The sequence below is a fragment of the Aulonocara sp. 'chitande type north' Nkhata Bay genome, linkage group LG9 (genome assembly GCF_057382095.1).
Source record: "Aulonocara sp. 'chitande type north' Nkhata Bay isolate Kocher_YH1m ecotype deep benthic linkage group LG9, A_spYH_male_GT1.1, whole genome shotgun sequence".
Lineage (NCBI taxonomy): Eukaryota > Metazoa > Chordata > Actinopteri > Cichliformes > Cichlidae > Aulonocara > Aulonocara sp. 'chitande type north' Nkhata Bay.
In genome coordinates, this window is record NC_141352.1 from 19,029,505 (window position 1) to 19,316,040 (window position 286,536).

The 286,536-nt window shown below is 41.6% G+C and overlaps 10 protein-coding genes and 1 pseudogene across 25 annotated transcripts; 9 read left to right on the top strand and 2 right to left on the bottom strand.

Moving 5' to 3' along the window:
* The first annotated feature begins 6,463 nt into the window (after positions 1-6,463).
* On the top strand, positions 6,464-43,145 carry ctdspla (CTD (carboxy-terminal domain, RNA polymerase II, polypeptide A) small phosphatase-like a). Of its 2 annotated transcripts, XM_086306322.1 has the most exons (8): positions 6,464-7,082; positions 28,480-28,646; positions 29,871-29,903; positions 33,929-34,030; positions 38,712-38,768; positions 39,492-39,584; positions 39,673-39,858; positions 41,967-43,145. In XM_086306322.1, the coding sequence occupies exons 1-8, from the start codon at positions 7,007-7,009 to the stop codon at positions 42,090-42,092; spliced, it is 840 nt and encodes a 279-aa protein (XP_086162448.1). In that variant the 5' UTR covers positions 6,464-7,006; the 3' UTR covers positions 42,093-43,145. The 2 variants fall into 2 exon arrangements, with proteins under 2 accessions (XP_086162448.1, XP_086162450.1); XM_086306324.1 differs by lacking the exon at positions 29,871-29,903 and having other exon boundaries at positions 6,466-7,082.
* A 1,313-nt stretch (positions 43,146-44,458) lies between these two features.
* On the top strand, positions 44,459-57,318 carry vill (villin-like). Of its 4 annotated transcripts, none has more exons than XM_086306325.1 (20): positions 44,459-44,606; positions 48,949-49,029; positions 49,163-49,237; positions 49,335-49,534; positions 49,951-50,059; positions 50,356-50,466; positions 51,416-51,621; positions 51,725-51,803; positions 51,902-52,000; positions 52,234-52,387; positions 52,534-52,634; positions 52,738-52,875; positions 52,981-53,139; positions 53,391-53,570; positions 53,680-53,825; positions 54,184-54,328; positions 54,667-54,855; positions 55,093-55,161; positions 55,327-55,614; positions 56,291-57,318. In XM_086306325.1, the coding sequence occupies exons 1-20, from the start codon at positions 44,568-44,570 to the stop codon at positions 56,402-56,404; spliced, it is 2,682 nt and encodes an 893-aa protein (XP_086162451.1). In that variant the 5' UTR covers positions 44,459-44,567; the 3' UTR covers positions 56,405-57,318. The 4 variants fall into 4 exon arrangements, with proteins under 4 accessions (XP_086162451.1, XP_086162453.1, XP_086162454.1 ...); XM_086306327.1 differs by lacking the exon at positions 44,459-44,606 and adding an exon at positions 45,651-45,789; XM_086306326.1 differs by lacking the exon at positions 44,459-44,606 and adding an exon at positions 47,556-47,728.
* On the bottom strand, positions 56,766-73,254 carry plcd1a (phospholipase C, delta 1a). 2 transcript variants are annotated; one of them, XM_086306330.1, is made up of 15 exons: positions 73,074-73,254; positions 69,602-69,760; positions 63,072-63,300; positions 62,858-62,987; positions 62,525-62,753; positions 62,204-62,405; positions 61,716-61,860; positions 61,417-61,569; positions 59,576-59,725; positions 59,328-59,484; positions 59,128-59,244; positions 58,857-59,035; positions 58,163-58,298; positions 57,919-58,068; positions 56,766-57,508 (listed from the first exon to the last, which is right to left on the bottom strand). In XM_086306330.1, exons 1-15 carry the CDS (start codon positions 73,102-73,104, stop codon positions 57,417-57,419), a joined length of 2,259 nt encoding a protein of 752 aa, XP_086162456.1. In that variant the 5' UTR covers positions 73,105-73,254; the 3' UTR covers positions 56,766-57,416. The 2 variants fall into 2 exon arrangements, with proteins under 2 accessions (XP_086162456.1, XP_086162455.1); XM_086306329.1 differs by lacking the exon at positions 73,074-73,254 and adding an exon at positions 71,673-71,897.
* Positions 73,255-77,118: 3,864 nt separating this feature from the next.
* dlec1 (DLEC1 cilia and flagella associated protein) lies at positions 77,119-88,631 on the top strand. Of its 5 annotated transcripts, none has more exons than XM_086306333.1 (39): positions 77,119-77,255; positions 77,633-77,736; positions 77,834-77,974; positions 78,072-78,228; positions 78,915-79,028; positions 79,109-79,293; positions 79,515-79,732; positions 80,264-80,348; positions 80,450-80,537; positions 80,827-81,000; positions 81,102-81,238; positions 81,342-81,434; positions 81,588-81,678; positions 81,761-81,923; positions 82,190-82,382; positions 82,494-82,570; positions 82,698-82,860; positions 82,954-83,050; positions 83,158-83,288; positions 83,371-83,514; positions 83,607-83,737; positions 83,867-84,017; positions 84,171-84,287; positions 84,364-84,482; positions 84,577-84,756; positions 84,836-84,903; positions 84,979-85,130; positions 85,474-85,589; positions 85,692-85,762; positions 86,153-86,370; positions 86,498-86,659; positions 86,741-86,863; positions 86,964-87,058; positions 87,219-87,306; positions 87,419-87,616; positions 87,705-87,866; positions 87,951-88,101; positions 88,217-88,334; positions 88,444-88,630. In XM_086306333.1, exons 2-39 carry the CDS (start codon positions 77,653-77,655, stop codon positions 88,556-88,558), a joined length of 5,070 nt encoding a protein of 1,689 aa, XP_086162459.1. In that variant the 5' UTR covers positions 77,119-77,255; positions 77,633-77,652; the 3' UTR covers positions 88,559-88,630. The 5 variants fall into 5 exon arrangements, with proteins under 5 accessions (XP_086162459.1, XP_086162462.1, XP_086162457.1 ...); XM_086306336.1 differs by lacking the exon at positions 77,119-77,255 and adding an exon at positions 79,892-79,957 and having other exon boundaries at positions 77,506-77,736; positions 88,444-88,631; XM_086306331.1 differs by lacking the exon at positions 77,119-77,255 and having other exon boundaries at positions 77,506-77,736.
* A 3,324-nt stretch (positions 88,632-91,955) lies between these two features.
* On the top strand, positions 91,956-133,222 carry map3k22 (mitogen-activated protein kinase kinase kinase 22). Of its 4 annotated transcripts, none has more exons than XM_086306340.1 (18): positions 91,956-92,365; positions 104,357-104,440; positions 106,417-106,461; positions 112,051-112,160; positions 115,622-115,659; positions 119,511-119,610; positions 119,889-120,005; positions 120,217-120,331; positions 121,761-121,879; positions 122,435-122,508; positions 124,095-124,156; positions 125,570-125,641; positions 126,168-126,320; positions 127,488-127,636; positions 127,742-127,873; positions 128,839-128,968; positions 130,223-130,400; positions 131,028-133,222. In XM_086306340.1, the coding sequence occupies exons 2-18, from the start codon at positions 104,422-104,424 to the stop codon at positions 131,254-131,256; spliced, it is 1,842 nt and encodes a 613-aa protein (XP_086162466.1). In that variant the 5' UTR covers positions 91,956-92,365; positions 104,357-104,421; the 3' UTR covers positions 131,257-133,222. The 4 variants fall into 4 exon arrangements, with proteins under 4 accessions (XP_086162466.1, XP_086162463.1, XP_086162464.1 ...); XM_086306337.1 differs by having other exon boundaries at positions 91,957-92,365; positions 121,746-121,879; XM_086306338.1 differs by lacking the exon at positions 91,956-92,365 and adding an exon at positions 102,788-102,930 and having other exon boundaries at positions 121,746-121,879.
* A 1,668-nt stretch (positions 133,223-134,890) lies between these two features.
* Positions 134,891-140,393, top strand: cry-dash (cryptochrome DASH). Its single transcript, XM_086306345.1, has 14 exons — positions 134,891-135,215; positions 136,398-136,570; positions 136,938-137,031; positions 137,116-137,246; positions 137,340-137,488; positions 137,599-137,687; positions 137,792-137,865; positions 137,979-138,068; positions 138,158-138,237; positions 138,331-138,390; positions 138,494-138,651; positions 138,764-138,883; positions 139,073-139,249; positions 139,876-140,393. Exons 1-14 carry the CDS (start codon positions 135,153-135,155, stop codon positions 139,981-139,983), a joined length of 1,566 nt encoding a protein of 521 aa, XP_086162471.1. The 5' UTR covers positions 134,891-135,152; the 3' UTR covers positions 139,984-140,393.
* A 261-nt stretch (positions 140,394-140,654) lies between these two features.
* Positions 140,655-144,069, top strand: myd88 (MYD88 innate immune signal transduction adaptor). The gene is made up of 5 exons (XM_086306346.1): positions 140,655-141,124; positions 141,533-141,664; positions 142,385-142,562; positions 143,111-143,202; positions 143,311-144,069. The coding sequence occupies exons 1-5, from the start codon at positions 140,815-140,817 to the stop codon at positions 143,463-143,465; spliced, it is 867 nt and encodes a 288-aa protein (XP_086162472.1). The 5' UTR covers positions 140,655-140,814; the 3' UTR covers positions 143,466-144,069.
* Positions 144,070-144,384: 315 nt separating this feature from the next.
* Positions 144,385-185,705, top strand: oxsr1b (oxidative stress responsive kinase 1b). 2 transcript variants are annotated; one of them, XM_086306344.1, is made up of 19 exons: positions 144,385-144,932; positions 153,523-153,635; positions 159,863-159,971; positions 166,229-166,370; positions 173,525-173,580; positions 173,808-173,917; positions 174,281-174,382; positions 174,474-174,607; positions 174,908-174,956; positions 176,278-176,343; positions 176,422-176,544; positions 176,746-176,823; positions 179,339-179,374; positions 182,891-183,067; positions 183,233-183,288; positions 183,378-183,430; positions 183,812-183,880; positions 184,783-184,847; positions 185,407-185,705. In XM_086306344.1, exons 1-19 carry the CDS (start codon positions 144,863-144,865, stop codon positions 185,479-185,481), a joined length of 1,683 nt encoding a protein of 560 aa, XP_086162470.1. In that variant the 5' UTR covers positions 144,385-144,862; the 3' UTR covers positions 185,482-185,705. The 2 variants fall into 2 exon arrangements, with proteins under 2 accessions (XP_086162470.1, XP_086162469.1); XM_086306343.1 differs by lacking the exon at positions 176,746-176,823 and having other exon boundaries at positions 144,391-144,932.
* A 143-nt stretch (positions 185,706-185,848) lies between these two features.
* slc22a13b (solute carrier family 22 member 13b) lies at positions 185,849-194,936 on the top strand. Its single transcript, XM_086306341.1, has 10 exons — positions 185,849-189,785; positions 190,002-190,105; positions 190,541-190,695; positions 191,165-191,336; positions 191,429-191,549; positions 191,631-191,725; positions 191,813-192,027; positions 192,174-192,282; positions 192,372-192,566; positions 192,645-194,936. The coding sequence occupies exons 1-10, from the start codon at positions 189,411-189,413 to the stop codon at positions 192,718-192,720; spliced, it is 1,617 nt and encodes a 538-aa protein (XP_086162467.1). The 5' UTR covers positions 185,849-189,410; the 3' UTR covers positions 192,721-194,936.
* A 9,535-nt stretch (positions 194,937-204,471) lies between these two features.
* LOC147322043 (solute carrier family 22 member 13-like) lies at positions 204,472-206,721 on the top strand (annotated as a pseudogene).
* Positions 206,722-209,062: 2,341 nt separating this feature from the next.
* On the bottom strand, positions 209,063-221,651 carry LOC147322044 (xin actin-binding repeat-containing protein 1). 3 transcript variants are annotated; one of them, XM_086306348.1, is made up of 8 exons: positions 221,584-221,651; positions 218,065-218,229; positions 217,869-217,956; positions 217,392-217,745; positions 216,323-216,401; positions 214,655-214,800; positions 214,280-214,327; positions 209,063-213,920 (listed from the first exon to the last, which is right to left on the bottom strand). In XM_086306348.1, exons 2-8 carry the CDS (start codon positions 218,190-218,192, stop codon positions 209,619-209,621), a joined length of 5,145 nt encoding a protein of 1,714 aa, XP_086162474.1. In that variant the 5' UTR covers positions 218,193-218,229; positions 221,584-221,651; the 3' UTR covers positions 209,063-209,618. The 3 variants fall into 3 exon arrangements, with proteins under 3 accessions (XP_086162474.1, XP_086162473.1, XP_086162475.1); XM_086306347.1 differs by lacking the exon at positions 221,584-221,651 and adding an exon at positions 218,517-218,559; XM_086306349.1 differs by lacking the exons at positions 216,323-216,401; positions 217,392-217,745; positions 217,869-217,956; positions 218,065-218,229; positions 221,584-221,651 and adding an exon at positions 215,473-215,666.
* Between the last annotated feature and the right edge of the window lie 64,885 nt (positions 221,652-286,536).

Genomic DNA, 286,536 nt, shown 5'->3' on the forward strand with positions numbered 1-286,536 from the left:
AGATGACATATTAGAATGAAAATAACATAACAAATAGTCCTAATGCCGAAAAACCGTGATAACACTTAATCCATAAAGGAATATTTCATTAGATTAGTTACAAAATAAGATATACAGAATATTCTTTTTGTTGCATATTCTCTCAAGATTATGTTCAGTCTATCACAAGTTTATATCTATTCCACTAGGTGGCAGCAAAGGTAAACTAATGAGCCAATACAGTCCAAAGCGTGATCTGTGCGACCTTTTCTTTCCAACTAGACGTGAGAATACCCAAATTCAAGAGTAGCCAGGGAAGTCAGCTTCATGCCTCCTTTTTCTTCAGAGAGCCAAGGCCCTAAACTGGGGTAGAAGTCTTACATTTTATAGTTCTGTAGTAGTCATACTACAGATCGGTGACACCAAAGTCTTCCCATAAAATCTCTGGTTACTCCCAGGTAAAATAAATCTCCAGGACACTGAGGTCTCTTATATCTTAAGGACTTCTCCTCTTTTGTAAATACACTTTGAGGGACTGAACAGGCTGAAAACTCATAAAATTTAGCATAAATGAAATTCACAAAAAGCGATGAAAAGTTTCATGTACTATGTGATTAACGGGTTTCGGCCATCGGTGTGAGAAAATGGAAATAATTAAAATTACAGTGAAATCAATAAATATAATGAGACAACTTCAGGTACCACTTCTGCTTCATCTGTCATAAATAACAAAGGAACGGGCCACACCTGGTCATGAAACTGCTTATTACTGCTTATTACTTTTTAGTCTAAAAATGGGGGGACTGTCTATAAATATGTATGCAATTCCTAAACAGTTAATGCAGTGCTGTTGTTTTAATTAAAACTGAAAGTCTGCACTTTGATCACATCTTGATAGTTTGATTTAAAATCCACCGTGGTGCTGTGCAGGGGCAAAACTACAAACTTTGTGTCTTTGTCCAACAAATTATGGACCTAACTGTCTAAGGAGCTTGGAAAGAAAAGCATGTGGACTTCTTTAAGTTTGTTTCACCTCTCATCTGAGAAGTATCCATCTCATCAACTTCTTCAGTTCTTCTTCAGCTTCTTGGATGAGAGGTGAAACGTCTTCAAGCAACTTAAAGAAGTCCAAATGTTTTTCTTTCCAAGCTCCATAGACTACGATGACCTGGATGACTGAGAACCTTCACAGACAAACTGTATGTAAATGAAATATGTGGGAAATATTGGCTGATTTTTGAAATTTTTACGGTGCGTTCTGCAGATGATATAAAGCAACATCACCTGACATGTGGACACAAGAAATTTCTTATAGTTCTCATCTAATATGAGCCCAGACCTGAATATGCATATATAATTTATATATCAATTACCAATGACCAAAAAAGCAGGGATGCTGTTTAAAATGTAAATAAAAACAAAATGCAATGATTTACAAATCTTACAAAAACATATATTATTAATGGTACCATAGAACACAGGAAACGGAAGGAACAGAGTTATGTTTACTGTTGTGTAGCAGCCTAAATGTTTGGGAACTGAACAAACCAGCTGCTGGACTTTGGGGAGTCCCGGGTCTTTTTTGTTGTATTTTTTGTTTCGTGATGTTTTCAGTTGTTAAAAGGTCCAGCACCTGGACTCTTCTATATGAAGTTAGCTGTTTAACATGTATGTGGTTTAACATTTCTTGCTGAAACATGTAAGGCTTTCCCTGAAAAATGTTGCCTGGATGGGAGCAAATATTGCTCTAAAACCTCAGCATTGATGGTGCAGTTCCAGATGTGCAATCTGCCAGCTCCATAGGCACTTATGTACCCACATACCATCAGAGATGAAGGCTTTTAAACTGAGAGCCGATAACAAGCTGAATAGTCCCATTCCTCCTTCCCTTAGACCATTTTAAATGAGAGAGAGAAAGATCATGTTCACACATGGCTTTTTCTTGTATGATAGAGGTTTAACCTGCATGTATGGATAGCACGGTGAACTATCGATTCATATATATATATATTGATTTGGGGCCTTGTCTAAACTTTTTTAAGACATGTTGCTATGATCGAATTCAAAATGATCTAATATTTTTTTCATGGAACAGGAAAATGTCTGAGTTGAAACATTTGATGTTATGAGATTTGCACATCACTGAATTCTGTTTGTCTATGCCATACATTTTAGATAGGGTCCCATATTTTTGCAATTGGACTTGTACATTTTCTGTATAAAGCACCTGCAACTCTGAGTGTCCCAGTTTATACAAAAGTGTCTTTGGTCCAGTTGCAGCTTTAATACAAATGTGCTGCCTTACATTGCAGGATTCAGGCTACTGTGTGTCCCTTTACACGCTTCACTGTACCACTGTTTATACAATGCTGAAAGGTATATACAGGTTTAAGAGCAACCTGAACGGCTCAAGAACGTGCAGACACAGAGAGACTCATGCAGAGCGAGAGAGATTATTCAGTGATACCAGCTCCTTACTGAACTACACCCACACTCATAAAACATTCAAGCACCCCGCAGTCTGACAGCGCATTTGAAGGCATTGAAAAAGATCATCTGTGTCCTATCAAAGTTAATATCAAGAAGATATTTATTTTAATTATTCATCAACAGAAATCTGGTGCTGGATAGCGGTGCCATTTCCCCCCGCCTCAGACAGAGAAATGTCAGAGGCTAACAGGGTTTGATGTCCATGATCAAAAAGTGACTCCACCAGTGTTTGTTCTCATATTTCACCGTAGTATTGGTCAGTCATGCATATATCTTTATCCTGCTGGCACGCTCCACTCTCCAAGTACTTGTGTCTTGCAGCTGTTATTGCAGAGCCTAATCTGTGGCCCTGAATAAGCTTTAAAGTTCTTTATGCACTATTTATTCTGGACTGACTTTCTTTGGCTGCTGCTTCAGGGCCACAGTAAACTGATTTCTTTTTAATAGAACATGCAGAAGATTAACAAGGAGGTACTTACGTGTAATATTTATGTGCTGAACATTATATTTATGTGATACAGCTCTCTGATTACCTGCAGATGAAGAACTGTATATAATTGCATGAGTCGAGCAAGTGTAACAGTTAATCGTTGTGGTTTTATTTGTAGTGTTTCATGTGATATGAGATGCTAAGCAGTGCTACACCCGTGAACTGATCTGCTTTGGAAATACATGTTCCTATAATTTTTCCTGTATATATTTATGTTTATGAACTGATATCATGGGATGTTGAACGCCATTAATTAGAGTAACTTCACTCAGTAATCAGTGTCGTTTCCCTCATAGCATCATTGCTGAAATTGGAAATAATTACATTTGAGAACCTTGGGGGCAGCGATTACAAGCTATGAGCAAAACACTGCAATATTATTACTTTTTAATTTAATATGGTAACATCTGAGTAGTTCAAGCATAAGTTAACTGAAGCTTAACTGGGACTTGTATTTTCTGTAAAGTTTCTGTTTGGCCAAACCAAAGTCCTAAATATACTTTTTTCACTCTAATTTGTTCTCCACCAACTCTACAGAATTTTAACAGATAATCATAAACTTTGTACTGAACTGTTAATCATCCAAACATACAAAAGGCACCTAATTCAAGAGCTGAACCAGTGTAAACTGGACTGAAAATCAATGACAACACGTCTGATGGAGTCTTGAATCCTAATTTGAAAATTTTGGTTCAAATCATCGTCAGCATGCACAGAGGAATTCAGGAAAAAGGTGAGACGCTACAGTTTACAGGCATCTGTAAGACGGTGGAGGCTCTGTCATGGTTTATGACTATATTTCAGACAGTGGTGTTGTGGATATTCTCAAAACTGAAATTATGAACACGGAAAAGTGCCTTTAGATTATGATTAGGCTTCATTTTTCAGCACGGCAATGACACAAACAGACTGACAATGCAGTAAAAGCATACCTGGACAGAAAAATACAAAATGCAACACTATCTGTCATAGATTGGCCTCCACAGAGCCCGGACCTTAACATTATTGAAACAATGTGGGATCATCCTGAAAGGAAACAGAAGAAAAGGCAGCCGACATCCAAAGAAGAGCTTTGACTGTCCTTCAAAAAGCCTGGAGAACTATTCCTGAAGACTACTTAAAGAAATGACAAGAAAGTTTGCCAAAGAGAGTTCTGGCTGTGTTGAAGAATAAAGGTGGATGCACAGAATATTCACTTTCAAGCTTATACAAACTCTGTTTTTGCTTTCGCACATGTAAATCAATGCCCTTATTTCCCACTTTCCCATATAAAGAAAATAGGGGTGACTCAAAGACAGTGTTCTAGTCTAGAGGCTTTTCATTCATCAGAAAAAGCCCCTAATTGACCATCGAGCAAATGTGTTTTCTGGCAGCTTATTAACAGGTATAACTGCACACTAAAAAGTTTATAGAAGAATGGATAGTTATGAACATGATTAAAAACAGTTGAGTATCTTTTTTTTTCCAAACAGAAAGGATGCAAAGTGATTTTAGACAACATCAAAGCATTTTTACCATTTTTAATGAAGACATTGGTTTGGTTTTCTTCATTCTTCTTTGTGGGCCACATACAGCCCACTTTGATCTCAAGTGGGCCAAACCAGTGAAATTCCCCTCTCTGTTATTGTAAACAGTGCCTCACATGTAGTTTTCCTACATGATAAAGAAATGCTGCTGTAGTAAATAAAAGAAGCTATCCAGTGGGACAGTCTGTGCTGAGCTGGTTCTGGCCCCTGGGCCTTATGTTTGGCACCCTTGTATTACAGTCTGTTAGCATGATGAACTTGTAATCCATCCAGTGTGGTTATGATTATGATAGCCTGTTTCTAACAGGTTCTTACACAGATATATTTACTGCAACATTTGTATTTGCCTTTGATGAGTTATCTATGCAAAGTGCCCCAGCATGGTTACAGACATGCTCCATCCCCTCAGATTTCAAGAAGCCATGCAGTCTTGACAGATGCAGAAACCTGAGACAGACTGCCAGGTGGGGACAGACAATTGTGCAAAGTGGTTGTGTTGCTGTTACACATACATTATTGTAAACATCACAGCCGAGGCGCTGACCTGCAGTGAAAGCATCGTTTCAGCGGGGAGATTACATACTAATTATCAGAAGCATCGGTTCTCCTGCTGTCCGCGCGCAATCATACACATGTCTCAGGTGGGGTCATTTAGGGCTTTGTGGGCTTCGGCTCCATTAAAGTGACAGCTAAGGTGAAGAGGGACGAACACTAAGAGACGTCATCGTTGGCAACGGACCAGAAAACCACTTTATCTCCCCTGTTGTCATTCTATGGTCCACTGAGGCTGAAACAGCATGTGGAGAATCTGCAGTGCACGCGCAGGTGTATGCGGGATGGTTGTGAGCTACATGATGTAAACAAGAAGCAATTCATTGATTTTACGTGTAATTTATAGGCTGATCTCTTGGTTTCAAAACAACAACGAGCATTCAGCCATCAGGGTCATCTCTTCTTGGGATTGGAGAATGCATTTAAAAACAAATACATTTAAGGGACAGGGCATGTCAGAGTCAAGCTATTATGGGATACTTGGAGTTTAACCCCATTTAGGGACAAACTATGGCGATATCTCAGCGTTTGCTCTACTCTGTGTTATATGCAATGCTTTTTTGAAAAGGCTTGAACATAAAAAGTGGAAAGTGAATGTTTTTGAAGTATATATGAGTTAATTTTTTAAACTATCTTTCAGGAAGGTTGTTTCAAACATACAGCAGTACTTGACATATTTCTTCTGTGGATTTAAGCTGTCTGGGTTTCTTTTGTCTTTTCATGTAATCCCAGACTGACTGCATGATGTGGAGATCATGGCTCTGCAGGGGCCACACCATCTGTTGCAGGATTCCAGATGACCTCGGGTGTAGGTTTGGGATCATCATACTGCGATCTGAACATATCTAATGCTGTAGCTCAAGATTGTAGCACTTCGCAAAAGGCGATTTTTGTGTAAAAGGTTTATTTGTAATGAGAAATTGTTTTTAAAAAAACAAACGGGCTAATATTTATCTTTTTTTAGGCAGGCTTTGAGTTGCCAAAGCTATAAAAAAAAGAGAGCTTTTTTCCCCCTTTTTTTCTGGAAATGTTTACAGCCATATCATCACCCCGCCCCTCCTTTCTTTAAATTTCGGGGATTAATGCGTTTTTTTGTTGTTGTTAATTTTTCTTAAACAACTTAAGGTAAATTATACACAGTCACATTTTTACAGTGTGAGATTTTAAGTTTTACTTAATTAGTATGGGCTATTTAGTATTACTCCACTTAAATTAATTTCCTTGAACTGTGAGATGATTTATTTAAATTAGTGTAAAGGGTATATATATATATATATATATATATATATATATATATATATATAGCAAACGTAATGAAAAATAAATAAGATAAAAAATTACAAAGCAGGTCGTAAAACGTGTCCCGAGTCTGCATGCAGTCTGAAGTTTTCCTTTCCCCTCCCTGAGCTGCAGGGATATGACAAGATAGCAACAATCGGTGGGTGGTGGACGGACTGAGAGGGTTTTTCAGCATGGACTGACGAGGATAATAGAAATGTTGCAGGCGTGTTGCTGTTGTAGTCAGCCTGCAGGGCCGGTAGGACGACGGTCGCCATCTCTGGGTAAACACTGTAACCGTATCACGCAGTTGATATTGTAGTGTGTGGATAGAAGCTGGAGCGTACAGTAGCGGCAGCAGAAGGCGGGGGCTATGCTGCCTGCAACAGCCACATCGGACACGAACGGCTTCGATGCGGGACTGACGCTTTGTTTGTCTCCTGCACATCGGACTGTCACCTCACATTTTGGACCAGCCGTCGTGACCGTTTCTTCCTGTTTCTTCTTCTTCTCGCTGATATTTTGTCTCGCTCGTAAGCACCGGGGTATGGGAAGTGCAAAAATGGGATTTTAACGTTGCAAACAGCGGACGCTCCAAAGCCTGCGCACAGCCAGGGGGACTGTAGTGCGCCTGGTAATGTTTGCCAAGGAATAAAACGGTGTAGCCGAAGGTGCGTAACATCTCGTTTCCATGGACAACACGTCCATAATAACACAGGTTGCAAATCCGAAAGAGGAGGAGAGCATTTCTTCAAGTCAAGATAAAGGTAAGGCGCACAGAAATGTCACACATGACTCTTTTTTTTCACACAAAAATAATAATTTTTAAAAAAGCGTGAATTTTCGGTTTCCATGTATTCCGGAGAGCCCGCTGCTTGTTTAGATTGACTCAGTGCCCATCTGCCAGATCTGCAGCCCTCGGTGCAGAGAGGATACTGAGCTCCGGAGTGCAACAGCAAGACAAGAGTATCGACGGAAAACCTCCATTGTTCAGCCTAAAGCAGGGAAACATTAAGAGCCAGAGCCCCCAGCTCAGCCTGCAAATATACAGTCTGATGCTGGGAGTCCGCTCTAACTTTATGTCACTCATAGCTTTATTTATTTTAGCCAGAAATATCCCACCAGCATTTTATTACTTAACACATGTGCCATTTCTTTAGGTCTGAGTGAGCAGGGTTTACTACTGGGGGCGGGTACTCTACTACTTCTCCCCCCCTCTGCACTCTCAACATCCCTGTATCTGCCACAGACACTGTAAAATGCATTGAAAACAGCACACCACCAATAACAAGTGATCAGAGGAGGTTGTGGTATTTGCAAACTGCATGCACATGAATTTAAACATGTGATTGTCTGTGCAAGGTCAGAAGACGGTGTCTTTATGCGCCTATCAACATCAAAGTCACTAGTGATAGGTTTGCACACATTTATCCATCTGAGCAATAAAATAGCACTGAAGCAACAACAACAAACAGAAGTTTGCATTATTATCTCTCTTCTGTACATCCTCCATAAAACAAGTATCCTCATGTAACTGAAAGTGTCTTGGCTATTCACGCTGCTGGGAAATGTCCCCTTGCTGCTGAGTTAAAAAACAAAAAGTGGCTGAAAACAACAGCTCAACAGCTGCTCTGCAGATTATGCAGGCTGTGCGAAAACACATTTTCTTTTTTGTTGTTGTTGTTTTTTTTTTTACGAAAGACTGCGCTTCACCATGTGGCGACGACATGACTGTCAAATCCCCCTCATCAGTCAGGAGTTTTCATTAACTTTGAAAGAGGTTTTTGCCAGTCTCTTTAAACTGATGCATATTTCCATTTTCATTTGAGCTGACATCTTGTTGTGTAACGAGACTCTGTGTGGAATCTGTGTGCACACACTGGGGAGGTACACGAGCGTCCGCGGAGCTCAGGGCTCTGACATTTCCCCCGCCAGCCACCAGCACCCATCCAAGTGAGCCGCAGGGTGCCTGGAGGCCAGAGGGACCACAGCTTCCTGCTACACCCAGTGCTCTGTTGGAGAAAAGGTCACCTTCCCGCATCACCTACCACTGAGCAACACTGACATACACGAGCCACTCTGAGTCACTGCTTTCCCAGCCTGCACTGTTAAAATGGGCTTTGCTTTAATGTGAAATTGACTCCATCAATTGTGATTTATTTCCCAATGTTTACCCCCCTCCCCAGCAGCTTACTGTAGCTTCATAATTAAAACCCACCAAAAACAAATCCATCAAAACTACCACTAAACGTACACATTCATCACCCAGTGAGAAGGAGTAAGATCATCCAGGAAATTAGTTGGGAAAAAAAATTAAAATATTGCTTCTTTCCTTCAGAGCGCTTTTTTGCACTTGTTTCCCACACTTTCCTCCCCTGCTCTTCTTGAACAGTAAAACCCAGATGACATGTGGAATCTGACAGTTAATCTGGCAGGATAAAATCCAGGGTCAGTCACTAACCAAAGAAGGCCTAACACACACCCACACACACTTACACACACAAACGTGCACTGTGGCTCCTCAAATGGCTGCTGTCGTACATAAAAAAGTATCAGCAGGGAGCTTCTTGAACAGTGCCCCCGGCCCTTCACTTCAGTCCCTGTCAAAGCAGACAGCAAACAGCACTTGTTGTCCAGGAAAGTTACTCTGCGGCTTGCTTGGGCTCCACTGAAGCCACAAATCATTACACTCACACACGCACGCACACACACTGAATATTTCAGAGCACAGGCAGGCTATTTTCAGAGTCCTATCGGTTTCATTCCAAGTAAAGACGTAGTAACTCATTAGCGCCATTTTTTAAAAACATTTGGTCAGGTGCTGATTAGAGCTCTATGCATAATGGAGGATGTTGAATGAGATGAAGGATTTAATCATAATGGGGATGGTGGATGAAGTCATGCATATCATACATTTGGAAAATAAACATTGCTTGGAGCACGTTCGGGCTGTTTTGCATCACGTTTTTCTTTTTTCTAATCTGATAAAGAAGCAAAATGTTCTGATTCAAGTCTAGATGTTTCGAAGCAACCAGAGTCATCTTTCCAAACTCAAATTACACTTTTCATTTGGCAGCCATTATCATTTTTATTTATTTATTTTTCTGATGCAATGAAATGCAATGGCTGGACTTGCAGCCGAGGAGGGGAGCCACAAGGCCTGCCAGGCTCAGTCTCGCTAAGCAAAATCACTCAGGCTTTGCTCCGATAACTTCACAGCGAGGTAGGTATCAGTGGACGAGCCGTTTACCTTAATCAGATTAGGTCACATCTGAGTTTAGCTCTGCACTCCCGCAGAGTGAGTGATGACAGATACTTCAGGGAAATTACAATCTTGCGCTCGCATTAATGGCAAAGCAAGAGTCTGTTTTGCTTGAAAATCTTACCGAATTGGCTTTAAATTGTGTCTTACTGACTGTCACTATGAAGCTGCTTCTTTTACACACTGATGAATGCATTTGTTGAATTCAGCCTGGAGTCACTGGAACAACTCTAACTAAGAAAACCTTCTTGGAAAACCAACAAATACAAATAACGCTTTTATCCCTTTCTGAGGGCGAGCTATTTGCATTCTCCTGAACAGACGTAATGTCATTCTGCCCATTCTCTGGTCCAGCAGCAAGATTAGAGCCTGGACAATACTTCAGGCCAATGCCAGCTGTGATTTAGTCAGGAGAACAAAAAATCTTAGAGTTAATGAAAATACTTTTATCATTTTCAAAGACTGGGGTATTTGCGATAACTTCCCGGCAATTTTTTTATTTAATATTTACACATTAATCAGCAATTTAACTAATCAGACAGGTCCTGAGAGTATTGCAAACAATGATATCAAAAGAGCTCTCCTGGACAAAGAACTGTTCACCATTTCCACCCTATCATCGTTATTTAACCATTATGTTCGTTTTTATATCCAAGTACTGCAGGAAGCATAGCCCAGCAAACCCTGACATCATTGCCTTGGTCAAAACTGGTCGCAGTAGGACACCAAAACCTGAACTTTAGCTGGACAGACGTTACGTTGTTTCCACATAGAATAGTGCTTAGTTCTTACAAAAGTGAAAAATACAAATATAATTTCTAAGATGGAATATAATGTGTTTGTCTTTTTGAACAGCTAACAAGTTTAGTACACAGTTGCATACGTCCACCTAACATCTTCCCAGCGTACGCAGACCAGTATTACCAGAGTCTATTTATGGTTTTCTGCACCTAAATTCAATTTCATTTGTTGTATAGTGAACTCTACATGTCAGACTCTTATAATCATCCCCTTTCTGTCCAACATACCAGCCTCATAAACTCAGGAATGCTAACATTCACATATGAAACCAGTTAGCTCAGTAGCATAAGTAATGAACTCAAAAGCTTTAGATGAAGCTGAGTTGAAGCCACCCTTAAACTTTTTTTGTATGATTGTTCATTTTATTCTAATCAATAAAGACAACAAGGATTTCTAGGTGACGTAACATTGAAGACGTGACTCGATCTGACATTGTAATAACGTCTACGGCTTTAGTTCATCTTTCGTTTTGGAACTACTTTTTCATCCTGACGTTATGTGGAGAAAAGAAATGCTTGCTGGGATTATAGGATGATATTAACATATCTCGCGATAGGCAAATAATAGGGAATAGTATTGGCCAACCTGTCACACTTACGCCATCCTAGATGCTAGACTGTCCTTCACAGACTCCATTAACCTTCGATAATTAAAAAATAAACTCAGTCATTAAAGTACTCAGTCTGTTTACATGCAAGTGGAGATGTATAATGTGAGAAGATGCATAGAGACGAAGAGCGGTCACTGGGATTTCTGCAAACCGATGGCATCTCCAAGTATGATTTCCTCCGAGTCTTCTTGGTCAGAGATTATTTTCGTTGCCAGAGAAAAAGGACAAAAAATACTGAAGCTGCAATTATGTATGAATCTGGAGAAACGCCCGTGGTTTCATCCACTCTTGGTTTTTGAGGTTATTCCTGGAACACGCTGCTGTACATTAATAAAGTGTTTATGATGTGTGGACCACACCTGCAGGGTGTGTGCAGCATTCGGCTAGCGAGAGGAGCTACTGTGAGTTCTGGCTGGCTCAGAGTCCCTCGCACAACCTGCCACTCTGCTGTTTACAGCAATTTTCTATCCAGACCGGGCTCAAGTGTTCGACAGACAATCTTTTACCAGAGCATAGCCTTCCACCTCTCTTGAGAATCACATTGGACTTCTGTGTGCGTACAGCGAAGTCGATATTCAGAGCGGCATTTTGATGGAGAGGAAGATAGAGAGAAGAGCTGGAGTCAGAGCTGTAAAGTGCAGGTCCTTATTACAGATTTATGAATCTATTTCAGCCAGTGCTGCTCAGAAAAGCTGATTATCTGCACCTCCAGGGAAGTGTTGGAGTGTTAGATGTTTCCCAACACATCTTCATTAATACCAATAGCATACTGGACAGCTCATTGGGAAGAATTGAATGTTTTAGCCTAGCCATAAGCTCCTTGACTGAAAAGCTTATTAACTGTTTGTGTGGGATCAGCCCATGTCTCTGTGTTAAAATGAGCATGCCCAAAGCGGAAGTGGGGCGGGTGGAGGGGGACTGTAATAATTTATATCATTTTAGTCCTGCTACAGCAAGTGGTGGAGCATGTTTTTAAAGTTGTAAGCAGCAAATTAATTGTCGTGTGGCCTTTCTGTGTAATGTAGAGTTTAGAGTTAAGAAGATGTGAAGCAGCTCACAACCTTATATTATAACTGTTCTGTATATATGAAACCACAACCAGCAGCTGGTTATACTGTTCAGATTAATTCATTTCTTTTTAAATAGCACCAAATCACAACTACCATCACTTCAAGGCTCTTCATATTATAGGATGAAGACCTACAATATAAAGAGAAAACAATCTGAAATCTACAATCAGACCATCGCGTTGAGCCAGTTCTTGGCAAAAGTGGGAAGGAAGAACTCCCTTTTAACAGGAAGAAACCTCTGACACAACCAGGCTCAGGGAGGGGCAGGAATGTGCTGTGAGCCAAACCAAACCAAGCTTGATTTATCCAATTTTTCAGATGTGAACAAACAGATCTACCCAATCAGATTGCTGCATTGTGCACTGTAGCTCAATAATCCCATTTTACCTCACACACATAGCTAGACGCCGCTTCGAGTCACTCAGCTCTCTGAAATTATTATTCTGCCTCCTCATATGTGGTCATCTGACAGCCCAAACTGCCTCACTGACATCCTGAAATATGTACTAAAGTGGCCGTGATACAGCTGCAACTCCTGGATTAAGCCATGAAATTCTCCCTGCTGCCTTCTTTTGAATTGGATGAATCCAGAATCTCCGTTTCTTCCTTTTTCTTGTTTAGAAACATCAGCACCGGCTCCTCATTGCTTCGTAGTGACTTCATTTCGATTTAGTTTCAAAATTCAAAATTAGTTTTTTTAGGATGAATTTTACCCAAAAAATGCAACTCTTGAGTATATGTGTTGAGTAGTGGTGTTTATTAGCCTTAATAATCAGAAGGAAAAAATTGTGCAGCGCTAATTCACTTGCTGTGCAGGCAGTCCCATCCCTCGGTTTATGATGCTACCACATTAAAATTCACTCCAATATAGTTTTCATTAAGGGAAAAATTCACCGTAGCATGATTTGGATGAAGTTTTAATCACATTTTTTCCTTTTGGAGTCATTTTGGCAGGCGGCCTCTAGTGACCATTTACAGAACTGCAGTGTTTTTCACTTCCATGCTTACTTGATTTTCATCTTGACAAATTCCACTCAAATGCCAGAAACTGTGCTCCTCCTTAAAAATATACAACTTTCTATACCAAGGTGCTCAAATCAATTGACATTTTATTATGGCAAGTGTATCTTTAATATTACACAAATAGCGTCTTCAAAATGACTACTTGCACTTGTTCCATAGTTTAATGGTTTACACATTCACCTGACTTCTCCGATTTGATTCCCTGAGGGGCGGCACACATGCTTTTGTGGTTGTGTCAGCAAAGACAAGCTTGCAAAATCAATTACGGTGCCCTTGTGTATAAAGGAACACCTTCAGATTTTTCAGAATCACTACTTGCATATGCTAAAGCAAACTGGGAAGGAACCCAAATAATATTTTCACTACATTTCCTCAGTTGGTAGACTTTGATCCTGACAGCATATTATAAAGTAGCCAATATTCATAAAAAAGTGCTATAATGGCTGGGAGAGTTTTACCAGCACCAATTAGGCTTATCTCGTATGACACAGAATGCATTAGAAAGATTTATGTTGGATTTTCTTCTGCTTGCAATAAAGATTTGAGTGAGAAATCAGCAAAGTGGCCCTTAATGATTAGGTAGCCAGTAGATCTATGGATTAGGAGACACAACGAAAGATGCAATAGCACTGCAATCCATCCTCAGAGAGGCCACAGGGGAAAATAGTGTGGGTGGACTCCTCACTCCCACCCTGGATGACTGTGATGACTTAAACTTTCACTCTGAAGCAGCTGTAACAGAACATATTCCTGCTCTGAAGTCCCCGACTAGCGTCTAGTTTAAAATAGTTTTAGGATATTTCTTGTTTAAACTGATATACGGTATGCCACTAAAACCCTACAGGATCCATAGAAACTTTCTCACAGACCTGACCTGAGGAGAGAGAGATCAAAGAGACAATTTTGCTTAAACCTAAGGTCAGTTATCACTGTTCTCTCGATATTGCAAGTAGAAGGGAATTACTGTTCTCTAAAATCTATTAAAGACAGAGAAATAAGCAGCATGCTTCCTAAAACCCTCTGCTGCTATAAATGCTTGCTAGCATCAAATGTGTCCCAAGCTGTTCTACATTTTTCTATCATGTTTTAATTTTGACCAATTACATTTTGTACTTGTAACTATTTTTGATTCATTCTGAATAAATTGAAGTGTAAAGCTAAAGTTTAAAATGGTAAAGTGAAGTACTTAAAAAGACACCATTTGTGTCCAGGAATAGGGGAAATGCATGCACCACCACTGTTCTATTTAAGTACATTTTTGCGGCATGTTTCGTATCATGTTCTTGCTTAATCAAGTACTAGAAGACCTGAAAGACATGAGTTTATGTTCCTGTTTTTCTTTACCAAGAGTTTCATTCCTGTGTTTCGAGTATGATGGTCGGCCGGTGGATTTGAATTAGACTGACAGTCATGTAAGTGCAGTAATTATTTCACTTTAAAAGTTGCCTGTGGTGAGTGAGCATGCATTTTTTTTAAAGTTTACTCCTTTTGGAAAAAGCACTCTGGGATGTTCTACAAGCAGCAAAGACTGTTTGAATTTAAGCATATATCAAAATTATTCATGTTTTCTCTCGGCTGGCCTCGAGGAACGCGTGTCAGAACGTGTACATGAAAAACTAGACGTGCAGTTTGTTGTCCCGTTTGTTGGTTCTTCAGCACAAACCAGCTTTGGGTTTTTCTGGGCCTCTTTTTATGTCTGTGTGCTTTGGACTGCGTGTTTGACAGCACTGTGGGGAAGTTTTATGTTCGAATGTGGCCTCAAGTGCAGCTCGTATGCTGTGGTTGCTTGTTTTGGAGCAAATGCTGTTTCAAAATGTCCGGCATGGCCTTTAAAACCACTGTTACAGTAGGATTTCAGTGAAATTCGCTATAAAACAATACACTAACCAGCAGACGTCCATCTTGATCTGGGTTATATTGATTTTCATGAGAAAGCATGCGCTGCAGTTCAAGAAAAACATCGAGCATACCAAACTTCAGCGGATAACAGCATAGTGTTGGGTCTGTTTTCAACTATTGATTTAATTGACTGCAGCTGTCAGGGACATTCGACCCGTCAAACTTCAGACTGAAACTCCTTCTAATTAACTACAGAAGATAAATGACTGACACTCTGGTTCTTCTGGTACGTGCCTGCCATACTTTGGTTTGAATGCAAAGTATTGTTGTGGGGTTACATCACCAGCCTTTCCTGTATATCTTGACACATAAGGCATGCAGTGACTGTGAAGAGCAATTCAATGCTCCAAAAGCCACAGTCCCTTTGGAGCAAAAGGACCGTTTGCCGTGCGGCCACAGCAGCCTGCACGCTTTCTGCTCTCAGGGACGCTCCTAAAACGATGGAACCGTTGAGTTCTGGAGTCGGACATGCAACAAGCTAACGTTTAATTGAGCATCCATCCATCCAAACGGACGCTGTCGAAAAAGATCAATACACTCAGAGAAAGTTCGGGGTCAAGAAAGACCAAGAAAGCGAGAGAGCTAGAGGTGTTTGTGTCAAGGAGGGAGAGAGCAGGAGAAAGCATCTGGGTTGCAGGCCGGCCCTTGACAAGGGGACGGCCTCTATGCATATTTTGCCCTCTTCTCGCTGGCATTTATCATCAGTAATTGGCTATCTGAGCAGCAGATCATGTTTTGTCCACAATGATTTTCTGTCGCCCTCCCTGAATTATGCTGCGCCCCAGTTTGTGAGATATTTGACAGAAGAGCATAAAAGGTTCATACATTTTTAAACAGATGATCCGATAATAAGCAAACGCACATGCCCGCGGGAGACACAGAGAGGCAATTCCCCCCATCCCCACCCCCGTCATCCTCCAGAGGTAAAAGGTGAATACTGTTTAACTGTAAGTCTCCGGGGACTCTAAGTAGGACATTCTCTGTGTGGAAATGTGGAGATGAATGCCCCTCAGAGAGCAGACGCACGAGAAAGTGTAACAGCGAAACACAACCAGGTCTACTACATGCTCACACCAACACATGCACACAAGTATATGACCTACTTGTTTCCCATTCATTCATAACAAGCAGTATTTTAATGAGCAATACTTAAAAAAATCTCTTTTTTTCAGTGCCTACTTGTTTCATCGATGACTTTGTACTTGAGAATAACACTGAATACTGAAAAACTTCATTACTCATCACAGGAAGCACTGTCGTATAATGTCTTTGTTATCTCCGCGGGGCCCTTTAAAGTCTGATATCAGAGATGTCTTTAGGAGGATGTGGAGTTTGAAAGACACGGTTATTTACCATGCTAAAAGGGGCTGTTGATTGCATTCTGGGAGATCAAGTGTGATGGAGTTTGACTCATATTAGAGACTTAATAGTCAGCTTTGATTTTAACCAGTTTTTAATTTCTTTCATTTAAGAGCCCTAATTCTCTAAAAGATCCTCCTACTCTTGGGTCACTGAATAGTTAAGCCTGTCTGTATTAAAGTGGAGCCTAAAGACGTCCCTAATTACATCTCACATTAATTTCTTTACTGTCGTAAAGAAGTAGATGGGCAAGGAGGAGTTCCCATCAGTCACTGAGCCTCTGGCTTTCAGCGCACAGTAGTAGATGAGAATGTACAAGGATATATTAATAATGAACTACCGCAGCAGCCCCAAACAACGTGGGCTGTGTTGCTGTCGGTTGCGTAACTCCACCAGAATAGTCAGATCTCTCTCGTTATTCCTTCCTGGGCCCTCAGTGGGCTAATTCCCCCGCTCTTGTCATCTCCTTCATTTCACTGAGCGCTCAAAAAGCGGCATCAGCCCTCATCCCTGAGGGGCTGTAAGCGGGCTGGCACCGCCACCACAGCGCCTATGCCGCTGTGCAACTAAGAGAGGAAAGCAGGGGCCGACCCACCCACGGCTGTGTGTCAGAGTTCACACAGCAGCGGCGGGGATTCGTACCTTGCATGCAGTGTGTGCCAACCAAATGACTTATGCGATTAGGTCCCTGCAAACCACATCTTGGCTCAATCAAATAACTGAGTTACTGAGTAATTTTAGTTATATAAGATTATGTAGGATGTACATGTACATGTAAATCCTCTCTATAAGTAGGCGAAATAAAGCCAGAAGGGCAGCTGAGGGTCAGTGAGAGTGACTAAAGGCATCTGCTGGAACTGAATGTACCTCCACAGCCTGTAATTTTCACCTCAGCCTCAGCTGTCTATGTGGGGAAGTAAGGAAGCTTAATGGGAGTTTATTTTATCATACTGTGCTATTATTGCCCCGATGGCCTAACACATAACCCACCCAGGACCTCGGCACAGTGAACGCACACAGACTGACAGACACAACTGTCAGTCTCAGTTCATCCAGTGCTATCTAACGCCACTCAGCTGTTTGGATCAGCTGAGTGTGTTCGATTCTGCGCGCAGGCATGTAACCAAACACATGTTCGAGTACAAGCAGATGCTCTTTGGTGTTAATATTGTTATGGAAGCCAATCTGTTGTAATTGTCTCCTTTCTCAGTGGGATTTTTCTCCTGTGTCTGTTTTTAATGAGCAGCAGCGGAGGTTGTTTATAATTCTGTGTTTTCCAGGTTGTTTTTTTTTAGCATCCTTTAACTAGTTTTTGCTCATTGATTTGGATGCTTTAGTCCATGTGTGTTAGCATCCACGACACTAATAGCTGAACTGACTCTTGGTGTATAACATAGTAGTTTTAAAAAGTGTCTTTGAATACAATTATCTGCAGAATACTGAATTGATTTGCTAAAAAAAAAAGAAGAAGAAAAATCTAGTTATAGCTTCTCGTGAGGGAGCATTTGGTGCTGCTAGTCTCTGTTTTAATAAATCTTGAGGTTACACTGTAAATGTCCAGGAATAGGGGAAATGCTTGCACCACCACTGGTGTCTGTTAATTGTCCTGTTAATTTTCTGCCAGTATTTAATGGATTTTTATTGAAGTGTATGGGCATTTCTATCATTGGTAAACAGTAAAATTACATGCATAGTTGAAAGGGGAAAAAAGGAAATAATCCATCCATCCAGCCATCTTCTTCTGCTTATCCGGGGCCGGGTCGCAGGGGCAGCAGCCTAAGCAGAGAAGCCCAGACCTCCCTTTCCTCGGCCACCTCCTCCAGCTTGTCCGGGGGAACACCAAGGTGTTCCCAGGCCAGCCGAGAGATATAATCTCTCCAGCGTGTCCTGGATCTGCTCCGGGCCTCCTCCTGGTGGGACATGTCCCGAGCACCTCACCCAGGAGGCATCCTTGTCAGATGCCCGAACCACCTCAGCTGGCTCCTTTCGATGTGGAGGGAAAAAATCCTTTGTTTTTAAAAGGGTTCATTAAACTGTATTCTTACAGAATTTTTTTGTTGCTTTCTTCAGTGTATAAAATTATTCACTCCTCTTCCAACTGTTTAATGTTTCATTTCAGTCTTTGCTACCAGTGGCTGAGATCAGATCAGATAAGCGTCACTCAGGTTATTTCACCTGTCATCGCTACGAGTTGCTGAATTTTATTGGTGTCCTATGGTCACCACATTGCTGCTGTCTTCCTTCTTGCGTGTGTCCTTTCAGAGTGTGATAGATATCATTTTCAACAAGTGGTTTGAAACTAGAAGACAAAGTTTTATTTACATTCCGTTGCAGATATGGACATAGACAGCTGGAGATCCGACAGCTGAGTAGTCATTTCTGTTTTACATATTTGAAGTCCACCACCTGGGATGCATCCATAGTTTGATTTCCGCATGGACCCTCACGCTTAATATCCGATGCTGAAATTTGTTACTCAGACTCCAACTCTGAGGGGCCCAAAGCAGTTTTGCGGATACAAAAAAATCAAGGCTTAAGGCTGTTTTCACATGGTTTGTAGTCATACAATGCACATTCAGTCCAATTATTGGTCTGATGTGTCTGAAGTGGGAACAACATATAGAAATAAGAAGGTGCTGTCTTCTGGACTTGTAGATAAAGGATCTGTCCAACTGAGGTCTTGATTCATTCTATGTCTCGTTGCTACGGTTTGTAAACCCAGCCACATCCAAGAATGAGAAGCATGTCCCGCTACAGGAAGACTTTTAGCTCAAACTTGAAGTGTACACCTGGTAGTTGGGTCAGATTGAGATTGGATCACGCCATGGAGTCTGTTTGGAACTGGACCAAAACCACATCCCTCTTGGTGCATTTATTTTGGGCTGCATCTGAGTGTGATTACAGTATTCACATCTGCACCAACGAACCGCACCAAGGGTGAAAATGAACAGAGTTCCCTTTAAAGAACTAACTAGTGTAGCACAGATTTAAAACCCACTTGAGCAGCTATGATATCCTGGCATCTGGCGTAAAACTAACACAACATTTCATAAAAAGATCATCAAACAAACAATCAAACATGGTGGTGGTAGTGTGATGATCTGGGGCTGTTATGCTGCTTTGGGACCTGGATGACTTGTTGTAAATGAACATGTCCTGATCCTCAAGTGCACTTTCGCTACGCAGCAGGACGATGATTAGAAACACATCAGCAAGTCCACCTCAGAATGTCTCAAAAAACAGAAAAATGCTAGAAAACCCTCCAATGTGGCTGAATTAAAACAATTATGCAAAGAAAGGTGGTTCAAAATTCCTCCATAGCGATGCGAACCACTCGTTACCAATCATGGCAAATTCTTGATTGCAGTTCTTGCTGCCAAGAATGGCATGAAAAATTAGGTATAGGGGGCAATTAATTTTTCAAACAGGGCCATGTAGGTTTGAATAACTTTTTCTAAAAAAAAAAAATAAATTCATTTAAAAACTGCTTTTTAATTTGACTCGGGTTATCTTTGGCTAATATTAATATTGTGGACAGATTTGCCCAAACTGACAACAGTAGTAGTTTTATGTTAACATTAATTTTAATATCTTTGGGTTTTGTCACACATAGCACGATAGCTTGTGATTTCGGAAATTGTAAGTATTTCCCTCCTTCGTTCATATCCTAGTTGTAGATATAGCACATTGCTGCAGGGATTCCTTCCACACTTACTGTGCGCAACAAGGAATCCCCCCTTTCTGTTCTGGTAGTGGTAGCATGGGACAGAAACAGCTTCTTCACATGATTCTGAAAGCTGTTTGCTGAAGCAATTAGATCCCAAGCTGCAGTGGATTACCTATTGGTGTACGTGTTTGTGTGAGAGCCCCGTTCTTCAGTCTGGCTGCAGGTGAATAAGGATTTTATCTGAGCTTTAAACAGCTTCTAATGAAAACACCCCACTCTCAAAAATCTCAGTGAGGGGTGGCAGCAGATAATCTGTGAAATTACGCCCTGTTTCCTGAAGGAATAGCAGGATTTTAGCATGTGATATTTGTTGTCAACTTGTGTCACATTTCACCATCTGAAAGCTTTTGTTCAGTTATACAGAACAGAAGACACGTTGAAGTCTTCCTATTTGTTGATTGTCTGTGAACTAGCTGAGTGTACTATTTAAATCCGACCTCTTTTCCATCTAAATTATTAAAGCACCACATTCACATGCACTGTTCTCACATTTACCATCATACCCCCAGGTACTGTACACTTTACCCGCCTGGCTGCTTAGCTAAGTGTTACTGGAGTGCCGTCAAAGCATGTCGCAAAGGCACTACTAATATCACTATAATGGTATGTAATCCTTCTCACTAATAAAAGTGCTCTTTTGATTGGCCGAAGGTTGTCCTGCACTCAAGTTGTCTAAGTTACATAATTTGTTTTGTTAGCAGCCAGTAGTTTGCCTAAATTTGGATGGTAAGCCTTCAGCTGCAGATAGGACTTGGATTTAAGGGCTAGAATGCTCCATTTACTCAGTCAAACAGGATAACCGAAGGACCTGAGAGTGTGGAGGCTTTTAAACTGTTTGGGAAAAACGGACAATAAAATTCAAATAGCGAGTAATATAAAAACTCTAAACTGCTTTGCTGCTAAATATAAATACTTATGTTTCTATAAGTGTTTATTATACATAAAATGAAAATGATCAACTAACTAGCAAAGCTTTGTCTTAGGGCTCAGCTTCCAATCCAAAACTGTTGTTCAGTGTAGCTGTTTTTGATGGCTTGCAGCTGATCTTGTGATCCTTTCTCCCCATTTTTCCTTCACCTGAGGTATATGCTTTGCCTTTACTTGGAATGCCATCCTTTTCCATGGCAAAACCGTGGATTTAAGACTTAAAAGTGCTGATCCACAAGCCAATTAAGCATTCATACTTAATTGCACATTGTTCCTTTATATGCTGGTGAGAAAAGAACATCGTCTGCAAAAGGAAGCACGATTGAACGTAATGGCGTGACATCATCAGGGTGAGAGGTTTAATTCCACAATGAAAAGAACTTGGCTCTTTGGCAATGAGAAGAGGCAGTTTAAGTGGCTCCTGTTAAAGATGTCCTTGGGGCAGCGCCAGCTGGAGGTTTACCTGGCATGATGAACTGAGACAAAATCTTGAGGTTGACTCATGACCCACTGGAATGATCATACATACCTGCTGGCTTGGGTTTGATCGCCAAAGATGAGCTGAGAGCTGCGAGGATCTATCACAAATGGGCTTCTCTGTCACCTTTTAAAAAGTACTATGAGAAGAGGAAGATACTAAAAAGACAACAAAAACTACATTGTTGTAGCAGTGCTCCCTTGTTATAACAATTAACACTGTGAGTAAATTGTTAACTAATAAAAATAATGGCCAAAAGCATGTATCATAAACAAAAATAAACCTTGAATTGTCTGCCTCTCTGGGCAGTTTCACCCAGAGGGAGATGGATCAAGAGTGATGGACATCCTAATATAATACTATAAGACCTTATGTGGCATTTTTTGTGCCTTTAAAGGAACAGCAAAAGAGGCCAACTCAAAAGTCTCAAGGTAAGGCAGAGATCACAATCCCTCTTGGAGCCTGGAATTATTCCACACTGTGGGTCACAGGGTGATTATCTCTTCCTGTCAAGAATGCTGAGAATTTCCTGCATCCCCCTCACCACCTCCTCTTCCGGCCGTGTTAGTGGTTGTGCCTGAACATGTGGCAGAGAGCTCGGGCCTGGCCGTCTCTGTTTGAGTAGCGTGCTTTCTGCTACTGTTACCTAACGTTCAGCTGGAGCTTTAACATAAGCACTGAATTGAAGAGCCGTTTACGCAGTTCTCAGATCAAGCAGGGATGCTGAATCGGTTGAAGCGTATTCAGCAGGGCAAATAATGTGCACCTGCACACATTATTATAAGAGGCTACAGACATGGCCTGATATTGCTCTCTGTTCTTTGAGCTTTGTGTTGGAAAAGGACACTTTCATGCATCACCTTTTACCCTAGATTATGTATCTGTTGCTAACTAAGCCACATACTGCTGAAGTGCTAACTAATTATTATACAGTGGGGCAAAAAAGTATTTAGTCAGCCACCGATTGTGCAAGTTCCCCCACTTAAAATGATGACAGAGGTCAGTAATTTGCACCAGAGGTACACTTCAACTGTGAGAGACAGAATGTGAAAAAAAAATCCATGAATTCACATGGTAGGATTTGTAAAGAATTTATTCGTAAATTAGGGTGGAAAATAAGTATTTGGTCACCTCAAACAAGGAAAATCTCTGGCTCTCACAGACCTGTAACGTCTTCTGTAAGAAGCTTTTCTGTCCCCCACTCGTTACCTGTATGAATGGCACCTGTTTGAACTCATCATCTGTATAAAAGACACCTGTCCACAGCCTCAAACAGTCAGACTCCAAACTCCGCCATGGCCAAGACCAAAGAGCTTTCGAAGGACACCAGGAAAAGTATTGTAGACCTGCACCAGACTGGGAAGAGTGAATCTACAATAGGCAAGCAGCTTGGTGTGAAAAAATCAACTGTGGGAGCAATCATCAAAAAATGGAAGACATACAAGACCACTGATAATCTCCCACGATCTGGGGCTCCACGCAAGATCTCATCCCGTGGGGTCAAAATGATCATGAGAACGGTGAGCAAAGATCCCAGAACCACACGGGGGGACCTGGTGAATGACCTGCAGAGAGCTGGGACCAAAGTAACAAAGGTCACCATCAGTAACACACTACAACGGCAGGGAATCAAATCCCGCAGTGCCAGACGTGTTCCGCTGCTGAAGCCAGTGCATGTCCAGGTCCGTCTGAAGTTTGCCAGAGAGCACATGGATGATACAGCAGAGGATTGGGAGAATGTCATGTGGTCAGATGAAACCAAAGTAGAACTTTTTGGTATAAACTCAACTCGTCGTGTTTGGAGGAAGAAGAATACTGAGTTGCATCCCAAGAACACCATACCTACTGTGAAGCATGGGGGTGGAAACATCATGCTATGGGGCTGTTTTTCTGCCAAGGGGACAGGACGACTGATCCGTGTTAAGGACAGAATGAATGGGGCCATGTATCGTGAGATTTTGAGCCAAAACCTCCTTCCATCAGTGAGAACTTTGAAGATGAAACGAGGCTGGGTCTTCCAACATGACAATGATCCAAAACACACCACCCGGGCAACAAAGGAGTGGCTCCGTAAGAAGCATTTGAAAGTCCTGGAGTGGCCTAGCCAGTCTCCAGACCTCAACCCCATAGAAAATCTGTGGCGGGAGTTGAAAGTCTGTGTTGCTCGGCGACAGCCCCAAAACATCACTGCTCTCGAGAAGATCTGCATGGAGGAATGGGCCAAAATACCAGCTACTGTGTGTGCAAACCTGGTAAAGACCTATAGTAAACGTTTGACCGCTGTTATTGCCAAGAAAGGTTATGTTACAAAGTATTGAGTTGTATTTTTGTTATTGACCAAATACTTATTTTCCACCCTGATTTACGAATAAATTCTTTACAAATCCTACCATGTGGATTCATGGATTTTTTTTTTCACATTCTGTCTCTCACAGTTGAAGTGTACCTCTGGTGCAAATTACTGACCTCTGTCATCATTTTAGGTGGGGGAACTTGCACAATCGGTGGCTGACTAAATACTTTTTTGCCCCACTGTAAATCTAGAGCCTTCGTTCAAGTCTATCCGCCTCTGTTTTTAATGGCAAGTGCTGCCCTTTAACCTTTCTCTGTTATTCCCAGAGCTGACGAAAGTTGCATTACTATGCAAGGCGGGCTGACTCCACATTCCTCAGCAAGGACACTGATAGAAACGTTTCTGTGTGCCTCAGTGTGTGAAGTATGCTATTTGTTGATCACTGTGTACTTGGCTCTCTGCCTAAACATGTGAACATATGCTACATGCATGCACGAATGTGTGTGTACAGTATGTGTGTTTGCTCAGGCTCCAGCAGCAGTCAACTCTCAGCTATGTTGTTTGTGTCCAAGGCAGAAAGGAAAGCTCTGTTTGTGTAGGGTGGTGGTGCAGGAGGAGGTGGAGTAAGAATCAGACCCAAGTATAGGCTGTTTCACCACAGTAACTCTCTCTCCACCCATTCTACGCCCTTCTCTCCCTCTGCGTTCTCTCCCTCGTGCACTCCCACCTGCTTTTTCAGGAGGCCGACTGGGGCACCAGAACGGGGCGGGAAAATGTAGACGGCCTCAAAATGGAGGAGCGGAGAATTACACGAAGGCGTTTGGGGCCAACTTAATAAAGAGGGGAGGTGATTGAATGTCTCAAATGGGACATATCAAAAGATATGATCACAGAGTTGACGTTTTTATGTTTTTAATACGGTTTTCTGCAACCGCCATAGGTTTGTTAAATTTTAAAACATATCTGTCCTGGAGATTTCTCCCTATGTCACAAAATAACGAAAGCAAATGGAATTTATATTGTGGTGCGTGAAGAATGACATTTTCCAGAAACGCTAACCTTGTTACTTCAGGCATTACTTTGTCTGTGAATTATCCAGAGTGACACGGTTTAGGAACAAGATGCTGCTGTCATTTTTCACCTGAGTCATTGATAAAGTCATTAACAAAGTAAAGGCTAACAAGCGTTTCGCTTTCTGATTAAGTAATTATAGGTGTTATAGTGTTTCTGCACTAGAAGTTCAAGTCAAAAAGTCAATCTGGCCAAGTGATTTCCCCCGTGTGATGAAACTCTCCGCAAATGAATCTGTGGATGGCAAAAGCCTGCTAAGCCCCAAAAGGGGGATTTAGCTGTTTTTAGCTTGCAAGTTTAGCACATCCAGCATTGCTTGGATGCATTCAGGAACCAATTTGCAACTCTTCACAGCAATAGATAAATTGAAGTAAAGACAAACAAATACTGTCAGTCAGCATGGAGAGGAATGCTAGAATATGTGTTTGCTAAATCAATAGCACAGCATCAACAAACAGTTTGGTGGCTCTTGGGACACCAGTGTTCCTCCTTGGGATTATGGCTCACAAGGACACAGTTAGCATTTAGTTTCTTATGGAGCTTATACTATGGAGCTTATACTATGCGTTTAATTCCACCAAGCTACGTATATGACTTTATGTGGACTGTTTGTGTATGCATATGTGATTGGTGACCTTTATCTACTGAGGTTAATGCTTTCAGCGAGTGCAGTGGGTCTTTCCTATAATCAAATGAATTCCCATTGTGCTTCAAACAGTAATGCGCTGTCTCTGTACCAGAGTGTATTTACTTTTATATCCGCAAAGAGAAATATAGAATGTCAGCCGACAGACTTTAAACTGTGGATCATGTCTGCATGGGCAAAACATCTCCTTCAGTATCCACGCGGGTTTTAGTAACACAGCAGGTCGCCTTTCTTTTCCAACCATATAGTTGTGTTTGTTTACTGAAGTGCTGCTTCTCTGGAACATCTATCAGAATAGAGGAAGAGCCACACCGAGCTTTGGACTACAAAGATGACGAAAACAAAGAAGACGAACTGCCCACAGCCTGTCAGATCCAGTCTGAGCAACCCGAGGATAGTTCCAGGCGTCTGTCTGAAGGCTCTCAGAACAGGAGCAAGCTGCAAACAGCCCAAGCATGCATGGCTAACTGTGCTGCCTGTGTCACACGGCTGTATGAACACGTTAACAAAACAGTAGCAAACAGGGACACTGTTGGATGCCTTGAAAACAGTGATTTCAGCTAAAGCCAGCCTGTGGACGCTTTGAAGACTTGAACAGATTTGGGATTTCCAAGTCCGAGAAATCACCTTTAAAGCAATTAAGCTGGCAGAACGTCTGCTTCGGGAACACCTTGTGATAATTGCACTGTCAGAATTTAGCCATTGTAGTACCGCTGCTCAGATTTCTATTTTTATGCTCTAATCCTCACTAGCAGAAAATGTAAAAAAAGAACATTAATAGAGGCCTTAAAGACTATTCAAGACTGCTTGTTTCTGTTCTGTCGGTGTGAAAGTAGGCCATGGGCTTCAGAGACTGAAGGAGAAATGATGTAACTAGGGACATACATGTGTATGTTGTTTTCTCCCAGGAGCCTCTGATCAACCCTTCTTGGCAAACACATAAATTTTACTTAATTCTTGTCAAATAACAGAAATTATCTAAGATCGATCTTTCTAGACAGTACACTTTAATCTATGTCTTGACCTCTCTTCTTCTCCTGATGTTAATTAACTGGACTACCTTCCCCAGAGGGCTCTCTCAGACGGGCTATTTTTATCCCAGTGCTCTAGTGATGGGATTTCCGGCTCTTTTTAGAGATCCGGCTCTTTCGGTTCGGCTCACTAAAAAGAGCCGGCTCTTTCGGCTCCGAACCGGCTCTTCAGGTTGTTTTGTTGCTTTAATTAATTTATTATTAACAATAATATAAAATTATGCACAAAAGGAATTACTAACGTAAAAACAAGTGGTTTTATTTATATATGTTTATATATAAATATATGCGGTGGCCCCTAGAGACAAAACACGTACAAACTCCAAAACACATTTCTAGCATTAACTGAACTTCCAAAGCAGAGCTACTAGATCACTTAAATTACACAACTGAAAGCATGTGTGTATTGTTTGTGTATTTATACACAGGCACTCATATATATATTCAAATAATTTTAAAAAAAGTTAATTTACCTGTTATTACCACACACCAAATCCGGTCGTTGGTACTTGCTGGTTTGTGTAGCCACAAGATAACAAAGGCTCAACACTGCGCCCAGCATCCTGGAGCACTTCTGTTGTCTTTTGTACGTGTTTTGAGTTTTTATGTGCTTCTGAGTTTTTATATGCTTCTGAGTTTTTACGTGCTTCGGAGTTTGTACGTGTTTTTACGTGTTTTGGAGTTTTAACGTGTTTTGGAGTTTGTACATGTTTTTACGTGTTTTGGAGTTTGTACATGCTTCAGAGTTCGTACGTGATTTGAAGTTTGTATGTGCTTTGTCTCTAGGGGCCACCGTAAATATACTTTTATTTATTCACTCCACATAAAATGTAATAAATAAATCATATAATACAAAAATCAACTATTCACATTTCAACTTTTAACTATTTAAATTTTCAGCTTTTTCCTTTCACAAATTTAAAGTGAAAAGAACACAAAACACTGCAAACCACAACACAATTAAATATAAATTATAATATGAAAACTAAAAGAACATGCATATTCTCTGTCATATGGACCTGCATGAATAAACTTTCTCAATCCTTTATCATCTGCAACCGAAAATAGTTGTGGATGATTACTATACCTTTCTAATGTTGTTGTCCCTGCCTCTCTTTCTCTCTCTCTGGCTCTGTTCCTGTGCTACTGAGTGTAACTACCGCCCCTCCCCCCTCTGCCCAGCGTAAAGCACAAGGCTCGCGTGCAGAGTGAAGCGGAAAAAAAGTGCGAGAGAGAGGCTGAGAGAAAGAAAAAAAAAAAAAACCCACGTGACGGCTCGCGATAAGGAGCCGGCTCGCGTCGTTCACGTCAAAGAGCCGGCTCTAAGAGCCATTTCGTTCGCGAACGACCCATCACTACAGTGCTCTGTATTGCATGAACTGATGCCTCACTATGTGGTACATCTCAGCTCCTTTTGTCACCATAATGCAGTTATGCACGTGAAACACAGTCCAGCCCCAACGCAGAGGATCGCTCTGTTGTTTCTACTTCAGACATTCGAACAGCAGCATTTGATACACTGAGAGGAGGAAATGTTGAAAAGTCTAAAAGCTGTAGGTGTTTTCTCATGTTTGTATTTTGATGTTGACACCGTTTTTGAAAATGGTAAACCAAGTTCTATCGCTCATTTGGTCAGAGGCACGGCTCACTCAGGTTGTTTAGTATAATAGGGATAGATGGTGGGCAGTGTGTCACACTTCTTTACAATGAGCCACTTTAGCTGTTTCCCACTAATTTCAATCAACGCTAAGCAAACCGTCTGCGAGCTATAACTTCCTACTCTCTGCTTTCCAAAGTCAAACGCCATCCATTTATCTCTCCATATCCTTAACTGCTTAAGTATATGAGTTGCAAGTAGGCTTGGAGTCTATCTTGCATGATGATGAGCAAGAGATAAGGTGCACCGGGGATTGGTCGCTCATGTAACCGCTCTCCTCTCTTACCCCTTTGGCTTTTATTTCTTTCAGTCTCCCAGTCCAACAGCAGCCTAAAGAAGCATCGGAGCCGGAGCATTTTCAGCCCCTTCTTCTGCTGCTTCCGCAACTACAATGACTACCACGTGGAGCCACCACCTGCCAACAACAAGACACTTTCTCTGCCCCCGCCCCCAGAGGAGAATGGCAGTCCTCCCAAGGTAAAGCTCATTTATCTCTCCTGTCAGAGTTGGCCGCAATCCAGATTCCATACCACTTACATCTTACGTGTCCAAACACAAGAATTAGTTCATATTTTATGACTGAAGTGCTAGTTCGACTGGAGTTCCAGTAACAAGTAACATTTGTTTGGTTTTGTTACAGAGACCTTGTTAGGGTTTGCCTTTTCCTGCAGAGGGCTGAGGCGCACTCAGCCTCGCTGAGCTCCCTCAAATTTTTCCAGCTGCTTCAAACCCGTTGAACCCAGAGGTTGTTTACCATCCACTGCTTGAAAAATACGGGCTCACTTCCCATCTTGCATTCTTCGATATCTGCCTACGCACACAACTGCACACAAAATAACACACTGAGCACGTCGAGAAGCTCCAAAAAAAGACGCGCACTGGCTCTTTCTCGCGCACGAACCCACTACAACGCATGTACGGACACACACAAACACACATATGCACTCGAAAAACCCTCCTGCTTCTCTAATCCCCATAAAGTGGGCCTTGTGTGTTGGGGGGTGATGGATTGCTTGGCACCCACGCCTCCCCCTCTCCTCACTACACTCTGACCAGTGTAGTGAGGATGTGTGAAGAGAACGTTCTGGCTGTGGAAAAGACGCCAAACCCTGAAGCTCCTCTACAAACACAGTGTTCTGCTGCCAAGGCAGGTACACGGGGCTAAAAATGGAGCAGACGTATCACATTTCCACTCCTGTTTACCTGTAAATGTCTCTCATTCAGGGGAGGAATGTGTGGCCCTTTACAGGCACTATACATGTGGTCAGTAATGACCCGCTCTGGACCTCCTCTTAACAAATGAGTTTCCGTTAATTTAGAGTGAACCGAGCGAACCTCGCCATAAAAAGCCTTGTTATAGTACGCGGCTGATTTTTGAGCTGGGTCCGTGCCCACAGTCCCTCCCAACAGTGTACTGTTGCTGGATTTCTGGCCAGCCGTATTTGTTACTATGGCAGCTGTGTTTGTTTTTGACTGAGTTGTTCTCACTTTCCTCTCACCATGTGTACTATACATCCCTTCCCTCTGTCTCTCAGGCTTGCTTTCTCCCCGTCCCATTTGCTGATTGGAATATTGACGTTGTCGATTTCTTTTTCACGGTTTTTCTTTCGCTTCCCTCTTTCTCCCCCTCCCCCCTTGTTTTTCCACCCTGTCTCCCTTAATCTCTTTCTCTTTTTCTCTCTCTTTGCTTGTTTTCTCCAGTGTGACCAGGTCCAGGTCATCCCCATACCCAGTGTATGTATTATTATCTTTTGTTTTTCATCATCTTGCTCCAGCTCGCTAACCTCCTCCCTCTGCTTGCTGTGCCTCATCATTCTTGCTGCATGCAGCTGTTGACACGGAGGTGATTTTTCTTTGCTGTCAGATGAAATTTTGCATTGTCCCCTCTCGCATGATCATGTGGCTTTCAAGGCTTTCCTTTGTGCTGCTTTGTCTCCACTCACAGGACTGATAGAAAGAAACAATTCAGTTCCATCTGCTGTCACATGATTTATGTGTGGCTTTGTTGTCTTTTCCATCTCTACCCTGCGTCTCCAACTATTGAAAGAGAAGAACATGAGAGCGATTTTTCTCCGTAGATCAGATCGCAGCTCCAGTTTTGGGTAAATAAGTGGACAGACCTGATTGAATTAGGCGTTCGTCTTCATAAAAAAAACTGTTTTATTGGGATTATGCAATCAATGTTAGTCCATTGAAGGGGGGCTTGGTTTCAGCGACTTGTGCTTCATCTGTTCACCAGAAAAGGGGAATCATCTGATCCCTGCTTTGTTTGTGCTGAAACGGCAATTCATTTAGCTATTTTGGAATCTATGCGGTGCCTGTGGTTCACTGTAATTTAGGATATTCACACTCACAGCATCCCATATCGCAGCCAAGCTTTAAACTACACCACCCAGCAGACACCTCCCTGCAATAACAGGAAATGCATGCGGCGGTGAGGTCTGCTCTTTGTCTTGACGGGTAGGTCCAAACAGACGGCTTTAAGATCTGCGTCTGAACTGGACGGGTCACAGCTGCGTCGATTGTTGTTGTAACACAGTGTTAAAAGAAGAGACAAAATATTAAAACACGGCAAATATCACAGTAGCAAGCAGAGTCCCAATAACACATTTAAAATGAAGAATTTTTAAATTCTAGCTCCAAAAGCTCATCAGAAATACAGAAAGATGTCAAAAATAACAAACTTTAATTTCAGGTTAATCTTCCCTGATCAGAAAACATCCAATTTAGACTAACTTGAAATGTTTATAACAATATAAACAAAGTATGGAGACATTTCTTATTAAATCTTTTTACCTCAAGATTCTAATAATTTATTTTAGAGCTTTATAAATAAATAATTAAAAAATAAAACATCTAAAACAATAAGACACGTATCACTTGCAGTACTTTGCAAAAGTCTTGCGTCACCTCTCATTTCTTTATAATTTGCTTTTAAGGAGACCGACTCTTTGTTAAAGTGATCTTGAGCAATAGTTCACAGCTTTTTCACTCACTTTTTACTCCGGTCCTCGTGTCTCACTATTTCAGAGGAATATCTTTTTCTTAATCCACTTAACACTAATCATTCAAGCATAAAAAAACACACCTAACTCAAAGGACGCGTCGGTGTTGTTTCTACACATAACAGACAACTTAGCAACGAGTCGATTTTAAATTGGACCTTTAGGCAACTTCTTATTAGCATCCTGTTGCAAAAGCACAATTTATTTCCATTTCTTTAGCTGAGCCCAAGAAAAATCCCAAAGATAACACAGTCTGCCAGGCATAAAAAAGAGCTATTAGCTAAAAACTTGGCATAATCGGTATGATGTGCAGCCTGTCCTTGATAAAAATTTAAGGAAACTGGCCAAGTGGAGGACAAAAAAAGAAGTGACAGGACTAAGAAAAAAAAACTATCTACAGCAGGTGAATCTGAAAGTCATGTTCTTAAAAAGCAGGAAAAAACTGAGCAAAGACAGGACTTGATAGAGTCGATTCATCTACCGTTCACGGTGGAGGCTCTGTCATAGTTTGGGGCTGCATTTCAGCCTGTGGTGTTTGGGATCTTGTCAAAGTTGATGAAATCAGAAAAGCACCATTAGATTTTAATCCATCATGGCTTAATTTATGAGCATGATGATGATCCCAAACATACTGCCAACGTGGTAAAAGCATACCTGGACAGAAAAACACGGACTGACATCAGTCATGGACGGGCCTCCCCAGACCTCAACATTATTGAAGCAGTGTCAGATCATTTTGACAGAGAACTCAACGAAAGCCGGCCAACATCCAAAGAAGAGCTTTGAATGTCCTTCAAGAAGCCCAGAGAACTATTCCTGAAGCTTGTGGCTCAAGACTTTTGTGTGTAGCACAAATGCAAATGTTTTGGTTACTTGGCCAATTCTTGTTATTATCTCAAGTGTTGTTCTCTTACATTTATTCAGTCAGCCCGTTCTCACTCCGACCCATAATGTACTGATGATTTGTCACATCCCGAGGCGCTCCATGGGAACACGAAAGGTGATCTTCCGCATTCCTATGCTACGCGCCGGATTGTGGATGAAATCGAATAGAATGACGTTCACGCGGTAACACGCGTTCCAGTATTCCAGCCCTAACCTTATCCCTAATGTTAACCACCACCTTAATCATGTTAGATAGTGTTTTCCAAAGCGGTTTAAGTAAAATAAACATACGTGTGTAAATTCATTCCAAACGGTTCTCATGTTTTCTAATGTTTCCGAACTTGTAATATAGAGACGTGTTGGGTGGCCGAAAGCATAATATACCGACGATTTGTCACCTAGCGTAAAATGTTACGCTTTGGGAGCGAGAACGTGTTGATTCAGTAGCAGTAGTATAGACATTTGCTTCTCCTCTCTATATGCTCTAATAATAAAGTAGAATTTCTGTTGCAAGGGATTGCATGTACATGTTCTGTGGGTTCCTTGAAGACAAACTAGGACATGTTGGAATTTTCATTTCCTCATAAATCCAAAGAGGATAAATTTGTTTATTTGATCTGTTGCTTCCAGCTGATCAACTATTTTCAATCAGTTAGCACATTTAACAAGTCTGTGAGAGCGCTCCCCGGCTGTGCCTTTGGGAGCACGGTTATTTTAACTGCTGGTGAGAATGTCAAGGTCCCAGTAAGCCTTTCTTTCTTTGTTCAACTTGCATGTGTAAATCACATTCATCACGCCGTGACAGGATGCCATTCAGTGCCCTTGCTCAAAAAGAATGCTTCCTGTGATACATCAGCATGCAGTCCTGCCATTAGGCACTATAATTCAGTCATGGTGGACCAAAAAACACACACAGAAGTACACATACATGCATATGTATTTAAGGCTGGCAGAGTCGTTGATCCCAGCCTCTATGTGTGTGGATGAACGTGTAAATGCTGGTGCACGATCTGTATGTGTGTGTGTGTGGTTTGAGTGTGTGCCCCCCCATGGCCGGACCATCTGCCCCGTGCCTGCCTGTAACCTCAGGCTCACCTCGTAGAGGACAATAGTGTCCCACCCGATCATAAAGACAGCACAGTCACCAGAACTCTGTCATCATGAGGTAACACAGAAAATATCAGCGCCGAGGAGAGTCCAGCAAGAAAAGCAGGCATGTCACTTTGAATATTATCATCTGAAGAAATAGCTCCTAAATTCACATACGATGGCATTTAATTGGACATCAAGTATAATGTCAGGAAAAAACTGCTCCCTGTTGATGCTCTTAACACATTCTGGGGATAGTCTGGAAATAAGCACTGGTGATGTAGAAATCAGGGTCGAGCAGAGATAATTGGAGCTCTTTTTTCCTTATGTAGGATAGTCAGATGAGCTCATATAATTTGGCCAAATCATACAGCTTGTGGCTACACACTAAATCCCTTTTCCTCTCTGTGCATCGACGATTTTCTAAGCAGTTTCAAGACTTCTTGTTAAAAAACTTTAAGTGAAATCTATATGACTTTGTGATTTTCGCATACTTTTAATAATGTAACATCTGCAATCAGAGAAGAAGCATTCCATGTTATCAAAGTGCTGATATATCTCTGAGCAGAAGCTTAGGGACACCCGCCTGCAGGTCATTAATCCCGAGAAGTGTTTCTTGAGTGTCACCCAAAACACCCGAAGTGATCTTATCCAACACTCTGACTGAGCCACCAACACACCGTCAGTGTGTGTGTGTGTGCGTGTGTGGCCGCCTGTTCCCGATAATGCACTTCTCTATATGCTTACCATTAAGTATGCATGTGTGTGTTTTCTCTGCAGCCTCCAGCCAAGTTCCTCCTGCCAGAGGTCAGCATAGCAGACTATGGCAAGAACTGCGTAGTGATCGATTTGGACGAAACCCTTGTACACAGCTCCTTCAAGGTACGGCACCTCCCTACATGACCTCAAACACACTGCACTTTGAAATACGTCGACGCTGCGTTTTGTTTTTCCTCATGCTGTTGCTGTGCAGCCACAGTTGGATTAAACAGAAATAGGTCCTGAAAAATGACTCTACTGAATACGGTCTGAGGACAAATAGCATGAGCCCTGTTAGCATCACTGAGCTACACATAATCGCATGAATCTATGTCCTTCAGAGTATAAAGGGTTCTTAATACCCGTTCGAACAGGTGAGAACGAGAAAGAGCAAGAACAGCTATCTGACTGAGAAGACCTGGAAGACTGATTTTCTCATCAAGTTTCTATCCATGCATCCATTGCAAACTGGGTTTCAAGGCAGGTGAAGCATCAAGCGATCCATAAGAGAAAACAGCACAGCACAGCACACCATTGATGCACAGCATCCACATCAGTGGCCAGTTTATGCTTCTCAATTAATGTAACGTGTCTTTAGTCAGTTGGAGGAAATTCACATGGCAAACAGGAAAAACCAACGAGTTCAAACACAGAATCTTCTTTGTGGTGCTTAATATTAATTAATTAATGAATCATCAAATATCGGTATCGGTCTTCAAAATATATATCAGCCTACCGCTGCACCGCTGGGTTGCCCAACAGTTACACATGATCATACCACATCCACGTCTAATGGTTTTTTGTCATCTAATTTCATTATGATAATTAAAATAATTTGATCTCTCAAACCATAAATAATTCAAGCCAAGTTTCAAACTTAAAATTCATGACATTTGGATATTTGTGGTTTTCATTAGACTGCAATTTGTATGTAGCTTAATTGGTGCCAGCCCTGCTTTTGTTTTCAGTAGTGAGCAGTACTACTTAGAGGCTGAAAATATGCTTAAAATGCTCCATCTGTATATGTAATGGCACATATGTACAGCTATTTTTCACTCACAAACATGTTATAGTGCCTTTTTCAGCCTGCTGCAGGCACTTAAAGGGAAAGCCCAGTATAGTAGGCACTAGTACACTATCCTTGTAAATGGCTCTTGTCTCTCACCATCAAAAGCTCCCTCTACTGACACACCTGGCACACCTAGTGACCCATTTGAGCACAGCTCTGCCCCGGCTTCAACTGATCTCGTTATGCCTGTGAGTACTACCTGCGCTTGAGTGCTTTTGCGGTCAGTGTCGGCGAGCTACGCAACAAAATAGCTCAAAGTAAAGTTGAAGTAGAAGTTTTATGTTCCACTTAAGTGGAACTCCTTTTAATTAAAATGATTGTAGAGAAGAAAAAAAACTTTGAGTACATTGACTCGATTGCTTTGGACTGTAAAAGGACGAAAGGCACACAAACATTGAAGCGGACACACCCATCAGAATCACATGCCAGCAGGTCAGGGCCACACACTCACACACTCACACACAATCATACAGGCTCACCCACACACTAGGGTGTGTCCAATGCAGTGTACTCTTGGTTTGAATGGCTGTGGAATGGACTGTGCAGAAATCCTGGATCTAATACACTGCAGGCCAAAACGAGCCCAAAATTATTCTTTTTTTCCTTTTGATGAAACTCACACACCAGATACCCAGTCCATCAAAATTCATTTAGTTCACAGATCAGTGTGCGGTATGAAATGGATTCACAATGCATTAAATGGAAATACGTTGAGAGAGGAAGAGAGGGAGACAGAAAGTGGCACAACGCAGCATTTTCAGTTCCTTTCAGAAGCATAGCAGGATTTCCTGTAGCTTTCCCGTTTCAAGGTGATTTTGATGTCAAATATTAAGCATTTTCTTTCCAAAGTAAATACATGCTTCCACTGGAAATTACACAATTATAGCAGAATAACAACAACTGACAAGGGATAGAGACGCTGCACAGATGGACGTAGACTAAAAAAGAAACGTTACATAACACATCACTCTTGCTTTTATCCTGCATATTATGGATGGGGAGATAAATCCTGAGCCCTCTCTGAGATTAGCTGCTGTGTGTGTGTTAGATGTGCACAAGTAGCTGAAATGAATGAAGACTGATCGGCATGCTGTACACTGTAGTAATTTGAACAGCGTGCATTTGCAAAGCACTTGTCAAAAGATGTCTTGCTCAACATCTGAGCATTAAAATTCCACAACAGCCTTTTCCTCTCTTGGGATCGATTTCCCTGATATTTTTGGGACCTGGCTGCAGGGATGCAGTCCCGTCCAGCTACAATGGTATTAGTGAGATCAACACCCGCACTTGGTGTCGCAGTCCATCTTAAAGATGTTGGATGGGGTTTAAGTCAGCACTCTGTGCAGGACATTGCAGTTCATCTGATTTATGTACTGAGAAATGGCATTGTCCGGTTAAACTGGGTCTCATCCCTGAAGCAGAAGGGCGAAAAAGTGCCAAAAACATGGTCAAGTTAAGAACTTTGGCCATGCAACATGCAAAATAATCATAAGTTGCTTCCCTAACAGTCTTTTAATACAACCTTTCTTCTTACCTTACCCAGGGACATCTAACTTCTTTTACTGTACACATATGAATATAACAGGCCAGCTAAAGTTTGAATTAATTGGAATGCTAGCCAATGAGAAAAGGTGTATTTTAAGTAATTTGTGATGTTAGGGTATGCTGTAGAATTACATGGAGATGTTTTTAATTGCACTAATTCTCATGAAGTAAAGGTGCGTAAACTTATGTAGAGCCCTGATTCTGAGCCAGAGTGTGGTCAGCAGGTGAAGCAACCCACGGTTCGGCAGAAATCCATAATTACACAACTGCCCGCATAACGTTTACCTTGGTGGCCCCCCCCACATATGTAATCCTGCTGCATTTCCGCATCTCTTGCCGACTCTGATCCGAGTCTGTTACAGAGCAGGGCAATTAGCAGCTGTTGTGTGTTCAGTCTTCAGATGATGGAGTGATTCAGCAGAAGAGCAGTAGGCACAGGAGCAGAGCGAAGTCTGTTTCTGCATCTCTGGCTCCATCTGTATCGCACTCATCTCTTCCCATTCTCTTTGTGACGGTATGCTGGCATCCTTGTCCTCTTTCCAGCTTGTCACAGTTTTTATTTTTATTTTTTTAGACAGTTTTAGAAGAGCTTCAGTCATTTTTGCCCTCTGGTGTAAACATTAACCAAAGCTAAATATCATAATGCAAAACCGAGGCGTAGAATAAACACTGTTTATCTAGGGAGGCTTTTACTGTTAATTGACTCACTCTGGTGTCAGATAAAGGAAGAAGAAAGCACCTCTGGTTGTCACACTGATCCTATTAGACTCACGTATGGACATTTGGAAGGTCAAAGTGCTGCACTTTGTATTCCTATAGCAAACACCCCCTCTGCTGGATGGTACTGAACTGTATTTTCTAACTGGAGTTTAATGCCAGAATAATCGTAGTAACAACACACATGCATAACAGGAAATTTTACAGGCTTTTTAAAATGTGCATTAGTTGCGAGTACTATACATACAAGTTTTAAATAATTGCTCTGTATCTCACTATATTGTAATTAATTTAAACAAAGAAAATGCAATTAAACGTTTGGGCTTAAATACGGGAATCTTTTGATATGGTTTAACATGGTAGCATTAGCATGTTATATTAGCATGTCTATAAAGCTAAATAGCAAAAAAAAAATCACGATAACTAGACTAGCTGGTTAAGAATAGATGCTCTCTCATTTTGTCTTATCCTATATGCTAGATTTGGGGAAATAGCTTCTCATGCTCCGGTGCAGTGGCTGAGTTTAATACGTCATTAAAGCTGTAGGTAAACGTAGTTCAATTAAAAGCTAATCTGAGGAAAAAGCAACAACAAATAAACAAGTTGGCTAATTAGCCTAGCTTCAACACTCTTTAGTCTTCAAACAGTGAGGGCAGGATCTGATTTTATCTGCCAAATGTTTTTTTTTTTGCGGGGAAGGAAGGAGCTAATTAACATTTTGATTAAAATAGCTTTTGAACTTCAAACGCTTGTTTGTGTAGCCACTGGTATTTGACTCTGTAATGCAGAATTAAGCAATAAATTCGGAAGCAAAGTTGTCGTTCCCAGACATTATCAAAGACCAAGCTTTGGAGATTTCTTTAAAATTGAGCAGTGGAATTTAAATTAAGTGATATGTCTAAATAATCTTCAGTTAGTTTTCTTTCTATACAGCAAACTATAAGCTCCTACATAAAATTGTGTGTCTCTGAAAACAAGCAGATTTTCCCTGTCACCTGTTTTTCTTCCTTTCCCTCTCTGAAATGACACCGTCGTGCCTCCTACCTAATCCTTTCATCCTCCGTCTTTACACCCTCTGCTCGTCTTCCACCCACATCCCCTCTGGCATCTATCTTCCTCTTGCCTCCTGCTCCTCTCCTCTCCCCTTTTCTTGCATTAGGAGAAAAAAAATGACACAAGTCATGCAGAGTAAAAAGGCAGCACTCCTCCTGTCCTCGTTCAAGTCTGTCATCTTGTTCGGCTCTCAGGTTTCTCCCCAGAGTCTCACGCCTGGTTGTTATTTAACACTGAGATACGGAGCACTGGAGCAGAGGGAACCACATTATGCTGAAAGCCTTCATCATTTGCCTGGGGCACCTTACAGGAGTTTTTAACCTGTCTCTCTTTTTAAACCGCATGCAAGCTTGTGGCTGGGCTGTTTACCTGTCAGAGTGAAGTTTTTGAATCTTTTCCTTGTTTCTTGTCATCCTGCAGCCCATTAGCAATGCGGACTTCATTGTTCCGGTGGAGATTGATGGCACCGTTCATCAGGTAATACTGCACCGATATGGAGGGCTTCCAGAAATGGGCTTGAATAAAACAATATGTGTGAATTTATAAGGGTGGAGACCTTGGTTTCACTTTACTTTCCTCTGTATTTATTATTCCCTTTTATCTCACAGCGATTTAAGCTCAAACTGTTTAGTTGTCTTTGATTTATTCTTTGAATCCTTGCTGCAGTAAAGATAACTGGACAGTGACGCGAGTGTTTCGGCGCACAATGTTGAAGCTGCTGTTGAGTTTGTAGCAGAAGAGATTGTGCACTGAGTAGAAATGTGCATAAAGGGCGGCGTCCTTTTGAAGGTTTAATTGTCTGTGTCCGGTTTGAAGCAAAGGAAGTGATATTGTAGCTGTAACCTGGTTCAAGTAATCCAGGATAGGCTTTCTGCATCTGCTTTGGCCTATGCTTGATTACTTGCACTTGGAGGCAGCAACTAACCTGCAGAGATCTACTAAGAAGGACGAAGATGACAAGCAATGAAAAATAAGACCTCAAAGCATCCAAGTATTGCTCAAATGTTTTAAGTTTCATTTTTGTATCCCAATTTTACTTAAACACAAATCTGCAAGTGGGTAAAATTGAACTGAATAGTTATAGAGCAGCTAAAGAAGATTTCAAGAAGAAGATTTCTTGTTTGGGTTTTTGCTCCAAAAAATGTATTTTGAAAATAAAAGACATAACGAAGACGTGTTCGTTACGTGTCTCGGTTTCAGGTGTACGTGCTGAAGAGGCCTCATGTGGACGAGTTCCTCCAGAAAATGGGGGAGATGTTTGAATGTGTCCTCTTCACAGCAAGCTTAGCCAAGGTTGGTTCCCAGCTGCTTTGACAGTTACAGTAATACTTCTGTTCATTTGCTGTGTGCTGCTCAACCTGATGCGCTTTGGCCTGTTTAGTATGCTGACCCTGTGGCGGACCTGCTGGACCAATGGGGGGTGTTTCGCGCCCGTCTCTTCAGGGAATCCTGTGTTTTCCACAGAGGAAACTACGTCAAAGACCTCAGCCGACTGGGCCGAGAGCTCAGCAAAGTCATCATCATAGACAACTCACCTGCCTCTTACATCTTCCACCCTGAGAATGCAGTAAGTTATTTTTTAAAGAGATTTTTGATCTAAAACATACAGATTCAAAGTCATTCAGTCTTGGTAGCAGGAAGTAGAACACTGTGGAAAAGTCTTGAACCACGCCTCGTTTGTGCATATTCTGCTTCCAAGGAACCGGATTTTCTTGGAATTTTTTAAAGTGGTCTTGAGCAATAGTTCTTCAGGCTTTCAAGGTCTTTCCTTTGGACATTTGCTGTTTTATCAACAGTCCAGTCATTGTGTCTGACCATTTTGTTCTTTCTTCAGAAGTAGGCGCCAGTTTTTTATCCACACATAACAGATAACTTAGCAAAAAACTCTTGTTCACATTTGTTCACATTTCTTTAATTAAATGTATGAAAAATGTCAAAGACAACACAGTTTCACAGACACAAATGAGTATTTTGGCATCGTCTACTAGCTAAAAACTTGGCATATCTCAGCAGTGTGTCATTAAAGAATTTGAGGAAACTGGACAAGAGAAGGATAAAAGAAGAAGAGGCATCTGGCCCTTCAGTTGATGCATCTACTGTTCACTGAAGCGGCTTCAGAAATGGTCTCAGTGGAAAAGTGGCTGTCAAGAAACCATTCATAAACGAGAAAACAGGAATAAAAGACAAATTATGCAAGAACTGGACTGAAAATCTGTCAAGGCCGAAAGGCCGGTAGGTGGGAGTGGACCCAAAAGCAGACTCAATGGACACACGAAAAATGATTTTTAACAAACTTTGAATGCAAGGGAAAGGAAGCGTGGGAACGTAGTATGAGTCCCCGGTGGTCGATATCCAGAGCTTGGGTGCAATGGCCAAAGGTAAGAATGAGGTAAGGGGTCAGGCTTATAAGGATGGAAGGTGGGGAGAGTAGCCGAGTGAGTGTCTGGAAGGGTGTGTGAAAGGGTGAGGTTCCAACCTTATGCTTCCAGTGATCCAGAGATGATGGCAGGCAGGTGTGAGCGGTGAGTCCAAGGAATAAAGTTGCAGGCTGGATCGGTGAGTTGTGACTGAAGCAACTAGCGTCCAAGTGAATACGCAGCAGGTGGGTTAACTTGGAGTCTTCACAAGCAGACTGAGGACACATTGAGATAGGGGTTAGTACCAGGGAATAACATGATGAGAGACAAGGAGGCCTAGTTACCACAGCGAGGTAGCTAACGAACTGGCAAAGACTGGAGAACTAGGCTAGTCTTAAATACTGCTTTGCTGATTGCCGTCGATGGGATGCAGGTGGGAAGAACAGGTGAGGAACCCGAGTGCAGTAAAAGCATAACTGGATCCAAAAACGCACAGTGGAACACTTTGGGTCATGGATTGGCCTCCGCAGAGCCTGGACCTCAGCATTATTGAAGCACTGTGGGATCATCTTGACAGAGAACAGAACAAAAAAAAGGCAGCCAAGATCCAAAGAAGGGCTTTGTATGTCCTTCAAGAAGAAGGAAGCTTGCCTAAAAGATGACAGACTATGTTGAAGAACAAAGGCGGTCAAACAAATATTAACTTTCAAGCTTGTTAGAATTGCATATATTCATTTATAGTGTATTTCCACGTATGTTTGCACGCTTCATTTAATCACTGCACCTATTATAATAATATAAAGAAATTAGAGGTGGCGCAAGACTTCTGCACAGCACAACTCCTTTTCACATGATCCCAAAACATGTGACATCTTAAGAAGTTTTAAGGTTAAGCTAAATGGCGGCTACAATTGCACTTGTTGCCTAATCAAGAACGGGGTCAAAATACACTGATGTGATGGAAATAAGTTACTTATGAAGTGATTATTGATGTCGATGATTGTATCTGTAAGACACTGTCAGGGTTTTTAATAATAATAATAATAATAATAATTTAATAATAATCACCATTGTTCTCGTGCCAGAGGCAGTGTTCCCAATTTTATGAGAGTTCTCAGCTCTGTGGAGAAGTTTCTGCTGCTGCCACTCTTTGATTTATTTCCCTCATTAATTATTTACACAAAACACCCCGACTGTAATGCAACATTTAAGCGTCTATGGTATCTATTGTCAGCCACTTCTTCCTTCTTTAAATAAGATCGGTCTTTCTTTTTCTTTCTGATTCTAATGTAAATGTGGGTGTGTTTTTCTGCCACAGGTCCCAGTGCAGTCTTGGTTTGATGATATGACAGACACGGAGCTTCTGGACCTCATTCCCTTGTTTGAGGGTCTCAGTAAAGAGGAGGATGTTTACAGTCTATTACAGAGCCTAAGGAACAGGTAGCAGACAGCCACTCCAGCTGATCCCTCCTGCCTAAGCCCTGCTGAACAGAAGCCTCCCCTCTCTGCCACGGCCCCGTAGCCCGGCTCCAGTCCTTCGAAGAGCTCTGGGAAGCTTCCCCAGTTGGAGGATTTCAGGCAAATGATCTACTCTTGATCAAAATAAAACAACAGTATGGATTCTCTGGGTTCTTGGACTCTTTGTACAGGACTCTAGCTGAAAAAAGATTCTATTACTGTATGTACATATTAAATGTTTCTAAGCGCAAGACAAGCATAAAGTAATTTTTCTATCAGAGAGAGGAGGTTTTACTATTCCAAGTATTTTAGTTACCGAAAAACGATCAAATACACAAATTTTTCGATTTTTGTTTCGTTTGTTTCTGAGAATCGATGACCTGTTGGGTTTTTGTGTTGAGCAGTGCTATGCAGGCCGTCGTTCCTCGTTTGATTTTTTTTTCGTTCTAACCAACTGTGATTTAACTTCTCTTTACAGAATGAAGTGCCTTCATTACTGTGCTGATTTTCTTGTGTCGGGTTATGGGGTGAGCATTTTTATGCTGCATATTTAGTCAATTCTCCAAAAGCGTATTCACTGAATCTTTAAATTGAAGTTGAAAATGAGTCTTTGATAACGTCATTTAATCCAAAAGAAGTGAAATGAACACTTCCTGGATTAGAGGGGGAAGAAAAGTAGCTTGTTAGTCCTGGAAGACTTTTGATTTTCAGTTATGTAGCATTGAATTGTTAAATTTACCAAAGGTTTTTACAATTCAATGTGATTTGTGACTAAACAACATCATTTTATCCTCGGCAGTGACTGTAAATTGATGATTCTTGAGGACATTGAAACGCCGTTTAGGTAACTGAAGAAAAAAATAATAATATCTGTGATGACATCATTGTCCACCAATAAATGTTTGAGGAAAAAAAATGGAAAGATTAGCTTAGATATATAAAATTATATTTATTCGGGGAAAGGGTCCTGGGTGCATTGTAAAGAATGCTGTTGAAATCGTACTGTACAACGTTATTAAAGTTGCAAGTTTGCACACTGTCTGTGTCTGTCGTGGAGTAATGATTCTCACAAAACTCACTTAATGGCAATAACTGTGATAATCATTTTACAATGAACTAAAGGACCAGTGCATAGCATTTAGCGATGCCTGAATTCAACTAATGCGTGGGCTGCACACACCAGCTTTCACAAACCTCTGTAACAACCCATGTCCTTAACACAGAAAAAAAACATTAATAAGCCATATGAACAAAGCCCAAAACACAGCAATGTGACAGCTACAGTAAAAAAATGAAAACACAAAATATATGAACTTAAAAACATGCAGAAACATATGAACACTTCATTGATTACAATGTTTACCTGCTCATTAATGCAAATATCTAATCAGCCAATTACATGGCAGCAAGTCAGTGGATATAGGTATGTAGACATGGTCAAGGTAGCCGCTGAAGTCCAAACTGAGCACCAGAATGAAGAAGAAAACTGATTTAAATGACTGGATGTGGCATGGTTGTTGGTGCTGTGTTGATGCCTCAGGAGAGTAGATTGATGGACTTCTCTGAGCAGACGGGAAGGCAACAGTAAGTTACAACCACTTGTAATAACAAAGGTTTGCAGAAGAGCATTTCTGAATCTAGAAGCACATGGGCCACAGCAGCAGACGAGCACACCAGGTAAGAACGGGAAGCCCACAGTTCACGGAGGCTCACTGAAAGCGTACACTGGAGGCCAACTGACTCTTCCCATTGGCCAGAAAACATGACTCTAAATGAATGATAATGTGCAGATAATGATGAAAGTCTAAATATAGCATAGTTTATCAGTGCTGTATTTAACGTTAGCAGAGGTGACAAGGATTTCTAATGTTTTAGGAGAAATTTTGAAGCAACTGAAGGAAGAGTTTGCCTTAAACATTTTTTCATTTGAGTTGAAAATCATACCAGAAGAATCAGTGCTGGAGCTCTGTGCACTGTAGTTTGTGACATTTTAACATGGATGAAAAAGCTCTTAATGATGCTAACTGAAGGAATTGCCAAAACATTCAGTGTTTTCATTTGCAATCAGGTCTTTGGCTCTCACACAGTTTTCTTATTTACAATTTTATTCAAAAGGAGCTGATGTTATTGTGTTTTAATCAAAACTGTAAACCCAAGGAAATCCCAAGAAGTTCACACTTGAGCTCCGCTGTTCTCTGCTGTGGCTGCTGGGTTAAGTACATGAATTTATGAGCACGAGCATTTATGAGCTGGTTAATGTGCAACCAAAGGAGAGCTTAGCTTCATGTGATATCTTGATGTGAACTTTTAGCTTCCGCTGGCGAATCAGCCACTTTTACTGCAGCAGTGGATTAGGTATTACCGAGCCCTTTGTACAAGCTTGGAGAGCGCTTGTTTCTTTTCTCCTCAGATATGCAGGGACTGAAGTTCAGTGCAGTGTCTAAGTCATCTTCTGGTCATAATGGAAGCCAAGAGTGAACGAAGAAGTGAGAGGTCAAAGGTAAGAAAAGCTTTAGCTTTCAATTTGTGATCTAAGATGGTTATATAACACTGTAGTGTTCAGACTCGCAGGCAGGGATTGTGTGAGTTATATGACACAAAGACAAGCATAAGCGACGTAACGCTGAACATAAAACAGCAAGATAGTCTGATCTGTGATTTAAGCACCGACTGCAATGCACATTAAGGGGACTTAAAAGATTGCTCACTTACTTTGTAAATGTGTGGGGTACCAGCAGATGCAGGGCTTGGTGGTCTTGGTTGGGAAATAAAAGCTTTGATTCTGAAGTGTTTAACAGCAGTCAGCATTCACAGGCTCTTTTCAATTCTGATCTATAAGATCTGGAAGATTCTTGCACTCTTTATTCTCAAGGGTGTTCTTAACTTTCTAAGGAACCAACCCATGATTGTTTCATTACATTAACTTCAATGTACGGCTTAGGAATAATGTTTCCCCCCCTTCTATTACTGTGGAAATGACTTTGGGTGAAACTTTTAATATCTCTGCACATTTTGCAAATAAATGTAAGCACAATCTGCCAACACCTTCTCCACTGGAAGCTTGAACGCCCGGTGCTGTAAACCTTCGATAATGTCAAGCGTTCTTCAAGTGTCGGTGTGAGTACGCGCAGAACGAGAGATTTAGCCACGGAAAAGCGTCTGACTCCTTTCCAATAGCACTCGGAGCTCCCTCAGTCCAATTCCCCCATCTGCTAGTTGTAACGGTTGTAAAATGAATAATTGGTGTCAAGTGGTCCCTGTAATGCCCACTGTGCTGCTGAGGACTCAGACATAAACACAACTGTGATTGGCTTCTATAAATCACAATCAGGACACCGAGTGAAGCTGGGGTCTGTCTCAGTGGCTTTTTTTGACTCTGTGGTGTATTGTGCAACACACACACACACCTCCCTTTCCACCTGCATCAAGTGTGACAGCTGGGAAGAAATGAGAGGGGGCGTATCTAACACCGTGGCACTGTAAATACCGAGATAGAAGATGGCAGGTGTGTTCATACCTGGGTGTGGTAACAAATACATCCAGCCCTCTATGCCTCGCACTGCAGCTTGCGCATAAGAGGAAAAGGCAGCGGTATCTTATAAATACAGACCTTTTACATAAATCACTATCTCCACAACTTGTAGGAACCAGCCAGGACTTCACCACGGCAGTCACAGGACAACGTAAGACCCATCCTACTACTATTTCTTTGAGAATAGCTACCTTGTATAGAGGTGAACACACCTCTATTTATTTTCACTGACTCAGTGAAATCTGGAAAGAATAACATCTTTATTATCACATTTAAGGATTTTATAAACACAGGTTTGGGGGGGGGGGGGGGGGGGGGCGGGGGGTTAACCAACGTGATTTTACACGAGTTGAAGAAATACGTACGGTGCAGCATTAACAAAAGTGATTGTGTATGCTCCACCAAAGGACAATGCAGGTTAATTGATAGGGAACCAGTCTTTCCTGTCTGAGTAATAGAAGCAATGCCGCTCGCAGGTTTATCTTTCCTGTGTTATTTGCTCAAGTTTTCAGTAATTGTTTTAAGCAGGGATCAGATTGCACAGTTTATTTATTTTTTATAACAGGGATTTGCAACCACAGCTGAAGCCACTGATAACTGGCAACCAGGCGTGATCGTAGTTGAGGTGATTACTTTCAATTAATCAAATATCACAGTGGCGTCACTTCTTCATCTAGATGTTTGTTTTTTATCCGTATGTTATAAGGAATAATCTCTGTGTACATACACTTTACAGCTGAATGTGTGCTCTGTTTGAAATGGAACTATGGCATTCCTGTCAAACTCTAATGGGTAATGGACAAACGTGCAGGGCAGGGTGTACCTTGTTTTTAAGAAAAGGGAAATAAAATTTGGGGACTACGTTTTAACAATAAAATAATAAAATAAATAAAAAGAATGACATTTAAATATGTATCATGTTTATTTCTCAAGCTGTTAACAGACGCCCTCCAGTCTCATGGCTGATAGTAAGGTCACAGGGCACGACCAAAGTTTAGCACAAGTTTACAGACACTTTGAGATTGCATTACTTTTTAATTTAGACAAAGTTGAGTTGAAAAGCAATAAAACACACCCTGTCTTTGTTCACTGGACTTGGGTCATTATGTTTGATAGAGCCCTCCCTGTTTTGACCTTTATCTAGATAAATTTTTGCTGTGTAGCTGATATTTCAATCGACTCATTACGATTAGATATTTTAAGTCTTTATATTTTTGTCAATATTACACCTGTACTTAACATGTACATTTGGCAACATACACTTTTGGCACCTAGCTCTACTGGATGCCTAAACTTGGATAATCTCTTTTCAAAGCTGCTCATACGCAACCTGATTAATTGCGTTATAAGCTAACATAAGACGTTAGCTTAAAATTAGCTATTTAAGCTCAAGTGCTGTCTCTTCATTTTCAAATCTCACCTGCTTCTTTTGTTTGTCGAGTGTGTGTCACCGCTTTATCAGAAGACATACAATTTCCATACAATTTTTTGGGTTGTATGGAAGCCCCAAACGCAATTTCATTGTTCTTGATAATGACAATAAATAAATAAATACTAAATACTAAATACTAAATACCAGAGCCTGTTAATAATACTATAAAGGGTGTGGTTAACTAAGTGTTCATCTCACACCACCAATCACTGCCCGGGTAGATATTTTATTACTAGACCCGGAACAAAGATTAGAGCTAGTACATGTAATAGTGCTTTATATTACTTATCCCAAGAATAAGTTCACACATAACAACCACATCTACTCCAGCTGTTTCACAATGTCATATTATGGCATCAGTGTTGCAAGTGCATTCATAATATGTTCTTGTTTCCATACAGCCTAACGTTGGCTCAGCTGGTGATACTGTTTGCTTATCAGTGCTGTTGTTTCTGATATCCCAGTCAAGAGGCTGTTAAAGCACCGCTGATTGCAGGGCTTGTATTTTCCTACAGCACCAAGCTGATACTCATTAGCAGGATTAGAGGTGCTTTGCTGTCAGAGAGTCAGTCCTTTGAAAGCATTCACTTGTCATTTTGGAGACATCTGTTTCCAGTGAAAAGACAGCGATGCCAGGATGAGGAAGAGTGAGGAAGAGGTCTCTAAAGTGAAATATTTTTTCTGTTCAAGTACTGTTTAAGGAGTCAGGAGTGAACATGTATTTTTCAGTGTGCTAGTTAATCTTCTAAGTATTTATCTCTTCAGAGTTTGTGCTAATTTTATATCATTTAGCTGTTTTATTTTACGTTACTTTTTTCGTCTTCTTTTTGCAAAAAACAGTTAAAAACAAACAAACAACAAGCTTTAATTAATTCTTATAGTTTTTACTCTTTTTCCACAGCTAGCTAGCTATTACCTTTTGCTGAAAAGCTAAAACAAGCTAGTGGTGGTGTCAGTGGACAACATGAATAAAAAGGAGATCATTATGTAACAGGGATAGCTTATTTTAATCACATGGCAAAACACAGTGAAAGGTCCATAGACTGTTTCATCTCTTAAGTTCTGCTTTTTTACCCTCTTTTTTTTTTTTAAAGGCCTTGACCATACTTCTTGTTGTAGTTAATCAGTTTATGCTAACGCTATCAACCTGGTTTGATTAATAAGGTGTATGCATTAATGACTGTGTATTAAGAGGGTTGCTAGCCTTGGCTAACAAAAATACAAGCTTAAAAGCAAGTGCAGAAAACCTGTTATTTTTAAGATTTTTTTTTCTTTTTTACTACAGTCAAACAGTGAACGTCCTCTTTCATTTTAAATATTGTCATAATTTACTAAATGAATATTGCCCTGTGTTGTGCTTAAACTAACAAGATCATAAACTCATTAGAAGAGTGTTTACTACAGTAGTAAAACCATGTCAGAGGTTTCTTGTGGACATTACAACTTCTTTTCGCATTATGAAAAGCTGCCCCCTTCTGGCCATTAAAGCTAGTGTAGGTTAAAGGCACTTACATGTACAGTGACATCATTTTGTAGAACTAGAAGTTATGTCCGTCTTATATCTTATAAACATATCTTATAAACAGATACCTGGTTATAACCGTGGTATAACAAAAAAACTTTTCGCTAAGCGTCTTAACAGCTTGCTGTCACATTGTGGCATAAAGATGTGTTTTTTGGGGCATTAACAAATGTGATGACACAGTATGTAAACCCTAGCAAACCTACATTCAAATTTAACAGTGAGAATATTTTGAGTTTAATCTATAACAATTAAGACATTAGACGCTCATCAATAGTTTTCATGCAAATATGTAAACTGTTTGTGACAATAACGATAAGTACACATGTTTTTTTGTTTTGTTTTTATGTTTACAGTTCAGCAGAATGATGAATGAAAACAATAATGCATTTAAAAATGTCCGCCGAAAGCCAGGCCTTCAGATATGGACCGTCAATGTGAGTCTAAAACGCATTACACGCACCCTATGTTGTTGACATTGTTGTCCACACTGCTGAGCTTTATGTAGAGCTGCGGCATGTTGAAATCTCATATTTGTTTGAGGTCTAAATGGTTGTTTTCTTTACTCAGAAAATGCAAATGGATCCCGTTCCACCTCAGGCCTTTGGCAATTTCTTTGAGGGAGACTGTTACATAGTTCTATATGTGAGTAAAAAACTGGGTGATTTCATGAGATATATAAATATATATACATATATCTCATATATGTGTCACCTCTCATGCTTTTCATTATTATCATCAGATAAGTGAGAATAAAGGCTCCCGCCAGTCTGCTGATATCCACTACTGGGTTGGAAGAACCTCCTCTCAGGATGAACAAGGTGCTGCTGCCATCTACGTCACCCAGCTGGACGAGTACCTGGGTGGGAGTCCGGTCCAGTACAGGGAGGTGCAGGGCTACGAGTCACCGCGGTTCAGGAGTTACTTCAAAAATGGCCTGATGTGAGTTCCCGATGAAGGCAGCTGGTGTTTGAACGAAAGGGGGATGGTGATATACTCAAGGGAATGAGTCTCTCCTATACACACACAAAAACACACACACTTATGTTGTAATCTTCCTGAGTCATGGCTTACAACACTAATCCGCCTCTATGAAATGATTATGACACAAAACACACTTGTTTTCTGAGGCCTAGCATTAAAAAACACCAATTTCTCTTGCCCAATTTATTAACCTTTAACCTTTAGTTGCATGTTTGCTTTATGGTTATACAACCTTAAGGAAAAAAATCATACTGATAAGAAAAAAAATGTTCCTTTAATTTTTTATTTTTTTAAATGTCCATTCAGTTTCAAGTCACTGGGTTTATATTTTTATTGCACTTGAACTTTGGTAAAGTAAACTTCTCTCTCCGCAGCTACAAGAAGGGTGGAGTGGCCTCAGGTTTCAACCACGTTGAAACAAACGCCTACAACGTCCTGCGACTGCTGCATGTCAAAGGGAGGAAGGATGTCACAGCAACAGAGGTATTCAGAAAACAAATTAAAGGGATATGAAAGGCTTTACGAGAGTCTTACTCCCTGCCTCCCTCTGCTGCTATCAGTGGCTTCACACAGTCACGCTACAGAGAGGTGTTGGCACCCCTCCTTAAACAGATTATGTCTTGTTGTCGTAGCTGTCTGTGTAGGTGTTAATTGCCCGAGGGGTGGTATGAGAGTGTGATTAATTAATACGCTGTATTGTTTCAGACGGAGTGTACTGTCCATTTGAATGTTATTCAACTCTCCACTGTGTTTGCGTTTGTGTGTGTTTTTCCATGCAGGTGGAGGTGTCATGGAGCAGCTTTAACAAAGGAGATATATTTCTTCTGGATATCGGGAAAGCTATAGTGCAGTGGAACGGTCCCCAGAGCAACAGAAGAGAGAAGCTCAAGGTAATCCTCTGCACTGATTGGTTACAATAAGCAGCGGCACGAGAAGTAGTCAGATCTCGTGAAAAATACACACCGTGGAAGCAAAGTGGGAAAGAGGAAAGAAATTTAACATTTTACGAACAAAAAGGTGATAAAATATGTCTGCACTAAGGCTGTTTCTGACAAAGGGAGAATGACTAGATTGACTAATGACTAATTTAATTTATTCTTGTGTGTCAAGTGAATTTTATGAACTCAGGGCCTCGGTTGCATTATTGCATCATTGCACTGAAGCACCGCAGCAATTTCCTAATGTTGTAAACCTGCTCAACATTTGGCAATAAACCCCATTCTGATTCTGATTCTGATTCTGATTCTGATTAGGAAGGACATAGAAGGTGTGCCAAATCAAACGTGCATCCATCCACTGTGGCAAACCCTTGGAAAATTAAGGAGCACTGAAAGTGTCTGTAAAGTGATTTTTTTTTTTAATTCTTGAAACCTGTCGGCTGTGGATCTTCAATAATGTACACCACTGCCTTTAGCAGTAAGCTTTCAGTTGTCTGTGAAATTGGAAACATGCATGCAAGAAGAGTTAGGAAGGAATGGTAACAACAGAAAAGGAAAAACCAACAGCTTTTATTTATTTATTTTGAAAAGCGCTATATAAGAATCAGTCCATTTACCTTTTAGCTCATCAGGTAAAACAGGTGGTTTGATCTCCGCCTGCTCCCGTCTGCATGCAAAAGTTTCCTTGGGCAAAATACTGAACCCTGAGTATTAATGTTAGATAAACATTAGGCACAGAAAAAGTGCATGTGTTTGAATGAGATATGTGTACTATATAACAACCAGTTCTTTTACAGTGATAGTGTAGATTTTTGTGTAACACGTGAACCTTTTAGTCGCTGTTGTCACTGAGCGAACAGTTTTCACTTTTGTGTCTTTGTTTCTCCCTCCGTCTTTCCAGGCGGTCTTGTTGGCTCAGGACATCCGGGACAGGGAACGCGGAGGTCGCGCTCAGATCGGTGTTGTGGAAGGAGGAGATGAGCGGAGCTCGCCCGAGCTCATGAAATTCCTGACGACTGTGCTCGGACCAAAACCGGCACAGCTGAAGGAGGCCACTTCCGATGATGTGCCTGATAGTGCGCAGAAAAACAGTGTCCGACTCTACCAGTAAGTACATTATGCTTCCACTGCATTGATCACACAAAACTGTAGAAACTGATTTCAACTATTTACCAATATCACACCCATTTTTTCTGATTTTCTTCCTCAGCGTTTATGACAATAGTGGGAATCTAGTGATTCAAGAAGTGGCCAAACAACCTCTGACACAAGATCTTCTGAAATCCTCGGTAATTAGTGTTCACTCTTTGAGAATGTTCCCTAGATGCTAGTATTAAAAAAGAAAAGTGGTTCAGTTTCAATGTTTTTTTTTCTTTTGGGGTTTCAGGACTGTTTCATTCTGGACAACAAAGGGTCTAGTGTGATGGTCTGGAAAGGAAAGAAGGCCTCCAAAGAAGAGCGACAAGGAGCTATGAATCGGGCACTGGTGAGTATACAGAATGACGACACCAAGGATCTCTTAGTGCCTCCTGTTCTGTCTTATAAATTAATTGTGTAAATTTTAATCCTCTTTCTCCTTAAATGATTTTGGATAAATATAAATTCATCGTTTTATTCTTTTCCAAGGATCGCATGGCTTGAGGGGATTATCTCAGTTTTTATGTGCTTTTTTGGAGATGTTTTTCACTACAAGTTTTGTCCATCAATCTTTTCCTACAGAGCTACATTAAAGCAAAAAAGTACCCAGCCAGCACCACTGTGGAGGTGATGGCTGAGGGAGCAGAGTCAGCAATCTTTAAGCACCTGTTCAAATCCTGGACAGACAGAGACCAAACTCAGGGCCTGGGTACCACACACAACGTTGGAAAGATAGGTAGCCTCTTCAAATCTACTGCTCAATCCACTTCTTCAAAATAAATTCCAGCACAGTTAACATATTATCTCTTGATATGCTATTTAATCTTATTTGCTGATATTATGCTGTTCATCATTAACTCTGAACATTTTGTGTCCGCACAGCTAAGGTCGACGACGGAAAGTTTGACGTGATGGAGCTACACGCGCGCCCTGAACTGGCAGCACAGTACCGCATGGTGGACGATGCATCAGGAGACGTTAAGGTGGGAAAACATATGCAGGAATACAGACAAACACAGTGCAGATACTTTTCAGACTTCAGTTGCATTGTTGCGTGTTGTTTGAGCTGTTGTTTGCCTGTGTCAGGTGTGGTGCATTGAGAATTTGGAACTGGCTGAAATAGACCCAAAAACCTACGGGCAGTTTTATGGAGGAGACTGCTACTTGGTGCTGTATTCATATAAAAGAGCAGGCCAGCAGCAGTACATACTCTACATGTGGCAGGTCAGTGTCAAACCAATCTATGCTTCCTTGTTCTCCATTTCCTCCTGCTTCTGGAAAACTGACAAGCACCTTCAATGTGTAAACGTCTTTTCTTTGTTACTTCAGGGACGCCATGCCACAAGCGATGAGATTGCAGCAAGTGCCTTCCAGGCTGTCAATATTGATAACAAGTACAATGGAGCCCCAGTTCAGGTCAGAGTGGTCATGGGAAAGGAGCCCCGCCACTTCCTGGCTATTTTCAAAGGCAAACTTATCATTTTTGAGGTATGATTTTATGATTTTCACACTGAAAAGGATTCTTAACTGGATTAGAAATTCTCACCAATGACTAAAAGTAAAATATCTGTATGGTTTGTGTGTGAAATTATGACACATGGAAGTAATCCAGCAAAATCTAAATTAAAAATGAGATTTACATGGATACAATAAAAGTATCCATGATGCAAAAATAGATCGATCAAAGCTTTAAATAAAAGTTGAAAGAAACTGGAAACTCAATGTGTGTGTGTCTAAAGGGAGGAACAGGTCGACCTGGTGTGGTTAACCCTGCCAAAGATGCCAGGCTCTTCCAGGTGAGAGGGACTAATGAGCTGAATACTAAAGCCACAGAGGTGGTGGCCAGGGCCGCTTCTCTAAGCTCCAATGACGTCTTCCTGCTGAAAACTGACAATATCTCCTACCTGTGGTATGGAAAGGTATCTATCATGGGGCTGTGTAGCAGGCTTTGAAATAACATAAATATTAGTTTAGTTTGTATTTGACACATTAAAACCATTTCCCCCCTGATTTCTGCTTCTATCCCAGGGCTGTAATGGGGATGAGAGAGAGATGGGGAAAGCGATGTCTGATGTGCTGTCCAGGCATGAGAAGCGGGTGGTGATGGAGGGCCAGGAACCTGCTGAATTCTGGATAGCTTTGGGTGGAAAGGGCTCCTATGCCAGTGACAGGAGGTAAAATATTTTAATGGCAGCATTGCTTTTGCATATTGTGACAAAAATAGGATATTTTTGGCTTTTCGCTTAACAACACACTCCAGGAGTCAAGTATTTACAATGAAGGGCGCTCAATCTGGGTCCAGAAAGTAAAAATATAGCCAGTAATAACAAATTAGCAAGGACTTCAGGATTCATCCAAAAAGGCCCTTTAATCATATTTTGAACCATTTCCAAGCTTACATTAAATCTGTCTGGATTATTTTTATACCAAGGTCAGTGGAATATGCCCAATGTCATCATACACACAGAGAGAGAGAGAGAGAGAGAGGGAACATTATCTGCTGTTACGACAGGACGGCCTGTGTCATTTCAGATTTGAGAGGGAGGAGCCGCTTCACAGTCCCCGGCTGTTCGAATGCTCCAATCAGACGGGGCGCTTTAAGATTACTGAGGTGGATGATTTCGCCCAGTGTGACCTAGATGAAGATGACGTCATGTTGCTGGACACCTGGGAAGAGGTAAGCAATCAAAGGAGCTGAAATCAGTCAGACCCTGCCGTTGATTTGGGGCCTGCTTCCTGTTTATGAGCATCTCATCAGGAAGATTGTGAAACTCACTGCACATTAACTGATAGATATGAAACAAACACTATACTGTATTACACAAGCTTATTGTTTCCTCCTGCTATGGTTTCTAATTAATCTATACTGGTGGTAGTGACTCAGCTCAAGGTTATTTATGTAATACTTCACACGGAAAGACAGAATCAGGCCTAAAGCTCAGTTTTTGGCAACTTACGCAGCAGACTCTTTGAGTAATTTGTCTCTTTTTCTTGTTTTCTGTCTCTGAATCTCAGCTTTTCTTGTGGATCGGTAACTCCTCCTATGAGTATGAGACCAAAGAGGCGTTGAACAGCGCGCGGGATTACCTGAGAACTCACCCGGCTGGACGTGACCCTGACACGCCCATCATCTTTGTCAAACAGGGATACGAGCCGCCCACCTTCACCGGATGGTTCAACGCGTGGGATCCCCACAAGTGGAGCGTGAGTTTATAACAGTTTCCCCTTTCATCTTTCTGGGATCCCATAGAAAGCATGATCAAGGCATTACAAATTCCCATTACAATAACATGCAATCAATTGATTTAATCATCTCAGAAGCTAGGAACAACTTACAAACACAAGTGGATGATTCAATGGATTAATTGAAGATGAAAAAGTCACTGCACGAATACTAACCTTTACTGTGACGAATCTTGGTTCCGTTGATCTTCTGAACAGGGAGGCAACTCCTATGAGGAGATGAAAAACAAGCTGAGTGATTCAACATCTATCTCACAGATCACTCTAGTAAGTGACTCACACTGATGTGCTAATATCACAGCTGTAATACCTACTAACATCTTTAATGTCATATATAGTAGTGTTGCTAACCTGTGAATGTCTACATCTCGGAGGTTTACCTTTGTTTTTTTGTGAAACTGCTTCTGTAAAACTTCTCTTTCGTGGCTGCAGGACCTGAAGAACACTAAGCTGAACAAGACTCCCGCTGGGGGAGGTGGGGGTGGTTACAGAGCACCTGGGGGCCCTCTAACTTCTCCGCCACCCAACAAGGCCTACTTCCAAGATGAAACAGATTTTTTCCCCAGACCCTCTAGTCCTACAAGACCCCAGTCTGGGATGTCCCCCTCCTCTGCTAGTTCCTTGTCCTCTTCTGGAGCTGGAAAGTTTTTTGACCCTGAGCTCCTCGTCAACAAGACTCCAGACGAGCTACCAGAAGGAGTGGATCCCACCCAGAAAGAGGTGTGTGTGCAGATCAATTATAAATGGTAAAAATCAGCATTTGATTATTGTTTAACGTCCTTCTCAGGGCATTAATTAACACCTTTAAAAGTGACGTCTAATCATGACAATTACAATTTAGAAGTTATTGTTTTGGGGTTTTTTTTTTAGTAAAATTAATCACGTCACCATAAAAAATACTTCAATATGATTCGACACCTATTTAGTATGTTTACCTGCAGCAAAGCAGATTTTTGTGACTGTACTGCCATTTCAAGTCAAAACTCCACAGCCACCAATCGTGTGATATGTTGTCTAGCATACACAAAAACATAATATGCACTTGTTAGCAAGTTAAAAGTATTATTTCCATCAGATGGGATTCTTTCATTTCTCTGAATTTGGATTAACATGTAGTAATATAAATGAAGCTATTTTAATCATCAACTGAAAAGGTCACTAAACAGCTGCAAATGGATGAAAAGTGACTACGAAGAGATTAAAAGTGACTGCAGAGCCACATAAAATGCTTCTAGCGAGTCATGAACAACCACAAAAAGACACAAAGACACTACAAAGAGACAATATGGGGCTTTCCAAGAAAGGGTGGGAGGCCTTGCCATTGTCTGTGCCTAGAGCTCTGTGTACAGCAGAGGTCAGTCTAACCGTTTCCCATCCTCTGTGCTCCGATTGGCAGGATTATCTATCTGACCTGGACTTTGAGAACCTGCTCAGTACTACTCGCGCAGACTTCCAGCGCTTGCCAAAGTGGCGCCAGAATGATTTAAAGAAGAAAGCAGGAATTTTCTGAGAAGGAATCACACATCTCCAGCCTGTCTGCTGAGAAATCCGCTTGTAAACCAAACTATACGGCAGCATTTTAGCTTCTGACCTTCATCTCAATATTTTGTTTTGCTGTCAGAGGGGTAAAAAAAAAAATCGACCAACATCCCAAGTTGTTTAGATTTAACAAATGGTATTTATGATTATGACCATGAATGTAACTTGTAATAATTTAAAGGACGTGACTGACATTTCTAAGATTATTTTTTTAATTATTCTGCTTTATATTTATCTGTATATTTTTTTTTCATTTCATGTAGATCATACTGAGATGATGTTTTGCTAGCATTTTATCTGAATCACAAATGCAGTGAATAAACAGAAAACCATTGACCGGGGATTCGGGGAGTGGTTTAATTCAAGAGCTAGTACAAAAATGTGTGAACTGTAAAAATGCTGTAGAGCAATGGAAGACACAAATAAACCATGACACAAAATATTAGAACTTGTTTCAGGCACCATCTTGAAAATCTTCTATATACAATGCTGGGAGCATTTATAATGCATTCATAATGAAAGGACAGAAGCACACAGACACACTATGTCACTTGCTATCAACATTGTCATTATCACTCTTATGGCATCAAGATGGACAAAGTTTAAATCAAGTCTCATAAGACTATCCCGTAAAGCTGCTGAGAATCTAGTATATTTCAGGTGGGATTCACACAAAACTCACATAATAATGCACATTAATTAAACTTCTCCAGAGAATGGTGAATATAGTTGGCTACTTTTCCTCTCATTCACTTCATTCTTTCTTTGTCACTTTAAAGGCTCTCCACCAAACCGGCTTTTAAAAAGCTAAAATTATACAATGACCTAAAAGTGTCAGACACTTGTGAGTCAGCAGCTGTGGTATGTAAAAAAACAAAACGAAAACTAGAGTCAAGTTATTTAGCTTTAAAATCTGGGTTTTAAATTCCATTAGAATTTACAAAAGACGTGAAGTTGGTTTGGTTTTCTTTTTGCAAACAGGCCTACGGGGCATCCAGGAGCATGAGGTGCACAAACAGACTGGCAGAAGAAATGTTGTCCCCTCTCTTGTTGAGCACCGGGACATGGCGATATCCTGGAAAACAGGAAGCGAGCGTGAGCTTTGTCAGCAAAATGAGAAGCTGGTTCATAAAGCGTAGCACAAAAAAAAGATGCAAAACAATCACTTGAGCTATGATTTACATGAATTTGTATCTGTTTAATTTCTGTTTTGTTGCGGTCCACACAGAAGAATTAAATAAGGGAGAAAAAGTATGTTTAAAGTGGAACTAAAGAAGATAATAATGTGATAATAGTGCACAAAGAAAGTCAAAGCTGTGAGCGAGCACTGAAAAGAGAGGATACTGTCTTAACACTTCCATATTTTAATTACCGCACAGACCATTTCAGTCATCGGCCTCTTCGAAAATTAGATTGTTGCTAACTCTGAGTTGGTGTCGCGTTGCTTTATCGTGTTAGCTTCATCAAATCTGTGAGCTTTCTTACCGTTCTGTACGCTGGTGAGTGGCAGACAGTACTGCCCGATAAAATCGTTCTGCGATGCTGTGTCGTGGTCCTCCAACAGAAATCGCACCAAGGCCAGCTCTGGCACACTGATGTCAAACTGGAATTTCTGATTCCACATAGGGTTGAATCCTGCAAGGACGAATATCTGTGTTTTTCTAAATTCTTTGAAAAAGTGTTTGACAAGTAAGTGCACTTATGCTATACTTGCACATATAACGCTCACCATTATTTACAATGTGATGTGTTTCCTTGCTGGCATTGTCTGCCTGGACACCATGGATCTCCACCTTCACCAGAGGGTCTACAATGGATTTTTGCTTTTCCTTGTTGATTTTAGGCAACTGCTGAGCTGAGATCACCTGTTGAAGTGTGAGACAAAAATGCACAGACGCGATCACGTGACAGTCCGACTACAGTCTACGTTCAGATTTGATTAGATATCTACAGCATGATGTCCAGCTTCCACAGCACGCTTCGATGCTTTCACCACCAGCATGATGATTAATCTGTTTATCAAGTGGTGGCATAATCAGTTGTTAAAAAAGGCTAAAAATCCACTTTCTTTATTTTAAGTGCTACTAGCTACTGTGCAGATCATAACTAATAATACAAAATGTAATAAAAGGACTTGAGGATTAAAAAACATTAAAAGTAGCTCCTCTTTTCAAGATAGGCTATGTCAGTAACTATTCAGCCAATGATTGTGTTAAAATTCCTTTAAATAGCTGCAAGCTGGCAAACAAAGATAAAAGGATTCAAACTTCTAGGCCAGAGCTAGGGGAAATGATTAAAGCTCATTAGCAAGTTGACACTACACATACTGTAAACTTTGTGAACTTTGTTTTCTTTTAAAAGGAAATTCCACAGGACATTGTTAACCTCTAATATAGGCTTATCTTTCTTGAAAAAACTCCCACCATGACATGAAAGATCTTCTTCTTCAGCCACGACCCTTCGGTAAGTGCGTTGGGGTTAAACTGAGAGGACAGGTTTCTCTGAAATTCAGGTTTCAGGATGTAGCCGCAGAAGCCGTTCATCAGAAACCGTCCCTGGTTTAAGTGCATCTCCTTGGAGTTAGTCTGGAAGTTCAACGCCACTAAAAACCAAATCAAAGAGGAAAAAGCGTCAAACTGTTTCATTAGTTTTAATTGGTTTACGTTAGTTTGCTTGCTGCGTATTGGAGCACACCTATCTGGCAGCCAACGTTCCACATGGGCACCGGATTATAGTTGGAGGAGTCGGTTCTGGAGCCAGCAGGGTAGATCCTGCTGAGTTTGTCCATGTTGTGGTGCATGAAGGCAGTAGCTACAACAAGTTAAAGCAGATGTTTTTTTTAAACTGTGAGTTCTAGCATGGCAATAAAGACAGTTAATGCAGCGTGCGTTTACCTGAGGTCTCAGCCAGGTTGAATGCTTTACTCTCCTTGAAGGACGACATTTCATAGAAGGCCTGGTTTTCTCTGGCGTGTTCAAAGCTGTTAAAGTGCACGCTCTTACAGTAGATGACGATGTCTGAGAGCTCTTTGTCGAGTTTGATATTTGATTTCTGAAACAAGAACAGAGAGACAAACGTGAAATCTGAAATTGAAAATTGTTATTTCAATTTCTTGCAAATGAGTAAAGAGCCTTTGGCACACCTTTGGTTTTTCTTTCTGGCTATTCTCCTTACACTCTGCAGCTTCGTCCTCCTCAGACACGGTGCCATCCTCTATCACGTTGTTATTGGTGAAGATCGAATCCAGTTTGTTCAGTCGTTTTCCCTTGATGAGGAACTTTCCCTTAAGTGCCTACAAAGAGACACAAAATGTGTTTTGTTGTGTCATTTCTAACACTTAAGGTACACACGGTGCTGTGCTTTGGAAATCAAAGTTGCTTTGCTTAATATAGACAGGCACACATTTAACTGTGACAACAGAGACTGCGTTCCTGATAGTCACCCTCCAAACAGCCAACAGACTAAAGCATAACTTAAATTTGTGTTGAGGCTGAAAATGCCACAGGCATCCACTTCATGGGAGCTGAATTTTAAAAAAAAATTATTTCCTCTCTCTCTCTCTATTTCTTGTCTTTTTCAGTTGTCAAGGTCTTCCAATCATTTTGCAGCAAATTCCCAAAGTAACACATAAAAGTGGGGGAAATAATGATTTGAGACCCCTGCCGAATTTGTAAGTTTGCGTACTTACAAGGAAATGAACAATCTGTAATCTTTATGCTAGTTTCCTTTTAATGGAAAGGGACAGACTGTTATTTAAAAAATCCAGAAAAAGTACAATAAGCAGAAGTTAGAAACTGATTCAGCCGTCATTGAGGGATGTTTTTAATCCCTTTTTATCCTCAACCAAAACATGACTTAGTACTTAGGTTCTTGTAGTTGGTCACCAGGTTTGCACATATCTCAGCAGGGGTTTTGGCATTCATCTTTACAAACACGCTCTAAATCTTTTAGCTTTCTTCCCAAAAAGTTTATTTTGGTTATCTGGATTTTCTTGTCTCCCACTCCCAATGAGTGACAAAACGTTTCTCGCACTGAAAACCCTACGCCCACTTTTGGGGATTTTCTTACCTGAAATTTTAGCTTTTTGGCAACTCAAACTTTCAGCTCCCTCTCCAGCTTTTCTGAAGGACTGAGGTCTGGAGACTGGGTAGGCCTCTCCGTGAGCTAATGTGCTTATTCTTTAGCCACTTATTTGTTGCCTTGACATAATGGTTTTGGTCACTGATTTGAATGCTGGGTCATGCCGGAAGACCCATCCTTATATTTTTTTTTTAATAAATATTCAGGGAAGGAGGTTGTCATCCAAGATTTAATGATATATGGCTCTGTCCATTGGCCCCTCAGTGAAGTGAAGTCATTCTGTACCCTTAGCAGAAAAACAGCCCCAAACATAAAGCTTCCACCTGCTTGCTTGACTGTGGGGATGGTGTTCTCTAGATCATATTCACCATTTCTCCTGTGGAGAGGTTGGAATGGAAAAAAATTGTTTCTGTGGACAGATGAGCTCTATACACATAAGAACCCAGTCAGTGGGAATCAGCATTGTGGCTGGGTTGTAGGTGATCAACACTTATTTCATGTATGACATGTAAATCTGTTTCTAGCATTTATTATTGTATTGTATTGTATTGTATTTGGAGACTAAATTCTGTTCACTAGAAGTCTCTGTTATCAAACAAGGTGTTGTCTCAAACACACTCACTCAGCTGTTACAGCAAATCATTAGCTACTCAGTAGGCGCAAAGTGAGACAAGCTTTATCTGAGGCTATAGATCGATGATGTCTTGTATCACATTAGCTTTGTTTCCTAAACAAAACTTGGGTCACGTTAAGGAAAACAGCAAAGTGAGAAATCTGGCACAGTAGCGTGTTAGGAATGAAAATGTTAAGGGGTGGTCTTCCTTTGGTGATTTTTTTTTATTAGGGTAAGGATCCCAAGATGATATATCGTATGTCAGTGAATACAGATAATGGGTTCCACACCTCAGGTGATGGGAAGTTAGTTGGCATGGTGTCACCCAGAGGCTTTTTGACCAGAGCGTCACCCAGGAAGAAGACCAAATGACGGGCCATAAGCTTCTGTTGCTCAACTGTACAATGGTTCTCCAGAGACAGAATCACTGGGTACTGGGAAGTCTGGAAAACAAAGGGAACAATGTGAAGGTGAACTTCAGACCTTTTCCAGTTTCTAATGTGTTAAGGCGAGGAAAGGGCTGGGAATTCAATGCGGTCTCCAACATAGGCAGAGTAAAACATCCAAAGTCAGTGAATATCTCACGTACTTTGAAGGCGTAGTCTTTGATGGCTTTGATAACATCTTTGAAGAGCACTTTGGATGTGAGCGTATGGCCATGGTAAATAACAGGTTCTCCATTAGACCCGTCCCAACAGTCCAGCTCCACGCATCGGCAACTCTTCATCAGCGCTCTGCAAGCAAAGAAAACATTCATGACCAATTAGTGATTTTACATCCCTGAAACTCATGAACTTTGCCTGTGAAAATAGAGAGATTCCTGCGCTGTGACTTCTGTTCCACCAAAAACTCCTGGATCCCAAAACAGTATTTTATAAAGGCCTAGGAACTACTAGGGTGGTCTAAAACAGGCATGGCAGAACTTCAGTTCAGTCTACCTGGAGGCTGATGCATATTTTTAAAAGATAAGCCATTAATATGATAAAAAACATCTATCCAAAGTAGCACATTTATTCCATGCTTCTATTTCACCTTTGTTTAATGCTGTCAGAATAAAAGTAATTCTGCAAAATTTACTTTATGTAGGCTTCTGTGCTGCTTGGCCCTTTGAGTTGGTCTGCCATCAGGTATGTGTTGTGTGAGGAGGAGATGTAGTAATGGTTGAGGGGCTGGTTCATGTCCTGATACACAGATCTGTGGGCTGGGTTCAAAATACAGCCGTCGTCCTGCTGCAGGTACATCAGGAAGCCATCTTTGGTCATGCAATTGTTCTGCTTTGCTGTGACACAAATGGATGAAAGTGTTGAGTGGAAAATTGTGTATAACACAGTTGAGTTAAAGCTTTAATAATATGGTTACTATAATTTTATCATTCCCTGGTGTCCAGAGTAAGTCTACCTGTTTTATCCACTTCATATTTCTCAATCAGCCTGTGGGCGTCCTCTGCAGTCGCCTGCTCCCGCTGCTCGTTCAGCAGAAAGTTCAGCAGGTCTCTGTCGCTCATCTGACCCTCTGTTTGAGCATATTTCCCATAAATGACATCAATCTCCTCACGGCGTGTCAGCATCTCGTAGAATTGCTTGATCTCTTCGCCTTCCAGGGTGTCTGAATTGGATGTGTCACATTTCTGTGCAACACAATCAGTGAATTATTTAACCAGATCTAACATTTTATGAAAGATTAACAGTGAATTTCAAAGATATATTTTGTAATTTTTTGACAAGGTCTCACCTTAAAAAGGTCCGCTGCGTAAGAATCATCAACCTCAACATTGATCTGCCTCAAGAAGTGTTTCACCTCCTTTAGTGTCATCATGTTGTCGCCATTCTTGTCAGCCTTACGTATGCAGCTGAATATCCAGCTGGCATTCAGATGTAAGGATTTGATGTATTACGCACAAAAACATGCAAACACATTTCTCTATTTAGGAGTTTGCTAAGGATACTGTTCGCTCTTCTTCTGGTTACTGAGGTTGTGCATGTTGTTGATGATCTTCTCCAGGCTGCTGACCCACTTATTTACATCTTCCGGAGATTCTGCCATCAGGTCGAGATTCTTCTTGCGCCCCTTGAAGATGATGGAGAAGCAGAGGTCTTCAACGCTGGCATCGGTGTATTTTTTAAGGCCCTCAGAGTGGCGGCCCTTTCGAACCGATTCAATGTCATCAATGGAGACTGTTTGGAGAGCGAAGGGGTGTTTGTTAGAAAGTGTGGCCCTGAGAAATCACTGAAGGTTAGTGTTTTAATAGCCTCAAAGTCAATATTTGGTAAGCCCATCTGTATTCTTCAATACAGCCTCTATCAAGACGATCCCACACTGCTTCAGTAATGTTGAGGAGAATGTTGCTCTGGAGAGACCAATCCATGACTGTTAGTGTTCCAGTTTGTTATTTTCTATCCAGGTATGCTTTAATAGATTGGCAAAGTGTTTGGGATCACTGCCATGATAAAAACAAATGAAGCCATTGCCATTCAGATGCTTTGCAGATCAAAATCTGACATGACCACTGGCTGAAATGCAGCTCCAAACAAAATTTTTTCCTCTTTCTTAATAACATGCTTTTTGGACACTTTTCATCTGCAGTAGATAGTTTTTTAGGTATTGCACGGTGGGTTAAAATCTCACTGTACTTTTCTCCATGCATAATTAATTTTAACAAGATCCTCAAAGTCACTGCTCGAACTGCTCCAATTCCTCAAATTTTTTAAGGACACACTGCACACCATGCCAGGTTTTTAGCTAGTAGCTTGTTGGGAAAAGTTATTTGAAAACAATCATCGTGTACAAGGAGTGAACTGAGGAAAAGTGAAAAAGCAAAATATTTTTAAAAATTCAGGTATGACACCTCTAATCTATATCATAAAAAGCAAATTGTGATTATTTTAATATATTCATTATTAACTGCTATGTTGTCTAAAATGTAACGTCTTTTATTTCTGGCATTAACAACAGCTATCGGGATGGTAGCATTCAGCCATTATTATCCCTTGACACACAGTCTTTCCTAAGATAAGTCCATATCTTGTGGCGGCCGACTTTTTTGTCCCAGTGGTTACAACTGAAACTGTTTTTCTATCTTATCTACAGGAAGGCTTTTGTCTCAGCACGCCACATCTGTTGCCTTCACTCACAAATCTGCAGCACAAAACTTACGTCTTCCAGGCAACTTTCTGCATGCACTGGTGGGACCCCGACAACATTTATGAATCAAAGGCTGACTTTTTGATAATTTATGTGTGTAAAAAATGCATAATGTGGTACCAAGAAAGAGCTACCGTTGCTTTTTTAGCAAGCATTGTCTATTTACAGGACATCAAAATTAGCATAACATTTTTGTTATATTTTAGATCACTATAAAGCCTTAGCCAATGGCCTTCACAAACTCTTGACAGCAGCTAAATGCTGCACCATGTTCACGAGCTAGTCACTATCTTTTTTTGGTACTAGACAGTGTGTAAACAGTTGGCTTATCAGAGCTTTTCAGTGGAAACAGACGAATCCTGCTGAAAACAGAGCTCTTGACTCTTGCCTTTATTGTGATCTCGGGTGACTTCAACCATGTATCACTGGACAATACACTACCAACATTCAAACAATATGTGGACTGTCCCACCAGGGGAGAGAAAACTTTAGACTTACTGTATGCTAACGTCAAGGATGCATACAGCTCCTCCTCCCTCCCCCCACTTGGTAGGTCAGATCATAACCTGATTCACCTCACCCCCCGCTATGTGCCAATTGTGAGGAGGGAACCTGTGACCACCAGGACTGTTAGGAGGTGGTCAGAGGAGGCCTTAGCAGAACTACAGGGCTGTTTCGAGGTGACCGACTGGGAAACACTCTGTGAGCCTCACGCCGAGGACATCAATGGGCTTACTGAGTGTATCACAGACTACATAACTTTCTGCACCGACTCCATTGTTCCAGCTCAGACTGTTCATTGTTACCCAAATAACAAGCCGTGGGTGACTAAGGACATCAAAGCCCTCCTCAACAACAAGAAGAGGGCTTTCAGAGGGGGCAACAAAGAGGAGGTGAGGAAGATCCAGGTGTTACTAAAGGACAAGATCAGAGAGGCTAAGGACAATTACAGGAGGAAGCTGGAGTGGAAACTCCAGCAGAACAGCATGAGAGAGGTGTGGAGGGGCATGAAGACCATCACTGGATTCAGGCCAACCAACAGCAGGGGAACTGAGGGAGGTGAGAATAGAGCCAATGAGTTGAATCTGTTTTTCAATAGATTCGACACCACAGTGTCTGCTCCCACCCCCACAACCTCACCTGCAGTCAGCCTGGAATCCAGAGCCACACCACTGTGCCAGCCTCTCTCTTCACATGTTGCCTCCTGTGAGATTCCTGACACCCCTCCCCCACCCATCACCTTCACTCAATACCAGGTTGAGATGCAAATGAGGTGACTTCACTCAGGCAAGTCTGCTGGACCAGACGGAGTGAGTCCCCTTGTCCTCAAGACCTGTGCCCCCCAGCTGTGTGGAGTCTTTCATAAACTGTTTATGCTGAGTCTGAGTCTGCAGAGGGTCCCGGTGATGTGGAAGACATCATGCCTCGTCCCTGTACCAAAGACGCCACGTCCCAGTGGCCCCCAGGATTACAGGCCTGTGGCACTGACCTCCCACATCATGAAGACCCTGGAAAGGCTCATCCTGGACCAGCTGCGACCCATAGTAAGACCACACCTGGATCCCCTTCAGTTCGCTTATCAGCCTCGTCTCAGAACTGAGGACGCCATCATCTACCTGCTCAATCGTGTCTACACCCATCTGGACCAGCCGGCGAGCACTGTGAGGGTCATGTTTTTTGACTTTTCCAGTGCTTTCAACACCATCAGGCCGACCCTCCTGGGTGATAAGTTAGCAGCGATGCAGGTGGATGCTTCTCTGGTGTCCTGGATTGTTGATTACCTGACAGGAAGACCACAATATGTACGTCTCCCACAGTGTGTGTCTGACAAGGTGATCAGCAACACAGGGGCACCACAGGGGACTGTCCTCTCCCCCTTCCTCTTCACCCTCTACACCACAGACTTCAGCCACTGCACAGAGACCTGCCATCTTCAGAAGTTTTCTGATGACTCTGCGGTGGTTGGATGCATCAGCAGGGATGATGAGACAGAGTACCGGGCTGTGGTCGACTCCTTTGTCACGTGGTGTGAGCAGAATCATCTGCAGCTCAACGTGGCAAAGACCAAGGAACTGATCGTGGACTTCAGGAAGACCAGGAAACACTTGACCCCTGTTTCAATCCAGGGGGTCAGTGTTGACATTGTGGAGGACTATAAATACCTTGGAGTACACATTGACAATAAACTGGACTGGGCTAAAAACACCACAGCACTTTACAGGAAGGGCCAGAGTCGTCTCTATTTTTTGAGGCGACTGAGGTCCTTCAACATCTGCCAGAAAATGCTGAGGATTTTCTATGAGTCTGTTGTGGCCAGTGCGATCCTCTATGCTGTTGCATGCTGGGGGAGCAGGCTGAGGGTCGCAGATGCCAACAGACTTAATAAACTAATCCGTAAGGCCAGCAATGTTGTGGGGATGGAGCTGGACTCCCTCAAGGTGGTGTCGGAGAGGCGGATGCTGTCCAAGATAAAGACAATGTTGGATAACACCTCCCACCCACTCCATGACATGCTGGTCAGTCACAGGAGCTCATTCAGTGAGAGACTGAGATTACCGAAAAGCACCACTGAACAACACAGGAAATCATTCCTGCCTGTGGCCATCTCCCTGTACAACGCATCCACTTAACACACTGTTTGCTGCTACAACTACACATGTTTCTTTTCCAAATATTTATTTATGAGTGACTTATGTATGTATGTATGTATATATATGTATATATTGTACTATTCTTAGTTAGTGTATTGTCTGTCTTGTCTTAATGTTGGTTTAAAATGGAGCACTGTAACAAAAAATAATTTCCCCCAGGGATCAATAAAGTATTCTGATTCTGATTCTGATTCTGATTGAGGCCATAAAAGCAAAAAATTAGGTAAAAGACGCTAAAATGGTCAACCAAGTTGAGTTGGGCAATAATTTCATTACAGATAATCCTTTAAATACTTGCTAGGATGAAAAAAATTGATGTATGCAGATTAATCTGTAATAGACTATTTACAACATTGCAACAGCAAGTCTTCATGAATGTCCTGCTGTCAAACGTACTACTAAATCATGTTTATAATAAACCAGATTGAGCCATTTTACCCAAACAGTCTTAATGTTTAAGAGTCGTTTTTAGACCTAACAGATGGGTTCTCCAACATTTTGTTGTTATCTCCTGTAAACCTGAGTTCTTTTGCAACACAAACCCATTCCAGATTTGATTTTGACTTTACTGCACTTTAAAACATTTTTACACAATCTGACCTCTCCTGAACCTCTTTTCAAACACATGCACCCATACAATCAAAGTGTCTCGGACTAAAATGTTTATCTATATCACCCATACAAAGACAACATACATACACAAAAGGTCACTGCACACTGATGCAGCCAATGCATCGGAGGCCAGCTCTATTGTTGTGCAATAGAGCTGGCCTTAATGTACGGAAGAGCATGCACTGCCGCGTGTGATGTCATTGCACTACACAGCAGCACAGGCCCTTGTAACAAAACAGCAAAAGACTCCAGGCTTAGCCATGAGGCCATATATTATGGCTGGGCCACAATCACTCCACATCTACTCCCTGCATCCCAAAGTTAGAGATTTAGATTCCTTCATTCTACTTTAAAGGAATCTAAAGTTCAAAATAGGTCAAAACAAAAACAACACATTGAGGGGGCAGTGGAGTGAAACACACCCATGTTTTCCAAGCCCTGCCTCAGCTGATTGCTGGATGACTAAAATACCTTAAAAGCACTCAGCAGAAAAGGGAGTGTTTGGTTGATCTGTGCATGCACATTATCTCCAACAAAACAGAGGTTGTGAATTTGGACCAATTTCAGGGAATCCCATCTGGAGAGACTTGCCACAATGTCCAAGTCGTGTTATCCGTGTCACGCAGACATTGTTCGAATACCACATGAAATGTTTACACAAAGAGAGTTTTGTGATGGCCTGACGAAAGTTCACTCTGTTGTTTCTAACAGTCTTTTCCTCAAAGGGAAGTTTGAGTTAAGGGTTAGATAGCCATGCCAGTGAGCGAACAAACAAAACAAAAAGAACAACTTTGAATGACAGTCACTCTATGTTCCAGTGCTCACCTGTAATTATTAGAAAAAGGTCATAATACAATGAGTGTCCTTCTTAGGGTGGCTGGAATCCACATTAGAAAGAGTAAGGACCTTGAACATCCAGAGGGAGCTTTGAGTACAGCTGTTAAATACCAGTTTGGGCATCTAATTAGGATGTCTCATGGGCAGTTTGCTTTGGAGGTTTTCCAGGCTTTCCCAACTGGAAGGAAAACCCAGGGTGGAACCCAGAATCCACTAGAGCGATTATATATCTCATCTGGCCTGGGAAAGCTCCCCTAGGAGGAAGGATACGCACAAAATAATCGATTGATAGATTAATGGATCAGTTATTGAGTGGATCAGTGGATGGATTAAAACCTCGTTAAATTGCCCAAACTAAGCTATGCTGTCAGTGACATAAGTAGGCTAAGCCAGCTTTTCAAGCTGACAAATTTGACTTGAGTAAAGCACAGCAGCAGATGCTCTCATGAAAAATATGGTAAAAAAAACAAAACAATACATGCTGTCCTCCCACAATCTCCTCTATTTTAATCAAAGCGCTTTAGAGCTGACTGGTAAATGCAGCTGGAGCCCACAGGAAAGCAATAAAATAGCAGCTTATTTCCGTAAACAAAGAAATTCCTGTGTAGGCCCATCTGTAAGAAAGCTCGGTAACGTTAGAAAACATCGTGTTTGTAAAGAGAATATTAGAGTCATTATTCTCAGTGTTTGTTCAAGGCTCAAGTGCAGGGCAGAGGTGAGCTTGGAAACCTGAGCTACCTGAGTCCCAGTGGATGCACACATGCTGTACATTCACAGCCAGACAGTGGCTCACTGAACCGAAAACCTAAGGAAAATAGTCTCTCTAACACACACAGACAAACATACAGCTGGGAGTCACACTAGTATTTCCCAGTCCAGCTTTCGCCACACCACAGTACCTATCAGCATGGAGCTGTTTTCACACATATTCACTACTATTGTCATATGAGGGTGTGCTTGTGTGTGTGTGTGCTGTAAGAGAATACGCTTTTGTTAAGATCTGAAAGGAGAGCTCTTAGCAGACAGAATAATAGAAGAGCGGTCTGCGGGTCAAAAAGGTAGATGTTCTCATCAGACTAAAATAATTTAAATGGAACACAGAACTTGTACATGGACCTGCAACAGACTGGAGGCCTGTCCGGGATATGTGGAAGACAATGGCTGGCTGGATGGAACGCTGGGCATGTAAATATACAAACATATATAATAAAGTAGGCACAGAGGTTACACTCACAGGTGTGGTTTTGCTTGAATGCTTTTTTCGACTCATGCGAAAAGGTCTGGCAGTCTTCCTCCAGTTTGAAGTAGCGGCCATGCTTCCAGGATTTTGAGCGAACCTTGACCAGTTTTCCTCCCAACAACAAGAACTGGAGATCTGAATCTCCCTCCAAACCTGCGGGTGTGAGGACAAAAGGAGCAGTCACGCAAGTTTCTGCCTTCTGTATTTTAAAATATACATGAAGTTCCAGGAAACACTTGGTTAGATATTGCAATAAACTGAGCATTAATAGGAGAAGTAAATAAATGTTCTAAATAAAACTGATCAATATCCTATCAATACTTGCAATTTTAGCCATGTTTAATATGAGGATGCACCAGTTTAACAGTATATGTGACAGAAAATGAAGATAAGCATTATTAGTTACACCTTAAATTAATTTATAGGTCCCGTATGGCTGTCATACACGAGAACCAACAAAGAATTTTGGAACCATCTATATCTAGAATAAAATCTAAGCTATGTGCAGTCCTGTGTCTTTTTTATCCCCAGCACACCTGTTGTACTGTAGTACAGTGCAGTGTATCACAACATTTCAGACAAGTAGAGACAATAGCCTATCATTCAGGTGCAGCAATTTTCTGAGTGTTGCATTCTGGGAAGGGTGTGTGCTATCATCCGAATGAATGACTCAAAGCATATTTGTTAATCAGTGCTGGCGTTTATCAGTGTAAAAGTGTTTGTTTCACACAGCTTTATGAATTATAAAATTCTCTCTAACTGAGACTGAGAATATGCAACACTTTCTAAGTAAACAAAGGGCATTTGAGGATAACACGTTAAATACGACTCAGAAGGGAGTGTTTTTATGGCTGTGGGCAGGATCGCAGCATAACAGACATTTCTTTTTCGCCCAGATCACACCACAAGCCCACAGAGGCTGTTTATGAGTCTCTGGCCTCTCTGCAGCCAGGGAGGAGGACTGGCCAGCGCTGCACCACCCCTGCCCAGTCAGGCTTTCTGTTGGAGGCTTTGCTCTGAGCACCTTCTACGTGTTTGTCAAGCCTCTTTTCTTGTGATCTACTTCACTGTGAAGAAGAGCAGCCTGCTTTCAGTCATCCAACAGCTTCATGTTACGAAAGCAGGCGCTGACATGTTCCTTACGCATCAAACTTCTCTGTTTGCATTTTTTTAAGCGAACTAATCAGTTTCAGATGGGAAGAGCTCTTTACTGTGTGCACCCAATTACACAAGCTAGCACAAGAAAATTCCAAGAACTGTGAAGTGAGAGGGAGGCGTGATGGCACAAGTTCACGTCATATGTTTGGATGCCAAACAACCCCCGTGCCATAAATAAAAAGACTAGTTTGACGATCAAAAAGTGAGTCTTTGTCACATTGGAAAACCATTCCCACACAGTACAATGTCATGTGACCTGAGTAGGGAATGTGACTATTTCAAACAATTATATTTTCCTACAAAAACACGTGTAGGACATGGTTTTTAATTGCTTAACAGGAATGCAGTGTTGTTAGATTACGACTGTGTTATAAATGACACAATAAAATGGAAAGAAATTTAGATATAAATACTGTGCTGCCCTCCTCTGTGCAGATGACTAATACCCAGGAAACTATGCTGTCTAGAAGGGGAAACAATAAGAGACAGAAACCCGAGAATCGAACACCGCAGAGGTTTTCCCCTCAGCTCATGAAGTCTTATTGAAGTTTAGCACATCCTGTGTCTGTAGTCTCATTTGTCACCTCGTTTTCAGCTCCATCACACAGACCCTTACGCTGCAACTTCCCTAACGTCAAAGAATTTACCGCTCCAGGCAACGAGGAAGCTACCATAAAGCGTTAGAGTGCACGGATCAAAACACAAACCTTATGTTTATTCTCAACGTCACGACAGAAACATTTATCGTCCAAGGCTGCACGTGATTGGTGATATTTTTTTTTCTCTTGTTTGAAGATATAAAGTTTCGCAAAATCCATGTTATCCAAACATTACGCGCACGCGCCTGCCAATGTTGGCAAAACAGTCGAAGGCGTCTCAAGCGCGTTTGCACCTTTGGAGGACTCACCCAGGCGTTTTCCGTTCTCCTTCGCAACTTTTTTCAGGTGTTCCAGAAATGCTTGTTCCTCGGATTTTGTCCTTTTTGGCCGTTTATGAAAACAAGACATCTCGGATAAACTTTCTTGTTTATCCCGGTGGGATAAAGAGACTGGCCGGTCGGGTCGATGCTCGGCGTTAAAGAGAAGCAACACGTAGATCTCCCCTCATGGGGCGGGTCCCAAAAATAATCTGTTTCTGTGTTAGAGCTGCAGTAACTTTGCTTACCTGTCCTTGTTTGCACACTCTGAAGGAACCGTTCAGCGCTATGAGGGTGTGAGTCTGCTCTCATCTAACCTGTAATCTTAATGATAAACTTTTTAAAAACTTCTAATGGTCGGAAACACATCTGACTGGCTTAAGTGGGCCATCACTCTCACAGAGTGAGGTTTGTCTGCAATAATAAAAGGTCTTGTGCGCTTAAAGAAGAATTTTGCGGTTGCTTATACAGAGGTAAAAGGTTACAATATGCCTTTAAATAAATTTCTATGTAAAAAAAAAAGCAGTACGCGTTTTACACATCACTATTTTCATGTCTTGACGGGCTGCTGTAGCTGCTTCCAAACACAAATAAAAGAATTGTTATATATCTATACGTTTATGAATATTTACGTAATAACCATTTTAGTAATGAGATGTGAAACAGCGCCATCGTAAGGGAAAAGCGGATTGGCCTGTAGTTTAAAAAATTGCAAATTTAAATAGGATATTTAAAGAGCGAGGGATGTTTTAATATCCACAAGGATGTGTAAGAACTGCAGCTCATCGATAAAAACCTGTGCTACCTGATCAACGATCTCTGGGTGTGGTTAGAAAGCAAAGTGGAAAATTAGATGAAACGTAACACCTGCAATACCTTCAATATTATTCGTTCAGCTCGATGAAACGTGTCATTGTCGTGGTAACAGAAACATGTCACGATGCCAAAACCAGGAGCCCACCTCACTGTTTTGGATGGCAAATGTGCGTTGAAAGAAAACCAACAGAAAGCAACCAAGGAACGTGAGAAATTGTGAAGCATTTCTCTAACCAGGAAACCACAATGTTTTTTTGTTTAGAAGCACTGGCTCCTTTTTTTTATTTTATGATATATATGTATAAGTATTAAAAGCTCCTGTTGATTAATATTTGTTATTTTTGTCTCAATTTTAGACATTAGACAGGAGACGTTGTTATTTATTGAGGAGAGAAAAAGAAAACAGACCCAACTTTCGTTCAAACATCAAAAACAAACATGGGTTTGGTGAAGCTTGCTTAATAGTGCTCCAACTGGCACAAAATCGATAAATCAAACACATTAAAAAACGTGCGCTTTTTAGTGCAAGTAGACTAAATCAGTGCGCTCACATGCACAGATTTTTGAGCAACTCACCAAGTTTGCTGGATGTGCCATTGAGGTCCATTTTTATATCAGCTAGTAGAAATCACCATGTGCAGTGCAGCAGTTCCCGGGCTGAATAACAGGAGCTATCCTGGACATAAAACGTGTCTTTTTGCCCTGTGGAGGAATAAATCCTGTCCGCGGTGCCCTCCACACAGTGTGCAGTGAATGCCAACCCACTTGGGACGCTCTTGCGTGCTTTCGATTCCACACCCACTGCAACACCGGTCGGACAAGTAAAGCACTGTGAATATTCTTATGTCTTCTTACAGTGAAAATTACACATGTGGAAAGAAATACTAATTTTGCTTTCATAAAGTCAAACTTAAACCTCCAGATAGTTTTATAATGTAGCAGCATCGACCTGATTGCCATTGTGCGTTATTTGTGCCATTCTGGCACCCAAAGTGTGATGTGATTTATTCAGGGTTTTGCCCCATTCTGGTACAGAACTGCCATTTAAAGCCCTCGTGCTTTAGCCTATCCCTCTTTGCACTGTGCAGGGTTAGTGTTGTCATTACTCCACAGCATACCACCTCCATGTCATCGTCACTTCGGTTTTCTTTTTAAAAACACATCTGATCTCGAAATCTCACTCTAAAGCCTTCTGACCTCAACACACAATGAGAACTGCTCTAAAGAAACAGGTTGAGCAGTGGAAAAAGAAAAACAAGCAGGACCAGATTTTCATTCTCGCAGAGTCAATCTCTTGTGCACGCAAGAATGCTCCTGATCAATTGTGTGTGGGGGTTTGGGTGTGTGTGTCACTTAATGTGGATGCTTTGCTTTGAAACATAGGTAAATAGTGTTTGCTTGTTGCACAGACTCCTTTTAGTTGTTGACAGATCTCTCTTTGTGCCGCTTTATTATGAGAGTCTCCCTGTTTTCTCTGGCCTGTGAGCCCTTGTGTTCGAGCATGTCTTGTGGGCAAAAAAAAAATGCCTGACAAACCACAAGGAGGTACAAAGCCAGCCTCACAATTGGCCCTTTGACAATCCCACTTGAGCACCATATGAGCTGATCGACACAGTGAAAGATTTTGTTCTGGAATCGTTGGCCTCTTCAACACAAACGACTTTCAAATGTGTTTAAATAACACTGCTTGGTGCAGCAGCTATTTCGAGTGACACAGACGCATGCCCACACTTTAATGCTTTGAAATGCAGCTTGCATTACACAAACAGCTAAAACCTGTTTGTTTTTTATCTTCCCACGTTGTACAATGACAGACAGCTTTTTTTTCCTGCGAAGTTTCTTGGAAAACTAATTGCATGTGTACAGAAGAGACAATATGATAGTGTGGTATGTGCTTGTTGTGTTTTGGGTATATCTGGTTTCATCGGGTGGTTTATTGTCTCAGACTGTTCACTGTATCAGAGCCAACTGAAAATAAGAGGGATTTTATCAAATTCATTCAACTTTATCAAACGCTGAAAGAGTCCTGTCATCTGGAAACTACTGCTTAGACTCTTTGAGTTTAAAAATGATGAGCTTCACACTTTAAGTTGCTTCGGTCAGCCATCCAAAGCAACTGACATTGCTCAAGAGAGGTGGAGAAGAAAATGTAGCCAGGGTGGAGTGAGTGATTGTCAGGGGTGATTTGAAACAGAAGTGAAAGGGCAGGTTTACAAGATGGATGTAGTGAAGACACCTGACACCTGACGCAGGTTCAGGTGTCACAGAGGAAGATGCTAAGGATAGGGCGAGATGGAGGCAGATAATATGCTCTGGCATCCCCTAAAGGGACTGTGGTCAAGTGAGCCTTCATATGCAAAGTCACCGTCAAGCTAGCCGCACCCCCAGCCACAAACACAATGTTGTTGCACTTTTCTTACGCATGTTACGGTACGGGTGCCGACTCCTGCCATTTTCACTATTTTACCTCTCAATCCAACTTCAAGTTTTGAAGTATTAGCAGTTGATATATATAATTATAAATTAATTTCTAATTCCTGCACTATGCATTGAAAATTTAAAAAAAAACACGTTTATATATCCTGTAAGAGTTGATAATATATTTCCAAAGCAATATCTTCTCACTATACTGTACATTCCTGTTCACCCTGACCTGATCCCCAACTAAGTAAAATTGCTGCACTGTATTTTTGATTATGTGTGGGGTTTTTGTTTGTTTGTTTGTTTGTTTTTTTATTACAGGAAAACTGTTAAAGGTGACGCAAATATTTCACTGGATTCTTACTCTGGATCACCCTCACTCTTCCTCTTCTGGCTCACAGCCCAAAGAACTGTATGATTTCTGAGAAAATTACAGTACTGTGCTTTGAATATTCTCAACTTTGAACTGATATTAATAATAATGAAGTATATTTTATTGATCCCTGTGGGGAAATTACTCTCTCTGCATTTAATCCATTCACTCAGTGAAGCGGTGGGCAGCCACTAACCAGGCGTCCGGGGAGCAGTGTGTAGGGATGGTACCTTCCTCGGGGGTACCTCAGCGTAGCTGTTCAGTGGAACCGAATCCCCGTCCTTCAGCTCGTGGGGCGACCATGCTATCTACTGAGCAATCCCGGTCCCGGCTTTAAACTAAAACTGCAAAGGATGGCACAAATATTTCACTGGATTCTTACTGTAGTTTACCCTCACTCTTACCCTTCCAGCTCACAGCCCAATGAATTGGGTGCTTTCAGAGAAATTTAATAGTAAACTCTATCCCAATTACATTGGACAGAGTTTACTATCCTGAAGTGTTGTTCGTGGCTGAAAGGGTGAATCAGTTAGAGGCAGAAGGAGCTCTGCTGCTTTACAAGTGTGGAATGAAGCAACTGTGATGAGTTGTCACCTTTTGTGGCATGCTCCACTCCCACTGGTAAGCAAACTGAAGAGGATCAACACTGATGCAGGGGCGGATCTAGAGAGGTGGCATGGGGTGGCATGTGCTGCCCTAAAATGATCTCTTAATACTCCTAATGCCACTTTAGCTTTGCATATGACAGTGTTCTTTATTAAAATAAGATAACATTAACACTTTGAGCCCAGCAACAATTACAGCTGAATATACATTCTAAAATTGAATATATTGCATAATTGTACCCCCCTTCCACCATTAACAAATGGTGTTATGAGTGTTGTGAGTGAGTGTTATTAACCCTCTGTGTGCTGCAACTCCAAATCACATGACCGACATGTGAAGCTGACATAGCAACAAGCTGCAGCCACCCTGAGTCTCTATTTTATCTCATGTTGAAAGTTCTTACTTCAAAGTACATCAGTTTTAAAATTTTAATGACAAGCCACTAAATCCAGAGCAATGATTAATTTTTTTTTATAAGCGGTTAAAAAAAAGTAAAGAAAGAAAAAAAGCCACCTCTTTCCTATTGGTGGAAAAATGTACCATGTCGACCTGTTAAAAAAATGGCAACATGCGGGATTTGGTTGTTGAGGAAGAGGGGAAAGTTTGGGGAGTTTGGGCAACAAGAGCTAACGAGTGAGAGAGTTTTGAAATGATAGATAGCTGTGGAGTTGTGTTGGGAGTGTGTAGTTAGTACATTGTGTTGTCTTATGTAGTCAGTGTGTAGTCTAAGGAGCTTCTTTAAGTTGCTTGAAGACTGGATGACTGAGAACCTTCACAGACATAGTCAGTGTGTAATGTATTTGCTGTTTTGTTGTGTGCCAGTGAGGTTATTAATGAAATAAGACAATTTGCAGGTGCAAAAGACCTCAGCCCAGCAAATGATGAAAAACATTTGTTCATGACAGTGCAGATTTCTGACATTTTGTGTAAATGTAAGCAACAATTTGAATTTTTCTAACAGAAAACAGTGTGAAACCCAAGTTAGACTTGTGTTTGTAAATGAATCGCCCCATGTTGTGTAGCTTTCTGGATTTTATACTTATTGGGATACATATTTATTTATTATTTTTTGTAACTGAGATGTTTAATTATGTGGGATACAGAAAATAATTAAGTTATAGATTACATTATGTGCTTAAAAAACGCTTTGATTTTTCCACCTCATTTGATTTCCATGGCACCACAAGAAAATTTCTCTAGATCCGCCCCTGCACTGACGACACTGCATTGGTTGGGCGTATTGCAAATATTTCAAAACTGGAAGTGGATCGAGTAGCAAAATAGTGATAAATGGCAGGATACAGAAGACTCAGGTGTTTTTAAGCCAGTCAGCACCCATACCGTAATACGCGTAAGAGGTACGGCTGGCTTGACCGTTACTTCACATGTCAGTGCTGCTCACTTGACCGCAGTCTAAAGGGAGCAGAGAAGAAGAAGATACTTAGAAGTGATTTGAACCGATTTCAATAAAACTAAACTAAACTGCCGTCCTAATATTAACACGAATTAGTACTACTACTACCAATAATATATCATTTAAATTTACATATAAAAATGCTAAAACGTAATTTCCTGTCTAGAAGGAAGTTTGGTTGTTGCTATAGCAACCCCATGTAAGAAAACATGGCTGACAAATTATGAAGTCGTCGCACCAGTTTATAAATTACTTAATCTAAGCTACGAATATATCTCTTTCTTACTAACACCTCTGTAACATTTGGCATGATCCATTTAGCTACAGTAGACGTGTCAGCTATGGAAGAGGAGCCGGAGACCAGAGGAAAGCTGCGGGCTGACCCTTCTGTGAACACTCACAGACCCGCGTGTGGAAAATCCCAGGTAAGATCCACCTGACACCTTTAAATGTCTAGGGAACATCAAAACTAATGATAATAATACTAATGAAAAAGCTAACTTCTCTTTCGTTGTATCCCAGAATATTTCTCATGTACTAGCAAGCATCTTTAAGCATCTTTACACAAACGACATAATTAGAAAAGACACTGTGTCCAACCTAGTTCAAACAAAACGTGTACGAGGCAGCTATCATGACAGATACGTTGAAGAACTCCAACAGGTAATCATATACACTCATCTACAACTTGTAAAAAAAATCACTGTCAAAAGTCAGCTGAAGAATAATACAGTGTTATTTTTCCCCTATTGCCACACAGGTTCATTCGGAGTATGAACAGCGTATTAAGCAGGTTGACATGCTGGACAATCACATGATTCAGGCCAGTGCATGTGCTGCAGCCAAAGAAAACCAGGCCTATGAGAGAATGAAGGCGACAGCAGGAGATGTCTGTGATCATCAGGAACTGCTTACAGGTGAGATACTTTTAAAAACTTTAAAAACTTTTAAAAATATAACTGTGTTATATTGCTGTAATATACTAGTGTTTCTGTCCCTAAATGTATGGCTCAAAGGAACCTAACATATAAGATGTCATGACGCTGGTGGCATTCAACAAGATTTCAATCATGAAATTACAAACAAGAGGTGGGAGCTCCGGCTAAAACAAAAGAAGAAGAAGTCTGTGAACCAACCACATAGCGGGCTATTGGATTCAGGCTTCTCTCCTAGTAGTTTTTGTAAACTAGAGTAATAGAAACGCAACAGAAAACAGGTCTGCTGGTAACTCCAAACTCAACTATACTTAGTAAACAAAGCTGATAACAGAAAGATAACGTCAGTGCTCATGGAGTTGAGGGATGAGGAATGAGGGACCAAGACACTAGTTGCTGACCACCACTGCGTTGTCTAGGTTTATATGTGTGTGGTGAGCCTTCTGCAACCAATCGGCACTAAGAATAAATCAGAGAAGTGAGAGAGTAGTAATGAAGGTGAGAATAAGAACACAAAAAGATGATGAGGGTACTGATGCACTGAGATTGTATGTATCTCTGCACTCATGTACCAAAGAGCTCATCATGCTTGCTTAATCCCACCATCTACATGTGTTTATTTGTTTTCAGAATGCCTCATTTGATTCGATTTTTATACCTATTTTCAGTCAAATCAGCCTTTTCCTGGTGTGTGGATGAAGATCTTCTTGAAATGAATAATCTGATTTCCCCAAAGGATTACTTGGCTACACAAAAACCACATGTACGAGCACCAGCAGCAGGTATCTGACCCTCTTTAACATTTATCTTAAATTTATTAGTTGCCAGTGATTCGGTGCTACAAACTTTCTTTTCTTGTCAGAAAAGTGGAATCCTGCCAAACCGACCATTGCCTTCACCATGCATGTGTCCCGAAAGCCTCAGGATGATGGTTACACAGTCATTCGCCGCCCAGAAAAAACGGGCTTTGTAGACATCCAGTTAGACCACAGTGTGACCTTTGAGTCCTGCTCAGACACCCCAAGGAGGCAGGAAACTCAAAGGGAGGTGAGGAGATTGATAAGATCTTTATATATCGCTGCTGATCCCTTTTTCCTGGGCAAAGGTCGAGTAGGTATTTTAATTCAATTTTTGTGTTTCTTCTCCAAATACAATCAAAAATAATAATGATTGGATAAAAAGGTTGTTAAACAATAGCAAAAAAAGACAACCTGGGAACAACGTGCATTCAAATTCAAAATGTAATTCCATCAAAATCATCTTCCAAGCCAAACCAGACCAAGCCTAAGCCAAAATGGAAGGGTGAGCCAAGTGTGAAGGATCGAGCGGATGGCTGGGAGAAACTTCTGAAGCTGAAAGATCGACAGAGCTTCCTTCGCAATCCGCGCTTCCTTCCCCTAAATTCACAGCAGGGCGGCACGTCCCTCATCAGGCCCAGAACCAAAGGGAAGGCAGAGCCTGAGAGCAAAGGCGCTAAAAAGAAAAGGTAATTAAAGAGAATAAAAGGCTTTTTAATAATTTCAAGGAACATCCTTATCATTTTGTGATAAGGAAGCATGTACAGTTAAGGCACATTGCTGATAGGACATTTTTGCATGGGAAATGCAGGAAGCTCAGGCAAGACAATCCCCTTCAATATCCACAGCAAACACGAGTATCATTTACCTCAGTGGAAAACAGCTGTACCCCCTTTGTGCCATAGCAGAGATGTGTAAGTTGATACTCTGAACATGATGTAGTCTCACATAATGCAGTCAGGCTGTTTACATCAAATGCACGTCCCCACACTCTACTAGACACACACAGAATCAATATGTACTGTACATAGATAAACTCTGCTGGTACAGCCAAGCGTCTCTAAAAAAAAGACAAGCTGACTATTATGTGTGTTGTGTATTGTAGTGTGACTGAAAGCCACAACTGATTGTTTCCTATCTTTCACTTCCCGTGAGCCTGTCTTTATTGTGAATACACACAATGCTCAGGTGCGGTTGTGTTTGTACTCTTACTTTGAAAGCCCCGCCGAGGAGCCGATTCCAGTCTTCCTAGCAAAACCTTCAGTGGTGGTTTTCACCGACTATAGTGTGGGAAACATCTATGAGGTGTGTTTCAGAGCTTTTATAACCAGACAAAAACGGAATCCTCCTTTTTCTGTGAATTGGTGCACTGTAACAAGCCCTTGCCCTGCCCTTTCCTGTCTCAGACTACACTGGAGCTTAAAAACGTGACTTCTTCAAGCCGCCACATCCGAGTGATCCCTCCTACCACTCCTTACTTCTCTATTGGCTTGGGTGAGCTCCTTTTGGTTCTGATTGGATGGTGCATATTTTCTTGTTGTTGATGTGGTGAGGAAATAAGCAAGTGTGTCAAAGTGTAAGTGACTGCATTAAACAGGAATGCCACAGAGCTTTAGCCACAAAAAAAGTTTTCATTTTGGACTACAGTTTTAGCATTCCTGTGGAGACAGCAGCTCCTCTGTATGCCAATATTAACCTCACGTTTTAACTTACACTAAGCTATCTGAAGATAAGCAGTACCACACAAAATTCAGATTGTTGTCATTGTGATACGTTTTGGCAGGGAGATTCCCAGGTGAAGGGGGCGTTGTTGCCCCGGGGATGAGCTGTAAGTACACGCTGCGTTTTGCTCCAGACTCCTTGGGAGACTACAAGGACTTTATAGTGGTGGAGACCCAGGCGGAGGGCCCATTTGTGGTACCGATTGAGGCATGGAGACCTCCTCCTATTCTCACCTGTATGTTTTCACTGCAATCTGCCCCACCAATTTTGTTGTTATTCACATTAGTTACTTCATTTGCCGATGTACTGCTGATATGCTTCCCTCTTATTCTTCAGTACCAAGAGTCCTGGACTGTGGTTACTGTCTCATTGGAGGAGTCAAGTTTGTTGAGTTTCTGTGCCAAAATGTGGGCCTCAGCACTGGGACCTTTTGCATTATTCCCAAGGACGAGTGGCCAGCTTCAAATTTTAGGGTAAAAAAACTGACACATATAAATATATCAATGTTTTAATTCAGTTTTTCTGCAACCAAACAGCTCAGTCTCATTCTCATTAGCTCCAATTTTCTTTATATAGTCTTTGGCCAGAACATACTTTTCTGAGCAGCCACCCTTTGCTGTCAGTCCCTCCCTTTTTGTACTGGAGCCAGGAGAGGCCACTGTTGTTGAGGTGAGTCTGGATTTAAAATCAGGTAGAGTAATATGTTAATTCAATTCTTCTTTGTTTTTTCCTTTCAGTTCCCCCACCTCTGACTTCTAATCAGCTGACTGTATCTATGGAAACTGAGCATGTAAAAAAAAAAGTGTTAATGTGGATTTACAGGTGGTTTTCTTTCCAACCACCGCTGAGAAGAGCTGCCAGGTTTTCACTGTTGTGTGTGACAACTGCCAGGTGAAAGACATTTCCATTGAAGGTAAATCCCAACAAGAGGCATTGCTAAGAGCTATGCTCCGCAATAAATTATGCATTGTGTGTAATGTGCGTTTGCTTCTCAGGTGAGGGCCAGCTGATCGCACTGGAGCTGGTGTCTGTGTCTGGGGGGGAGGAGCCTCCTGTGGTTGGAGAGGTGCATGACCTTACTGCAGAGCACTTTATCCGTTTCAGCCCATGCAACCCTCACTCTGTGCAACAGAAGAAGCTTGTCATCAGAAACAATGTGTAAGAGTCGCACGCCTCATGTGTTTTATAAGCAAATCTCTTCCTTTTCAAATTTTTGGCCACAGGGTAACATAAGATAGGGTTCAAGCACCCGTACTAGCTGTATTAACATTGCTGAAGTTTCCCAGATGGAATAATGAAATGCTAATAAACTCTGTTTCTGACTCTGTGTTGTTGTTTTTTGCAACAGCAAAATTCCTTTCAGAGATCAGTAAATAACACATTTTATGTCTGTTTCTTTCTCCTTTCTTCATCTCGGAATAAAGCCACTTGGAGCTTCCTTTTCACTGGCAGATCATGAAGCCCAACTTGCATCCTCTGCTTCCACGGGAAAGCCCTGATGCCTCACATATCCAGTTCCACTTGGCCACAGACGAGGTTTTCCATGTCAGCCCCTCAACAGGCATCCTGGCTCCCTGCCAGGACCAAGAGTATCTGCTCATCTTTTGTCCTAAAGAGGTAAAGAGGACTTGGGATAAATAGCTGAAAAAAATAAATAAATCCAGCAATCATTGTATCATTGTGGTAAACAATGTTGCATTTCTTGAATGAAGAATGTGTTTTCTCAAGTTAAAGGATTATCACAGTGTCTGCCACTTAGTCCTGAGAGACATCCCCCAGCTGCCACCAGAGCCTTCCGACAGCAGGTTGATAAATGTTAATATAACAAAATAAAATCACAAGCTCTCACACATGATGCTTACTAAACAATGCCTGCCTTGTTCATTTTTTATTTTTTGTATCTAACAAATTGTATAATTTGGGGAGATATAGCGTCCTTCAGCCCGTGCAGCCTGGCTCCAAGGTAACAAGCGTCATCATCATGGAGATAGAGGTCAAGGGGTCAACGGAGCCTTATCAGATCTTGCTGGAGCCTTACGCCATTGTGATCCCCGGAGAGATTTTTATTTGCACACCCACTTCAAGGCAGTTCAAGGTTAGTTTCTAATAGTGGAGTTAAATCACTTCATTCTGCTCCCACATCGCTATTATTAATGAATTTATTGTTTCTGTGTTGTACGTGCACCAGATGTGGAACCACAGCAAAACCTTCATCTGTTTTCAATGGGAGAGAATTAACAGCAGCTGTCATGTAATAGAAGTGGAGCCATCGTCTGGCAGAATAGGTGCATTACAGAGTTGATCTGCTTAATGGTGCAAAAAAGTATAATTTTTAAATGTTTATATCTTTTTTGTTTTTTGGCTTGACAATTCTTTACTGGGCCGTATCCAGAGGAGAATGAATGTTTTGACTTCAGTCTTACTGTGACGGGAGGGAAAGCAGAGAATATTGTGACTAGTTTGGTTTGCCACATACAGCACCACCATGAGCCAGTCACTCTGGCTGTAGAAGTCTCCTTCAAAGTAAGATTGAACCACACAGCATAAATGCATTACTGTAGCGTCTATTTTTGTGACATTACTATCATTTGGTGGTGTTAAACAGGGCCCCACAGTGACTCTCAATGTGCCCAGCATTGACTTTGGACCCATAAGACCCAGAGAACAGACTCAGACTACCCTGCTCCTTACCAATACCACCCAGCTGGAAGCCTCTTGGATCCTGGAGAGAAAGCATCAAGACTCACAGGTACATAGGAAACACGATAAAATGAAAGCTAGGCTGACTGTTCATTCTGTTCATGAAGTGACTCCATATAAACAATCTGTGTTGCTGCTTAGATCTCAGTTGAACCCAGCAGGGGTCTCTTGCCTCCCTTGGCCTCTTGCAATGTGGACGTGCTCTTTAAGCCACATTCCTGCCAGCTGTTTGAAACTGAGCTGGAACTGACTGTGGAAAATGGGACAGGATGGTAAGGAAGCACAGTCACATAAAACAATGTGATTCCTCCTTTTAGTCTAGAATACAATCCACAAAAACCATATTAACCATATTAATAAGATGTGAGTAAGTAACAGCACTACCTGTGTGTTCCCTACAGTCACCTGTCAGTGCGAGCAGACGTGCAGTCGTCCCACGTCTGTCTTCTGAACTGCACGCTGTCCTTCCCTGAACTTTATGTTGGAGCTTCTGCCACAGGCACCGTAACTCTTTTCAATCAGACCCTGCTGCCATCACAGTTCAGTTGGCTGGTATGCAACACAACATTCACTGTATTAAGTTGCACTAGCGTATGCAGGAAAAGGTTGTTTCAGTACATATTATTAATGGGAAATAGATCTTTCTCCATGGACATGTGGGCTATATCAAGCTTGTCTTTTAATAGTTATTGTTGCTTTGAACAGGCCGAGCTGCAGGGCAAACAAGCTTCACTGTGTTCAGCCACCTTTGACCCCTCCTCTGGTACTCTGGGACCTAAAGTCAGCATGGAGATCACAGTGACTTTTACTGCTCACACAGACGTAAGTGCTAGTTTGCAGCATTTTTTTGAACACACCTAAAGTTTGAAAGAAAAAAGTCTCACCTTTTTTCTTCTAGCTCGAGCTGACCGAGGTTGCTGCTGTCTGTGAAGTCCAGGGAATGAACTCCCCTCTTGTTGTTGGAATTGTGGCCAAACCCAAGAAACTCAGTGTGTCTTACAGTGTGCCCGGTGTCTGGTAGTGAACTTGCCTTAAAGTCTTGCATCTAAAAATCCACTGCATCAAATAACTCCGTTTCAGATACTGAAAAAACTGTTTTTTCTCGTTCTAGTCCAAATGGTCAGAGTCCTTCAACACCAGTACTTGAGTTTGGAGATGGTGTCATTTTGAAGAGTGCTGTTAGCAAGCAGTTACTGATAACCAATCAAACTGCTATCCCGGCTCCTTTTACCGTAGAGGCAGAATATTTCACCTGCCATGCCTTGAAGCCAAATAAGCAGCCAGAGAAAAGGTGAAGGGAGCTGAATTATTGATCAAAGTATAACTCTGCTTTGACAGAAAATCTGACACTGGCTGCATCTTAATCGCAGATTTGCATACGTCACGAATCCGCTCCACTCTCTTCAAGCTAAGAAAGCAGAGGAAAAAGCACACGAGGGTATGCATCATCTTCAGATTGTGCTTTTGATATAAAGAAACAAGGAACTGACTCTGTTTGTTTGCTCGTTGCCAGAGTTTGTGAGTAGCCTGCTGGCTCATGGAAAAGGCGCCGCTTTTTTTGTCACGCCACACACGGGGACACTCGGAGCGTTTGAGAGTCGGGCTGTGGACGTGACTGCCTACACTGACATGTGGGGGGAGTACACAGACCACCTCATATGCAAAGTATGTTGCCACAGTTTAAGCTAATAAATGTGATGTAACTGATGTAATAAACTGGATATAAAACATGGATGTAGCTACTAAGTCTTAAAAGGTAAAGCCATTGTAGAACTACCTTAAATCTGCATTTCTTTTAATGGCCAGCAGGTGGCGACACCTGTTTTCTGCTCTACGATCTCAGAAAACATGTTCCTGATGAGTTTATGGTGTCATTTAGTACACACTGATGTTCATTTTGTAAACTGTGGATAAAGCAGGGAGTGATTGTGCAGTGTGTCTTGAGTTCTATGGTGAATCTAAATGGCCTCTTTCTTTATTTTAATTCAGTACTTTATTTTTGATCCAGGTGGGGGATCTCAAGCCTGTGCTTATTCCCATCCATATGACAGTGAAAGGCTGCCCCCTCTACTTCCAGATGACGGGCCCACGAGCACAGGATCAGAACCAGGGACCAATCATACAGTCTGTTCCACAGTCCTTTTCCCCAGCTATTTATACCTATATTTGTGTATTTTTAATGAGCGGCTATCTCATTTAATGAGAAATACCTCTCCTCATCATTAGGTTTGGCACTCATGTATCGGGTGGTGACACCGTTTCTCGTTCTCTTCGCATCAACAATCCCACCATGTTTGGTAAGTGTTCTCAGTAAACACTGTGTGCTGGAAAAGGACTTAATGACCCTGTCGTTTCCTGTCTGAGGGACTAACTGCATTCCAGCTTATTAATGGAATAAAAAATATCAAATGGGATTTATAATAGAGCTTAATAGATCAATATATATATATAATATATGTATATAAACAGAGCTTCGGCTTTACTGGTAGCTGCTGTTTTGGCGCTTTTAGGTGTTTTCGAGTGGCTTTCGGTGCTTTTGAGAGTGCTGTCCTTGCCATTGTGAAATCCTATTATCTGCTCATCAGTCAACTGGAAAGCACTTTGAATTGCACTTGCCCGTAGGACATAAATACAGCTTGAAGAAATAAGTTCTAAATGATATAATGTAAATGTCGGCTCGGTGACAGATATTCGTTTGGACTGGGAGACTTACAACGTAGATCAGAACGACGGTAAACTGCTGGACTTTGTGGTGGTGTTTGGAGACGCTTTCCCCCTTAAAGATGCTGATGGCAACGAGGTGCTGAGCAGCGCGCTGAGGCTTTCTAGCTTCAATGAAACAGCATGGGAAAAAACACGCACCACAGTTTCTGAGGAAACAAGTGCTTCTCTCCAAAGCTTGACTGTGAGTATATATTGAACACCATGATGCAGATGCTTAAAGATTTTACCACACATCCTGTGGGAAAACCTCATAAACGCACATTTTCTTCTTTGAATGGCTCGACCTAGCTTTCCTGTATTGATTTCAGGATGTGGAAGAGGAAGAATATATGTCTGAAGATGAGCGTGGGGAAGAAGAGGAGACTTGTCTTTATCCCTCTCTTGGAAAGAAAAAACTCATATCTGTCCACATCAGGCCTCACATGGGCAATCTCTCAGATTACCCCTTCTGCATCACACCGCAACAAATAGTACGGTCGGAGGATTTTAGCCACGTGCTTGTTGTCTGTTATTTCATCTGAGTAATGATGCTTTTCTTTGTAAATCTCAAGGTGATTCCAGCAAAGAGCAGCAGAGCCATCCATGTGTCTTTTACTCCTTTGACCCTTTCTGGGGCTGCTCGTAAGTCCAGATGTGTCGGCTTGGCTCTGGGTTTTATGAACCTAGACTCCGAGGTAAGCTGTTGTGATTCGATGTTAAATCCTGGGAAATGCAAACAGTAGATAACTGTGATCCAGCCTAAATCCTTATACTTTATTGTTGTGTGTAATTCAGCTGGCTGCTTGTGTTCCCGGTAAAGTTGGGAGGGCTCAGGGTTTGGATTTAGAGCCCGTCAGAGTGGATCTACTAGCAGCCGTTCAGACTGCAGCGTAAGCAATTATATTCCTGCTATTTATCCCCACCCGGACACCTAATGCATCCTGCTCGATTTATGTTTCTTAAATTAAAATAAGCTGAGGTTAGGTAAAAGCAGCTCAGAGGTGGTCTGATTAAGTTGCATATCTTCCTCTTGACTTCCTGTCGCTGCAGGCTTTTAGTGCAGGCGGAGGAGGACAACGGGGTGCTGGAGTTTCGTGCTTCGGCCGGTGATTTACTGATGGCAAACTCAAACAACGAGGTAGGTCTGAGAAGTGTACAACACTAATCAACAGTGCTCTGACATGCAAGTGCACACATGAGATGTTGATCCCAAGTTAATTTTGAACAGTTTCTTTTTCTTTTTTTTGCAGATAGTAGTGCGTGAATTTGACATCACACAAAGCTTCCAGCTGAAAAACACTTCAGAGATGCCCCTGCACTTCAGCCTGGGGACTCAGCCTCCGTTTTCAGTGGTCAAACCAAAACCCAGAGGCCCGACCAGCACCTCCAGGAATCCTCCGTCTGGGGACAATCAGTCTTTAGTGCTTAAGCCACAACACAGCATGCGGGTGAGATGAGTCATGGATGCAGCAGCATCATTAGAATTTGATTTACACAATTATTTGTAAGTGTTGCCCTCTTTTGTTTAAATACTAGGTGAAAGTGGCCTTCCACTGTTCCCTGCCTCTTCTGGACCATGTGGAACAGACAGATGAGGAAATCCCTCCTGGGGTGAAGCTGATCCACGGTGCAAACGGGCAGATGAAGCTGAGGTTCGAGCAGAATCTCCTGATTCACTACAGCAACAACACCCTGCAGGTTAGGGACATCTGTTCAATGCGTGTATAACAGCTCGGTTGGGAGCTGCTATATGACCTCACATAGTCTATTTGCTCTGTGCAGACAGTGCCACTCTGCGCTCATCTGGATCTTCCAACACTGCGTTTATCTGCTGTCAGCATCGACTTTGGGCTCTGCTATGTGGGCCAGACGCAAACCAGAGAAGTAAATCTGTACAGCTGTGGAGCCCACATGTTCTGGAAATCTATTACAAGTAATCACAAATCAATCAGTAACCTCTATGTTGCCTAGAAATCTATCTTTCTATGTGAAGCCCAAATTGCTTTGCATAGCATGTCAGCCCTACTCGTGTCATTCACCCTGTGCAGAGTCAGTTGAAGGGGACTCCCATGTGTTCGGAGTAACACCTGACTTTGGACTGCTCGGGTCCAAGGAGCACCGCGTCACCAGCAGCAGCCAGTGTCTTCAGATCAGCTTCACTCCCGGGTAATGCAGCAAACCATTGAAAGAATTTTTACTATTGAAATCGTAAACAGTAAAAAATACCCAGCTAGCTTTATGTAACGCGTTCAAAGTGTGGTTATGTGTGTTTCAGTGACGACAGAGAGTTCAGCACTCTCCTGGTTATCCGGTCTCCTCTCATAAAGACGTCTGTCACGCTGCAGCTCCGGGGAACAGGATCCTTTGATGAAATGTACAGGTCGAGCTAAATAAGCTAAAGGTGTTGAATCTCTTTATTTTGATCTGTAAGAATATAAATAAATATAAAAGGTAATTTCTCTGCTCTTCTTTTATTCTTTATGTACAGCGGCATTAAAGTGCTTGCAGCGAACACTAAGTCATGACTGTTTTCATAAAGACATTTAATTACGAAAAGATACAGACAGAAAGATGCAGCATGTTAAGACTCGCAGTAGCAAACTCCAACTTCCTGTGTTTAAATATTAATTAGTGATTTATCCAGTAAAACAGCAATGTGGCTTCTGTTGGCACATAGCCTTGAGGCCACTTCATTGTGAAATAGCTATATAATAGCTACATTCACATGTATCATACAACTCCAATTTTAAAAAAAGTTAGTAAACTTCAAAATCTAAATAAAAGGAGAATTCAGTAGTTTGCAAATGTTCGAACCCATATTTTAATCACAACAGATCATAGAACAGTTATGAAATGTTTAAAACTGCAGCAATCCACAATTTTAAGAAAAATATTGGCTCATTTTGAATCTGATGTTAGCGACACACCTCCAAAAAGCTTGGACAGTGCCGACAAAAGGCTGAAGAATTAAGTGATTCTAAAAAGAAACAGCTGGAGAAACATTTTACAGTTAATTCGGTTCATTTACAGCAGGTCAGTATCGTGACTGGGTATAAAAAGAACATTTCCCAAAAACCTTTCAAGAAAAACCACTAAACAAATTGCATCTACAAATTCTGAACACATTTCAGAATAATGTTGCTCAACTTAAAATTGTGAAAATTTTGAAAATCTCATCATCTACAGTAACATAATATCATCAAAAGATTAAGAGAATCTGAAGAAATCTCTTCTGTGTTTTTTTTAGATGTCTTATGCAGTCTGGAAAATTTGAGGCAGCAGCTAACCCTCCATTTTAGTCCCAGTGGACCTAAAAACCATGCAAAATGCCCAAGAGACAGTAGCCAGAGCAGAAAACTGCCAAAGACACTAGAAAAGCTTTGAACATTGCTTTAAAAAAAGACTTTCCCAGTATTTTAAGGGTTCCCTGAGGTGCTCCTCTTACTGACAGAGAGGCCTCATTGATTCCCAACAAATCGATATCAGCCACAGTTTGCATGTGCATTTTTTCCATTTTTCTAGGAGACCACTTAGCAAAATGTAAAAGCTAGAAGGATAAGCGCCAGTATGTAAACATGTTCATTAAACATATACTCTATTCTAACTGGTTTTCCCAGCACTCGTAAAGGCAAAGGTTCAATACTCAGCAATCAGTTTAAAATTCATTCTGCATGGTTTTTTACACATGAGACACATGAATATTAGTATGATTTTAATATTTCTGCAGATGGCCAATAGACAAAGGTTATGTTATATACTATGACCTATATGTAAGCGTATATGACTCAAGTATATAATGGTATAGTATGTGGTTTGTCTCTGGGGAACCCTCCTGATCTCCAAAATTCTCTCAGGTGATGCTAGAAAAAACCCCAAAACAAATAAAAAACATGTGAACTCCCCCACACTCACAGGCTGTGAGTGTTCATAACAGCTGCATGCCGTGTTCATCTGCAGCACAGTTTAGCATCTACAAGCACTCAAATCCATAGAGAGATGCAAATGTCCAATTGATATTCATTGCACTGAAGCAGTCTTACAGAGAGCAAGGGCATGTCTGATCACAATAAAACACTGCTGTTTGGAACTAATCTGATGCTGGGCCCAAGGTCAGTTAAGCATTCGTCATTCTGATTGTCTCCCTCCGGGTTTTGTTTTTATGCCCATTGTAAATAATTTTTGGTACACAGGTAGCCTTTTTCCCCCCAAGATACAAATGAAATGCACAATGCAAATGCTCAGCAATCAAATGAGAGGCAAACATAGTCAGTGATGTGTGGTTAAGTAGAGCATTTGATCATTTAGTGAGGTGTAATACTTATAATACAGTTAGCAATGTGCTGCCATGTGTGTGTGCTCCTATTAGCTGACATGCAGGGAAAAGATAAAGATTATTATTCATGCTAATGGTAAAATAGTATCACAGTGTTTGCAGATGCAAGTGTTCGTGCTCTTTATCTGACAATTTAAAATGCTCAAATGGAGCTATGATGACAGTCAACAGGCACTGTCAACCCACTGAGATCAAGTGAGGGGAGTTAGAAACACTTCAGCTGCACTGATGAAGCAGGCATGTGTGGAGAACTGATCACTGCCCCACCACCACCAAAAAAACAAAAAAAAAAAACAAAACCAAACCTTTGCCAGATTGATCTTGAAAATGAGCGTTTTATTCTCAGTGGGATTTTTTACCTGGATATGAAATAGTTCATATCATCCCAAATATCAGTGTTTTCCAAGTCTGGATGGATAGAAAAAAAGACTTCTAACAGCTTAGTATGGATACAATGAGACAAACACTGCTGGCCTGTCTGCACACCAGATGTGGAGTCCTGACAGAGCAGCATGATATGAAAATTTGACATATATCTAATGCTCATCTTGCATAACCTTTAAAGTGGCAATCCTCAACCCATCAACAGCTGTGTCACGATTTTTGTCCTTTCTACCGCATGCTATGTATCGACATACGGATACAATTAAAATCACACACTGTAGTTAATTAAAGGAAACAAACAGGAGGGAAAAAGCATAAATACTTCCCCCAAAAAACAATGACATTTGGATTTTAGCTCGTCTTCCTTTGGTTGGGATGGTTGAAGTTTGTCCAATCTGATTATGCCTAATGCCAACTTCATAACCTGCTATGTCCACCATATTGCTCACTACATGTATGAATCAATACCAAGGCTGGTATTGGTATCTGACTCAGTAGGATTGATACTTTGTTTCTATCGTCTAAGTTCAGCATGTAGCTTTAATTATGTCACAGTTATAGCGCAACAACACACAGCAACAGAAGAGGACCCACAGTGCTTTAGAGACAGGCAAAATTTAAAAACTATGTAAAATTCAGTGTTTTAGTGGTAATTAAAAATGTCTCAATTTGCAAATCGATGATGATTAATCTCACGAGTCATAAACACTGCCCTCCCCTACACAAGCTGCTTTTATACGTTAGGTTGGTATCAGATCAATACCAAAAACTTGCAGTATCTCCCAGCATCAATGTAAGGTCAGCTGCCTTTATAAGTTAAAAGTATTGAGATTGCTATCATCACTGTAAATGTGTTTACTTGGCATTGGATCGATAGTAGTATTTGCAGTATAGCACAGCACCTCCGTCCACCTGAACTTTGCGACACAGAGCGTAGGAGCACAGGAAAATACGTATTTGCCCCTGATGTCCACGGTGTGGCGGTACTCTCTGAGGTTTGAAGCCGCTGCCGTGGAAACGCACCACCGGACAGCGTCACCACTTCCTGGAGCTCACGTTGTTGCTGACATCAGAGGCGCAGCTCCGGGGTGAAACTCGGCTCTCTCGCTCCTCTCCGTAGTGTGTGTTGAGACAAGCAAAGCGCAGGGCGAAGAAGAAGAAGAAAAAAAACTTTACTCTGAAACACATCGGCCACTGCAGGTTATTCCCCTCTGTCCACTCCACTCTGGATTTATGCACCTCTGAAAGAAGAAGAATATCTTTGCGCCTGAGTGCAGCTTGTTCTTGTTGTTATTTCTGCGCTTAGTCCAGAGCGCAGTTTCCGGATATCAGCTCACTGTTTTTGGAAGATTTTCTCCGCATCTGTTAGGATTTTTCCGCTCTTCCTGTCGCGTGTCTGTGATAACTTACAGCCCACAATCAGTTCATTTTCAAAAATCCTGCAGCCGCAACTGGATCATGGACACACACAGATAACAAGGTAAGAACCACTGTGGGGTTTTCCCCCTTATTTGGGAGCACCGCTTGTTACTATTATTTCTCATTTATAGGAAATAAAACTCCACGACAGTACAGTAAACTTGCAGATATTAATTATGTTATTATGGGTTCTTTTTAAGTGAGTGCTCGTAACACAAATCACGTGCAGTGCATTTACAGGTAGGCCTTCCTGCAAGTGGAAAGTGTTAGTTGGAGAGCTTTCAGGTGATTTCAGTGCGGCTGTTATGATGCTGAATTTGGATTTGGACAAGGAAAGAGACACGATAAAGTTTTAAAGACACAACAAACTGTTTCTGTTGCAACAAAAAGAAAATAGTGGGGAGGGGGGAAGTTTGCTTTTTGCTAAGTGGTCGTTTCCAGTGCACAGCACAGCATCTAAAGACATCTAAATTGCATGTCTTTAGATGTGACTGATTGCTGGAAAGTCAGTGCCATCATATGTGATTGTAGAGTCATTCATAGCCCGTGTCCTTCCCCTCTCTCTGCTGTCAGTTTTCCAGTCCTCTGTGATTCACTGTGGTTACTTTAGCTGGTGTTTTTCTTGAAAAGAGGAAACCTCAGTGTTCTTGTCCTGAAAAGTCCTTCGTGTGTTACTTTTTTTTGTTTCCTGTCCTTTTGTTTTCGGTTTCGAAGAGATTTTTCTGCCTTCCTGAGGCGGTGAGAAAGCGACGAGGATGCAGGTGAGCTTCATCCAGAGATGGCAGAGCTCTGAGATGATGCGCTAAATTAGATCTAATGAGGCCACCGTCTTCATCAAATCAAATCAATTGGAAGTGCACTCACGAGAAGGAGCCTGAGCGGCACCCTGATGGATGAGTTCATCATCGCTGTGGCGTGCCCTGGAGCTCAGGAATAGCCTTAAACTGAGAGTCAAACTGTCAAGTGGAAACCACCCACAGATATGGCTGGCGTGCCTCTAGCAAAACAAACCACTGTGCTGATAAGAGGACAGAATCCCACAGTGAATGGTGCCAGACACAAACGTGCTGGGTTATTAATTGCATTTTGATGGGACTAATGAGGACAAAGGTCAGGGAGGAGGAAAAAAACAGGTAGAAAGTCTGTTAAGCAGAGTTTCACAGCGTCCCATTTAATCTGAAAAACCTTTGAGAACTGCATGGGAGTATGTCATGTGCAACAGAGTTTGCTCATGCAGATTGTATTATTATTAATATTAAGACCCCCCCTGCAGTTTACTTATGAGAAAGTTATGTTCACTCCTTTTAACATCATGGTGTCACCTCTTAGTGTCACACGGGAGGCTTTGCCGGTCATTAGTTCAGCATCACGGCCTCCTTTACCCCACGCTGTCCGCTCCACGATGACCATAAACCCGTGCTATCATATGCTAAATTCACGGGAGCTTCACTGCTTTCCAGATGCCCACTGAGGAAAAGCTGGCCTTTCAAAGATTACTGTGAGAGAGATGACAGAGTACAGAGAGATGGGAGGATTGGTTTCTCTTGAATCCTTGTTTTTTTTAATATATTTTTTAATATTGCTTGATTACCAGCTGTGATAATATGGCTGCTGTTGTTTTCACCGAGTGTTCATGCATGTGCTATCGAGAGCAAAATGGCCTGTCAGGGATTTATTGGTATTTTCTTAGGTGTTTCTAACAAGACAACTTTTCCCTTTGCAGACCATAATGCAGAAACTGATGCTTGTCGTGACAATCACATAGTTTATCCAGCAGAGCTGCTCAGAATCCTGTGTCAGTAATACTCTACAGTAGGGCTGTTCGATATAACGATACATATCGGATCAGTTTACGCTATCGTTTGTTTCGTTGTGTCGCAAAATAAACTGTTTACAGCAACATTTTTTCATCGTTTTGATGGTCACTGTAGTGGCTATATTCATTTCTTAAAGTTATCTCTTTCTCTTATATTTAATATAACCACACTAAGGATGGACAAGCGCCTGTTTTTATGCGTAGCAACAACGACGGTAAAACCATCACGTGTCCGCTTGTTTATTTTCCACATAAACCTTTCACAATAAAGCTCAAGATCCTGTTGAGACTTTTCAAAATAAACTGAATCACGTGAAAGAGTATGTAGATTATTTATGGATGAAAAGCAAAAAAGAGCCGTCAGGTGCTAAAAAATAAACCTTAGACTCAAACGTTAGAACAGGCTTTTCCCCGCAGCACGCCTTGTAATAAATACTCACAAAGAAACGGCGGCCGTTACAACTTATGTCTAAAATGTATCGTTTCATGCATCGGTTAAAACACTTGACTCCAGGTACACGACGCCCAGCTGGAAACACTTCACACAAGTCGAGCTGCCAGAGGTTCACAGAATTTACAGAAAATGTTAAATTTTTGTGATTTATATCGTTATCGGGACAGTAGATGTCTTCTATCGGGATATGATATTTTGGTCATATCGCACAGCCCTACTCTGCAGTGAGTCCTGCAGCACATGTTGCAGAGTAGCGTCACAGCTGAGCAGACAGTGCAAAGTCAAACTGTCTTCATAGTGAATCGCAATCTATTTTGTGAAGTGCAGTGCTGCAAAGTTAACAGACAATAACTCCATTATTTGTTCCTATTTCTATACAACTCTTTTATACTGTATGTACAGTACTGTGCAAAAATCTTGAGCTACCCCTAATTTCTTGATATTTTGCAATGAAAGTGCGGCGGGGCAGCAATCTATTAAAATGCGCAAACATGCAAAAAAGTACTGTAAATAGTCACTGTTGTACCTGTGTCCTGGCCCCCTCTCTACATATTGACAGTTTGAACCAGAGCTTTCAAATTTGGATTCATCACTCCATCAGACCTGTTGCCACTGATTTTTCAGTCCATTTCTTGTGTAACATAGCCTCTCCTCTCCGTTTACCTTCCTTAAGAATGGTTTCTTGACAGCCAGTCTTCCACTGAGGCCATTTCTGATGAGGCTTCAGCAAACCGTAGATGGATCTGCTCAAGGTCCAGATGCATCTCTGAGGTCACGCGTCAGGTTCTTTGATGGATTTGTTAAAGACGTGACTTCCTGGTCATGTTCATCTGCTGTAGATTGTTTTTACTTCTGCCGCTTCTTGTTTTGTCCTCTTGTTGTCCAGTTTTGTCAAAAATGTTTAAGAACAAACTGCGCAACATCCTGAATTATGCCAAGTTTTCAGCAAATGACTCATTTGGAATCATTTTCTTGGTGCCAAAATACTATTTTACGCCTGTCACACTGTGTTATCTTTGGCATTTTATTGTGAATTCAGCTAAAGAAAGGGGAACAAATTATGTTTTTCCAGTGTGCTGGTAGTAACAAAGTAACAGAAGATACCATTTTAAAATGTTTTTCAGTTATCTGTTATACTGCATGTATACAGAGTGATTCATAGGTCAGCGTTAAGTGATGTAACAAACAAAAAAAAATCTTCAAGTACAAGGACTGGACTGAAAATCTGTGAAAAAGCACCAATGTCGAAAGAAAAACTTTAAAAAGGCCTCCAGAAATCCTGGAGAACTGTTGCTCAAGACCACTTAAAAATTACAAGAAAGCCTTCAAAGCAAAATATAAAGAAATAAGGGGTATTTTGTGCAGCACTGTTTAAATCTATAAACACCAGATGTAAACAGATCAGTTTCAGATGTGTTTCTCAAAAATCTGGTTTGACTACAAAAACCAACCTTTGGTTTGGCAGCTTTTATAATATACATTTAAACTTTGAATGTATGAAGTCAGAGTTTGACGAAGGTTGTAGTCTAAGACATGGATACTGTGTGAAGACTGTTGGACCAAAAGAGAAGACAAAGAAAACCTTTTTCAGTTCAGTTAATGGAAAGGTGCAGTTTAAAAATGTGGAATTGAGCTTCGGCTATAGTTTTGTCCTTTTGATTTCCATCATTCTTTAATAGACTCCCCATAAAATCTGAGCTGAGTCCATGTCTGTCAGATTCACTTGAAAGCCAAAATCCTGGCTTTGATGCGCAGAGCAGAGAGAAAGTTTTCAGGAGCACTGCAGTTTTTATTTAAAGCTCATAATAAAAAATTTTAAATACCAACACTGTGACTCTTTCTAAAGAAGTTTAAGTGAACTTGTTGGTCATGTTGGTGCTGTGAAGTGCAAGTCACCATGCTCTGCCAGGTCTTTCTAGTAGATTGGTGAAAGACATCATTCAAAAGTAAAAGACTCATAAAAGCGTTTCAGGCTTTGATGAATCAGTCTGAGGTTGAATGAAACAAAGACTGTGTCGTCTGGTGTGACTAAAAAAGGGCATTGGCCTGATTTCTATGTACTGTATTTGCAAAGTGAAATAAAAGCCACATGGATTTCGCCAACTCTACGGCAAAGCCTGATAATGGCAGTAACATATTTCCACAGCAGGAACTCGGAAGCAGATCCAAACCAAAGCAGCATATATTCAAATATACAAAGAGATCATGCTTAAGGAAAAATATACAGCCTCAGTGGAAAGATTGACTAAAAATGCTTTAGTGGTTTTGAGACTATTTTCCAGCCAAACCCAGACATCCATGAAAAATCTGTAAATCGACTTCAAGATAACAGTTGTTGCACAGCTCGTGTTAACACGTCATGTTTAAAGAACACAGATTGACGCTGGACAAATACAGGTGTGTAGTGCTTCCTTTGCCACACATTGCTAAGAGTAGCATTACCATTACGTGCTGCTAGTTTGCATAGATAAATTTAAGCCTCTTTTCATTCATCTCGGACACAGTTGCAACATGTTAGGACATGTTCTGTCACGATGTAGTTGCGCGGGGGGGGGGCAAAAATACGACTCTGATCGAATGTAAAGTGAGCCTACGACAAGCAGATATATGGACAAAGTGGAAGGACTTAGTCTGGGTCAGCTTACTTTATTTGTGAAAGTGCAGTAAGGTCCGGCCCCCGCTGCTCCAGAAACCAAGAGGAAGTTGTCCTGATTGAGCTTTGTCTGCACGGCTTTTTTGACCGTAAGGACGATGCCGTCAGCAGCAGCAGAGCCCGAAGCTGCAAGGACAGGCGGCCAGAGAGCAGAAAGTCTACATACTAAGTCATACATGTTGAGGCTTGTGTGTACACAGTTATATAAAATGCTACACAAGGCAGGTGTCATTCTTTTCCATGTGTAATGGTTTATCCCTATAAACAGAAGTGAGGCCAGTTTGCAGTTTGTTGCAGAGACTTTAAATAAAAATGACTCGGGAGACTCTTGGAACTTAATTATCACTTTGCTTTTGGATTCTTCACTGTCGCACTTATTTAGCCTCTGTGAGCATCAAATGCCCAGAACCGAGACGCTCTTCATGGATAAACAGCTTGCTGGCAAAGCCGAAACGCTTCCTTTAGTCTTCCTGAACCACAGCTGTTTGACATTCTGTCTCGTGAAATGGGTTTAAGTCCACGAGCTGTCTCTGCATGACTGCCTGTGGGTGGAGAAACACAATGAATCAATGTGCTTGTAACAGCATGCCACCTCGTAACGGAAAATACAGCTTACTTTACAGATCGTACAGATTTCTCTCGGGTGGTGAGTAGGGGTCTGGTGATCCAGGGAGTGGATGCATTGTGGATGGCAGGAGAAACCACTCTTTCTTTTGGCTATTTTTAGCCACTGCTGTGCGGTTGATGATAATGGAGGGCAGATCTACTTATCTCCTAGCTAACAGAGCCATCACTATCAATGAGGAAGATCATCTTACGCTGGAATCTGATTGGTAGCACTGGACTGAGTGAAGATAAAACACTGAGCTCCAGTTCATACACCTCTTTAGGTTCTGGTTACACGCCTTTCTCCCAACATTTGTACCGTCTTCTCAGATTGCCGCAAACAGAAGTGATGAAATGAAAGTTTAAACTTTCAAGCCAGCGTTCGACCCGGCAAACATGCTAAACCTTGATTGGTTCCAGATTTATAAAGCCTGACATTTGCTGGTAATGTCTCTTTTATACCATTGGAAACTGACAGTGTTAAGAAATTTGACTTCAGGAAATTGATATAATGTTGACCTTGCATGCTGAAAATGGTATGCTAGCTTTCGGTGGTTAACCGATCATTTTAACCATGCACATCATCTGTTACCTGTTGCGTTACATCAGTTTTCCCCAAGTTGAATGTTCCAAGATGGTGTGATAAAGGGCTGCATGACTTTAGAACAGTGATATTCATTCATACAATGAAAATCTATTGGTTCTTCTGGAACAAAGTGAGCCATTGCATAACTGAAGTAGAATAAACAAAGATGACGATATCAACGTTGGCTGTTGGCCAGATTTCTATTTTTAAGCTTTGGTGTTTGCCTAGAATTTTGCAATCAGTGCATTCCTATGTAGGATGAAGGGAAAGCTGTTGGGTTTTGCAGCTTAAATGAAACTTTTAAATGGTTGTGCTGCATAAAATCTGCTTGTTTTGGACGTCCTTTTTTATAGTGTCGATGTAAACGTTTCAGTCTCCATCTTAGTTGCTTAAAATCGTGTGCAATATGAAGCAGTGGGTCTGAATGTGAGACTACAAGCTCCTTGGCTAAGCACTTAAGTTAGGCTTAAGTTAGCCACCGATCATTTGGTTTCACACCATAATAATCCTTCGTTTTATAGTCATATGGTATGACCAAGATTTATTAAAAAAAACAACTTTTTGACCCAAAATGAGCAACTGGTAAGGTTCATACTTGGTGATTTCCCCCTACATTTTCCCTCTTAATAAACCTTCTATCGCACTCATTTGTGCAAAGACATAAGTTTAGTCATTGACCTTCTAGTGCAGCGTCTCTAACTGAACATGCATTTGACGTAGAGCTGGGCGATATGAGATTTTTTCATATCACGATATGTTTTTTTCATTTCAGGCGATAACGATATATATCACGATATAAGCCAAATAACTATATTTGTAAGATTTAAATGTGCCGTTGCTCACAAGTAAAATGTGAAATAATCAGCAGCTTGTTTTTATTTAAATATTTATTTCCCATAATAAGTTCAACAGGGTAGATGTACTTAAGGAACATGAGACTTTTTCAGATAAATAAAGGCAAATATTGCAAACTACACAAAAGGCAGCCACTAAAGCGTTTAAGTTTCAAAATAGAACAAACAAAACAGACTAAATTGTCAATTCCACTTAGAAACAAAATATTAATTCTAAAAATAAATCTTAGTTTGTTTTACAGAAGAACAGACAAAACTGACTAACTTTTGTCAATATCAAATAAACTGAGAACTAAAAGGAAATTCTCAATCTCTCCTTGTTGTATAGCTTAGCTTTTCAAACAGTTTTAACAGTTACATTAGTCTGACAAAAGCCGAATGACGAATTAGCGCTTCCAGTCAGAGACTGAGGCTACGTACACGGGTATTTGTGAAAACGGAGATTTTCCGTTTCCGTTTTAAAAAATAATCCCGTCCACACATAAAGGCAGAAATGAAGGAAAACGCTGCTATGAACATGCCAAAGCAGCAGGTGGCGCTAGATTCCTAACCGTGCAGAAATGTTGGCCAATCAGAAGTCTAGAAGCCTCGGTGGGAAAAAGTAAACAAAGCTGGGGCATAGAAGCAGAACCGAGTCGTATGTGTGGACGGACAGTAACTGTGTGTATATGTAAGCATTTAAACACTGCAGAGAGTAGAATTAACAGTATTGTAGAAATTCATTTCACCGAAACAATAACGTGGCGCACAGTGTGACGCATGCACCAGTTTATTGTATTTCCAGACTTGCTTTCGGCACAATTTACAGTGCACGCTACTCTGTTTTTTGTCAGACTTGAAATAGCCGAAATACCGTCACACTACGGAACTTCTATGGCTCTTCCGTTCGACAATCTCTCCGGCATTGGAACCATCATCTGTTTTCTCTTCGGTCACGCTTGGTTGATTTTTCTAGTCGGCACACTCATTTCCTCCATTATGCGCTGGCTCCATTACCCGCTGGCTGCTTCCCAAACAAACACACGTGCGGCTTGGCACTTGTGCTATAAGTAACAAGTCACGCGACGTGACGCTGCGGCTGTGATTGGTTCGGCTCTGCGCTACTTAATTTGGATTGGCTGACCTTTTTTTTTTATTTATTTTTTTTTAAAGAGGACAAGAGCGGCGAGGTCTATCGCGATAGAGAAATTAAGCTATCGAGTAAAAGTTATATCGCGATACTTATCGTTCTATCGCCCAGCTCTAATTTGACGTATAAATAATGGCTTCACATCCAACGGGAAATTTCCTTTATTTGAAATACACCGTAGATTTAGTGCTGGAGGACAGGAAAAACCCTCTTCATGTGCTGTAGGACACAATCATTAAGCCTGTTGTTCCACTAAAGGGCTTAGATCTCTTCTCAGCAATAACTCTCCTGAGACAAAGAAAGGGGAACCAAGGTTATGATAAAGCGCTTAGGCCCCACACAGAATGACATTCTCCCACCCACACGTGTCTTCCACCACCCAGAGGTCCTCAACTGTGTCCCTGCATAGAAATCCCTCAGTGGGCTTATTGAGCAATAGGACATAAGGTATTGTCTTACTTCCCAGAATCAGCAAGCATAACCCTCTGACTCATGCGGGGTGGCCACAACACAATCTTGGCAAGCGTTTAGCAGACAGGACACCCCTGCTGCTGACCTTTTTTAAAAAGCGTAAGTCACCTAAATAGCCACGTCTCGCTTAATCACCCTGCACTTCCTGCGGGAGTTGCAATTCAGACAGTCCACCGGGTATTATGATGTCAGGCTTGCGATGCATTGTGCGGTTTCATTAACAGTAAAAGATGTTTGTTTTAACCTTATTTTGGATACAGCGACCTCCATTACGACCTTTGCTTTTGTTATAACAGGTAGTACTGTTGCTACACTGTAACAGGACCTTGGATGTATTTTGTCCACTGTTGCAGATCTGTTGGCTTCCAATAACTCCCACATGATTTGGAAATCATTTAGCAGACTCCTGAAACTTGAATGTGTAATTCATCACTGCCTGTAACATCTTGCCTGGATTAGCTGGTGTCACTTTGATTACTTGCACAACATAGGCGGTTTCACGTGTTTCATATCAAGCGTTGTTGGAACTGAAGGAAAAAAAACGGAAACTGTGGAGGTATTTGGGTTTAACGGTGTGTGTTATCGTTGGATGTCTCTTTCTCCCTGTTTCCATTCTTCAATCTGAACTGAGATGACCGTATGATGAGAAATATTACAGGAAGAATAAAAGGGACCAGAATAGCCTGGTGCTTTGCATATCTTCCACAGGTATACTGCCACAACATTCCTTTATCTCATCACTGATCACTTCCTCTTCTGATGTCTGTGGATCAATTTCTTGTTCTGTGATTGTTGGAGAGGGGAAACCCAGCACCCAACCCCGTCAAATAAGAAAAAAAAATATCTAGAGGTTGACCTCTGAAATGGTGATTTCTCTGGGACTCCATGTCAAGAGTGATGTCACATATGAGATCATGCTGCTTTGGCTATCAGGCAGCTGGAGGACAGACCTCCCACTTTCTCTAGTCTAAATTAGGAGGGTGTTTCCCTCAGAGATGTGGCCCACTTAGTTACTTAGTTGGAGAGTGATGTATAGACCTGTAGAAGGTTAGTGTACAGGCGTGCGGTTGAAGAGTTTAGCTCTCCTTTGTTATTTCTCTATAAAGCGCCGTTCTCTTATGTAGTGACAAAGGAGAGGTATCTAACAGTGAAACATTAGCCTGCCTGACTGCTGACTTTTCCCTCCATATCTTGACGGTGGAGTGCGTCACAGTGTTTCAGACACTTCTGGAGCATTTGCAGGCTCAATGCATGCTTTTCCTCATAGACCATCTAGCGCACAGACTTGACAGTCCCCTCTCGTAAGACACGTGGCTGCTGAGCAACAAGAGCGAGCGGCGATTAGCATTTGATCTTCAACAAGCGGGGCTGTCACATTACCCGCCTGCCAAGAAGTGTGTGGAGAACTGGGCTTGCGATCAGTGGGTACCACTAGCCTGGCATCATGCTGGGCAGAGGAGGGAAGCAGATGGCCCATCTGGTGACTTGCTGGCATAAAACAGAGGCTGTTCTGTTCCTGTGTGCGTGCGTGCATTTGTGTGTGGCATCAACAGACTGGGCGACGTGGTGTTAGGAGACCACCTGTCTCGTGGCTCATCGTCTCTTTCATGTGTGGTCAACGGCACCGTACAGGCGGAGCTTTGCTCGTATTCCCTTTCCTAATAACGTCCTGGTCTTTACACCAGATGTACCGAACACACTGACTGAATATATTAGTTCTTTGCAATCGTATTATCCGGTGAATTCAGCCAAATTTAACGCTGGTATCACGACACATTTAGAGCACCCTTGCTCTTCCACATTTCCTTTAAGTTTCAGCTTTCCAGCTTTCTAGCTCGTGTGATGCCAGTGCACTGACAGCAGTACCCTGTCTGTTCCCTTGTTCAAACTCTGTTGGCACTCTGTGACTCTACCCCTCAGGCTGTAAATTGCTCCAGTGGCCGCTTTTTATTGCTTTTATGAAAAGTTTTCTGGCTGACACAAAGAGAAAGTGTTTGTGTCTCTGCAGGCACGCCGGAGCATTTATCTGGGCTCAGTGGGGTAACACAGACTTTGGCGTAGGTGAAAACACACAAACTGGATTTCTTTTGTGTTTTAATTTCCTTTTGTGGCTTGCGTTTGCTATTTTGTTTTCCGTATTAGCTCTTCTCTTCACTGTGGTGTTCTGACTTTGAGCTGGACCGTCCAGTTAACCATGCGATTGCGGAGTTTACGGCAAGGAATTAGAGCAGCATTACTCAGGGATTTTAGCCAAAACTGACATCAAGTGTGTCACCGGTGACTCTGCTAGTGTCAGACTGTAGCCACTGACAACAGTAGCTGTGATTTTTGTGTTGTCTGTGTGTAGCAACGAGCAGCCATTAGCAGCTAGGCCTCTGATTGCTCAGCCAAAAGAACCTTTTAACCCTCTACTGCAAGAAGAACTTGTGTAACTAAAATGTAGTTTTGCTTCATCTAAATACCCAGAGCTGCTAGGTAATATGTGGCTAACATTAGCAATCTGAGCTTCAATTAAGATTGAATTTCCCATGTAGCTAGCAATCACTCATAGCTAGAAGTGTATTTTAGCATTTACTAAAAATAATATCGCGTTACGTTTGAGCTCAATTGCTTTTCTTCAAGCTGCTTCAAGCTGTCTTTAAATGGATGTAAACATAGGTTTAAAAAGGTCTTGACCTTTTTTGGATTTCTGAAGTGTGCACAATACCTTCTATGGCTCTGTGATTGATGCTGTAATGGGGAACACACTGAAGTCCCAACCACTGCAAATATTCAAATACCACAACACCGTTTGGAGCAGCTGAGGCACTAGTTCTTGTTCCTCTTTTTTTTTGTTGTTGTTGCATAGACTGCATTCAAAGAACAAACAAATGCTTCCTGCAGTCTTTGCGTGAGAAATATGTGCACGTTGGCCTGTTTAAGGGGAACGCTTCAGTGGCCGTAAGCATGAAGTGGTGATGCACGAATACTGTGAGATGGATGTATTTGGCTTGAGATCTACCATAAGCATGCATTTTCACTCACTGTGCTGACTGCAACACAAAATACGGATGCGAGTACAGATTCTCTGCTACTTTGTTTTGGAAATTCTCATGGTCTTTACTTGCGGCAGGTGTTCGGGCAAACCCCCACGCCCGCCTTCACTGATGCCGTCTTGCGGTTTTTGTGGTGGCAGTAAACACACACCGGGGGCATTCACGGGACTATGACTAATGGCTTTCATGCTATTTTTCAGAGTAGAGGATATGTCAATCTCAGGAGACTAGTTTAAATAAAAAAAAAAAAAAAAAAAAAAAAGAACAAATAAAAAACACAAGCAGTCACACCGTTGTGGAAAAATAACGCGCTGTGTTGATACTACCACCTGCGTCCTGTTTTGTCTTTGTTTTTGTGCACTCTCAGAAATAATGCTCGCCTCGCTGAAAGAAAATGGCACAGTTCTTGGATGTTGAAACCTTGTTGTTTTTTTTGCCTCACTCTCAGGGTGAAGTCTTCAGCAGCAGAGAGAAGTTGAGCTCCGTGCTCTAGTTCAACAGGGCCACTTCCTGATGATGACAGTAAACATGGGTGAGTAGCGTTTGAAAGCGAGTTGCTTTAGGCTGCACTGTGTACGTACAGAAACATGCTTGCTTACTGGGAATATACACACCTCTCGCTCTTCCTCTGGCAGGAACAGTGCAGAGAAAAACAACACATGTAAAAGCACAGTGTTTAAAAAAAAAAAAAAAAAAAAAAAGAGGGAAAGAAAAGACAGTTATTTTCAGATTTTGCATTGTTTTTTTTTTTCTGTTGTTCCTCATTTTTAAACCTTTCCTCAGATATGAAGTCTTGATTTTGGCAACTTGAAGGTTGTAGAAGAGAAAAATAACGCCTTAAAACCTTTAACAACAGTATGCATGTTTCCAGTGTACTGTGTTTATTTATCTCCTGCAAAATAAACTGTATAAGAATGTCTCTGAATGCACTCATGCATGCCTAAATTATGCAAAAAAAAAATTGCTAGCTGTGGACGCAGTGCTGTAAAAAAGTATCCGCACCCTTCCTGATTTTTTTTAGTTATTTTGCATATTTGTCACAATCGCATGTTTCAGACAAAGTAAATTTCATGTAAATAATATTAGACATGAATAAATACAACATGCAGTTAATGAAGAAATGAAATGACCATTTTATTTACTAAGGGAAATAAGTCATCCAAACCTATCTGACCCTGTGTGGAAAAAGTAATTGTCCCCACAACCTGAGGAGTGTTTGTGCCACCCTTGGCAGCAAGAACTGCAATCAAGTGTTTGCGATAACTGGAATGAAGTGTTTTACATCATAGAGGAGGAACTTTGGCCCACTATTCTTGGGTTCCTGCTTCCAGAACAAAATGCTTGGATGTGCATTAGAAGTTAGTGAGGGTGATCTCTGCCTATGCAGCTTACTAGGGCTACCCTTGGAAAAAAACCCTGATCTGGTGGTTGTCACACCACATCCTTTTTGACACACATTGAGGTCTCAAAACACATTACAGGAGGTTTTCAAATGCTATCATTATGGGGGAGAAATTAAGGTTCAGCAAAAGCATTGCAATCAAATTTGAGTCTGGACTTTGACTAGGCCACTCCAAAACCTTTATGCTGGTTTTTTATTGTTTTTTTTTTTATTGTTTTTTTTTGCGTCATTCAGAGGTGGACTTGCTGGTGTTTTTTGGATCATTGTCCTTCTGCATAACCCAACTTGAGCTTTAGAACACAAACTGATCGCCCGACAGTCTCGTTCAGGATTTTCTGGTAGAGAGACGAATTCATGGTTCCATCAATTACGACAAGTCGTCCAGGTCCTGACGCAGCAAAGCAGCCACAGACCATCGCACTACCATCATTATGTTTGACTGTTGGCTTGATGTTCTTTGGTCAGCAGTGTTTTTTTCCTTTGAACTCTCCCATGGAGGCCATTTTTGCCCATTGTCTTTCTTGTTGTTGAATCCTGAACTTTGACCTTAACTGATGCGAGGCTTTCAGTTCCTTAGATGTTGTTCTGAATTGTTTTATGACAACCTGGATGAGTCATTGATCTGCTCTGGGGAGTAATTTGGTAGGTTGGCCACTCACCACTGTGCCAAGTTTTCTTCATTTGTGGATAATGGCTCTCACCGTGGTTCACTGGAATCCCAAAGCCTTAGAAATGGCTTTGTAACACTTAACAGACTGACAGATGTCCATGACGTTGTTACTCAGCTGGTTCTTTAGCTCAAGATCTTTTAGCTTACTTCACTTTTGTCACACGGGTTCTTTTGGGGTTATAGGGTTTTTTTCCCCCAAAAAAATGAAATCATCATTTAAAAATTTATTTTTTTTAATTTGCATTTACACATAAGTGTGACAAATATGCAAAAAATGTGGATGGGGATGAATGCTTTTCACAGCACTGCATGTTGTTGTTTCTCAACAGTAGATTCTCTGAACTCAAAGTATCAGCAGCCAGCATATGCTGTCAATTGTTTTATTTTGGACCTGCTTTCACTGTGATCCAAAATGATGATGTTTTTTTTTCCACAGATGACGGTCTCCAAAATGGATCTGGACAGCACAGAAACTCACAAGGTAAACACCCAGCCTTGATGGAGCTACAGGAATTGTATGACATACTAGGCCTGTTCTGTAAATGTATGTAATGCTTTCTGGACAAAAGAAGAAATCAGCCCCACAGTCACGTCAGTGTGTTACGTAAGGTTTTCCACCTGACATAAATGTTGCTGCATGTGGTTGTTCTTGGCATTGGGCTTGGCGTGTCCATGCATCAGTGCAACAACGCGAATGGCTGGAAGCGTTTCCTGATCCAGGTGTTATAAAGATGATTTAAGTTTTGGAAACGGGAGCAGGAATTGTGCGATGCAACCTCTACCCTCTGGCGTTATGGAATTCTCCTGTAGATTTTTTCCTGCTCTTTTAGACGGTGTGCGTCTCTTATTTTAGCGTGGCTTCGTATGAAGTCTTTCAGCTCTGTCGAGAGTTCAGTAAATAGAGCTGCAGCAAATTTCCTAGCTGATTGTGAGCTTTGAAAAAAAAAGAACTCTGAAATTCTGAATTTTGCAAAATGTACATAATGCTAAAAACTACTCCCCATATTCAACACACATTAGACTGCTATTAATAGCTCTCCTCAAATAATTGCTTAACAGATCTTTCCAGATCTGTAACAGTAGTGGTGACACGGCTAAGCCAAGCTGACGCAGGCTGAGAGAGGAATGCCACGGCCTGCAGATACTGAATGGGCATATTTGCAAACATTGTCCAGTGAAAAGCCTTTAGCACAGACCTTGTACAAACATTAATTGCACAACCACTGTTGCACACCCACCTACATTACATCAGGGTCATTATTCTTGGTGAAAGATTAACTTCTGAGGTTTAAACATTACATCCATTAGGTGTCCAATTATATCTGCCACGGTTTCGATAAACAGCGAGGTGAGAGCTGGGAAGCCCGCCTTGCTTGTTATGGCTGACTTGTGTGTGTGTGCATGTGCTTGTGTGCTTGTTGTGCGTCAGAGTGAGGACACGTTTGGCTCCAGCCGCTAATCCTGCCGGACGCCTTTGGCATGATGCGTCTCTCGGCACCAGGAAATCCCCTCAATGTCTTCATTCAGGCAGCCTGCATCTCTCACTCTCACACACACGCACACAGACGCTCTGCCTCGCTGGTCCTTAAATACTTTTGGCTTGCAGAAGTCGTATCCTCTCGTAGCTTGTTCTATTTTGTAAGCAACTTTAGGGTTTGGGGGAGTTGTCTCGCTCTACCTTCATCTCCCAGCTTCTGCTCTGCTTTCATAAAACACTCAGCTCGAGCAGCAGTTACGAGAAGACGTCTCCTTTTTATTGTCACCCATCCTGAAGCAAAGTTCTTGCTTTATTTCGTCCACTGCCACTTTCGCAGTTCCCAGAGTTAGCCCGTGACGAGACGAAAGATGCTGGGCGATGATGCAATGGGCAGCAACCGGTCGACATTGTGTAATGTTGCTCACTCTGCCCGGCTTCCTGGAATTCCCCCTTTTTCTTATGCGTGTCACATTTTGCGCAACACACAATGAGAGCAGATGGGGGGGAGCTGAAGGTAGCCCAATTTATCAACCCTCCCCTCCTCTTCTCAAAACATTTGCAACTATTCTGGGTCACACGTTGCCATGGGGTTCCTGAAGCAGTCACTGAGGCTACTTCTGGCGGTGATGTGTGTTTGGTGTATGTGGCAGTTGCTTTCCACTGTGCTGGTGGTTAGCCTTGGCTGGCCTCAGCCTGGCAGTGGCCGTGGATCAGTTGGGAGTGATGTAATAACTTCACTTATAGGCAGCCATCAGAGCCAGCTCTGTGCACCACCACACATTTCTCACATGCTCTCACTGCCCCCACCCCTGTTCCAATGAACCCTCTCACACTCGTTTCTCCGCTATTATCCATAGGCTACAGAGAGCACAAACACACACACATATGCGCGCACACACACACACACACACACACACACATACACATACACATGCTGGCCTCTGTTTGTTTTGTATCCTTGACTGCAAGTGCACAGGGTAGTCTGGAGCTGTAAGCCTGTAGAGGCTGGACTCAAACAGCAGATTTCACAAGAGAGAAGCAGTGCAAATGAGGAACAATGACAGAGGTAATATTTGCAAGAGTTAGATTGTGAGATTAGTATTTGGATATTTAACAGTTTACATATTTATTTATGTATTGTGACTCATTTTCTCTATTTTAACAGAATATTGTTGGATTTGAGGGATTTTGTGCAAAAATTAGCTTATTCAGCAAATTAATTGATAATGGAAAACATTATCACGAGCTGCAGCCTTGCTCTCATGTAAAATCCTGTCACTACAGAAGGAAAAATAAATATTTTTGCATGCTTAATTTATTTTTTTGTCATATTCAGAGTTTTTTCCCTTGTGAGTCAGTCAAAAAATACATGAATATCCTGATGTGGAACAACATGGTTAGCACAGCTCCGCGTTCAGAACTTAAGACAGTGATTCAGTTCCTTCCTGTTCCGAGAGGACATGCCTGGTCGAACGGTTAGTCAGCCACCGCTGCTGACAGCATACGTCATAAGTACCCGGGTCTCCTATCGTCTTCTCAGGGCAGTTTACAGCACTTTGCGTGCGTTTGTGTGATGGTGGCAGGACACATTGTGTTGTTTTACAAGGTTATTTACATAAATAGGTGTTATTTCATCTGTCTTATCTCTAGAATCTCCTTAAGGGAGAAAACTACCAGAAATGACTCAGCTGCCTCATAGTTACTGTCCTTTTCTCAAAAAATAAATAAATAAATAAATTCACCCACACAGGTATTCATAAAGTTGTTAGAACATAAAGGAATATATATTTTTGCCTGATTTCCTGTTGGATATACTGACTTTGCAGTCATTTTAGTGCTTTCAGACACTACGCGATCCAATGTGCAGTCTGGACCATGCAAGAGTACTTCTTATACTGTTGTTGTTGTTTGCTCTGTGGGCGCAGTTTTTTTTGTAGGTGGAATTTTTCTTATCAGTTGACATTATTTAGTTCCTTTTTAAGTGGAGGGACTGGACCACACAGCAAAGAAGAGAAACATGTCATTCACACTTCGCTCATATAGCTAATTTGGAAGTGTCCGCTGAAACTTAATGCAACTAAGTGGCAGATGATGGACTAGGGGTAAACATAAGTGGATAATGAGAGAGCTGCTGGAGCAAATGAGCTCTGGTTGAAATGAAGAATACTTTAAATTCAGGTCAGTTTTGTTTACATAGCGCCTAATCACAACAACAGCTGTCTTAAGGCGCTTTAGATTATAAGGTAAAGACCCTTGACGTCCTGTGAGCAAGCAACAGTGGGAATAAAAAAAACCCTCTCTTTTAGCGGGAAGAAACCTCTAGCAGAACCAGGCTCCGGGAGCGGCAGCCATCTTTTCAGACCAGCTAGGGCAGGGGTGTCAAACTCAAATACACAGTGGGCCAAAATTCAAAACTGGAACAAATTCGTGGACTAACTTTAATATTTATTGAAATATATTTATTCCTCCAGATATAAGAATGAATCTTTTCTTATGGACTCAAACACATTTTGCTAAAAAACTGAATATGGAACAAGCAAAGCTTAATACTAAACAATATATATATTAGCTGTATAATACCAGTAGGCCAGCTCTGATAGTAATTTGGTATGGTATGGCCCGCGGGCCAAATTTGGCCCGCAGCCTAATTACATTTGGCCCGCGGGCCAGAGTTTGACACCTATGAGCTAGGGTAAAGAGATGGAAGAAAATAGTCAAGTTGAGAGAAAAAAAAAAAAAAAAATGAGATAAAACACACTTTTAATACATTCTTAACTCTGATATTTGGTTGATACAGACTGTGTCATCTGTTTTCACCATTAGCTTTTCCTGGCTAACATTAGCTAAAATTAGCTAGCTGCGTGTTTAGCGTCAATGAGCCCAGTTTGTGATTGAATATCTTGTCTACTTGGTTTGCATTTTAATAATATCCCACTACTGTTACCTTGTTTCATTTTAAAGGGCTGGTTGGTCGATACATCTTCCCTGTTCTCTCCCACTTGTCCAGGAGTCAGTAGGCGAGCTTCGTGCCATTGGGGTTTGTGTAGGTTTTATTGGTTAGTCTCTGTGAGCAACTACCTATGCAAATAGATACAACTGCAGCACCACAAAACCAGCATTAGTCAGTAGAGTTGGTCTGTCACGCTTCATAACTGACACTACAAGCCATAGGAGAAATAAATAGGCCCGTATATGTTGGGAAAGATAGCATGTCATTAAAGGTGCCATTAGTATTAATGGCTGTTGCTTTGTACTCATGTAATATGAACCATGAGAAAATTTACCGTACAGTAAGGTATACCAATTTGAATAAGAGTTACAGAGCGCTCGGTATGAGAGGAAAAACGAAAGGTAGTCTGACAGTGACGTGTAAACTGATGTTTATGCATGAGTGCATCCTGACCTCTGAGTGAACCTGGTGTACTGGCCTACTGTCTGAGAACAGCTGGCCACAAGAGCCGTACAGTAGGAGCAAGATCAAATGCCATCCCAGACCCCATCTGCTCCGTGTGTTACTATGACTCTAGCTTTCATTCCCTGTGGTCTTTTACACACACATATAGACATCTATTCTATTAAAGAATGCGGTTTTTCCTGCAGGTGCTGTTTGTATTGCACTGCACACACCCAGCACAGGTGTGTGTGTGTGTGCCTGCGTGTGCATTTTTTAAAAATTATTATCATGACTAGACCTTGGATATATCTGAGAGACAGGAAGAAGCTGAGGTCAGCGACCTCTTTCTTATACTGTAATCACCCAACTCGGATTCCATTAAAGGCTTTTAATGGTAAAAGATGACCGGATGCCCTTTTTTGTGAGCACATCAAAAAAGGTGAAGTGAGGAGTAGAAAACTGAGAATTGTTGGCTTTAATACCTTAAAGGTTATTTTAATGACACAAACGGATGTGGCACTTTAGTCCCAAAATATTTCATATTGAAACGTTTTCGACTTTCTCTTTTACCGCGCAGTCGCTTTTTTATAACATTTGTAACTGAAGAAAGGCAGCCTTTATCTGAATTATGCTCCTGAAATATCTCCACTGATATATATGTATTAGACTGCTTAATAAACAAGCTGCAGGTGACCACGTCGCCCTTTTTGACAGGCGTGCATGAAGCCCATACACGTGTTCCATTATTAAAACAACTTTATCTTTTGTGGCTTTTCTATGCTTAAGTATAGCATTAAAGAATGGCCTGCATTGTTATGTTTACCCATATCATCAAAGCGAAAGACTTGAGTCACACATATCTCAGAGAAATATTAGGCAATATTTTTGTTTGTTTGTTTGTTTTATAGAGAGATAATTCTACCCTTATTAGGTATGTACCGAACATAAACTAGATTCTTCTCCATTAATGGAAACTCACACATGAAAACAGGAAGAGGCATGCCAGATGTTGCCTCACTGGCTCTTCTGAGCCGGAACAAACTAAAAACTAAGGTCATGCTAAATGTCAAAGAGCACTCGTGTGTGGCCAGTAAAGTCACCAATAAAGTGAGGTCATTTGAAACAGATAAGGTATTTCTGCTGTACTTCCTACATTTAAGCGCAGAGTGTAGCTGACACATTTCTTCTTTCTTCCTTAGATGACGAGGAGGCACTTAACTCCATCATGAAGGACTTAGCAGCCTTGGGCCGTTGTTACACCCAGCACAACAGCCACAAGCCCAAGAACCGAACCTTACTCTACAAACAGGTACTCGTCGCATCCACATGTGCTGTTTCTCCTTTTATACATTCAAAATTGTTGAAGTGCTGATTTGAATCTATAAGAACTTTTAAAATTGGCTGTAAAATGTGTCTAAATATCAATTTTTTTGTTTTTATTTTGATTGCTCTGTTGCCTGTGTAGTATGGGAATCAGTTTGCTTAGCCATATTTTAGTTAAAGAGCTGAGAGGATGTATAATGCTGCAGTATTTCTTTGGTTTAAAGCTGCCACACATCCTGCTTAGTTACACTACTTTAACCTTATCTGTCACTCTGTTTTTACTCAATACCTCAGCCCTGCTTCCTTTTTTTATTTTATTCACTGGAGTTTGAAGGTTGTGATCTAGTTTTGGAGATGATGAAACAAAAAAGCAGCATATTCACCGCCACAGCATGGTGCAAAAGTCTCGAGCCACTCCTCATTTCTTCATATTTTGCTTCCAAGGAGCCAGTCTTTGGATATCAGCTGCTTATTAAAAAAAAACCAAAAAAAAACCACAACTCCTTTTCAGTCCAGTGCATGACACTTTTCAGAGATTTGTTGTTTGTTTGTTCAGATATTAAACGCTGACCTATGAGTCATTCAAGCATAAAAAAAACAATGCCTAAGTCGAGGGATGACATCTTAGCGAAGGACTAATTTTAAATTGTGTCTTTAAGCGCTTTGTTATTTAAAGCCTGCCACACAAACACATTATTTGTTCACATTTCTTTAGTTGAATCTATGAAAAATGTCAAAGATGATGCAGTTTGGCAGACATAAAAAAATGATATTTTTGCAGAAACAACATGATCTCTGCATGGTGTGCAGCCTGTCCTTATAATAAATAGTCTTCTCAGAACTGATGGAACATATGAAGGCAGAAGAGTAATGTCAGATCCCTTTGCAGTTGCATCAGAAAGGGCATCAAGCATAAAAACTGTCAAATCAAACATGCAAAGCTGCCTGCTGTGGTGAACCCCTGTGAATAAGTGAGCAGCTAAAAGTAGCTTCTAGATTTTGATACTCTGTGCAGTGTTATCTGGAAAGCATCTGATTCTCAACAGCCAGGGAAGTGCCTAGAGGGGGACCCGGGGAGGCCTGAGCACTGCTAATCTTACAATACCCAACACTGTTGGGTTAGAGCATGGCCAGGATCACTAGTAATGTAGTTGAGTATATTTACATGTTAGTACATGTTTAATATACGTGCACTTAATTGAAATATTTCTATTTCATGTCACTTTCTGTTTTTACTCTTTAATTCCATTAACCCTTTACAGCTGATCGGAGCGGGCACGCTCTGTTTTGCGTAACTATTTTTAAATCCCAGTAGCACTGCAACCACGTAAGCTAGCGCAAAAATTTTTTTTGCATATGAAACCGGAGGAGTTGTACTTACATCTTATGCCATCAGCTTGTCCTAGGTCACGGTTTCCTTCCACATAAAGCTTTGCAAAAACTGCATAAAAAGCGCTTGCAGGAACAAAAACATAATATTCCAGAAACACGCTGTGCCGGTCCGATCAGCTGTTCATAACACTTCTTACGTTGGAATAGACGTCAGCGCGAACTTTTGCATTTCCGCCATTACCTGCCCGAAACCGGAAGTGACGTCATTTTCCCGGAAATGTAGTCTTTTTTACTATCAGGCCCTCAGAGCCTATACTCTTTGTTATCTTTGACTTTATGACTTTCTGTGTCGTTTTTGGGATGCTTAGGACTCATATTGCACTGCTGGAAATAGTTTATTTTGATGCATATGCTGCTTTTTTGCAAATTTGCAGTATAATATTTATTTTCGTTTTTCCTGCAGTGTATAAAAATTGGTGTATTTCAAAAATAAAACTATGAAGACACTCAAAATAAATTTCCTGTGGTGGGAAACTATTTTGTGCAACTTTTTTGTATTTACAGTTTTGAGGGATAAGCCTCTTAAATTTCTCTAACTAGAAATATATGTTAAAAAAGCAAAAACGATTTTCAATTTTTTTTGTAGTTTATTGCACTTTTTTGCAATTTATGTAATTACTATGCACTTAATGAATACATATTATTAAAATCTGGGCTATAATGGTTGTATTGATGTATAGCAACTTGAAATGCTCCCAAAAATGGCTCCACAGCAGGTAAAAATATAATATAAGCTCTGGCGGACTTGGTTCTATGGTAGGTCTTAAAGGGTTAATTTCACTGTTAATTTTTCACAGTTTTTATTATTTTTCTAGTCTGATTTCTTCTGGCCTCTCCCTTCTTTGTTCTTAGTTAAAAGCATACCTGGATAGAAAAAACACACAACAAATAAGAGTCATGGATTGGCCTCCCCAGAGCCTATACGTCAACATTATTGAAGCACTGTGGGATGATATTGAGAGAGGCAGCAAACATCCAAACAAGAGCTTTAAATGTCCTTCAAGAAGCCTGGAGAACTATTCCTGAAAACTACTTCAAGAAATTATATCAAAACTTGACTAAGAGAGTTCAGGCTGTGTTGAAGAATAAATGAGGTCGTACCAAATATTGATTTTTTAAGCCCATTAGAAATGTATAAACTCTTATTTTTGCCTCATATAATATATTTCCATATATGCTGACATGTGAATAATGAAATTGCTGGACTAATCACGTTTTCCTAGCAGAACAAAAAGAAAGGAGGTTTGGCTCAAGACTTGTGCACAGCATTGTCTTTCAAGCGTCTTACAGACACCGTCCGTCAGATTGACAAAATCCTTTCTTGATGCTTGGTGGGCTTTTTATATATCTATCTATCTCTCTATCTCTCTATCTATATATATCTATATAGAGATAGAGATAGTATTCCGTATTGGAGTATTCCATTCCAATAGTTTCCGGTATTATGTACATTTATGGCAGTTTAGAAACTAAACCAACACATTTTGGACAGCTTATCGTTCCCTTCAGTCACCTTGTGCCTCTCTGAAGTCGTTTCCTCGTGTATCTTTGCGTGTCTTTGGAATGATAATTGGCGAATCCTCTTAAAGCAGCAATGTTTATGATGAGACATAAACAAACAGCGAGGAGCAGAGAGGGTTTCCGGCCGTCACGGTGCTGCTTTCCTCTGCGAGTTGTTGGGGTAAACCCTTACGTTTTTTCTTCCGCACCGATGTGATGACAGCGTTAGTGTAACACCGTTACCTCATGCAGACATGCAGGCTCCTCCAGATTCCTGCTCCCATTGGCAATGACTACGAATAGAAAACAAAGATTTGTCGGGCCATCGTCAGTGTTGAAGGATAATGTTGTCTTTGTGCTGTAGAACAAAATCCGCAGCAAATCCAGCAACGTGGATATAAAACATGTATCATCATAATGCTTTTTGTCACCTCAATTCCTGGTCCAGCTTATCGTTTTCATTTATTAGGCAGGCCAAATCCCACAGACAACTATGAATCATTTTAACTTTCCACTTCCATAACTCCCCTCTGTTGTTATTTTTCCTCTCAACAGGATTTAAGAGTCAAGCTGGAGCATGAGAGAGAAAAACGGTATGTTTGAACCTCTGTATTGTTTTTTCTGCTCTTCTGTCCAAGCCTTTACTCTGTGCTTCGGATCTTTTTTGTGTGTTATGCTTTGCCATGCCTGGGACTTTGTGTCTAGAGGAAATCACAGTTACATGCCAGAGGAGCATAAAGAGAGGGAAAATTTCTACTTTGACATTTAGCCGAGGCCTTATGTTTCAGGCTCGGATGGGCTGTTTAAGAGGGAGGAGAGGGGGGGAAAAAGAGAAGAGGGTCAGAGAGAGAGGGAGATCAAAAAGATGCAGCGAGAGCCAAACGTTTGAGTACAATGCGCAGACTTCCAGGCACACCCCAAATTAATGCTTCATCTTGCGCGTTTTCTCCTGCTTTCCCTCCACATTTTTCAGTCACGAGACATTTGTACTCGCTCACACGGCCAGCTTTTCACTTACTCAAGAGGCAGAGCTGGTTACTCAAACTGTTTGGAGACAGTCTAGCAAGCAGTTTTTTGTTTTTTTTGCCTCATAGTTTGCTTACCCAAGGGGATGTTTAAAAAAGAGAGAGAGAGAATTTCTGACACTTAACTTGGTGTTGGTCTTCATTTTGTCCGCACTGGGATCCCAGCTCTGTCATGCCACGCACGGATGCTAAGTTGGGTCTCGCAGCTCTGGAGGAGGTCCACTGGTTCCACTGGCAGACTCTGACACTCTAAAACAGGGGTCCCCAATCCCAGTCCACGAGGGCTGGTGTCCCTGCAGGTTTTAGATGTGTTCTTGATCCATCACAGCTGATTTAAATGGATAAATTACCGTCTCAACTGTCTTGAAGTTCTCCAGAAGCCTGGTAATGAACTAATCATGTGATTCAGGTGTGTTGACATCTAAAACCTGCAGGGACACCGGCCCTCGTGGACTGGGATTGGGGACCCCTGGTCTAAAACTTTACTCAGGAGCCCGCAGAGACTGAACTGAAGTGACAAACACGATATGTTCTGTTAACACTGGAGGGAAACTGACCAGAACCTACTGCAATAATTGCCTCGATTCATCAGAATATAGACGAGGGGAACGGGCATCGGTTCAGCGATACTGTGATAAGAAAGCCACAGGCTCAGAGGAGTGGGAAAGAGAAGGAAAGCGGCGTGCTCGGCCAGCAGAGCACTGCTTCACACTGGGCCTTTTCACTTTTTCACAGCCCTAATTGGCTACTGCTGAGGAAGAGACGAGTTTTTCATGTTCCTGTCTCTGTGTTTCTGCCCCCCCCCCCTCCGCCTCGTCTCGCAGTCTTCCCTTTCTCACGAGCTCCCTTCACTCCACACTGCCCTCTCAGAAAAGACAGCCAACAGCTCACTTTAGAAGATGCCATTCATAGACTTGAAAGGAAATTCTCTTTTTTATTTAATGATTTTTTTCTTTCATCCGCTTTGTCGATTCACACCCTCGTCGACCTCTTTCCAGAACAGAAAAGGATCGAAATCACATTAAAACCTGTGTAACTTAAATATTTATTTAACGCAGCTTTAATCAATATTTCTGTATATTAACAGGGGATCGGGTAACTCGAGGTATGCGACAGTGAAAAGGGTCACTCGGAGAGACAAACCCTCTGAGAATTATTAACAGGCTACAGTCAACACCAGCTCTGCAGAGCGTTGGAGGATCTTTCAGCTCACTGTTTTGGTTTTCCACATCAGGTGGTCTTAAAAGCATGACTCGATGAAAGCTAATGTTGCGTTTATGACTAATAGCTGTGGGTTTTTTATTTAAATAAAATAAAAAAGCAGTTTTGCGATTGTGAACTGATTATTTAAAGTAGGGATGTCAAAGTCATTTTACATTGTAATTCATGTACATCCTACTTTGATTTTAAGAGGGCGGGATCAATGAAACAAAGTGATAAATGTGTGATAAAACTGTCTCTGGAGTCACTGTAAAAAAATATATATATAAAAGCTGTAAATATTTTTTTTTCATTTAATTGCTACTTAATTATTGTGGTGTAATATGAATTGCAGTAGGAGATTTGTATTATAAGAGTAGGTGTAAAACTGTTAAAAGTTCTTATATTCCAGAAGGACGGATTGAAGTCTCTTTTTGGAACGATTGTGGCCCTCGGGCCTCATGTTGAATACCCCTGGTTTAGAGTTAGCAAAACCTTTTTTTCCTTAGTTTAAGCCTCTAAACGGGGCTTAAACTGCAAATACTCTCAGCTAAGTAAGAAAGCAAAGCCTAAAAAAAAATATAACCCTCATAAAAAATTCAGTGAATGGAAACTGAACTGCATTTCTTCGATCTCGATCTAAAATCTCTTTCAGCACAGACCCTACGAGCCGGCTTATTAGATTAGAAGAAGAAAGAAAATAATCTGAACTTCCTTTCATACTCGAGCAGCTACTATCAAGACGATCTGACTGCACAGATCTAATCCCAGGCTGTGCGGTGAATAGCATTATATTTGAGGGTCCTCTACCTAACTCGAGGTATCAGGAGTCCCTGAGTCAGGATGATCGTGTTGTCCGTCCACAGTGGAATCGGATCCGATGGTCTCTCTCTCTCTTTTCATTGGCAAGCACTGAAGGTTTGGGGCAGGAAATAAGAGCTGTAGAGCGACTCGCTCTCCCCCCTACCTCAAGGTCTACAGCCAGAGAGAGAGAGCGGGAACAGAGCCAAACCTTTTTTTTTTCTCTTAGTGTTTATATTATTGTGATTTTTTTTTTTTTTTTTTCTCCACGAGACAAAAGGGAAAGAGAGTGCGCTGGGACGTGTGAAAGCATTCTTCCAACTCTGCAAACCTCTGCGACTGAGTGTGTCCGCATGCAGAGGAAGAAAAGCCATATCTTTTGGAGCCGCATCCTTGTACAAGCCCCCCAAACCCCCGTCCCCACATCCCTCCAGCTCTTTATCGCACACATCATCACCAAATCTAAACAGAGACGAGGAGTGTTTAGCTGTGCCGCCGCTTGCCTCTGATCTGCAGCCTCCCCCCTTTTCCCAGAATTTATCCAAATGAGGGAACCAATGAGCGGTCATTAAGATAGGCAAAGCTTTGGCCTCTGATGAGGAAGTGATGGGATAAAAACGACTCCCTTTTATCAGGATACTATAAAGAGATAGTAGCGCTGCAGATTCTTCAGAAGCAGAGAGTGAGGTGGGGGTAGATGGTGGTGTTGGGGGGAGGACAGGACAGGAGTCTCTCTGCTTCTCTCTCTGCTTTATTTTCTCAGGCTGCCTCCCCCTTTATTTTCTCTCACAGACGTCTGTAAATATCTCCATGTCTCTGTATCTTTCACTCTGTCACTCTTTAAAAGACGAGGGAAAGACACACATCCTGCTGCTTTTGCTGCCGCTCCAGATTTTTCCCCCCCTTTCCTCTCAGGAAGTTTCCCATCTGCCTTTGTGCTGGCTTAGCGGAGAGGCCCAATGGTGTTGAAACAGTGGCCGATGCACACACTGATTGGGAAGCACACTCATGCATGTAAAGTTTTACAAACACACATGCGTCTCATATACACACTCACAACAAGACTTTTGCTGATAAGGTCGGTCTCGGACGGGAATACACGTAAGCATACAGTAGATAAGCACAGACATGCAAGTGGAGAGTATGTCTGCACTTTCTGTTTTCACTGCACTGATTAATGCCCTCTTAGCATCTCGGTGGCTCGGCTCACTCCTCTCCTCGACCCTGCTGACCCCCCGTCCGTTTATCTTCTGTTTCCCGCTGCTGTAAAGTAAATGAAAACGGGTTCTTAGAGATTTATCAGGTGCAAGCTAATGCTACAAACCAGTAGCCAGCAGGCTGTCAGCTCAGCTGCAGCCAGACACAACATGACCGTCTTTCTCCCACCTCTGACCCGGCTGGCCTTCTCCTTTTTCCAGAATCATCCTGTTTCAGAGGCCGCTGAAGATCAAAGAGCTGCTGCAGAAAGTGACCGAGGCCTTTGGCCAGCAGATGGACATGTTCTTCATGGAGAAAGAGGTAAGAGAATGACTCGTGTAGCTGGCGTGTTACAGTTTTATCTGTTGTTTTTCGTGACAATCCTCCAGTATGCACTGCAGTACGCGTGTCCTCGAAGTGGCGTTACGTTTGTTTTCTCAAGCTGTCAAGATCCAAGAAAAGCTTTGTTTATTTACATGTTTTTTGTTTTTTATTGTGAAACCCTTGATGTCATACATGTGCTGCTGCATTCACGTGCTCTTGTTGCTGAACAATAGAGAATTGAAGCTCATGTGCTGTGTGCTTTCTTGTCCTATCAGCTGCTGCTGCCCCTGAAGACGCAGGAGGACCTGGATCAGGCGGTGCTGACGCTGGGCTGCAGTTCGGGGACCAATGGGCTGCTCAGGATACTGCTAAAGACTCCTAAAAACAACCATGTGAGTTTTTAAGATGCTCACTTTTGTGCAGTTAGTGGGAACAAAGGTGAATGAAGTCATCCTTTTTAGTTTTTTGTTTTTTTTTGCAAAATGAGGAAACAAATTGCTTCCACACACGGTGATGTAACTGAACAATGAGGTAATGCTGTCCTCCCTTCCTCTGCTGAGCCGATTCCCTTTTTTCACTCTCTCCTACTTCCTGTGTTTCCAGTACCTACAGGTGAACAGCAGGGACAAACAGAGCGAGATGAAGTCATCGAGGTCACTGGGAGATTTGAAGGGCTCCTTGCTAAAGGGCTCAGAGAGGGTGCGCAAACACTCAACAGGTGAGCTTCCATGTTTTAAAAAAAGTGTTTTTATGCTGTTTTTATTAGTTGTTAAATGTGAGAGGAGGCAGAAAAGCACTCTGCTGATGCAAAGGTTTGTGCTAAAGCCTCAAGGATGACGTATCAGTGTCACCTGACGATGCAGACGGCCGTCAAAGTCGCAGGAATGTTAATGGAAAAGATGGGGTGCATGCTTTATCGGAGTAGAAAATGCAAACCGGAGGTGAAAGCAGCCAAGGACTTGTCATGTCAAAGCAAGGACAAACTCCTGCACTCATGCTAAGCAACTGTCTGGCCGCTGTCTTTGGCCTGTTAGCTTTTTGTCATGTTAACTGTGACCATACTTGGATGTAATATGTATAAATATATAGTAGCTTTAGTATTCAAAGCACATGCATGAGAGCAGTTTCTGTCTTCTCATCTAAAACTGTGCACAAAAAAAAAACCTTTTCTTGTCACGTCACACTTTGTAGTCCCCCCCCTCCTCGTCCCCAGGCATGTTTGGTTTATTTTAATATCAGCTCTGTCCAGAAAGGTCAGCGTCTTGGTCGTATCTCGGCCTCAGACACGCTCAGAATCAAACCGGTGCTCGCTCCTGCCATCACGTTTGCATCTTTGCATAGCAGCTGTGATCGCTCTTGCGAGCCTATCTTCGTCATGTGGCCGCAAGCGCATAAATCGTCCAGAATTATCGGCCCTCCATCAGTTTTTCTCCCTGCCAGCGAGGCACGAGTGCGAGACGAGGCGAGCGGGCCGAGATAGGAGCGCGGGGAGTAGCGGCAGATGAGAGGTGACGGGAGAACGGTCACGGTGTACGGCTGAGTGAAGACGAGATGTGAACCCGGGTACCTCGATGACGTATGGGAGCAGACTGTGGCGTCAGGGGGAAAGAGGCAGAAAAGCTGAACAGTCGAGACAAAGCGGTTGTAATTTGCAGCCTTCAGTCAAACAACAAGACTTTGATCGTATTTCCAACGCTTCTATTCGTCTTAGTGCCTTTTAGCCTCTCTGCGCTGTTTCAGTATTCCTGTCAGCCCAGTCTGCGATAGTTTCAGTAGATCTTTTTACCGTGACAAGGACGAGCGCTCAGTCTCCGCCGCAGCTCAGCCAGGAGAGCATTCGTCACAGTAATTGAGGTTAGAGGTGGCGGCAGTGTAGTTTAGTAAATCATTTCTCGCAGTCCTGGCACTGCTGAACTCGTACCCATGAATAACACTGTGACGCCGTTTTCTCCCCTCTGTCCCTCGTTCCCATCTCTTCATCTTCCCGCACTCCCTCCACTTCTCAATTTCTCCTCTCGCTCTCATTTACCTCCCCCCTTCCACCTTTTGCATTACTCATCCGCTCAACTTTAATTGTTTCATTCCCCTCTCTTTTATTGGCCGCCCCTGGTGCTTCTTTTCGTCACTTTCAGGTTCCCTCCACACAGGTCGGACGTCCCCGCCGCCAGGCAGCGTCCCTGAGGAGCAGCAGCAGATCGCCCGCCAGGGCTCCTACACCAGCATCCACAGTGAAGGGGAGTTCATCCCAGAAAACCCAGACCAAAGTGTAAGAGTCCATCAGCCGAATAAATGCTTTATGCATTGTTGCTTCTTGAAAAAGTTTGAATAGACTTCAGAAAAAAGATCTTTTTGATGTCTTTGGCAGGTTGACATTTATTCAACCAAATGTAGTTAATTTATTGTAGTTAATGCACTGAAATGGCCAATATTGGCTGTTTTCATAGATTCTTTTCCCATATAATATTTTGAATTCTTGACTGGAAGGCTGAACTCTTGGGCAGAACTGTGTTTTTGTCGAGATTTAATCGTCTGAACAGTCTTCGGTGATTCATTGTTTACTCTGCTCGTATACTGGATTGCCCTGTATTGTTAGCAGCAGCAGAAGTACTAGCACTAATTTGATTTTACAAGGCTATATAGCCACATATAACATTTCTGTGCAGTATTTAAAGAGGATGTCAGACATTATTCAAACCCCTTCAAATTCTTAAGACGTGAGACAGTAACAAGCACAACTCCACCCGCACTGCTTGGTATGCTCTCTCCTGTATGATTGCATGCTCCGTGACCCTCGGTCTCCTTGTGTTATTGTATCTGTCAGATGTTGGATCCCTTTGGGAGTGCAGACAACTCGCTGTCGAGCAGCTGTCAGTCAATAGATCAAGCACTGGACAGGTGAGTCATCATGGAGCGGGTGATTTATAGCCCTCGTCGTTGTGGATTTATACAGTGGCTACTCAAGAACGTGCACTGTTTTCAGCCGATATAGCTGATAGCAGGCTTGAATTCTTTCTTCTTCTTTAATTTTTTTTGTTTGTTTTAAACCAGTGTGCTCAAAGTTTACTGCAGCTTTTTTTTTTCTCATGTGGTTTGTCATCCATGTGCATTACTAGAGTCACACATTTAAGAAAATGCATGACTAGTCATGCACATTGGGGAGTGTGTGTGATAAAGGTTATTTTCTGTAGCAGCACTAAACATATTGTTACGATAAACACCTCATTTGTGGGTTATGTGTTGATGTCAGAGGCTTAAAAGTGTTCCCCAGATGTCTGCAGAAAGTCGGTAGATTCTTTAAGTTCCTGCTGTTCCCTAAACGTCTTAAGTTCAGGCTATCAGTAGGAGCTGCAATTTATTGATGTTGCCTAAATGGCTCACATGCTGGTGATTGGTGTGATCAGCTGTTAAGTAGATGGGACGAGGTTGTCAGCCACACATAAACTGACAGATACAGATTCCTTCATTAATCTGTAATATATATATATGTGTACACGTCCTTGTGAGACATGGTTTGTATCACAGAGTGCTTGTGTACACACTTGGATGTGAGCGCCTGTGTTGCAACAGCCAGAGGCTTTTAGCAAAGTTTGTAAATGTGCTAAAGACCAGCGTAGCTTCCCTGCGACCCTTCCTCCGCTTGTCTGTGTGGAAAAGGAATCGGGTCACTTTGCTGTTGCCATAGCGACAGAACTCTTATCTGGACGCCTGGATTCCTCCGTTATCACGAGAGAGAGTGCGTGAGAGACAGACAGAAACAGAGACTGAGTGGGAGATGTGAGAGAGTGAGCAAGCAACATGCTGGAAAAACTGAGCCAGAAAATGAAAAGTGGCGAAAGAGTGAGAGTAGAGTGGGAAAGGCTGAGGAGAGAAAATAGTGAATTTGAATCAAAGGGAGAATAAAAGCGAGCAAGCGTGGAGCTGACAGAGAGAGAGCAGGACGGAAACAGTTCTACCTGCACGAGGCTTATCAGGGCTCCAGGCTGCAGAACAATGGCAGGAAACGAGTGCATGGAACTTTTCCCTGCGAACGGGCATGCGTGCCCCTTATCCAGGGGTCTCGTGGCCCCGCGCCGCCCTGCGGTCAACAGAGACGTCACTCTCTGTCGGTTCGTCGGGACGGGGCTTGTTGGAAATGTCCAGGGAGGGAGAGAGGTTGGATGCACATACAGACATTTAGTGACATATGTTATATTGCTGCTAGTTCAGTGGCGAGCAGTTTGACTTTGTGAGTCCACAAATCTTCCTAGAGCTCAACTTTTCAAATTTTGCCACTTTGTTGTTTTACATCAGCTGTGAGTGACAGGAAGATAGTTTGAATACTAAAGCCATTCCCTGCGTTTTGTGCCGCTTTGCAGTCGAGCCCCATTCTGATGTATCAGGCCAGCAGCTGTAGCCAGACTTTGTTTGAAGATAAGGGGAAATTAGCAACTAAAAGAGCAAAAAAATTTTCAACTTTCCCTTCATGCTTTCTGTCATTTCAGCCCTCCTTACTCACAGAACACCCGTGACAATAATTACCTGAACCTTAACTTCGAATACAAAGGTAAGAGGGGACAAATCTTGCAGCAGTTTCTCTCCAATTCTAAAAATGTCTTTTTCTCAGCCCCCAGCTGCCAAACAAAGAGAGGTATAAAAAGCGTGTTCGTTATTTGGAGGCTTTGTCTGTTCTTACTTTTTGCTGTGGTTCTTATAGCTCCACATTCAGTTTTACAGGAGAGGCTCTTGCTTATCTAGAGTGTTTCCCCTTGAAGAGAATGCTAATGAAAGTGGAGATTATATTATTTTAGGGCTGTATCTGTAAAATGAACAATGGGTTGTGGTGAATCTCGGCTGTGTTTCTTAAGTTTGATGAGGCGGTGAAGTAAGATAGTACTGCGTCTCTTCCTTTGCTATCTTCCATACACTCCCCCTGTACAGACCCCTTTATTCACTGCCTTTTTCTGTTTTACCTCATCCCATCTTAATAGATGTTGCTGCCCTGCCGCAGCATGATCACTTCCCCTCTCTTCTCAATGGCCCCCTGCTCATCTCGTCTCTGTCCCTGGGGTCCCGGTCTGTCCTCTTTTCCTTCAGAAGGCAGATCAAATGAAGCAGGATGAGAGATAAAGCCAAACTAGCCTCCGTGAACAGAGAAGCTGCATTGGCTCTCTCAATCTGGCCATTTCTCTTTCCCCTTTCAGCTCCCCCCATGCTGTAAATGAAAAAAAGAGAGTTCTGCACATTGTCTGTGCCGATGAGGGAACGTCATACTGTAGCTGCAGCAGAACTTGAAGACCCACTTGGGTACACAAGCACGTGCTTGCACACACACGCACCACCCTCCCAGATGTAAAGCTGTGTGGCCCTTCTGCTGAGGGCTACAGTATTTGTTTACCATTCCCTGTGAGTAGATTTTTCCTCTCCATCCCACTCTGCCAAACACAAAAAATAACTCCGGTATCCATGGGATACAGCCACAAAAACAGCATGAGGGGAGGCAGTCATCTGACAGAACAGCTGCTTTCAATTCCAAGTGGCTCCGCTCCTCTCCGTTTATTGTGTGTTTGCTGTGTGAGGGGGGAGAGTGTCAGTGCTCTCATGCGTCAGCCCCCCCACACCCCACCTTTAGTTACTGCTCCACTGTTCAGAGCTAATGCTAAGCTAGCGCACGCAAGCTGCTTTCAGTTTCCGCATTGGCTGCAGGGAGGCGGCCCCGTTCAGCGTGCAAAGAGCCGCGTTCCATTCTGCTGCTTCACAGCTGGATTTGACACATCAGGGATGAGCAAAAATGGGAATGCAGTGTCTTGAGTGCCCGTCCAAGCATTTAAACCGCCATTATTAGACTTAAAAAGTGGATAAACGCATAACTGTGAATCCAGAAGCATTGTTTCTGTCATTTGGGTGCAATGCGAGACTAATTGTTGAGGCTTTATTTTACTTGCTGACACCTCTCTCTGCCTCAATCCTCTCTTTTCAGGTCGTCATGGAAAAGGAGGGACTTTCCCACGCCAGTTCCAATTGCCAAATCGCAGCAAGGATTACGGAGATAGTAAGAAACCAGCTTTGCTTAAACAATTACAACAGCGCTGTTACACAGAAATAACAACAGAACATGTCTATAGAACAACACGGACACAGACCACTCTTTGTCCTGCAGTGTGGTCACAGTCTTCTAACTTCAGATGCATATTTCTTACTTTCAAACAAGATATTTTGAAATATTATCCTCTTTTAGAGAGTTTCTTTGCACCTCGTGGAGATTTATTACACTGCTGGCTCGCTGTTTCAGGCAGCTGCTAGTAATTGCTTACTCAGAGGCTAACCTTGGCTAGCAGTGATTTACGTTTCCCTGCGGTGAACCCAAGCTTGTATAAAAACACAGCGCCCTGCTTCCTGTCTGAAGGGAAGTGGGATGGAGTGGCGAAAGGCAGTCTGCTCTGGCTGGCCTCACGTTTCGGCCAAGAGCAGACTTTATGCACTGCACCTGTGAAGTTAACTGTGTGAAAACAGATTCACAATGCAATCAAGAGTAAAGTGTATGACAAGTCTGATTATGTTCGTTTATGTGTTTTCAGGACGTAGGACACTTCCGCGGAGCTTCATGCCGCAGGAGAATCTTTTTCAGCTGGTTCCCTCCAGCCGCACTCGAAGCTATAATGGAGACAGCACGCTGCAGTACAGCGATCTGCGCTCACTGGGCAAAAGCTCCCAGCGAGGTACAGCCAAGTGTAAGTGATTCACTTGAAATCTTTTGAAACAGGGGGAACGTGTGCTCGACACTGTAAAATAATCTGTAATAGTTGTGTGTTTGGCTCATGTGACCAATTGCTATCGATGACCTCAATATAAATACAAAAAATGGACACGGGCAATCCAACTGTTAGTGGACATGTGCTGATCATTCGCTTGATTAAATATTAGGCATTTAATCTTTGAAAACTAAGCAGCTACTTAAAAAAAAAAATACTGTACTTGCATTCTCGATCGCATAAAACAGAGAAAAGCAGAAACTCCTCACAGCAGAGAGGCTGAAACTGGAGTATTTTAGTGTGAAAGTGACTGAAAAATGTGAGAAAAATAGCTTCCACATAATTATGTGTTGACTAAACTGTTGATTTGCGGTGTTGTTCACTTCCACTTTGATCAGATGGTTCCTAATTTAAACAGAGGAATGACTGATTTCAATGATTCAAGATAAAACTTTTGCAGTTCCACTATTTCAGGGTTGTATCTTCCTTATACAGATGCATTGTAATGTATAATATATATCAATGAGGATAGATGTAATGCACAGTCGTACTGTATGTCACAGGCAGAATTCCCCCCTCATCGTCCAAATTAAGCCGTTTTACGGGCTTACTAATCACATCTGTCCTCATTTAGTCTATACATCCTGCCCAGAAACTGTCTTCATCATAATACCAAAGCTTGGCTCATAAGTCTGTGGTCGATGTGTCGGTCTCTGGTGTCCGTCTCACCCACGCGCGACCAAACAGTCTAACGCAGCCACAGAGAAGCCTGCTGGTTCCAAAACAAAGTCCCGGAGTCTGAGCCTGAGAACGTGGGAGCCGCGCAGATGAGCTTTCTAGGCTTTCACAGTTTGTGTGTCTGTTGGTGGGTTGCGGTTCCACTGCTTGACTGTGATATCTGGGGTTTCCCCAGTCTAAGAAGGGTCTGCAGTGGGAGTGATTTAACAAATTGCGGTGCGCTTAACGTCTGGTCTCGGTGAAGTTGATGTGTGATCAGTGGAGTTTGACGTTTGCTTTAGTTTTTTTTATTTTTATAAACATGCTCTCAGATCCGTATATCATAGAGAAGCTGGCTGTCATAGGAGGCTTAGCAACACAATTAATTACTGAGGGGGGGACTCATAGTCTGGCGTTTCATTTCTGCAGCACCACGGGCGCCAGTCAACTGGAGACAGGGAAAGCTGCTGGGACGAGGAGCGTTCGGGGAGGTCTACCTCTGCTACGATGCCGACACAGGCCGCGAGCTGGCCGCCAAGCAGGTGCCGTTTGATCCCGACTGTCAAGAAACCAGCAAGGTGAGGGGAAATATATCAAAACTGTTTGGATTTGCATGAAGTTGATGGCATACGATGGGCTTTTTTAATAAATTGAAGACTCTAACTTTGGTTTTTCTGCTGCAGGAAGTGAATGCTCTGGAGTGTGAGATTCAGCTGCTGAAGAATCTGCGTCACGAGAGGATTGTGCAGTACTACGGCTGCCTTCGAGACCTCGACCAGAGAAAACTCACCATTTTTGTCGAGTTCATGCCCGGGGTGTGTATTCTGCGGGACATTTTAAGTAAATTTAATCACACTCGAGCAGCCCTTAAATTTCGAAAGAACAATTAACGTCTGAGAATGTGCGCGCCGGACTTGGTTTGGTTATAAAGATAGGTACTGAGACATTTTAACACAAACATTAAAATCAAACCCTTACCAGCCACATCTGCTAGAATCTATTTAGAAATGTCACCAGCTGTCAACAAACATGTCCTCCACGCAGTTGATGTCAGCAGAACAGCTCATTTTATGAGATCATATTCTCCCTAAATGAGCAACTTTAATGAGCTACTGTCGCCTGCGGACCCTGTCCCCGAGCCTGCTTTTAATATTTCCTGAGCTATTTTTTTTTTAAATTTCCCAGAGACGCTGAGTGTCTTAGTCACACATTGTCTGGAAATTGGAAATGTTTATGTTTCGCCAGAGTTGGCAGAAGCAAGACAGGAGGTGACAGAGCCAAGCTTTTGTGTGGCTGCGTGGCACGGCTTCACTGCTGCGCCTGACCGATAACACTTTAATGGCCCGAGGGAGGGAGGGCCGTGTGTCCCTCGGAGAGACCCCGAGAGCTCCTAAGGTGTCCCGTTGACAGCTGAAAGTGAGGAGGCAGAGGTTTTGTTTTCACCGCAAGTCCTAAAGTGCGTCACAGGTGTTACAGGATCAGGTCTTAGCTCCTGCCGTGTCCCCAGGAGGAGCGGAAAACAGGAAATTGAAGGAAATGCAGCTCACTGGTGCAGTTTGGACTCAAAGTCAGTCAACAGACTTCTGTCAGCACGTTATATGCTTACATTCTTGGTTTTTGGCCTTGAGAATTGGCTGCTTTCACAAATAAACCCCAAACAAATTAGCTGGAACACCCACGTTTTCCAGAAAAATAAGTGTATGTAGATTTTTCTCTAATTTCGCATGCGTGTCCGTCCCATCCATTCATTCGCTCACAGGCTTTCTGTTTGTCTCTGTAGGGCTCGATAAAAGACCAGCTAAAAGCCTACGGAGCCCTGACGGAGAAGGTGACGAAGAGATACACCAGGCAGATCCTCCAAGGAGTCTCCTACCTGCACAGCAACATGATTGTACACCGGGACATCAAAGGTAAATGAAGCCGCAAGCTTGAAAAAGGCCAAGGTTGGATTTTAATTGGATTTGTAACCGGCAAACACTCACACTTGGAAATGCTTTTTTCAATGGGGTCCTATAGCAGTAGCTGCTGCAATAGGCGGGGGGTCAAAACTACAGATTCATTCATTTTCATTCGGGTTGACATTTCCTCATTTGGTCATTCGTCGTCTGCAGAACGTGCCTGGAAAAATGTGCTATTTTCAACTCCCCTTTGAGATATATTAGGCTTCGTGCTGGTGAAACTGGCTGTTCTAAAAATGCTCAGCACCGGACGGAAAGGTTTTGGTTTGGCTGCCCACAGCTTTGGGAGTTACTGGGTCGTTAAGCGGCGGCCAAGAAAGAGGGGAATATACTGTCTGGTGGGGGAAAAAGATAGTCGGTCTCACAGGACCAGGCAGGGCTCTATGAAGAGCACATGTGGGTGTGATCTTTCCACTCAAAAAGGCTCTGCACGTGTAATGTACGGTGTGTTCATCTCACCACAGAACATTTCTGTTTTTGCAGTAAAAAAAAAGGGACTTAAGCTTGGCACCACACGCACGTTCACATTCACTCCGGACCAGCTGGAAGTTTCTCTGAATTTATTTGCAAAGGCTGGAATTATCAGAGAACCTGTTGTCCTACGTACAGGAAACGTGCAGGCAGTGGAAGAAGCAGCTCGGGGCAGTAAAAAGTAAAGGTTATAGTTTGAGCCTCCAAGTTTCTTCTTTTGCAGCCTGCCAGTTCTTTGGTGGGGGTGGAGGGTGAGTGGCAAGTGGTGCACATTAGTCACCGATCAAACAAGCGGCGTGGCTGAAGGAAATGGGATAGACAGAGCTACATTCGGAAAATTACTAAGATAGGAGGAGAAAGGGTGTTGAGGTTCGACGTGTCTCTTGTGGAGCAGACAGTTTATTTAGTATTTCATTTTCTGAACCCAACGAGGCTTTTTCCTCAGTGTGAGAAAAGTGAAAGAAAGATAAACTTCCCTGTTTGGCGTAGCTGACTAAGCGCAGGATTTGTATAAAGACTGCTGAAAGATATGCTTTTTAAAAATAAGTCTGCCAGTATTCAGTTACCCAAACAGTCAAGACCTTTTGCCTTCTTCCGTCAGCTTGAATTGCTGGCACCAATCACTTTTTGCCCATAACAATAATTGCAACTCCAAATTGTCAGCGTCCCTTTGCGTCTGACAGCTCTCGGGAGAGTCCTGAATACTTTCAAGCTCGTTTTGTTTCGATCCACCAGGTGCTAACATCCTGAGAGACTCCTCGGGAAACGTGAAGCTGGGAGACTTTGGAGCCAGCAAACGTATCCAGACCATCTGCATGTCTGGTACAGGCATCAAGTCTGTCACTGGCACCCCCTACTGGATGAGCCCTGAAGTCATCAACGGGGAGGGATATGGGAGGAAAGCTGATGTGTGGTAAGGAAATTATTAGATAGAACTGTATTGATTGAAGGGGCGAACAATATCAGATTGCTGCCGTCGCTGTAAAAGCAAAAGCAATAAAATGACCTTGAGCAATAAATGATATTGTTATCAGTTGCTGCGATATGCACTCTGTTTACTAATACTGTTGATATTTAACACACTGAGGCGTTGAAATTAGAAATGCAGTCGAGTAATAAATGGAATAAATGAACTTTTTTAGTTACACGCTACTTCAGAAACTCACATAAATATGAACTTTAAATAAGGGCTGTATGTGCCGATAGATTAGAGCACTTTATACAGTTTTCTAAGAGAGCGCGCTTACTTAAAGACTTGATAAGAAGCCAGATATACTAACGTATCATTGCATTGCCAAACAGTGTTAACTGTAGATTTTTGTGAGATTCAGCAGTTTTTGGGCCCATTGTTCTAGGGCGTAATTGGTTGCTCCAAGCTTTAGAGAAAGAGTACAATACTGGAATAAGTTTGTTTGGATTTGCGCTCGTGTCATAGGGTTAACTCTGGTATTTGACACAACAGTTGGAGGTGCAAGGTAGACAATAGACACAAGCCGAGCTCCATTCAAATCATTTTTCCTGTTGTGCTGTTTTCCTTCAGGAGTGTCGCCTGCACCGTTGTTGAGATGTTGACCCAGAAACCCCCGTGGGCCGAGTACGAAGCCATGGCAGCCATTTTTAAGATCGCCACCCAGCCTACAAAGCCCACGCTTCCCGAGGGTGTGTCCGACGCTTGCAGGGACTTCCTGCGGCAGGTGTTTGTGGAGGAGAAGTGGAGGCCCACTGCAGACTTTCTGCTCAGCCACCCATTCGTTCAGGGCAGCTTCTGAGCTCCTGTGGATCCCCTTCCCCTTCCCTGCCTGTGAGGCCTCCGTGGCCCCGGTGCATCCCCTCCTCTCCGGCCCGTCCCATCCCCAGGGCCCCCTCCCCTCGTCACCAAGCTCCAGGGCTCAGTACCACTCCCAACTTCCTGTTATCCACCACTAGTGTCTGCCTTGTCGAGACTCCTGCATCCTACTAGCTCCACCTGGACTATTCCCTGAGAGGGAAGGGTGACTGCTGTTAAGACCTCCAGAGTCCTCTGAGGTTTTGCATGGTGTTCCCTCAGGAGGGCACTAACAAGAAGGCAGTCTCACAAGCTCCAGACTGCTGTCCTTTTAACAAGCGCAGGAAAAGTGACCAAGGTTAGAGCAAAGTGTCGCGTCTCAACCTTTAGGTATCACTTTACACCCACTTACTGCTGCAGAACAGCGTCTCGGGATCGAGGAGACGTAATTGTGATTACATTGATCACACGTGACCGTACTGTAAGTTTCTTATCAGCCTAAAGAAAGCTGTGGGCAGAATTTAAGATGGTAAAATATTTTTCTATGATGCATATAAAGTCATCCTAGCAGATGAGATGTCTATTGTGATTTTTTAAAAACAAAATGTAAATGTATTTTTTGCCAACGCCTTACAATAAGAATTTGTAAGTAAGAATGTCTTTTATAACGTCTGCGAGGGTCACCAGTACCCTGCTTTCATAAGCACTCACAAAAACAAGCCCATTTTAGGAAGGATTGTCAATGTTGCACTTTTTGATATCATGCATTGAAACATTTCCGACGTGCAGGATAATCAGCCGAGGAGATATTTTTCTATTTGATGCATTTTTTTTTTATATATTATTGAGAATTGTGTTTCAGTGTAAAAGAAGAAAAAGAAGAAGCGAACTGTTTTTGCGCATTCGTGTGCAATGTCTCTTAAGCAATACCAACACTACTGTTGTCATTCCATCCTCCCATGCAGCGAGCCTTGTTCCATTCAGAAGTGGCCAAAGAAACGTTGCAGAGACTGAAACCTTTCGATAACTTTTAGAAAACGTGCAGTATTAGTCATGTCTGACTTTTTTTGCCACCTCAGAGCCCCATATAGCCTTTCCTGTGTTATGGCAGCTTTGTGCACAGACCAAATCGGACGCATTAACGTCACTTTTTTTTTTAATAATTTTTTTTAAAGATTGTGAAATTAGACCGAAGGAAGCGTCTTGTTTATATTTTTGCTGTAACTTCACCCCACGCCTTTATTTAGCTTTCCACGCCATCTCGAATGGGTCTCTTAATGACTTTGACGGCACACCGTGGTCTCTGTGACGTCATGTGAGGCGGAGCTTATTATTACAAGTTGCCAAAAAAAACAAAACATTGAGTTGGAAGGATGGAGTGGAATGATGTGTTCTTTAAAGTGGAGATGAAATGAAAGTTTAACTGTGGGGTGGGGGGGTCGATGTCGGAGGTGTCGTGACTTGCTGTAACACACAGGCACTTAAAAGAATGACGATCCAATCTTTTCAACCCTTAGTGCCTTACCTGAGTGTGCTTGCAAACACAAACGTTCACTGCCAAAGCAGAGAGCTTCCTTGTAAGGCGAGCGGCTGTTTAGTAGAAAGCACACGCAGGATTAGCTGAAAATCTTTTATATGGAAAAACCAACAAAAGATTATACTGTACATACATATTGTTCTGCACTTTTGTATGAAATTTCTTTTTACATTATAAACAAAATCTATTTGAAATAGCTACGTTATACAGTAGATTGTACTGTGATTTAGACAGGAGAATGAATGGTTGCCTCTTTTAAGAGAAGGTAGGCAGGATGAACAGACTGGGAGGCTTTCGAATGGGACGGAGTTTGTTTGGTCTGAATGACAAAGCCTTGAAACATGAAATGTATCAAGTCATTGAACTTTTGTACATTTAACTTAATAAATTGAAGGTCTTAAGACTATGTTTCACAATGATTTTTTTATAATTTGCAAATTGAATTAAAAGTTGACTTTTATGACACTTTTTTTCCCCCATTAATGTATGTATTTATAGTTGTGATCTCATGATTGATAGATGGATGGTTGAATGCTGAAATTGATATTTTCTTTTGGACTCTACCAACAACTTTCTTATTGGGCTTATGATTTGGCAGCTGTACCTCCATGGTGGGAATCTCCTGTTTCACCACATCCCAAAGGTGCTCTATTGGATTGTGATATGATGATTGTGGAGGCCATTTGGGTACAGTGAACTCATTGTCATGTTAGAGAAACCAGGCTGAGATGATCTGAGGTGTGTGACATGCTGTGTTATCCTGTTGGAAGCAGCCATCAGAAGATGAGTACACTGTGGTCATAAAGGCATGGACATGGTCAGCAGTAATACTCTGGTATCTAAACAATTCTTAAAAAGGCCAAAAGTGTATCAAAAAAAATCCCCCACACCATTACACCACGACTGCGCTTAACTGCTGGGCAGGTTCGATCCATGTTTTCATGCTGTTTACACCAAATTGTGACCCTGTCATCAAAATATCAACAGAAATTGAGGCACATAAGACCAAGAAATATTTTTCTAATCTGTTCTGTTTCAGTGTGCCTGTGTGAACTGCAGGTTCAATTTGCTGTTCTTTTTCGACAAGAGTAGCACTCAGCATGGTCTTCCATAACTGTAAACAGTAGGGATGGTTGTGTGGAAAAATCCCAGTAGATTAGCAGTTTCTGAAATACTCAGACCAGCTTGTCGGGCACCAACAACCATGCCACGTTCAAATAATTTAAACAGCCTTTCTTCCCCATTCTGATGCTCAGTTTGAACTCCTGCAGGTATTCTTGACCATCCTTAAATGAATAACAGCCACATAGCTGATTATATGTTTCCATTCCAAGCAGCTGGACAGGAATAAAGTGGCCATGAGTGTGCATTTTATTTCACCCACTTGCTTAATTCTTTTCTATTTAGATCACAGGTTCTCAAATTTTTCTGAATCTCTTACAGAGAAGAAAATTCTCCATGGATCCCTTCATAATCGTAACGGTAAGGGTATTACGCTTATTACTATTTGTGCTGTTTACATATGTATTCTTACTGGGCACATGTGATGTGACCTATCAAAATCAAAAGTTTCTTTTGGCACCAAGATAAAGTGGATGGGAGTAAAGGACACAGCATGATTGTTTTTGTCATAGATGATCTCCAGCTGTTGATATGTACTTTTATATATTACAGAACAGCTTTATAAATTATTTTGTGGACCTAATGGCTATGGGTGTAGACACATGGGGGCTTTGTGACGTCATTTGTAAGAGGCTCGGTTAAATGACTGAACCTTTTGTAATTGTGCCTTACGTTTTTATTACTTTGTTGTTTTTATATGTCAGTCTAACTGAATAATAGTTAATAGTTATAACAGACACATCCCTATTACATGGTAACTCTGTTTTAAAGAAAAAATGGGATGTAATTTAAAATTGTGTATGTATATTCAATTCAATTAAGACTCAATAAAATAGCTTTTCTTCAACTCTGCAAACTCATGGTTAGGACCATATTTTCATAAGACGGTATAAGAAAAGGCAACACACAAACACACTACTTAGTTATCCAAAGACAATACGAAATATGATTTATTTTTTTAAATGCCAGTATAAAGCCTAATTTGAAAATAACACAATATAAATAGTTAGATAATTTTGACTAAAAACGATTAACACCAACACTGTCGGAGCAGCTGTTAGAAAACCAACTTACAAAACCTGCCGTTTTGTAACGTCGTGTCTGAAAACGTGACTGCCAGAGAGGAGCCGCCGAAGAGACAACTGACGCTAACCCGGGAGGTACAACTCTCTGACACCGAGGTCTCTCTTCCTCAGTGCTTAAAACAAGACTATTGCTGCTGTGGTGGAAACAAAGCAAACATGTCTTCCTCCCGTACAGTAATATGTTTGCTAAGAAACGACTTGCGTCTCCACGACAACGAGGTAAGAACATGAGTTTGTAGAAAAAAGTGCGACGTTGTTAAACTTAAATGTTTTAAAAAAACACGATTACTTCGCATGTTAATTATTTGATTTGTTGACGACATTAAAGAAATTGTTTAAACATGTTAACGTCGACATTAAAATTACAATAACTCCAATATAGCCTGCAGCCACGTTACAGCGGTATTACTACCGGTACAAGACCTCCAGAATAAAAGCATGTTCCCCAAAACTAATGATTACACACTTTTAATTTTTAAACTTGACTGCTTTTTAACCCCTATCCTGTTTTAAGTATCTAACACAGTGGTTCTTAACCTTTTTGGAGGTACCGAACCCCACCAGTTTCATATGCGCATTCACTGAACCCCTCTTTAGTGAAAATAAAATAAGATTTTTTTCAAATTCAAGACATACATATGTTTTTACTGGTGCACAAAATGAGCCGTGCATGTCACGGCGGAGGCTCTGCCGAACCCCTGAGACCGACTCACCGAACCCCTAGAGTTCGATCGAACCCAGGTTAAGAACCACTGATCTAACACTATCGAAGGTTATTTTTGCAGCTGCAAAAATTGCATAAATAAATCAAAATTTCGAGTTAGTATCTTGACTTAATAGCTTAAAAATTCGAGTTACGTATCTCGAAACTTCGACTTACTCGAAAATAAATTCCAAATTTGGACTCTGCCCAATGACTGTAGAAAACATTGGTTCTGCCTGGCATTTCCCCCCCGGTGGTGGAAACAAGCTTCCACAAACTTGTGACATCTAGTTAGAATTTAAAAAAAGAAAAAAAAAAGAAATATATATAAAACTGAACCATTGAGCATGCTTGCTAACTTTCAGGGAATTTTTAATATTAAATTCAATTTTCGTTTATTAGGTTTTCTTTTCTTTTCTTTTCTTTTCTTTTTTTATAAAGTAAACCATATCTAGGGTGGTACTGAGTGGTTAAATGTACAGCAACTTAAGAAAGCAACAGCAAATAGAAAAACAATTCAAAAGCACACAAAATGTATTTATTTAACACAATTCAGTGAGTCACATACTCTACTTGGAGGACAGAAACAAGCCCACCTCTACCATCCATATCAATAGTCAAAGGTGTTTCTATCGTAAAATCAAATGTGCTGTTTCACATAATTGCTGCAGTATGTTTATTGTATGCTCGATATGCAGCTTTTCCACTGGGCCCAAAGAAACGCTGAACACATAGTCCCGCTGTACTGCTTCGACCCCAGACACTATGTGGGCACTTACAACTACAGCTTACCAAAGACTGGGCCTTTCCGTCTGCGCTTCTTACTGGAGAGTATCAGAGACCTCAGAAACACACTGATCAGCAAAGGCAGGTAATAAAACTATCACTCACAAGATTTTTCTTTACCTAACCCCACTGTCAAGTTTCGCCTTTGCTACACTGTCGCTAACTCAGTCTCTATGAAAGGTTTATAAGAGATCAGTTTACTTTTCTATCATGTTATTGTTAACTCAGTGAAGACACTGGCCTTGGCTTTCTAGGATTGAATTGATACGTGTAACAGGATCAGGACGCACCTGGACTTACAGCGGTTATGTTTATATTAGCATTGCTTCTGCACACACTGTTCCCATCACTTTTTCCTGTCAACTAGCACTCTACCCAGGATGCAGCTTGCCTGGCATGGAATGAGGCTTATATATGTGTCTCTGTGTTTATTTTGTGTGTGTGTTTGACAGCAATCTCGTGGTGAGACGGGGTAAGCCAGAGGAAGTAGTTGCAGACCTCGTCAGGCAACTGGGCTCTGTCAGTAGTGTGGCTTTCCATGAAGAGGTGCTCTCTCATATTACAGATAACAGCAAAAGTGCTGTCTGGCCATTGGAGCGTGGTTTTCACCATCATGTGCTTTTTCTACAGGTTACCTCAGAAGAGCTGAATGTGGAGAAAAGGGTAAAAGATGTGTGTGCACAGATGAAGGTCAAAGTTCATACCTGCTGGGGCTCTACATTGTACCACAGAGATGATCTTCCGTTCCCCCACATGTCCAGGTGTGAAAGCAGATACAGAGAGGAAGCTACCCTTTTTGTAAAAGATACACTGCAGGTTAAGAAGTGCCTTGTAATATTTCCCTCTGTTTTTAGGCTTCCTGATGTGTACACTCAGTTCAGAAAGGCAGTGGAGAGCGAGGGCAGGGTGAGGCCGGTCTTCTCAACCCCAGAGAAGCTAAATCCCCTTCCTCCAGGCCTCGAGGAAGGAGCCATTCCTACAGCAGAGGACCTGCAACAGACAGGTGAACAATCCACCAAGACACATGTCCGCGCATTTATTCTATGTGTTTATGATTCAGGATGTTTATTATGTCTAAAGAAGCCTAATCATGAAACACTTTTCCCCTTCCAGAGCCTGTGATTGATCCTCGCTCAGCCTTCCCCTGCAGTGGTGGGGAGAGTCACGCCCTGGCCAGACTTAAACACTATTTCTGGGACACTGTGAGTGCAAAATGTGTTTTACATTAGCTGCTGTTTAGAGAACTATGGAGAAAAAAAAATCCCAGATGATCTATTAAAGATCCTCCATGATGTCTGTTTTAAAGGATGCAGTTGCAACGTACAAAGAGACTCGTAACGGTTTAATCGGTGTGGATTATTCCACCAAGTTTTCACCTTGGTGAGTACAAATGTATCACTGCCTCTCTGCTCCACTTTGCTACATGGAGTTTAATATTTCATTGAGGTAATTCCCGTGATTCTGTCTAATGGTGCAGCTTTGGTATCCTGCAGGCTGGCAATGGGTTGCATTTCACCCAGATATATTTATCATCAGATCAAGCAGTACGAGAAGGAGCGGACAGCTAATCAGAGCACATATTGGTGAGCACACAGGCTGGTGATATGTGAAAATCTATATTTGTCATATTTTATTTTTTCCCTATCTGATGAGCTTCCCTGCTGTCCTACAGGGTAATTTTTGAGCTTTTGTGGAGGGACTACTTCAGGTTTGTGAGTGTGAAGTACGGAAATAGGATTTTTCAGGTCAAAGGTACAGTAAGCTGATGTTTTTATGTTACTTTTATTATTATTGTTGTTGTCTGCATGAAAAGGTATATTTCATGTCACTGTGACTTCAACTCAGGACTTCAAGACAAATCTGTGCCATGGAAAAAGGACATGAAGCTATTTGATGCATGGAAAGGTTTGTGCTCTTCACTCATCCTGCATGAATTATTCTTTGAACTGAAACAGTACGTATAGTATATGAATATAAAGGTGAATTTATGTGCAACTGGAACGTACAGAGGGATGCACCGGAGTGCCTTTTGTTGACGCCAACATGAGGGAGTTGGCAGCGACCGGCTTTATGTCCAACAGGGGGCGTCAAAATGTCGCTAGCTTCCTCACAAAGGATCTGGGCCTTGACTGGAGGATGGGAGCTGAGTGGTTTGAGTCCCTTCTGGTAAGCAGTAGTTGTTTATTATCTTTATAAATTATTTCAAAGCTTAGTTGTTTAAGAATATAATATTCAGATATTAATACAAAACTCATCTTTTTAAATGTTCCTTACAAAGATCGACCACGATGTCTGCAGCAATTATGGTAACTGGCTGTACAGCGCTGGGATTGGAAATGACCCCAGAGAGAACAGGAAGTTCAACATGATCAAACAAGGCCTCGACTATGACAATAATGTACGTTTGACAAAGTAAACACCGTTTCATTTCCTTTTGACATTTGTCTAAAACTTTACCTTTTGCGCTTCAAGACAAAACTGCTGAGTCACCTGTTGTGCAGGCTTTGCTGTTTTATTATTGAGATTAAAAATAGGGCAAAATGTGAGGAAATCAGTTTTGACTCATCGGTTTGCGTTTGTCTTTCAGGGAGATTACGTCCGACAGTGGGTTCCAGAGTTGCAGAATATCAGAGGAGGTGATGTGCACACACCATGGTCACTCAGCAACGCTGCGCTGGCCCACGCTCATGTGACCCTCGGCGACACCTATCCCGCTCCCATTGTTACGGCACCTGAATGGAGCAGACACATTAACAAGAAAGCGGTGGGTGTCTGGGGGAAGGGAAGTAGTTAGTGTGATTGTGTAGTGCTGCTATATTAGTGTTTAATCCATAACTGCTGCAAATAAAAGCGCTTAGATATAAATAGACTTACTCCACTATTGTTTGTACGTTCTAGTTCTTGTACTTCTTATCTACTACAGCTCTAAGGCCTAATTGCACTTTTAACCCACTACATGTATCTGGCAGATATTACTACATGTTACTCTTCAGCTTTATCTAAACTTAAACTAAACTTTCCATAAATAATAATATACACTTATATCTCAGTAAATAGAAAAGCGTCTGCTGCTCCAGTCTATTTTGGGGCCCCTTGTCACGTTGTCACCAGTTCCGCAACAAGAGAAACACTTCCCCTTAAAGTGTTTCATTTATTAAAATCAGAAGAGGTCGACACGTTCATTGTGTTGTTTTAGAAAATAAAAAAATGTTAATATAATTTGTGACATAACATTGTTTTTGTGTCTTTTCTACCCAGTGAAATATCTTGCCATCCCTCAGATGTATTTGAAAACAAATTCTACATTTCTTTCCTTATTTTATTTTTAATTGTGTGTATTTTCTTTTATGCAGTTTTAAAAAAGTTTTTTTCTTTCTTTCTTTTCTTCAGGGTGGCACAGGACCTTCACCAAGAGGAAAGAAAGGCCCGTCTCACACCCCCAAACAGCATCGGGACAGAGGCATCGACTTCTACTTCTCCAGAAGCAAGAACCTGTGAACACGTGGACGCTCCACTGATTTAATCTTGAACTGTTTCCATGAAAATCTGTCTGGCACGTTGATGTATTGATTCAGGGAAGCTGAAGAATGAGGATTTGAGGAAGCACATGTTACGGTGCTTTAACTTCACTGATCAGGCCATCAGTTCTGTAGAAAATTGCCACATCAAGGGCCTTCTATGGATCCTTCGCTGTGTTTCCGGCTATGCAGCGACTGTGAAAAACCACAATGTGTTTTTTTTATGATTCAGAATCACCTGTAATGACCTCATATGATGTTTTGAACAGATTACTGTTACTTTGTTCTTGCAGGTTTTCTGTGCATTTATACTTTGTTTTTGCTTTATGTGTGATGGTTACAAAACGGCTATATTAAAGTTGCTATCTGATGCACTAAATCTTGACCTCCATTTATCAGAGCAAGGAAGTCAGTCCGCTCTTTCTGAGCAGCTATACAGATGAGAGTAAACGGGAACAGAAAATGTGCGTGTCTATTTATTTTCAGTGGAGCTCGCTCCTGTGAGAACTTTCATTTATCCTTGACAAGCTCTCTTCTCTTGTGGTCGCAGGAGTAATAGTAATAACAATAATGTCGGTGTTTTAAAAATAAAAAAAGAATCGCACTTTGGGTTGTTAGCTCCACTTGGTACATAACACATCTCCTCCCCCCGTCTGTGACGCACTCCGGCGCAAAGACTTCACTTCCTCAGGTAGGTTGTGTTGTAGACTTCCGACACAACACAGCATTTCAATCACGTCTATCTTTATAATGTTTAGTCTTTCTTACTTATACAAAAAACTCCGTTAACTTAACCGGAAACTTTTGGAACATGGCTTGCGCCGACTCGAAAGTTGACTTGGAGAAGATTCCTCTCGTTGCGCTAAACATGGGCGTGAGGAAAAAGCTGGGACTTTATCTGAACCCCAAGCACACGGTAGCAGCGGACTGGATGGCGCTCGCAGAGGCCATGGGCTTCAACTACCTGGAAATAAAGAACTACGAAGTGTCCAAAAACCCAACCTGTACGGTTCTGGAGGACTGGCAGGCCCGGAGCACAGACACGTCAGTGGGGAAGTTGTTGTCAATGCTCTCGGAGCTGGACAGAGAAGACATCGTGGAGGATCTGCGACCACTGATAAGTGCGTTACTGCCATTCCACTTAGATCCACTTGTCTTTAATAAATAAATGCCTGTCGTCGATTAGGATTGATTTTTTTTTTTGCATTGATTAGGACCGGTCATAACTTCTGCTTATTCTTAATGCATGCTTGCTTTTGTACCCCACCTTGCCCCTGTCGCCTGGTTCAGGAAATTATTAACAATGAATTCCAATGTTGCTTAAATAGATCTTACACTCGTGACTAAGAGAGTGTCTTTCGCAATATTTGCCCAAATGCGTAAGCGTTAGTGTAATAACCGAGTTTAAACACAGCTATATGTCCATCACATGGAGTCTGCTGCGTTTGTACCTACATTCCCAAGGCATCTCCCTGAACTGACTGCATGTTTGCGCTCATGTGTGCCGTTTTGCGCCGTTTTGTTCCCAGATGAGGATGTCCGGAAGTACTGTGAGAATCTTAAAAAGAAAGCTGAACCCCCGCTCCAGGTTCCTGAGGTCGACAGCTGTGTCCCTCGCACCCCTGAGAGGTCTGGGATCACTGTGGATGATGACCCTGAAGGTGAGCATTTGTATGAACTTACAATAATATATATGCATACACATATGCTCACATTATGTCGAAATATTTTATAAAGAACCTCCCATTAGCATTAACAATAGCGCTTCAAAGACAGCGTAAATGACTCAGCACATGTCCTCTAATCTGCTCATCTTCAGCATCGGTGCAGTATTACTGCCACTGTCACTGAAAAGCTCTCTTTGCTACATTTGGCTGATATGGTTAAGTTCTGCAGCCCTATATGCATTAGTTTTAACTGATTGCAGCTTAACCAGCTACATAACTGTGTTTGCATAATGATTTCCTTCACTTTGTAAATGTAGGCTTCCTTCGAAATTCACAATACTTATTAATATCAACTTATTATAGTTTTTTTCCTTAATAAACAGCACAGACTCATCTGTTATATATTCGAAACTTCGAGACTTTGTAGCTGTTTGTTTTTTTGGGTGTTTTCTGTGGTAAACTATCACAGGGGAAAAAACACTCCTACTTGTCTCTTCATCTGACCATTTATCTGAAGCACTAATCGTGCACTGCTACACGGCCTCGCTGCTCCTGTTTCCTCCGCAGCCTTGTGGTTTTCTTATTATTCTTATGTACTTCGCTCTAGGAGTTTTATGTTGTGTCAGTGATGTCAGTTTCTGATTAATGGCCCTCTGTGTGTGTGTTTGTGTGAAACTTTAACCATTGAGTTGAATCGAGATGTTTTGAATCCAGGGGTTCCCGAGATGTTTGATGCCTTCATCTGCTACTGCCAGAGAGACTTTGCGTTCGTCCACGAAATGATCCGTGAGCTGGAGCAGACGGACTACAAGCTGAAACTGTGTGTGTTCGACAGAGACGTCCTCCCGGGCTCCTGCGTGTGGACCATCACTAGTGAACTCATCGAGAAGAGGTGGGACACTGACACATTTACTAACCTGGTTTTTGTTTGGTCTTTTCAGTTTTTTTGTTTTGTTCTAATTTTAACTTGAAAAAGTGATTAAGCGAATAACGTTATGGGGCCAGGTGTGAGTCTGAAACTCCAAGTAGGTCATTATGGTCCAAAAAAAGCAGTTTACATGATACTGATTTACAGTTTGTTTGTTTTTTTTTTGTTTTTTTTGCAATTCAATTTTGCATTTGTTAGTCAGATGCAACACGAATTCCAACAGGCGCAGCCATCAAGCATGCACTAGCGCAGGATGTGGTTCAGACTTGTTTGCCGTTTGGTTAATAATCTGTGTATTCGTGCCTGTGTGTGTCGATAAAATGTAGAAATGGAAAGTTCAGAGATGGTTTAGAAAGCTAGACATAACTAACGTCAGTTTCATCTGAAATTCAGATATTGAAAGTCACCTGACAGAAGAAATCCAATTCTCAGCCAGTCATGTTTCCTGAAATCTCTGTTTTCTTGCTCTCACAGTTTTTGCAACTGACTATAACATGTGACCTTGCACGCAGGTGTAAACGGATGGTGGTGGTGATTTCTGATGAATATCTCGACAGCGATGCCTGTGACTTTCAGACCAAGTTTGCTCTCAGCCTTTGTCCTGGTAATGCACACACACATATATAAATATTTTATATTAAACAACCCTGTTTTAATTTTTCTGGCTTATGCGTGCAGCTTAATCATTTATATTCTTTTTTTTCTATTTCAGGAGCTCGAAGTAAACGCCTCATTCCAGTGATCTACAAGCCGATGACAAAGCCCTTCCCCAGCATTTTACGCTTCCTCACCATTTGTGACTACACCCGGCCTTGCACGCAGGCCTGGTTCTGGACTCGGCTTGCCAAAGCTCTGTCGCTGCCATAACTGTGGAGCAGGTGGTTAATCATATTTCAAAGTGCCTTTTTGTTATTCCATTAAAAGATTATGTTGGACAGTGGCCAAATGCAACATTGGAGGAATCTCATGATTACACTGTATGTATATATTTTACTGCTTCAAATTGCACTTCCTTTGGAGACAATACAGATTCCTGCACACTGTCATTATGAAAGTGAGACTGGACAGTAGTATCCAACGCCAGCAAAGTTCTCAGTGCACAGAGTCATTATCATATTATGAGATTTCCTCTTCTAACAGGGGTTTTGTGTGGCCCTATTTTGTGTTTTATGTGTGTTGCATTGAAAAGAAGGGTACATTCTTTTGCCACTTCCTCTTTTGAGCAAACTTGTTCATGAAATTGAAGCTTAAAGAGGAAGAACTGTTTTGGCTCTGATACTTTCACAAGTTCAGTTCTACTGACAGCTGACACCTGCCTTTTTGTGCAGCAATTCTGTTACTGTGGGATCTCTACTTTTGAGTTTGTGTTTTTAAAATGCTCTTTTTAGACCAATTAAAATAATGTTGTTTTTTTAAATAAACGAATAAAGTTAACGTGGTGTATTATTCAAAGTCTTTGTTTGTTTGTTTTTTTTAAATAAAAAATTAATAATATGGAACTATAAAATTAAATATACCTTTAGTTTCCCTGCATTTGTTGCGACTGTGCAAATCCTGTATGGTATAAAATAAACCACCAGAGGTCTCTAATTTAATGCGGTAAGGAAAACTGTGGTCTACGCTTTACAGTAAACGCACGAACACCCAATCAGAAAGCAGTATACGTGGTTCTGTCCAATCAGAGGCAGGCTCTTGCTGGCGAAACATGCCTCCTCTCACAGACTGCTCTTTGAGAATGTTAATCCCTGACTTTTCCCTGTCAGGTGTTTCAGTTGCCTAGCTTGGTGGTTTGATGTTTTCACATTGTACGCCATTCAAACTATATTATATGATGAATCAGTAGAAGCATAATGTGCTAATTTTAGTGGAAAAGAAGTGGTTTATATTGAGGTAATAAGTTGAACCTAAACCTGTAAGGGCACACTCTGGGGCGATGTCGCGTGGGATCCGCCATTAAAAGTGTGGCGGAAGCACTCGGCTTGTTTCGGCAGTTTTCCGAACCGCAGCACTCAGCGTCGATAGTGTGCCACACTCAATATGTCCGCCAGGAAGGGTCACATTTTCTCAGTAGGAATGCGGTAGGCGGGGCTGCTAGGCTAGTGTCAAACTTTGGGAATGACAGGAGTGCTGCAGGATTCGCAAAGAAGGGGAAGTGTCGCTCTTGTTAGTCCTGTTTGGATTACTTTGACTAATTTTTACGCCCGCTTTTTGGATTCACCACCTTTCTACACACAGAGAGTCCTGCCCCAGCGGATCCCTCAGCCATGTCGGAGGACCTGAGCTCCCAACCCTGGTCCATCAACAAAGATGATTACGAGCTACACGAGGTGATTGGTATGTGATCCTTAGCTTGTTAGCTACGTGTAAACCGTCAGTTTGAATTTCCCCGTGAGCTCTCTCTGAACGCAGGGGTTAGGACGATGAACACAAGCTCGTACCATTCAGATGTTAACCGAACAGAAAGAAGGCATCCTCCTTCTCCTGAGCTGCGTTGAGTTCTTCGCCTTTGGTAAATTGGCCAATTCTAGCCGGGCGGTGTTGTGACTTGGGCAGTCAGAGGAATGCCTCCCCCGAGAGCGATGACCCCGTCCGCTGGGGCTATGACGAAGTCGTAAACGAACGTTAATAACGTTATAGTCTACGTTCTGGAAAATAACTGCTTTCATTGAGCAGCTCTTCATACATGTGAACAGCTAGCTTGATACTTTCATAAATGGACTTTAGCTAGAGGACGCCGTATCTGTGGATAGCAATAGTATTAATTGTGTCACATTTAACCTGCAGGATTTATTTATTTCTTTTTTAATAGAAGTGACAAAGTTATTTTTTGGAGGGGGTGGGGCAACTAAAAGTAACCCATGTAAAGATACTGTAGCTAGGCTAAAACTTAAACCCACTGTGTTATTATTCACTCCTATCTCATTTTGTAATACACTAAACACAGGAGCTAAAAGCCCCCCTCCTCAAAAAAAAAAAAAAAAAAAATACATAAAATAATAATAATGATGACAGGGCAGAATTTGCAGGCTGTAGTCCTCAAAGTTGGGTCAATTCACTGCAAGAGCGTTTACTGAGGACCAATCAGTATTAGAGGGCTTCACAATACTAATCTCATGGCTAACATAAGCAATAATCTTTTAATATTTGCTCTTGTTCCTCTGATACTATTCTAAAGTTTAAAAAAAAAAAATTCCTGGAGGCTTGTTTCACCTTTCCTTGCAGCGTTAAGAGGATGACTTAATGAGGAGCTTTCACTTGTGTAGTTATGAAAAGTCCAGCCCCACAAATAGATGACCTGTCCTACCTTTGGGCTGGCTTTGTTTAAAAAAAAAAAAAAAAAATCTCAAAGGGAGAAGGTGAGGAGAAGAGTGTGAAGAATATAAGCAAAGTATTGTTCCCCCAGACTGGTTCATTTGTGCCTCTGGTTCACTTTTGCCCAGGCAGTGCATGCTTCCTCTACAGGCAATCTGTATGTTTACAGAGGGTCAATTTTACAAGCCCTAAAGCACCCTTTTGTGTATTTTTAAAAGAGCTGAAATTAACTTTGACCCAGTTGTGCCCTCTCCAGTTTCTTGGAAAATTTGTACCGGGTCACCACGCAAGATAACGCCCTGAAATTTGGCATGCCCACAAAGATAAAGCCCTTCTTGTACAGCAATCAGCTCTGCTGTATTTTCCTATGAAGTGTTTTTAACACAAAATTGCTCACAAAAGTTTGAAACTAGTGAGACTGTTTCATTGTTGAACCGATTATTAACTTGGCCTCAGAAAGCGGTTGTACAGTGAGCCTTAGTTTTGTCCCCTCAGATTATTTTCAGGTTGTGCCCCTTAAATCTGAACATGCTGGTTTACTTTGCATGTCATCGAGTTTAAGGAGATAACCATCCGTGTGAGGCTGCATCCTCGGGCTCACACTTTAAACAAGAATATTCCTGTTCCTCCTCAGCTTCAAAATTACAGTCCCCTCTCTCTCTCTTTCTCTTTTAAAAGTTGAAGGAAAGATCTAAGATGCTGCAATTTCCTCTCTTGAGACCAACCATGAGAAGAGCTATTGGTTTCTTTTAAAAAAGCTAAATTTCCCTTTCTATTCTCAAAGCTTGTATGTTCTTCTTTAGTCCACGATTACGCTCTTAAAGACTTCTTATGTTCTTAGCACAAGTGGGAATCACATTAAAGCAAAGTCACACAGTCTTGCCCTCGGGAGTTACATATACGTTTTCATGTCATTGTGAAATAACTTGCTGAGTGTCTTCTTTATCATTTGTTTCATAAAACGTCAGGCAGGAAATACAGAAAAATCCTCATGACACCAACTTAAATCTTAAGGTTGTTTGTTTTGAGACAAAACCAAAGCGACTTGCTATTGCAATTACAAGGTTGAAAATGGAAAATCACAGGCCTTTTTCTTTAAGAACCTCATCTCACTTTCTTTTTAATTTAATAAAATAGACGCTGACTTCTTCGCTGCTGATGGACTTTCAATAGACGGACCAATTGGCTTGGCTTTTCTTTAGTTTGTAGCGCTCAGGTATTCATTAGTGGAGCTAAATTACTACTGCAGATAAGAGCAGGAGCAAGCCCGGCTCCCCTCTGAACCCTCCTCTAGTCCTCATCCTAGCAGAAAGTGTTGCATAGATACTGTATAAATGGTCTCTTTTCATGGAGATGCTGCACAGCTCTCTGCTCGGCTGAGAGGCTCCTGCGTCGAGGATGGCTCTGTATACACAGCGTGCCCATCGAAGCTATTGTTTTCTGTAACTTCCCTGGGGAAAGAGGACTTGCGATTACATGGTTCACACCCACTCTCTCCCTCTGTTAAGGATTGGATCATACTGGACATGGTCCATAGGAAAATAATACAGCTCTCTCTCCGATCCTGGATCATAATTTGGATCATTCATGTTGGCAAATCTAGACTGGAAACTTTCTGCTTCCAGTGTTTGTATCCACCAGCAACCATGTTTCCTCCCTAATGCTTGCTCTGTCCCTTAGATGGCTTTAAAAAAACCTTCAGTAGATACCACAACAGGATCCAACCTCAGGCTAAGATATCTGTAATTTAATGCCATTTTAAGGCTTTAAGATTTAGTTTTTAAAGTAGTTCAAGCTGGAAGATGAACATGGAAGAGGAATATGCACTAAAAGGCTGTAAGTGCTGGACCGGTGCAGTTTCTAGTCATGTGTGACATTTCTCGTTGTACCTTTGAATAACTTGTGGAATGTCAGCCAGGTATGCAGAAGAAATGTAATAAAAGACAACTGACGTCAGGCACTGAAATGGCCTGGTGAGAGCAGGAAAGATATGGTGAGAGAGCCGCTGTCACATTGCAGGCCACAGCTGAAAAGGGGAGACATTGACTCAGGCCTTATTTCGTGACATCATAAAGTATTCTTGCATACAAGCTGGATTATTTTGTATGTCATCGAGTTTTAGGGTGTATTGTATACAAGTGCTATTTTGCACTTGTATACAGAGAACGCATAGGTACAGGTGAGAATAAGAAACCACAAAAACATCATCCATCTGGAAAACATTTTGAATTGACTTTTTGCACTTTCATGGACAGAATAACATAATTGTATGTTTAAAAATTGCTTTTAATACTTGGATGAAAATCCTTTGCAGTCAATCACTGCCCAAAGGCTAAAAACCATGGACGGCATCCAATGCTGCATTTCCTCAGTTGCTGCTTGTTTTTTGGTCTTTCCACATTCAGTTGTATATTTAACAACTGAGCAGAGTGCTCTGTTGGGTTGAAATCAGGCGACTGACCTGCTCGTGCTCGTTTCTTTACCCTGAGAAACTCTCGGGTCGCTTTTGCACTGTGAAGTGCTTTCTGATCGATTTTGCAGCATTTGAGCTGAGAATGTCGCCCTGTATGCTTCGCAATTCATCCTGCTGCTTCTTGGGAGCAGTCACATCATCAATAAACACTACCGACCCGTTCCACTGCCAGCCATACGTGCCTGAGCCATAACATTGCCTCCATTATGTTTGACAGATGATGTGGTATACTTCAGATCGTGAGCTGTTTCTCTACTTCTTGATACTTTTCCCATCCAGTTATATTGTTAACCTTCATTTCATCTGTCCAAAGATTAAATTGGACTTTTTTAAGGACTGTGCAAACTCTTTAAGATGTTTTCTGGCAAAGTCTAATCTGTCCTTGACTGTAACCTGTGCTTTGCACCTTGTTGTTTAACACTCTGTATTTACATTCCATCACTTGAATTTAGACCTTGACAATGTTACTCCTACTTCCTTGAGCATGTTCTTGACTTTGTTAGACGTTATGAAGTTATTTTTCTTAACCATGGAAATAATTCTGTCATCATGCACTTTAGTTGTCTTCTGTGCTCTTTCAAGCCTTGGCCACTGGTTTTGCTGTCTGATAAGTTTATTATGATTTTTCAGTCTAATGACTGGCCTCCTTCACTTACATTGACATCTCTTTGGGCTTCATATTTAAAATTGCAGTGAAAGGCTATTAGATAAAACTCAACACTTTGCATCCACTTCAGATATTAAGGAAATGGGCCTCAGGTAATCACGAAACTAGTCGTGCCTCTGAAAATGGTGGACTGTACATATAAATGGGTGTAATTCCTAAACAGTTAAAACAAAACATTTGTAAAAACCCCTCGAATTAAAGCTGAAAGTCTGCTTTTCAATTGGCCATTGTTTGTTTAGTGGCAAAACTACAAAAATTCTGACCCCATGATCTGTATGTTGGCTCTCATTAAACCCTCATTACAGTATTTAGACTCAAATGGTAAATGCTGTTGCCCCAAAAAAAAAAAATCTATAAACTTTGATGTGTCATTCACAAATAACAGGGTTATAGTATAATGCTGCCATGCCAAACTCAACTTGTTTTGAGGAAACATGCTTACTGAAAACACTTTCTTCTTCTTCTTTTTTTTCCTTCTCCAAAGATGCTTCTCTTACACAAGTTGTTTTCACGCTGTATGCAGCTGTACTTGCTATTTGGAGGCAAGCGGGTTGTTGCACATACAGTGTTTTAAAACTAAATGTGATGAATGATCTTAAACTTCCCTCTGATGGTAATTAAGACTCAGACAGCTTCAGACAGTAAATGGACCCTTTGGTATATGCAAAATCTGTAGGGATGCTTCCTCTTGACTCAGCACTTGGGTAATTATAGATCTTAATTACTGGAAACCAGGAAGAAGTATCCCCACTCTAACTGCGTTCATACAGTCATTTCTTTAGATGTTTTGGCTACAGTTCAGACAAAAAGATAAAAACAACACCTGAAAATCTTGATTTCTATTAAATCTATATGCGTATGAAAACGCATAGAAATAACCAAGGTAGCGTAACACCATGTCAACATGTCACATTTTCAGCTGCCGGCTGGATCGTCTTCATTTGATTTCGCCTAATGAATTAACTTAATATATGAATTTAATTTTGCCATCAATTTCCAGAACAAGCAAAATGTCGTTGTTGTTGTTGTTGTTGTTGTGCTGCTGGAAATAGAAAAAAAAATAAAAATCTGAGCCAGAACTTTTGAAGTATTTGTTTTCATTTATGTGGTTTGACAGTAAATAAAGTTGATTCATTTATTTATTAATTAATGCACAAAAAGGGGGGGGGACAGAAGAAGAAGAAAAACTACTGCTTTATATCTGCAGCCTTTGTATCTGTGCCAGACTGCTTAGTAGATTAGATGCTTCAAAGCCCTGGCACTACTGCAGTGCTTGCCTTTTGTGAGTATGGCTCTTTTGTGTGCTCTCTCTCATTCGGGGAGAAAGGTTGGTGATGATGTGCTGTCTGTAAGAATGACGGTGATGTGACTGAGGCTTATTTTGTAAGATCTGGATTTTTTCTTTTTTTGACTTGGCTGTATTCAGTGAGTCATAATAAGGTCAGACTTCTTCTCAAATTGTTATTAGCTTGCTGGCTTTTACCTAATGCATTTCCCTCTGTGTGCATCATAGTATATTTACTTAATTTATGGGGTTTTTTTTTAGAAACTAAAAGATGAGGTATTTAAAAATCCTTTAAATGAACACGTAGCAGACACACGCCTGCTCTGTGAAACTTTGTGCTAAGGTGGGGGAGTTGCAAATAGCAGCTGATAAATTGGACTACATGTCCTGGTGGCTCTTGGTACCCTTTGACCGCGCCTGCTGTTTACCCAACAGCCTTCCCCTTTTCCATGCTCTCCACACACATGCTCTCCAGCCTGTCCAGCCACCCCTGACGACTCACTATTTGTTTGTGTGGAGGAATTTACACTCCACTGTGTACAGGGAAACTGTCTCTCTGTGGTTCTGCCAGGGGCTGAACTCCCATCACTGGCCAGCCTCCAGAGGTTTGTTTGGTATTGGTGCAGGGAGTGGAGGGGTCGGGAGGGGCTGGAGGATACATTTACAGCACTGTTCAGCCACCCCTACAGCGTTCAACGGTGGAGTGATCCATGATTACTTGGACGGTGCAGAGTTGTGCAAGGACAACCGCACATTATGAAGAGGTTACAATTAATAGATCGCACCCACCCTGTAGGAAGTAGGATTTCATATTTTGTGTATTCAAGATCAGTGAGCGCTGCTGTAGAGGGATGGAGGGGTGGCAGCGAAAGAGGTGGGGAGAGGACAAGCACTTTTAGTTAGCAATATTTCCTCTGTGCCACTGTTGTTTAAAATACAGAGAAAACATATATTGTAACTTTCTAATGTTTGCAGGTAACAGATTAACATTTGATGGGAACATTTTATTGGAGTTGCAATAATTTGATAAGTAGTCATCAGCTGGAATCGCTTTTTTCTTTTGTCCTTTTCAGTCACCACATCCTTTGCTCCACCTTGCGTTGTTGGTTTGAAGAAGGCAGATACATTAATTATGACAGAAACTTGTACAGGATAAATTGGGATACACAGATTTTGCCATTTTATCCTGTACAGAGCTTGAAAATACGCAGATATCTTGAACAAAAACAGCTGGATTATGTTAACTTCATGTCTGTCATGTCATTAGGGAGAGCATTAGTTTTTAATTTGAAAAGAGTTGGGTTTTTTCCTGTAATATGCCCCCTTTTTAAACTTCTATAAACAACAGTCTCAATGAAAACTCCAAACAATGAGGACTTTGTTAATATTTGGGCATAGCTTAATATGAGGGCACTAGAGGTTAGAAAAAGCATACTGGGGGAGTGGGCCAACTCACCACTAACTCCTTCACTTACCAAAGCCTGTTGCAAGAGGAGAATGTGCTACTTGCATTGGCAGGCGTCACTTATACACGAGAGATCTTGTGGAAGCAACCTTGTTTGCGCGTGCTTGGTGCTAAATGAGAGCAGTGAGGGGGCAGTGAAATTACTGCGCACTATACAGGGGAACATTTACATGCTTTTAGTCCTAAAGTATCATGTTATTCAAGATAATGATCACCCACTTGTGTTTAATTTGCCATAAACTTTATTCAGATTGCAATCTACATTTTTTGTTTTATTGTGCATCAGATTAGTAGTAGGCTAAACAGATTTAAGGGTTTAACGTATGCATTACACTGAAAATGTTGTGTATTGCCAGCTAGAGTTTCTGCTCTGTAAGCCCTGGTTTTTCACTTCAGTAATAGAGCAATGTTAAAAAAAAAAAAGAGGGAGAGGAAAAAAAGGGACTTGTCAGGGATGAAGCTCTTAAGGATATGTAAGGTCAAGCAGTCACTGGCTCCGATCAAGCCTGCTTCATGAGAGAGGATCTGCATGAGCGGATTCATAATTGATGAAAAAAACAGTTAAGCCGTACCAAAGAGAATTTGGATGACATGTCGGAGTATAACACGGTTTAACCTTCTTGAACTCTGAAGGAATTTGAGGTAACAGATAAAAGTTATGTTTATTATCCTGCGGTAGCCGTGAATTTTGGATGTGCTGTGCAAAAGGCTTGAGCCACCGTTCTATTTCTTTTTATTTTGCTTCCAAGGAACCAGATTTTCTTGTAGTTTTCAAAGTGGTCTTCAGCAGTAGTTCATTTTCGGTCCAGTCTTTATATCTTTATACTTTATATAAAAACAATAAATAAATGATAAAGATAATTAATACTCTACTGTGAGTAATTTAACCATTAAAAAGTCACCTAACTCAAAGGATTAACCAGTGTTTACACGTAACGGACAACTTCACCAAGAACCAATTTAAACTATCTTTAGACGCTTTGTTACTAGCAGCCTGTCACAAAAACGGCTTATTTCTTTAGTTAATCTATGAAAAAATGCCAAAGATAACAGTTTGACGAGCATAAAACAGCATTAAAAGCCTCATCAGAAATGGTCTCAGTGGATGGGTGGAAGTCAAGAAGCCATTATTAAGGAAATGTAATGGAGAAAAGGCTGAGGTTTGCCAAATTACATAAGAACTGGACTGAAAATCAGAGACAGCGAGTCTAATGGAGTGATGGAGCCACATTTTTGGTTCGTCCTCAGGCGGTGAAGGCTCTGTCATGGATATATATATCGGTTATTTCATTACATATAAACTCTATGTGCTTAACACAGAAGATAAAGACATCAAAACCTGTGTATGACAGTGCATTGAGGAAGCAATAACAGAAAAACAAAAACAAATCAATCACAAAACCAATGAAATCCCAAATAAAAGTTACTATAGGACAGTTTCCTCCACTGAGTGGCTTGAATCACCGTTAGAGTCGGGGTAAAGAGTTCAGACATCTGGAAGGAGCTTAAAATAAAAAGGAGATGGCTGATGTGTATCAAACGGTGATTAGGATTTCTCTTTGATGTCTTCTGTTGGAAGTTTTCAGGGCACATATAACTTTTGGAAAACGCCACCATCCGTCGGGAGAGGCTGAAAAACATTGCCGGGGAGATGAACTATGACCCACCTTTGAAAGAATGACCGATCAAGGTATTAATAACTTGTTTTCTTGTGCGTTTCAGGGAGTGGGGCCACAGCTGTGGTTCAAGCAGCCTACTGTATACCACGCAAGGAGAAGGTGGCTATTAAACGCATCAACCTGGAGAAGTGCCAGACCAGCATGGACGAACTCCTGGTAAGACACATGACACTGCTAATTAAATGTATGTCAGACTGAACATTTTTGTGACCTTGTTACCTTTCATGTGTGATCAAAGGCCAGCTACTCCCTTACAGCACAAGATTTCATTTAGGGCTTTGTCTCTGTGATCTGTACATGTGGATGGAGTTAGTTCCACCTCTGCTTTTCATTACTCGTTTTCTCCGAGCCCTCCTCCAATCATCCCTGTCACTTCAAACACTATTCTGATTGTTCTCTGAAGGAGGACTCCACTTATACTGCCAGGAAACTATTAGACCACCACGGGACATCTTCCTCAGGGCTGTATTGGAGCCTTCAATACAATCGTTTGCTGCCGCTCTGAACATTTGCTTTATGACTTGTGGTTCAGATTTTAACGGGAAAGGTAGAGTGATTAATGAAGTTCCTCTGCAGAGAGGGGGGAGGAAAAAAAATAGGATTCTTGCTCGTGGCTCCTGTTCTGGCTTTGTTGATGAAAAGAAGTTTCTCACGCAGCTTATGTATTTGTCTTCTTTTTACCTTTGTTTCCCACTTCATAACAGGAAGATGGTTTGCTGACAGTTCTCCTATTTCAAAGCAGGGCTTTTTAATAGCACACTACTTGGCTTGGACACAATCTAGGCCAAACTGTGTATTAACTGTCAGTAATGTTTTTACAGAGCGTGCACACACACTCCAGATTTCAGGTCTTTCAGGTGATAAATGAGCTGATGTATAGACCAGAAGTCTGCTCTGCTACTCATCCAAGACTCTGTGGGGGGAAAAAAACCTGTGGGAAATGAATATTGTGTAAACCTATATGTGTGCATAGAAGATCACGATAAGAGATTGCTGTTAGCTCACTTGCAATACAACCTGAAAAGGATCCTATCCCCCTGCTAGCCCTCGAAATTCTGGAGGATGAATCAGGGGAGTGTTGCTCCCGGATTCTCGGAGCAGGCAGTCACATGGAATACAGCAAGATCGGATTTCCTGCCTACAGTTTCTCCCCTAGCTCCACATCCAGCTGGGTGCCCAGTTAAAGGATTTACTCTGTGAAAGAGCTGCTTTAAATTAGGATGCAACAAGCGTTTGAAATTCTTCCTTTACACTCTAGATGTAGAAGGCCCTGAAGTTTATAATTGTTACTGCTTTTAAAGAGATGAACGTCTTCCTGTTGAGGTAGTAGCTGATTTTATGCTGCGTGGATGAGTTTTCAGCTTTTAAAGATGTTTAAACTCCGTTTTGCTCATTACGACCTGTGATCGATATTTTAGAGGTGTTAAAAAATATAAATTCCAAAAATTAAAAATTGGTATTTCTGACAACAAGCAGTCTAAATTGAACCATTTCTGAGAACTAGATGACAAAGACTGATTTTTGGTATATTTTGCCTTAGATTTGCAGTAGTTGTGTGTGCACGCTGTAGTGACATCGAGTCACAGTGAATGTGCGTGTGTGTAAGGTCCAGAGTCGCTGATAATGACGTAAACATTGCTTCTATAGTGGCTTCTCTGTGTGTCTGCCATCAGTGTGTTTCTGTGGCACCAGTTTGTGAGCCACCACTGTATTCAGTTGGGGACAATAGCTCATTTATTTTTTGCTCCGTTTCAAGGCCATCGGATACTGCAGATACTGAATAGATCATTCCTTATATAGAGAAAATCTAAGTGGCGTGAAGTGGTACTCTGTTTCCTGGAAAATGTAAACTTATTTCGAAGGCACAAGCTGGTGATCAGCCTGGCGTCATTGCAAATTTTTAGACCCATCACAAGATGGAGAGACGAGGTCGGTGTCACTTCCTTTCATGTTGCATCACTTGTGTCACAAGGTCATTTTAAAGAGCATCTTTGCTTCCCTATTTTACCCACTCGTGGTTTAGAAAAATGATGTGTAATTGGCAACCGCTGCTATTATTGCTCTATATATAAACAGTATAATTTCAGTTAAGGAGAGCAGCAGTTTTATTCTTCCGTCAAAGGAAAATCACCAGTATTGAAATTAAACTGTTTTAGCCAAGTTGGACTTAATTTAATTAAGAATTAAATACATTTTTGTTTAACAAATATCAGGAAAGTACGCAGACTTGCACTCACTGGCCACTTTAAAAGATCTCTGTTCAACTGCATGTTAATGCAAATATGTAATCAGCCACTCAGAGCAATGCAACTCTGCTTTGACCTGATAGGAAGGCGGCAGCAACTTGAATAACCACTTGTTACAACCAAGGTATGCAGCAGCGCATCTCTGAACACAACACATGGCAAACCTTGGAAATGGGCTGTAGCAGGAGAAGACCACCCTGGTGATCAATAGAAGTGTTATAGCTAACTATGTCCAAGCCTTTGTGGGTATACTTTGTGTACCCACTTTCTGATGGCTGCATCAAGTGTGCTAATGTGCCACAGGATAAGCTCAAATAATCTCAAACTGTTTTCTTGAACATGGCAGTGAGTTCACTGTATTCAAATGGCCTCTGCAGTCACCAGACCTCAGTGCAGCAGAGCACCTTTGGGATGTGGTGGAACAGGAGATTCACATCATGGCTCTGTAGCCAAGAAGTCTACAGCAACAGTGTGATGCTATCATGTCAATATGGCCGAGGTAATGAAGTAGCCAGTGGGTGTAAGATAACCTTAACTACATGCAGAGCAGTTGTACCTCCCGGAGGCCCATTGTGAGTCAGGGAAAGACCCCGGGCAGTCTCTTATTGAAAGATTTTAAAAGGAAAAACAAACCTGAAATATGAGAATTTTTGTTGTTGTCATAATATAATCTTTCTGTAGTGTTGAAGAGCGCATGTCGTGTTCAAAATTAAGGACAAATGCAGGCGAATTTTCTGTTAAGTGAGTAAATCCCAACACAGTGCCACACTACCAGGTTAATGTTTGTACCAAAATAATTATGTAATAAAAACAGAGTGACTAAGTGTGTTTTGGTGTCATTTACAAGCCTGCAGCTTCTGTCCTCTGCTGCCTCTCTGGATGTTTCATACACATATATACACAAAACGCTATTTATTTTTTCCCCGCCCACATTTTACCAAGACATGCCGCTGTGCTGCCCAAGCTCTGACCCTGAGCTTTTTGTTTAACTGTAATCATTTAAGCATAACGCTACCCAACCCGTGAACAGTAGCCAATCAAACAATGACAGTAAAGATGACAGTTTTTGCAGTGGCACCAGGATTCTGTCAGTAGCATTAAGCCAGGAAGTGAGGGGTCTCTGAGGAGATGAATCATTTATTACATATAAGCTAATGTACATACTCATGCAGCTTATGAATATCACACAGATGGTCATTAGTGTAGTTGATTCGACATTTTGTCCTATTTAGGATACCGAAGGTGCTTCTTCTAATTTCTTCAATGGCTTAGATATTAAAATTATAATTGTAATCTGGTCCAGGTGAACTTATTTGTTGTGCAGAGGTGTGTCAGCTGTGTGCTTTGCAGGTTAGATGCACTGAATGAAACGGCTCTATGCGCTGGCATGAAGTCATCGTAACACCCAACAAAGGCCAGGGGAAAGACTGGTTGGAGGAAGTAGTTTTGCAATTTTTATGATTTCAGCTTCAGTAATCCCTCAACAGAAAGCATATAGAACATGTGGATGACAATGAGGTCTATCAAAAAAAATGTCTGACAACAGTTAATGGTTAGCACAGTGACTACATTGCTCAATTTAGGTTTAATGTTTTGACCAAGTTCCTTTTATTAAGAGGATTGAAGAAGAATTTCACCTGTTGCATAAAGTACAAAGTCAAGGACATTGTAGTTTATGCAGGTAAAGTATTTGGAAGATACTTGAACTACTTTTAAGACAAAACACAACGAGTGAGCATCAAGTATTGAAGGTTGCACAGTTAAAAATATAAAAATTGTGTTTTGTGTCATGAGAGCATTTCCAGGATCATTGCTGCAGAATGGGTTTACAGCCACCTAATCCTCACAACAAAGAGTCTCCCTTTCTCACATCGTCTGCTGGAAAAGATGAGAACTGCCAACTGCCCGAGTACCATATATCCCCTGTTATCTCATTGTTTTTCTCTGCTGGGGTTACCCTGCCTGGTCCACAGAGCAAAGAAGAGGGAGGGAGAGCCTGTCTCACCCTGATGGGGAAGCCGACTCGCATGGTTCACTTTCATTGACAGACTTAAATTTATTCAGCTGCTTGATGATCAAATATAACTTAGTTTAAGAAGCCAAGTGTGGGTATGTGGGCTCACCTGTTGGTTAGTAAACTCAAAACATCTGTGAGGTTTCTCAGTGTCTTTTTTCCTTGTTTATTTATTTATTTTCTGGGAAACTTGGGTACTACTACCCTTTACACTCTGTGTGCATTTAAACATAACATAATTTTTGTGGTCCAGTCACTTTGATGCACGCCTGTAGACTCCCTTATTATTATGTCACTTCACCTTCTTAACCCTCTTTTTGACTTCTAAGGACAACACGGCATCGCTCACCAACCCCAGCAATTCTTAGGCACTAACTGAAGGACCCAGAGTCAATAGTGATGACTCTGCAGCAGATGCTTGCTGCTGCTAATGCACATTGTGTAGCTAAGCATTTATGCTGATTGAATATTTGACTTTGATTGCTTACTCTTTGGCTCACAGGCATCTATTGATTGATACCTTAGCTTGAGTGTTAAGGCTTCTCCTTTAAGCACCTTACGAGGGGGGGAGCAACCTATCAACCCAATACCCTAATGTCGTAATTTTTGATAAAACCCCAAATCATCTTAAAACGTTGTTTGCACCTTTTGTATCAACAGTATATTTATACTAATAATATGTTTATACTTGTTTATACTATATGTTCAGATGAAATGGTGTCTATTCTGAATCAAAATTATTAGCCAATCACCAAGGGTTTTTTTCCTTCAACGTGGCTATTCAGCGTTCTGCAGAAAGCATACATTATTTCTGTTTGCACACAACAACGGAATTATTTTACTTACTTACTTTATTATCAAGCCGTGTCACAAACCTCTGCTTTAATGATGGGCTTTAACTTTGTAATACTCAAAGACTATAATATTAAGTTAAAACTGAGGGTTGTCTTCCATTTTGCACACAGTACAGAAACTTTAGCAAAGGTTTGAGCTGTCGCTTGATAAACCAACCAAATTAAAAATATAATATAATATAAAATGCTTAAATTTCTTTTTATTTCTTTTTTGGACACAAACCAAACTTTTTGTAATTTTTATTATTTACTCAACACTCATACCAGGGTTGAATGGTGTTTCTCTTGCCTTTATCAGCTGTTGTGAAAGCCGATATCAACAGATGAACAACTGGCAGCTGATCATTTTGGCACTATTTAACTTAAAACTAAAAGGATTTTAAAAGTGGTTGGTGGTCTCCTGACACTCTTCTGCTCGAGTGGTTAATAAGAAATAAGTTGCGGTGGCTCTGCAGCTACAGGTTCATTCACTTGCCGAGCCTTCAAAACCTGCGTGAATCAGTGGTTCCACCCGCAAAGTCGGACAGATTTTATTCCTCTGAGGAAGCTTGTCTGTCCTCGAATGAATTTGGGACTGGTGCTGAAGTGATGGATTAGACCTCTGTGCCAGCATTACCTCAGCTCCCTTCTTTACACACACACACACACACACACACACACACACACACACACACACACACACACACACACACACACACACACACACACACACACAGCTTTAAAGCTGTATAAAAGGCTGAGTACAGACTGCGTTGTCTTTTGTTTTTAATCTTTGCAGGGATGTGCATTACACTGACTGTGCCTGTGTCTCTTGTGAATACTGACATCATTAAAATTTTAAGGATCACGCTAAATTGAAAGAATAGCAGCAGCATCAATGTATTTGTCGTGACTGTTCAAGCTTTTCTCATCCTTTTTGGATGAAGTGAAGTTATTATAATTAGCTATTAGGCTCTATTTGTTTTGGTTTTGAGATGAAATCACAAGTAAGATGTATTGAGTCTTATGATAGCTCATCTTAGAGCCGACAACTCTGTTAAGAGCTCTAAAAATGTTTTTCTTGCTCTTCAAATCATCGGTATAGAACCTTTTGGCTCTGAAAATTTCAAGCCATTTTAATGAAGTGTGTGTGTGTGTGTGTGTGTGTGTGTGTGTGTGTGTGTGTGTGTGTGTGTGTGTGTGTGTGTGTGTGTGTGTGTGTGTGTGTGTGTGTGTGTGTGTGTGTGTGTTAGCAGATTAACATATATTTCATTTTTCTTCCTTTAACAGAAAGAGATTCAGGCCATGAGCCAGTGCCACCACCCCAACATTGTGTCTTATTACACCTCCTTTGTGGTAAAGGATGAGCTGTGGCTGGTTATGAAGCTGCTCAGTGGCGGTAAGTGATGCTCCCCCCCTTATTTATAATCTGTCAACACCTATCAATTTAAATATTTTGATTCCCCTCGGGCAATTATATGTAATCTTGTTCTAGAAAGAAATTACTGTCTGAGAGGAAGATGCAAAGGATCCATTTGTTTGTCCTGCCCACTTAAGTTATGTTATCGGGGTCCACAATTCTTTGGCAAGAGTGTGAGTGTTAGGAAAGCTGGGCTTCTTGCTGTCGGTGATGTTAACTGTGATTGTGGGGAATGTGACAACACTGATCCTCATTGTGTCCCCTGTGAGCTGCAGTTCTTTCCGGGCTTTAATTCAGTACAGTGCTGGAGCTAATGACAGAGCAGAGGTAATAACAACCCACAGGCTGGCGTCATGGCATCCATGTGGCAGTGCTGCAATTAACTAGTGAGAGGAGCGTGAAGAGGAGGCCACCATGGAAGAAGAAAACCTCAGAATACAACTGTTACATCTGGAACTGATTATATTGTTCAGGTTTAATTTCATCAACAACATGTATTTGGGCTTTTCCATCAGGGCTGTGAGGTAGTCGAGATTTTACCTTGGACCTTGCAGAGACAGAAAAGGCATCCAGAGAAATGTGTTTTCTGCCAAACTTTTGTCATCTATGAGAGTAATGAGAGTGATGGTGATTTGTTTACAGTGATGCAGAGACCACTCATCTGCCTCTTCAACCTGCTTTCCATCTCAAACACTTAGCTGTTCAAGCACAAATGTACACAAACACACTAACATACTAAACATTTACACTCCCTTGGTACTCCAGTCCCCCTGTGTAAACAGCGTCCCACTGTAACGGATAGTGCCCAGGTGGCGTGCTTGGCGCACTCAGATACTCGAGTCAGGAGTCCCTTGGCAGCCGTCTTGCAGCTGTGCCCAGAGCACTGTGCCCGCCAAGCGACGCTTAAGCAAACGGCCAGCTTCACAGCAGGAGCAGACACCACTCAAGATGGGCTCTCTCGTTCCCCTTATCCCAGTTTAACAGAAGGCCTTGATGTTGGGTTTTATTGTGCAGAGTAATTAAATGATGGCCATGGCGACGTCTGCCATGGAGACGGACCTGAAATGAGGTCAAGTGTATAGACCATCACTCCACAGGCAGAGCATACCAGCCCAGAGGAAGGCAAGCTTCTGTCTGCAGCTGCTGTGGCTTGATGGAGCATAAGAAACCCTCCACCCTACAGCTCCACCCTGATTTCTTTCTTATGCTTCTGGAAGATAAACACTGGACATGTTTTGGATATTTTTTTAAAGACATTTTAAACAGTTTTTGGCTAAAAAGTCAAGTTCGTCAGGTGTCATTGCTAGTAGAGAAAAATGTTGTTTTACATACTGCAGCACCTATTCACACTTTCAGACATAATTTATGTTTTCTGAAACTATAACATTAAGAATAAGATGATTTCTGACTATTGCTTATGTTGACTAACACAAAAGGAACTCTAAACTGAGGGTACTTTTAGCTATGGAATAACTTGGTTACTTTAACTATCTTACAGTTAGAATTATAATGGTGTGAGACTGATAATACAGACAAATGTAATCAGCCTCTCAAGTGAGTCTCTTATCCTGCTGACAAACTCCACGGTCCCCTTCTTGGACTGCAGGTGGTGATTATAGTTTTTGTTCTCTGCAGCGTCAGGCAGCAGAGCCCATGAACCAGTTCTCCACCTGTGCAGTTTCTGATTAGTGCTGCCTGGCTGTCCGTACTAGTGCCCGACCACATTAACAGACACTAAAGTTTGTCTGACTACAGGAGAGGATGCTGTCTGAACAAGCAGCTGAATAATATTGAGGACCTCTTTGATAGGAGCTTGGCCAATAAGGCAATAACTTAAACCAGAAAGAGCTGGGCCTAGCTGGTTAGCTTAACTTTATTCATGTGTGTCTCTTAGGTAGGTGAAAATGAAAATGCAGAACATCTGGGACTGAATGCCTTTGGAAAATCTGTGTATGGGAAAAGGGTACTGGAAACTATAAGAGACCTGTTGAAGTGGACACTAATCTCAGTAAGTCGTCGAGATCATAGACGGTGATTTGGAGAATGTAAAAGCCAACGAGCACAGAAGCAGAAAAAATTAGATCACTAAAAGTAGTTTGTAAATTGAAGTCAGTTCTTAGAAACCTTTAGAACCTTTTGAATGCCAAGTGTCTGACTTGGCATGTTCAAGTGCTATTTAGGGGTTTTCTACTCCTAACTGGCAACACGCCTGAGGACTAGCATGTGCTACTGGGATAAGAGTGGCACGCTGTTAGCCACCTTTTGATAAGTAGTAAGTTGGTGATGATGCTTCTTTAGTATATGTGCCACAGTGTTGTAGATTTAATGTTCCCTTTAATGTATTTGAGGTCTAACCCTAACACGGGACGGATCTCTTATCTGACTCTCCCATTCAAGGCTTAACTTGCAGAGTTGAGTTTCAAAGTAGGTGCGCTGCAGGCATAGTTTTTCAGGAAATTCCTGTTCTGAATGTGACATGTGAAGGACTGTTTCATTACAGCGTCGCTTAAGCTGTCACTGACTCAACTCTCAACGAAGATACATCTTCGGAAACCCACAGGGATGGAGTGAGTCGTGCCAAAGCAAGAAAAGGAATGCGTTTCCAGATCAAACGGCAACTTTTCCCGGCCAACTGTACCTGCGCTGCTGCTGAGCTCAATGCACTGCCACCCAAAGTAGAGCCCGGCTGACAGCAGATATGATTGAATTTAGCACATGAAAAAGCTCTGCCGAGTTCGGAGCCGGTGGATTTCTCAGATCGTAGTGTGGTCCTCAGCTGCTGCTAAAAGCTGATGGGGAGCTTTTCGAGGCGTCTCCAGGTTCACGTAGAGAAGACTATGAAATCCAACCCTCCTAAAATTTTGCATCTTATTAAAAGTTTCTGACAGGCTTCTTTCAGTCTGAACCAGTAACCATATTTTTACACCACCCTTGCCTTGCTGCAACCCCTCCCATATGCTGTCGTCACTTTCTTCCTCCAACTTTACTTGGCATTCCCCATTGGCCTTTAGCACAGTTGGCAACAGCTCTCACTTCCCCATACCCCTCCTCCCCCTTTTTTACTCTCTCATCCTCTCTAGATCTCAAAGTTCCTGCTCTGATCATAAGAATAGTCTGCAAAGGTGACGTTCATAGATAAAGCAGAGAAATGGAAAAGTGCTGCCGCTTAGTCACTAAAAATGTGCATGAATGTAATTGAAATAATTATTTTTGCAGTGTTTATATTCTCCACAGTGCACTCCACTGTGAAGGCTTAATTTATTCCATGTGATTTGTAAGAACTCGTCCTCTGGATTTCTAACCTATCAGGTGTCTTTCCCATGCAGAATGAACCTTTGGACTGTTAACCTGTCAGTCATTGTCAGTTTGCTAAAACAACCTAATGAGGCATGAAGAGTTCAATCAGATGAATCTGAAAGAGGCTGACAAGGCTGGCATTTAGTAATCCTCCAAAGCCTGCATCATGCTGTGTGTGTTTGCACTTGCGGGACCTTTTCCTCGGGCCACTTTAGTTTAAAAGAGACTTGTCAGCAGCCTTGCCAGGCAGTGGGATTCTTGCACAATTCATGAGATCACAATCACAAGAGAATCAATCTCTCCAGATTTCAAGCTATTCACTTGTAGCCAAGCAGTCAGTTACTCACCAAGCAGTGTTCCATGAGAAACTACTGGCCAACACCTGAAACATGCAGCTCTGAGCATGTTATAAGTGAGATATAATAGCTGGTTTGTCCAGTCACTTGCCAAGCAGTTCTGTGAACGTGCTTTCCTGCAAGAATCTTTTTTTAGGTGCAAGTTTTCTTTACAAAAACAGCAACAGTTGCCTAAAGAGATGCGATCAGCGCGGACAGTCGCACAGACGGTGCTCGAGGCCCTTGCGACCGATCAGTTTAAAGTTAGCCCACTGTATGGAGTGATAGAGAACTCGTACAATCATCCAACCACCTGTCAAGTATTGTTTTGAATGTATGTGGTGGTTTTTCTTTCCTCTGTAAAAAACCATCAGGTACCATAGGAGATTATTGATATTTGACATCTTTAACAAATAAATTAGATCAGCTGAAGTAAATGGACCGCTACTTATAAATTGCTTTTCTACTGTAACTGCACTCAAAGCACTTTTTTACTACAGCCCAATCAAATGCACTCATCCTCATACAAGTGCTTTTTTAAAAATACTTAAGTGCTTTGTCTAACATTTGCACACACATTCGCACAGGGGGTAACTAGCATGCCCGGGAATAATTCAACAAGCAGACTGGGGAATTGATCCTTTGGATTGGTAGACCCTCCCACTCTACCTACTGAGCCTCAACAGCCCTGTTAGTGGACTTTAGAGGTTCTGGTTGGTGTGTGTTCTGAAATAAAGACTTTTAGTAATGATCTTTTGATCTACCTCTTTGGCAAGAAAGTGAAATACTACATTGCCTTATAATAAAGTGATGCTTTTATTTAATAGTATAAAGATCAAGTGGAGTCATGACTTTTCAAATTCTCTTGCGTAAAAAGCCTGTAAGGTCTGCCACATTAGCTTCATAATCATCCTATTATTCATCTGCTAGCTCATTTGGACTACATAATCCCTGATTTGGATTTGGCTCTGTTCACCTAGCCTCCTTTTCCGCAAAGCTTCCCTCATTGTCAGCTGTCACCTCTTTCCTTCTCTCCTCCATCGAGCCATTTCACATATGGAGATGGAAAACAGACTGAGCAGAAGCTCTGCAAGAGGAAGGAAACTATATACGAAGGAGGGGAGAAAAAATCAAACCGGCTGCCTTTTCTCAATGAGCTTCAAAGAGCCGTCACATCAGAGAAGCTGCACTCTTCTTTTACTCTCCCAGTTCACTCCTTCACATGCTCACGTACACACCTATTATTTCACACTCAAACACACATCTAGGATGCATTTCCTGCCGATCCTCATGTGTTTTTTTTCCTTGAATTTTCGTTGTTTCATTCCCTCAGCGCTGAATCACATTTTCTGCTTTGCACCGTCACTGCGCGATAAACCCGTTGAACTCATCGCCTCTCCCTCGCTCCCCTCTTCCTCTGCCTTTCTGTCTCTCTGTGTATGACTCTGTAATAACACTGTCTAGTCTCAGGTGGCCCATCATCCTCGGCTCCTCTGGGGTAATGCAGCGAGTGCTCGACTAAGTGCCGCAGGCGAAGACATCCTGAAATGATTGAGCAAATAAATATCTTTGCACCTCTAGTCTGGCATTGTTTGTTAAAACACAATCAATTTAACCTGGAATTGTCATGAGCCGTCGCCAGACCTTAAAGGGACCTTTTTCCAGCTTCTGTTTTAGAGTTTCAGGGACAGATGCACAGTGTGGCTGTGTGACGTTTGTGTCTCGCTGCAGCACAATAAAGGTTGTCAGGCAAGTGGCTTTCTTTTCGCTTCTCTGCTTTGTTACCACTCACCAGTGTCGCCCAATTTTCTGTCACACAGAATGCAAATAACTCGACCTCTTTTCAGAGAGGTATTTGGTTTTTTTTGTGTGTTTTTTCTTTTTTTATTTTGTGGAAAGCTGCACAAAGGAGCTTGTATACTGACAGCAGTCAGTTATAGCACTCTTTTATGTAACAGGAGCAAAGCAGTTGGAGACACAGTGACCTGTCTTTTTTGCTCTAATCAGGGCAGGTCAGTTAACACAGCTACTCTGGTTCTCCATTCACTGAAGACAAAAACAACTGTTTGACTCGTACCCTCAAATGATGACATATCCCCCCCCCCCTCCCTAGCACAGTAGGGATTCTTCTAAAGGTTGGGCTTACCCTTTGGTTATTAATGTTCTGGCTTGTTCCAGTCTCCCTCCATTTCCCCATCTATTGTTTGTTTTGCCATTGCCAAATTAAAAGGTCATGGAGCTGTTTATGGTTAAAGTGCTCTATTTTAACAAAGCTGAATGATTTGTTTTTTCCTTTAATTAAATCAGTTTTACTGGAGCCGGGAGAAAGATCCTTGTGTACCCCAAAATCTAATTTGTCCAAACAATGTAAGATTATACTTTGAGTTATCTTGACTGAATGTCTGCCAATCCATGAGGAAGTATGTGTTTTCATAAAAAGGATTTGGTTTGGAGTAGACTTAACAAATGGTACACGCTGGCCTGCGGTGACTCTGGATCATCATTTACAACGAGAAACGATTTTTCTGACCAGTCTGAACATTGTTGAAAACTGATTGTTAGCAGTAAAGTAAAATGAAGAGTTGCAATGTTTTTGCTTTCCAGGCTCAGTGCTGGATGTGATCAAGCATATCATCTCACGAGGGGAGCACAAGACCGGCGTCCTGGATGAGGCCAGCATAGCCACAGTGTTGAGAGATGTTCTTGAGGGCCTGGAGTACCTACACAAGAACGGACAGATCCACAGGTAACCAGGCCTGTTGTGCTTGAGGGTTTATTGAGCAGAAACGCAGCCCCTGATATTCTCTCCTCTGTCGCTAATAGTGTCATGCTAATAATATGCCTGCTTTGCTACCCTAGGACATTATGTTTTTATGCTGGGCAGTTTGTATTTGTATTGAAGCATATGTGTGAATATGTGTGTAACTGCAACATTAAATCACATCATGCTGTCTGCATAGAAGAGATTCCTGTATAAATTTATGGTAGGCCACCAAAACTTGATGTTTTTGACATGCAGATTTAATTATTAGTCCTTAATATTAATGAATACATAAATCAAGCTCAGACGTCTTTCCTTAAAAGCCATGGTAATGGCTGCTCTTACTGGGCTCATTAAAGGTTTTTATAATGGACTATATCAATCACACATGTGTAGTAGAGCTGTTCTGGTTTAAGTTTCTTAAAGAAACAGAAAAACAAACGTAATAAAAAAACAGGCCTAAACTTTGACTTAAAGTATATTAATAAAATTTTAAACAGCCATAGCTGAATTTTGTGTGAGATGATTAAGGGGGTTAAAAATATTAATAAAAAAAAATTAAGGTTGTGCAAATCTGGTAATTGAACTCAATGAAGTCATTTCTCATAATATAACAATATTGCTAGAGCCTGCTATCCTCGTGCTTTGTTTTTGTTTTTTAAACCACAAGTGGCACAAGTTTATGCCCCTTCTCCATCATCATGGATTTCCAAGCTAATGGGCTGTTCAGAGTCTTTGTACACTGCACTGTCTGAGGTAGCTAGGAAGAGAAAACTTAAACTTGCAAATGCTAGTTCTGTTTCCATAAACACGCAGATGGTAACTGATCTCAGAGCATGCTAGTCTTCCCATCGATCTTCCATCAAAGACCAGAGGTTTATCCACAAGGGGCATGAATAAAGAACCAGAAAAAGCTGGTGACATCACAGCTTGCCCAGCTCCAGCCTTTGTAAATCGGACACTGCCATGAAAATGACACATGCTACAGATTCCAGTGGCTCATACTCAAATAGTTAAATTAATAGCCACCAACTGATATAAATACAGATATAAATATAAAAATATATATTTATATCTACATTGATTAAATAGTTTGTTAAAGGTTGCAGCCACCTGCTGGTTGAACCTTCTGTTTTGAGGGGCAGCCAATCAGGAGAAAGTTTTCTAAGTATGGCATATGAGTTGAAATGGTTTCTTTCCCACAGGATAAACAGATATGCTACAATAAGGTCCAGTGCTTTAAGATAAAGAATCATTTTGAACTTGCTTGATTTTGTTTTAAGAAAATGATATGTTAGTGGTTTGTATCAGATTAGTCATCAGATGAGGCATTTGACTGCGCACTAGTAATGGACACATTCACTTCTGAAGGTCAGGGTCATTGTTATGTATATTGTGACGTGGCAATACTTCACCAGTGGGATGCAACAAATGGGGAGGGGGGGGGGGGGGGAAGCAGCAATGATTGCTTTGTGGCTTACCACTTAAGAATGATTGTGAATGAAAATCAGTCTGTTCAATTTAGATGTATCATCTTAGTTTAAAAACTGTGAAGGCGTAATCACTGTGTTTTTAATAGGTGCTGAAAAGCATCTGAAAGCAGACTCACAGCTTTCACAGGCTAATGATGATAAAGAGTTTCTCTATGAATATGCAAGTTAAATGTGTCAATGACAGATTTGCATGCCACAGGAAATACCAAAAGCTCCCCTTTAAGCCAGTTCAAGACCTAGCTAAGTCCCTGCACTCAGGCTGTTATAATGAACTCTAAGCCACCATAATATTTCCTACGTATGTAATATTCATTGCTCACTTATTCACACTCCTCTGTTCTCCCACCGGCATTCGCTTAGCCTTGGTCAGGCTACGTGCGTAAATAATGCATAGCTTTTTGCCATGGATAAGTGCTCAGCAGTAATCAGAGTAGAATGCCAATGAGAAACGGAGAGAGGCTTGTTCGACCATGAGCTCGGATGAGGAATGTATTGTCAACAGCTGTGTAGCTGAACTAATAGACAATGATATCATCAGCTCATTAAGCTGCTAATTAGAAAAATACTCTGTCATATAGAAACTACAGATGGAGGTAAAAGGACTTACAATAAACACTGTTTAAATTAATGTGTTAATTAAAAGAAAACTCCACTGCAGCGGTGCCTCTGCTGCAGGATGCAAGTGTCAACTTTCAGCATAATCTGACAGGGTTATCAGTCAGTGCCAGAGAGGGGAAAATGTTTTTGCCTTTTTTACTGGTGTCTGTTGGAAGGAGACAATATAGAATCGCGACTAGATCGTTAATCCTCCACGTCACTCCAGCCCTGGACTGCAAGGTGTGATTTGTGAGAATGAAAATGTAACGTAACTCCAGCGTTGAAAGTTCTTGACGTGAAGAGAGTAAAGGGTGACGAGTTGACGAGCGCTTGCTGATGTAAATATCCACATACGGCCCTGTTTTCACCCCGTGTAAGCTGGATCATATGAGTCGGAGCCTCGGGGCAGGGGTGAGGAAAGAGTCAAGGGGCTGAGGCTTTATGAGACAGGAGGGGAAAACCGAAAGTGTCACATGATACGTTCCATGCAGGCCAGGACTGCAGGAAAGCAATTAGAGTCTTACGACCTGAGCTGTGGGCTGAAGCGGAGACATTTATCACAAGACGGTGAATTGCTTCTCCTTCTCATTCACAGCAGTCTGAAAAGTCCCTGATTCAAAGGTGACACTTGTCCTCTAATTTTAACAGCATTCAGTCACCAAACACATAAGAGAAGAATAAAACTTGTGCTTGACTTTTTTCCAAGTTGATTTGTTGGAGTTCAGTAGCTAAAGCCTCCTGGGCAGCAGCGATCTTACTGTTGTGGTGAGCTCTTGGTGTTACGCATCTCTTAAACTTCACTAATGAGGTACATGAGAGGGCTTTGCCGAGCAAATGACTCACTGCGTGGTTTGGGTATGATCAAGTCATGGTGGTCTCTGGTTTGATTTCAAATACAATGTGAAATTCAGGGATATGGAAACGGCAATTAAAGTGGATGCAGAAGAAAAATCATTTTGTTGGGATGATGGTATTCTGGAAAGAGGGGAGGATGGAAAAATCTGCAGAAGACCCACAAGGCACCTAATAAACCTTCTTTTTACTGCCCTGTTAGGGCCACTGTGTGCCTGGCACCGGGATGTAATGTCATAGGAGGTGACCTGGTGGAGATGCAAGGTGCACAGTCTGCCAGATGAGAATGATAAATCTTCTTGACAGTTTCATACCATGGCTGTTCCCACCTGACTATTGCCCGGCTATAATTTCAGCAGGTCATAAATGTGAAAACACCACATGTATCTTGTTCACCATTTAGTATCTTTTGCTCAGATAACACCTTTTAAATTCTGGAAACATTTTAGAATTTGGTTACACTGCATATAAGGGGGCGAAACACTCTACTGAACATATGTCTCGATAACTCTAAGAGTTCATTTTTTTTTCTCTTTAAATTTACTCCCCCCACCCCATATCTGCTCCAGTATTTCTTTGAACTTGCATGGTGCATTGTGTCACCAGCTCCTCTCTCCTCCTCCTCCTCCTCCTCCTTTTCCTTTCCTGTGAATCTTAATGACTGGCCACACTCTGCAGCCCCTTTTCTCAGAGCATCACAATCTACTGCAGTGAACCACAGCCTACACAGTTCCTGAATGAATGCAGGAGGTTCAATTAGATCGTCTTCATCACGCTTTGTGAATGATGGAGAGCTTCACGTGTTTTTCTTTCACAGCAGAGCGTGTTATAAGTGAAAATCCTCATACAAAATTATTTTCGAGGGATTATTTGTTTTCGGTCAATTTCAACATGCTGAACAGGAGCATGTCACGACTGCAGTGGTGATGATGATGTCATATATGGAAATGTAGATGCTGAAGTCACTCTGAGGACATGAGAGAATCATTGCTAACATTACGGTTTCTTTATAAAAGAAGCATTAAAGTTAGGACTGATGTACCTTGAAAAGAAGCTGTTTTGAGAAACAAAGAGTATTTGTCCATTGGTATCAATACATCAACAGTGTTTTTTTTGTTTCATTTTTTCCCCTGTTTGAAATACCTAAGCAGCTGTATAATATTACAGTCACACAAGGAAAAACAGTGGTTAGTGGTTGGAGAGCTAAATTATTGCAATCATGTGTAATAAACGTGCAGTCTCCTTGCCTTTTGAAATTGTTGCTTTGAAGACAGGGACCAGGTCTGCGATCAGTAACGGTCAGTTGTTGTCTTCAAAGTGACTTTGGTGCATCAATACTGCGATAAACTGGCACTAACACTGACTCAATCTGCTCTTAATTTGCAGTTGAATGTGTTGAAATTGGGAAATTACATGCAATCTGTTTGTGATGAACTATGATAAATTGCAAATTTGTTGTTGTCTGCATGCAGAGAAATCCACATTAACTCCTTACATTCAACCAGAACCTCACAGATTTAAGACAAATTCAAAAATTCTGCAAAATGACATTGCATGGCAAGGCATGGTTGCCCTTGTTTTTATGTAATAACTGGTTGCCACCTGGTTTTATTGAGTCGAGTCCCCTGTTGTAAAGAGACACAATGCAGACGAGTTTGATTCACTGGGACATAATGACTCAGATTGCAACTTCTTGCGGCCCTCAAGTACTTCTTTAAAATTTTCCAATCCTCCAATTTTGAATCCTGATAACTTTTTTCCCTTGTTGCCTCCAGCAGGTTGAAATTTTAATGTCCAGTGAAATGTCAAAACAGTTAGGCGACGTTAATGGCTACATATAATTTAATGTCACGTGGAAAGAACCATTTAAAAAAAAAAAAAAACTGCTTAAAAACCCACCTTATTTTAATATAAGGAAGTACAAGTAAAAATGTAATCTAATTCAAATATAGTTTTTGAACTAAACACCTCTGTTTTGCTTCTTAGGTCAGTCCTGTCTGCTTTAGCTGTAGTCTGTTTTTTAACTCAGATTAGCAAATGTAGCATGCCAATGCAACAGTCAGCATTGCTAGCACCAACATATTTGACTTGTAGCTGTGAACATGTTAGCTTACCAGTGTTTGTATTTTGCTCAGAAGACTATTGTGCCCAAACTACTGGCTGTACACTCTTAGGCTTAGACTTTAATACTAAAAAGAACCTACTAAGATGGCTAGAATAAATGCTGAATCACAAGCATGAAAAGACACGACTGGACCTTCAGAGAAAGACGGTGACTGTGCAAATGAGGAGAGGTAATCTGAGGATACCTCCAAACCTTCCTTTTAGCTTAGTTGGTCCACTCAGCACCACCTTTCCAGTCCTGTTTTAAATAGCAACATCTAACTATCAGACGTAAAATATTCCTATCCTAATTTCTGAAGTAAAAATGGTCGTCTAAGAAAAAGTAACAAGTGCGGGGAACTATGAGATACTGTGACCTGATGTCACCGAGCTGTTATGTCAGGGCGGCGAAGCGACAGCGGGACAAGCTGGAGAACCACGAGCTCAGACACTTGTATGACAGAAGACATTTCTAACAGTCTGTCTCAAAGCCAGTAGCAAACGCTGTCATGTTCACTTCTCATCCACCCTTTCTGTTCCTCTGCATCTGTGTCCCTACAGTGACTGTTACATAATTGGGCTCCCCTAGATATAAATTCACATTAAAGTATTGAGCACAATCAGCTCTTTCTGCCTCAGCTGTAGCTTAGAGAAGACATTGGTGCAACCAGCATGCTTAGTATCCCAGCCTGCTTCTCGAGAGCTGTTTAATCCATAAAGTCATTTAGCCCTGAAGTAGGGATCCCCATCTTTAACATTCCTAATGTCCTAATATTGTCACGTTCGCTGCCTTCCTTCCCTCTGGTACTCAGCATTTACCCACTCCCTGTCACTACAACATCTTTTGGCTGTGTGGTGTTTTCAGTGAAGCACTCTCACTGAAAGTGGCCTCTACACTCAAGTATTCATCAGCATTTGAACCAAAAATCTAAAGCGTGGCCTACAAACTCTTGGCTCCCTTATGCATGCTTTCTTGGGTAAAACTGTGCACCGAGCTTGTAGCTGCAGGAGAAAAGGCCTGAAGCCAAACTGCCTTCTCTAGTTCCTTGAGTAGTTTTTGATAAACTGGAACCTCTGGACAAATCGGAAAATCTAAAGGTGTAAACGTGCTTCAGCACTCGTCTTGTCTGACTATCTTTCATCAAGAATCATAAGAATCTGTGCAAACACCACATTTCTCTCTGCAGCATTTTCCCCTCCACATATTTGGTATTTGGCTTGTTCTTTTACAGTCTTTCTGGATTGAATTATATTCCTAATTAAGTGGTGAAGAGAGCCTTTGTTTCTTGGAAGCTGTGTCATTCTCATCTCAAACACTGTGCTCTGAAGCCTATTCTATTTTTACATTCATTCAGATGCATTTTAGTTTGCAGGCTGGATCCTACAGCATTCGATTTCCAGGCTTTTTACTGCACTGCCTCCATCTGGTAGCAACATAAACTGCTCCGTGACTCCGATTCTGTCTCCTTTGAATCGTTTGTCTGCTTGCCGATGCAATTTAAAGTGCAGTCTTGGGGCTATTTCTGGAAAGCAAATCTTTCGGGTGTAGTAATCTGTACTTGGCATTCTGTGAGCTTTTAGTGTTACAGTGTTAAAATGTACATTGATTTCCTGAGAGGCTGGACAGCACAGAGCACTAGCTGTGGTCCTCAGTGACACTGCTGCTATCCTTTATTTATTTTTATTTATTTTTTTTATATCCTCGCCTTTCGCTTGACCCTTCGTCATTATCTCTGTTGCTATGACAACTCTGTGTCTGGCTGGTGAGGTGGCAGTATTCGTTCTGTGTGGCAGACAGGCAGTCAGGCAGCCGTCCCTGCTGAATCCTCTTATCGCCACCAGGGGAGGCTGAGCAGGGATGAACAAATTAACCACAGACTGTGTCTGTAATGAAGTCTCTCAACAAAAGAAATGGTGCTAAAATTATAAGAGCTAGTTGCTTGATGATGCCTCCTACAAATTGTAAGTGCTTTTGAACTGAAAGAATTCCTCAATACTCAAATTATTCAGACTTTAAATGTCTTTGCATTTTTGATGTGACAGCTGTGTGAGAAATGTTCGTTTCATATACAAATTCTTGTCTTGTCTTCGCAGAGATCTTAAGGCTGGAAACATTCTCCTCGGGGATGATGGTTCAGTGCAGATTGCAGGTATTTACCCAGAAGGCAACAGCGCCTTTCCTCTGCTGTCATTAGTGATTGGAGTTAATGTGCCGCAGCCTCATTTATTGCTCCCCCGTTCGACATCTGAATGTTTCTCGGTGTATTTATGCACATGAGCTGCAGTCTGTGGAGGGAAACACGCTCTCTCGACAATAACATTATTGACTCGCTGCTTTGGGCTATTTGTCTGTTTGTCTCACTTTCTTTTCATTCAGACTTTGGCGTCAGTGCCTTTCTAGCCACGGGAGGTGACATCACTCGAAATAAAGTGCGCAAGACTTTCGTGGGAACGCCATGCTGGATGGCCCCAGAGGTCATGGAGCAGGTCAGTCCTCGTCTAGGAAGGAAGTAGCCGAGTTTCTTGGAGGCACAAACGGCCAATTGCAAAGCAGATATTTTTGTTTTGACCTAATTTTAGACCGTTTTAGAAATCTGCCATTCTGCTGCACCATCACCAGTAAGGCAGGAGGAATTAAACTAGCAGATTATTATTATTATTATTATTATTATTATTATTATTATTATTAAACAGTCTTATCTTGCATTTTATTTTATTTTTTTTATTTTTTATTTTTTTTTCTACTGCAGTGCAGAACTAGCTGGAGCTAGTGAGGAGTCTGATGTATCTTTTGACTTGAATGAGGTGATGCGGTACAAAGTTGTAAATCACTGTGTCTTTCTTGAACAGGTGAGGGGTTATGATTTCAAAGCAGATATTTGGAGTTTTGGGATCACGGCCATTGAGCTCGCTTCAGGAGCTGCACCTTATCACAAATACCCACCGATGAAGGTACAGTTTAATATGCCTAACAAGCTAGATTATTACTATTTTACCGTAACGATGAATAGACGTGAGTCAAAGTCTTTCTCGTGTCTTTTAGGTCTTAATGCTGACACTGCAGAATGACCCTCCAAGTCTGGAGACCGGCATCACAGATAAGGAGATGGTAAAGAAATACGGCAAATCCTTCAGGAAGATGATCTCACTGTGTCTACAGAAAGACCCTGAGAAAAGGTGCTTTTATTATAATTTACTTGTATACATTTCTTTTTTAATCAAATGCAATTTTTGCTCATCTGCGGTAATTACAAAATTGATTTACAGTCTGTCAGTTTACACTGAGTAGAGCGGATTTACATGTGAAACAAAGCAACCTGTTACTGGAGTCATACTGAGCAGACTTGTTGTTCCAGCGACATTGTTTCACTAGATAAAAAACCTAGTTGTACAACATTTACAAATTTATTATTGGCAGCCGCAAAGCCGAATCAGTCAGGTTAACAGAACTAATTCAGTGTCGCTGTTCTTTTTCAGGCCAACATCATCAGAGTTGTTGAAGCATAAATTCTTTCAGAAGGCAAAGGTAGGTGTTTGAGCTGCCTCCACAACTTAGACCGAATCTTTTGCACAGTGAGTCAGCAGCATCTCTGCTTCAGGCAGCTCTCGAGGCGGTTGATGAGTAAAGGTCTGTGTCCGCTCTAGTGTTTGTGTGTGAATGGCCTCAGCTCAGACTGTGCTGTTCATGACTGGATGGATTGTTTGTTGCTCGCAAAGTTTTCAGTTGATAGAAGCAGGGGGTGTAATTGATGAGTCACAAGATGAAAATAAACCAATAACAGTTTGTGCACTTTGTGTACTTTTTCAACTTGTCAGTGTGTCTGACCCAAGCTGAGATCATTGCAGCCTTACTCTTATTATTGTTATGTTTCTAACAAAGGCAGGGATAAGCGGTCTAACGCCAGTGTATGGCTGCTCAGTACCCAAGCAGCTGGAACAACCAGAATGCTGGCTCAGCAAGTCACACAGCCCAAATACAACCTGGTTGGTTTTCTAGCTGTGATCCCTGTTCGCTGTAATTACTACAGTACCGTGAGTGGACAGAAGAGGGCAGACTTTGTCAGTCTTTTATAGCTGGTGTGCTGTTGAGCATGCAGGAACTACTTTTAAACAGCCATTTATGAATTTCTTTTCTGTTCATCTTGTTAAATGTTATTTGTTGTTATCTTGCAAACAAGGATACTTAACAAACGTGCTGTAACTTCAGTCATCAGTAAGGCATCTTATTGATTGAGGCTTAGTATGAGATTTAAAAAGACTGACTTGACTCTCAGAGTGAGACTTTGATAACTTGGCAGCAAAACGTTGCCCAGTAGAAGTCTTGAACTCATCAATGTAAAATTAGAGGCCCTTATTTTGATGACCTCAGTGGACTCGTGTGCCATGTTACACCGCACTAGTAGGCGGTTGAATCTCCTTTTGCCACCAAAACTTACTCAGTTCTTTGCAGCGTAGATTCAATAAGACAAGAAGCAGTTTAAGAGGTGTACTTAATAAAGTGTGCATATATGATTCAAATCTAGGTCAAGCTGTCATGTTTAAAGTAAAGTAACTGCCCTTTCATGTGCAGTCTGTAACCATGTCAGAAAGACGGTGGATACTTCCCAGCTTTGAATGCACAGTTGTCTTAGTGATACTTCTGGAGTACCTAATGAATTGACCAGTGAGTGTATACAAGGTCATTGGATCCAAGTGTTGCATGTTTTTAAGACGGGTGTGAAAGATTTTGAATTCAGTCCTAAATTTGACCAGAAGTCAGACCGACCAATGATAAGCTTCCGTTTGTCCTCGTCAAACATGTTTGAATAAATACAAATGTTGATGATGGTTTCTTTCTCTCCTGGCAGACACACGAGTATTTACACGAGAAGTTGCTTCAGAGGGCGCCGACAATAACGGAGAGGTCAAAAAGGGTAAGGCAGCAAAGCTTTAAACCCGCTTCTCTACTGCTATGAAGATCAGCTCAGATGTGTTACATGTGAATGCATCAGGTACGTCGAGTGCCAGGCTCCAGCGGTCGGCTGCATAAAACAGAGGACGGCGAATGGGAATGGAGCGATGACGAGCTCGATGAAGAGAGCGAAGAAGGCAAAGCAGCTGCTGCAGCCATACGGGTAAATGGAACTTCCTCCTTTTTTTTCCCCCTCACATGCACATATTAACACTTTAGCTGTAGTCCACGTGTTGTGTTGTGTCCTTTGATCACTGTGCTCTGTTTAAATTGTCATTCTGTGCAGTAGCATGTTTGTCCATGTGTCTCACCTATATGTGTGTGTGTGTGTGTGTGTGTGTGTGTGTTCTGTCTGATGGCCAAGGAGCAGCAGGTGAAGCCTGTTAGTGCCCCCAGGCGACAAGTGCGCTTCTCCTACCCTCTCGAGCTGCCTGCACCCAGGGTTGTTCACTTGCCACCCTAATACAGATGGCATTCCCCTAACAAGGAAGGACTCTCACATGTTAGCTGGGTTAAGCCTGATGAGGGGAAAAAAAGCTGGATTATAAAGTTTATCTTTAGAGCTGTGATGAAACCGATTAGCAGGTCTCGTTTGAATAGAAAAACAAATCTGCACATAAATAAGCTGTTATCCTTGAGATAATGCTTGGTTTGTTTTTAGCTTTCTGTAACTTTACACCAGTAATTAGCAGACTGCAGGAAAACTTTACTGCTTTGTTTCTGAGCTGAAATCTGGACGTGCTGTAGATCATATGTTTGTAGAATTTGACCCACAAGTCATTCTCATCAGAATCTATTAGTCAGGATTGCAGGTCTGTCTTTAAACAGGGAAAAAAGATATATATTTCACAGGGGAGGAAACCAACTGTAGCTCTCACAGAAGTGTTAGATTTTAATTGGATTCAGAATATCAGTAGCGCTTTGCTTTTGGAGAGCATTATTTAAATCAAAGGCGTGAGAGTTACTGTTCCTGGAAGCCATCTGTATTTTTAATCTGTCTTTTTAAAGTAACTTTCTTTTGTAATTTCTACTGACCAAATCACATTTAATTAAAACAAGGCAGGTAACTTATTAGCTGTGAAAACGATCATTAAGTGCACTAATAACCATCAAGGGAATAAAACAGTGTCTACTCCTTTCTCGCTGCTTTGTAATTGGCTGCTTGATGGCAAACTGAACTTTCACTGGCTCTAAAGCTCTAAAGCTCGTTATATCTACAGACTCCATGAATTGGGGGTCAGTTATTTAAACTCTGCATATTTTTAATACCAACCTGAAAAACTCCTCTCCACAGCGATGTAATTAAAGATTGTTTGTGCTGTGCAGAGTGGCTTTGTGTGAGTCCGAACACAGAGCAAATGTGATTTCTGGCATCAGTCCAGTCCTTATCATGTCCTCCCAGTGAAGTCTGTTTGTCTTCATTTGGTCTGCAAGGCTTTTGTTTATCGCCACATATTTTTTGGAGTTGGATTAAATATGAGGTTTTCCCCTTTATTATTCACAGGTATGCAGTTTGACTTTTAAAAATGTTTTTTTTAATTAACTTATTCCGCTTCTCTGCTTTGCAAACACTAAAAAATATAACTGTGAAATATGTTACCACTCGTTTATACCTCAGTCATGTTTCAGTTTAATTTCATGAGGTTTATAGTGATGATGTAATCTTTCTGGGAAATTAAGCTGAGAGGATTTCTGTGGATAACACAGGTACAAATTAATTTATTGCTGGGTGTAGCTGTAATACAAACCGAGATAGCAAAGTGTGGACAAACTTGCCCGAATCCAGACTTTAAATCACTCTGCTCCACTGAGTGGACTGAAAGTTTTTTGTTTGTCTGGTTCAGGCAAAACGGCAGTTTCTAGGTTTAATAAGGAGTGACGGGGAAAATCAAATCCACTCTTCAGTGTCAGACTTGAGGAGTCAATAGAAGTGAGACAGAATACGTGTGTGAATGAGAAGGAGTCAGTGAAGCTGCAAGGAACAGAGAGAGAATACCTGGGATCAACAAGAGACGAGTGTCACGGGTGATTTGTGACAGACAGACAGACAGCAAGAGTGAAAGGGAAGGTTTACAAGATGGTAGTGAGACCTGCTATGATATGTGATTTGGAGGCAGTAGCACTGACAAAAAGACAGGGGGCAGAGCTGGGAGCAACCGGGATGGGCAGAATTAGAAATTAGTACATCAGAGGGATGGCTCAGGTTGAGATGAGAAGTTGAGAAGTTGGAGAGGCAAGGCTGAGATGGTTTGATGTGTGCAGAGGAGGGATAGTGGATATGCTGGACATTGCATTGGTTTTCGAAAAGAGGAAGACGACATAAGATTACAGGATGTAGTGAAAGAGGACATGCAGAAGCTTGGTGTGACGGAGGAAGATGCTAGGGATAGGGTGAGATGGAGGCAGATGTGGCAACCCCTAATGGAAGTAGACGAAAGACGACAAGCGTCAAACTGAGGAAGGATACTGAGTGCAAGGAGTTAAAAATTCTGTGTGATAGGAGGGAGGTTGATGGGTTTCTGTCAGCTTACCTAGAAAACAGAAAAGGCTGTTTTCAGTATGTCTGAGATGGGATTAAAAGTCCTACAACTCATTCCCAAAACCTTGCCTGACTAAAATTTGAACCCACCCTCTCCTTCAGTGTAGTCACTGTTGCTGTTAGAAGTTCTGCTTACTGAAACCAGATAAATCAGCCCTTTTAGCATCAGCCACAATTAGCAAGTATTGTTAGCACTGGTTATTGCTTTTCCCAGTCTAATGATATCTTAAGAAAGTTATAATTAACTGTGCGGACACAGAGGAAAGTAAACGAGTGAGCCTTTTTAATGAGTTTACTTCTTTTGCTTCCAGTGTGATTATTTGCATCCATGTGTGCTTTTATTCTTTTTAATTAATTTAACTCCATCTTGATGAAGTTGTCATCCTGACTGTTGCTTTCTTTTGTCTATTTTTAACAGTCACCAAGAGTGAAGGAGGGATCACAGAATTCGGAGGTGAGTTTAACCATTTTACAGACTCTTTAAATGACCGTAACTCTGTTACCATTTGTGCCGGAGACACAATTCTAACGGTTTCAGAAAGAAGAGAAAGACAAGCTTTTTAAGGATATTCACTGTATCATGTTAGCTGTTACGTTCCCCTGAGGGGTCTAGGCAGGGAGGGGGAAGTAACAAAAGTGACCGGGTCAGAAAAAGGAGTCAAGGAGGCAAAAGGGTTAAATTAAAGAGTTTTATTAAAATAGCTCAACTAAAAGAGACTGACAAGCCGCTATCACCATTTAAGAAAACAAACGAAACTCAAATGTTCGTCAATAAAGCACAAAGAAAGTCAAAAAGAGTGCAGCTCACAAGCTGCAAACCACACTAATGGCACTCTGGCCCAGAGCTCACCTTTCCCTGGGCTTAAATCTCCTTAATTACTGACGTGAGTCAGCTGTGTAAAAGGGAAAGGTGGCACCTCAGGCAGAAGAGGTAGTGTGACACGCCCACACAGGCACCTTCAGGAGGAGAGAGGCCCTGCTAGGGCCGTAACACCCCCTCCCATAAATACAAACCCATGGTTTGTCAAATTACGATAACCAAAACAACTAATCAAGTCCGTAACCGTCGCATCAACAAATTGCAGGCTTTCCACCTACCAAACCCCATAGCAACGGTTAGGCATTTCCTGCGGCAGCTGCCAATCCCATCTCAGTGGGTTCACAACATTGCTAGAGAGTGGCCCCAGACCCTCAAAACAGTGTCCCATGTGATAGCCAGGGCTTCAAACCATCACATGTGGAGAACCCAGCAGGCAGCTAGCAGGCTTTACTGAAACACAGACATGATTGTTAGCAAGGGGTGCAGGTCTGAGTGGTGGTTTTAAACATGAACTTTCTCCCCGCAAATCATTTTGAGGACCGGAGAAATGGTCAACCAGCGGCAGCTCAGGGTTAATTGACCCCTTACACTGACCACAGGAGCCCCTTACACAACTATGCCCCAAGTGTGGTCCTTTGCTGGGCCTGACAACCTTGTTAGTTTGAGAACCATGAGTGACTGTTTTCAAATCAGGCCTTCTTCCCTTTCGATACGCTTTCCGCTTAAGTTTCACACAACCAGCAACCACATGGCCAGGCTTGTGGCAGAAGAAACACAGTTTTGCTTTGGAACTTGAAACCACCACTTTTTCAGCCTCGTTAGCTGGCTCCCTCCTAGCTCTCCAAGATGTATTGTAGTGAGAAGGGATGTCACATTCTACAGCATTTGTTTCATGAGTTGGGGTAAACTCATCGGCCAGTATGGCAGCCTGCTGTAAAGTGGAAACCCTCTGTTCACTTAAATAAAGCGCAATACACTCAGGAACAGAGTTTTTAAAATCCTCCACAAGCATGAGCTCACGTAACGACCCCAAACTGTTAACCTGGCTTGCAGAGCACCACCTACCAAAAAGCTTTGCCTTCTCCCGAGCAAAGTCAAGGTAGGACTGACCCTGTGCCAACTCCAAACCTCGAAAGTTCTGCCTATAGGCCTCAGGCACAAGTTCATAGGCTTGGAGGAAGGCACTTTTGATCTTTTCATAAACTAGGCTGTCCAGCCTAGACAGACCAGAGCAAGCTTCCTGAGCCTTACCTGTGAATTTACACAGCAACATCAACCCCCACACGTCTTCAGGCCACTGTAATGCAGTTGCTATGCTTTCAAACACACTGAAGAAGCTCTCAACACTGGATTCACAGAAAACGGGAACCAGGTGGATGTTATTGCTTACAAACGAGCTTCTAGACACCTGTGCACTGATGGCTTCATCAGCCATTTTGGGGGCCGGAGAAGGCTTAGCAAACACACCCTAATTAAGACACTACGACACCCGTCTGCCAACTCACTCAGCGACTACTGAACAATTAACAGAAAACTACACAACTTACTTTAACTGACCAACTTACCTCTTGCCACACACACACACATATTAACAAATACAACTTACCCAGTTCCTAAGCACAACAACCTTTACCTACCTATCTTCTGGAGCGTGCTGGGCTCGAGGCAACTTTAAAGGCAGAACTTCAGCGACCGGAGCCCTGAATTGCCTACCCCCAACAGGGAACTAATCCCCGCCCAGGATTACTCCGAAAATAAAAAAGGCAAAATAACAAAAGAGTGCCCGAAAGAAGAACTTAAAACGAAGCTCAGCTGGACACTCACCCAACTAAACTGGGAAGTTGAATCTCTAAAGGTGAAAAAAAAAAAAAAACCCAGATAATCAAAAACCAATTCCAACTCAAAACTCCCTTTTCAACAATCCCGGACGAGCCCCCACTTATGTTACGACCCGGCTCAAAAGCCGCAACATAAAAAAGGAGACGAATACCAGCGTGTAGGTGAAAAGAGGCTTTATCTTAAAATGGACTATCAGGTTGTCTAAAATGGCTGGTGCCACCAAGGCAAAGACTAGTGAGCTCCCTGGGAAGCTTGCCTCAGGTATGCTTTTATCCACACCTGATTAGGTGTGGCCAATTAGCACCAGCTGAACACACTGAGCAGATTAGAGGCTGCAGAGGGACGTAACATTAGCACAAAGCATTCACAAGGTATTTGACAGATTACAACAGACGAGGTGAAGAAAATGAGTTTTCTGGGTATGTGTGAGGTGGGTTGCAAAGACTTCAATTTGGAAACCATTGCCTTCACTGTAGTCATCTTGGGAGTCCTGCTTTATTTGGATTGCTTGCAGAGTCCTGTTCAGTTGCACAGACCACAAGCTTCAACATCCAGCACATTAATCTGACTCAGTTTCCCGTCAAAGCTTATCCCTGGAGGTGAGAGTTGGGCTTTCACCTACAAATCAGATCAACCAGCAGTTTTCGGTGGGATACTCTGCAGATTCCAAGCTCAAGGGCGTTATCACACTAGGTCATACTGTCAGTGGATTTTTCTCATTATCTTCTGAGGCGTCTGAGGGACGAACATTTTGCACAAGTGATTTAAACTTTGCCCTAAGACAGCTGGGATAGGTCCCGTGATCCTGAATATGGATAAGTGGAAGGAAATGGATGGCTGGTTTTGGCCACATCAGGACAACCATTACTCACTACACTATAGACTCGCCAGATTTGGCTTCATGTAAGTTTTCTTGAAAATGAAATTCATAGGGTCGCCGTCGTGACACAGTGGATGTGGGTATGTGTAGCTGGTTAATAAGGGGCTTCCAGAGAGTGATCCAGGGGTGCACGAGAGGGCCGCCTAAAAGCGGGGTAGTGGCCGAATTTTAATCGGATAAGTTTCAAATTCCAGTATTGACCTGTATATGACACAAAGGTTTGAGATCATCAAAAGTTTTGGCATGAAATCATCCTGAGAGTGACAAATCTTTGTAGCCAGTTTGAGTATGTCTAGTGGGTGTTAACATTTTGACTTTAAACTAAAAATAAAACCTCATAATCTTCCTTTAATAATAGTCAAACATCACCAAAGTCAGCGACTATCTTAATATACAGACCAAAAAAGTCAATCAACCAATTTTCCCTTTAGGTTTTCCAGACTCCTGAGCCTTTAAGTAGTCATCTCCAGCCTATGGCCGCAGGTCTGGCTGAACTACCTCAGGCTGCAGGTCAAGTTCCGCTGCAGCCCACACCAGCCACCGCTCAATCTACTGCCCAGGCTGCATCTCCCCCACCAGGAGTACCTGCTGCTGCTGTTCCCCCTCAGGCTAGTCTCCCTAACTAATACTTCCCATCATAAGCTTTTATTTAAATGCTACATGTTTACCTATCATTTTTTTTGTAAAGAGGTAGTTTGCTCATCTTTCTTGAAGGTATCAAAATATAGTGTGAAAGTGCAATTTTAGTAAGATTTTTCCTTCTGTTTCCACAGATTTCAGCTGCCTCAGGGGATGTTCAGGCTCCCATTAGTTTGGTATTAAGGTTAAGGTATGTTTGACTCATTTCTCATTGTATTTTTACCTTTCGGTAAACTTTGCACCTCTCATTTGCATTCTTTCTTTCCATCATCCCTTCAGAAATTCAAAGAAGGAGCTAAATGACATCCGCTTTGAGTTCATGCCAGGGAGAGGTAAGTGTGGCTGTCACAAAGCAGTATACAAAATGTCCTGAGGCAAAGAGTTGACTGTTCGGGGTGTCACATTTGTGCATAATCAGTAGGAAAACCGACAGTTTAACAAATTGCATGAGCTGTATTTGGTAAATTGGCTTTTTGTCATTGCAGCTAGTAAAGCACATGGGTGCAACAAAGCACAAACGAGCTCATTTAGAATGTAAAGTGCTGAGAACAGAAGGTGCTTTTTTTGGTTTGTTTGTTTGTTTAAGCAGGAAGAGCGTGAGTGTTTTGAAAATTATTAAGCCGCGGTCGTGTTCTGTTTAATATTTGCTTTTATTAAACTCTGTTGTGTTGTTCCACCTGTCACAGTCGTCGTCTCATGCTCTGACTTTTCAGACACAGCAGATGGTGTGTCTCAGGAGCTGGTGTCGGCAGGCCTGGTGGACGGGAGGGACTTAGTAATAGGTCAGTGATTTCAAACATTCCCCTGCCACGTTAACAAAATCGCCTTTTCTCACTCAGCATGTTTTTGCTCAAGGCTGAAAACGAGCCTTTTAAAGGGGGATATTTTTAACTCAAGCAGGTCTGCATTACTGCACATTTACTGCATTAAGCAGGCATAATAAAAGCCTTGCTGTGCAGCCACACAGGCCAGGGATTCAAGAAAACCTAAAAACAAATAAGGAATATTCTCTCATGTTGAAATGTAGTTAGTTGTATGATTAGTTAGTCTAGTTAGAAGGTTAGACACTGAAGAATATGTTTAGCTTCTGCTTCCACTACGCTAATTCATATTTATGTGAACAACTGATGTAGAGCCTCTTGTATTCCTAGAGAGATGCAGGTTACCGCGCAGGGTTACAGAAGGGTTTGAGATTACAGCATACTTGTGGTAATTGATACAGAAGTGTAAGATATTTAAGATATTTGTATTAAAACACTCCAAAAAGCAACATAACTAATTCAAATGAAGTCTAGTTGACAGCAATACTTGGCTAGTAATGTTGGCACCCATCTGTGGGTCAGATTTTCAGTGTTACAGCAGTTTGAACAGACGAGTTATTTAAAAAAAAAAAAAGAAAGAGACAAAATATAAACATAGCTTTAGAAATCAAAACTGTTTTTGATAATTGGGTATTTTAACACGGCAAGGTGGAGTGTGCCTCAAGTGGCTGTTCCAGGAATTGCCATTTTTGGCATTTAACTCAGTTTTAAACTCCAAAAGTTGCAAATTAGATCAAAGAAATTGAGCAGGTAACAGCATAATGTTAAATCTCACAAAGGCCTATTCTTGGTTTCCGGGTATAGACAGTGATGTTAGGATGTATTTCTTTTCATTCAACTTAAAGATTTCTTCTCTTTTTTAGTTGCTGCAAATTTGCAGAAAATAGTCGATGAACCTCAAACCCATAAAAATGTCACTTTCAAACTGGTGAGTGTAACATTTTCCATACTGGTTAGAGATCTTATAGAATTGAATCTAAATAAACTATAGAAGTTGTGTTTCGGAAATAATTTTCAGCTCTGTGGTGTAGTGGATTACACACTCGCTTGTGGGTTAGAACCTGTGAGGAGAACAAATCTCCTAGCATAGGTTTGGGCACTTAATAAGAGACTGGGACTGTTGTGGATTGCCACACTAACCGGCTTATAAAGAGATCAAATGAATTGGTTCGGCCATCCACAGCAGTCCTAGTCTCCCATTTAGACCTCTTGAAAAAATGTCAGAGATCAAACATTAGAAGCTGCCTCACTTGATATAATATAACACATAACAAATGTTTGGAAATCTGTTCAAGTTTCTCGTGCGGGAAACAAAAAAAAAACCGTCTGCTATGTCTGCATATTTTGGTATCGGTCTTAAAAATCCTGTATCGGTCGGCTTTAATTTATTAAAACAAAAAACTCTTTAAAGGAAAACAACGTTATTGCTTTTCTGCTTAAAGATGTTTCTGCTCATCATTTTAAATCCATGTATTTATCTTTTTTAGGCTTCTGGAATTGAGGGATCTGAAATACCAGACGACATCAAGTTGATGGGCTTTGCCCAGCTCAGCATTAGTTAGATGTTCTACCTGGGACCGTGACTTGCCTAAAAAATGTGAAATTAAAAAAAAAAAAAAAAATAGTTTGAATGCATTTTTTTTCCTTTCCATGGCTGTAAAGAAACCACTACTGCCAAAGAGAACAGTACCATTATTTTCTTTTTTTTTTTTTTTCTTTTTTTGTCACGTATAGGATTATAAAATGCCACCTGTTGAATTTTAGGTGGTCAGCTGAAGTATCAGAACGTACAGTATGAGAATCACTCGAAAAAGTTTACAATGTACATGTAGAAGGATGCAATTATCCACAAGAAATGTTTTCATTTCCAATCCCGGTCTCCCCCCTTTCCTATCTCTAATGTGACGCATTTGCACAATCTGAACTAACACCCTTGAACCCTGACAAGTGTAACAATGCCTTATATATTCATCAGAACTACTGAATGCACATTTTTTTGGGGGGTGGGGACATCCCCGGTTACCGTATGGAGCATTACGTTGTCTGAAATGCACAAGTGTGCTTTCAGGTGCAGATGCCAAACTTTTTGCTGCAGCTTCACACGCCAAATAGAAATAAAAAGTTTCACATACTCTTGTTTTGACGTTGCAAAACAAATTACTTCCTACAGAAAGAGATGGACGCATCTTAGTGTCTCGGAGTCTTTGCATTTAAAGGTTTTTCATATTCTTTATATTTTCCTATCATCAACAAATCCCATGAAAGACCAGTTACTTCCTGAAACATCTGAGCAGCAGCTTTTTTTTCAACAAAGTAAATGATACAAGTCTGTGGGGACTATTCAGCACTTAACTGATAGACATTAGCTCTCTGTGTAGCATGTTTGCATTGATTTAAATTAAATACCAGAAGCAAAGTATGCGTAAAACTTTGGATGTGCAAATTACTATTATTATTATTATTATTATTGTTATTAGTATGATCACGTCTTGGGTTATGTTATGGGATTTAATGACAATAAATGACCCAATAAATTAAAAATTAATGCCCTTCTTTAAAAAAAAAAAAAAAAAAAAAAGCATCAGTGCTTTCCAAAACTCCAAACCGGCCTTCGTGTTGTGATTGATTGAAATACGTGTAAAGTAAAAAGTTTTGCAGCAGCTGAAACCACATGTGCTGTCTGAGCAGATGTGTCCCTCTTGGTGTTTGTTTGTCTGTTTGGAATTGGTTTTAACAAATTCTCACAAAGAAAGAGAAAAAGACTAAAGTGTGTATTTGTTTATGTGAATGGATTCTGAGTACTTGATTTAACCTTTAGTATGTAAATAATGACATTTGGCTCTGATTGGTTTGTTTTTTTTATACTGGGTGTTTCACTCTTGGCCTTCTTTCTCTTAAGACACGATTGGGGTTGTTTGGCTGCGTGAAGGATGACGACGATGACACTGCACATCAGGCTTTGAATTTGCTCGTTTCTTTGCAGGACGTATTATTGCTTAATCTGTCACGTGTGATCATTTGCGCATCAACAGTTTTCAGCTTTTAACTTTCTCGCCTTTTGAAAATATATATTTTCCTATGGCGCTGTCCCCATGCAACATTTCCCCCTTCCAAAAAAAAAAAAAAAAAAGATCTTTCGCTGGGCAACAGAAAAAGTGTCTCTTAGTAAAGCACCAAGTGTGGGAGCTGTTTACAGTAGCTAGTCCTTTTAAGACGCATCTGAAGTAATACAGCTGCTTTGCCATCGTTTCTGAAAGTGTCTTTAATGAAGATTTCCGTCACTTTTGAAGATCTGAGCCGTGATTGTAAACGTGTTGAATGATCAGAACTGTTCGACCGCGCTCTGGATAATTTTGTGCATTTATGTCCACCGATGACGTGGCTCGATGATGAATGTGCATATCACAGTTATTTGGCACCGACGGCTGCAGAAGGTTCATTTACCGCTCTGCTCTGCTCTTATGTGTGGATCTGAAACGCCAGCGAGGTTTTAGTGTTTCATTTGATGATGTGACAACTTCGTAACCAGATGCCATAGTGAACCAATCTGAAGGCATTCGTTTTTCTTTGCTTGCAGATGAAATGTTACAAGGAAATATTTGAACACGTTTATAGTCAAAATACAATTTTACGCTAGCCTTAAATTGAAAATGACCAAGTGTAATTTTTTTTCTGTGTGTGCGTGTGAAGTTTCTCTCTGGTTTTGAGTTTGACTTTCGCTGTCTTTGAAATGTACTTCCTGTTACTTGTGAAGCTACCTTAAATAAAGATGTACAGGCGTGTCGACCCAGGTTTCCCCCCTCGGAAGGGAAGCGACGAAGTCAGCCACGCAATGTTGTGCATACGTTTTCAAACTGCAGTATTTGGTGCCATTCTCCCGTTATAGTCTGCAGACTGCAGAGAGGATTGGTCTGTATGAGCCCTGAGAGACGTGTGTGTGTTACATAGATTGAGCTCTGCTTTCGGCAGAGTTGAAGATCTAATGGCTTTCTCATCCTTTCTCCAACAGTCCCACTTACACGCAGTCTAAGAATAAACTGTAGCAAATGAACAGATGACCGGTTAAAAAAAAAAAACTAAAACAACCCATAATACACTTTTGTCCAGGCAATAACTAATCAAGGCTGTAATATATTTGAAGTTTGCACCTGTTTTCAGTTTAGTTTCTTTCCATTTCATTTCCTCTGATTTTAATTGTTTTGGAGTTCAAAGCATGTTTCTCTTGATTATTTTTAATCAATAAAGAATGAGCATATCAGCCTCCTTTTAGAGGTCTGTCGCTTCTTTTAAATGCACCATTCGCTGTGATTTTTGCAGAAGATGTGGGCAAATTGCACACAATAAACAAAGGCATCAGAACTGATTCTAGATCTGTGCATTGTCATTTTCCTCACGTTGCACCTGTTTCTGTTTCAGACTGAGCTTGCTCCTTTGGTATCAGTTCCTCCAGATTTATTGTCCTTACTATCAGTTTTATTGTGTTCACTTTCTCCTCTCTCAGCATTAAAGGGCTGCATCAGCAGACATGTTTAAAGCAGGAAAGCAGGGGGAGACGGATTCTGTAAGGCTTTGAAAACTTTTTACATTTAGCATAATGAGTTGACCCTCCTGTCTGTGTCTGTAACTACGAAAATACAAATGCTATCTTTGACTTATGTAAGGGAAACACTGTTGAAACAAGGGTCTGACTGGGCAAACATCCAGGTGGACTTTGTCTCTAAATCGCCACTTTGCCAGTTTGGGATGGCACATTGTTGTGTAGGATGAAAGGCAACAGAAGTTATCAAATTCTGCATTGCTTTCTTTTGAGGAAAAAAGCAAGAAACTGAGAATAAACGTGCTTTTTGCTCACAGAATTTCATCATATGTGCATCATTATTAGCCCAGAGACAGATCTTGCCCCCCTGTGACCATTTATTGGATAATCAGAAGAAAATAAATGGATGTTAAATGTGAACTGTTAACTGTCCTGAGCTATATATTTAGATCATGACTTTTATAATAGAACTTGTTCAGTTTTTCTGTCTAATATTACAGAAGTTTAATGAGTTTTAAGAGGCTAATGCTGCCATTAGGTGACAAATAAGATGGCATTACTACTATCAAACGTACTAACTAAAAAAAGAAAAACTAATGGAGTGTTGTTATATACCTTTATCAGATGTATGCAGCCGTCATATATCTCTTAAAGGGAAAGCGACATTTTAAAAAAGATTACTACATCAGAAGAGATGGGAGATTTAATGAAGTTAAGAAGTGGATTAATCAGTCTAACCAATGGCCTGTTTTAGTGTTGAAACATAATCAAAACCTGATACTAATGGATCACATTTGGCAGTGTACAGTACATCAGCAGTCTGTTAGCGAGTTGGGAGGTCGTAAAAGCACAGTGATTATCAGTTTAAACATTAACCAGGTCACGTTGATTACTTGTGGCTGAACCAAATCTTTTCTCATTTTCACATGAAGCTCTGAGGACTTAGATGTAAATATGAGCAACTTTGGGGAGATTTTGAAGGAGATTAATTCATTTGGTTTATTTCAGAAACGTTTGGTGGTTGCATTATGCATCCCAAGCATATTTCTAGCTTTTGACGTTATTGGCCAGGTGTTTGTCGGCATGAGCTTCCCACACAACTGCAACACCGACTGGATCGTGGAGCGTGGGCCCAACCTGACAGAAGAGAGGCAAAAAAATCTGACCATCCCAGTGAAGGAGGATGGAGGATTTGAGAGCTGTTTGATGTTCACGCCGGTGGATTGGGATTTGGAAATGATTGAAAAATATGGGATCAACACCACAACAGAATGTGTTAATGGAACAGATTTTGAGGCATCTGGTGGTGCCTCCAGCATTGTGACAGAGGTAAAACGTCCTTAGTGTTCGCAGGAATGTACCTAGTTGTTCCAGGGATTCTGTTGGCTTGCTCTGTATGAGCTGATGACCATCAGAAGAGTAAATCACAGCAAAGCATTTCAACATCTTTTTTTTTTATATAAATGTCTCCTCTCGGGTTGGTCCTTTACAAAAGAAAGTTGGTGTTTTGCATGACAATAAAACCGACTTCTTCCCTGCTACTAGTTTGACCTGGTGTGTGACAGGAGCAACTTCATTGAAGCATCACAGTCCATCTACATGGCCGGTCTTCTGGTTGGAGCACTGGTCCTGGGCTCCATGGCTGACAGGTATGGATCATTATCCTTACGTAATGACACTGATTAAATGCAAATCAACACTGAATAGTTTTAGTGTTGATCTTTTAACCCATGTAAAAAATAAACTTGCAGTAGCTTTAATAGTAGTCAAACTGTGTAGTTGTAACTTATTGCTTTGATTGGGACGTTAATGAGGATGCACAGAAACGGCTCATCCCAATGAGTATGATTTGTTTTTCATTCTTGTCAACAGATTTAGTCCAGATTCTTTTTACACGCAGTGATTCAGACTATATCTACACCGTTAGGGTTGACTGCCAAGTGCAGCATATTAAATCAGGTCACCCACTGGACATAATAAACATGATGTTGGTTTATTTTCTAAATTCTGAGGAAAGACCATACACATCATGCTTGCATATTAAAGTCCAGGATCAGTGAAACAGCTCTTTCTTGTCTCTGTAGGTTTGGTCGCCGCTTTGTTGTCCTGCTTTCACTCCTCTTGCTGATGGTTTTTGGTGTGGGAGTTGCTTTCTCACCCAACATCTACGTTTTTATAGTTCTCCGATTTTTAGGCGGAATCTCGGTCTCCGGCATTGTTGCTAATGCATTTGTAATAGGTAGGTATGATGTTTAGTCACAGCTGAATTTAATGCCACAGTGTACCCCTGCATCCTCCCTGGTACCACTGAAGAGTATCTACACAGCACTGTACATGCAAAAAAAACCCAATAATTTCTTGTTTTTTTGTATATTTTTTGCACAAAGTTAAATGTTTCAGATCATCAAACAAATGTTAATATTAGACAAAGATAACGCAAGCAAATACAAAATGCACTTTTTAAATGGTGATATTCACTGTTTCTGCTGCAAATCATAGTACACACACACACACACACACACACAAACATGCCAGCAGTGAATCTAATAGATTTCAGCTTGTTAATTTAATTCTATCTAATAATCCAGGTGTATGTTGTGTACAGAAGTACAAATGAGTTTGGCATGATCTTGTCAGGGGACACACGCATGCTAAAGAAGACTGTAAACCAGAAATCATCCTTTTCCACATTTTCTGTTGGGCTGAAGGAGGAGAATGGAGTGATTCTTCCAGGTTTGCGTTGTGCACCATTATCTGCCACTCCACTTTTCCTCTTGGACTGATTCTGATGTCTGGTGCTGCCTATTTTATCCGCAATTGGAGGATCCTGCAGCTGGTGCTCTTCTGCCCACTTATCCTCGTTCTGGGTATTTTCTACTGGTCAGTTGGCACTCCTGTCACATTAAATATTATTACCAACATCGTAGAATAACTTTATAAATAAAATGACAGTTTGTGATCCTTTTAACCAGGATTCTCCCTGAATCAGCTCGCTGGCTCATTACCCAGGGCCGCAAGAAAGATGCTATAAAGGAGATCCAGAGGGCAGCCAAGGTGAACAAGCGAAATGTCTCCAAAGACCTGTTGGAGAAGGTGATCAAACTCTTTGGCTTCAACCAAAATCAAAGAAAATATAATACTGAAGCACACTCACGTAAAAATGTAATTGTTTAGCTGGAGGATGAGACTACAATCAAAAGAGGAAACATGTTGGACATCTTCAGGATATCATATCTGAGAAAACGTGCTCTCATCATGAGCTACGTCTGGTGGATATAATTTTTACCCTCTAAAAGCTGCCACATTTATTTCCTCTCCTTTTTGGGTTGACTAAAAATATCTCTCATGCTTAACAGGTTTGGAACTAGTCTGATGTACTATGGACTGAGCCTGAACGTTGGCAGTTTTGGTCTGGATATTTACCTGACACAGTTCATCTTTGGTTTGGTAGAATTTCCCGCACGTCTGGGCAGTCTGCCTGTCCTCCAGCTCATTGGGAGAAGGATTGGTCAGTCAGTAGTGTTACTTTTTGGAGGTTTAGCTTGTCTTGGGATCCTTGTCATACCAAAAGGTACTTATATGCTTTTTCATTTATAATCTTGAAGATTAATTTCCCTAAAAAAATAGTCCTATAAAAGCTAAATCTGTTAAATGCTATGTCTAGCAGGAAATGTACTCCACAGTATATGTGTAACTTGTTTTTTGTTTGTCCATCAGATCTTCCCATAGTAATAACAGTCATAGCTGTATTGGGAAAATTTTCTGCCACTGCCAGTTTTTCCATAGTCTATGTTTATACGGCAGAATTATATCCCACCAATATAAGGTAAGGCATTATAATAATGAAATGCTCAATTTCATTTATTTATTTTGATCCAGTGAGTTTGATGATTGGTTCATCGTCTGTACTTGCAGGCAGAACGGTGTGGGTCTGAACTCCATGTTGGCTCGTGTGGCAGGCATCCTTGCTCCTCTAATCGGGCTTCTGAGCACCTACCACTACACCATTCCCATGCTGATCTATGGAATCATCCCCCTTGCTGCTGGGGGTCTCTGTTTACTACTGCCCGAAACCCGTAACGTTGAACTTCAGGACCATGCCGAACTTACGTAAGTTACCAAACTCCACTTCAAAAACCAAAAAATCTAAAGGGTTTTTCATAAATATTGTATTTTTTTTTATTTCAGCAAACTTGAGGATGGGGCTGCTGAGGATGGGTCTTCGACTAAAGTGGACAAAATGGAAAAGAGCACAAAACTGTGATTTATATGGTGAATTTATATGGTTCACACCTTTTTACACTCATTTTCTAAACCAGTGCACTGATAAAAAGATTTTGTATACGGTTCGCTAAAATGAGCAACTTCAGCTGAATGTTTTTGGTAGTTACAAACTGTTAATGAATCTTGTTCTTCCAAAAGTTATATAATATTTGATAAATTAGATGTATATGTATAGTAAAAGAAGTATAAACTGTAATTGTTATAAACTACCCCCAAATAAAACTCCCAAACACCAACCCCCTGAAGACTATGCCCCTCCCCCCCATGTGTGTGTATATATATATATATATATGTATTAGGGGTGCAACGATACACAAAATTCACGGTTCGGTTCGGTTCGATACTTTGGTGTCATGGTTCGATATTTTTTCGATACAAAAAAAATGTTCATGCCTTTTTAATTTGTCATTTATTAAAATTATAAATATATATTTTAACTCAAAAGTACAGTTTTTTAAATTTAACCCTAACCCTTGTGCGTGTTTTTTATTTTGACAGCGAATGCGCACCTGCGGACCACTTATGTGCAGCCCTGGTTATTTAGCTCGTCATATTGCAGCCACAGAAATTCTTTTGTCCATGAAACCATAAAGCTGCACTTTCTTTTTGCCTTATAGTCTGATTTGTCATAACTTCTCCGTTTTGTGGTAAGCTTTTCTTTGGCTGTCACTTCTTCACCCTGACCTGTCTTATTTGGCTCAGCAGAACTAAAATATAAATCCTGCTGCTTTTACACACGCACTCACATAAGCTCAGCGATTCTCTGCGCGATCAACCTCTCACATGTTTAAGCTGCGGGAGATTTCACTTGTCATGTTTGCATAGTAAGCTAACGATTAATAAGACGATGTCAGAGGAATTGGTGCACAAATTATCATCACTCACAGATCAGTGCTGTCGCTCTCTATACACAGTTCGCACGATTGCAAAAAAACAAGCGCAAATTCAAACGTGTATGAATTGTCACATATTGACAGTGGCTCACCGATGCCAATGACATAATTACCCAGCTACATTTCTGAAAGAATGCAAAAGCATTGACATATATTTTTCCTTCCTACAATAGCCCGACGGGCAGGGAAGAGATAGATTTTGGTAGCCCGACTGAAAAAATCGCTAGCCCCAGGACGTCGGGCTAGCGATTTTGCGAGCCCTGTATCTGATTGAGGAATCACTCATCTTTGGAAAAGAGAGTTTATTACAGAGAAATGTCTCTTTCCAAAATAAAAGCTATACTATCCGCTTCTTCTGGGCTATATTCTCAGCAGCATAAGGAGAATCATGTGCTAACAGCTGTCTAAATGACTCGGCTAAAGTTAGTAGCATGCTTGTTGTTTTTGTCTTTGCACTAGGATGATGTCGGCGTAAATGTGCAGTCATATTCGTTGTGTTCCCACTAGTGCTTTCAGGTTAATCTCGTTGAAATGACCTTAACACCACAACACGGCAAATCTCCGTTAACGAGCTACCACCGATCGCCCCGTGCATGGGGCTAGACGGCCAACACATTAACGAGCTAACTGCGCTAACACACTAGTTCCCACCCATGTAATTGAGCATTGCATGGCACATCCAACATACTGTTTTACTTTAGTCCATGACTCGCTTACCTTCAGGGTCATACGTCACATGAAAACCAAAATAATTCCAAACGCCAGATCTGAATGAGGGTGGGGGAGGTCCATGTTGCAAGGAGAGCTTAACTTCTGTCTTGCTAGCTTGCCCTGCACTCTTCCTTCTGACGATGCTGTCTGTGTGGAGCGCTCAGTGGATCTGCGCTCGACAGTGCAGCCTAGTAGTCGAACGCAGATTCACTGAGCGCTCAACACAGACAGCATCGTCAGAAGGAAAGTTGATAAAATAAATTACAAATGTTGTATTGTTCGATACATATGCGTACCGAACCTAAAGCACTGTATCGAACGGTTCAATATCGATACGAATATCGTTGCACCCCTAATATGTATATATATATATGTATATATATATATATATCTCCAGTATGAAGAGTTGGACAGCACCAGGGCCCGACATGGTTCACGCCTACTGGCTGAAGAAGCTGACTGCACTCCACGAGCGTCTGGCAGCACAAATGAACCAGCTGCTAGTTAACAAGAGACACCCGGAATGGCTAACCGAAGGCCGGCCTGTCCTGATCCCCAAGGACCCCAAGAAGGGACCGGTCCCCTCCAACTACCGACCAATAACAATATATATATATATGTATATGTATATATGTGTGTGTATGTATATATGTGTGTGTATGTATATATGTGTGTGTGTATATATATATGTATATATGTGTGTATATATATATGTATATGTGTGTATATATATGTGTGTATATATATGTGTATATATATGTGTGTGTGTATATATATATAAATATATGTGTATATATATGTGTGTGTGTATATATATATAAATATATGTGTATATATATATATATATAATACAAATACAAAGAGCCTGTTTCATTTGTTGTTATCTATCAGTAGTCTTCCCCTTATTGAGTTTCTATCTCATTTCTTATAGTTTTTATCTGATTTAGTGCTCAGTTTGTATAAAGGAATCAGTGAACTTTTATCTACATGTTTCAACACTGCAATTAATTTATTATTAGACTCAGCTGAGCCCACTCACAGTCCTCAATCCCCTGCGTCACTAGTGAAGGCTCTGAAAAACCTCCTAATGGCCTCTGGTAGGAAAAACATCTCTGTGCTTTTCCTGCTATCTCAATGCAGCATTCAGTATTGCTGATCATAATATTTTACTAAAGAAACTAGAGTTCATTGTTGGTATTAAAAGAGGTGCACTGCAGTGGATTGAATCGTAACTGTCTGCTTTGTGCATCTAAATGGGTCGTCTTCTTCACATGAACTTAGTCATGCAGTTCCACTGGAGTCTTTGCTAGGAGCAGTTTTATTTACATTATACATTCTTCCCTTGGGTAACACTGTTGGAAAACGTAGCATACATTTTCACTGCTATGCAGCTGATTCTTTATCTATGAAGCAAGAGGGCACAAATCATTTAATATAACTACAGGTATGTATTAAAGACCTAAGGCTTGGATGTCCTGCAACTTTCTTCTTCTAAATTCAAACAAAATTTTATTTGAACCTAAAAATCTTAGAAACATGACGTCTAAACAAATACTTACTCTGGATGGCATTACCTCAGCCTTCTGTAACACTGTGAGGAAGCTTGGAGTCTTTTTTTTTAATGAATATGTCCTTCAATCTGCATATTAAACAAGTATGTGGGCCTGATTTCCACCAACACTATATTATTCCAGTGGAGCACTCAGACTGTAGGCTCTCTTGTGGTTTCTAGAGTTTCTAAAAGTGGAATAGGAGGCAAAGCCTTAAGCTATTAGGCTCTTCGGCTGTGGAGCCATCTTCCACTTCAAGAGACGCACATCCTCTCCAGTTGTAATTAGACTCAAAACTTTACTTTTGATAAGCTCATAGTTAAAGCTGGATCATGTGACCCTGATCCATCCCTCAGTTATGCTGCTATAGGACCAGAATACTGTGAGACTTCATGAGCACGTCTTCTACACTCGTCTCTAGTTTTGTTGAAGGTTTTTCTTGTTAAACGGGAGTTTTTCTTTCCCACCTTTGCAAAGTGCTTGCTCATAGGGGGCCATTTAATTGCACAACAGTGAGCATGATACCTGAAAGTATTGAAATGTTAAGTTTGTTATGAGTTCTCTCTGTGGCACAATTACACAGTACACATATTTGATGATAGTAGCTGTATTGAGTAATGTGGCACACTCACACAGACTGCCCTGCCCCATCTGCACTGCAGATGTCACCGATTAGGCGATTTGATGAGAATTTCAATAGTGGATACTGTTGGCATTTTTTGAGTAGGGTTTTCATAGTAGCTTAACAAAAAAACAAAATTCAAGTAGGAATATTAATAATATAATGTATAAGGGTAGAACGGGATCTTTACTAAACTACAGTTTGTTTAGCAAAGGTCCTGCAATGCTAAAGTGAAAACTCCCTAAATTATTCGCCTTCCTGTGAGCAAGCACATGGTGACAGTGGGAAGGAAAAACACCCTTTTAACAGGAAGTAACCTCTGTCAGAACTAGACTCAGGAAAAGGATTTAAAAGCCTATGAAGATATTATTTTTACTTTTGATCCTTTCAGCAAATTTTGTATTTTTTTAATGTTACATATTGTAACGATACACTCAGTGTGTGCTGTTTTTATATCCAGTTGAATTGTTGTTATCTTTGTTGTGCCACTAATTTAACTGAACTTCTTAGTTTGGATTAAGTATGGATACTCGACAGCCTGTGATTGTCGCTGTTAAAGCGTTCTTAACAGAAACTCTGTAATGGAAACTTTCCAAAAGATACAGACATTTTATTTTATAAATAGTACTGAGAATTAATAAAGCCAGTTTTACTTTACATAATTTGCTGTTGGCTAAAAACAACACATTTTGACATAATCCCTATTCTAGGAACATATTTCCTGGTGAAGATGTTTTTTTTTTTCCTTCCTGTCAGCACTTGAGGTTACCAGGAATCTTTTTCTTGCCATTAAAAATATGTACCTGATGTATGTCAAGTTATGTTTATCCATGGCAGTGATATTTATGTTGCCTCTTTAGTACTTTAGAAATATATAGGATAAAAAGTTTAGCGTGGCTTTACGATACTAACAAAACAACAACAATAAATTTAAAAAAATCATTGATGTAGCACAAAACATTGAGCTCTAAATAAAAGCTGTCTCTGATCTTTCTACTTTGAGCTTCATCTCTCAGTTGAGCCAATGACTGTACAACAAGCTGTTTTGGTTCTTATGTGCACAGTAATGAACTGTTCACATAGCATAATTTATACATTTAAGATATGTCCATAAATCAGCGCAGGCTGAAATCTCACCATTTTTCACAATTACTGTATAGTTATGTGAGGGTTTGCTTGAAGCATTTAAGTGTATGTTATTTTCTTCATTTTAATTTAAGTATGTAATGGAATTCTTAGTTTACTAATCCTTACATTAAGAAACTGTTAGACTACTCTACTGCATAAAGACATCAATTGTATACAGAAAAAAATATTTAATTAGAAGAATGTTTGATTTGCAGAAAGAGACAAAAAAGAAGTCGCTTTCTTGAACTACAGTGTAATGATTGAAAAACATGAAGGCCGAAAAAAAAAGATCAGAGAGCCTCCATATTGTATATACAAACAATTTAATTGTGACAGTTTTTACTTATAAAAAAATTAATAAAATCAAATCCATACTTTTCAGTCTCTCTCCTCTCTCACACACAAACACACCAAAACAGAAAAGTAATATAAATAAAGTGCAGTATATCATAAGGTTTTTACATTTTTTTTGCATTAAATGTTAAGCAATACTATCCATTTTTATTCAGTCTTGGTAATAATCATTTGACAGTTGACTAACAATCAGTTTAACCAACAGGCGGGACTTGTCCCGTCGATGTTCAAAGACACATGAAGTACATAAAACATCCAGAGTTGATTTCCAGTGTTGAGCTTGTGTCTGATAGCTGTTCACTCCAACTCTCAACATGACAACTAAAGACATGTTAGTATTCATTAGGATGAAAAACCACATTAAACCTATCAGAGAGATAAAAAAACAAACAACCCCAAAACCAACAGTCTGGTTCTTAAAAACACTGAATGCACAGAAGACCACTAAAGTGCATGATGCCAGAATTATTTTCATATTTAAGGAAAACCCTTGCACAACAACTAACCAAGCCAAGAACACACATGCTGTAGGTGTCAATGTGAGCATGAATGGTTGCCTGTCTATGTGTTAGGCCTACAATAGACCGGCTCCCTGTTCAGAGGGTATCCCACCTCTCGCTCTATGACAGCTGGGATAGGACAGACTACAAGGCATTTTTGGAAAAATCCCATTACAGCACATCTCTATCTACAACTATAGTAACCAGTCATTATTTAGATCAGTTACTGTTCACTGGCTGCCAACCCTAAGACCATGTACTTTGTTACAAACAAATTTGTGTCATGAAAATCTGAAATAATTTAAGGTTCACACAACCATGTTGTCTCTGTAAGCATTGAATGTTTATAGAGACAATTATCAACTGCAATCACACAACGTTATTGGGATGTGATAATAAAAGACAACTCGTACATGGACATGTGGCATGAAGGATTACAGATTAGAGGAGGTTTCCATTCAGCAAGGTCAGGTTGATGAATGGTTAATGTGTGGCATCTTCTGTCACTGTATAGCAGCTTTAGAAATATCCATAAGATTCTGGAAGGAATGGCTTGTCAAAGGCATACACAGGATAAGTGATCTTTACTCAGGGGGAGTGTTTATGTCATTTGCTGAAATAACCCCAAAATATGGTTTGATAAGAGAAAATAATTTTTGGAAATATTTACAAATAAGGGATTGTATTACCAAAGGAAAATTTACTCAAAGCTCAAATATGGTGGTGGAGTTTTTAGAATTGTCCAGTACAGCACATAGAGCAGCTGTTTTCTACAAACTGTTTAACAATCCCAAAAAAGAGATATGTGAAAACTTGAGGATTATATGGCAGAGAGATTTGAGTTGTGCAATTTCTAAAGAAGACTGGTGTAGAATTTTGTCATTCTCTGATAAATATATAAGAGAGGCCAGGGGTAAATCTACTCAGTACAAATTAATACACAGATGGTACTTCACTCCGTCCAAACTTTATAGAATGGGAATCAGTCCCAGTAATATATGCTGGAAATGTAGTTCAGATCCAGGGACATTTATGCATGCTATTTGGAAATGTGGGAAAGTTTATCCCTTTTGGCAAAAAGTATTGGACAAAATAGGAAGGTGGATTGGTTTGATAATACCCTTGTCACCAAGACTGTGCTTACTAGGGGATCGGTCGGTGTTACCTGGGGTTTCAAAATATGACTTTGTGGTCATAAAGGTGGGGGTGATTGCAGCGGCTCGAGTTATTCTCAGTGGAGGAGATGGTTCCTTCCATATAATAGGTGGAAAGAAAATATGCTGAAAATGGTGTTGTATGAAAAATTCTTGGCTAGGATTAATGATGATAGGTTCCCCATGTTTTGTCAAAACAAATCAGAATCAGAATACTTTATTGATCCCTGGGGGAAATTATTTTTTGTTACAGTGCTCCATTATAAACCAACATAAACCAACATTAAGACAAGACAGACAATACGCTAACTAAGAATAGTACAATATATATACATATATATACATACATATATATATATATATATATATATATATATATATATATATATATATATATATATATATATATATATATATATAACACAACAACACACCCAGCACGCCCCTGCGGGCGGTTTATCCTTCAAGCTCGGGTCCTCTACCAGAGGCCTGGGAGCTTGAGGGTCCTGCGCAGTATCTTAGCTGTTCCCAGGACTGCGCTCTTCTGGACAGAGATCTCCGATGTTGTTCCCGGGATCTGCTGGAGCCACTCGCCTATCTTGGGAGTCACCGCACCTAGTGCTCCGATTACCACGGGGACCACCGTTACCTTCACCCTCCACATCCTCTCGAGCTCTTCTCTGAGCCCTTGGTATTTCTCCAGCTTCTCGTGTTCCTTCTTCCTGATATTGCTGTCATTCGGAACCGCTACATCGATCACTACGGCCGTCTTCTTCTGTTTGTCTACCACCACTATGTCCGGTTGGTTAGCCACCACCATTTTGTCCGTCTGTATCTGGAAGTCCCACAGGATCTTAGCTCGGTCATTCTCCACCACCCTTGGGGGCATCTCCCATTTTGACCTCGGGACTTCTAGGTTATACTCGGCACAGATGTTCCTGTACACTATGCCGGCCACTTGGTTATGGCGTTCCATGTATGCCTTGCCTGCTAGCATCTTGCACCCTGCTGTTATGTGCTGGATTGTCTCTGGGGCATCTTTACACAGCCTGCACCTGGGGTCTTGCCTGGTGTGATAGACCCCAGCCTCTATGGATCTTGTACTCAGAGCTTGTTCTTGTGCTGCCATGATTAGTGCCTCTGTGCTGTCTTTCAGTCCAGCTTTGTCCAGCCACTGGTAGGATTTCTGGATATCAGCCACCTCCTCTATCTGCCGGTGGTACATACCGTGCAGGGGCCTGTCCTTCCATGATGGTTCCTCGTCTCCCTCCTCTTTCTTGGGTTTCTGCTGCCTGAGGTATTCACTGAGCACTCGGTCAGTTGGGGCCATCTTCCCAATGTATTCTTGGATGTTCCTTGTCTCATCCTGGACTGTGGTGCTGACACTCACCAGTCCCCGGCCCCCTTCCTTCCGCTTAGCGTACAGCCTCAGGGTGCTGGACTTGGGGTGAAACCCTCCATGCATGGTCAGGAGCTTTCTTGTCTTTATGTCAGTGGCTTCTATCTCCTCCTTTGGCCAGCCTATTACCCCAGCAGGGTACCTGATCACGGGCAGGGCGTATGTGTTGATGGCCCGGATCTTGTTCTTACCATTCAGCTGACTCCTCAGGACTTGCCTGACCCTCTGCAGGTACTTGGTGGTTGCAGCCTTTCTAGCGGCCTCTTCATGGTTCCCATTTGCCTGCGGGATCCCCAGGTACTTGTAACTGTCCTCTATGTCTGCAATGTTGCCTTCTGGTAGTTCAATCCCCTCAGTTCTGACTACCTTCCCTCTCTTTGTTACCATCCGACTACACTTCTCCAGTCCGAACGACATTCCAATGTCATTGCTGTATAGCCTGGTAGTGTGGATCAGTGAATCGATGTCTCGTTCACTCTTGGCATACAGCTTGATGTCATCCATGTACAGGAGGTGGCTGACAACTGCTCCGTTCCGTAGTCGGTATCCGTAGCCAGTCTTGTTAATGATCTCACTGAGGGGGTTCAGGCCTATGCAGAACAGCAGTGGGGACAGAGCATCTCCTTGGTAGATCCCGCACTTGATGGTAACTTGTGCTATGGGCTTGGAGTTGGCCTCTAGTGTTGTACGCCACATCCCCATTGAGTTCCTGATGAAGGCTCTTAGGGTCCCATTGATCTTGTACAATTCTAGGCATTCCAGTATCCAGCTGTGGGGCATTGAGTCATAGGCCTTCTTGTAATCAATCCAGGCAGTGCACAGGTTGGTCAGTCTGGTCTTGCAGTCTCGGCTGATTGTTCTGTCTACCAGTAGCTGGTGTTTTGCGCCTCTGGTGTTCTTGCCAATTCCTTTCTGTGTCCCGCTCATGTATTGACCCATGTGCCTGTTCATCTTAGCCGATATGATGCCTGACAGGAGCTTCCATGTAGTACTGAGGCAGGTTATTGGTCGGTAGTTGGAGGGGACCGGTCCCTTCTTGGGGTCCTTGGGGATCAGGACCGTCCGGCCTTCAGTTAGCCATTCCGGGTGTCTCTCGTTAACTAGCAGCTGGTTCATTTGTGCTGCCAGACGCTCGTGGAGTGCAGTCAGCTTCTTTAGCCAGTAGGCGTGAACCATGTCGGGCCCTGGTGCTGTCCAACTCTTCATACTGGAGACCCTTTCTTGGATATCTGCCACTGTGATGGTTACTGGACCCTGTTCAGGGAGGTCGCTGTGGTCAGCCCTCAGATCCTGTATATACATACACATATATGTGTGTGTATATATATATATATATATATATATATATATATATACATATATATATATATATATACACACACATATATGTGTATGTATATATATATATATATACATACATATATATATATATATATATATATGTATATATGTATATATATATATATATATATATATATTCCCGGGATCTGCTGGAGCAGATCCCGGGAATAACATCGGAGATCTCTGTCCAGAAGAGATCCTGGGAACAGCTAAGATACTGCGCAGGACCCTCAAGCTCCCAGGCCTCTGGTAGAGGACCCGAGCTTGAAGGATAAACCGCCCGCAGGGGCGTGCTGGGTGTTTTTTTTTGTTTTTTTTTATACATACATACATAAGTCACTCATAAATAAATAGCTGGAAAAGAAACGTGTAGTTGTAGCAGTAACCAGTGTGTTAAGTGGATGCGTTGTACAGGGAGATGGCCACAGGCAGGAAAGATTTCCTGTGTCGTTCAGTGGTGCTTTTCGGTAATCTCAGTCTCTCACTGAACGAGCTCCTGTGACTGACCAGCATGTCATGGAGTGGGTGGGAGGTGTTATCCAACATTGTCTTTATCTTGGACAGCATCCGCCTCTCCGACACCACCTTGAGGGAGTCCAGCTCCCTCCCCACAACAGTACTGGCCTTATGAATCAGTTTATTGAGTCTGTTGGCATCTGCGACCCTCAGCCTGCTCCCCCAGCATGCAACAGCATAGAGGATCGCACTGGCCACAACAGACTCATAGAAAATCCTCAGCATTTTCTGGCAGATGTTGAAGGACCTCAGTCGCCTCAAAAAATAGAGACGACTCTGGCCCTTCCTGTAAAGTGCTGTGGTGTTTTTAGCCCAGTCCAGTTTATTGTCAATGTGTACTCCAAGGTATTTATAGTCCTCCACAATGTCAACACTGACCCCCTGGATTGAAACAGGGGTCAAGTGTTTCCTGGTCTTCCTGAAGTCCACGATCAGTTCCTTGGTCTTTGCCACGTTGAGCTGCAGATGATTCTGCTCACACCACGTGACAAAGGAGTCGACCACAGCCCGGTACTCTGTCTCATCATCCCTGCTGATGCATCCAACCACCTCAGAGTCATCAGAAAACTTCTGAAGATGGCAGGTCTCTGTGCAGTGGCTGAAGTCTGTGGTGTAGAGGGTGAAGAGGAAGGGGGAGAGGACAGTCCCCTGTGGTGCCCCTGTGTTGCTGATCACCTTGTCAGACACACACTGTGGGAGACGTACATATTGTGGTCTTCCTGTCAGGTATTCAACAATCCAGGACACCAGAGAAGCATCCACCTGCATCGCTGCTAACTTATCACGTGTTTTTGGCTGAGATGGTTGGAATTTATTTGGTCAGGGCAATTATCTTTAGTTACATTTTATGCTTGCTGCGCTGTATGTTTGTGTAGGCACTCAGTAATGGAATAACTTAAGAATTTGATTTTATTGTCCTTTTTTTGTAGGTGTACCGATAATAAGTATTGAAAATAGACCCAAAATACAAAGGTGAATTAACCATGGGATTGGAAGCTGTCTTTTCTTTTTTCTTTTCTGTTGTTGTTTTGTTTGTGTTTTCATGTGGTTAAATGTTAAAAACAAATAAAGACTTCAATTACAAAAAAAGAAACATCCATAAGACCTGGTTTATGTTCAGGACACTTCACTCATGTTGCCTCACGATGATCACCTGAGCTGTAGATCTCTCCAGCTCGTCCAGAGTCACCATGGGCCTCTTGGCTGCATTTCTGATCAGCGCTCTCCTTGTTCGGCCTGTGAGTTTAGGTGGACGGCCTTGTCTTGGTAGGTTTACAGTTGCGCCATACTCCTTCCATTTCTGAATGATTGCTTGAACAGTGCTCCGTGGGATGTTCAAGGCTTGGGAAATCTTTTTGTAGCCTAAGCCTGCTTTAAATTTCTCAATAACTTTATCCCTGACCTGTCTGGTGTCTAAATCCAATCGAGAATCTGTGGCAAGATCTGAAAACTGCTGTTAACAAACGCTGTCCATCTAATCTGACTCTTCATGGCTGTCATTGCTTAACAAAGGATGTGATCTATTAACTTACTTTGTTCACATTAAAGCAGAAATAAACCATTATGCGTAATTTTTTGTTTATCTTACAGCCTTGGGATGGACTGATCCCTCAAAGTCTGCATTTAGCAGAATCTGTCCATCACAGCTTTCTTCACTGTTGGACAGATTCTGCTGGCTGGTATTGCCTATTTGATCCAAAACTGGAGAATCCTGCAGCTAGTGCTTTTTTACCCTCTGATCATTGTCCTGGTGGCTTTTTATAGGTCAGAAGCTTTTCACATCATAATGAACATATTTTTAAACATTGCTGAAAACTAAAAGCTCATACAGGTTTGAATCTGCTTTTTAACAGGCTGTTGCCAGCATCAGCCTCAATGGCTGATCATTTAGGGCAGGAAGGAGGAGGCACTAAAGGAGCTCCAGCGGGCAGCCAGAGTCAATAAGAAAAAAGTACCAGAAGATGTCCTAAACAATGTGAATAACATGTAACACAGAGAACTTTGGTTTATCCATATGATATCAATGTTTTCTAAAGATTCTTTTCCACCTTCAGATAGAGATGGAGACTACATCTGAAAGAAGAAACGTACTGGACATCTTCCGCATTTCATATCTGAGAAAACGTTTTCTGATAATGGGTTTTGACTGGTGCGTCTTCTCAAATGGAAATCACATGCATGCTGTATTCTTTAATAACTAAACAATAAATCACAAAAACAACTTGAAACTAAAAATATCACTGTGACCTCTAACTCTAGGTTTGCTCTAGTCTTCTGTTCTATGGACTGAGTCTGAATGTAGGAATGTTTATCTCACACAGTTGATCTTTGCTGTTGTTGAAATTCCTGCAAACTTGTGCGGTATGACTCTAATTCAGCACTTTGGAAGGAGGATATGTCAAGCGTGTTTCCTACTCTTTGGAGGTACCGCTTGCTTTGTGGTCCTTGCTGTGCCAAAAGGTATCTTCCCGATCTGAAATCTATTGTTATGATTTAAAGAAAAAGTCACTCGAGGGCTGAGTTTTCCATGTGATTTTCTACTGTTGCCCTATCAGATCTTTCCGTGGTGGTAACAGTCTTAGCTGTGCTCGGGAAATTTTCTGCCACTGCTTCTTTCAGCACAGCCTACGTTTATACAGCAGAATTATACCCCAGAGTTTTAAGGTAACGTCACTCACCAGCAGTGATTCTGGTAACAGCAAGATTTTCTTTTCTTTGTGTTTGTTTTAGTACATAATCTTACAGTGAATTTTACAGCAACAAGTTCTGCTAAGTGTCGGTTTGATTGATTTTTCGAGCTAATCAGTAAAATGTAAAGCATTGCAAAAATCACCCCAGTTTATGTTTGTGCAGGCATAATGGCGTAGGTCTGAACTCCATGTGTGCTTGAGTTGCGGGTATAATCGCACCACTGATCAGGCAACTGGAAAGCTACCATCCCATCATCCCAATGCTAGTATATGGCATTGTCCCTGTTGTTGCTGGATGTTTCTCTTTCCTGCTGCCTGAAACCCTCAATGTTGAATTTCCAGATCACACTGAAGTAAGATAAATGCACTATCAGTAAGTGTGTTTCTTCTTTTTTTGACTTAGAAACCCAGTGAATGAAGCAAAGGGAGACGGATATTGTGCTGAAGAAGTTGAAGAACACAAGCTATAATTTTTATTGAAACCATAATGGGACTAAGTATAAATTTGTTATGTTAAAAACTGAAATGTACAGTGTATTAAGTGGCTGATTATTAGTTATTGAAAGAGAATTTCTCAGTTTTTATATTAACTTCTAAAAGTGTACAAAAAATGGATATAGCCATATATTTAGTTATGTTTTTGTGTTACAACAAACATGCTGAGATCCATACACATCATTTACAGACAGAGGAATTGGGCTAAAAGTTAACAGTGTCTGTAATCAGAGCAGTTTTCCACAGATTGCGTAACTTATCTCAGTTGTCTGCATGTACAGAAGTATTTTTTCCTATGTTTTTGTCTCTTGCACTAAGGTGAAACCTTTTTTTTTTAATGCAAAGTATTTTGTTAAATGCACTGGATAAATAAAATATTGCAAGTTACCGCCTGGTGTTTTGAGTGATGTGTCACCTACTACGATAAAGTGAAGTGGGAAGGAAGTGAGAGGACTGTTTTTACAGCCTTTGGTTGTATTGGTTTAAATATTAATTAGATGTATTTGTGGAGGTAAGAGCTGGGGATGCAACGCTTCAATGAGGAGGCTCTGCTGCCAGGTAGAAATTTAGACAAATCCCAAAACCAGAGGAGAGTCAAGATTTTGGTTTTATTTGGTTTCTTTTTGCTCTTTCCGTGCTCGTGTAAAATTTAATGCAGTTTTATTTTCATTCAAATGTTATGTCACAGAGCTAATCACAGTTATAGTGAACAGAATCATTATGGCACCTTTAAATGTAATTTATGAGCACTCAGGAAGGAGAATGGAGCACCGACAATTCAGCAGTAATGGAAAGTGAAGGAACGTGTCTTCTTTATTATGATCTGTACAGACAAAATAATCCTAATGCATTTGCCTTTTCATAGTTTGTATTACCGATATAAAACAAGAACAACAAAAAAGTCCTAAGTGTTATTGCTTTTATGCAATAATAATAAAATCAAGCTAATTTCTGATTTATTTTTTTATCGCACTTTAAACAGTTTCTTAATTTAATGTTAATCTGTTTAATTCTTTGCATTTTACAACAGTATTTACAAGAATTATTTTTAAAAGCTGTAAAGTTATTTTGTAAATTCACTTTTAAGTTAAAGTGCATTTACATGTGTGAGTATGTACAGGCCCTGCCCAGTTTCTAAATTTAGTTACCTATCGTTGCAATTAAGTTGTAGGTTATGTCTCGGCACGCTATCATTCATTAACAAGAAGCACATGAACACACTGCAAAGCTTGGACAGGATGGCCTCAAACACAGATTCTGTGCCTTCACCGTCTCATCTGAGCTGAGGATAGAAAGAGAGCCCAATTTTATAATAATCAATCAATGGAATTAGTCAAACATTCATAAAATCAAAATGCCTTGTGGTACTTACATGTCTACTGACTGCTCATGCCTCAGATTCATCATGCACCAAATCAGCTGCATTCTTCAAAAGCCATCGATCCTTGTGTTGAGCGTGTCCAAATCCCTCATCGTAATTCCCCTTTCGTCTGAACAGTTGTTGGTAGTGAAATATGCAGTAGAACTCACCGTTTAAAGGCGCGTAACTGTACATGCTATAAATGAGCACAAGGTTTGTCAGTCATTGTTCAAAATAAAGAGAGTAGTGGGGACAGTTTTTGATTAACAGTCGATGTAAACATCTTTCAGCTACTTCTTAAACATATTCTGGCATATCTCCACTTTTCTAATTAATAGTGGGAAACTTACAGGTGGTCCTAATCTGTACATTGAATCAAATTAGCAATTGCTATGTTATCTGCATCACATATTGGACTAAATAAAATGTTTCAAAGATGAAATGTTTGGTGGCAAATGATAACGTTTAACTGCAAATGTCTATCTATCTATCTATTCTAGTAAGTTCTTATTTTGTGTTGTTTGTAGCCTTAGCTTTGCTAGTAGTTTTATCCTGTAGCCTATATTTTAGTAGTAACCATTTGCCAAGTGGTTCAAGTTAACTCTCAGCTTTGTGAACGGGAGATGAGAGAAAAAAAGGAAAGTCTAAAAGATGCCGACTATAAGAGCACATGAACAAAGATCAGTTAATCACCATCAGTGACACAGAGCAGATTGATATATATGATGTAGCATGCAAAACAGTGCTAAAGTCTTTAAGTTTTCTAAAATTTCACAAATTCTACATTAGCACACAAAAAACAGATTTAATCTATCTTTCTTTATTTTTTTGACGACTTTTTAACCTGACAAAGTCAAACTGAACGGAGTTCATTGCTTAGTAATGATGCAAATGGAGAAAAACATCATTTGTAGCATGTTAAGCTCCACTATATTTACAAAAAATTGTTGTTTGATCACAAACCAACAGTCTTATCAGCACAGGCTAAATATGGAAAAAATTCACAGGGCCACTAAGAAGACTTTCTAACACCCCCCCGGCCTGTTTGTGGCTCAACTGCTGTGAGCTCGTTTTTTTTTCCTCATTCCCTAGAGGCTTGTTGAATGAGGATTTGGGGGAAAACAGTCTGTTGTATATTTACAGTTTATGCATCAGAAGACATTTAATAAAATACATTTCCCTGACATAGTTTTCAGAGATATGTGCAGACATTGCAGTTAAGATAACAAACACTGGAAATATGGGAAAGTCTTTGTGTTTGTTTCTTTTATTTTTTGCTTGCCTGGTTTGTGTGCAGTTGCATTTTGGCCAAGTTTTTACATGCTGCAGCATCACATATCTGCAGATCACAAAATACGTGAGTATCCAGTTTTAACATTCATAGTTTAGTATGTTTTTTTTTTAAATATTTCAATTTAGTAATACATATTAGATATGTTAGATATTTACATATCTAACATATCTACTTACAGTTATAAAGTTATAAAGCTGGAAAGTTATATATATAAACAATATAAAGTTTTTAAAAAAGGACAAAGACACTAATCCATCAGACAAGAGGAATCACTGATTAATGTTGCAGGTTTTTTGTATAAGTCCAACATCCCACCTTAATTTTTTCTTGCAATGTTTGCAGCAGAAGCACGCTTTGTGAAAAAAGTATTTGTCTGCAGTTATTTTTTCCATCTGATAGACTGGCTTCAGACATGCTGAGCACATCTCTCGAGAAGCCGGTTGAAACTGAAGAAAAAAAAACAAGACTGACCTTAGTGGAAATGTTTTTTGTTTTTTTTTTTAAACCAAAAGCATTTATAGTAAACCACAGTGAAATGAGAAGTGAAAATCAAATATATATTTTGATTATAATGCAAATCAAAGACAGTTTTTAAGATCAAAATAGATACAAAAGCAAAAACCCAAACTTTAAGCCTTATAATTGATCTCTTTTCATACACAGTCATATATGTGACAGCTTTCACATAACGAACAGGTAAAACGCTGCCAATGTGCTCCTATTCAGGCACCGATTTATCAGTCTGATTGATTGGCAGCTTCACTTCTGGGTCTGTGGTGACCTGAATTGTAGATGGACTGATTATGACATGCCTTGTGGACGATGTCACTGTTTCTGTCTGAGAGTTGACCACAGTGGAGGTCCTGGAAGATTAAAACTTTGTTCCGGATCCTTCGGTCTTCTCATGTTTGTCGGTGACTGGTTTTGTTCCTGTGACACAGTCTGTCTGAACCTCGAGCGTGCTGAGCTGTCGAGGACTGAGTGGGATGGAGGTGGATTGTTTCTGACCTTCTTTTCGTGGGTCATTTCTGTTTTGAGCAGGGCTGTTGCATATCAGCGTCTTTGTCGTCCGAAAAGTCTCCTCCAACTTTTGGCTCTGCTGACACGTCGGGCAGATCAAAGCTTCTGGTGGTGCCAGGTCGGTTTTATTTGTCTTTCTAGCTGCTGATTGGATAGTGATAAACGCAGGTGAAGGTGGAGGATTCGACTGAGGTTTCCCAGAGGCTTCATCAGTGCTCGCATCTTGCCTTGCTGAATTAGTTGTGTTTCCCTGCATGGTAGCACTTTTCAGTGATTTTGTTCTGCTTGACCCAATGCTAATTTTATTATCACCGCCAGAGGATGGGGATCCTTGTATAATCCCAAAGGATTCTTTGAACAGACGTGATAAGCCAGCAATATCTGAGTCAGATTTCAGTGTAGAGACGGCATAAAGTGCCTTCTTTATGGCTTCCTCTACATCGAGGATTCTTGCTAAAGTCTCCTCTTTAAGAGTCGTGATTTCCACACTCGCTCGCTCAAGATCTCCAAAAACGTGTGCCATCGATGACTTGTTTTCAGCGCTTTCTCTTGATACTGGCAACCTTTCGTCTTTGTTGTCAGCTCTGACCTTGTTTTGTTTCTTTTTGTTAGAGCTGACAACCCAATCGGGGACGTTCTCAAAAACTCTCCTCAGAGACCTTACATCAACCTCACTTGTGTCTTTTTCAATTTCTTCAACTCGGCTCAGAAAGCTCTGCAGTTCCCGCTGTTTTCGTAAGTTGTCAAATATTTCCATTGCTGCTGGTATGTTCCCTCTCACGATCTCATCCATGTGAACTGACAGTCGCTGTCGGCGTTCGTCGTCAGTCTCAGTTCGCCCTTTCTTTTCCCTCATCTCGACTTTGCTTTCTTGCTTCTTGATTTCTTTCTCATGCTTGTCTCGACTGTCAGTGGTTTCTCCACAGGTGTCACATGATTGATTGCTTGTAATTTCTGCCACATCTGGATCCACATGTGCAAGAACAGACATTTCTTTATTTCCAGCCACTGGTTTCAGGTTTTTGTTGTCTGGTTGGGGGATTTTCAGTCTTTTGGGCTTTACAGGGGCAGTCTTTGTCTTTTTACCTCCAAATTTCTCAAATGCATCATGGAAATCTATGTGACTTTCATCTGCTTCACTCGTATCACTTTTGGCTGCTAAATCCTGGGTTCTTTTCTCCTCTGCCTTGATATCAGAATTATTTTGGGTTGACTCGTTATTGCTTTGTTTCTCCTTCAGATGTTCTGGTTTAGGTGGAATGGCTGGTTTTGGACCAGTAGGCTTTTTGCTTTTCTCTAAAATGAGTCTCGTTGTTGGGTTACTCTGGGTTTCGTTTTGGTGCGGAGGCTCTGGATTTGCTGCAGTTGCCTCTTGTTTCACTGATATTTGACTTGCTTCATTTTCAGTCACAGTGAAAAGCTCGTCAGCACTGGTCGTTTGAATAGACACCACATCCACGTGTTGAGCTTTTTCTCTGTGAGGCTTTGAAGAGTTTCTGTATATCATAGCTGCTTTAAAATCTCCTCTTGTGACATTAACGTTAGATCTTTCTAAAGATTGCAAAGCTGCTTTAATTTTACCATGAAAAACAACTTCCTCATCCTCCTGTTGTGCAGGACTTGTTTCCAAACTTTGTGTAGTGACCATAGGAGTTTCTAAAGGTTGTTTCTGCGCCCCCCTTGCACCTTCCTGACCTTTGTTGCTGCACGATTCAGGAGTGTGTGTTTCCTCAGGAGTAGCATCTTTGTGGCTTGTTTCTATATTTTTGTGCTGGTAATCTGTTTTCTGTGCTGAGGTGAAGTTTTCTTGAGGAAATTCTTCTTCTACTCTTGAGCGTTTCACAGTATCTGCTGTAACCGAGGGAAAGAGCTCCTCAGATGATTTCTGAATAATAGTCTTTTGTTTTTCTTGTGATGACTGATGCAGTGCAGTTTGGAGGTTAGAGATCTCTTCATTCTGATCTACCACCTTGACTAACTGAGCTTCGTGGGCACCAAGCTCGTGATCTTGTTTCTCAAACTTTTCATAGGACTCCTGCGTCGCAACTTTGGGACATGCTTGCTCTTGTGCTTCATCAGTGCATTCACTGCTTGTACTATTTTCCTGCACATGAGACAATACCCCAGAACTGCATTCTGTAGAGACATTTTGACCTGCGTATATATTTTTGTGGATATTTTTCTTTGCTTGGTGTTGACTTGGGTCTCCAGAGAACATGCTTTTAAGCCTCTTTACATCCACGGGTACCCACTCAGTAGTTTCCTGCACTTGATCACTTTCCTTTTCATGAAGAACTTCCTGTCCAGCCATAGTTTGGTTTTCAGGGAGTTCTTGAACTGCTTCTTCAGTCTGAAGACTTTTTAAATACTCAAAATCTCCCTTTTCAATGCAGCTTTTGAATAGTTTTACACTCCCCTTTACTTTCCCTTCAGGTGTTATTGATCCTGGGCATGTTTGTTCTTGAGAGAGTTCAAGTAGATCACCTTGGACTGACTTAGTAGCAATTTTTATTTCTTTATGGCCTTTTTTACTCATGTCACCCCTTTCCAGCTCTGATTGATCACATTCAGCACATTTTGGAGGGACGAAGCTCTTCACATCCTTCTCATTATGGTATTTGTAGAGGGAGTAAACAATGACTTTGGCACAGTTGTTGTCATCCTCTTGGATTACCACTCCTTTTCTCAGAGAGTTATCTTGATTGAGAATATCCTCAACAAGCTGAACCACACTGGCAGTTCTGAACTCCGTGTCCTTGTTCGCATTGAACTGATGTTGTTGAACAGGTGCCGTCACCGCCGTGGTCTCGATATCCCCTTTGCTGTCCTCCTTTAGGTAAGTGACCTGAGGTTTTAGGTTTACCCGTGGTAGCAGCTGGAGTATGAAGTTTTGGGCACCGCCTTCAGCCACCTCGTCATGTTTTATCTCAGGCCCACTCTCTGATAGTGTAAACTTAGCTTTTTTAGCAATCATTGTCTCATTGACCTCAATGATAAAGCCAAACGATTGGATGACTCTAATCTGGTAGAGGAAATTCAGCGTTTCCTTGATGTTCTCCACCATTGTCTCAATTTCATCCTCGTTCTGACGTCTAATTTTGTCAAATGGCATTGATTCAAAAAGATGGGTTCTGTTTTTAACATTGGTGGTCGTGTTGTCCTCACTTGCACCGCTACCGCTTGTGATTTGAGTTTTTGATGTATGCACAACGGAGGGCTCTCTTTGTATGTTGGTGGAGATAAAGGGGTTGTTTTGAAAAAGAGCTGCCCTTGTTTTAATAATTTCATCATTCTTTTCCAAATCGGATAAGCTTATAGACTCCTCTTCAAAGAGTGCTTCCTCAGTGGAAAACTCATCATTACATGAGAAGTCGCGTTCAGTTCTTTGACTGACATGAGGACATGGTTGTTCACGGGGCTCTGTTGCTAAATCATTGCTTGTGCTTTCATTTTTTCTGTGTATACTCTCACTGCAAGCCATTTCAAATAGCTTTTTTTGTTTTTGGACTTCCTTTGTCTCATCCCCGTTAATAGAAACCTTTCCCTGGATTTTACCCAGATTTGGCCCAGACATGTTCACAGACTGACTCTCAAATATCCTTCTGGTAGCCTGAACGTCTAGTCTGACCGCCTCTTCCTCACACTCTCTGTCAGTGTCTGGACTAATACCAAGAGATTTTTCAGCTTCCATAACCTCTTTAGCACTTTCTGCACGAGGCGTTTCTTTTGTTTCCTCCAGAACAGCCAGCGTTTTACTAAAATCACATTGTTTCTCACGTCCCCCTTCCATGTGCATCTTGGGGGTGTAGTGAGACACTTTGTTACTCGAGCCACAGTTCTCAAATATCAAGCGTTTCGAAAGGACCTCTCCCTCGTATCCAGTTACGTCAGCTGTCATCCTCTCTGAGCTCAAAACTTCAGCAAGCTCTTCATCTACAACATCATCCAGCATCTTCACCTCTGGATGGGTGTGCTTCAGGAGACGCCTCAGTTCACATTTCTGCCTCTGTTGATATAACATTTCTTTGGAAAGCTGGGGCAGATTAGGTTGCGGAGAATTTGTCCTACAGCTTTCTTCTAATTCTGGCTGATGTCTTGCTGAAGGAGGTAATGGTAAATCCTCTTTTTCTTGGACACTTGAGTCTTCTGACATCTTAGAAGAACAAAGGAATGTTTCTTACTGTTTCATCCATTCAGAGAAATTCATGCTCAAGAGCAGTCACAGAGCCATGCCAGGTGATTTGTTTTCCTCATGCCACGTGTTAGCTGCTTAGCTGAACTCCAAAGCAACCAGCAAGTACAACCACAAATGCAACCACAAAATGAGTAAAAAATAAAAGCGTGAGGAAGTCTGTGAAGGGAATCTGTTTCTTTATTTTGCAGGTAAGCAGCATATTTTGGATTTTTGAGCCAAAGGGAACACGATACTGCTCGCTGTGCAAATCCAGTGTGCACAGAACAATGTGCATCAATCACAACATCATGCAACACCACAGTGACATTGCACTTTACCTTGATTTGGTTTACTCTTTTCCCAGACTCACGTGACACTTTTCGTTCCTGCAAAGAAATAATAATAATTAAAAGAATTACATCAGCATTATTGTTTGGCTGCTGCCAGAAATTCACTTATCAATAATTAATTTATGATATATTATGATGACATATAGATACCAAACTTCAATGTGTAGCTGAAAATCTACACTATAAAGGCTGGTGGAATAAACCTTTAACTCTTTATTTTCATTGCCAAAAAAAATTTTGATTTTTTTTTTTTTTACCTTGCATAAAAATCTCTGAGATAATTCTTTCAGTGTGTAAACTTTAAACAAGTTTACTTTCTATAGTTAACGGTGAACTAAAAAGAAGGGGAGATGTGACATGTACCAATTTTACAGGACTGTTTGCTGATTCCTTGGTTCCCGCTTTGGACAGATAGAGAGCTGATATTGCTTTCACCGAGACAGAAAGTTTCTCCTTGGTTTGGACAAAAGAGCTGTCTCTGAAGTCTGCAGCTGACCTCCTCTTTTCATCTGCAGAGACATCAGACACGGGAGCTTTAATGTTAAATTTTGTTATGGCTCTGTTAAGAAGTCAAACTGATCAGGGTTGTCTCGTGACATTTTCATCATCGACACGCAGCCAGATTGGAAATAAGTCGTGGCTCGTTTAACAACATACGGCTGACATCTGTGTTATTAACAAACGGCTCGTGCTATTTGTTAATAACACAGGTCCCAATTCGGGGTCCAGCACTTTCGAAGCTGATATTAACAGCTGTCATGTGGCCGAGTTATAAATGTACTGCTTGTTGTGGAGCAGGAGAGATACCCGACTCTGCTGACACGCATACTAGTTAAAACAGGCAAGTCACTGCAACAACGGTTGACTAAGCATCGAAGTTCAAAGGTAAACAGACGTGTCTCAAAGCTGTTTATGAAAGTACAGATACTTTATGAAATCATGAGTCCACAAGCTGGAAAACACTGCAAAAAAGGCTCTGCGACCAAAGAAGAAGAAACATAAAACTCATTGTAGTATCAGTTAACTAATTTTACTAATAGCTACTAATATTTCAGATTTGGGCAACTGTTAAAAATGTGAATAATAGCCATTAGTTTTCAGCTTCTACCATACATACTGTATTAAGCTTCTTTAAGTGCATGTGCCACTCCTTTCATTCAAAAATACAAATCTCTACTCACAGAAGAAGAAATATTCCCAGTTCCTTCCTCCCTATCTTCTTGGTTTCTTCCAAACTTTAGTTGTCTGTTGGTTTGTGTCGTGTCATGGAGCCTCTGCCACTCGCTCCTTCTTTCTGTCCCATTCCTCTCCCATAAACAGCTGACCCTTTCACCCTCCTGCACTTATTCTGGTCTTGTAGCACACCAGCTATTTCTGTCCGGTTGTGGAGTGGCTTACTATTCCTACACCAAGTTGAGTCATCCAAAGCTTTGACCGAACTCGCTGAAGACAGCTCTCCAAGGCACGTCTAACATCTTTGTTTATTTTTGTTATGTTTTTGTGCCCAAAGATGTTTCTTTCAGAACAAATTTTTGAAAGAGCCACATATGTTTATTTTCTTTCTGATATTTTCATCTTAAGCTGAATCGTCTTCAGCAGTTTGTTATTTGACCCTGACTTTATAGAACCAAACCATATTCATCATAGTTCACTGTTTACTCATTACCTAAATCAAGGCGCAGTATTTCCCGGTTTTATCAGCCGGTCTTTTACCTGGAAGCTTGCACTTTGAAGCTCGCTGTAGCTGCTTTCATTATTGCAACGTGTAATTTATGACATGAACTCGCGTTGTTTGTTTATGTTGCTACTCACGTATCCCTAATCAAACTGTAAAAAGTTTAAATCCGAGCTCTGCTGATAACTACTCAATAAAGAGATAGTCCTTTAATCTTAGAAAAGTGAAACTATTGTTCTGAATGCTTTAAAAAAACATTAATTTTGTCCGTTTCTTTAACATGATAGCAGGCAGGGTAATATGATATTCAGGCTGACACAACCAAAGCTTTGCTGAGCTAGAAAGAAGATACTCACCAGCTTGAGATGCTGCAATTTTTTCTAAATCAATACCCCCTATTGTTCTTTTCCTCTCTGGCCAGTGCTGATTTACTACCTATAGAGAGAAACAATAAAACATCACTGCTGCTAAGTAAACTCATTGTGCATCATAGTTTCTATGTGTCAATACAGTTGCAGGAAAAATCTAAGCATTACTAGAAAAAATATGCTATTACATGAATGAGAAAGAAGTAAGGATTCATTAGACCTAAGGCAGGTCAAGAACCACTGAAGTGTGTGATGGATGAGCCGATCTTTTGTGAAACAAGTGCTCAAAACGATGTTCAAAATGATTTTTCTCACAAACAGCTGAAAACACCTTATTAACTATTAAGCAAACGGGAAAATGAAGTGTTTTCAGTGTGTGTGGTAGTTCTTGGCAAGGGAAACGCTGTGCAGCTAGGAGAGAGAATGGATTCCACCAAATGTTGGGAAATTCTAAATGCGTGTGTCTTTTTCTTCTTCTTCTTCTTTTGGCTGCTCCTTTTAGGGTTCTCACCGTCTCTCTAACATCTTTCTGCATCTCATCCTTCACTGTATCCATGAATCTTTGGTGGGGTCTTCTGCACATGTCCAAACCATCTCAGCCTTGTCTCCCTAACTTGTTTCCAAAATGCTTAACCTATCCACCAATGAAAGTCTTAGCATCTTCAGTTTTGCCAGCTCCAGTTTTTTCCCACTACCACTCTGTAAACCTTCTTTTCCACTCTTGCTACTATCTTTCTGTCACAAATGACCCCTGCCACTCATCTCCACACAAAAGATCACTCCAAAAGTTCCAGCTTCAGTTTCTTAAAGTATTTAGCGGCCAAAATACTTCAAGATGACTGAAGCTGGAATTTCTGGAGCGAAATCAATGAAAGCTTTGTTTATGCATCTTTGCACTTCAAGAAAGAAGAAAGGAATATTTTCTGTATTTACAAATATATAAAAACCCTGATATTTTTCACACATGCTTTCATCGGTAAATATTTGAATTTTTTACCCTTTAAACTAACTGTGGGTCTATTAGGGAATCTTAAAGTAATAATGAGGTTGTATTTACCTTTCGAGTTACACGATCATCCTTCACATCAGTTTTATCAGCGCATGTTTCCATTCCCTGTTCCTCCACAGCGATCTGTACATCCTCAACCTCTCCGTTCATCTTTGACACGTCTGTCGTGTAACTTGATGTGAAGTCTGCAGCTCTAAGGCTGGTCTTTGCGTTGTTTTTAAGAGAGGCCTTTGACTCAAACAGAGCTCTCAAGGCCTCTATGGACCCTGTGCTGCTTTTAAGGCTGCTCATTGATTTGCTGCGGGTCAAATTGGTTTTGGCTCGAGACTTTTCCTTCTCACTGTTTTTCCTCATCAGAGACTCCAGATGAGTCTCTTTACTTTCCAGTCGAGATGGCGTTATCTGAAAAGGATACACAAGGGAGGGAAGTGTGTGTAAATCCAGCTGCAGTGATTATTCTTTTTCCTGCTATGCCATTGATGCTTTTCATTAATTGGACAAACAGCTAAAAAAATCAGAAGTTACCTCCTTTAGCACCTGGTTTGGCTTTCTGTCATCGTTATCTACTGAGGGTCCTTGAATGGATTTGTTCCCTTTCACAGCAGTTTGATATCTGTCACAAACACAAACACCACATTAATGATTTGATGTCACTAATGACCTACAAGTAGCTTAGAGGGGTGCACAGATACAGAGAGACTGATGCTTTTTTTTTTTTTACCTGGCCACCAATTGGGACACTGACGTCGTCTTGTCCCGCAGCCCCGCATCCGTCCAGACTGGCTTATCACATGACGAGCTGAGGCTCTTCAGCGATTGGGTACGCCTAATATTGCTCTTCCATTCCATGATCAGGTCACGGGTGCACACAGTTTGGATAAATCGCCTAGAATACAGACGCATAATCAATAACATTTGATTATGTTTACATTTCAAGTCCCATAACAAGCATTTATCTTCACTTCATTCAGCTCCACTAACTCACAGGTATGAAATGCCTTGACATCAATAATGCATAGCTCTCAGGGAGTGAGAGAGAAGGATTTGGACGTGTGCCTTTCAATTTAACAGCGATGCAGAGTGCAGCAACTGCTCGATGTAAAGACACGAACTCGAGTTTGATGAAAGCAAGATGACGGCGTAAGTAAAGGAAGTTTTGAGAAGAATAGTTACCTTACAGATGTCGGTCAGTGTCTGCTCTCTGGGAAAATCAAAACACTTCCGCAGCATCACAAGACCTGCACACGGTATAAAGGCTCTGCGAGCAAAGTCCTTTTTCTTCCTCATTACCTTCGACTGTAAAATGTTCGATGAGTAGCAAACAGGGTGTACTCTAAATCCACTGACGTTATAAATTAGGAAAACTTTTATCCTGCAATCCTCATTTTGCTCTGCTATTGCATTGTGTTGTGGCTCCTGTGCTCTCAGGGGAATCATTGATGTTGGATTTCAGATTAGCCCTCTGATGTAATTGTGTGATCTTTGAGCAGCAGTACTCTCTCTATTAAGTAAAAATTAGATGTACTTTATTGATCCTGAGGGCGCCTGGGCCATTACAGCAGCAATGTGGACAAAGGAGAAGCATAGAAGGCATTATTAAATCAAAGGAATTATGATGATACTCATCTTTCATGCTGACAGAGCGACCTGGTTACAGATTTACAGATTTATTGCTATGTGAGAGTAGCAGTAGTATTGTGACTGTCCAAAGTTTGCACTGTTGTGTTCAACTGAAATTTTCTTAAGCAAAATAGAGAATCAGGAAGGAAGAACAATAAGTTAGATACAAAAAACAAAAACATTAAAAAAATTCACATGTGTGCAGAATTCCTAACGTTAACACACCATTAAAGCAGTTTGGCTGTTCATGGAAACGGCTCATTATGAGGTTATGAGGCCCTTATACTTTAACTGTGAACAGTTATGCTTGTTGAAGACAGGCCAGTGTGTAGATGTGAATGTATGCAAATCAGCGTGGATCCGAAGTGGGCCAGACTAGTGAAATCCCCCCTTTCTGTCACTGCAAGCAAGTTTAATGCGTTTAATCCCCGAAGTGCATTCTCAACTTAGTTTTTCAAGAATTGCTCTTGTGGTAAAGGAAATAAGTCTTTGAGCACTACGCTTGGAAATGTAAGAAATAAATGTGTAGCTCATTGATCAGACTGACGTATATTTCTAAAACATGTTTGTGTTAATTCACCAAAATATTTTTTTTTATAGATAGTGAAGGAAAGGGAAATTTTCTGTCATTTAGTTATCGATTAATTACTGTGGTGTCGTATGAATGGCCAGGTAGAGACGTTTAAAAACTGTAAAGCTGTAAAAATACAGTAAAAATTCCAAAGTTGATCCAAAGCCATCCAGTGGGCCAGATTGGAGTCTTTGCCAGGGTCAGTTCTGCCCCCCCGGCCTTATGTTTGACACCCCTGATTTAAATAATTTTAAGGAACTTTTTAAGCATTTACACCGTTGTCATTTAAAAAAAACATTATTTATAAAATTAATTTATAAAAAGTCATTAACTTTGTAAAAACCTCTTTGGAGGCCCCATTTACAAGGCTCTTATTTTAAATCAGATTCCAAGTTGCTGACTTTCCTTTGGTTTTAGGAAGCCAAGGGAGGAACAAGTGTTGAGTAAATGTGTCTCCACCCAAGAATTCCAAGAGCTCCTGACCCCAAAGTGTCAAATGAGAGAAGGAGGAATCTTGCTGACAGCATCAATAGTAACGCAGGACCCCCCAACCAGAATTCACTGCCACACGCTGCATTATAATGTCTGTGAAATGTGTACGCAGACTGCCAACCTGTGAATAAAGCCCATATAAACCACTGCTGGCTTTTCCTACAGCCATAGCCACAGTGTGTATGCAGACACAGCAACTCCCCATCCCCCTCATGTTAAATAATGCGCAATTTTTGATAACTGTGCCATCTTATGGTGAGATATATTTACTGCAGTAAATCCATACGGGTTAAGTAATGTGTTTAAAGCTGCATTTAAGGTATTGATTTTTTTTTGGCCACTTGGGGGCAGTGAAACAACCTGAACATTTACATATTATGGCTAATTTATTATTTGCTGTTTTTCTGTATTTTTGTGAGTCTGCGCTGTGAAACACAGAGCAGTTACATTTTCTGTCCACCTATATAGTTAAAATATACACAAATTGCTTTGATTTTTAAGGTAATCTGACTGCAGACACGTCTTTTAAAAAATAATTTAATTGTATTGAATTAAGATCTTCTAGTGTGTAAAATTTAATTTGAATGTGGTGGTATTTAGATTCTTACCCGATCTGAGCACATTTTTCGTGTGTCTTTTTTAATTAATTAATTAAATAAATTATTGATTCATTACCTCCATTTCACCAAGTAGATGTTATAGACAATGGAAGCTTTTGTCAGAGCGCACAATTCATATTCCCCCTCTTTAGTCTTGCTTTCTGCTAATCAGTCTTCAAACAAAGAGAGAGCAACAGCAGCAGCACACACCCCTGGGGCAAAACTGTGAGAATCAGCCTGGTTGTCTCTCCCCCCCGCCCTCCCCCTCTGACTACAGCCCTCATCCCTCCCATCTAAAACCCACTCCTGTCTCTGAGGCACCAGGGAGATGAAAGGGAATATGCAATGCGCCGCCTTTGACTGCGAACTGTGCGGCGTTATTAGGGGAAGTTTACTGGCCTTGTCTGCGTTTTAAACACACTTGCTTACATCAGGCAAGTGTTTACAGGGAGGTTCCGTGGTTGATTGGTTGGTGGGAGCCTTTTAGTACATGCACATTACACTCCGTGTCTGATCCGGGGCTGCAGAGAGCACCAGCAGACGCACACTGATCTCTCTCTTACTTACTGTCCTTTCTCACTGTGCACAAGCAACTAGGAGAAGAAGCTCGGCCATATTTCAACCCGATAACATTCGTAGACCAGCAGAGGGCGCAAAAGACCACCGACAGGCACAGCTGTGTATGTTTCTCAGCCACATTCGGGTTATGTGGGAACATTACAGTGAGGCTATTCAAGGCCAAACTAGGTTATTGCAGTGCACCAAAATAACTCACAACATACAGCAGCGAGAACAGACAGCAGAGAGCTGTGGAAGATAAGGTCAGCGCTGCTCAATAAATTACGTCGTGCATGAAAGTATTTAAAATAAATAAATAAAAATCCCAGACAGTGAAATTCATTTAGATGCAGGGTAACTCTTCGTGTACCAGACAAATACTCCCCTAGTCAGGCGTTACCTCACTTAAACCTGCTGCAGTCGTGCATTTCTGATGGGCCCTGTCTGCATCACAGAGGAGCCAGACTGTGGTGTTTGCTCAGAGGCTCGTGCACGAGAGTGACACACGCGCGCGCGCGCAAAGACACATCACGCACCTCATATGGCCAGCTGTCATGAGTTTGGATAATATGCATGCATTGTGACACAGCGTGTGTGCGTGACTCAGTACTGGCCTGTGTGCGCGTGTGTGTATGTGAGTCATGCTGCCGCTACTAGTGATACTGCCCAACATGTAATTGAGGTAATCTAGCTGCTGTTCATTCAGAGTATTCATGACATATGTGGAAAAAAAAACAGGCTTAAAAGATTAATTATTAATCATTAAAAATTAAACAAGTAATTATTGTTACCACAAGCTTCTGCTAAGCAGTGTGCTGCACCTTGGATTATTTCTTTAAACACACATTCTTTCAGATAATTTTTTGGCACATGTTGGGATATCTTATTTATTCAACAGTCATTTCTTGGCCAGATCACTTTGATGCCAGTAGGAAGCCCAATTAGTTAAAAAAAAAAAAAAGTCCCATCTGTAGTTTAGATCTCAGTCTTCCTTTTAGACTCAGACCACCCTTGAAGAGGCTGAAACAGACAGCTACAAAGAGAGGTAACTTTAGTTTGCTGGTTTTTCTCTCGTGGTCAAACATTGATGCTGTGTTGTTTTGGTAGTTTTACATTTTCCGTGGCTTTCGTGTTTAACTTGTTTGTTCTGGCTTTTAGGCTAAAGGTGACTGCGTCGGGCTATATGAGTGCATTTCTTCTGTGCAGTATGCAATCAAAAGTCTCTGGATTAAATGTAGTAAATGCAACACATTCAGATCACTTTGATTTCTTTTTTCTTTCATTTTAATCTCATGCAATAACTTAGTTTGCTCAGTGTGTTACTGGCTTTCCTAACATTCAGACATTTGAGACAGAAATCCAACATTTCTAACGAGCTATACAGCACAGATTTGTCAGCATCTTTGAAACACATCTGCTCCGCCGCAATATGCATTCTTGTGCGTTCATCTGTTCTTCATGATGTGTTTTTGACGTAAGAGCAAATGTTCTGTGTGTGCATCCAAAACAGACAGAGAAAGAGAGAGCAGATGATGGTTTCCGGATCGTGCTGCCAAATGTGTAAAAGACGTGGAGGATGCACTGTGTGATGATTTGGCTAAAAAATAAGAAATGCAAGATTCATTTTCGTACTAACATGACACTTCTAATCTAATGTTTCACGTATAGTGCTGTCAACCTTTAATAAATGAGATTAGTCATTGATCCAAAATGCTGCAGAGAGAGTAGTGTCAGGGACTAGAAAGGGAGAGCACATTTCTCCCATATTGGCTTCTCTTCATTGGCACCCTGTTAAATAAGAATCACATGTAAAATCCTTCACCCCTCATACAAGGTCTTAAATAATCAGACCCCATCTTATCTTAAAGACCTTGTAGTACCATATCAACCCAATAAAGCACTTTGCTATCAGACTGCAAGCTTACTTGTGGTTCCTAGAGTATTTAAAAGTAGAATGGGCGGCAGAGTCTTCAGCTGTTAGGCCCCTCTTCTGTGGAACTGGCTCCCAGTTTGGATTCGGGGAAACAGACACCCTCTCTACTTTTAAGAATAGACTTAAAACTTTCCCTTTTGATAAAGCATATCATTACAGCTAGATTAGGTGACCCTGGACCCTCCCTAAGTTATGTTGCAATAGGTTTAGGCAGTTGGGGGCTTCAAGTGCTTGCTCTTATGGGGTCCTTTGATTGTTGGGCTTTTCTCTGAATTATTTTGTCTCTGCCTTACAATATAAAACAAATATAACTGACCTTGTTCTGCCGATTCATGTACATGACTAATTGTGCACTCTGGATCGTTTTCTTGGGCCTGTGAAAGCACAGGTAGAAAAGTCACACAAGCACAAATCAAAAATGACTGTTTTTTTCCCCCCTTTTACACTGATCACATATTCATAAGCAACACCAGCACCTGACAATTCGGTTTCGTCTTTCATTTTTTGACTTGATTGATAGTGAAACTTAGCCTACTGCAGTTTGCAAAGTTGTTGCCACAGACAGGTTTACGCTGAAGAATGGGCGGAGTGTTGAAAACACTACAGCGGAACTGATTTGTCAGAGTTTCGTGGAATATATACACTCAGCATATAATGAAATTTATATTGGTAATGATTACGATGCTGGAAACATATTAGAAGACAAAGCATCATGAAAAGAACTTTATAATATTAATGTCTGTGTCAGTAATAAGAAATTCCCTCTATAGATTATGTCAACTGCTTTTGTGATGTTTTGATTCCACATTTGAGCATCTTTGTCGGTTTGTCTGCCACTGACTAGTTCCTTCATTCTTCTCTCAGTAAAGAAAGTGAGGGGGAGGAAGAGAGAGGGACTGCAGGAGAAAGAATGAAAGAAGCAAGATAAAGGTGTATATATTTATTCTTCAGCTGAGTCACAAATCAAAGGGAGAGCTGGAGAGGAGCCGAGGCTTAAAAGAAATCTTATTTTAATGCAAGTGGAAACATCAATACCGATCTGCGGCTGCTGAGTTTACATTACATTTTTACAGTTTGAGTCTTAGTTATTTATGTGCTTCTTATTAGGCAAAGTGAAAAACTATTTAAAAAACAAAACAAAACATAAAGAGCTTAAAAAGCTTTTGTCCGCCATAATTGCAAGGAGCTTGTAGTAGGAGTCGATGCAGTCACTGATAATATTTCTGCTTCTGCGGAGAAACAGTACAGGATAAACACGATTTTCTTCTGTTGCCAGAGAAACTCCACACGTGTTTTTTCTTGTACATAATGGATTCTAACTATGTGTAGCAGTTTATTCAGGCAAGCATCATGTTTTGGAGAACAGTGAAGGAAACAGAACAAAAATAAAACTGAGAGTTACCAGAGTATTTCACAGATGATTTGTTTCCAGTGCCTCAGGACCTAAGTGGGAATCTATGTGTCATTAGGAAAGTCTTTCCAGTGCTGAAAAGACAAAAAAACAAAACAAAAAAAAAGTTCAGGGACAGGCTGTCAGCTTCTACCGACACATGGCTATGATTTGCAGGAGCACTCAACCCCCTCCCTCCTCCCCACCCTTTCCAAAGGAGAACATGAGCAGTGCTAAGAAGCAGCACATTGTGTTTGCGTTCCCTGCCCCTGTCCTGCATGTTTTCCTGCAGGTGTGTAAGCCAGCGTGTTGTGCTTGAGAGAAAACGTGCGTCAGTACAGCTGAGTGGGAGTGACTATAACCTTTTTTTCCCCCTGTCCCTGAACAAAACCCCGCCTATTTCAGTGTGCCCGCGCACATGGGTAGTGCCGAGCCCGCGTGCGTGTGTTTTGTGTGTCAGCAAGAGTGTATGTTTCACACGTGTGACCACTGTGGAGGAGCCTGGTGCTCTAAGCTGCTTTGCAGAGCTTAGGAGGGCAGGCGCTTGCTGGCTACTCAAAGGGCTGTGCTTGCTACATGCCTGGAGGGGGTGACGGCATAGCTGAGCACTGGAGCATGGTGCCCAGGGTTTCACATAACAATGCTGGGTCAGGGGCAGCCCACAGAGGCCCTGCACTGAACTGTACATGGCCACAAACATAGCTCTTGTTCAGCAGTCGGAGAAAGTGGCAGCAATTTATCAGTTAATGAAAGTCAAAGTACTTCCTGCTCTTTGGTGCATTGGTAGCAAAGTACTACTTTTTAATCACGAATGATGTCTTTTCACAGCGTGTGATAAATGTGATATCGTTGGTGGTATTTTGCTGCTCATATCTGATGAAGCAGGTAAAAACTGCACAGTTTGCACTGCTCTACATCTTGAGTTAGTGCAGATGTACTTTATGCACACACAAACACATAAACACAAACGGACAGCACGCATGCAAACATGTACGCATGCAGTGTACACTTTTACTGGGAGCATGGAGTCCTGCAGGACTTCATGTTCGCTGCTGTTGATAACACACACACACACACACACACACACTTTTTCTGCCTCTCCCTAGATTCAGTTCATGTGGGGAGCTGGAATATCAGGTTTCCTGTCTGTGTGCACAGTTTGTACTTGCAGCGTCACCTTTGCTCCTCCTCCGTCAGCACAAGGCAGCACTGCATCGGGGCACTCTATGCAACTCTCCAAGGATATGGCAACCAAACCACTGGCGGGCCCTGTCACCAGTGGGAATAAAGGGTTGCCAGGAGATAATTATCACAGGGAGTTAAAACGGGCCTTTGTATGCATTTGGATAATTGGTTGCATATGAAGAACAATGAATCCTAAAAGTGTTTAATGAGTTTTTATTGGTCAGTGCTGCTGGGCTTTTGCTGGCCAGAGTATTTTTGTGTGTGGTTCATTCATGGTTTCATTCTGTAAAAATGTGCAATTGTTGTTTCTGCGCATTCCCCTCTTCTGCGGAACCCCAGACGACCCTCCGGTGGCGCCAGTCGAGGCTGGGCCCTGTGAAAGAGGATGGGAAAGAGGAGGAGGAAGACAGGAGACACGAGTATGAGGGAAATGAAATATATTAGGACAATAGAGTATATTAGGAAGCTGGAAAAAAGAAGACACATAAGTGCTTAATACTACAGCACAAAATTTCAATACTAGGAAGGAAAATCAAGATGCATCTGTTTGGTTCCCTTCTAGTTTCTGAGAAATGAATTGCTCCTGTGTGTACGCTCGCTTTTATCTAATAAGCCAGTCCCGAAGTTAGTTATTGTTAGTTAAGCAATCAGCTGCACCGGGAAAGACTTCTGTGGTTTGACTGTGGGCCCAGTGGAGCCTTGCCTTTTGAAATACGATCCTGCACGAGAGACGTCACACGGCGCAGCTCCTGGAATGTCCTGCGTAGACTGAACAAACACAAACAGAGGCCTGCTGTAATCTCTTATCTCTGCCTGTGACACTTTGTACTGCAATACCATTAAATAGGCAGATATCTCAGAGAAGCTGCATTATTGATCTTTTATAGCTGGAGAGGATCATATTATCTGCATATGCAGGGAGGTTTTGTGATGACACGTGACACTCGTCCTTTTAGCAGTTCTTTTACACTTTATATACAGTCACTGGTCATGACCAGATATGTAATTTCATTCTTATATACAGTTATAAAGTCATCTGCACCAGTTTTGTCTTTGTTTATGAAGCATTTGAAAACTCTTCTTTTTTTTATTTTTTAGAATTTGACAAATAATATCTCCTGTTTATGTCTCCGTTTATGTCATCAATCTTTGATTTATTTTTGGGAAAACTGTGATAATTTTAACAGAAACCTTGAGTTACATGGATTTGGAGAATGGTGACATAATGAGGACTGTTGGTCATGATGTCACGGCCTTTGCTGCAGAGATCTTTTGAAGGATTGTGTAACTGCACATGCAGAATCCTTCTGTCTCACATATGTTGCTTCTTTGTCCTATTTGCACTCGTATCACGAGCCTATGAAATTATAGGACCTCTCACGTATAACAACAAGTGGAATCGAGGTCTTTAGTAAACAGTTAACGGTCTCGGTTAAAAAAAACAAACAAATATTACAATGCTCAAAAGCTTTGATCTAAAACCCATTCTACACAATGCTATTCATGCTGTTTTGTTGTGGTTGGATTTGCTGCAGCACTTCCTTCAGGATCTGTTTTGGTCATACCAACCCTCTCCACTGGAGGCACTGTCCCACAGGCTCTCTGCACAGTCCTTGCTCATGAAGGGCAAGATGCTGTATACAAGATACTGTAAACATGATGCAATCATATTGAATGTCACCCAACTATTGCAGTGTATGCTCTCATTTTATGTGCATGTTTTAATGACTGAAAGAACAATAATGTGTAGCAAAGCTTAAGAGGTCTTATTTTTTTGCACAGGAGAATAATAGAGGAAACAAAATGTAAATTCAACAAAATGCAAAATGCTGCATATATAATCCAAAACGTGTCCACAGATTGGCAACTGGGTTGCCTTTTCTATTGTGATTAATACTGCATCTGACCTCAGGTTGTCCACTCGGACATGTGACGCTTTGAAACTGCACATGCAGAATCCTCCCCTGTTACACAAGGCAATCACCAGATCTGTGCATGTGTTTGTGTGCGAGAGTGTTTTGAGGGCTTGGGAGCACATGACCAGTACAGATATGATTAATTACTGCAGCTTGAATGGACATTCAGACAGAAAATGGACTTTATTTGCACATCTGTGTGTACTGAGATAAAACTCCTCTTTACACATTAACACACCCAGTTTATATCAAAGTTTAACATTTACACTCAGGGCAGCTTTTTTAATACTTGCCTCATCCTTATACTCACCTTTTTCTCCTGATTTATTTCTCATATTTAAATCACGCAATCTGAGGGTTTATCTCACAATCTTTTATTTCATATTAATAGTCAGCCTCCAAGGCTGATTATTAATATGCTCCTGGGATATTAGCGGGCTGCAGTGTAATTAAAGCACTGCAAAATCCAGCCTTAATTCATGACTTCTTGTGTGTTTGTGTTTTTTGTATATTTTTTGCATTAGATTGCATAGGATCGACTCCATGGTCACTACTATGCAAAACTACTAGTATTTTATGCAATCTTTTATGCAATCTCCTTTATGCAATCAGTTTGCATATTGTTTATGTTTTGAGAGTTAAAGCATAAAATAATCATGCTGAAAAGGTAATGTGACCCGGGACACGTCTTCCTTTGGTTGAAATCATGCACAAAGATGTCAGAGAGTCAGACATAAAGACGTCATTGTTGTTGCTTCAGTCAGCAGAGGGAAGTTGGAGAAAAGATGACAGACTGTTGGTTGTGTGTAGTCTTGCTGAGCTCTGGCTGTATGTCCCTCGACTGCCGCTCTCTTTTTCTCTCCCTCTCTCCACACACCTCCGCACCATACTCTCTCTCTCCTGAGGCACGACTCTGGTCACCGTGGATATTAATACACTGCTCTGCCACTGAGTGTGCTCAGCACAGAAGTGAAAATATCTGACAGGCACTATTTATAGACCCTGCAGGCGGACAGGCAAAATCCACAGCAACACGATCCAGCCTATTCTGGAGTCGTGTTCCACAGAAATCGCCTCAGCAGAAAGGAGCTGCAAAGCCTGGGGGCCGGGAGCACAACTTGGCCATGGTGGGGGGTTTTTTTTGTTATAGAACGGTGGTGGCAGTTATGGGTGGGGAAAGCTGTTGTGGAGTGTACAAATGAAAGTGACACATTTGACTGTAAAGAAAAACAAAAAAAGTGAAAATGCACGCGCATTCACAGGTGTGTACTTTTACTTGCTTCTGTGCCGTTGCCGTGAAGTTGTGCAGACATTCATACAACCTTGGTGAGGATTTACACAATGTACAGGATGCACGTGTTAATGATGAGGACTGTGTGTGTTCCAGCTCATGCTATTTGGCTCACATTTCGATGTTACGCATTATTAAAGATGAATCACACACACCAGCAGCATGAGAGTGTAATCTGAGGCAGGTCAGCTTGGTGGACAGATCTGCTTCAGGCATCCTGTGTCATCCTGAGAATTGGGACACAAGTGGAGAGGCGAGATAGATGAATAATGAAAAGCAACTTGGGTGCATGTTGTCCTCTGTCACCTCCCTGATTATGCAAATCTGAGAAAGAAAGCGCTAATACACAGGGACTGAGGAGAGGTACAGTATCTCCTTCTCTTCTCAGATCTACTGTGGAGACCTGCGCAAGGCTGATCTAGCCTCTTTCATCACCTGTGACATTTTAATAAGAGGTTCTTATGATGAGCCTGCAGCTCTGTCCCAATAAAACTATTTTATTTTTTCTAATTGGGAATCTTTTCATTTCAAAACATCACCATGCTAATCGTGTGGCTGCTAGACAGTACCTGCACTCTATTGTACCAAGGCTCCCTGCAGCTGCCTCGGGATAGTTTGAGCGTCATACCCAAGCACAGAGTGAGGAGATTTTCTCCTCTTATCTCCCTAGAACAGGAGACAACAGAGGAGAACTCACAGAACATCTTTTTTTCTTGCAGCTGAGGTACTCTGAAATGTTAGTCATCATGAAACATGGGAATCTTTATGATGCATATATGTGATTGTGAGACACTGACTCTCTAATTGCACTCTGTCTAATGATGGGTAATTTCTGTCTTTCTGCAAGCGCTTTCAAGTCTGTCTTTACCTCAGATTTTTCCAGACTCTCTCTGCGGCTGAGGATTCAGTGCACTGTGGGCTTAACTCAAATCTCCAAAAATGTACAGATTGATTGATAACGTACAGAAATGTATTGTTTCAGAGGATGAAACCATATGACTGGCGACTGCACTGACATCGACTGCCACCGGGGGTTGGTGTTTAAGGTTCTCAGTGACACGCTTTAAACACTATTTTGCAGATATGTCAATATGCTCTGTATCTAATAGTTTTCTTACTCTCTGCATATAAAAACTTTAAAACTCATATACTGTATATAAAAGATGGAAGTGGCCCCATTCAGGTCATCCATCATGTTTGAAGCCTCCAGATGTGACCCTCACCATGTTTCTTTTTCTTTCTTTTTTTTTTTATAGCCAAACATGTCCATATGTTGAGAAGAGGCTAATGCTGCAAATTATTAGGAATATTAGCACAGGCTAGCTAGCTTGATAATTCACTATTATATTTAATAGCATAATTTTTTCCCCCACTTATCCAGTCCAGTTATTCCAGTTATCATAAGGCAGAGCTGGAAACACTCCAACAGTCAATTTAAAGTCAGTTAAGTTAACATACATGTCTTTGGACTGTGGGAGGAAGCTGGATTACTCACAGAGAAAAACTCCACACACAGAGGCCCCAGCTGGTCAGTGGGTTCAAACCATGGACCTTCTTGGTGTGAGGCTAGCCGCTGGAAAATATTCAGCAAAACAAATTAGCATGTTTTATACGGCTGAATGCTGAATAAGCTGAAATAGCAGCCAACTGGCATTCAAAGCAGCTTTGTCTTTATTAGTAGCAATCGTCAAGTCTCAATGGGTGATTTATTTAAAAATAAAAAAACTGTCCCTATTTGTTGTTAAGTTAGAAATTATTTGTCCATGATTTTTCTCATTAATAAAGGTGGGAGTTTATGGAAAATATATTACTTTTAGTGCTAGCCTGAAGACCCACTGCTTCCACATCAGCTTTGTCTTTTAGCAACGTGTTATTTTTTTTCATCAGCTCACTGTACTTTATGTCTAGCGCTAATTAGCATAAATAAGCATTTTTTATGTCTGTGATGACAGATGCTCTGACAGTAAAAAAATAGTCAGCACTATGCCTTTATACATCAGCACCAAGGTTTACCTTAAATCACCCCACAGTCTCACTGACCTACTACCATGCCTGAGACTAGCGTTGTTTGAAACTGGTGCAACATACTGTAAACGAATATACATCTGGTCACACACAGGTTTGTTTTCTCAAAGTCTATTTTTTTTTATTTGTCATCAGAGGTAATCTTCCTTCTCTTCTCCAGACATTTGTGTAGCTTTTTTATTCTCACCTCCTCCTGCTGCTTTATCATCTCTCTTGCCCTTTGTCGCTGCAGGAGAACTGAACTTGATGTTCAGAAGTTAAGACACATCTCAGTTTCCCCCCTCTCTCAAGGGCAGCGTCTTCTTCTTCTGAACTCCACAAAACGATGTGTTGCTATTTATGTGCATGCGTGTGTCTGTGTGTGTGTGTGTCACGCAGGGAGATAGACAGGGTGGCAAACAGATGGACTGGCAGACTGGTCGTCTGCTTGTCGACTTTCAAGACTCACCAAACATCGCCTTTTTGTGACTACACTGTGTACTTGCAAGTTTGAAAAAAAAGAAAGAAAGAAAAAGAAATGGGAGGGAGTGAGCCTCCTGTTATCTGAGAGCGTGTGCTGCCTGAGCATGTGGAGGGAGTCACATGTTCCTTGCCGTGCTTTCCAAGCCTGTCTGCTCACCTGGTGGTTGCCATGGGAACAGCCAGACAGCGGCAGACTTTGCACCAGCCTCCTTGGGGGGATTGTGAGAACAGAGAGGAGGTTTAAGAGCGAGGAATCTCTCCGAGTCTTTAAAAAAAAAAAAAAAGCTTCGGGGAAAAACCTCCAAACTTTTTGTTTTTTTGATGCTTAAGGCTCTTAATTCTACAGGAGTTTGGTGTTTTTGAAGATTTCAGCAAACCTGTTTTAATTCAGGTTTTAACAAGGACCTTTGTTCTATATTTTTTTTCCTTCTTTTTGTGCAAGCCATAAAGTTTTAAAACACCTTTAAACGATTGACTTTATATGAATATCCCACTGTGTGCAGTAGCTGCTGAGGAATGTGAGCTTTTGGGAATTTGTTTTAGACAAAGGGAGTAATGTGTGCACACGCTGATGCATTAGACCTCCCTAACACTATCATCTGAGGTTAAAACACACATGCTTTGTCGTCACTGCCTGATCATTTGCATTCTCAAGACGGGGGGTGAACAGAACAGCTCTGTTGTCCTTTTTTTTCATGTGTCCTAAAGACAACTCGCAGATGGACTGAGGCGGTGAACGCTGCCGCAGCACTGAGCACTTGTTCTTGTGGTTTGGGGATTTTTTCCCCCCTTAATTGTGCCTCCAGTTTATTATGCTGACACTTGAATAGCAAGATGTTCCCAGCTTTATCGCACCAGTTGCACACTTCTCTCCTTTGTGTTTTGCCAGCTGCCCTGAGCGAAAGGAGACCGGTGAGGGGTGTGTGTGTGGGGGGGCTGACTGTAAGGATGTGTCTCTTAATATATATATATATATATATATATATATATATATATATATATATATATATATATATATATATATATATCTCACCATGGTTCTGATCACTGCTGTGTCTGAATGGAAGAAGAGTCAGCACCAGCACCTTTGATCCTCTTCTCACCACTACCAACCCTCCCTCCCCTTTTTTCTCAGCTTATTCCTCCTTCTCCCAGCTGCGAGCCCTCACAGCCAGGAGAGGACCACAAAGTAGCTGTACACGTAAAAAACCAAAAAAAAAAAAAGAGCAAAAGGAACTTGCAGAAGATGATAGAAAACCAGAAGACAGACTGGTTGGACAGACAAGCAAACCACCAAATACTCATACTTGGGGAGAGATAAATGATAAGTGGTTTGTGATAGGGCGCTCTGTGTGGCACGGTCCAGCTGAGCCCTTCCCGTCTGCCCATGTGGGATTACCGCAACACAAACATGTGAGGCTGTCCATCGGTCCCACAGGATGCTGGGAGACACTTACATAAAGCAGCTCCCGTTCTTGGTTGGTGCACTCTCACATGAGGGAACATGTGAGACAGGCGCTCTGTGTCGCTTCCGCTGCTTTCACCCTTTTCCCTCTCCTTTGTCTGTCGCTCTATCTGGGATGGCACTGCGAGACTACAGCACAGACATCCAGACGAGCACCAGTCATTTATCACTTAGTCTCGTCGCTCACTGAACAGCCAGTCTGCTGTCTGCAGAAGTTGTCTGACCTTCCAGCCAAAAGATTTAGCTTTTCACACCCATCTCTTCCAACCTGTGCCTTCAACCCCTTCCCCCTGTGCCTCACAGAGGATGGCCAGAGGTCAGTGTGCGATGTGCAGCTGTAGGACAACAGAGAGGTTGAAGAGGAGCAGGGGCAAAAAGTGCTGAGTGCAAAGGAATGGCCACCCACATGACGTCACAGTCACAGTTTGAGCTCACAGCATTGTGCCGGTGCCAGACTCCCATGCTGCCTCACTGGTGTAAGCGGCACAGCCTCAGATAAACACTGGAAGCCAGCCATGCTCGGGACATAACACAAAGCTGCTGTATGTAGTACTCATAGTAAAAAAGGGATTTTAAAAGATTCTGAACAGTAGTAAAATGCTTAATTATTGATTTATCTCTTATTTTACTTTTATGAAGTCACTCATATGATGGTTCACTAGTTTATCTTTTATATTATGCAACCTAATGCATTAAGGAAATTGCAAAAGCCAAGCCTTTTTCAGTTCAGTACGTTTTTGAATTTACACTCATGGCAGGCAGCGTTTTTGAGTTCTTCTGTGACATCATAGATCTAAGCTCATACCCATCTCTATATTTTGATTCGCCTTGAAGTTATACACTATCGCAGCAATCAAAATTGGCTACGTAGAAGTTCCCCCACATACTTTTTTTATTCAGGACTGGAGCTCCTCATGACCCGCACACTCCTGCTACTTTAACTTGTCTGAAATTGTTGCTATAGCAGCCACTTCACATTTCTAACATCATGGGCAGTGAATTTTGAAAACGTATTTCACAGCTACAGAAGCCACATGCTACCCCGAGAAGCACTCTGGCAACCTGCCACGCCACGACTTGGCATCCCGGCCGAGCTTGTACCTTCACATGCAGCATCAATAGCACGTCCAGACCGAATTAATCCTCGGCTCCAAGAAAAGCGGCTGCATCGCCTCCTGTCACCTGTAGAGACACTATGCTGTCACATTCATATCCTGCTTACTTTGCAGGGGAAAGATCCCTCAGATAGTTATCTATCTGTACACATATTCTGGGCGTGCTTCCCAGTCGGCAGATCGCCCTTGGCACAGGCACAAGCAGTGATGCCTCCCTGTCCTTTATCTACTTTCCTGCAGCTTTGCTTTAGTGTGCCACCATGAACTGAAGACTGAGGCTCCCGGGCAAACAGGCACAGTACACAGTGAACTAGACAGATTATCTTTGTCGAGGGAAGAGATCGAGACAGATTATCGCATAACAGTCATCACCATCACTATTTCACTCCCTCCAGGGAACCCAGCAAAAGTCTCTGACTTATACAGATTATTATCAGCAGAAGATAGTGGTTAGCTCATTAGGAAAATGCTTTAACAAAGGGTTTATTCAAGGCATCCTTCCTATTTATATGTTGTACACCAAGTACATGCCACTGATCTGTCTCTGACAGATTCCAGACATATCACACTGATAATCTAATTTCTGGTTGTCAGACATAAATTGTTGGACTGGCACGAAACTATGAATATTTAATGAGAAAGTCTGAATTAGAGCATCAACAGTCTCTGGCTCACAAAACAATGTGTGCAGACTTTTTAATCCCAGCACTGCTGCCGTTGCTGTAGATTTCGAACACTCAGCATTTTTTGCTGATCGCTGTCACATCTGTCTCGCAGAGTAAACATGCTTTCATTGTAGCTGTGATTATTGACACGTATTTGCTTTCCAGGCTGCTGCTGCCTCAGGGCACTTAGAGGTAAGAGGTTGTAACCTCTTCAGGCTGAGTGATAGGCATGGAGAGAGCTGACCGGACTTGATAATAATTTATATAACAATGCTTTCCAAAATAAGTTACAAAACTGTTCATTAAATCTATTATTTAATGTGAAATATTAAGAAGAAACTGCTGAATTAATAAAAAGCAAGTCTAAAGTAATGGGTTTAAATAAAAGAACCTAAAACATGGCAAAATGTTAGCTTTCCTGATCTCTTCTGGGAGTTCTGTAACTGATTCAGGACATTAATAGCAAAAGTGAGAAAAAAATGGGACTATTGTACAAGATCCTCTTACTATACTTTAAATGAGTGAGACCCTTTGGAGTAAAGCCTGCACTGCTCATGACCTAACTGAAATAAAGTGTTACCCTTGGCTTTGTAGCTGACTCCCCGGAGGCGATACCTTCCTGAGATTACCGCACTTCTTGAGTTTCGGCAGTTGCCATCTGCAGATTTATATCAGAGTATTAATCATTTGCCTTCTCAGAGGTGGATTGTCGTTGGATATTTGCCAGAAATTCAGAAGTGAATTTACTAGCTGCACTATAGCTGTCTGTTTTAAAGAAATCATAAGCGTTCATCTGTTTTCATGCTGTACTTTAAAACAGAAATGGAGGGGAAAGGGGGGCAAAATCGGCTTATAGATCGTTAAGGGCGGCAAAGAGTCATGATGTCTTGGTTGTATGGTTGCCGTGGCAACCGTGACATCAATGCAGACTCGACAGAGGAACTGTGGGATTATTTTCCACTTTGACGGTTTTGATGTGTGAGCAAAATCTCAACTCGTCTTGAAAGTCAGGGTGAAATGTACACTTTCAACACCGCATGTAAGATGAGCACTATAGTGCGTTTTTTTCTCTGTGAGTTACTGAAAAGTCTGAAGGAGATAAGGACCTCAGCACCGAGAATGCTTTCCTTGGTGAGCTGCATGCGTTCGCAGTTCTTGCAGTAGAACAACCTGACTTTTTACTAGATCCCAGCAATCTAAATGAGGGCCAAAGAAAATGTTTCCCTCTCCACAGTATTTAAGATTTATATATATATATTTTCTTTTACAAAAAGAAATAATAATTTAAAAGTTATGTAACATTTTACAGAGATAAAAGTAAAATAATTAATAAAATAATAATATCACAAATATCATAATATCATAAAATAATATCACACACATGAGTTTCACTTCGTGAAAGCAGTCAAATTCTCAAGTGGTGGAATTCAGACTTGTTGATCTTGAATCTTGCTGAACTCAGTGGTGAGTGAAAGCGTAGGATTTATGACTTGTGGATGAGCTCCAACATGTCAGAGCACTAATATTATGACTCGGGATGAGATCACCTTCACAATGGAAGATGGATTTTGAGGTGCTGTTCTCTCTCCCTCTCCCTCTGGTATGAGTCATACTCTACAGGAAATGTGTGCCATTACGAATGAAGGCTGTCAGAAACCTTCACCATTAGCTACCTAATTAGAAAAAAGAATCATGCACACATTACAGAGTCCCTGGTGCTTCTGTGATGATGAAAACTTTAGTCATAGCAATGACGAGACCCAGAGAACTCTGATTAAAACAGGAAAAAAGTGATGCAAACAGGTGCTTCAGCTTAGAGAGTGATTCAGTCCCTAAATTGTATAATTTTCTTTACCTTCTAAACTTTGATTTTACTGTGATACCAACATTGTAACCTTGAGTTATGATATTGGGATCTAAGCTGCTTGTATTAGGATGAAATTGGCACACAGCAGAACGTGCTTTCCCCCATATGTGGTAATGGATAAATAGAGAGAAGTTAAAAAAGGAAACAAGCTGCACCACTGTGGTAGACTGAGGTACTTATGTCATCCCAATGGCCTGGGGTGAACCTATTTATAGGAAGTGTTGCCTTTTATATCAATGCCAGCAACAGTGGCCTTTTATTTTCCACAGCACAGCATTAGTTATTGCTTGTTGATGTGGCTGGAACTTAATGACTCACATGCCCCACCACAAAAACATGGCAAAATAGATCTGAACACAAAGTTGCAGTGGGCAGTCTTTCAGCTTTTGGATATTTACTGTAAAGATTGCAGCACCTCATTTGCCTTTGTGTTGATTGTTTTCATGGTTCACAGAATGCAAAAACAGGTAGGCTTTCATCTTTCCCCCCTAAATACCAGAAGCTAAAAACCAGAATCACATTTCCGAAAATACTTTTTTCCTGGAAAAACAGGCCACCAGCTATAGAGCCTTTGCAAATGAAAGGTTTTTCAATGAGGGATTCTGTTTGCCTGAGACTCGTCTGCTTGTTTTTCCTCTGAAATGTGATAACCCCTCGGGATACGCCACTTAGTCTTCACCACCTTGGGACTTCCCGGGAACAGAGGGCTGCATCTGCAGAACAAACAGAGTGCCATCCTTGCTGTCTTACTACCATCCTGCCAGCTGCCCTATCTGAGGGTTTCCATGACAACATGGGGACATATCCTCAAACCAAAACACTGCTTCACTTCAAAAACAGTTCCTCCTTACAAAGAAAGATAATTTCCTTGCAAGTAACAGCCAAGTATTGGCAGCATTGTACTGTCATTTTACAGTGTGTCTAGTTTTATCTACTATAATGGATTTGTGAAATTAATATAAGCTTTACAGTAGAGCCTGACTGATATCTCAGCCAGTCAGCATTATCGGCCTATGCTTGCTATTAGCTCGTTAAATAAGTCTCAGCAAATATTTTTATTTACTGGCCAATAATTTTAATTATTTCAAAGATTTAAGACAGGGGCTGTCTTGTATCTGCATCACAGTACAAATGTGTAATTCAGAACCTGTGTGACAATAAAGTCGATGTCAAACTCAAATTTATTTATATAGCACATTTAAAACAACAACCATTGACCAAGGTGCTGTACAATTAAGATAATTAAACGAAATAAAAACATAGGGAGACATGATAAGAGTTAAGAAAAAGAATCATAAAATTAGAAGATTTGAGTAAGAAATAAGTTAGAAATAAGATAAATAAGTAATACAAACAAAAAAATGAATTTATTTTGATCCTGCATTGTCATATTATCTTAGTATACTTTTAAATAACTAGAAAGAAATTCTGGGGAAATCCATTTGTTTTGTGTGACTGAAAGAGAACAAAAATATTGTAGCGAGCTCAGACAAGGAGGAGACGGAGGTATCGTTTGGTCTTGCTTCCCGTGAGCTAGCCAGGGAGCACAGCCGTTTATTAACATCTGCAGAAGAACACTGCCGCTAGCTAACTGCTCAGCGCGGCAACAGCATAGCAACAACAACACACAGGGCGCCCTCTGACCCCGGAAGGACACACCGTCGCAGCCAGAGGGCGTCACTCGTCACTATGGTAACATAAACAAAACATCACAAACAGAACCCCGAACAGCCCTGACCCGCTACATAGCCCCCACCTAAGGGGTCAGTCGTCCCCGACGACCCCATTACCCCACACAAAGTCCGGCAAATGTCCAGGTGCCTTCTTTTGGCGCACCGGCCGGTCTAGACCGGCGGGGGGAAAGTCACTCGGGTCAGAACATGGGGTTCCACGATCATCCCCTGCCCCCACCGAGCCATGGACCAGCTCAAGCACCTGCGACCGCAGCGACTGAGGCACCAACAGCTGCAGGAGATCTCTGCCCTGACTGGGGGCCCGCCATCTCCGGTACAGGAGGCCGACGTGGGTCTCCAGATTGTTGTGCTGGGAGTAGTAGGTCTTCACCTCGGGCTCCTGTCCTGACACCCCCGTCCAGGCGGGGCGTTGCGCCGCCTCCAGCCAGGCCCCCACCTGAACCAACGTCGCGTCGGCCTCCTGCTCCCGCTTCAGCTGCTGCATCAATGGGAGCCACCCCCCTCCGCCGGCTGTGGCCTGAGCAGTAGCCACCCCCAGCACCTCCTGGGCCCGCTCCTCCGGTCGCAGGCAGTAGCGGCACTCGACGGCTACGCAGGGCAGCCTGGAGAGGGCATCAGCGTTGCCGTGCTGTCGACCTGCCCGATGCTGGATCTCGAAGTCATAGCCCTGAAGGACCTCCAGCCACCTGCCCTTCTGGGTGTTTGAAGTTCAGGAGCCAAGTCAGAGATGCATGGTCAGTGCGCTGGAGGAACCGGCAGCCGTGCAGATATTGCTGGAAGTGCCGCACCGCTAGCACTACGGCCAGCAGCTCCCGCCGGGTCACACAGTAGTTCCGCTCATCTCGCCCCAAGGCACAACTGAAGTACGCCACCACCCATTCTCCAGCCTCGTCCTGCTGGGAAAGGACTGCCCCGACCCCTACATTGCTAGCATCAGTGTCCACAATGAAAGGTTGCCGGATGTCGGGGTAGGCCAGGACTGGGGCTCTGGTGAGGGCCTCCTTCAGCTGTGCAAAAGCCGCAGCACAGGCATCCCCCCAGCCAAACAGCTGTCCCTTGTCAGTCAGGCGGTGGAGGGGGCTGGCCATCGTCGCGAACCCTTTGATGAACCGACGGTAGTAGGAGGCTAGGCCCAGGAAGCTCTGCAGTTCTTGGACATTCGAGGGAGTCGGCCAGTCCCGGACCACAGCCACTTTTGCGGGATCAGTGGCGACACCTCGAGCGCTGATCACATGGCCCAAGAACATGGTCTCTCTCGCCAACAGCCGGCATTTCGCGGGGTTGAGCCGCAGCCCAGCTCGCCGGATGGCACTCAAGACCTCGCTCAGGTGAGACAGTGCACTGTCGAAGTCGCCACCGTGCACCAACAGGTCATCCAGGTACACAACGCAGTGGCTACGAGGGATATCCACGAGCACCCTCTCCATCAGCCTCTCAAACGTCGCTGGCGCATTGCAGAGCCCAAATGGCATGACCCTGAACTGCCACAGCCCCTGTCCAATGGTGAATGCAGTCTTAGGCCTTGCTTCGGGGGCTAGCTCCACCTGCCAGTAACCGCTGCATAGGTCGAAGGAGCTGAACCAGCTGGAGCCGTTAACGTAATCTAGGGCCTTGTCGATCCGCGGAAGCGGGTATGAGTCCTTCTTGGTGACTGCATTGAGACAGCGAAAGTCCACGCAGAACCTCGGGCTGCCATCCTTCTTCCCCACCAGAACCACGGGTGCCGCCCATGGGCTATTGGACGGCTCGATCACCCCAGCCGCACCCATCTCGCGGATCTTCTCTTCCGCTACCTGCCGTTTTGAGAGGGGCAGCCGGTGTGGGCGCAGACGGATGGGCTGAGCAGAGCCAGTGTCGATGGTGTGTTGGACCAGACCCGTCTGCCTACTGTCTTTGTCACTGGCGGCAAAGATGTCCACATTCTCGTCCAGGAGGCACCTCAACCGCTGGCGCTGGTCGACGTTGAGGCCTACGCTGCTGCGCTACCAAAGGTCATCAACAGCCTCGATGGTCTCGGTTGAGGGAGGTTTGTCGGGCTGAGAGGCTGAGGCTGAGGCGAGTGGAGATTACCCGGAGCCACCGGCATCCGAAATCTGCTGAGCGGCAGCTGCCCGACGCCTGTCTCGTCTGGTCCCCGCTCCCTGCTTTTGGCCGCGCTGGAGGGCAAAAGTCTCTGCGCCAAGAGTGATAGCCAGCTTGCGGTGTCGACGCAGGCCCCCCAGCGGCTCAGCAGATCCAGGCCAATGATGCACTGGTCTTGAATGTCGGCAAGCCAGAAGTCGTGCACCAGCATCAGCTGGGTGTCTGTGAGCAACCAACCCTTCACCAGTGGCCCGGATGTTTCAGGGAGCACGCCAGGTCGTATCAGGGAAATGGTAGACCCCGTGTCCACCAGGGCCTGGCATGGCTGGTCCTCAACACAGCAGCTCAGGTAGAGTCCCTTGAGGTACCCAACTTGGCCCACCACTGTGCATCGTCCTTGGAGGGGGGCAGGAAGCTGGAGCGGTGGTCCCCTCGCTACACTGCTCCCTCCTCGAGGCTGCGTAGTTCTGGTCTTCGGGACTGGTGCTGGGCAGTCACGTGCCACGTGGCCAGGCTCATCGCACCGGTAGCAGCGGTCGGTCGGTCGACGAGGATGCCTCCGGGGCACCGAGGGTTGCAGCTGGGACATCTCGGCGACCTCCCCCTCCCCGTCGCAGTCTGCGGCTCTGATTTGGGGGTAGTTTGGGGGGGCACCTGCTGGTTAGGTCGCGAGGTGAGCACCGGCTTGGCCCTTTCAGCCTCAAGGAGCGCCTCACGGAGGGTCTGAGGCATGGCCAGGTGGACGTGTTTGTGTAGTCGCTCTGGGAAAAGTCCTTGCAGAAAAGCATGAAGGCTAAGCTCCTCACGGGCTGCTGCTGGAAACTCCGAGTAGCCACGACGAGCATACAGCAACACGTCTGCTGCAAAGGTGCCCAGGCTCTCCCCCGGTCGATGGCTCCGGTTGGTCAGCTGCTCTCTGCTCTGATCAGTGGAGTGCCGCTGCCCGAATCGCCTCTTGAGTGCCGCGGTGAGGGCCTAGAGCTCATGCTGCTCTGCCGGGGCTAGGTCAAGGAGTATCTGCAGTGCATCTCCCTCTAATGCTAGCGCTAGGTGTGTAGCAGTCTCCTCTTCGCTCCAGCCACTATGTCTGGCGGCCAGCCACACTTGTGAGAGGTAGGGCTCTAGCGGGGTTAGCCTGTTGTATTTCGGTACCTTAACTGGCGTGGTAGGCATAACTGCTCGCGGTTGGGGGCTCGGCGTGTGGGTCGACAGCGGTAGCCCATAAAGCATTGCCCTAGCATCTGTCGCGACGGGCCGCCACCGCGGTGCGCTCACGCCATCGGGACCCGTCGGGGGACTTACATGGCCGCTCACATCCTTTCTCTTCAATCGCGAGTTTCCCAAGCGGGGAATGTTCTCCTTGACAGCTTGCTCCAGCCTCTGAATGTCTCTCTCCATTACAGCGAGGGTGAGCTATCCCACTTCTGACACCAATGTGGCGAGCTCAGACAAGGAGGAGACGGAGGTATCGTTTGGTCTTGCTTCCCGTGAGCTAGCCAGGGAGCACAGCCGTTTATTAACATCTGCAGAAGAACACAGCCGCTAGCTAACTGCTCAGCGCGGCAACAGCACAGCAACAACACACAGGGCGCCCTCTGACCCCGGAAGGACACACCGTCGCAGCCAGAGGGCGTCACCCGTCACTATGGTAACATAAACAAAACATCACAAACAGAACCCCGAACAGCCCTGACCCGCTACAATATCGACTGACATATTGGATTGTAAAAATACTAGTACTGGTCTTACAAATCGTATATGATCCAGCCAGTGTTATTGGCCGATATTAGCCATTTCCTTATAAAGTGGTATCAGCAAATAATTTTAATTTAGAGAAGAGACACTCCTCAACCATGCTGTGAGTGCTAATGCTGCATAACTTGTTCACCAGAGTAATCCACAACACAAATTTGTTTTACCCTGCATTGTCATATCATCTTAGTAAAGAATCAGAAATAACCACACATAAGAAATTCTAGTGATATCTGCATGTTTTGCGAAAAAAAAAAAAACAGAAAGAAAAAAATATCGGCCCACATATCAGATTTTTATCATTAAATATTGGTATCGGTCTTAAAAATCCAATATTGGTCAGGCTCTGCTTTATGATAGCATATAGTGAGGTGATTCAGGTCCAGCTCTTATCTCCATAAATAGCTTACTAGTTAATACAAAGAAATGTATTAAAGTTGTGTACATTAGATATACTGTATCTAAATAAGCTTTGGCAAGCTTTCCTACTCCTTCAATGCAACTACAGGAAGCCAGCAGTTTTCAAGATTTTAACAACTTTAACTTCCAGACTATAAACGTTGTCCACAGGTAATTAATCCCAATGAGAGTGCTGGAACAATGGAAACTACATCCCAAAAGCAAGTTTAACATAACTACGATAAGCATCTGAAAACTACTCAGTTAATAATTTAAACACCAACATTAACATTATCAGGATTCTTTGATTCTGCTTGCTACATTACTTTTTACAATCTTCTTAATTTATTTACCTAGGCTGTGTGAAAAAGACTCGATGCAACATCATTTTGCTGACTTCAGTTACAGGTGGAGACTGAAACTGACTTAACTGAAAAAGAAAAAAGTACCGTATAATACTGCAAATTGCTTGTTATGAGTATATTGTCAAGGATATCCATGTTTGCAGTAATTATCTGTATTAAAAAAAGAATATCACGCTAATCCTCACTGCACTATATAGTATATTCACTTGGAAAAACCCAAACAAATACTGCATTGCTTTCTGTCTCTAAGGATACAGTTAGTATAACCCCTCCTTCTTTTATTCCCAAGGACGCCAGGTGGGACCATAAGGTGGAGGATTTTAACGTATAATAATACACAAAGGCTCAGCTGCTCCTGACCAATTGTTGCTAAACCCTGCTTCCTTCACCTACAGTAGCCCCCCCACCCACCCCCACGCCACAGAGAGTTGCTCAACACCGCCTGGCGAGAGTGTCAGTCACCATGGTGATAGGACATGCACCAGCAAATATTGTTGGGGGAGATTGCTCGAGGTTTTTTTCTTTGCACACCCGCTCAGACTGGGGAAAAGCCTTAACACAGATTGACCGGGGAGCCTCCAAGTCTTGCCAAATATAGGACACGGATCAACTAGGATTTTTCTTCTTACAAGTTCGCAGAATAGACTCAGGCTTGAGAAGAGCCAGTGTTTCTGTGTAGCTCGAGCTTATCCTCAGAATTTGTGTTTTAGATTGCTATCTTTGAGAAATACAGAGTAAGATACAAGGGCATAGAGAATGAGGATTGGAGGGATCTGTGCGCTTCACTACAAAGACAGTAAAACTGTGTCACTCTGCTCCTGCTCAGCTCAGGGTTTATTTCAAGTTCAGGCTGACGTCAGAGCTGCTGACAATCCGACTGTGACGACGACTGACTCTGTGGAGCTCGTGTACGACTGACCCGACACTGGTTGTGCTCTTTCTTTGTCTCTGCAGCATTTTGTGACTCTTTTTCTCTTTTCCATTGCACTCTCTGTCATGACTCATATATGCCTCAATCTGTACGCCCAAACACAGACAGATTCATGACTGGATGATTTCTAGCTATGCTGTGAGTCAGCCTCAGCACATGCCTCCTCCGTAGTGGTGTGGGCTCAGCAAGTGCTGGCGCATCTCTGCTTTTGTCATCAGTTCTGCGTGTGCCCGAATGGACTGTACTGCAAACTCGACCATTGAAAAACATTTTTCAAAAGTACCATTGCAAAAGATAGATTTTTAAAACTTTAAACTTTATATTTTTGTATGGTGTGATTATAGCCACTTGTCTTGTTGTCATCTGATTTACGCATTAAATTTTTTGTACTACACATGTAGCTGATATTTGCACTACAGCTCATATCGCACAGCATAAAGTGTATCATAATGAAAGCAGGCACTACACCCAATAATAAGGTGAGGTACTTAAGTGTTTGGCAGAGGGCAGCATGTGTTGCACAATGTGAGGACCAGTGTTGGTCAAGTTACTTGAAAAAAGTAATCAGTAATTAATTACTGATTACTTCCCCAAAAAAGTAATCCAGTTACTTTACTGATTACTTATTTTCAAAAGTAATTAATTACTTAGTTACTTTTTAAAAACACGATTTACAACCTGAATCGGTGATAAAACGATAGATCTTTCAGCCCAATTCTACTTTTTCTGCATAATCCATCATACAAAATGTAATCAAATGGAAAGGTCTCTCTGCCCATCTCTGGTGAGGACATGAGACCTTTGACCCCTAGCATAAATTGCATTAACTGAAATTAATGACACAAAACAGATGTAAAATCAAGACCACCTCTCTTCCTGACCCAAAGGCATGAACTTTACAAGGTGTAACAGTCTGGTGGTATGAGGCTCCAACACATTAAATCCTGCAAGTCCTGCAAGTTGCGTGGTGGAGCCTTTGCAGATCCACCCGGCTTTTCCACCGCATACCACGGATGCTCGGTGACACCCATTGCATATACAGGAATGTGAATGATCTACAAAGCAGCATCACATGAAAGAATCTGTCATGTACTATGTGTCACCATAAAAGGCTTCAGAAACTTGTTTGTTGGATCAGCCTTTCTTTCCCAAGCACGCCAGTCAGCTTCGGGTCCCCGAGAACCTGTCACTGGTTGTCCTTTTATTGATGGGTACTAACCGCTGCATATCTGGAACAAGCCAACGTGAAATGTGATTGTGGAAATGTTTTTACCTGCTTCTATCATATGAACTTCAAGAACCCGTGAATTCACTCGCTGCCTAGTCTGACAACCAGCATAAAAAATGTTATTCACTTAGTCTGCCAGTGGCTGTAATAGTGTAAGCTGTAATATACACACACACATGCTGTTGCGGTCTGGGTTTCTCTGTGTGAACAGACGAGAAATAGGAATGGAAAGTTTTAGACCAGTTGTTCAACCATTCAGCTTTCAGGTTTTGTTTTTTTCAGTGGGTATTTCATGTTTGAGTCAGATGTTCCTAAGACTTCGAACACTCTGTTTTCTTGCACCTTATCTTCTGTACACTGTACTGAGGATGCTCTGTTATAAATACATATCACATGCAAGCAGCCGCGAATCAGAAAGCAGTCATTTTAGCGCCGAGAGCTGCAGAGAGGAGTACGCTCCATTTCATGCGACACTGAGGCCTGAGGCTGGCTGGCGTGCACGAAGCAGGTCAGGCTGATTGTTACGTGGCCGGAGCTCAAAGGTCAGAACTTTCGTAGTTTTCGCTGGTATCAGGCTCCAGCTGGGTGTGACGTACGGAGCGCACACACGCACGCTTTCTGTTGTTCTCTCATGTCTGCAAGTGCGTCTGCACACACGTGGTACAGGACGTGCACTCAGATCAGAGTTTTCTAGTTAATGAATGTCAAAACCTGATGCGGAACAGCTTGCTGGCAGTTTTTAGCTAGAAGTGATTCAGAGTGGTTTTTGGCCACTTTATCTTAAATGCACATGAAGTTTATCACCACGTAGTGTGTTTATGTGTGTATGATGCCAAACTCCCACTTCCCTTAGGCTGCTGTGTTTAAAACCAAAAAAGGACAGATTAAGCACAACATGTTGCTGAATATGACGCTGTAGAAGAGAAGATATATTGATTTTCCACTGAAAAGAGACTCCCCCTTCTCTCTTATCAAATATGTTTGTTTTATTCTGTCCTGTTGCAAACAGAAGAAGTAAAAAAAGCAAAGAGCGACTGTCAGAGTAAATGCAGTAACTGTGTTTGAGCCCTTATTTGTCTTTTAAGTCACTTTGTTATTGCTGCCAGTGTTAAAAATGGAGGTTTGATGTTTTTCGAGTGAAATCTGATAGAAACAAAAACTCAATGTTAAACTTTCAATTGAGTGTTTTAATGCCACGTATTCATTAAAGACCAAAGAGAAAGAGGTTTTGCATAACGGTGGTTTTCACAAAGTACCAGCAGAATATGCTTGCACATAAATAGCTTCAATTATAGATTTAACATAACCCAAACTGTGCAACAGGAGCTCAAACAAGCCAAAGGGATCAAGACACAGAACTAAAGCCACTGAAAAGAGTCGGAATCAAATTAACAATGGAAGCGATTTACATTCTTCTCAATACTTTGCTTAAAAGTTGCCTCTCTTTGCTTTAGTAGCAAGGCTTCTGATTTCATAATCATCTTTCAAGTAACGCGGTGGGAGGTGAAACAATGCTTTGATTGCATAAGATTTCTCCCGGCATCGCCGCAGTAAATCAGGTCTCCCTGAGCTGATGTAAAATATTAGTGAGCCATTACCCAAATGGTGCCGTTACCTCAATGAAGCCGGAGAAGAGAAGATCCCATTTTTATGAAGCGCAGGCACTACAGACCAACCCCTGCGCTGCAAATAAAATAAGTTTATGGTCGGCTGTAGATGGGCTCATCAAAGATGGTCTCTGTGTATTATTCATAAGATAACTGCTCGTGAAAGGTATTGCGATCTCGTGGTTCATAAATCTGGGCAGACTGTCTGAATGCTGATGACTGCTCTGTTTAAAACTCGATCGGCTGCACGTGTTTTATTGACTCATCATGTAGAGTCTGCGGCAACACAGACAGACACCTGTCTTGGGAATTTTCATGTGTGTGCCTTCAAGATTGTGTGCGTGTAGTCAGTGGTGTTCCTGGTGTTTTTCATTTCCCACGCACATGTTGTCAGAGTGGCCTCTACACAGACATAATTCAATCTCTTCTCCTCAAGTAGCTTTCTCCCTCTTTCCCCAGTGGGCTTGGTCCCAGCCGTTGGCTCCTCATAGAGAGCTTTTAGGCTCCTCTGACTCGCTCTCCCCTAATTAGCTGATCACAGGGAGGCAGGTCAGAGGTCAGGCTCCAGGGGAAAGGTCTCCCGTCTCCGCGAGGGGCCATTCTATCTTTCAATAACCCCCATCATGTGGGAAAGGGTATGGTTTCTGCGACTGATTATTTGACAAGAGGCTGGCTACAATTAGATTTACAAACCATAAGGGTGCTAAAGTAAAAGCAAGAGCTTTGCTAGCTGTGAAGATGTCAGCTCATATCAGCTCTACAGCTGTGTGTGCTTTTTGAATTTTCATTATTTAGTAAGCAAGTCACTGCTTTGCACAGACAATCATTTTATAATGACATCAGTGCTTCACAGAAGCAACAGCTTTCCCACATTCAGAACCAGAGCCTCATGGCTATTTGTGAATTTGTTGAGATTTTGTGATGTGGTGGAGACATGCTGTGATGTACAGACAGCCCAGGAAAGCTCATTGTGTCAGTCGCTCCGTCTCCAGGGAGCACGTCTGGTATGTAAACAAAGAAGTACCGCACGATTGTAGAAATATTCTCATCATGACCTCTCCTTAAACCTGTGGCATGTGTGAATCGCACAAAGGCACACACATTCACACAGGAATGTGCAACTACACCCCTGGACACACACCCATGCACAAAACAAAGCGTCTCTGCCTAGAGACAAAACAAAAAGAATATATAATTTGTTAAAGAAAATCTCACTGTAAAGTTTACACATTGGCTTTGAGCTGAGGCGTCAAATACTGCTGCCTTGTGAAAGCGGCTCGTTCCTGAGAGACAGTCACAAGATGTCCTTTGGTGTCTGTGTCCTAGTGGGTTTATGAGAAGCATGACTGAGACAGATATTTGTAAAGGACCACTGGGTGTCACGTTTAAAGGTCTTCAGTGTACATGGTTAATGCTGGCATACCAGAATTCAAACCAGAACTTTTCCTGAACCTAACTAGGTTCAACCTCTAAACCAAATGGTTTTTGGAACCTAACCAGGACCAGCATGTAAAGACAAAACAAAAGAGCAAATGCAACGTAAAGTACTCAGAGAGAGTGAAACAAAAAAGAGCAAAACACAAGCTCCCAGTCCTGATAAGAACTGCGGTCTCCTGTCTGACACGCTTCTCTTTCGCCAACCGGTCACAGCAGATGGCCGCCCTCCCTGAGGCTGGTTCTGCAGGAGGTTTCTTCCTGTGAAACGGGAGTTTTTCCTTCTCACTGTCGCCAAAGTGCTTGCTCATATGGGTCATATGATTGTTGGGTTTTTCTCTGTATGTATTATTGTAGGGGCTACCTTACGATATAAAGCACCTTGAGGCGACTGTTGTTGTGATTTGGCGCTGTATAAAAACAATTGAATTGAATTATAAATAAAATTGCATTGAATTGTTCTGAACTAATACTTTACAGTTTTAAGAAGAAATAATAAGTTAAATGCCTTGATGTTATAATAAATGATGTAATTATCTCACTTAGTATTAATTAAATATGTTTGAATTATGTTTAATCTTTTAAAGAACAAGCCATTTTATAATAAACATTTTAATATACAATACTGTTCACAAGTCTAGTTTTCAAACATAAAAACTCACCAAGCTCAACAAAAAAACCCCCATTTTAAATGGTATCTTTGGACACTGTTGCATGTGCACTGTCACAAAAATGCCTAATTTGTTCCCATTTCTTTAAATACCAGAGGTAACACAGTTTTACTGGCATAAAATAATATTTTTCTTGTACCAACAAGGTGATTCCCAAAAAGAGATATTAGCCAAAAATAGCATATTTCAGCTCAGTATAAAACTGTACAATGTGTGCTTTATAAAATTTGAGGAAACTGGACAACAAAAGCAGAAGTGGCTCGCCAAAAAACTATCTACAGCAGTGGAACAGTATCTCTAAGTCATGTTCTTAAGAAATAGGAAGAAAGCCAGAAAATTTGCTGAAGTATAATCAGAAATGGTCTCAGTGGAAGGATGGTTTTCAAGAAGCCATTCTTGAGGGAAGGAAACAAGAAGAAAAGGCTGAGGTATGCCAAATTACACAACTGGATTGAAAACCAGTGACAACAGCTCTGAGTGATGAATCCCGATTTAAAAATTTTGACTCAAATAGTCGTCAGTATGTGCCAAGGAGGTCTGGAGTAGATACAACAGTGAGTGTCTACAGCCATCTGTAAAACACGGTGGGAGGCTCCGTCATGGACTGGGCTGCATTTCAGCCGTTGGTGTTGGTTCTTGTCAAAACTGACAGAAATATGAACTCAAGTATATTACTGCCAGTGCAGTAAAAGCATATCCAGAAATATACATTTTATATACATTTTTTATTTGTTTGGATTTTTAATTAAATGCATCTATTAGTTTATTTCTATTCTTAAAAAACAAAAAACAAAACTGGAAGGTTGTTGTTATATCTATGATGTTTTTCCCGGAAGAGATGCTTTCTGCACCTGAGGATTCAATATTATCAGCTGAGCCCTGTGATGTACCCAGAGGACCACAAACCAGTAACCACTAATGCTGAACAGATGTTCATCAGCTGCTGAAAAGAGATGAACTCTTCCCGCGTGGTGGCTGGTTTCACCGGGGCTTTAGCTGCATTAAGGCGTCACTGCAGTTTATTCGCTTGCTGCCGTATAAAATCACACAATAACAAGGTAAATGGTCATGACCTAAATTCAGCGCCTGTCTTCACAGCCGGGGTAATATGTTTGCAACATATGAGTCAAATTCTTAAACTGGATATGTGCATGTGTGGGAGGTGTATTGACACTAGCCTGCGTGATGTCACCGATGTTGACCGAGATCTGGTAACCGATTCTCTTCTTGCTCTCAATCACAGGGCAGAATTGCTCCTTTGACCCAAAAAGAGATTGAGGTCCATTGAAAAAGACTCTCCTGTGACCAACTGGGCTACACAGACGAGCCATGTGGGAGGACAAGGACAACAGATTTCTGAAAAATAAAAATAGATAGCGAGATTGGGTTTACAAGGAGCAACCTTGTTTCATTTTTTTTATTCAGTTTGGATTAGCATATCATTGGCATTTTTCAGAGGAGGAATGATTTATCAAACTATACAGTAATCAGGGAAGGTGAGAAAGGAAACCTTAATCAGCCGGTGGATAGGAGGACATATGGATGGCTGATTAGGAGCATTCACCTGCTGACTGAGATCCACATCCTGAATTAAGATGCCTTGTGCTCAGCAGGCGAGGGATAGCATTCAGTAGTTAAATGCTTCTATAAGACATGCATCTTCTCCACAAGGTGGAAATCCAGCTTAAAGTTCAGGGTCATATGATAGGAAGGAGACAGCTCAGATCTACAGAAATGTAGGTTACAGGATGTGCGCTACTTTTACACAACAGGCTTGTTATGTTGTGTTTATGTAAGTGGCCCAGGCAGTGTCGGTCAATAGACCTAATCCTGTATGTGGAGAGTGGCTGTCTTATCCAGAGCCATTTGATTGTCTTAACGCAGGTCATTTGCTGAGGTGACCCACAAAGCAGCTCAGACCCAACTTACTTTCTCTTATGAACTTACAGATGACATTAATAACAACTGACTTTTTTTTTCTTTTACTGTCACTTTAAAGCCGCAATACAGATTTGAAAAGACTTACACATCGTTTCTCTTAAAAATCAATAACTTTTGAGGATTAAAACAAACTGTTGCTCAGTTCATTGCAATCAGTGTTTTTGCTTTCGCAGCTTTTCTTCATATGGCCACACCGTCTGCTTGCATAGCCTCTCTGGCAGAGGTCCAGCTCACTTGCAGTTCTGCTGCCGTTTCATTGTCCCCTGGAACAGTGTTGGGAACATCTGTGCAGCAGCAGCTACATTTTTATATAGTTCAAAGCCATTTTCCTGCCATTTTGCTCTACACATTTGCAGCTCTTTTGGATGCCTTTTGGTTGTACTGGAATTTGATTTTTGTGTCTCTTATATCACTTGTAATATCTGTGTACCACGTATTTTAATACCAGACAGTTTTTGTTCATTTAAATCATCACGAACTTTAGTGATGATTGTTGGCTGACATAGTGATGCTTTTATTAGCCTCTTCGGACATCCAACAAGCAGAAAAGGAAATTATGTAAATGAGAAGTACTGTGTTTAGTGAATTCAGCTACAATAAAATGCAGTATAAATGATTATAAAAAGCAGCACAGGGAAGAACAACATCTTTGATTGTCACCAAGATGGTGCCGCGGATGGCTGCCTCGAGGTACTTTGCTCTTTTCTGCTTGTGTTTCTGTGTGTTTACTCTGTTTTTTGCTACTATCCTCACGTTACTTTTGGACAGTCCTCTCTAGGTACCCATTGACTCCGGTCACCGATCTCCGATTCTGTTTCCCACCAGTTATCTCTTTCCTATTAATTGCAAACTACTAGTACAAGCAAATGCTACTGTATGTTGGTTTTAATTTGTTTTTGCTAGGCAACATGATGATGACATAAGTTTGTGGATTTAAATTATATGTTAGTAAGTGAAATTCAAATCATACGAAGCTTTCATAAGGCGCTGTATGTGCATAAACACCACAGATGGGGAATTTAAGCCTGTCGGTAGGTTGTTGCTAGGCAGCACGATCATGTCATAAAATATCACCCATAATAAGTTTTGCAAAGATACATGAGATGTCATTGTCACAAAATTAAAATGATACAATGCTTTTATAAGGCGTCATGACCATAAATGCTTCAAACATTTACCTTTAAACCCGTTGGTAGGTGGTTGCTAGGCAACATGATGGCGATATAGATAAGAACCTTCACAGGCCAGAGATGTACTTATGTGCCAAATTTGGTTGCTCCTGGTAATGCCAAACTGACAGATATTTTATGAGGCAAGCTTTGCTGAATCTGTGTTAAACCTGGTGAATACTCACTTCCACACACCCTGGATGCCAGAGCAGGGATTAACCCAGCTCCATCATTGCAGGTTTCTTTGACTATGACCACTAATGATGGCTAATGTTAGCTAACTTTTATTTTATGATGTCACTAATGTTTCTAAGGCACATAACAGAAGTGATTTCATACCATGTGTTGTCCTCCAGCATTGTTCTATAAATGCCACTTGTGGTCAAAATAGCCACTGGTCAACAAAGTGAGGCTATGCAACTTTGCAACAGCACGGTTGCTACAGGATGATTTAAATAACACCCTGTGTTCTAACACTAAGCAGACATGACTGGTAATTTACCAATTTTGTCTCAGTGTGGTCACACATACTGCAAATATCTAGTGAAACCTGAGTAATTTTAGCTAATATTAGCCATTATATGCTACTTGCCATACCATACCAAGTAAGGCTGGAGAAGCAGCTCTTCTTGGTAAAGGCTACTCAACTGAGCAAGAGCGATTTTTTTCAGCTTTTTGTTTTCAAGAGAATTTTTTTCCCTTTTGTTTTGAAAGCTTAGCAGTGCAATTTAATTTTTAATAGAGTCTGTGCACTTGCTTTCCTAAATAATAAAAATTCCAAATATTTTATAGTGATTGCAAAAATCTTAATTCAATATATGTGTAATTTTCTATCATGATGTATTTTGGGTTTTTGTGCATTCCTGACCAATTCAAAATACTATATTACACTGATGTAAACATTTGGGTTTTTGTAGCATTGCCCCCCAAAAAACATCATACAACCAGATATATGAAATGTGTAATATCTTAGTATAAACTGTATAGCACCTGTGCAGTCAGCTAATCTGCCTGTTACTCTGCATCTGTAGTGGGAGTTGTATCTGTCCTCCTCTCACTTTGACCCTTCCTCTACATGGCCTCCTCACACTCAGAGTTGCATTTCCTTAAGAGGACATGCCATCACAACTTATTACACACACAGAGAAAGGCAGTGGAAAATAAGTAGGCCATACTAGCATTATCTGTTTTCCATGCAATGGTTCAGAGCAAAGCTGACAAGGACTGTATGTGCAGAGGGGGATGTCAGAGGTGGTAAATAGACAGTGACTTAATTTACACAGAGCCGAAATAAAGACTCCCTACATGCAAAGTTGTCATGTACACAAACAGTGTTAGCTAGTATATTCTGGTTGCATTTATATTTACTAGTCCTTCGTGGTTTATATTTGGTTGTATTCTTTAAAATTCTGAGCAGTGTTACATCTTTATCAGCCTTTTATTTTTCCTGTTTTCAGAGTGGGTTTATTTTTGTATTAGTGCATAGGGGGATGTCTTCAGTACGCTGATGTTCAGGTACGGTGAGAGCTGTCCAGGATAACAATCAGGTAACAGATGGTCCACTGACCTCCCCATATGTGATTAGGCTTTTTAGCACAGGCTTTTCAGAAGATTTCTCATTTGCTGCTTATTATACTGTCCACGGCTCTGTGTGTATTAGAGTGATAGGCACTGGCACAGATTCGGCTGGCTGCATGAGGCAGTGCATGCATCTGTTGTTCACTGATGTCGGAGAACCTATAGTATAATAAAGGAATATTGAAAAAGATGACTGTAGTTTCTATTTCTCTTTCCATCAGCTAACAGTGGTGGTGGTGTGGGTGGGGGTGCTGTCTATATTTGTCATGCACATATCTGTAAAATATGTGGGGGAATTTCAAACAGGAAGGGACACTCTTTTGTCTCCTAATCCTGATAATCTTAGTGAAATCCCTCAGTATCGACTTTGATTAAGTATTCAACTGAATATCCAGCTGGCCGTTATTAAATGTTAAAGGGGCGTAAGCCTAATTAGGCGAAGAAGTCCACTCCTGAGGCAATCCTGGTTGAGAAGCCCTCATGCTGGCAGACTCCCGACCACCATGCACGAACGCTATGGCTCCTGTGTAACTCAGCCTCTCTTAACCTCTTCCAGGACTCTTTTCCCAGGGTTCAATTATTTAACAAGCACCAGCTTGGTTCAGGGACCGTGTGACTAAATGTTGCTTTTGTTGCAGTCTGCTGCGGCGCATACTTATGCACACACAGCTATTTTGTCAAGTCATTTAGAGTACGAGACTCAACGAGCGCTTGTCACCAATATGTAGCAGCTTCAAACTAGTTGTCGCAGGGTTAAATGAGCAATTGAATCCGCAACTGTAATGCATGAGCTTATATCTGTGCCTCGGGGTCAATCATGGTGAAAGAACAAAACCTGTTTATTTTATAGTTGAACAATCACTGTTACCGTGGTGCTGTTACCCTTCTCTGCATAATCATAAATCCTCACGCATCCCTTGTTTCCAGGGAAAACTCTCAGACAAAGACAAGAGAATGATGAAATGCAAAACAAACAAACTACAAAAAAACTTCACTTCATGTCCTTTTTATTTATTATACCATAGATACAATGGTGCATTCTTTAGGCTATGCTCAGTTCTAATTTCCCTGTAGGCAACATGCTCCATTTCACTCTGTGTCTGCCTTTAAAAAAGGCACCCTCCCTTACACCCCACACCACTCCTCTGTAACCCCCTCTTCTTTCTCTACTTCCTCCTGTTCAGCAAAATGCTGATATGTGCGTTGGAGTGCTTATTTTTCTCATCCATTACCAGATTAATTAAAGTGTGGCTTTTGCCAATGCCCAGACGGATCCTCAATACTCCAAATGAGCTTAATCACCATGCACTCCCTAATCTCGTGCTAATTTAAAGAATTGCCTGGAACATACTGATGACTGGACTCTCCCAATTTTATACCAGAAAGCGTTATCTGGAAAATTCCCTGCGCCGACTAGTTCCGCTCTGGCACCATCAGCCGCTCTTTGGTATTTCATGTCGAGTAGAGCTATTTGATGGGGCTTTTTCGTTTGGATATGGTGCTTAAAGATTTCACTGTGTTCTGTGACATGTAATGCTCCCCGTGCATGGGGATAGGCTTGTGTTCTGGGGAGATAGTGCACTGTGCGCAGCCTTCTAAGACGCCGTGTGGTGCGTGTGCACGCTAAAGCGGGCATTCTTGTAGCTCTTTGTTGTCCACATGTCATGATGGATTTGGTCATTGCCGGCAGTGAGCAAGACTGACACGAGAGCATGCAGCATGCCTCCAGGAAAGCACAAGCTCAGCCTCTTTCAGAGCACTCATATCCCTCTGTCTAATATGCAGCAGTCACTGTAGAATAATAGAGATTAAATCATAACCTGCCATGCTTAAATCATATTACTCCTCAAGTGATGCACCACTTCCCTCCCCCTTTGTTCATTTTGATTAATTGGTAGTTTATCTCCTCATTAATTGTGTACCATTGTGTATTTTTTTAGTATTCCCATAGATAAATAATCTGAATGTGTGCTTATTTAAATAAGTATAACGCTTCCAGGCAAATTTGTAATTCCAGAGGGGGACGTATGTGCTGAGCGGATAGCTTTAGGATAACAGAGATAGCAGTTATAATAGACAGATAATATTTTTTAAGTAAATATATGTAAAACATGAGGACATTGTTTGTATCCAGGTGTCAGGCTACTCGCAGTTTTCCCCTTGCATTCCTATCTGGAGACGGGCAGCTGATGCTCAGGGCCTTGACCCACTGTCCTCTGCTGCTGTGTTTCACTGCCTTCAGAGTGAGCCTTTAATCCTGCATACTCTCAAACCGCCTGCCTCATATTTGCATAAAGATATCAAAGAGACTGAAGGGGAGCAGCCACAGGGCTTAAGGTATATAACGCTGCAGTGTGCTTCGAGTCTAGCCTGCTTAACAGTTTCCTTTTTTTCCACCTATTTTCTCCCTTCGTTTTTTTTTTTTTTTTTTTAAATTGTTAGGGCTTCTAAACAGAGGAGGTCCCTGATTCCTGCGGGTGTGCTTGTGCTTGTGGATACATTTGTTTAAAGTGGCAAATCACCTGATTCATTAACAAGGACAAAAGCCCTATTGGTGCCATCCATCTCTGACAATTGGAAAGCCCCCCTGAATAAATCATTCATCCCTCTGTAACATGTGAACAACATGCGTGCACAAGACACCTAATGGATGTAGGATGCGGATTGACCCATTCTTGCTGCCCTTGTGTTTGTGTATATGGGGAGGGGGGAGTTGCATGTTTGTCTGCATGTGTGTGAGAGAGTGCTGAGGACGAGAAAGGCATTGGTCTTATCTTTGGTTTATGCGTGGATGACCATGTTCAGGCCTAAGGGCAGTGCGAGAGAGTGAGAGAGTGGGGTCACATTCTGCCGCTGTTGGGTGGAAGCCCCTGCCGTGCCGCAAACACCCCCAAGGCTCAGGCAGGGGGACAGGAGTATGTGTGCATGCATGCTTCTCCCCCCACCCTCCACCCCCCCGAATACACCATCTGCTAACCCACTACTGAGCCACCCAGGATGGGGCCCGAGGAGGAGCAGCTGGGGGTGCTGCAGGGGAGGAAGGACTTAAAGTAGCCTCGGCACTGGCTCTCTCCCTCTCTCTCTCTCGCTCTGCTTCACGTGTATCCTGCAGGATTTTACTCAAAAAGATGCGCTGAGATCTGTGCAGACAACCCGGAGTGTGCAGCTGCAATATTGGACATTAGATCCTGATTAACACAATGTGGAAAATGAAATGGGCTGTGTAGACTCCTGCTGAGATCAGGATAGAATTACTAAGGAAGGGCCAACACGATGTAATCCCGCTTTCACAATATGGCCATGCGCTGGTCCTTTACAACAGCCGCTGGGGGAGTCAGTGATGATTGTTCATTAGCAAACTCAGTAGGAGCTAGCAGTAGACCAATCTCCTAAAGATCCTGAACTGTGCTCCTGCCTGCAGCCTAATCTGATGCACATTCACTGGTGAAATAAAATTAAGAGAGAAAAAAAAAAAGCGACATCAGTATGAAGTTGACGTGGTTGTGAAAAGGAAACCATTCTTTCTTATGTTTGTAAACAATGTTTATTTCATGGCATTTGAGCAGCCGGTTCTGTCTTTCTTTCTTTTCTCACAGTTTCATGTGTGAGTGTGTCTGTGAGCACACAAAGCTCATGAGCAGAGCCTAAAGTCATTAATGTTAATGTGTGTGTGCATCCCTCACTATTCCCTGTGCGGCTCTATATATAGGGCTGTAATGATAGCCAGCTCGGGGAGATGAGAGTAGAGAATTAATAAGCCTTGGTAGAAGATCTCTACACTGTCTCTAGACAATGCCGAGGCTCTCTGTGGAAAAGCAGCAGAGATGAGATGTTAAGAGTTTTTTTTCCCTCTTATTTCTTTCTCTGCCATCCCACTGAACGAAGAAAATGAATTGATTTCTGGTGGAGGCGTGCACGGTCCTATTTTAGCTGGAAATTCATTTCTGTCTCAGATTCATCTTGAAATTCTGAAGCGAACGTCTGATTTATTGATGAGATTTGGGGAGCAGCGTAGCATGGGTCATGTTATAAAGGAAAGGGTTCCGGGGTTAAATTGAGGATTAAATCGGAGTGCCATTACACATTAAAAACGGCTTTTTCTTCTTCTTATTATTATTATTAAATACAGGAGAAAAAGAGGATAAGACAAATTAAATAATTAGCTTTTAGCTGACAACATTAGGGAATTATAGTGAAGTCAACAGCTCTTTAGTGGCTCAAAGCATTTCAGAGATAGAGAAAATCTTTCTTTCTGTGCCCCAGTGTTACCTTCAGTCAGTGTGATTTGGGGACAGGACCCCTCCCATGTTTCCAGTCCTGTGATCCAAAGCCAGATGAGCCAACGTCCAAGCAGCGAGAGTGAGCTGGGGATAAGATGCCCTAGTTGCTATCAGTGATTGACTGTCTCTTTCTCCCTTGGGAGGGTGTATGTGAGTGTCTGTATGAAGTGAGGATGAGGCACAGCCCTCTGGTTCCCAGGGCTATATAACACGCTGCGTATTGCTCCTCATCTTAGGGCAGCCACAGCCCCGCTTCCAGCGATCTGTCAGCTGGGTGGAAAATGTATAATCTACCCTTTGATAATAGTGTCTGTGGTGGTGCTTGGTAACTAAGCTATCACTTTGGAAATTGTTAGTGAAGTTGCAGAATTGCTGCATGAGACAGTATCGATGTCAGGGCTGGGATGGGATGATTCATCCTCACAAACGTTGGTGAGCTTTAACCAGTGGTGACAGGTTTTTATTTCTTTCCTGCCAGTGACCTTTTCTAACCCAGCCCTGGACAATCATGGCATAACCACTGCAAACTCTAAAGTACGGAAGCACAGATAATGTCTTTTTCCTGTCACAACTTAGATTATGAAACAATTACACAAATTGAGCAAGTTATTTTTAAAGATTTTCCACCTTCAGTGGATAGCTACAGCAGACCTGAGATGTGAACGCTTGATGACATTTGTGTTTTGCACATGGCAATTTGAAATGCTGCATTAAAGGTGATTAAGGCATTGGGGATGTAATAAGGAACTTATAAACAGGGTTAAAAAATAGTAGCACATAATAAACAGGAGTCATATGAAGCTATTTCAACAGGAGAAAAAATATCACATCATTTAATTCATATTTAATATATGAATGAATGGATCAAACCGATATTAAACAGTAAAGTTGAAGATTTTTGGCTGCCCACCAGCACGAGCTGGGAGTTGGCTTTAGGTGTTTAAATTACACCCACGTAAAACTCCAAACCTTATCTTAAAATGAACTTTTTAGTTGTCCCTCTAATCCTTCTCTTGTTAGCAAAGAATATTCTGTCATGTTTTCTGGAGTGAGCTCAGCACTTGGTTTGATCTTTAAGGCAGCATGATCTTTTAACAATTGTACTGGGAAAGAGTCTGACCTTCTTTTTCTCTCTTGTCCAGCCTCAGTTTTAAGTGCAAACTAGACTGTCCCCTGTAGAGGACATGACCGCTTTCCTGTCCACTTCAATCAATGAATTTGCACAGGTCTTTAATCCAGACAAAAATTTTTTTTCCTTTCATTTTTGTGCCAGTGCCTCTCTCGGCATCTATTCAACCATTATCATTCAACCGAGCAAAGTCACATTCAAACGCTAATCAATTGATCAATATTTGCACCCCTGTTGGAATTACTGCGAAGCAAGTCTAACAATTTATAATGTAGCCGACTACTTTTTTTTCTTTTTTAAAAACTATAGGCAGTTTGTCCTCAAATGTCTGACACTGATGCAGAAAGTAGTGATGGCTCATTTGTTTCATGTAAAGGTTCAGCCATGTAAGGTGAAGAACTGTTTCCAGTCAGAGATAAAGTGAGCTGCACGTGCTCCTGACGACGTGAGGAGAGCGGGCCAGAACAAACAACCATCACCTGTTTGCTTTCTGTACATCGCACACTGCTAAAGAGTGTCTGAGCCTCAGGCAAACATCAATTTGAAGCAAATAACGGCACGATCGAGTATGCCTTTTGCGTGATGTTTCATTGTCGTCATTACAGAAACACTAGCTACCTGAAAGAGAGCAGAAGCAGCACCGGGAGACTAAGACCCGCCACGTTGCCCGCTCCCTGTAAGGTATTTAAGCCTCATTCTTCTCTTGCCACAAGAGCCTTTTATTCCAGGCCTCCCACCGACTACAGCCACACCAGCTCTTAGTTTTTCAAAGAGACTTTAATCATTTTAATATGAAAGCTGCTAAGTACCCCCAATAATCACTTTGATGAAATGGAGGACATTTTGAACAGCCCCCCCTCCACATTTCAGCTTTTCACCCCTGCCTTTCATCATTCTTTTCATCATACCAGCTCCATTGACTAATGCTGGATCATGATATGCTATGTAATTTACAACCTTACAGCCATTCCTAACTCCATCTCGATTCATCTCTGTCTTTGGCTTTGTCTGCCTTTTCAAAATCTATGCATATTGTTTTTTCCTGGAAATTTGTTACATGCAATACTCAACAAACGGAATTCACGGAAAGTAGATTTTAATTTGTTTACCCCCTGAAAAAAACACCCTTAAAATCCACAGAAATGTGGCTGCTGGAAATGAAAGAAGAGATTTGTTTTGCTTGATAAATTGGTGGCGTTTGAGTCTCATGCAAATTGTGCAAACTGGATCACATAATGGCAGCCTCGGGTTTGTAGTATTAACTTCTGTCCAGTTCACTGTCCTGTGAAAAAGTGACAGTCAAGAATAAATTCACCTACTTTTAAAGTCCACTTTGTACCAGCTTGAGCTCTTGCAGAATCTAGGACAAGGTTTGTCTTTATCTGCAGAGCAGAAGTGGAGCAAAAGTGGCAGTGACAGAGTTGGAATATTAGCTGTTCTGTTGCAAAATACTGCTGTTTTCTCAGAGTTCAACACTGTTGTTACAATTTCTCCTCATCTGCCAGTTGAAAAATATACTTATCAGCTGTTAGGTAAGGCAATCATTTTGACTAAAGCTGATGGTGGTTAACTATAAAGAGCATTGTTGTTCTTTTATATGCATAAATAATTTGAATGAACATCTGAAAAAAGTCTCTTGTGAGTCGCTTCTTTTTTTTAAATTAACCATTTTGTCATCATGGCATGGTTTGTGTGTCTATATTTTACACCATAGTAAATGTTAAAGAAGGGAAAATAGGAGCTTATTTAGGTTATTTATTGTGATGATTCTCCCACTGTGTTGTCAGCAGGGGATCCTCTGGGTCTGGTGGGTTGTGGGGGTCCCTGGATCTATCTTGTTTTGATACATCCCACAGATGCAAGATGTGATTGTGTTCTGGAGATTTTTGATCAGCATTTTTTTTGTTTGTTTGTTTTTTTGGTGAGAGAGGTGTGTGTCAAAGTGGAATCCACGTGAATCTCACGACTCAAGACTTTCCCAGAACTCTGCTTCCCAACAAGACAATCGGTGTTACTCACCTCACCTTTCAGTGGTTTAAATGCTGCGACTAGTCGGTAGACATGATTTGTTATATGGTTGTTGTTTCATTCACTTTGTTACCAAACAGAGTCCAAAGTCTCATATTTATTCATATCCAATTAAACTTTTAATCGTTAATACATTATTTTCAGTCTTTTTTTTAATCAGGTTTTTCTCTTACCTTGAATACTCAAGCTTTGTATTATTGTGATGAAATCTCATTAAAATGGAATAAAGGGGGAAAAAATAATAAAGCCACTGAGAGTAGCTGAAATTGCTATTCAGCAGAATTCTGTGAAACCATATAAATATCAAGAAGCTAAAGCTGTTCCCATTAGAGTTATATTTAGCGATCCTATAAAAGTGATGCACAACTTGGTTGCTTTTGTTCCAAAAGGAATTTATGCATAGACAGCGACATACGGTGCTTGCTACCTTTCACATATCATTTTATGTATTACTGCAATTACAGTGATAGAAACCAAGTAGTGCAAATGAGTCTTTGTTGACTTATTTATCACCTCTTGTGTGTTACCTTGGTATCTCTCTTTGCCTTTTGGCAGTTGCACTGCCTTGTGGTTTATTTATACCACATCTCATCATTTATTAAAAACTCAGTCAGTGGGGCAGGCGGAAAAGCATTAGGGAGTGAAGTCGACAGGCTGCTAGGGAATCGTCCTTCCCGTGTGCCAAGTGGGGCTCCTCTTGCCCTCGCACTGTGCGCTTGGCGCCAAAAGCCTGCAGAGCCAGAAAGACAAAGGGAGGATGGTCAGGAGTGCCAATGAGTGTAAAGACTCTTTTAAACAATGAAAAATTGTCCCTTTCAAATATGAAAAGCATGAAGGGTGTCAGGAATTTCAGGCCCCACTCTATACATTTTTTTCAAAATGTGTTTTTTTACTCTCCTCGAGGGGCTTGCAGCCACTGGCATCAGATGAGAAGCTGAACAAACACGTCTTTGCCAAACAGACAAACGACCACATCTGCTCTGCTAAGAATGTGAAAACTATAAAAGACTAAGAAAGTCCGGAAGTGTGTATCAACAACAGTAGACATTTATTGTATGCAGAAGTTCCTGCCTTTTGAGGCCCCTTTTTGAAAAAGCTGAAGTTGAGCCGGGGCTTGACATCTTATTTCTGTTTAACAGTGGAAGAAGTTTCTTAATTTTGAAACTGCCTTTTGAGTAACTCGCATTATCACAGACATTAAGACATCTACATGTATTGAACAGTCTAAATGAAACTTGATCTCAAGTTAAAATTTCCCATCTTCAGGTTGACCTTCTTTGCAAAGAAGCAACACTGAGGAGGTAACAGTAAGTCTGAAATATTTTGCACCACGTGAATGTCATTGAGTGCTCTTTAAACTTCCGCATGTCGAGCCAACTTGGGTTTTTTTATGGATCAGAAGAAAAATATGTGCTCTTTTCGTTTCTGTGAATCGACCCTTTAATGATTCATGCATTGCTTTTTATGACTCCCTGCTGTCGAAAAAGCAGAATAATAAAAATTCTCAAAATGTCCCAAACAGCACTGAGAAAGGACATAACCTCAGCGAGGAATGTCGCGCAAGTGTAAGACATTATATGGAGACATGGAAGGGAAAACGGGAACACCCAAAATTACCAGCCCTGCCACTGCAATGCCAAGTGCGAGCTCAGAAGTGCAGCTGTGTGAAGGAACGTGGCTGTGCTTACGTCTGCTTAAACACAGGTGTAACCTGGGATTGTGTGTGAATCTGTAACACTAGTGCAAAAACGTCACTGCTAGCAGTATTAAACCAACTTTGATTATGTAATTTAAGCTGTGTGGTTCAGTGACCTTTGGCTGCCTGTGTCCTTTGGACTCCCAGAGCACCTGCCTGCAAGCTGCCGACTCACCGTTTGAGGCACGTCTTTCCTGTGGTCTTTAACAGACTGCTTTTCCTCTGCAGGTGCAATCAGCTGTCATGACTGGCAGAGAGATAAGACCCTGACACAGATAGCGTAGAGAAAAGATTAACACGTCGCCGTGCTTTGCTCTGCTTCTTTTGTTGGCTTTGTGTCGCGTTTCAGCCAAAACCTCAGAATTTTCAAGTCAGTTGACTTGAAAGGGTGAATCGTGAGTGCGGCAGCTCAGTAGATCATAACCTCTTTTGATCGAGTGCGATATTGAAAGCAGGTGAAAGGTAATGGTACTGAAGAGTTCATTAAAATAAATAACCTGGCGATGCATTCGTTTAGTCTGTAGATAAGCTTGTTTGCCCCCTGTAATGCATGAATGTTCAGGGCCCTTCTCACTTTGATCTGTGTGAATAGAAAGGCATCAAAGGAAACAGGGTGCACTGTGTCGGTGTGCATAATGACTGGGGAGAAATCTCATCACAAGGAAATTGTTTAACACGTAGTAGTGCTGCAGATTGATGGATGTGCCCTCTGCATAAATTGCCGCACTAACACTTCAATAATCACTGGCTGCTATCATAAAGGTAGTCCCTACGACTTTTCTTAAATGTCACACTATGTTATTGCCACACTGTCAGGGTGTTGGCAAAGGATATAATGGAGCAAGGCTGTCTGTTTTCATTGCACAATGTGGCTGCGAGTGAGCCAAGACATTCCCATTTGCAATTGAGAGTGCTTCCAATGTCGTATTTACATATAAAATGGCAGGTCGTGTCATCTTCCCTCGCTGTTAAGGCACTTGAAGACCTACACAAAACCTCATTTGAGGGCATTTACAGTAGAGCGTGCTGGATGTTATATCACACGAGTAAATGTGGGGAGTGCAGGAGCAAAATTGGCTACTATGATTTATAGATGCAGGGATTTTTTTTTTCCCGCAGCACTACTCACTCCCAGCTTTGCTTTTCTTTGCAATGTAAACAATTAATCCTGTTCTTAGAATATGAAAACTGCAGCTTACTGCTCATTGGGTGGAGAGAATAGTCGCTGCTTTTACAAAGGAGGTTGCTCACGAAAAAGCTACTGACTTTTTGCTATGTGTCGGAAAATAAGGATAATGTGAAGTGTGGACACGTTCTTTAAATTTGTTATAGAAATAATGATATTTTTACAAAAATGTTTTGCAGGACAAATACCAAATTAAAAACTGGTATCATATGAGTCTCACTTTAAAAAAAAAAAAAAAATATATATATCAAACCTCACAGTATGTGTGATGCATGGAATAAAATACGTTTTTATCCTTTTTTTATAGCTTGTGCGCAGCTGTCCGTGGCCTCCTCGCTTGGGAAAGTTGAAATTTCAACCCCTTAAAATAAAGGTATGCAAATTTACTCATCACACAGTTGTGGTTAAAAGTTTTCATACACTTATCAGGGCCATGCATGTCATAGTAATTTGAGGCTTTTAAGGATTTCTTTGAATGCTGTACATCACACATCTAGAATGACTTTAAAAGACAAGAATTGGGTGCACAGGTTTGAAATGAATTTGAATTTTCAAAAGCATTCATACAGGCTAAAATATATACATACACCCCGTTAATACTTGTTTAAAGCTCCCTTAGCAAATTGCACCTCAACCACACAATTCTGGTGTCTAGCTTCTGGCACAACTCTGGCTGGATTTTGGGACACTCTTCTGTGGTTGGTTTGCCGCTGGAATACCACGTTGTGTCTAAGTTTCAACTTTCTAGCTGTTGATTTGAGGTGAAGTGAAAGAATTTGGTGGTACTCATCCTTGTTTATTATTCTGTCAACTTTGTTTAGTGCACCAGTACCACTGGCAGCATAACAGCCCCAGAACGTAATGTTACCACCACCATGCTTGACAGCTGGTACGGTATTCTTGGGTTTAAAAGCCTCACCTTTACTCCTCCAATCAAACCTCTTGTCATTGTGGTCAAAATAGCTCAAATTTTGTCTCTGAAAGGCACTTGGCTTGTCCTTGTGGGCAGCTGCAAATTCTAGTGAACCTTGAAAGTGTCAACATTGCTTCACCATGGACAGTGATGCTGGTGTTCTATTCGTTTCCAGTTTATGGCAGGCTTGAGTCTTGTTGGTTCCTGGGTTGTTCCCGAACATCATCTGAGTGTGACAGTCAGCAAAGCTGTGACACATCAGAATAACCTGAATTTATGTACAATCCTGGAATCTGCAGTTGTTTAAAAAGGGTTCCCTAAAGCTTGTGGAGCCCAGACTTTAGCCCTATTAAACTATATGAAGAAAATATTTGTGGATTATGCTTAAAAGCTGGTTCTTTGTGAGGAAAATAACTAATTTTCATGAGCTCTCAACTGTCTTTTCATTGCTATGAAAACTGGTCAAATATCCATCCAGAATTATGCCCAAAGCTTGTTGATGGCTACCAAAAGTGTCTGATCAAGGTGCAACTTTTTAAGGTATTTATCCCCAAATTTGCGGGGGTATTGGTATACCTTTGACCCAGTATGTACACTTTTAAGTCTCTGTGTAATCCTGCATTGACTAAAGAAAATCCTAAATGTTTTCTAAGTTATGCACCCAATTTTTTTTAAGTCATTAAAGATGTTCTGTAAAGAAAGAAATCCCGAAAAGCCCAAATTTACCAATGCATTCATGACCACGGTGAGTCTATGTAAACTTACCACAACTGTACACCAAATGACTGTTTTTCATGTGTGCGCTTGTATTTTTTAGAAACTTGCCAAGATGAAATTCCTATCATGTTGTCACACGTGGATTTAAGATGGCAAAGGTAGATAGTTCATTTACATTTTAATAAAGTGTCATTTTCTTGTGTGTAAATGAACAAAAGAAAAGTGATGAAATCACGTTTTGCTTGTGATTTACTTGATAAAAAGTCCTCCAGGATCATAAAAGGATTGAGGATACTGAGCTTTTGTTTTAATAAAATGTTACTAAATCTTTTCACTGATTCTGACATATTTTGGAATCTAAAGTGAGGAGCAGTGAGCACAAACAGTCTTCACCATACACAGACACATAATTGATGCTGTTTGTATGGTTTCACTGCTTAGACATTTGATCTATAATCCTGATTGCCTACAGCCTCGCCGCTGATGTCAGACGATATAGATCAGGACGTCAGTGGTTGTTGACGAGGTGTTGCCTCCCGCATTGCTGGCTTCCTTTCCCTGGATGTCCTCCAAGTTACCAGGTAGCAGGCAGTGGGAAAAACAAAACAGATCCCTTTTCCCTCTCCTCGGTTTCTGACTTCTTTGAAAATTCCCTGGCATCAGCAAGATTGTTTAAAAAAACATTACCGTGGGAGTGTGCGCTGGAAAACACCACCCTCCTTGTCACGTTAACTTCTCGCTAATTTTAAGGGCTTGGTCTCGTATTTTCCTGTCTATGGTTTTTACCCTCAGTTTACACACTGACGTCGTGCATTCCATTTGTAAGAATCACCTCCTGAAGCAGACGTTCTTGCTTGTGCATGTGTGTGGGTGATGTAAACCTTGCAATTATGTGCCAGTGACACACACTTTGTCAAGAAGGAGTCTCAGGTCTGGGTTGTTAGAAAGCCAGGACTCATCAGTTGTTAGATCAACATGATGTAATTGAGCTTTTTAAAGCGCTTTGCCGGGCCGCCTGTGCTGAATCTGTTACAGATTTGGTGTTTTTCCTTCATGCATTTCCATTGGACATCGTGTTCTGATGAGTCTGTTGAGTGGCTTTGATATTGCAGCTGAAATAGCCCGACTAATGCCAGTAATAACTGGGGGAAGATTGAGAGGATAACATTGGGAAAGACATTTAGTGTGTCTTCTTTGCCAAAGGGAAGGGGTCTTGGAATAACAGGCTTAAGATTAAGGAAGAAATATTTTCTCTTTCTGCTCACTCTACTGGTTGCAAGAAATATTCTGTGGGAAAAAAGTCAAAATCTTCATTATGTTTGGTGACAAAAAATTAAAAAAAAGCATACTGTAACCTTTCCAGATTGAAATATGTTTTTTCTTAAAATTAAAACTTCAGTTTGTATTTTTTATTTTTGCACAATTGAAAATCTCTCCCTTTTAAAATGTTTGTTTGTCTTTAAATCAGATGATAAAACTAAATCATGTTTTGTATAGACTTCCTACTCCATACTCCACTTGGATGTTGTGGACTCACTTGTTGCTTTTGAAATGGTTGCTTTGAAGTTGGGGGCCACGAATAGTGGTGACAAATAGTAATGACATTGTGCTTAATTACAAAGTGATGTAGGCACCTATCAACCTTGCTTTTATATAAGAACATAACCAGTTGGCAATCAGCTGAGTTGTTATCTAATGCAAAGAGACAAGCCGGAGATGAGGTGCAGTTATCGGTGCACCCTGCATTTAGTCTGCAGTTATTTGCAAACCTTCACCAACCTAACTGAGAGCAATTGCAGTCAGTCCGAGTGTTTTGAAGGAAGGAAGGTTCAGGGGTTAAGCAATCAGCATCATGGGCTCATCCGGTTAGAATAAGAATAAGCAGTCATCTAATTCAGAATTATTCACAGGGTTCGCCTTTTATTCTTAAATCAATAAGGCAAAGAAGGAAGGGTAGAAAGACACACATGGACTGCCAATGCTGAAAGAAAACAGAGATTTAAGTTACTCATTACCTTAAACAATACATAAAATAAAAACCCAAACAGAACCTCACCTCAGCTGCCGCCCCGTGTGGAAGTGAGGAAAGAGTGAGCCAAAAGTGAATGCAGTCCTTATATACTGTGTGACATATAATGTGTGACAGGTGAGTGCAATCAAGGACAAGCACCACACCCAATCAAAGGTGAGAGAACTAAACAAGGTGCATCTGGTGAAGTGAGTGGGTGTGCTGGGATGTGCTAAAAGGTGGGTCTCTACAACACCGAGTCAGACCACAACTGGTTGGAGACAGGTTGCCTCCCACCAGACAACCTATTTAATCACCTTGTAATCAAAAGTGGTCGCCCAGACGTTGAGCTTGCAAAAAGTTTGCATTAAATTCAATTAAATTCAATTTTATTCATACAGCGTCAAATCACAACAACAGTCGCCTCAAGGCGCTTTATATTGTTAGGTAGACCCTACAATAATGCATACAGAGAAAAACCCAACAATCATATGACCCCATATGAGCAAGCACTTTGACAACAGTGAGAAGGAAAAACTCCCTTTTAACAGGAAGAAACCTCAGACAGGTCTGAGAAACCTCAGGTTCAGGGAGTGGCAATCTGCCATGACCGTTTGGGGTTGAGTGGATGAAGACAGGACAAAAGACATGCTGTGGAAGAGAGCCAGAGATTAATAACAAGTACCAATGTACCAATTCACCAGGCAACCACCAATTTATCCTAGTTGCAAAGAGGCTGCTATCATAGTTTTGTTCTAGAGTGAGCAGTTAGCAGCACTCTACTGTCTGTGCCTTATTCAGACATGATCACAGTGAAAGGATCTCGCTGGCCTTGAGATTACTTTACACGTGTGAAGTGGTAATGTGCAGTAATTTGTAGTGTAACTTGTGTAACAGTTAGTCTTTGCACCTTACTTACAAGATGTCTTTCTAAGAGATGCTGTGATGTGAAGAAAAGAGGTCATAAAGTTCTGCAACGCACCCAAAAACCAATCAAACACCATACACGACTTAAATTTGGCTGAACACCCCTTGGAGGTCGTCTCCGTGGACAGCTCTGCGGTGCTTACAGTGGGGCTTCTATTTTTTAGTCAAAATTAATATTAGGGTTTTTTTTTCTTTTTAATTTTTAGAAACATATTGTAACTTTGTGATCAGACCTTTTATTTCATGCTCAAAGGAGGTCTTGAATATGCACAAATGTCTTGGCAATCAGCAATCAGGACAACAGTCCAGTCTAGACCAAAGGTAACCCATCAATACACCACTTATTCGATGAACAAGTCCACACTGTAATATTGTGTGAATACCACTAATACTAATAGTAAATAATGACACTGATACACTATCATTGACAGATTTTTTTTGTTGTTTTTTTAAACCAAACTGACCACAGAGCCAGCTGAGAGGAAGCTTTGTAATGTTATTAAAACCCAGGGACTTTCCTCAGTCTTGTTTTTGAAACCAGTAAATGATGTTTGAGCTTTCCACCAAAATTTTTATGTTTCTTCTCTTTAGCTTATGGAAATAGAGTCATCCCATTGAAGTGTCTCATTGTTATAGGTTGTTATCATTTTTTTTATTTACTTCTGCACATCCCCACACAGGGGATTTCTGGTAAAGGGCCTGACCCTGCAGCTGGGCCCAGTTTATGCGATGCTGACTGCCAGGTGGCAATGAAGCAACTGGAAAACCCACAATAAACCCACAAACGCTCATTCCCACAAGAAGAAGAAGTTCTTTATGAGCCGTTGTCAGCACATCTGCCTTGTGCTCATTGAAAAACGCTAGATTTTCTTTTAATACGGTATCTGTTCTTACTCTTTTTTGGCTTTTTTGGTGGGTGGATGACACTATTTTGAAGATACATTTCACCCCAAAAACAAGGATGCATGAAATTGCTTTTTGTTTTTCAGAACATATGATGTAAGTTAAGTTTTGTATTGAACCAAGAGTAACTATTTCTTCATCCAGCAGAATCCTGCCAGCAGGGTATGTGGGAGTTGAGTCAGTGTCACTTTGCCATAATCACCATAAGCTAGTTTAAAATAACATACAGAGCTGAAAACCCCCAATTAGAGTTCAAGGCCCTCTTGTCACCGTGAACTAAATCTGTCATGCTAATCACAATCTTGTAAATTAGGCACGCTTGTTTGCCTGCCTCTTTTGCTGCCTGACAACTGTCTGTCTGTATCATTTGATCTCTTCTTTGAAATAAAAAGAAGAAAAGTCTGTTTTATTCCCAGCACCTGCCTCAGTATATTTGTTGTTTTCACTACAGACTTCAGCGTATCTGCTTCAATTCTTTTGTGTATTCCAAGGATTTCAATGAGTCCTTCCATCCATCCAATCTCTTGCTGAGAGTCGCTCCCAGGGCTGGTCTGATGCAGACCACACGCAGAGCTTGTGCATGACGGCATTGACTTCTCATTCACTCTGCTTACTCTCCCAGGACTTCCCTTGGAGAGGTAAAATAGGGTCTGCAGCGTTATTTTGCCCCTTCCAAAACCTCACAGTGAGTTTCGGCATGCAGGATGGATGCATGGATATGTTTTGGGATGCGAATTTTGAAAATTGCGTACAACAAAAGTACAAACAAAACCAGCCTGAGGTCTACATTGACAAGTCCGCTTTGATGTTGCATACTCTCCCAGTGATGTCAACCTGCCTCTATTAATGCCGTTGTCATCTACAAGAAAGGGCTCGGTGCTTGACAGAGAGTATTGCCAGCAGAAGACCGTCTAGGAGCCAGAGCATTAGCATAGAGGCTAGACAGGTCCACTTTCAAACCCAGTCACCCGAGCTGTCATCTATCAGCTACCGCCGCTTGTTGCTGTGAGCCCCTGTCATGGCTGGGTCTCAAAATAACTACAAAATAATATTCAAAGAAATGCCTGTATTCTGTAAAGATATTTCTTCTGCAAAGCTCATCTCTCTGCCGTGCTGTAATTGGGGTGTGACCTAAATATCTGACTGAAGCTGCACTTGAACGAGTCTGCAGCCTTATTGACCTACATTCGAGGAGAACATTGGTAAAGCTTTGCAGGAATCGATACACCCCAATGTCCTTGCACTGCACAGCGGGATTGTCTGTCTGAATGCAATTCATTTTGTTGTTGTTATTTTTGTGTGAGGCTAATAACTTTGATCAATTTACTGTGTTGCTATGACCACATGGTGTTTGTTACCAACCTGTTGGCCAGCTGAAAAAAAACAGGAAGTGTTTGATTTTAAAACCTTTTTCTCATACAGCTTTTAATTTTTTTAAAAATAAAGAAATAATTTTGATTTTAAGATTTGTTTGGGTTAACAGAGACTTTCCCTTTTGTCCTCTTTGTGTGGCTGTATCAGCTGCTATTCATGACACAGTCGATTTGATTGAAGCCTTGAGTTTTCTTTTTGGCGTGTTTATGCTTTGAAAGGAATCTTCCCCCCCCAAGTGTTTCACTCATTTTCATGTGGTCAGTTTTTGTCCCTAACTTTGTTTCGGCTTAAACCCTCTGTGATCCTCAGAGATGGTGTCTGCAAACAGCACTGATCGCAGACAAAAGGAACAGAGTGGCAAATATAGCCGTTCTGCATTCATACTGCAAATGTTTAATGCTTTTCATTATTTATTTAGATCGCAATTTAGTCTTTAAATGGCTGCTGAACTTTTGCACTGTACACTTTATTCATCTGTACAAAAAAAGGGTTCAATTACATAAGTAAAATAAATTTTATTAACACATTTACATAGTAATGAGGTGTCTAATCTGTTTGGGTAAAGGGATTTACATAAATGTAGCGTTGTACGTGTCGATATTCAGACAAGCAAAAGACTTTTGATGACATAATCACAAAATCTTAGATTTTGTGGGGGGAAAAGGATTTATGAGGCTTTAAATGTATAATCTAACTGTTAGGAATTCATCAGTGCAGAAAAGGTCTAAAATTAAAACAGAAAGACAAAGGCTTGAATCCGAATTCATTAGGGGTATTCCCTGTGGCTTTGTAATTGATCGTGACAGATCCACCTCCTGATGATGACAGCCTCCTTCCTACTGTGAGCCCTCACTGAGTGGGATTGATTTAGGACTTCCTCCATGCTCTTCTCTGCCTTGGCAACAGCAGTAAAATCGGCTCCAGCCTGATGTTTCTGTGTTCTTAGCCCTCCAGCTTGGTTTGGTTTGCACGCGCCCTGTAATTAGGAACATCCTCCGGGTCCTGTAATGTCCATGAATTAGGAATTGTTCTTTGAGGAGATGGTCAGCAGTGGCTAGGGTTGCCAACTCCCTGAAAAATAAATAAGGGACACCTCGTGGCCAGGGCCGGGCGACCCAGTTGTCTTCACCCTTCCCAGTGTGGTGAATTTTCTAGCTCTTTTTTTGTGTGTGAAATTATTTTTTAACCATTTGACTTGAATTTGATTTAAGCAGATGCATATTCATTGTGATATGACCATATGGGAAACAAATGATCATTTAGCCATTTATTTTTAGCTCAAAATGACAACATTAACACAGTAAAACAGGTCTCTTTCTTAAACAGAAGCCTGTCATGCTTAACTTTTGAGAATATAAGTAAATCTTTCTTTAAAAGAACTCTGTCCTGCTTAACTTAAAATAATAGAAAACAATAGAAAGAAAAATATTCTTGTAACAGTGCACATTTAGTGCATTTAGTACAATTGGCTTCAGTTGAGGTATTATTTCAGCTTTTCTAATGCTAATCAGCTGCTCCTGTTTGTAAACCCGCTTGTTCCCATGATTACGCATCATAACTCATCATCATTATTCATCTATGTATTACTTTTATGTATTAGTCATCTATTTGTTGTAATCATCTATCCTTACAGATGTTTATTACACAAAATAAATTATATTATCACACTTCTGGCCACATAGCGCTGATATTCACTGCACATGCCCATATTAACTTTTTCCAGCCAGGTGTTTTCCTTTTCCCATTCTTCCCTTTCTCTGAGGGGAACAAACATTGCTGCTCTAGTGCTGGGCTCACACTGTGCGATTTTTGGCCCATTTTGAGCCAATTTTTGAGTGATCGGACCGATTTTGGCCTTCATCGTGTAGTATACGTGGGGTAACGAGAAGTGATTAACACCTCACGACCAGCTCCCGATCATCAATCGCTCGTGAGGGTGTCACCACAGCCGCTCACACTGCTCACGCGCAAACGTAAACGTTGGTGAAAAAGACGTTGCAGCACGGCTGTGCAGCGTGTGATCTGGACACAAGCGATGGAGGCACAACTTTGGAAAGCTCATCCGAGCCTTTTCGATGTGGCATCACAAAATTATCACGACCACAACAACCGTGAAAATAGTTGGATTTACACTGCTGCTCAATCACAGCTGCCTGATCAATGTTTTTCATTAGCAATTTAGCAAAGTTGATGGTAGTGGTGTGTCTGTGTGAGTGAAAGACAGAGAGAGCGAGCGACAGATTTTCTGTTATAACCTTCATGTTATGGAGGCACAGTGTGAGCACTCAGGTCGCATCAGAGCATCGGGCGGTATAGTGTGAGAGTACATCGTGGCATATGAACTTCTAACCCCTGCGAGTCAATCGTGCAGTTTGAGCAGGAGCTGAATAACGTGACTGAAAAAATCGCACAGTGTCTGCCCAGCTTTAGGTGTACTGTCGTCCGAGACTTGCACCGCAGAGTCGGCGTTTGTTCCCCTGTTGGCCATGCTTCTTGTTGTGGTCATCTGTTGTCTTCCGGTATTTTCTCCGCAAGCGACCTTTCCTCGACCAATGAGATGAGCGGTAATCTGAATTGTCATACTCGAATTGTCATAAGTGTGCTGTCAGCTCATTGGTCACAAAGCAGGAGAGGGGCTGGGAATTATGTTTTCAAACAAAGTGTTAATTCCATAAACATTTATAGACTACTTTTGATTCTCACTGTATTACGGGACAAAGTGCGTCCCTTATTAGCTCAATACGGGACGTGTACTTTTGTTTCGAAATACGGGACGATTCCGTATTTTAAGGGACGGTTGGCAACCCTAGCAGTGGCACATGAGGTTGGAGACACTGTAGAAATGTATAAATAAACCTTTGTTCTGTGCGGATTTTAAATTACAAGGCTGTTTTCAAAAGCATTTATCATCTGGAAGATCTAAGGTTGAGACTAAATAGAAGTTTGACACCTTGAGCCTGTCTTGAATGAATGCTAGCTGGTAGAAAAAGTAAATAAATAGAAACGTCAGAAGCGCTGTTGTTTTACTCAGTCTGTATTAAAGTGTCACTTAGCAACTCTTTTAATGAAGCAATAAAAAAGCAACTATCCAAATAGGACAATGAACCCGATCCAGTTCCTCAGTGAAGTTAGCTTTTATAGTTGTGAATAAAATGTTACTTGAAGGACTGCAATCAGAGTTGTCAAGAACAGCTGGAACAACTTAATCCTCTGACTTTTCCTGCCGTGTTATCATCACGTCTGAATTTTGGGTTTTGATTTGTATGCAAAATTACTGCAAAGTGCTATTCCCCATCAGCCTCACCTGTGCTCAAGGTTTAGCGCTAATTAGCAAGCGTGAGCCGGGTAAGGTGATAAACTGAGATGGAATACATGTTAAACACGGGGGTGCCAATGGAGTGAGACTATTGGGGAGCAGGCCGGTGGTGGTGGAGTGGTGTCAAACTAATGAGCTAATAGAGAGATTACGACAGTTATGCTAGTTCAAAACAGAAACATTTCAACAAACGCTAACTGTATTTAAAGAGAAAAACACTGTGAAGTCGAAATGAAAATTATATTTCTGATGGGTGACACGGTGCACTAGTGGTTAGCACTATTGCCTCACAGCAGGGAGGTCCTGGGTTTGAATCCATTTGCTGACTGAGGCCTTTCTGAGTTTGCATCCTCCTCCCGGGTCTGCCTAGGCTCCCTCTGGGCACTCTGGGTTTCCCCCCACTGTCCAAAGACATGCATGTTAGGTTAACTGGTTATTCTAAACTGGCTGTAGGTGTGAACGTGAGTCTGAACAGCTTTTTTTCTTTCTGACAATAGACTGACGACCTGTCAGGGTGTACCCCGTCTCTTGGCTAATGACAACTGGGAGAGGCTCCAGCCTCCCCTACGACCCTGAAGTGAAGAAACGGGTGAAGATGGAGGGATACTTTCAGCTTTGGTTAACAGACCTTTACTACCTTTTCCTACCTCCTCCTACCAGGTAGGAGGAAAAAAAGAAGACCATAGAGAGGATTCGTGGATGTAGTGAAGGAGGAATAAGATACAGAAGAAGATGCTGGTGATGGGGTGAGACGGAGGTAGATGATCCGCTGTGGTGACCCCTAAAGAGAGGAGCTGAAAGAAGAAGAAACTATAACAGAGCTCAGCACTTTCTGACTCTCTGTAACAAAAGATTTAACAGTAAAACTGAAACCCCTCACCTTTCTACAATAAAATAAAAAACCGATTGTGATCTGTGGACTCGTAAAAAAACCGTCACTTATTTATCATTTTTAAAAATGGCATGTTTGAAATCTTTTTGTGTGTGATATGTCCCTTTGAATGTTTCTTTAACTGCACTTTTCTAAAATTTGAGAAAACTCTTTCGTTCACCTTTCCTCAATGTCACTAACTGTTCTAATCAGATTTCCCTCTCACCCCCTTCCTGTGCGCTTACGTAACATCTCTCTTGAACCATTATGCATGATTATTTACACGTGATCTCAACAGTGAAACGTTGTCCGGGCTCTTCCACTGTTAGGAAGTCGCTTTTCTCTGACCAGCAGCCAGAATTACAGGCAGGAAATTGAGAGCAGAATCGGTGCCAGAGGGTGTGTGTGTTTTGTAGCAAAGGGTGTTTTGTGGAGACAGCAAGTTGGATTGTGGATCCCTTCCCCCGCACGGCGCCATGAGGCCCACGCACAGGAAGCTTCTCCTGCTAAATACAGCCACCCCCCACCCCACCCCACCCATCCCCTCCGATCTACAGGTCTGCACACACAGAGAACACGCAGTGAAAGTAGCCTCCCATTTGCCCATCCTGCTAATTTGCCATCCCCCATCTACCCAACAGCTGTAGCTTGTAATGAGCTCTCAGTTTTAGGATTTCTTGCACCTCATTGTTTTTGAGATGATGTATTTCTGCGTGTTAACGCACATGACCGCGATCTGACCCCACTCGGTAATCACACAGACACAGCTCCGGTAGAGACCCTCTGACCCTTTGTGCCAGAGACCCTGTAAAAAGGCAGACAGGGTCTATGGTTTCGGAAACAGGATTCTTTACGACCTTCCTCTTTTTTCATGGTTTGCATTAGAGTTACACCCTTTGCCTTTTTGGATTCTGTGCAGGGCCTGCTAATCAGCTTTTAACATACTGCTAAAGACATAGGCGCTGCAAAAATGAAGCCCTAAGTACATCTCTGTACCAACACCTTGGTTAATAATGTTGTCTCTGTCCACACTAGAACATTTTTCTAATCTTAAGCACCGGAACAGACTGGAAGAGTAGCTGTTATCTCAGCAGAGTGCTGTCTAGCTAGCTGCATGTCAATCTCTTCAGCTCTGGGTGAATAAAAGAGAATACTGTGCATCAGCACTCTGCAGCCAGCAAGTAATTTAGAGGCATGACATTCTGGATTTAGTGTCAGACAAATGAAACTTTTTTCTGGGAGATTTCAGGCAGTCAAGGGACCTGTTAGCAATAATTATGGAGCATTCACGGCATTTACACCAAACCTACACCGTAAATTGTTTAATTTAATCCCAGAGGTATCCCTATGATTTATATCCTTTTTGGATGATTTACCTTTAACAGCAATCTTTACTGCCTCAGGAAGAAGTATGACCATCAAAGAAAGTGGTGGAAAGAAAGGGTGTGTAAATTTCATGTAGGGCACTAAATCCAGTTTAACTCCAGTTTAAACCATAACAATAACCTCTTCTGATTTTAAATCAGATCTTAAGAAAGGTTTTTGACTGCTCAATGAAAGCAGAGAAATCTAGTAATAAAACACTGAGTGGGCAATTCATTTTCCCACAGAGCCACAGGAGAAACTGGAACTGTTGTGGAGGGCCACACCAATAAGCTCAGTTCTGCTCAATATTATTTTTATTTCTCTGTAAACTGCTCCTGGTAAGGGTAAATGTTACAGTTATGCCCTAAAGATGGCCCCCTGGGAAAGTCAATTGCCTCCCCCTCCTCCAGGCTGATCTAACAAGTTGTTAGTGAGTGGCTAACAGTTTCTCATTGACACGCCCAGCAGATAATGAGCAACATTAGCATTAACTTCAACAGGTGTGATCACTAGATGAATGCATACAAACAGGTTTTCAGAAAGTTGGCTTCAAACTATGCGTTGAGGACAAAGGTATGGAAGCTTGTTTCAGATGCTGGGAAAAGAAGGAACAAAAAAGATATCCAAATTTGCTGGTTATTAGCTCGAAATTTTACTTTCCTAACTAAACCTTCAGAGAAAATAACGAAAAAAAATAAACTTGTACTACAAGCCTCATTTAACCATTCACAAGCACATAAGCTCTTTTTTCTATGAATAAGCATATTCAGATACTTTTATTGTTCAGTGTCTTTGTTAGTGGCCATTTATCCTTTATGTTTAAAATATGCTCAAAAATCGGAGAAAAATCAGATCAAGAACATAACAGCCTTTTGTTTCGTTTTGTTTTTTTGTATAATGAACCCTTGTTAGCATCTTTGCTTCTGGTGTTTGTCTTTTTTTGAGTCAAGGGGAAAAAAAGATAACTTTAATCTCTAGGTACGTTCTGAGTCACTGTTCGAGCCTTTTCTTTTAGGCAGTCTTTGGGTTAACCTGTGTGTAATGTAGGCCAATGTGGCTTTACTGTTTAAAGGAAATGACTGTGCTTCTACTGTAGCCGCTGTGATGTGGACAGAGGTTTTATTCAGCGATAAAAGTGTTTCAGTACCAGTAATAAAATCTCCAGGAGAAGGCAGGTCCGTGAACGTTTGTACAGTAAAGGCTGTTTGGCTTGTTGAAACTGGCATCCTACAGAATTTGAGAGTCGGTTATAGACCAGTCACAAACATTTAACTGATTGTTGATTGTCAGATTAATCTTGTTGCTAGGATGTCTGCCTGTTGGAAATCTCACTGCGGGTTTTACATTTATGCTGTTATGTGGCCTGAATGGCCTTTTTAAATTCATTCAGCTTAATGTGCTCCTCAAAAAAACTACGCCTTTCTATGGCTAGGAAAAACCCCATGTGTTTGTATACCGTTTAGTGGTGGGCAGGTAGCATACAGTGACAATTTAGAGCCTTTTCCCTGAAAACAACTGCCTGCTGTGCCTGGAAATTATGCTGATGTGTGCAGTCAGACTCAACCAAAATAATTAAAATGCAGGGCATAAAACCTAAACAACAAGCTGAAATATACTAAAACGACACGCAGAGCAGAGAGGGGGGCCACTGAGTTAATGCTGTGTGTGTTAATATGAATGATCTCTTTAATATCACATGCAGTCATCTAAAATTAATCCCAGGTTTTGCATTATCTTATCTAGAGATACGGCGCATGTTCAGCCCAGATTATGAAGTGATAGTAGTAGCTGTTGACCTTACTACCCAACCTGTGTTTTACTATCTACCACTACTGTTTGGTGACTGCACAGTCAAAAAAATACATATATGTGGGTTTGTTCAATCCAGAGCAACAATATTTGTCCTCAGTGATCCTTCAGTCCTGTACAGTATGCCTAGCAGATGCTGGCTGAGATGTAGCTGGCAGATTGTGGGTGATCTAGGCGCTCTGTGGGAGGTTGCAAATGAAGGAGATAAGCAAAAAAACACTTTAGGATAAGATGGGACGGATGAGGTTAAAGCCTCGGAAGACTGGGATAATAGGAAATGGGAAGAAATTTCAGCTGAGTGGATGACTTGATGGCAGACCGCTTCTGAATCAGTGTGTGCAGAGCTAATGTGAGCGATGTGTTGTATGACTGCTACCATAAGGATGTGCTAGAAGTGATACCAGTGGATCAAAGTGAAGCAAAAAGACTATCTGATGAAGGAGTGCTGCAGCTGCCTTCACTGAATGGCTCGGGTGGCCTGATCTAAGCTCAGTTTGTCGTTACATTGAACTCAGCAGTAAGTGGCTTGTCTTAATGTGATTAGAGCTCTTTGAACCCTTGCAAGACCCCCCCCACACACACACACACACACACTTGTGTAACCTTTCTCCCTTCCTCAGGTGATAGTGTGGGTGGTGAAGATTGCCACACGCAAACCAATTAACCAATTGACTCAAATATTAACGGTCCCACTTTTATTAAGAGCTCAACAATGATGCCTTCATGATTTTGTTATTAAATATAACAGCCTGAAGTAGCAAAGTAGATGATTTACAAAAGGATTTTATCTCACAAATGAGCTCAGTTGCCACTTATCTGTGCCATTAAATCCCTCCTTGATAACTGGGGCGTTTGGTGTATTTTCCATAGGGCATTCCTGGTTCTGAGCATTATTGACCAGTGGCACACAGGCATTGACAATCAAACATGAAGAGAGTAAGCTCAGCTGTTTAAGGTACTCATCTGTGCGGTTTCTGCTGGTGTGTATTAATGGGGCTTTGGAGTGCTCCTGAGCTCCGCAGACTCCTTATCCCCATCACTGTTGTGTAAAGAGAGGGAGCCTAATCCTATCTGGCCTGCAAATCCTCCTCTGGGGCCCAGACTGTGTGGAAACAGGCAAACCAACGCACAGGCGCCTGGCTGGCCCACTCTCTGTGTCTTTTGTACACTTAGTCACACAAGCACAGACGCTCGCGCACACATCTGGATAGCAGCCAATTGCGCCGCAGTCACAGGTGAGCGCTGTAGATTACCGAAAACAAAGAAAGGGATTGTCAGGATATCTTCCGCATCACCTATACGCTGTGGTGGAAATTGTTGCCTCTTCTCTGTGCGTGTGTAATGTTATTGATGCTATAAATAGAAACGTAAATCAGCAAATTCAGGACTCTAAGCACCTGGACTACATCTTCCAGCTTTACATCAAGGTTTTAAATGGATAACATGTACATAAATATGAGTCCTAATTTCAACTCTTTGGTGAGTGTTCTTTTACTGTAAGACAGTCGATTATTACACTGCGGCCAAGCTAACCTGACCAAATGAAAACAGTGACCTCCTGTCCACAAGCCGGAGAGAACAGTTCTCTAATTGTTGCTTTGCTGCTCTGCTCGCCTTTGCCAGCCAGCTACATTATCCCTAAATGACAAACACACAGTGTTATTTCGGGCAGTCCGCAAAACTGCAGGAGTCAGTAGGACTCTCCAGTAAAACACAGACAAATGATAGTCTGCCAGGTTTGGTACACAAATCATCCAGTAGAAATAAGCAGTGTGCGTCCAAAGTATCCTTGTGTTGAGACAAAAGTGCCTTCATTTTACAAATACAACTGAAAAAAATCTATGCTTTGATTCTAAATTGTAGGCTATCATGTGTGATAGGGTTTCGCTCTGTTTATTTTAGTCCCTTCTGTGTTTGTTTTTGAGAAAAAAAAAATCAAGCTCATTTATTTTTAACCGGAGCAGTCGTGAGCATCACTCTGATCCTCTCCGATCAAATGTTTGTGAAGTTTTGTTTGCAGAAAGCTTTGCTCTCTAATACGATCAGGTGGAGCAAAAAAACAAACAAACATCCAAAACGTGTCGTTTTCAGCTGAAAAAAACGTTTCCTGGGAGAGCGGTCACTTTGTTTTTATATGACAGTAGGTTCTACTCATTTAGGAGAATGGAAATTACAATGGGAGAAGGGGAAGTCCCTTCCTCATTTGACTGACAAACATGACAACCAAAATATCCAGTTGCTTCTGCGTCATCAGCGAAAGCTTGCACAGTTCTGAACCCCTTTCACCTGGAAGAAATTGGCATAAGTCACGCAAACAACTAGTTTCATGTTTCTGCTTTGAAATATTTTAACTGGGGTTTTTTTAAGAAATGTGTTTAGGTTAAATATTTTCATGTCAGACAGAAGACACATTAAATAAATACAATTAACTTTACTTCATTATCAAGAAATGTCAGCTTTTAGATCCATTGTTCTTATGGAGCATTAAGGCAAATCGAGCACCCTTGACTAAGTCAGTGTGCAGCAGAGGTTCAGAAGGTGAGACTTCAAATTGTTCTAGCAGATATTGTAATTGATTTACAATATTTGCATACCATATACAATTGTGTATGTTGTTACATCAGTCTATAGGCTTATTAGCTGTAAAGTATGAAAGGATTTACCTGAACAGTTACTGTTACCCGCAGCTGTTGAATGGAATGTATTGAAGTCAATGTATTTATCCAATGTTAACTTCAGCTCCACAGCAAAAACACAGGTAAAACTTTTGTAACAATTTTTATTATGGTTCTTATCAAAAGTTAATTTTATCTGTGTGTACTGAAAGCATAGAGTTTAATTTTTAAACATCTTGCCTTAAAAAATAACAGCTTAATCTTCTGTGCCATTATATCACTATGGGGTGGCTAGCATATGTTGCTAACTTCTGGAACTATAGCGAGGCTCTGTGATCTGCCATTACTGTAAACCAATGGTCCATTAGAGTGAGATGACACGAATCTTCCATTCAGCAACTCTGGGGAAAACCAAAGTTAGCCAATGGATTCTCATGACCCTCTATCACTTTATGTTTTTTGTATTTTGCTTTGCTTTGTTTTAACTAACTAGTCTGTTGTGTTGTAACTGCTTTTACTTTCCTTTTCTGCTTAGTAAGATTCAGAAAAATGTTGTGGGTTGAATTAACATTCATGCTGCATTCCTTTTAACTTTCAAGTCAAATTTCAGAGGTGGGAGTGACACTGCAACTGAGCTGTCATCTATCCGCTACCACTGCTTGTTATTTCAGTATTGGTAGCTGAAAAAACAGGCTTTGTTCGCAAGGTAGACCCATTTAAAGATCTCTACTAATACCTAGAGTACAACATTTAAAGCTGAACATTGGGAAATACCCAAGTTTCGAGTGGGATTGAACTGAACTCCAGATTTCCTTCTTGAAAAATCAGACAAGCTCCACTAACCCCTAATTTCAGCGCACATAAGCAGTGCTAAAATTGTAAGCTAGGCTACTGCTGTGTATTTGTGAGTCACTAAATTAGCCGCACACAAGGCGCGGACCAGGTTCTATCCATGAATGTGTTGCAGTGACACTTTCAAGTTACAGACATCGCGTTGTATTGCTAAGAGGGGATGAATGGCTACATCAGCTTGGGAGCAATGCAAAGTCTGTTTTTCCATGCATTTCCGACAAACACTCCTGGAATGCAGTCAGCTCAGGAACAACGTCACTTTCAGCTCTGACAACCAATTCCAAGGTAGCGTAAAAACACCACTGCACGGCATTTACAACTGAAGGCCGGTTGGTTTTCTGTGTGTGCCTTATATGGGAACCACAAGTTCCTACAACTGTTTTCCATCTTGGATAGCAAAATCGGAGTTGGTGTTGTGTAGTAACACAGAATTAAATGTAACGCCAAGGGTCTCGAGCTTCCACATTTGAAAAGCAGGGAGTGTCATGAAGCCACCACGTCACAGCATGGCAAACAACACTTTGTGCGTATCCCCGGATGACTGTGGCTTTGACATAATAGGAGTATTTGACAGCTTAGGAATGAAAACAGGTTGGGCCAGCTTTTTCCTCATATTTCAGAATGAACTGCTGTGACACCTGGTTGCTTTAGACCAAGCTAAGCTAATGAGGCGTCTGCCATTTTTAAAGTTCTATCCTACATGAAAAAGGTGTCATGTTTTTCTGACTGCGTTTTGCTCTTATTAAACAAGTAATGTGGCGGTGAATGACGAAACGGCAGGGGCTGTACCGCCGAACGGGACATATCTTTGTCACAAGATCGAGAGATCATCAACAGAGAAATCATTCCATCACATCTGAGTAAAATTTGCAATTTTATTAATCCCTAATCGCTGCCTTGAATTGGAATTATTCCTCGCGGATTAGCTCCCCTCTTTATTCCTCTGAGGCTTATACTCCAATAGTCAATCTATCTCAGCTCTGCAGAGCCCATAAATTGTGGCTAAAGAGGGTAGACAAACACAGTGGGCTGGCAGTGTGGGAATCAGGCGATTTAATCCTTTGTCATTATCTGGCAGGCCCTGCCAGCAGACATCTGCTTGTGAATGCATTTTAAAGGAACACTGAGAAAACTGGTGTTACTTAGGTTGGAGGGGAAGAGACACACCCTGGTCTCTTTATACCACTAATATGCACTTCATTGGGTTTGGCTGTTCTTCTCAACAATGGAGAACGGCCCCAGTCGTTGATAGTTTTATCTCCGAGTGGCAAAACAGACGCCAGAACCTGCCTGTCTCACTGCCAGCCTCAGCAGAAAAAAAATATCACTTCCTGTATCCTGCCGCGATATGGTGGGCAAAACTGATGAGTCAGGTTTGTGGAAAGGTGAAATGATTAGTCATGCTTGAAAACAAGAATCTGGAGCAGTGAAGTAAAACGCTATGCGGGAAAAGTTTATTTATTTCTTTTTCTTTTTCGTTGACAGCAGCTGACTGGGCTGTTTCGCATTCAACAGCACACAGGCGAGGTCCAGAAGTCAATTTGTGAAAGTGGAACTGAAGCGTAATCTAGTTGAGAAGGTGTATTTGACAGAAAAACAACAGCAGGAAAAAAAACAATAATGTATGAGTATAAATTAAAAAAAACAAAACAGGGGAAGCTGATCCTGTTTGTTTCTTAAAAATGACCGTTGGAAAGGCAGTGTGGCAAATAGAGGGAAACAGAGTTGGTGGAAAGGATACTAATCTAGACGTAATCCCCTCAGCATCTGCCGCTGATGCATTAATCAGACAGAAAGGAAACATGTTATTCTGTAATGCCTCCTCTTATCTGAAGCCACTGTTGTTGAATTTTGCGGCATGGATAAGGGTCACGCGTTTCTTTATTCCAGAAACAACAGCAACAACAACATTTCACACTTTCCCAGCGCAGTTTACACAAGCTGATCGCATTTATAACAGCACTTTGATTGAAAACTATATGTACATACATTTATAGATATATAAATGATTTGCAAAGGATTTCCAAACAGCTTTGTTATTAGATTATAAAAGATTTAAAAGCTCGCTCCATCTTAAAGGAGTCTTATTAAATTCACTGCCTCTGCCATCCTGTCAGCAGCAGACCCTGTGCGCTGATCTGACACGTATTTGCTTGTGAAAGTTTAACAGCGCGGAGGTGATCAAAATACACGGCGCTCTCTAATCACACCTGTAAGTGGTAAGCCCTCCTTCCCTTGGTTTAATTGAAGCAACTCCCTATCCAAATCAGTTACAGACATTAATAAATGTATCTAATGACTGTTTTTTTTTCCCTCTGACTGGAATGACCCAAGAGGGTTAATTAGAGTATCAGGGCACCATTAGCACAGCGATGTTGATCAGCTGGTTGTCAGTGTGCCTATCATTACACCTATTCTCACTGAGCAAACACTTTTCATCAGCAATATCACAATTGCTATCATAAATGGGCCCCGCACTGCTGATACCAGGGCTGATGCATTCATGGCTGATTGCCTGTGCTTATGGATCCATTGTGTGAGAGGTGGGAGCATCATATTGTTTAGATGATTAACAGTACCTGGGGTAGGATGCCTAGTCACTGGTGGGATCTTCGCTCAGTCTTTAATCATCACGAAACACACGCTGTTACTCCCCCTCCCCTTCCTGTGCTCCTGTTAGTTGGAGAGGGGCTTAAGTGGGGGGCCCGAAGGCGATACGTATGCAGAGAACGCTGGTAGTGTGTGATGTCATGTTGGGGCTGAAATGATTAAAGTAGCCGCAATAAACATCGACTCTCAAACACATCATGAGATCTGGTGCCTTAATCCTCCATCAACAAAGACCCCGGGCTCCTTCTACAAAAAAAATAAATAAAAAAACACAAAATGTGTTTACACAAGCTGAGGTCAGCTGCTCGCTGCTGATTGGATTCACTTTGTTGTGTGTTTTTCAATCTAGAGCTACAGACACGAGTGTTTACAAAATCGATGGGCAGTTAGGTCCAACGTGCCGACCTCGATTTGCATTATAAATCTCAGCACACGCAGGGCTTCAGATTAAGATTAATCCACTTCATGACGACGTGCCCATTGATTACGTAACGACATAATTGGGATGATGATTTACTCTGCCACCGTTGACCATTAACGCCTGCGCTTAGAGGGCAAAAAATGCCCGTTTTGTTTTCCGTTTCATCTCGCCTTATCTTGATTAGTCTCATCGAGATCTTAGATCGACTGAAGCTTTTCCCATGCAAGAAAACAGTAACCAATACATACTAAAACAACAACAGCAACAATAAAAATTACAGTTTTCGTGTGGTCGCTCGCGCAAACAAAAACACATTACACAGGAGCTCGGTAGCTCTTGATAAATGGAGTCCTGCGTCTGCATGTGATGTGCAACTCCCTCTCCATTTCACCCTGACGACCTTCCTCCTGGTACACAAATATTGCTCATTACACGGAGGTTTATGTGCTCGATATAGCCATTGACCCTCAGCCTGCCTCTGGCTCCTGCCTTTCCTTCTCTCTTCCTCATCTCCTCACTGTCGATGGCTAGTTACCAATGGGGCAGTAAATTACAGCGGCTGGGCTGGGATTAAGTACGAGAGGGGGGCTGTCTGCGAGGCAAGGTGGAAAAGCAGCACACACACATATCCACACACAGATGATTGTCTTTTCGTATGCCAGACAACTCCACATTTTTTTACTGCTCCTCCCTCCCTGCCACCTGCAGATTGTGCTATCAATCATTCCAGTTTCCTGTTTTTACTTTTATGTTTGCAGATGCACACTTTGGGGTAAACATGCAACACTCTTTAGTGGCGAAAAAAAGACTTTTGTTTTGTGCATCTGCTCAGATAATAAACGTGGTGGAGAATGAAGCTGTGTGTACTTTGAAGAGACTACAGTTTGTTAAAATTGAAAAGAAGGTAATGTATCGCTAAAAAAGATTCTGCAAGTATGAGGGAATTTGTTTTTTGCTTTTCTTAAGGGAAAATTTTACTTTTTTCACATGCACATTTCTGAAACAAGTGCAACTACCTCAACAAATATCATAGTTGACTTTTTTTTTTTAAAGCTGCATGTGAAGATAAGCAACTTATTATTGTGGCTATATTTATATTTGCCTCTGCAGTGCATGTTTGTGGTAAGAGGAGCCTGTGGTGTTAATATAGGGGATGACCTCAGCAGTGTCCTCTTCTCAGTTCCTACTATAGACCGACTGTACACACATGGACTCGAGCTCAAGGCAGCTGATGGAAATAGAATTGCTGCAGGGATTTCTCCACCAAATGACCTGGAAAAGCCTGTTTGACTTGCGGGGAAATAAAATATACGTACTTCCTTTACGACTTTGCGATGGGCTCTTAATATCTCTGGAGTCATCTTTGCAAGATTTCTTGCTTAATTAAATCTGATCGTGTTGTTTTTTTAAGGAATAATATGAAATGAGAATTGTCGGCATCACAAGATCAGGGGAGCTTTAATGTCTTAAATATCAGGACTGTGCAGCGTTGTAGGAACAAATTCTCTCCATGACTAAATGCTAAACCAATTCAAGACTGCTCTCTTGGTGTGACTCCAAACTATTTGGCATTCCTTTCTCAGTTTTCTCTGCTGAGCTCTGCCAAACATTTTAGAAATAATTACATGTACTTCTGTGAATACTCCTAGGATTCGCTTTCTCTCTCTCTCACTCTTTCCTTCTTGCTTTCTCTCTTTCTTTTTCCTCACATGCACAAGACAGATATGCAAGCATTCATTGTGTTTGCATGTTTTCATGTGCAAGTGTATGGAGTGGAGTCGGCGTGTGGGGTCTTTGTGTCCAGGAGTGAGAGACCTGCTCCAGTGATTAATGGGGTTCCTGTGTGAGGCACCGCAAGGCGCCGTACACAATCGCTAGGCCAGACCGCAGCCCCACCAGGCTTGTCCTTCACATGAGAGAAGAGAAAGGCGGGAAGGAGGGAGGGTGGAGGGGAATTTTTTTTTCCCTCGTTGTCCTTTACTCTCTCTTTCCTTCCTTCTGCCCATCCATCCTCCTTTTTTCTTCCCCCTCCTCCCTAAAACTAACCACTTTAACCACCCACTCCCGCCTTTCCTACCTCTTCCTCCTTTCCGCTGGACCCCGTCCTGGGTTTAGCTCACCCTGTGTGCACGTTAACATGAGTTCTCACACGTGCATATACGCATGAT

What these genes read in the sequence shown, in the direction of transcription:
- map3k22 (XM_086306337.1), top strand. An exon ending in CCAGCGAGGTACAGCCAAGT is followed by an intron (nt 126,321 to 127,487) that starts GTAAGTGATTCA and finishes TCATTTCTGCAG; the next exon opens with CACCACGGGCGCCAGTCAAC. An exon ending in TTGTCGAGTTCATGCCCGGG is followed by an intron (nt 127,874 to 128,838) that starts GTGTGTATTCTG and finishes TTGTCTCTGTAG; the next exon opens with GGCTCGATAAAAGACCAGCT.
- oxsr1b (XM_086306344.1), top strand. Translation starts at nt 144,863, where the DNA reads ATGTCGGAGGACCTGAGCTCCCAACCCTGGTCCATCAACAAAGATGAT. An exon ending in TAACGGAGAGGTCAAAAAGG is followed by an intron (nt 176,344 to 176,421) that starts GTAAGGCAGCAA and finishes TGAATGCATCAG; the next exon opens with GTACGTCGAGTGCCAGGCTC. An exon ending in AGTTTGGTATTAAGGTTAAG is followed by an intron (nt 183,289 to 183,377) that starts GTATGTTTGACT and finishes TCATCCCTTCAG; the next exon opens with AAATTCAAAGAAGGAGCTAA.
- myd88 (XM_086306346.1), top strand. Translation starts at nt 140,815, where the DNA reads ATGGCTTGCGCCGACTCGAAAGTTGACTTGGAGAAGATTCCTCTCGTT. An exon ending in TGTGGATGATGACCCTGAAG is followed by an intron (nt 141,665 to 142,384) that starts GTGAGCATTTGT and finishes TTTTGAATCCAG; the next exon opens with GGGTTCCCGAGATGTTTGAT. An exon ending in TGCTCTCAGCCTTTGTCCTG is followed by an intron (nt 143,203 to 143,310) that starts GTAATGCACACA and finishes TTTCTATTTCAG; the next exon opens with GAGCTCGAAGTAAACGCCTC.
- ctdspla (XM_086306322.1), top strand. Translation starts at nt 7,007, where the DNA reads ATGGACAACACGTCCATAATAACACAGGTTGCAAATCCGAAAGAGGAG. An exon ending in TTCTTCAAGTCAAGATAAAG is followed by an intron (nt 7,083 to 28,479) that starts GTAAGGCGCACA and finishes TATTTCTTTCAG; the next exon opens with TCTCCCAGTCCAACAGCAGC. An exon ending in AGAATGGCAGTCCTCCCAAG is followed by an intron (nt 28,647 to 29,870) that starts GTAAAGCTCATT and finishes TGTTTTCTCCAG; the next exon opens with TGTGACCAGGTCCAGGTCAT.
- LOC147322044 (XM_086306348.1), bottom strand. Translation starts at nt 218,192, where the DNA reads ATGGAATGGAAGAGCAATATTAGGCGTACCCAATCGCTGAAGAGCCTC. An exon ending in GTGTCCCAATTGGTGGCCAG is followed by an intron (nt 217,957 to 218,064) that starts GTAAAAAAAAAA and finishes TGTTTGTGACAG; the next exon opens with ATATCAAACTGCTGTGAAAG. An exon ending in CAAACAGTCCTGTAAAATTG is followed by an intron (nt 214,328 to 214,654) that starts GTACATGTCACA and finishes ATTTCTTTGCAG; the next exon opens with GAACGAAAAGTGTCACGTGA.
- dlec1 (XM_086306336.1), top strand. Translation starts at nt 77,620, where the DNA reads ATGATCCATTTAGCTACAGTAGACGTGTCAGCTATGGAAGAGGAGCCG. An exon ending in TTACTTCTCTATTGGCTTGG is followed by an intron (nt 80,538 to 80,826) that starts GTGAGCTCCTTT and finishes ACGTTTTGGCAG; the next exon opens with GGAGATTCCCAGGTGAAGGG. An exon ending in CATCACAGTTCAGTTGGCTG is followed by an intron (nt 84,018 to 84,170) that starts GTATGCAACACA and finishes TGCTTTGAACAG; the next exon opens with GCCGAGCTGCAGGGCAAACA.
- plcd1a (XM_086306329.1), bottom strand. Translation starts at nt 71,772, where the DNA reads ATGTCTTGTTTTCATAAACGGCCAAAAAGGACAAAATCCGAGGAACAA. An exon ending in ATTCAAGCAAAACCACACCT is followed by an intron (nt 63,301 to 69,601) that starts GTGAGTGTAACC and finishes CTCTCCAAACAG; the next exon opens with TCTCCATTGATGACATTGAA. An exon ending in ACGCAGCGGACCTTTTTAAG is followed by an intron (nt 62,754 to 62,857) that starts GTGAGACCTTGT and finishes TGTGTTGCACAG; the next exon opens with AAATGTGACACATCCAATTC.
- vill (XM_086306328.1), top strand. Translation starts at nt 48,958, where the DNA reads ATGATGAATGAAAACAATAATGCATTTAAAAATGTCCGCCGAAAGCCA. An exon ending in ACTGTTACATAGTTCTATAT is followed by an intron (nt 49,238 to 49,334) that starts GTGAGTAAAAAA and finishes TATTATCATCAG; the next exon opens with ATAAGTGAGAATAAAGGCTC. An exon ending in TCCTATGCCAGTGACAGGAG is followed by an intron (nt 53,826 to 54,183) that starts GTAAAATATTTT and finishes GTGTCATTTCAG; the next exon opens with ATTTGAGAGGGAGGAGCCGC.
- cry-dash (XM_086306345.1), top strand. Translation starts at nt 135,153, where the DNA reads ATGTCTTCCTCCCGTACAGTAATATGTTTGCTAAGAAACGACTTGCGT. An exon ending in CCGTTCCCCCACATGTCCAG is followed by an intron (nt 137,247 to 137,339) that starts GTGTGAAAGCAG and finishes CTCTGTTTTTAG; the next exon opens with GCTTCCTGATGTGTACACTC. An exon ending in GCTATTTGATGCATGGAAAG is followed by an intron (nt 138,391 to 138,493) that starts GTTTGTGCTCTT and finishes TGGAACGTACAG; the next exon opens with AGGGATGCACCGGAGTGCCT.
- slc22a13b (XM_086306341.1), top strand. Translation starts at nt 189,411, where the DNA reads ATGAGCAACTTTGGGGAGATTTTGAAGGAGATTAATTCATTTGGTTTA. An exon ending in CCTCCAGCATTGTGACAGAG is followed by an intron (nt 189,786 to 190,001) that starts GTAAAACGTCCT and finishes CCCTGCTACTAG; the next exon opens with TTTGACCTGGTGTGTGACAG. An exon ending in TGCTAATGCATTTGTAATAG is followed by an intron (nt 190,696 to 191,164) that starts GTAGGTATGATG and finishes GTTGGGCTGAAG; the next exon opens with GAGGAGAATGGAGTGATTCT.